At 48.5% G+C, this 280,985-nt stretch overlaps 12 protein-coding genes and 1 non-coding gene across 28 annotated transcripts in view; 5 read left to right on the top strand and 8 right to left on the bottom strand.

Annotated features, from left to right (window-relative positions):
• The window catches only part of COG7 (component of oligomeric golgi complex 7), a 57,587-nt gene extending 57,125 nt beyond the window's left edge, over positions 1-462 (bottom strand). Inside the window, exon 1 of the mRNA XM_060174104.1 lies at positions 162-462. Coding sequence (XP_060030087.1) covers positions 162-327 — 166 coding nt within the window. The 5' untranslated portion in view covers positions 328-462. The remainder of the gene's footprint in view (positions 1-161) is intronic.
• Positions 463-3,084: 2,622 nt separating this feature from the next.
• On the bottom strand, positions 3,085-34,488 carry GGA2 (golgi associated, gamma adaptin ear containing, ARF binding protein 2). Of its 2 annotated transcripts, none has more exons than XM_060172808.1 (17): positions 34,338-34,488; positions 26,135-26,219; positions 24,984-25,059; positions 23,077-23,175; positions 21,669-21,792; positions 20,138-20,241; positions 18,299-18,409; positions 17,719-17,856; positions 13,848-13,929; positions 13,339-13,464; positions 12,541-12,663; positions 11,899-11,927; positions 11,522-11,655; positions 10,751-10,905; positions 7,980-8,149; positions 5,456-5,566; positions 3,085-4,060 (listed from the first exon to the last, which is right to left on the bottom strand). In XM_060172808.1, the coding sequence occupies exons 1-17, from the start codon at positions 34,435-34,437 to the stop codon at positions 3,950-3,952; spliced, it is 1,878 nt and encodes a 625-aa protein (XP_060028791.1). In that variant the 5' UTR covers positions 34,438-34,488; the 3' UTR covers positions 3,085-3,949. The 2 variants fall into 2 exon arrangements, with proteins under 2 accessions (XP_060028791.1, XP_007516629.1); XM_007516567.3 differs by having other exon boundaries at positions 18,299-18,379.
• On the bottom strand, positions 6,260-6,913 carry LOC103107752 (NADH dehydrogenase [ubiquinone] iron-sulfur protein 4, mitochondrial-like). Its single transcript, XM_060172812.1, has one exon. It carries the CDS (start codon positions 6,895-6,897, stop codon positions 6,379-6,381), a length of 519 nt encoding a protein of 172 aa, XP_060028795.1. The 5' UTR covers positions 6,898-6,913; the 3' UTR covers positions 6,260-6,378.
• Positions 34,489-43,291: 8,803 nt separating the features above from the next.
• EARS2 (glutamyl-tRNA synthetase 2, mitochondrial) lies at positions 43,292-63,879 on the bottom strand. 2 transcript variants are annotated; one of them, XM_007516568.3, is made up of 9 exons: positions 63,609-63,868; positions 60,982-61,137; positions 58,556-58,745; positions 57,348-57,823; positions 55,747-55,855; positions 53,501-53,654; positions 53,272-53,402; positions 44,103-44,232; positions 43,292-43,711 (listed from the first exon to the last, which is right to left on the bottom strand). In XM_007516568.3, exons 1-9 carry the CDS (start codon positions 63,745-63,747, stop codon positions 43,628-43,630), a joined length of 1,569 nt encoding a protein of 522 aa, XP_007516630.2. In that variant the 5' UTR covers positions 63,748-63,868; the 3' UTR covers positions 43,292-43,627. The 2 variants fall into 2 exon arrangements, with proteins under 2 accessions (XP_007516630.2, XP_060028793.1); XM_060172810.1 differs by lacking the exon at positions 60,982-61,137 and having other exon boundaries at positions 63,609-63,879.
• A 128-nt stretch (positions 63,880-64,007) lies between these two features.
• Positions 64,008-77,307, top strand: UBFD1 (ubiquitin family domain containing 1). Its single transcript, XM_007516569.3, has 7 exons — positions 64,008-64,199; positions 64,390-64,722; positions 68,504-68,712; positions 72,236-72,301; positions 72,415-72,520; positions 73,839-73,921; positions 76,917-77,307. The coding sequence occupies exons 1-7, from the start codon at positions 64,175-64,177 to the stop codon at positions 77,025-77,027; spliced, it is 933 nt and encodes a 310-aa protein (XP_007516631.1). The 5' UTR covers positions 64,008-64,174; the 3' UTR covers positions 77,028-77,307.
• Positions 77,308-83,843: 6,536 nt separating this feature from the next.
• NDUFAB1 (NADH:ubiquinone oxidoreductase subunit AB1) lies at positions 83,844-92,751 on the bottom strand. The gene is made up of 5 exons (XM_060172813.1): positions 92,557-92,751; positions 89,270-89,395; positions 85,988-86,075; positions 84,287-84,386; positions 83,844-84,003 (listed from the first exon to the last, which is right to left on the bottom strand). Exons 1-4 carry the CDS (start codon positions 92,710-92,712, stop codon positions 84,295-84,297), a joined length of 462 nt encoding a protein of 153 aa, XP_060028796.1. The 5' UTR covers positions 92,713-92,751; the 3' UTR covers positions 83,844-84,003; positions 84,287-84,294.
• Positions 92,752-94,737: 1,986 nt separating this feature from the next.
• PALB2 (partner and localizer of BRCA2) lies at positions 94,738-122,255 on the bottom strand. Of its 12 annotated transcripts, none has more exons than XM_060172792.1 (14): positions 122,030-122,249; positions 119,827-119,889; positions 118,776-118,835; positions 118,544-118,643; positions 115,404-116,855; positions 111,455-112,263; positions 111,022-111,093; positions 105,590-105,751; positions 104,385-104,470; positions 101,748-101,909; positions 99,558-99,671; positions 98,476-98,563; positions 97,406-97,554; positions 94,738-95,228 (listed from the first exon to the last, which is right to left on the bottom strand). In XM_060172792.1, exons 1-14 carry the CDS (start codon positions 122,075-122,077, stop codon positions 95,021-95,023), a joined length of 3,573 nt encoding a protein of 1,190 aa, XP_060028775.1. In that variant the 5' UTR covers positions 122,078-122,249; the 3' UTR covers positions 94,738-95,020. The 12 variants fall into 12 exon arrangements, 10 of the variants coding, with proteins under 10 accessions (XP_060028775.1, XP_060028774.1, XP_060028777.1 ...); XM_060172791.1 differs by having other exon boundaries at positions 99,558-99,674; positions 122,030-122,247; XM_060172794.1 differs by lacking the exon at positions 111,022-111,093 and having other exon boundaries at positions 99,558-99,674; positions 122,030-122,248.
• CHP2 (calcineurin like EF-hand protein 2) lies at positions 101,603-210,011 on the top strand. The gene is made up of 8 exons (XM_060172811.1): positions 101,603-101,608; positions 207,310-207,386; positions 208,292-208,364; positions 208,470-208,550; positions 208,681-208,811; positions 208,944-209,005; positions 209,561-209,683; positions 209,868-210,011. The coding sequence occupies exons 2-8, from the start codon at positions 207,320-207,322 to the stop codon at positions 209,919-209,921; spliced, it is 591 nt and encodes a 196-aa protein (XP_060028794.1). The 5' UTR covers positions 101,603-101,608; positions 207,310-207,319; the 3' UTR covers positions 209,922-210,011.
• On the top strand, positions 122,343-136,922 carry DCTN5 (dynactin subunit 5). Its single transcript, XM_007516571.3, has 6 exons — positions 122,343-122,498; positions 124,668-124,736; positions 126,203-126,321; positions 128,277-128,388; positions 133,656-133,758; positions 135,656-136,922. Exons 1-6 carry the CDS (start codon positions 122,451-122,453, stop codon positions 135,751-135,753), a joined length of 549 nt encoding a protein of 182 aa, XP_007516633.1. The 5' UTR covers positions 122,343-122,450; the 3' UTR covers positions 135,754-136,922.
• Positions 124,372-124,504, bottom strand: LOC132533255 (small nucleolar RNA SNORA70). The gene has a single exon (XR_009545150.1). It is a non-coding gene; the product is annotated as a small nucleolar RNA SNORA70 (small nucleolar RNA).
• PLK1 (polo like kinase 1) lies at positions 147,259-162,866 on the top strand. Its single transcript, XM_007516572.2, has 10 exons — positions 147,259-148,095; positions 148,955-149,123; positions 150,561-150,705; positions 152,454-152,547; positions 154,137-154,356; positions 161,086-161,241; positions 161,505-161,582; positions 161,818-161,972; positions 162,065-162,247; positions 162,379-162,866. The coding sequence occupies exons 1-10, from the start codon at positions 147,676-147,678 to the stop codon at positions 162,583-162,585; spliced, it is 1,827 nt and encodes a 608-aa protein (XP_007516634.1). The 5' UTR covers positions 147,259-147,675; the 3' UTR covers positions 162,586-162,866.
• On the bottom strand, positions 163,025-183,855 carry ERN2 (endoplasmic reticulum to nucleus signaling 2). The gene is made up of 21 exons (XM_060174103.1): positions 183,778-183,855; positions 180,685-180,790; positions 179,334-179,367; positions 179,067-179,139; positions 176,572-176,644; positions 176,360-176,467; positions 176,011-176,112; positions 175,411-175,675; positions 172,692-172,770; positions 172,341-172,610; positions 170,268-170,423; positions 169,893-170,046; positions 167,787-167,871; positions 167,484-167,673; positions 167,306-167,405; positions 167,027-167,232; positions 164,592-164,739; positions 164,371-164,498; positions 163,445-163,568; positions 163,298-163,365; positions 163,025-163,216 (listed from the first exon to the last, which is right to left on the bottom strand). The coding sequence occupies exons 1-21, from the start codon at positions 183,853-183,855 to the stop codon at positions 163,025-163,027; spliced, it is 2,739 nt and encodes a 912-aa protein (XP_060030086.1).
• Positions 210,012-259,093: 49,082 nt separating the features above from the next.
• Positions 259,094-280,985, top strand: part of PRKCB (protein kinase C beta) — a 250,463-nt gene continuing 228,571 nt past the window's right edge. For all 3 annotated transcript variants that reach the window (XM_060172806.1, XM_060172807.1, XM_060172805.1), the window contains exons 1-2: positions 259,094-259,459; positions 260,747-260,778. In XM_060172806.1, coding sequence (XP_060028789.1) covers positions 259,287-259,459; positions 260,747-260,778 — 205 coding nt within the window. In that variant the 5' untranslated portion in view covers positions 259,094-259,286. The remainder of the gene's footprint in view (positions 259,460-260,746; positions 260,779-280,985) is intronic.

The following is a 280,985-nucleotide window of genomic DNA, read 5'->3' as shown; positions in this document are numbered from 1 at the left end:
CTTGTGGGGTGCAAGCCTGGGGGGTGCAGAAAGCGCAGCAGAGCAGAGGAGGCGGGGCTGCAGCTGCTCCTTTCCATCAACTCTCCCGCACGGAGGTTCGAGTCCCCTACGCCCGTGCCCATCGCGAGGACCCCGACACCCCGACGGACGGCCGTCCTCACCCTCCACGGCGTGGTTCACCTCCTGGATGAAGAGCTGCAGCTTCATCACCAGCGTGGCGGCGTGTCCGTCCGCCTTGCCCGCCGCCTCCTTGGAGCCCGCCCTGAAGGCCGCGTTGATCCACTCCTTCACGTCGAAGTCCTCGGCCAGGAACTTGGAAAAGTCCATAGCCGCGCCGCCCCGGCCTTCGAGACCCCGCCTGGGAGCACCGAGCACCGACACCCGCCCCCCGGATCGGCAGCACCTGCACCTCCGCGCGCCGCGATCCCTCTGTCAACGCGAAGCCCCCCGGGGACGGCGACAAATGGGTCCTACCGCGCGCCGTACTTCTTCCGGAAGTCGGTGGCTATTACCATGGTGACCGCTGGCGTCCCGGAAGCAGGGTTAACTCTTCCTGGACCCAGAGCAGCTGGCGGAACCCAGCATCGACTTCCGCTCATGTCAGTGCTTGTTGAACACTTTATTTATGCGTTTCCTGTACATGGGCTCACTTAATCCTCCATCTCTGCTGAGAGTTGAAAATGTTGCTTTTATAAACCAGTTTTATAAGCTTTATCGTGCCTATTGCGATGATCATTTTTGGGTGTTTGTTTTTTTAATTTATTATTCTATCATTCGGTTTTGTTATCTAGTGATTTCTGGCTGGTAAACTAATCGCGTTCCTGATGTCAATTCTGCTTGATCATCGAATGTAAAGTGAATGTGGGGGCCGGGAGGTGGCACACCTGGTTGAGGGCACATGTTACAGTGCACAAAGGCCCGGGTTCGAGTCCCCACCTGCAAGGGGAAAGCTTTGAGAGTGGCAAAGCAGGGCTGCAGGTGTCTCCGTATCTTCTTCTCTATCATCCCTTTCCCTCTAGATTTCTGCATCTATCCAATAAAATAAAGATCATTTAAAAAAAAATTTTCCTTTAAAAAAAGTGAACGTGACCAGGCTTTTTTTTTTGTTTGTTAATTTTACTTTAATGTGACAAAAACAACTAGAGCATTACTCAGATCTGGCTGGTGTCGGTTGGGGTGTTGAACCTGAGACTGCAGAGCCCCAGGCACGGAATTCTTTTGCAGAATCATTATACTATCTTTCCAGCCCTGTTACCAGATTTCTTTGCTAATATTTTTGTCATCTGTTGATCACTCTATATATTTGTTAATTTTATCATGTCTTTTCATAGGACCGACTTTTGCTTTTTCTACTTTTTGTTACTGGACTTCTGCCCAAACCAGTTGTCTTCTACTTGCGATCATTTGCTATTGTCATTCCCCACTTGCCTACCATGAATACTCACTTCTGCTAACATCGTGACAATGATGATGCCAAACGTAGAGTTGGAAAGAGGAAGAAGACGGGAGCAGCCCCAGAAGGACAGAGACTGCACATGGTCCTTCTCCATGTTCAGTGTATTTGAATATAAACACCAGATTGTCATGTAACTTTGATTTCCAAAAGGCTGATACTTACTCATTTTTGCCTGAGCATTACTCAGCTCTGACGTGGGACAAAGGGTTGAATGTGGGACTTTGGAGCCTCAGACATGAAAGTCATTTTGCAGTAAGGACTTTGCATTTCTCCACCCTTGCTGAAATGTTTATTTTTTTAAATATTTATTTCCTTTTTATTGCCCTTGTTTTATTGTTGTTGTAGTTATAATTGTTGTTGTTATTGCTGTCATCGTTAGGACATCGAGAAATGGAGAGAGGAAGGGAAGACAGAGGGGGAGAAAGATAATACATCTGCAGACCTGCTTCACTGCCTGTGAAGCGACTCCCCTGCAGGTGGGGAGCCAGGGGTTAAAACCAGGATCCTGACGCTGGTCCTTGCACTTTATGCCACTGCCCGACTCCCAAAAAAAATTTTTTTTTTTAACCAGAGCAGTGCTCAGCTTATGGTGGTGTGCAGGACTGAACCTGGAACTTTGGAGCCTTAGGCATGAAAGTCTCTTTACATAACCATTATGCTATCTACCCCTGCACCCCCGAAATGTTTATCTTTGAATCCATCTAATCCCATGAAGGGGTAGACTATCCATGTATACTTACACTTTGCTAACAAGAAAGAATCGGAGCATCTCTCTGGCTTATGTGATGCTGGGAATCAAACTTGGGACCTGTTTTCCTATGTCACTATAGTTAAGACTTTTACAGCTTAAAGGCTCCCCAGCCCCCATTTTAATCCTCAGTTATTGGAGTTAAGGCAGATACCCTCATTTAAAAAATTTTTTTTAATATTTATTTATTCCCTTTTGTTGCCCTTGTTTTATTGTTATAGTTATTATTGTTGATGTTGTTGTTGGATAGGACAGAAAGAAATGGAGAGAGGAGGGAAAGAGAAAGACACCTGCAGACCTGCTTCACCACCTGTGAAGCGACTCCCCAGCAGGTGGGGAGCCGGGGGCTCGAACCAGGATCCTTACGCCGGTCCTTGTACTTCGCTCCACGTGCGCTTACCCACTACGCTACCGCCCGACTCCCAGATACCCTCATTTAAAAAAAAAAAAAAAAAAAAGGAAACAACTTTAGTTGAGGTTATACTATAGTGAACTCCGAGTGCAAGGGAAATTTGTCTGTTTTACCCTAAAAGGCAGATGAGGTAGAAATCTACCCACAGCAGTGAGCTGCTCAGCTCGCAAGTCCTTTGCCAGCCCTGTTGGCCAAGAAGGATTGTCAAAGTGCTCAGCACTTAGTAGGTGCTAAGTACCAGAGGATCATAAAACTGGGCACTTTTTTCAATCCACAAAAGTTCACAAATATAGTTACCTCTTCTCGTCACCTCTACCTAGATGCTGGGGCTTCTCTCATCACTGAAGCAGTTCCCTCGGCTAGTCCCCCTACCTCCTCAGCAGCCCAAAGAGTTCCCTTCAGGCTCGTCACTTCCGAATGCCCCAGGGCTAGGCCTCTTCCCACTTACTCAAAAGGCCACAAAGTACATGCGCTATCCAGGCTTTTATTCGGGGATTGTCTGCACTGTTCAGTCACCACTTACATCATTGCTAAGCTCTTTTCACAATAACTCCATGTTGAACTGTGAAATCAACAGGCACGGGTGACCCTGTGAGCGGTGGTATTTACAATCACAGGAATGGCGGCACAATCAAAAAGGTCTCTAGCAGGCTGCCTGGCCCTCGGGACCCAAGGGTCTGCTGTCTCTTCTGATTTTAAGGCACGGTGGTGAAGGACAGGCTTGGCCCCTGCCAGGCTCCAGAGGCAGCCCCATGCTTGGCACGCAACGCGACAAGCATCCCAACTGGGTCTCCTCAGATGCATGCAAGCACAGCATGGACAGAAGGGCTTTCTTGGAAAACAGTCCCTTGAAGATGAGCTACTCTCTGCTCCAAAACCAAGCAGGTCCCCGGTAAGGTCCCTGAGAGCAGGAGCCAGGAGCGACCGAGACTATCAAAAAGTTGGAAAGGCACAGAGAGGAGGAATGGAAAGATACCAATATGAGGAAAAAACAAAACAACTTTGGCTTTAAAAAACAAACAAAGAGACAAAAACCTCCAACTTGAAGCAGGGTATCTGTGTCAGTCACCAGAGAGACGGCTGCTGGAGGCACTTGAGCAGTTCCCACGCTACGCACAGCCCAAGCTCTGCTCTCCCCCAGAGCACACACGCACACATGCGCGCACGCAAGCACACACACTCAGTATCTGCAGGGGATGTTAGAGGCTGGCACCTGAGCCTGAAGTCAGGCTGGCACTCTTGGCACTCTGTACTAAGCCACCGTGCTGAGTGTGATGGTCTAGGCAGCAAGAGACAGTGGCCTGAGCATGGATGGTGGGTCTGTCCTGGGGATTTAGGCTGCACCCAGGACAGCGGGGTCAGGGAAGTCTTTCACTTCTCCCACTTCGCTAAACGGCTGTCCGCCCTGGTTGAACGTCAGCTTGTACCGTAACCGGATGGGCTCCTGGGAAAAGACAGAAGTCAGATTGGGGGGGGTGGTGTGTGAGTGACATGGAGCAGAAAGAGAGAGCCCTTCCCCACTTGGCCATCAGCAAGGCTGGGCCTGGGAACTCCAAGGGAAGGCTTCAGACACCTGTACTCAACAACACTGCTAGACCCTTTCAGCTAGCAGAGTGGGGTGAGCCAGGCACACTTCCTGGGAGTCCTCCCACTCCCAGAAACCAAGGCAAAGCATAACTCAGAAACCAGCTGACGGAGAAAACCAGGCCTCAGGGAGTTGGGCGGTAGCGCAGCAGGTTAAGCACACATGGCGCGAAGCACAAGGACTGGCGTAATGATGCTGGTTCGAGCCCCCGGCTCCCCACCTGCAGGGGAGTCGCTTCACAGGCGGTGAAGCAGGTCTGCAGGTGTCTATCTTTCTCTCCCCCCTCTGTCTTCCCCTCCTCTCTCCATTTCTCTCTGTCCTATCCAACAACAATGACATCAACAACAGCAAATAATAACTACAACAACAATAAAAAAAAGGGGGGCAACAAAAGGGAAAATAAATGAATATAAAAAAAATTTTTTTTAATATTTTTTTAAAAAAGAAAACCAGGCCTCATGTTAACAGAGGTTATACCACTCCCCCTGGCTCCCTGCTACATAATCCATCAGAAACCTTCCTCCAGGGCAAGGGAGACAGCATAATGGTTCTGTGAAAGACTTTGCTGCTGGTGGCTCTGAAGGCCCAGGTTCAGTTCCCTGCACCACATTAACCCAGAGCTGAGCAGAGCTCTGCTCTGTCTCACTGTAGCTCATTAAAATATTGGGTTGTCAGAAAAGTCATGGCATAGTTTTGTTGTTTTCTTTTTGCCTCCAGGGTTATTGCTGGGACTCAGTGCCTGCACCATGAATCCACTGCTCCTGGAGGCCATTTTCCCCCTTTTGTTGCCCTTGTTGTTGTAGCCTTGTTGTGGTTATTAATGTTGTTGGTGTCGTTCGTTGTTGGAGAGAGGGGAAGACAGAGAGGGGGAGAGAAAGACAGACACCTGCAGACCTGCTTCACTGCCTGTGAAGCAACTCCCCAGCAGGTGGGGAAGCCGGAGGCTCGAACCAGGATCCTTAGACTGGTCCTTGCGCTTTGCGCCATGTGCGCCCAACCCACTGCACTACCGCCCGATCCCCATGACATAGTTTTCTACACAAAAATGCATCACGACATTTCTGATAACCCAAGAAAACAAATGCTTTTTAAAAAGAAAAAATCTTCCAGTAAGCCCAAAACAAGCGTCAGGGAGAGCCCAGCACGCTCTCAAGCAAAGCAGAGGCTTTCGGGTCAGAGCTCTGTCTGTGCCTCCGTCCGCCCACCAGGCTGTTCCCTGGCACCCAGGGCCTGCATGAGGCCTGCAAGACGTACCTTGTGGGGATTGTCCAGCAACAGCATCTGAGAGACCACGGCCGGCGGCACCAACGGGTTGAACGCTGGCAGCTTGGAGCTGGATGCTGGCTGCAGCTTCACTCTCATGGACTGTGGAGAACAAAATAACAACAACATGACAACTTGTCGGGAGTTGGGCGGTAGCGAAGCGGGTTAAGCGCAGGTGGCGCAAAGCGTGGGGACTGGCAAAAGGAACCCGGTTCAAGCCCCCGGCTCCCCACCTGCAGGGGAGTCACTTCACAAGTGGTGAAGCAGGTCTGCAGATGTCTTTCTCTCCCTCTCTGTCTTCTCCTCCTCTCTCCATTTTTCTCTGTCCTATCCAACAAGGATGACATCAATAACAACAATAGTAACTACAATAATAAAACAACCAGGGCAACAAAAGGGAATAAATATTTAAAACAACAACAACAACATGTCACCTATTCCTAACACCCCACAGCGGAAGTGAGAGAGGAGAGGGGAATGGAACATGACTTCAACCCACCAACTGGTGCCAGGAAGCGCGGCTCTTCTCTGCCACACTGAGGGTGCCTATGCCTTGGGACAACAGCTGACTAACCAGAGGTACTGACAGTCTGTGTGCAGGGGCCAGAGAGCGCTCAGTGGGTAGGGCATCCGCCATCGGGTTCTAGCCCCAGCGTTGCCTGCAAGCTGCCCGAGGTGCCGTGGCCCCTCCTGTGTAGAGCTGAGACTAAGAGCTGAGCTACAAGCAGGTGAGGTAGGTGTTCTCCCGGGAAAGCTATCCTTCTGGCCCCGAAAAGCAAATGCTTTTTCTTTCGATTTATTTATTTATTTATTTATTTAGAGTTTAAAGGTCAAATTTATTAGGAGATTAAGAGATGTATCATACATGGACTACAAATACTGCACGGCTGACTTTGTCCACAGTCAGTGCTAACCTATTTTGTGGATACTCTTATTCTTTTGTTCCAAGAAAAGTTGGCGTCATAAGACTTGGACTTGGGTTTCGGAACCTTTCTCTCTTCAGCGTCACAGCTCCATCCATTTTTCTCCGCAAAGACAATGGCATCTTCTTTTGTACGGAAAGTCAGAACCATGTTGGATAAGGGATCGGCCGTTGATGCCCAGCCCATCAAAGGATTTTCCCAGCGTTCCCTGGTATCAAACTCCACCTTCCATTTCTTTGTATTGTGTACTCCAGACTGCGTGTTATTGCGAGCAGGAACAAAGATCCTGACTTTTCTAGTTTTGATATGTTCTTCTGGAACCCCAGTTAAAGTAGTGATATCCAGTTTTTCATCAACTGTTAGGAGCTGCCTGTCTCGAGTCTGGTCCTGTGCCGGTCGCCATGCGGACGTGCTCAACAGCCTGATCAGAAGCCTGGACACGGAAAAGGCCGCTGCAGCCATTGCCCTTCGTCCTGGCCTCAGCGACACTGACATTGAGACCGCCGCCATCTTGCTGCAGGATTTATTTATTTTTTAAACATCTTTTTTTTTAAAAAAATTAACTTTGCTTATTTATTGGATAAAGATAGCCAGAAATAGACAGGGAAGGGGGTAATAGAGAGGGAGAGAGACAGAGAGACACATGCAGCCCTGGTTCACCACTCCTGAAGCTTTCCCCCTGCAGGTGGGGACGGGGGACTCAAACCTGGGTCCTTGCACACTGTAACACGTGTGCTCAACCAGGTGTGCCACCACCCGGACCCTCGATTTATTTTGCTGTTGACAGAAACATAAAGAAACTGAGAGGGGAGGGAGTCAGGTGGTAACACAGTGGGTTAAGTGCAGGTGGCACAAAGCACAAGGACCAGACTAAGGAACCGGTTTGAGCCCCCGGCTCCACACCTGCAGGGGAGTCGCTTCACAGGTGGTGAAGCAGGTCTGCAGGTGTCCGTCTTTCTCTCCCCCTCTCTGTATTTCCCTCCTCTCTCCATTTCTCTCTGTCCTATACAACAATGACGACAACACTAGTAACTGTAACAGTAAAACAACAAGGGCAATAAAAGGGAATAAATAGATATCAAAAAAAGAAATCGAGGGGGAAAATATATGGAGGGAGAGAGAGACAGCACAGGCGCAAGACCTGCACCTCTGTTTCACTGCTACTGAAGCCCCCTCAACCCCCCCAGGTAAAACCAGGGGCTGGAACCCAGGTCCTTGCATGTGGTAATGCGTGTGCTCAGCCGTGTGAGTACTGCCTGGCCCCTTATTTTTTGTTTTGTTTTGCTTGTTTGTTTTAGATGGAGACAGAGTGAATGAGATCACAGCACCAAAGAAAGCTTCCTTCACTGCAGCGGGGCCGGTGTAAACAAGGCGCAGGCTCTCTGGGAATTCCCTAAGAACCTGGGTGTATCCGGCCACATCTCAAGTCAGACACTCTTCTGGAGGTCCCCAGGAGAGCCAGCACCCCCCCCGCCCCCCGTTTTCGTGCTTGAGGACTCTCCCCTGCCCACCTCACCAGCAGGCGAGGCCCCAGCGCTCAGACACGGCAGCCTCCCTGGAGGAGGCACAGGCACTGACAGCAGGAGGCTCACCTTGGGTGCGGCCACCTGGAACATGATGTCCCAGACGGGCTGGGCGGCCGTGCTCATCATGGTCAGCAGCAGCACCTGCACCTCGGGGTGGCCGGGGGCGCCGGTCTGGGAGAAGTGGAGCAGGATCCGGAAGCCGTTGCGGTCGTAGACGGTGAGAGGAGGCAAGCTGCCTGCAGAGGGCGCCCAAGTGACAGGCTGAGTGTGGCTCCAGCTCAGACACGTGCATGACATCCACAGCTGCTTCCTGGCAGAGCAGCTCCTGGACCCCCCTCTTCCACCCATCATCCTCGCTGCTAGCCTCCTGTGACCCTGCAACCCAACCTCCTGTGACCCTGGCCTCCCCAACCCAACCATCTCACTGGGGCGAGAAACATAAGTAAATCCCGAGGGAGCTGGGACATTAGTAAGTAAGGATAGAACCAAGGAGGCAGCATAGTGGTTCTGCAAATAACTCTCATGCCTGATGCTCCAAGGTCCCAGGTTCAGTCCTCAGCACCACCATGAGCCAGAGCAGAGCAGTGAGTGCTCTCGTTTAAAAATAAATAGTGGGAGTCGGGCGGTAGTGCAGCGGGTTAAGCGCAGGTGGCACAAAGTGCAAGGACCGGAGGAAGGATCCGGGTTCGAGCCCCCGGCTCTACACCTGCAGGGGAGTCCCTTCACAGGCGGTGAAGCAGGTCTGCAGGTGTCTCTCTTTCTCTCCCCCTCTCTGTCTTCCCCTCCTCTCTCCATTTCTCTCTGTCCTATCCAATGACAACAGTAACAACAACAACAATAATTACAACAAGGGCAACAAAAGGAAATAAATTTAAAAAAAATAAAATAATAAAATAAATAAACGTTCTTAAATAAATAAACAGTAAGTGTTCTGGGAGATGGTGCAGTGGATAAGGCACTGGACTCTCAAGCATGAAGTTTCCAAGTTCGATCCCCAGGAATACTTGTACCAGAGTGATGTCTGGTTCATTCTTTCTCTCCTATTTTTCTGATTGATAAAGTAGAACCTGAAATGGCACTGGCGTATTGCACCAAAGTAAAAGACTCTGGGGTGGGTGGGTGGGGAGAATACAGGTCCATGAAGGATGATAAATGACATAGTGGGGGTTGTATGGTTAAATGGGAAACTGGGGAATGTTATGCATGTACAAACTATTGTATTTACTGTTGAATGTAAAACATTAATTCCCCAATAAAGAAATAAATTTAAAAATAAATAAACAAACAAACAGTGGCCCAGGAGGTAGCATAGTGGATAAGGCATTGGACTCTCAAGCAGGAGATCTTGCGTTCGACCCCCAGCAGCACATATGCCAGAGTGATGTTCTGCTTCTCTATCTCCTCCTCTCTCACAAATAAATATAAAATAAATAAAGACCTGGAGGTGGTGTACTAGATAAACACTAAACTCTCAAGGATGAGCTTCCAAGCCCCGTCCCCAGTATGGCATGCGCCAGAGGGATACTCTAATTCTCGCTCCTTTTAACTCATTAGTAAATGTGTGTTTTTGTTTTTTATTATGATAGAGACAGAAATAGAGGAAGAGAGGAAGAAACAGCTGCAGCTCTGCTCCATCACTTGGGAAGTTTCCTGCCTACAGGAGGGGACCAGGGGCTCAAACCTGGGTCCTTGAGCGTACTAACTTGTGAGCTTTACCAGATGCACCACTGCCCATCCCCATAAGGACACATTGTTTAAAAAAATTTTTGAACAAAGGACCGGGTGGTGGCGCACCTGATTGAGCATACACATTATAGTAGCACAAGGACCCGGGTTTGAGCCCCTGGTCCCCACCTGCAGGAGGAAAGCTTTGAGAGTGGTGAAGCAATGTTGCAGGTGTCTCTCTGTCTCTCCATCACCCCCTTCCCTCTAGATTTCTGGCTGTCTCTATCCAATAAATAAAACAAAGATAATAAAAAAAAAAATTTAAGGTTGAATCAAACTCATGCAGAGAATTCACATGTACCATTTATACTGTCCTCAAATGTCACTGTCTTACAAACCACAGTACAATTTCCAGAGACAACCAATCATATTTTAAATTAGTTTTGAGTATGAAATGAACACGTGCTAGTTTCACTATAAAATTAAGTTTGTCAATGACTCGCACCACTGCTTCCGGGGCTCTCTGCAATCTTTTGCCCAGCCAGGAGAGGGCACTGTGCCCTAGAGTTCAAGGTCAGAGTCTTCCCCTCTGGTACTAGTGTGTCAGCTACAGGCCAACAATGAATTCACTGCTTGTCGTTCTTCTTCGTAAGAGAAGTACTGCCCACCTGCTGCTTTGAAGAAGCTTCCTGGAGGAGGACCCCCAGCCAAATGCTGCCTCTTCTACATACCTCACACCTCTCCCGAGTCACTTCAGCCCACACTATCATCACGTCCCTAAGCAGATGCCAGCTCTCAAACTCACCTGCCCACGTCCTTCAGTGTCAAGCGCTAGCCGGAAGATACATTAAAGGAAAATGTTAAACTCAGAGCCCACGAAGGGCTGGAGACAGGCCTCCCCTGGGAGGGTACCAGCCTTGCCCCGTATATGCCCCAGGTAGGAATCCCAGACAGCCACTTTGGGTGAGGGGTGAGGGGTGGGCTGCTATGGCACTGGAGGCAGCATCAGCACTGTGGTGTTTCTCCCTCCCTCCCTCTCTGAAAATGCTCACTGCAAAAAAAAAAAAAAAATCCACAAAATCACCTCTTACCCTCTGCTCTGGGGCACAAATCATCTCCCCTGAGTGAACAGAGCTAGGTGACTGGCAGACAGAAAGGGCAACTGGACTTACTGGGCTTCACAGACTCCAGAGGAACAAACACATGTGCCAGCGGTGCATTCTGGGATGACGAAGAGGCCAGCGGACCAGCATCCCAGGACCACCCTGGAGAGGACTTAGGACCTAGGGCCACCTCCTTGGGGCTGCTTTTCTGGGTAGAAAAATTCCTGCAGAGAAACAAAAGCACGGAGACTAGCAAAGATTGTAGTGGGGCATCATGAAGCTGGTATGTCCTGCTATGTTCAAGGACCCAGGTTCAAGACCTTGGTCCCTAACTGCGGGGGGGGGGGGGGGGGGGGGAGTTTCACGAGCAATGAAATAGTGTTTCTCTCTCTTTCTACTCAATTTCTCCATTTCATATATATTTATATCTCCAATAAATAAATGAATGAATCTGAAAATACAGTATAAAAAAGAGAAAGAGGAATAAAGAAAAAAAGAGGGAGTCGGGCGGCAGTGGGTTAAGCGCATGTGGCCGCAAAGTGCAGGGACCGGCGTAAGGATCCCGGTTCGAGCCCCCGGCTCCCCACCTGCAGGGAAGTCGCTTCACAGGCGGTGAAGCAGGTCTGCAGGTGTCTATCTTTCTCTCCCCCTCTGTCGTCCCCTCCTCTTTCCATTTCTGTCTTATCCAACAACATCAACAACAATAGCAATGATAATTATAACAACAAACAAGGGCAACAAAAGGGAAAATAAATAAATATTTTTAAAAAATTTAAAAGAAGAACTCTGAACACAGCATCACCCTCCATGCCCCGGGCCTCCCTTGCTCACAAGACTCACAGAGGGTCAGCAGCTGGCTGCAGGGAGAGCAGATCCAGAAGGTTCCCTTCCGCAGAGGAGCCCTGGACGCCGCCGCTCAGAGGAGCACCGGCAGTGGGAGTCCTCAGGCCCCCAAGGTAGGGCTGACCGGCAACCTGTGAAACCAGGAGCAGCTTCAGTGAGGCCAGTGAGTGAAGGGCCAGAGGATGGTGACATGGTGGCACCACTCCCTGGCCCCTCTGAAGTCACTGCAGCCCAGGATCTGGATATTTAGGGACAGGAAGTCAGGCTTCAGCAACCGCCCCCTCCCACCCCCCACCCTCCACCAGAGCTGCTCTCTTGGGAAAGTAGAATTGAGATGACACACACAGCTCTATCCCCGGGAGGAGCTGCTTTACCTTGCTGGTAGCTGGGGCATCGCTGATCCCTGTAAGAGAGGAACAGGCTGAGAGGCACAGCGGGCCATCAGGGAGCATGCCTGCCCTCTCTGAATGGTCAGAAAGCTGGCCGAGAGAGCCAGGCGGTAGTGTAGCGGGTTACGCACACAAAGCACGAGGACCAGCGTAAGGATCCCGGTTTGAGCCCCCGACTCCCCACCTGCAGGGGAGTCGCTTCACAGGCGGTGAAGCAGGTCTGCAGGTGTCTGTCTTTCTCTCCCCCTCTCTGTCTTCCCTTCCTCTCTCCATTTCTCTCTGTCCTATCCAACAATGACGACATCAATTAACAACAATAAAAACTAATATGTATATATATATAGAGAGAGAGAGAAAAAAGAAAGCTGGGTGAGTGGGCTAGGGAGACAGCATGATGGTTCATGCAAAAAGCCTCTGATGCCTGAGGCATCAAAGGTCCCAAGTTCAGTCCCCAGCACCACCATGAACCAGAGCTGAGCAGTGCTCAGGTTTAAACGGGAAAGTCTGGCTGAATGACCCAGAGATGCTCATCTCTTCGTGGCAAAGTTCCCAGAGGGGGACCAGTTCACTTGGGCTCCTAGGCACCCAGGACTGTTCTGGGCCTGTGCCCTGACCCCCACCCCTTACCTAGGGCTGCCAGGTCCTGATGGAGCAAAGATGGCGTCAGAGTCTGAGCATGCTCAGGACCACTGTCCCCCTCCAGGTCAATCAGGGGACAGCTCTTCTTGGAGTCTGCTGGATCCTGAATGGCTGACAGGAAGAGCGGGAGATGAATCAGTCAGAAAGAAGCAGGGCTTCCACTCAGCGCCTTCCCTCAGGCCTCCTCCCCACATCACCCACCCCTCTGCTTCGGCCTGGTGTCTCAGGGCAGCACCTGAGCTGGCACCTGGCATCGTACAAAGCAGCCAGGGCACTTGTCACCCCAAACCCAGAACTCAGTCCCCCTGTGGCGGTCTGCTCTCAGGAAAGAGCCAATTCTTGCCCAGCTCAGAGGTCCCTGGTGGAAAAAAAAAAAAAAAAAAAAAAAAAAAAAACAGCCGCCAACTACCCTCCCTTCCAATGCCAAGCAGTTCTGACTCACAAAGTCCAAACCAGAGACCTAGGAGGCACCTCTTAACTCTTACCCAGTACTCCAGAGGTGAGTCTGGAGCAGTTAGCCTGGCCCGGAGAGACGAGAAAATCTCTCCTTTGGTCTCTGGCTCTCGCAGGCCAGCACTCAGTAGAGGGAAGGACACCTAGCTCACAGCAAAGCAGAGACACCTGCTTCTGCATGTGGTCAAAGCCATTCTGAGGTGGTACCAAAGGCAAAGGCTGGCTAGACAGACCAGGCAAACGTCTCGTTTCTACAGGGTATTCTGAGCTTCCTGTTCTTTCCTGGGGCTGGCAGGCTACCCTAGGGCGCTGGGCAGGGTTCTATGCACACACCTCTGGAGACAGGCGTGTCGTCCGCAGGGCTGGTGGCGGTGTTCCCAAAGATGACTCGGCCCTCCATCACCTGCTTGTACAGCAGGACTCCCTGGGTGAGGAGGTCGTTTGCTTGGAGTATCTCCGCTGGAGAGGGAGGGAGATGAGAGGAACTGCCCGGGGTTAGCTTCCAACTGCCTCAGTTTTCTTCAAGCCAATTCCCAAAGCAGGCTCTATACCCACGTTCCCTGGCTCCCGCTCGCATGACCTGATCCAAGCTCCGACGCTCAGTTCTCAACCAGCCAGATTTGCTCCCCCTTCTGTGCCTGTGCCGTCCAACGTAATGGCCGACATTCAAAACAGGGCACCTTCAACAGAGGAATCAGCCCCTTCTCCTTCAGCCTAAGCTTCCTTTGTTTAATATGAACACTGACAGCAGTTTTGCCCATGTGGGTGCAAGTTTTTCCCAATAAAGGGAAAAATAAATTAAACAAATAAATGAAATGAAAAGAGAGAAATGGGGGGATTACCCAATGCTTCATCGTCGTCCGTGGTCTCGCTGGCCAGTCGGAACAGGGTGGGCCGGAGCTTCTCACACCTCTCATACACCGCCTGGAAGGACAGCGTTCACAATACACACACTGACACACACAGACACAGACACACAGACAGACAGACAGACACACACACACAGCCGGAACAGGGTGGGCCGGAGCTTCTCACACCTCTCATACACCGCCTGGAAGGACAGAGTTCACAATATACACACTGACACACACAGACACAGACACACAGACAGACACACACACAGCCGGAACAGGGTGGGCTGGAGCTTCTCACACCTCTCATACACCGCCTGGAAGGACAGAGTTCACAATACACACACTGACACACACAGACACAGACACACAGACAGACAGACACACATACACACACAGTCGGAACAGGGTGGGCCGGAGCTTCTCACACCTCTCATACACCGCCTGGAAGGACAGAGTTCACAATACACACACTGACACACACAGACACACACACAGCCGGAACAGGGTGGGCCGGAGCTTCTCACACCTCTCATACACCGCCTGGAAGGACAGAGTTCACAATATACACACTGACACACACAGACACAGACACACAGACAGACAGACACACACACAGCCGGAACAGGGTGGGCCGGAGCTTCTCACACCTCTCATACACCGCCTGGAAGGACACAGTTCACAATATACACACTGACACACACAGACACAGACACACAGACACACAGACAGACAGACACACACACACACACAGCCGGAACAGGGTGGGCCGGAGCTTCTCACACCTCTCATACACCGCCTGGAAGGACAGAGTTCACAATACACACACTGACACACACAGACACAGACACACAGACAGACAGACAGACACACACACACAGCCGGAACAGGGTGGGCCGGAGCTTCTCACACCTCTCATACACCGCCTGGAAGGACAGAGTTCACAATACACACACTGACACACACAGACACAGACACACACACACAGCCGGAACAGGGTGGGCCGGAGCTTCTCACACCTCTCATACACCGCCTGGAAGGACAGAGTTCACAATACACACACTGACACACACAGACACAGACACACAGACAGACAGACAGACACACACACACACAGCCGGAACAGGGTGGGCCGGAGCTTCTCACACCTCTCATACACCGCCTGGAAGGACAGAGTTCACAATATACACACTGACACACACAGACACAGACACACAGACACACAGACACACAGACAGACAGACAGACAGACACACACACACAGCCGGAACAGGGTGGGCCGGAGCTTCTCACACCTCTCATACACCGCCTGGAAGGACAGCGTTCACAATACACACACTGACACACACAGACACAGACACACAGACAGACAGACACACACACAGCCGGAACAGGGTGGGCCGGAGCTTCTCACACCTCTCATACACCGCCTGGAAGGACAGAGTTCACAATATACACACTGACACACAGAGACACAGACACACAGACAGACAGACACACACACACAGCCGGAACAGGGTGGGCCAGAGCTTCTCACACCTCTCATACACGGCCTGGAAGTATAGAGTTCACAATACACACACGCACACGCACACGCACACGCACACACACAAACAGTTGGAGCAGGGTGGGCCGGAGCTTCTCACACCTCTCATACACCGCCTGGAAGTACAGAATTCACAATACACACACACACACACACACAGACACACAGACACACACACACACACACAGACACACACACAGAGCCAGAACAGGGTGGGCCGGAGCTTCTCACACCTCTCATACATGCACGGCCTGGAAAGTACAGAGTTCACAATACACACACACACACACACACAGACACACATACACAGACACACACACACAGACACACAGACACACACACACACACCAGGGACTGAGTAGCCCCGGCAAGGCCCTCTAACAGGCCAACAGCAGAGCAGTTTGGGAAGAAGTCCAGCCAGAAGACATAAGGAGCTACATGCTGTCTCTCCCTACTTATTCAAAGGTCTATTAATCTTTTTATTTATTTTCCCTTTTGTTGCCCTTGTTTTTCATTGTTGTAGTTGTTGTTGTTATTGATGTCGTTGTTGGATAGGACAGAGAGAAATGGAGAGAGGAAGGGAAGACAGAGAGAGGGAGAGAAAGACAGACACCTGCAGACCTGCTTCACCGCCTGTGAAGCAACTCCCCTGCAGGTGGCGAGCCGGGGGCTTGCACTGGGATCCTTTTGCCGGTCCTCGTGCAAAACCAGCTGCACTACCGCCCAATTCCCAAAGGTCTATTAATTTATTTTGAGAGACAGAGACCAAGCTCTGCTCAGGTCTGGCCTGTGGTGGTGCTAGAGATTGAACCTGTTGCCTCTGAGTTCTCAGATCTGCAAGTCTGGCGTGCCTCCACTGCTCTATCTCCCCAACAATGTATCTTGCATTCGTAGGGAAGTCTAGGAAACAGAAACTCAAGACAACAGGAAGCCACAAAGTGGTCACCTGGAGGCGCAGCCACAGAGGGGGAAAGGAAGGGAGAGGTGACCAAGGGCCATGAGGACAGTCTAGTGACTGAGAAGCATGTCCACTACCCTGATTGTGATGGAGGTCTCAAGGATGGGCACATTAAAACATAGCAGAAAGGGCTGGGCAGTGGTGCACAAGAACCTAAGTTCAAGTCCCTAGACTTCAACTGTGAGGATGTGTGTGCATGGGGGGGGGGGGGCTTCACAGGCAGTAAAGCCTTAAGTGTCTGTCTCTCTCTCTCTCTCTCTTTTTTTATTTTTCCCTTTTGTTGCCCTTGTTGTTTTATTGTTGTAGTTATTATTATTGCTGTCGTTGTTGGATAGGACAGAGAGAAATGGAGAGAGGAGGGGAAGACAGAGAGGGGGAGAGAAAGACAGACACCTGCAGACCTGCCTCACCACCTGTGAAGCGACTTCCCTGCAGGTGGGGAGTTGGAGACTCGAACCGGGATCCTTAAGCTGGTCCTTGCGCTTTGCACCACGTGCGCTTAACCCGCTGCGCTACAGCCCAACTCCCTCTCTCTCCTTTTCTACTTCTCCCCTCACCTGTGAATTTCTCTCTGTCCTGTAAAATTTAAAAAAAAAAAAAAATTTAAAGTGGACTTGTCATGCAGGCACAGAGTCCCGCTGACAATCCTGGTGGCAATATAAAATAATAAATTAAATAGTGTAGGGGAGATAGCATAATGGTTCTGCAAAGAGACTCTCATGCCTAAGGCTCTAAGGTCTTGAGTTCAATCCCTTGCACCACCGCAGACCAGAGCTGAGCAGTGCTCTGGTAATAAGTAAATAGATACATTTTTTTAAAAGATTTTTTTTTTGTTTATTTATTTATGAGAAAGACAAGAGGAGAGAGAAAGAACCGGACATCACTCTGGTACATGTGCTGCCGGGGATCAAACTCGGGACCTCATGCTTGAGAGTCCAAAGCTTTGTCATTGAGCCACCTCGCGGACCACAATAAATACGTATTTTTTAAAAAACTGATCAGAGATGCTCCAAATACGCTGAGTTTCTAGTAAGTCGTTTATACTCAGTTACACCAAGATACTGATTGACAGACTGATTGCTGCCAGGGCTTCCTGGGACTTCATCCCACAGGATTCCCTGATTCCCAGCAGACTCTACTTGCCTCTACTTTTCCTGTGGAGAGTGGAGACAGAGAAAAGAGAGACACTACAGCATCACTCCACTCCTCCAGAAGGCGCCCCCTTCCATGGTGAGGCCATGTGGTGCTGGGGGCTGGAACCTGGGTCGTCCTTCACACGTGGTGAAGTGTGCGCTCTACTGGGTGCGCCCACCCCCTCTCCCCCGACTCCCACTGCCCCGGACTCCTCCTGAGTGTACCTGCAGGGACTCCTGGTCCCGGGGCGCCTGCCCAGGCTGGCCATACACGCCCAGCATCTCCTGCAGCACCTTCACGTGGTTCCGCACCTCCTCCACGGCACTCACTCTCTTTGACACCTTCTCTGACTTCTCCTGCTCCTTTGGGGAGTAAAGAGTAAGACTGGGGTGAGGGAGGGAGAAGTCCCAGGACCAGGCCTGAACCAGGGGTGGGAAGAGGGCCCCAGCGTGTGGAGAACTGGGGAAGAGGAGGGGGTGCGTCACGCCACTGAGACATGAGGGGAGAGGAGGGTTCACCCTGCAGGAGGAAATGCTCAGAGTCCAGATTTCCAGGGAAAGACTGGACACACAGGGGCCTGGGGGCCTCCATCCCTCTATAAAAGACATTCCCACACCTGTTCCTGTCACTGGACAGACAGGAAGTGGTGTCTGGCTTTGCGGTTCTGAAGAAAGCACCGGAAGTGTCTATCTCCGGCTGAGGGCTTTAGGTGGCCGCCCCTCTCCCAGCCAGCTGCTCGGCCACATCCTCGGAACCCCAGACTGGCCAGTCCCCACCCACAGGCCCTTCTAGAAACAGGCCCACCTCCTTGACCAGAGTCTTGATCAGCTCGTTTGCAGCCTGAAGATCCTCAGGGTGGTTACTCTTCAGAAGCCTTGTCAGTAACTGCGGAGAAGGAAGGAAAAGCCAGTCCCTCTGTGCCCAGGGGCCCAACGCGGTGGCATCGATGAAGAAGAATTAACACCAGTAACGGCTGACATGTCTTCTGTGACCTCTTCACCAAATACTTGCGGTGCCATGTTAACGTGGGTATTGTGGACTCTGCCCGTTCTCAAGGGAGCTGGGAAATAGAGGATTCTAGCCCCAGGGGGACATATGGCAAAGTCTGGAGACACTGTTAGTGTTCATACCTGGGGTACACCTAGCTGGCAGACGTCAGGGACACTGGAAACATCCCACAACACCCTGGGCAGGCCCCACTCCCTCCAGAAGAGAACTTTCTAAGCTCAAACACCAGCAGAGCGGAAGCTGTCCTCGGACGTGACAGTCATGGCCAGCATGTGCCCCACAACAGAGGAAATAGAGAGACAGAAAGAGAGAGAGAGAGAGAGAGAGAGAGGCAGCCCCAAGCCCAGTTGAGCCTGCAGCCTCTGGGCATCTAGACCCAAAGCAAGGATGTCTCTGACAGGAGAGGCAGAGGGCACCACAGATTTGTGACCTGAGCGTCCATGTAGCAGACCTCAAGAGTGACCCAGAATAAACAGTGACAGCCAGGTAGTAATGACCAAAAGCACCAGCACAGCCTGTGCTCCAGAGTCACCCCTGGGTCTTGGTTGGGGGGGGGGGGGGGGACTTCTCCCCGCCCCCTTATGCCTGAGGAGCAGCCACTGCAAGAGGCAATGGTAGAGGCAGATCAGACACCCTGGCCCTAAGGCCAATCTGAGCTGATTCTCTCTTCCCCACCTGTCAGGCATTAAGCCAGCTCCCCCTGCTCCACCAAGCATTCCTGATACTATGGTCTATCTACATAATCATTGTTTTGCCTGGAAGATTCCCCACCCATTCCATTCCTTTGATCTATCTTCTTTCTACCTTGAGAGCCTCCCCGCCTGCAGGGTCACATGAATCCCAGTTAAAGCCTCGCAACAGTTGCTAAGGAAGTTTGTACCTTCCCAGCCTGCTTTTGCCTTTCTCCACCCCTTTCCTAGCCATTTCCGTTTCCTGCCACTTCCGATTCTATCCTACAAAAGCTAAAAGCGGGAGTCGGGCTGTAGTGCAGCGGGTTAAGCGCAGGTGGCGCAAAGCACAAGGACCGGCATAAAGATCCCGGTTCGAACCCTGGCTCCCCACCTGCAGGGGAGTCGCTTCACAGGTGGTGAAGCAGGTCTGCAGGTGTCTGTCTTTCTCTCCCCCTCTCTGTCTTCCCCTCCTCTCTCCATTTCTCTCTGTCCTATCCAACAACGACGACAACAACAATAATAACTACAACAATAAAACAACAAGGGCAACAAAAGGGAATAAATAAATAAAATAAATATTGAAAAAAAAAGAATTTCTTAAAAAAAAAAAAAGCTAAAAGCGTCTCTCTGATAAATAAAGACATTGCATTACCACTCCACCGTGAGTTCAAGACTCTCTCTCCTGCATTGCTGAGTGAGTAGCAGCCCAGGCTGGCTCCGGCAGAGTTCTATCCGCCCCAGAGAGCATGCGCCCAGGAAGAATCAGCCCCACACTCGGCCGGCACCCACCATCCTCCACAGCTGGGCCTCACAGTAACTGACCTGCTCCGGAGAACCCGGCTCCCCACTCTCCTTCATGGCGGCTCAGGGTTCAGGGGCTATCCCAGAGGACATTTCAGGGGAGCCCCTGAAAGAAGGGGCTGAGCTCCGGGTCCGCCACCGAGGTCCGGGAGGAGTTGGTTACCTTTGACTTCTCTTCGTCGGCATCGAAGATGGAGCTCTTGGGCCAGGGCGAAGGTGGAGGCAGGATTCTGTCCATTGGCAGCTTAGGGTCTTGTTTTATGATCCCTGAAACAGGCAATTCTGAGGTGAAGGTGCTGCTCTGGGTCCCTACAGATACCAACAGGACTCTACCAGGGAGAATGTCAACAGCCAGAAGAGGACTCAGGGATGAGGTGCTGTGCCCTCCCTCAAAACACGACCAGGAACCACTGCGAGAGCAGTAACACTCAGTCAAACAACCCAGGACTGCCGGGCAGTGGGCCTTGTGCAACAAAGAGAGCTGCATGGGGGACACCTCGTGAGTGGCCAAGCAGGTCTGCAGGTGCTTCTCTTTCTCTCTGTCCCTATTTCCTTCTGCTCTCTTAATTTATTTCTGTCCTATCAAAATTTAAAAAAAAAGAAAAAAGTTTTAAGCAATTGCACCAGACTTTCATTCCTTAAAGTCCCAGATTCAATTCCTGGTCTAAACTTAAGCCAGAGCTTGAGGAGTTCTCTGGTATACCCACATCCTACTAAAATAAGTCTAAAAAAAACAATGAAATAAAATTTTATCTTTTAAAGGGTAGATAACATGGTGGTTATGCAAAAAGACTCTCATGCCTGAGGCTCCAAAGTCCAAGGTTCAATCCTACACCACCATAAGCCTTAGCTGAGAAGTGGTCTGGAAAAAAAAAAGGGAGGGGGGTCGGGTGGTAGCGCAGTGGGTTAAGCGCACATGGCACAAAGCAAGACCAGCATCAGGATCCCAGTTCAAGCCCCGGCTCCCCACCTGCAGGGGAGTAGCTTCATAGGTGGTGAAGCAGGTCTGCAGGTGTCTATCTTTCCCTCCCCCTGTCTTCCCCTCCTCTCTCCATTTCTCTGTCCTATCCAACAACAACGACATCAGTAAAAACAAGCGCAAGGACCCAGTTCGAGCCCCTGGCTCCCCACCTGTAGGGAGGTCACTTCACAAGCGGTGAAGCAGGTCTGCAGGTGTCTATCTTTCTCTCCACACCTTTGTCTTTCCCTCCTCTCTCCATTTCTCTCTGTCCTAGCCAACAATGACAGCAACAATAATAATAACAACAACGGGGAGTCGGGCTGTAGCGCAGCGGGTTAAGCGCAGGTGGCCCAAAGCACAAGGACTGGCATAAGGATCCCGGTTCGAGCCCCGGCTCCCCACTTGCAGGGGAGTCGCTTCACAGGCGGTGAAGCAGGTCTGCAGGTGTCTGTCTTTCTCTCCTCCTCTCTGTCTTCCCCTCCTCTCTCCATTTCTCTCTGTCCTATCCAACAATGACAACAATAATAACTACAACAATAAGAAACAAGGGCAACAAAAGGGAATAAATAAATAAAATAAATATCTAAAAATAATAATAATAATAACAACAACGATAACAGGGGCAATGAAAAGGGGAAAAAAAAATTTAAAAGCCCAGATTTCCTGAGAAACTTCAAAGCACAGGGAAAATACTAGAAGGAGCAGCGACTGTGAGGCGGGAATGGATTCCGACCTTGTTTCTTGAGCATCTGGTAGGCATCTCGGATCTTCATGTCTTCTGGGAACCACACGGTCCAGCTGTAGATGACTTCGATGATTCTCCCTTTAACCTTGTCTGTGCTCCAGGAGCCGAGGTACTGCAAGGGCAAGGGTGAGGGGGTGACAGTGCTGGGAGAGACCGAGAGAGCGCCCAGCCGCTTGAGCTCACACTGACCACAGCTGAGCTGCCCGTGGTGGGTGCAGGAACTGAGCCCCCACCAGACACCAAATTCACCAGCGCCCGGACCCACAGTTCCTTCTGGGTTTCAACACATCCGTCCCCAAGCTGCTCTTAATACTTATTTACTGAATAGAGATGGAGAGAATGAGAGGGGAGAGGGAGACAAAAGATGGAGCGAGAGAGAGATACCTGTAGTATTGCTTTAGTACTGGTCACCAAGACAGGGAGCAGGAAGAAAGGGGAAGAGAAGGGGGAAGCAACCAGAAGCTTGAAGTCACCCCTGCTTATCCCGTGCTATGTCCAGCAAGAAGTGTGTGCCTATTGTAGCCCAGGAGGTGGTTCAGTGAATAAGGCGTTGGACTCTCAAACATGAGGTCCTGAGTTCTATCTCCAGCAGCACATGTGCCAGAGTGATGTCTGGTTCTTTCTCTTCTCTCCCTATCTTTCTCATTAATAAATAAATAAATAAAATCTTGGGGGTCAGGCGGTTGCACAGCGGGTTAAGCACACATGGTGCGTAAGTGCAAGACCAGCATCAGGATCCCAGTTTGAGCCCCTGGCTCCCCACCTGCAGGGGGGGGTCACTCCACAGGTGGTGAAGCAGGTCTGCAGGTGTCTATCTTTCCCTCCCCCTCTGTCTTGCCCTCCCCTCTCCATTTCTTTCTGTCCTATCCAACAACAACAACATCAATAAGAACAACAATAATAACTACAACAATAAAAAAACAAGGGCAACAAAAGGGAAAATAAATAATAAAAAAATTAAAAATAAATAAAATCTTTAAAAAAAGAAGTGTGTGCCTGTAACAGAGCCATACCTTGTCCATGAGGCCCTCTTTATTTTTTTCAATTAATTATTAAATACACATAGAGAAACAGAGAAGAAATGAGGCTGAGAGAGAGAGACACCATGTGTGAAGCTCCCCCCAAGGGTGGGAGGGTGAGGTAAGGGGGCGGGGAGGGGTTGTTGTGTTGAGTATAGCAACGTGTGTGTTCAACCAGGCTCGCCAGCACCCAGCCCCTAAGGCCATTAAAGAGAAGTGGACACGTGACAGAGGCCGGGCAGGGTCAGCTGATAGCACGACACCCTTTGAGATAGACTGCTAGGGACTGTTCACCTGGACTTCACCAGAGTGACAGGGACAATGCAGGCTGGGGGCCAGGGCAGCAGTGTGAGCGGGGCTCAGCCCAGAGGACTCACCTTGGGGGACAGCACTTTGATCAGCTCATTCAGGAAGCGGTACTTGCCCACCTCGTTGTGGAACTTCTCCCCACAATAGTTCACGCATGTCTCCAGCACCTGTGCAGAGATGTACCTTGTGAGTAGGGAGTTGAGGGCTCCTCTGAGCGGATATGCATCTGGGGGGTCCACGGCTAGTACTTCCTCAGGACTACAAGGATGCTGGAGTTTTGGGAAAGACGTGACATCTTTTTTTTTTCCCTTGTTACCAAGGCTTTACAGCTCCAAGCTGCCTTTTTCCCCCCAGATAGAAAAAAAAAAGAAACAGGAGAGAGAGAGAGAGAGCAAGGGAAAGACACCACAGCACCAAAGCTTCTTCCACAGCAGCAGAAGTAGGGCTTGAACCTGGGTAGCGCAGATGGCAAAGCAGACACTCCATCCAGGAGAGATATGCCGCTGGCCCAGAAGACGCTTTTGTTTTTTGGGTTTTTTTTTGTTTCTTCTTTTTTTTCCCCTTTTGTTGCCATTGTTGTTTATCATTGTGAAGCGATTGCCCTGCGGGTAGGGAGCCGGAGGCTCGGACTGAGATCCTTATGCCAGTCCTTGCACTTCACACCATGTGCACTTAACCTGCTGCACCACTGCCCAGCTCCTTTTTTATTTTTATTTTTTTTACCTCTGAGGTTATTGCTGGGGGTTGGTGCCTGCACCATGAATCCACTGCTCCTGGAGGCTATTTTTCCCCCTTTTGTTGCCCTTGTTGTTGTAGTTATTATTATTATTATTATTATTAATGTCATTGTTGGGTAGGACAGAGAAAAACAGAGAGGAGGGTAAGACAGAGGGGGAGAGAAAGACACCTGCAGACCTGCTTCACTGCTTATGAAGTGACCCCATAGCAGGTGGGGAGGCGGGGGCTTGAACCAGGATCCTTATGCAGGTCCTTGCGCTTTGTGTCATGTGCGCTTAACCCGCTGTGCTACCGCCCCACCCCATCATTTTTGTTTTTAAAGTTAAGGAAAAAGAAAAAACGCCAGGAGCCTGGGCCATAGTGTAGCTGGTGGAGTGCACTGTTACTACACACAAGGACCGAGGAGGTTCAAGCCCTGAGCCCCCACCTGAGTAAGCGACATTTCACGAGCAGCGAGATAGTATCACAGGTATCTTTTTCTCTCCCTTTCTATCTCCCCTCCCTTCTCAATTTCTCTCTGCCCTGTCATATAAAACAGAAAGGAAGACAAAAAAGGAAAAAAAAGGTCACCAGAAGCAACAGGTTCTAAGTGTCGGCATCAAGCCCCAGCAGTAACACTGGTGGCAAAAAAAAAAAAAAGTCTGCCAGGAATAGTGGAGTCTCATGGAGGGAAAGGCCTGTGCAGCTGAGTGGCAAAATGAACCTGACAGAAAAGAAAGGACACACCCTCTGTTCTGACTGTGGGTTTGTGTTGTCCAGCTGTGTGTCCCAAGGTCGCCCTCTGGGCCAGTGACAGTGGTCAGGGCCTCACTCTCTCTGATGAAGAGCGCTGACAAGTGCAGACCCACAGGCTGCCTGTCCTGCTGTAACTCAAGTGGCCAGGTGGCCTGCACATGGCATCGTGGCCTTCAGTTCATGCCCCAGCTCCAAAAAGCTCAGAGAACACACGCAAACATCCAGATGGGGGCTTCTCTCGAGTTCCAGCAACACTGGGCAGTGCTGCCCAGCCTATGTCCTCGTCCACCGTTCACTCTTCTGCGGTACCAGTCTGGCCCTGTGGGTGCTTGGCCTGGCCAGGAAACACGGCCTCCCTTCCCCAAGCCAAAGCAGTTCTGACACTATTCCGCCCCAAGAGCCAGAGCCTGGGAAGGGCAGTGACCTCATGACCACATGCAGGAGCCGTCTCTCTGCAGCATCAGGATGGGGAGGCCCATGCCGAGAGCCAGGCCAGACTCACCAGCAAGGCGTGGAGAGCTTCTTTCTCTTGTGGAGACTGGATTTTGTGTGCCAGGAGCCAGGGTGCATATGTCGGGCTGAGGAAAGACAGACAGACTTCAACTCTGGGCAGAGAGGGCCGGCTGACTGGGCCAGCCCAGTGTGCTGGGCAAACGCAAATATCCAGGGCACACCTTCCTCCCCCCATCAGCCACCTCCCGTCCCCGCCGGGCAGTGTGAGGGCGACAGGGGCATGTGAGCAGGTGGGGAGGCGTGCAGGCCTTCTTTGTTCGTGGTCAATGCTCAGTGAGCGCTAGCTAGCGTGGAATGTCTGGGGAGGCACATGACCCATCTCAAATCACTAAACTGCAGAGAGGTGGAGATAACACATCCAGGTAACTGCCTTGATTCAAGTCCCAACCAGATGCTTCTAGAGCAGAATTCAACAAACTCTTAATCTTTTTCTGCTTTCTCTTTTTCTCTTTTCCTTTTTCTTTTCATCTTTCTTACTTTCTCTCTTTGCTTTTCTCTCTTTCTTACCAGAGCACTGTTCAGCTCTAGCTTATGATGGTGCAGGGTTACTGAACCTAGGAACTCCAGAACCTTGGGCCTGACGGTCTATTTGCATGTCTCTCCTGCCCTTTTTCTGCTTTTTCTTAAGGAAGATTACATGTAGATCATGGAGAAGACATCAACTGAGCTCTCTGGCTTCTCTACTGAATATGGAAGCTGCTGTATTCCAGCTGCAACAGTCAATGCTATCCTGAGCACTAGTGCTTTGTAACACGATCTGAAAAAGTCCTAGAGATGGGCTAGGAGGCGGCTCAGGGGAGTAAAGCCTTAGACTTGCAGGCATGAGGTCCTGAGCCGAATCCCTGGCATCAGACATGCCAGAATGATGTGCTGGTTCTCTCACTTTCCCATAAAATAACCCTTAAAAGAAAATTGGGGGGTGGGGGTAGATAGCATAACTGTTATGCAAAGAGAATGTCATGCCGGAGGTTCCAAAGTCCCAGGTTCAATCCCTCGAACCACCATAAGCCAGAGCTGAGCAGGGCTCTGGCATTTCTTAGTATTTCTCTCATTAATGATCAATAATTATTTTTAAAGTAATTAAAGGACAACAGAGAACAATCAGAAAACAGGGTGTGTGCGCACGTGCAGGTCACTTACCCATTGGGATCCGTGTTTACTTGCTCACAAAAGTTCTGGATGGCTGACCAGTCCTGCTCAGACATGCTTGGGTCTGTGGCTTTATCTGCAAAGAAAACAGAAAGAATTCAGTCACAGGAGGGGGAAGGGCTGAGATACCTGTTCCTCCCACAAACACAGCAGGATAGTGGAGACCTGCCACACTGCTAGAACATCAGGCAGGTGGACAGACTGCTGGATGACTGAAGGACTCCAGCCAACCCTGTGGACCGGGCCACATGACAGGAGGCTACTAATAAGTTCCCCCGCCATAAGGCAGGAAGACCAGCACACACCACAAGGTATTGGGGGACTCCACTTGGCCATCACACCATGTCCTCAAAAGCAACACCCCAGGAGTCGGGTGGTGGTGCAGCAGGTTAAGCGCAGGTGGCGAAAAGCGCAAGGACCAGCGTAAGGATTCTCGTTCCAGCCCCCGGCTCCCCACCTGCAGGGGAGTCGCTCTCAGGTGGTGAAGCAGGTCTGCAGGTGTCTTGTCTTTCTCTCCCCCTCTGTCTTCCCCTCCTCTTTACATTTCTCTCTGTCCTATCCAACGACGACATCAATAATAAGTACAGCAATAAAACAAAGGCAACAAAAGGAAATAAACAAGTAAATAAATATTTTTTTAAAAAAAACCACCCCTAGACCTCAGCCTCAGCTCACTGAAACCCTCTTTGCCAGCCTCTGGAAGAAGCTTCTCTGTGGGCCAGAGGCCTGCCCAGTCTGCCAAGATGAGGGCCTTGCCTGTGTCCTCAGAGTACAATTCCTCTCTGGGTTGGTTTTATTTCAATGAGAGATATACAGAGAGAAAGCCCAGAGCACTGCTCAGCTCTGGCTTAGATTGGTGCTGAGAACTGAACCTGGGACCTCACAGCCTCAGGCATGAATGTCTCATGCACAACCACAATGCTGTCTCTCCAGCCTGCAGGCCCCTTCTGCAACCTCACTCATTCCCAGGGAGCCCAGAGCCAGTCAAGTCAGGGCCTCCCCCACCTGGGCAGTCAGAGAAGGATGAAATCTGAGGACACAGAGCATCTAAAGCATCAGGTCCCAGTTGGGGTGGGAGATAACTGGGGGGTGGGGTGGGGAAAACGGGACATGGACAGACAGATGACAAAGTCTCACTAGGAGGCGAGCTTCCCAGAACTGGGGGCGGGGAAGTGGGGGGCCTGGGTACCTCGCCACAGCAGTGCTCCCAGGGTGAATACTCTCCTCACACTCCTGTGGCTGTGGCTGACGGCCCACCCCAGCCCACACCAGCCCGAGGATTTCCCCTCTCCCCACCGCCCAGACACATGGGGGAGACAGGTCCCTTCACGACAGGGGTTCTCCCAAGCTCTGTAGACAAGCAGATTGCTGGGGCCCTGTTTCTGGGGTGACACCTCCTCTGGCCTGAAGCCCATGCCCCTCCAGACCCTGGCTGCTCTTCAAGGTCAGTCTGAATTCCCATCTCCTCCCCTAGAACCCCAAGAACCACCTCCGCCTACTCTTCCTACTACTCCTCTCCCAGATTACTTCAGACCCCACAGTGCCGCAGGACTGAACTTCTCTAAATGGCAGCCACACTGTGTCATGTGAGGGTCATGCGTCTCTCCGGGTCAGTCAGAACCTCTCCCTCCCCACCCACCACCTCCAGCCCAGAGGGCCACGGAGTGCCAAGCACCTTCCCCTCTTCCTCTTTCCCTGAATCCTACCTTGGAATCTAAGCCAAATGCCTCCTTTGTAAAAACTCCCATCTTTTTATCTCCCACTCCACAGTACAGAACCTCTCCTCAAAATGCCGCACTGCACCTGTGCAAGCCCCTAGTCCCCACCTGCAGTAGGACACTTCATGAGCAGTGACGCAGGGCTGCAGATGTCTCTTTCTCTTTCCCTCTATGTCTCCTCTTTAACCTCTCAATTTCTCTTTGCCTCTATCCAGTAAGTAAATAAAATATTTTTAAAAGATTTACCTGGGAGTCAGGCGGTAGTGCAACAGGACCAGCTCAAGTATCCTGGTTCAACCCCCCCCCCCGGCTCCCCACTTGCAAGGGGGACAGTTGCTTCACAGGCGGTGAAGCAGGTCTGCAGGAGTCTATCTTTCTCTCCCCCTCTCAGTCTTCCCCTTCTCTCTCCATTTCTCTCTGTCCTATCCAACAACAACATCAATAAAAATAACTATAACAATAAAGAACAACAAAGGCAACAAAAGAAAAAATAAATAAATATAAAAAATTTAAAAAGAATAAAAATTTAAAATATATAAAACTTTTTTTAATTAAAAATTTAAAAAAAAGATTTATCTATTAAAAACAAAAATAAAAACAAAACAGAGAAATTGACCGGGCCACCAAAGTAGAAAAAGAAACAAAAATTCAGACCCAGGACCCAAGTGTTTCACAGAGAAGCCTCCAGTTCTGAGGCAAAGTAGGGCCTCCTGGGGGGACTTTCTTGCCACCACATTATCAGTTCCTGTACACAGCTCAGCACAGTGACCACCCGCGTGAATGAATGATTCATCCTGTGCTGTGCGGAAGGCGTCTGGCCAGTTGGCTGGAGATCCTGCTGACATGGGGAGGCGCTTCCAGTGCTCAGATCACTGGGTTTCCAGTGCACGACCACAGCCTGCCGTGCATTTCAGAGCTGGGAGGCCCAGGGAAGGACTGACCAGGCTGTCAGCCAAGGGGCAGCCCAGGAAAACCCTGCTCTCTTTCTTTCTTTTTTTTAAATGTTTATTTATTCCCTTTTGTTGCCCTTGTTTTATTGTTGTAGTTACTACTGTTGTTGGTATTGATGTCGTCATCATTGTTAGATAGGACAGAGAGAAATGGAGAGAGGAGGGGAAGACAGAGGGGGGAGAGAAAGACAGACACCTGAAGACCTGCTTCACCGCCTGTGAAGCGACTCCCCTGCAGGTGGGGACTCCCCCTGCAGTCCCCCCGGGGGCTCGAACTGGGATCCTTACGCCAGTCCTTGCGCTTTGCACCACGTGTGCTTAACCTGATGCACGCTACCGCCCGACCACCCCTGCTGTTTCTGAGGAGCGCTGAGCACTTGTTGGTGACCCAGACACCAGTGGGGAGAGACACTCTGCGTGCGCAGAGTGTGCGCGCGCACACACACACACACCCCATATATTCACTAATCAAAGCTTTCCATCTGCATCTGCTGCACAGTGAGAGATTAAGGAGACAGCTGAGTCCTTCAGCCTATGCAGGGACACCTGCAGGGAGGGACACTTAGAGCTCAAGCCTCAGCAGCACTCACTGCACAGGGGACCGACATAGGGACCCAGAGAGGGAAAGACTGAGCCAGGATCCAGCTAAGAGCCTGCCCTGTCCCCAGCCCCAGAGGTCCTCAGAGGTCCCCAGAGGCCCCGGGGCTGCTATCCCATTTATTGAAAGATCCACTGACCTATTTCACGAGAGGAGAAGAGCGATCAGAGATCCCGGCACATGAGCCACATGTGTGACACTGGGGACTGAACTTGGGAAGTTTCAGGGGTGCTAGTCCTGAGCTCTCCCAGCTGAGCCACCTCCCCCATCTGCTTTTCACAGCAGCAACCTGAGACACCCACTAACGGGAGGGGGTAGGAGGGATCACAGTCAAACACACACAGGGGAGGCGGCTAAGTGTGCAGTCACGTGGGGGTGAGGACAGAAATAAGCCAAGTGGGGGGGGGGGTTTCCGCACACAGCAGAAAGCACAGAAGCTGCTCCTTGTGTGGCTGAAGCCTGAGCTTCTGGTGACAGCAACCTGGGGCTCCTTGGGGGAGCTATCCCTGGGATCAGAGGTCCTGCCCCTGGCTGGTGTGAGTGAGTGAGTGAGTGGGTGTCATGCATGGCTGACTGATGATAATAATAGCTGACACTTGGGCGCCAGCCAGGCTCTATTCTCAGAGCTTCCCCATGGCTCCTCCAGGATGGGAAGTACTTTCACTGCTCTGTCCTGAAGACACAGGCAGGCGCAAGGCTTGCTGAGGCCACACCTGTGAGGATTCCCAGGCTGCTGCTCCGGGCCACTTCCTCTTCACTCCACCTCAAACGCTGCTCTCCAGCCCTTGCCAAGCCATCAGCTCAGCCCTGCTCCCTCCCCAGTGCTCCCACTGCCCCCTCCACGAAAATTCCTTTAAAGCCCAGTTCACCTGCAAGGGGATGACAGGGACAGAGGGGGACAAACACCAGCGCATCACACACACACACACACACACACACACACACACGTGGCCGAGATCCTGTCAACCCGCAACTCAGAATTTTGGGGCCCAAAGTGCCCCCAGTGCCAAGGCTCAGAAACACTTTCGATGCTCCTTGCGGGCTTCTAGATCTTTCTCTCACCAGCCACTCCTCCCCTCCATTTCAGCCCCCCAGCACAGGGAAGATATCTGCATGTGCAATCATCTTTATCTACTTCCCCAGAAAAATCAAAACAGGGTTCTCCCTCTGTGGGTGACCAAGCCCCCTCCACCCCCACTTTCATTACCTTCAAGCTCCTCTCCAGTGGTTCAATCAGCCTGTCTAAAATTGGGGAGAGGTAGCTCCCCCAAATAAACGTCAACACAAATGGGGGTTCTAAGCTCCCCTCTCCATTTAAAACTGGAAGATCCAGCAACTATGAGCCCGTGAGGGCCCCTGACCATGGGCTAAAGGGTCCCAGCCTGCGGCCAGACCAGTTCCAGGCACCCCCTCTTATCTGGTCCACTAGTGTTAGTGGCCAATTGTTCTCTCACCTGGCCTTGAACTTTTTCCAGGACTTTTTGCAATCTTTAAAAAAATTTTTTTTTATTTATTTTCCCTTTTGTTGCCCTTATTGTCTTATTGTTATAGTTATTATTGTTGTTATCGTTGTTGCATAAAACAGAGAGAAATGGAGAGAGGAGGAGAAGACAGAGAGGGGGAGAGAAAGATAGACACCCGCAGACCTGCTTCACCACCTGTGAAGCGACTCCCCTGCAGGTGGGGAGCTGGGGGCTCGAGCCAGGATCCTAACGCTGGTCCCTGTGCTTTGCGTGGCCACGTGCACTTAACCCGCTGCACTACCGCACGACTCCCTTTTTTTTTTTAACCAGAGCCCTGCTCAGCTCTGGTTTATGGTGATGCTGAGGATTGCACCTGGGAGTCTTCTGTATAACCATTATGCTATCTCCCCACCCCCCTCCTTCCCCCCCCCAATCTAATCTATTCTACTATTCCCCCAACAGCCTCCAAATCAGCTGCTTCCTGGCTTCACCACTGCAGGCCAAAAACTAACAACTGTGCATTTGCCAAATGCAAAGCTTCTTTCTCTTCCGCGCCTCCCTCTCTCCTTCTGCAACACCCCTTTCGCTAACTGCAGCTCCCACCCTCCCCACCTCCTCCTGGCCTCCCCCAGCTCCTGTTCCTCCATCTGCTTTTCCCATCTGCCCTGGGAATGCAGGCCCTGCATGCTCCGTCTCTCTTCTGCTCTTCCTGTTCACGGCTCTGCTGCCCTGAGGAGTTCACTGCCAAGGACCCCCAAGTCCATGGCCACAGAGCTACTTCCAACTACACCAGGCAGCTGCCAAGCAGGAGAGACTGAGGGGGGCCGGGAGGTGGGGAAGGCGCCCACCTGGACAGTCAGCCAGCTCTGGCTCCAAGCTGGTCCACAGCCCCAAACCTGGGCTGCACCCCAGTCTCCCTCCTACTCTCTCCTCTGGCATACCACAGCTGCTGTCTGTCATAAGATAAATGAGTAAGGGGCCGGGTGGTAGCGCAGCAGGTTAAGTGCAGGTGGTGCAAAGCGCAAGAACCGGTATAAGGATCCTGGTTAAGTGCAGGTGGTGCAAAGCGCAAGAACCGGTATAAGGATCCTGGTTCGAGCTCCCTGTTCCCCATCTGCAGGGGAGTCGCTTCACAGGCGGTGAAGCAGGTCTGCAGGTGTCTATCTTTCTCTCCCCCTCTGTCTTCCCCTCCTCTCTCCATTTCTCTTTGTCCCATCCAACAAAGACATCAATAACAACAATAATAACTACAACAATAAAACAATAAGGGCAACAAAAGGGAGTAAATATTTTTTTAAGTTTAAAAAAAATACTGAGCTAATGGGGGCCGGGCAGTACTGGCCCTGATGGACAGCACCATGGGCAAGGATCCAGGTTCAAGCCCTGCTTCCCACCTGCTGCAAAGGGGATGCTTCATGAGCAGTGAAGTAGGTCTGCAGGTGTCTCTTTCTCTCTCCTTCTCTATCTCCCCCTCCCATCTCGATTTCTCTTTGTCCTATCAAATAAAATATGTAAGGGCGGAGGAGGGGGGGAGGAAATAGAAAAAATAGCCACTGGAAGGAGTGGATTCATAGTCTCAGCACCATCCCCCAAGGATAACACTGTTTGCACACTGCATGTCTGAAGAGTCCAGGTGACCCCACACCCACCACCAAGACTCCCAACACTTCTCCCCCAAAGCCCACTGCCCCCAACTCCCTCCCTGCCAACAACCAGGGCTCTGCCCTCAGAATTCAAGGGTTTGATTGGGTTTTACTTTGTCTGTGCCTTTGTTTTGGTTTCAAAAGACTTTTTTAACTTACTTTCCCTGCTGGAATGCTGACCTCCCGAAACCCACTTGGCTCCAGGAAAATGCAGGTGGCTTCTGTTCTGTCTCTCTCTCTACCCCCCTCTTTGAGCATCTGTTCATATAACACCGGCTGACAATGTCCCATACCCGTGGTGTCATTGCTCATCCCTATGGGCCTGTCTACATCTTATCTACTTCTACATCTGTCTATGTCCCCGGCACTGTCACAACATCACTGGATGTACAAGTTCACGCCTCCTCCGGTCCCCACCCCCCAGGTGATGCTCAGTCAGGAAGATTCATTCTGTTACTTAGATCACATCAGAGCTTCTCATGGGCTGTTTCTTGCCACAGCACCACTCACGGCAGACAGAAGTAGCAAATCAAGTCAGAAGTTTCCAGTATATAAGCTTTGCCACCCTCTCAGCTGAGCTCTATTTTTTGTTGTTGTTGTTTTGTCTGTTTGCTTGTTTGACCTCGGGCTCAGACGGTGTGGGGATTGAACCTGGGACCTCACAGCCTCAGGCATGCATGCCTTTTAAGTAACTCTCTGTTATCTCCCCTGCCCTGCAGGCATACTTGATCACAGATCCAGCCTCCGGAAACCCCAACACCCCAGATTCAAATACAAGTTCCTTTGTGCAGCAACCCAGAGACTTGGAGGAGCTCCTGCAGGACAGCCCAGCTGGCTCCCAGAATGCTCCACCCTCTCCTGTCCCCCCAGCTTCTGCACATGGTGCTTCCTGTGGTTGGACTGGGGGGGGGGGAGCTCCATTGTCCACTCTCTCCACTATGACAATGTCCCGACTAAGAGACCAACTCCTGCCATCGCACTGTGAAACCCACCAATGTCCCCCCTCCTCCTCCTCCCACCAGTCTCCCTTCATTAAAGCAGGACAAGGGGACATCTGCTTGTAGGGGGGTCACAGTCTGGGTCATGCATCATCCTACCTGGCGTCCCCAGTTTCTAGCAGGGCCTAAAGGGGGGTGGGGGGTGCATTTACAGTTCTTTATCCTCTGTGCCTTGCAAGTACTCATTGCGGACACGGGGACACGAAATCATAACCCAACACCCACCCCCACTACCCTGCCACCTGCGATCCCGAGGCTTCCAAGAGACAATACACAGCAGCCCCGCCAGGATAAACAAGCACTACCACCACCATCACCACCACCGCGGGCTGGTGTGGACCCTCAAGGGCGTGTCTGGACATCTTGTAGAGCCTGAAGGCATCTCAACTCCTAGCAGGCAGAGGCTGCACCACCCCTGGGTGCTTCCCCCTGCTCCCCCCCCCACACAACCCTCACTTTAAAAGGGGGGGGTAGATAGCACAATGGTTATGCAAACAGAAGGTCATGCCTGAGGCTCCTAAGTCACAGGTTCAAACCCCCCCCCCCCGCACCTCCATAAGTCAGAGTTGGGCTCTGGTTAAAAAAAAAAAAAAAGCTATAAATAATAAATTAAAACGGGGCTGCAGCAGAAGCTGTCACGGGGCGGGGTGTCCTGCTGGGATTATCCAGTGCTGCAAGGCTGTGAGCCACAGACAGGCTGCGTGCACGCCGGGGGTGGGCGGCGGAGACCCTCCCTCCCTCCCGCACCCCCCGCAGCCTGCCCGCAGCCCCTCCACCCAGAAAGGCCCGATGCGGCTGGCAGCGGGGGCCCCCCCGCTACTCACTGAGCCACAGCTCCAGCGCCGCCCCCGGGCCCGGGGGTCCCCCGGAAGAGTCGTTCCCCGCCGCGGCCCGGGCCCCCGCCGCCACCGCCGTCGCCGCCATGGCCGAGCCCCGCTGCTGCCTGGCGCTCCCGGGACTGACGACGCGGCAGGCCGGCACGTGACCGGGGCGGGGCTTGTTGAAGCCACGCCCCTTTCCATAGTTCCCGCCCATATAAGGCGGTGGAGGGCGGGGCGCAGGGAGGCTGCGCCTCAGCCTCGTAGGGTCCCCAGCCAGGCAGGGTCTCTTTCCAAGCCAGCAACCAAGACAAAGCCAACACCCTCTCCACCCTCCCAAGCCGGCTTCCCACATCAAAAGCTGGATATTGGGTCCAGGCAGTGACATACCTGGTTGAGTGCAAGGACCTAGGTTCAAAGCCCTGCTCCCCACCTGCTGGGGAAAAGTTTCACGAGTGGTGAAGCAGGGCTGCAGGTATCTATCTCCCCGACCTCTCTCAATTTCTCTCTCTTTATCCGACAATAAATATTTTTTTAAAAAAAGGCTGGATATTCCGAGGCTGAGTGAGTGATGATGCATCTGGTAGTGCACACACACATTATCATGTGCAAGGGCCTTGGGTTCAAGCCCAAGGTCCCCACTTAACAAGGGTGGGGGAAATTAAGAGGGAGTCCGGCAACAGCGAAGCGGGTTGAGCGCAAGTGGCACAAAGCACAGGGACCTGCATCAGGATAAAACAGAGGTTTTATCCTATGGTTTTTGTCAATGTTTCCTTTTTATAAATAAAAATTAAAAAACAAAACAAAGGACAATCCTCATGATTTCTGTAAATGTGAATTATTATTATTATTGGACAGAGACAGAGAAATTGAGAGGGAGGAGGAAGATGGAGGAAGAGAGACAGAGAGAGAGAGACACCTGCAACCCTGCTTCACCACTCCTGAAGCTTTCCCCTTGCAGATGGGGGCAAATGTGAATTTCTGTTAGCGTTAATGTTAATTTCAGGGACCAGGAGATAAGACAGCAGACTAGCAAGCCTGAGGCCCCAGCTTCAGCCCTTGGCACCACCATATGCCAGAGCAGGTCTGTGCTCTGTTCTTTCTCATGAAAATAAGCAGGTAAATCTTTAGTAAAATAAAATGTGGATTTCAGGTGGCCAGGCAGTATCGCACACATTACCATGTTCAAAGACCTGGGTTCAAGGCCCCGTTTCCCACATGCAGGGGAGAAATTTAATGAGCGAGGAAGCAGGTCTGTGGGTGTCTATCTCCCCTTCCCCTCAATTTCTCCGTTTTATCAAAAATAGCTAAGGGAGTCAAGTGGTAGCACAGCAGGTTAAGAGCAGGTGGTGCAAAGCTCAAGGACCAGCGTGAGTGAGGATCCTGGTTTGAGCCCCAGCTCCCCACCTACAGAGGAGTCGCTTCGCAGGCGGTGAAGTAGGTCTGCAGGTGTCCATCTTTCTCTCCCCCTCTCTGTCTTCCCCTCCTCTCTCCATTTCTCTCTGTCCTATGCAACAATGACGACATCAATAACAATAATAAAAAAATCAAGGGCAACAAAAGGGAAAACAAATATAAAAAAATAGCTAAGTACATAAATATAAAAAATCACTTAAAATGTGAATTTTAGGTAAACAAGAAGCAATTCTTTTCAGATGCTTATTCACAAGCGTCTTCCCCACCACCAGCTCTGAAAATAGCACACTCAGTTTATCTCTGCTTTCCTGGGTCTCCCCTCACCCAGTACATTAAGGACATTGTCAATGTACTGAATGTTTACTAGGTTGTCTCATTAAAGAATAATTTCTGTAAGTCAGGCGGTAGTGCAGCAGGTTAAGCGCACATGGCACGAAGCGCAAAGACTGACATAAGGGTCCTGGTTCGAGCCCCTGGCTCCCCACCTGCAGGGGAGTTGCCTCACAGGTGGTGAGGCAGATCTGCAGGTGTCTATCTTTCTCTCCCCCTGTCTTCCCTCCTCTCTCCATTTCTGTCTGTCCTTTCCTGCAGCAATGACATCCACAGAAACAATAGTAACCACAACAATGATGAAAAAAGAACAAGGGCAATAAAAGAAGAAAAAAATAGCCTCTAGGAGCAGTGGATTGAGCCCAGCAATAACCCTGGAGGAAAAAAAGAAAAAGAAAAAAAGAATAGTTTCCCCCAGGGAAGAGGGTAGATAGCATAATGGTTACCCGCCTCTTATGCCTGAGGCTCCGAAGTCCCAGGTTCAGTGCCCCCTGCACTACCATAAACCAGAGCTGAGCAGTGCTCTGGTAACAAAAAATAAATAAATAACAATTTCTCCTGTGACCAGGGAGATATTACAGCAGGGGTAATGAAGCACTTACATGCCAGAGATCCCAGAGGCTCAGGTTTAATCCCTGGCACCACTATCTATTAGAACCCGCAGTACTCTGATGTCCCTAAAAAAAAAAAAAAAAGAAAAAAAGCTTCCTTGTAAGTCATGATTCTCCGGGTGGTGCACCTGGTTAAGCCCACACACTACAAGGTGCAAGGACCTGGGTTCAAGCCTCTGGTCCCCGCCAGCAGGGGGAAAGCTTCATGAGTAGTGAAGCAGGGCTGCAGGTGTCTATCTTTTCCCCTCTATTTCCTTCTCCTCTGTCTCAATTTCTGTCTCCATCCAATAATAAATATATATATATATTTTTTATTTTATTTAGAAAGATAGGAGAGAGAAAGAACCAGACGTTACTCTGGTACATGTGCTGCCAGGAATTGAACTCAGGACCACCTCATGCTTGAGAGCCCAGTGCTTTATCCACTGCACCACCTCCTGAGCCACAATAAATATATTATAAAAAACTTGTTACATTTTTTATGTTGCTCTTTGATGCTACAAATTGAATGGGGTTTTTTGTTTGTTTGATTTTGAGATTTTATTAACGATAAAGATGGAAAGAGAGAAAGAACCAGACGTCACTCTGGTACATGTGCTGCCGGGGATTGAACTCATGCTGGAGAGTCCAATGCTTTATCCACTGCGCCATCTTCAAGACCAGTTTAACATGGGGAAGAGGCAATGAAAAGCCGTAAAGCAAAAGTTGGTGCTGCCTAGCTAGTACGTCATTCACAGAAGCACAAATAACTCCAGACTCCATTTCTTTGTCTCACTAACTCCACCCACCTCGTAATTACTGTGCACATCACCATCCCCCAAGGACCTAACCTGCTGTCTCGTATACAAGTGCAGGTGGTAAGTATCTGATGGACAAATGAACAGTGGAAGTACCATGAGGCACTATGGGAATTTAGGTCCATAAATAACTTAAATAACTTTACCATCTAATGTTTACAAGTCTATCCTTTGTGCTGTCTCTGGTCCAAAACCGCCCTAGCCACGCCACACACATCTCCCTCTGTGTGACACAGACTGCAGTCCACAGCACAGGGGGTTTCTTTTTTATTTTTAGTATTTATTCCCTTTTGTTGCCCTTCTTGTTTTATTGTTGTAGTTATTGTTGTTGATGTTGTCATTGTTGGATAGGACAGAGAGAAATGGAGAGAGGGGAAGACAGAGAGGGGAAAGACACCTGCAGACCTGCTTCACCGCCTGTGAAGTGACCCTCCTGCAGATAGGGAGCTAGGATATCCTTATGCCGGTCCTTGTGCTTAGGGCTTGATCCCCAGTGAAATAAAGAAAGGTTGGGAGTCGGGCGGTACCACAGCAGGTTGAGTGCACGTGGCGCAAAGCACAATGACCGGCGGAAGGATCCCAGTTCGAGCCCCGGCTCCCCACCTGCAGGGGGGTCGCTTCACAGGCGGTGAAGCAGGTCTGCAGGTGTCTGTCTTTCTCTCCCCCTCTCTGTCTTCCCCTCCTCTCTCCATTTCTCTCTGTCCTATCCAACAACAATAATAACTACAGTAATAATGAAAAAGAAAGGTAACAGGACTGGGGAGACAGCTTAATGGTTTTGCAAGACACTCCTGCCTGAGGCTCTGAAGTCCTAGGTTCAATCCCCAGCACCACCAATAGCCAGAACTGAGCAATATTCTGGTTGGTCTTTCTCCCTTTTTTCTCTCTGTATCTCTCATTAAAATAAAATAGAGAAACATAGAGAGAGAGAGAGATGAGACTCATGAAACTTCATTCTGGCCCCAACCAATGACCACAGAACCAATCACTCACACAATTTTTTTTTTTAATTTTTAATCTGTATTTTATTTACTGGATAGAGACAGCCAGAAATTGAGAGGGAAGGGGATGAGAGAGAGGGAGAGACAGAGAGACACCTGCAACACAGCTTCACCACTTGCATTCCCCCTGCAGGTGGGGACTGGGGGCTCAAACCTGGTTCCTTGTGCACAGTAACATGTGCACTCAACCCAGTGTGCCACCATCTGGCCCCTTTTTTAAAAAACTTTTTTTTATCTCTATTTTATTTACTGGATAGAGACACTCACACAATTCTTAACAGTCAAATGTTCTATGGAAAAGAATAGTGAGCTGATGATTAATTACAGAAGACCTTTGGGGAGGAAGTCAGAGGTGATACATGGAGCAGAGAGAGAGGAGCAGTGCGCAGGCAGGAACAAACTCAGCGGGCTCTACCCAAGGAGCAAAGGCACGGGAGGCTCAGGTGGCTGGAGATCTGAGAGAGGGGGCAGGGATGGCTGCTGGGGAGTTGGGCAAGGTCAGAGCCTGAGGAGGAACCCTGTGTGAATCCAGGAGCTTGGCCCTCCTCCCACATCCCAGCTCCCACGGGGGGGGGGGGGGGGCGGCTCTGGTCCTGGCTCTCTTCAGCCCAACTGCCAGAATTATTATAATTAAAATTGATATTGGATAAGACAGAGACAAATTGAGAAAGAGAAAGAGAAGGGGAGAGAGGGAGAGGCAGACACCTGCAACCCTGCTTCACCACTCGTGAAGCTTTCCCCCCTGAAGGTAGGGAGCGTGAGCTTGAACCCTGGTCCTTGTGCACTGTAGCATGTGCTGAGCGTTCAGCTGACCGCCCCACTCCCGCCACCCCCAGCTGCGAACAGAGCAATTTCATCTCCTCTTACTGCCCTGGGTGCAGCTGACCCATACAGGAGCTCCTGGCTGCCCAGGGATGGGTCCCTGTGAATGAGAATGGGGAAGTGAGTGGGGCAGCGTGGCTGCAGAGAGGGAGGAAAGAGGAGGAAGTGAGGAAGGCCCTCTGCTGCTTTCGGTTGCAGTTGTGAGCAGAGGTGGGTGCAAAGAGCCTGGTCCTCGCTGCTGGCTCGATTGCTTAATTAACTAACCCGAAAACCAGCCTCACCCCTCACCCCGTTAGTTTCCCGTTAGGTGGAGTATGTAACCCTTTTGGTTTCAACTGACTGGACTCTGGGTTGTTATTTGCAGCGACACTCTTAAGAGTATCCCGTCTGTGTGTCTGTGTCTCAGCCTCTTCCTCCACCACTCCTCACAACTCCTATTCTCCCGTGCCCATCATGCCAAACTCTGGGATCTGACCCTGGCAAGTGTGTCCCCGAGGAAGAGCACAAACAAGACTGCCCCATTGCATCTGCTGCCTCATGGAACAGATAATCCTTGCTTCTGGTCATTTTTCTTTTTCTTTTTTTTTTTTGTCTCCATCCAGGGTTATTGCTGAGGCTCGGTGCTTGCACCATGAATCCACTGCTCCTGGAGGCTAGTCCCCCACCTTTGTTGCCCTGGATCCTTACACAGGTCCTTGTGCTTTGTGCCACGTGCACTTAACCCGCTGTGCTACCACCTGACCCCCCAGCCATTCTTTTTGCTCTAACATTTATAAATGCCATTAGAGTTGTGAGCACTAGGTTCAAAAATCAGGCTATTTGTAATACTTCCCAATATCCGAATGTCATATGATCACACTCAGGAACCTCAATGCCAGTAAGTCATAGCACAGGGCCAGGTGGGGGTACACCTGGCTGAGCAGTTACAGTGCTCAGGGAACTGGGTTTGAGCTCCTGGTCCCCACCCTCTAGGGGGGAACCTTCGCAAGGAGTAGAGCAGTGCTGCAGATTTCAGATTTCTTTCTCCCCTTTAGATCATTTTCATTTTTGTTTTTTTAGATCAATTTCTTTCTTGTCTCTATATAATAATTTTTTTAAAAAAAGACCCACAGCATGGCTTTATATTTTATTTTCTTCTTTTTATTATTAATCTTTATCTGTTGGATAGAGACAGTCAGAAATTGAGAGGGAAAATGGGTGATAGAGAGAGAGACAGACAGAGAGACACCTGCAGCACTGCTTCACCACTTGTGAAGCTTTCCTCTTGCAGGTGGGGACCAGGGGCTCGAACCTGGATCCTTGTGCACCGTAATATGTATATTCAACCAGGTGCGCCACCACCTGGCCCCTTTTGTTTTCTTCCTAAGTATCTGCAGAAACACAATCAGCTGAGCAGATTGTGACCAGCTTACTGTTCCTTCAAGTAAAGCCTAGGTCTCTACAAAGTTTGACTTTTTTTTTTTTTTACACGTATAAAGACAGAAAGAAATTAATAAGGGGAGAGAGAAAGGGAGAGACACATACAGCACTAATTCACCATGCATGGAGTTTCTCCCCTGCAGGTGGACACTGGAGGCTTAAACCCCAGTCCTTACACATGGTAACGTGCACGGTCAGCCAGGTGCACCACTGATGACCCTCTGGACAAACTCTTAACCCACTTTCCCTACCCCTGGGCTGGGAGAGTGTATCAGCAAGCCTTTGCTCGATACCTATCAAAAACTCAGTGGCAGTGAACAGTAAATATTTCTTCTCTTGTGATTTGCACATGTGCAGTCTGGGAGCAGCTTCACTGAGTGCTTGTGGCCTAGGGTCACCTGGGAGGGTCACAGCCAATGTCAGCTGGGACTGCAGTCACCTGAAGGCTTGCCTAGGGCTAGGAGGCTGGCTCCCAAGGGGGCTTATTCTCCAGACTGTTGGCAGGAGGTCTCAGTTCACAGACTTTGCACTGGGCGGCTCCAGTGTCTTCATGATGTGGGAGCCGGCTTCCTCCAGAGGGAAGCTGCGAGGCCTCTTTCACAGAATCCTAAGAGGCTGCTCCAGGGGGAAGTCCTCTGGCAGCCAATCAGGGAAGACCTGAGGTACTGCGGTGTGTGTGTCGGGGGTGTCTTGTGGCCAATCACCATCCTCTTTTCCTTCTAGTTACCACTTGGCTTCTCACCCCTCAGAACACTCCACCAGATGGTAACTACCCCTTAGTGGCTGGGAAGAGGTGGAAGACACAAAGAAAAAAATAGATATATAATATTAAAAAAGAGAGAGAGAGAAAAAAAACCCAGCAAATGTGAAAGTGACCAGGCCCAGGACCAGGTCTGGAGCATTGGAGAAGAGTAAGGGGAGGGCTGGGTGGTGGCGCACCTGATTAAACTTAAGCAACCAGGATCAAAACCCTGCTCCCCACCCTCGGAGGGAAGATTCACAAGTGGTGAAGCACAGTACTGCAGCGGTCTCTCTCCCTCCTCAACTCCCACTTTTTCTCTGTCCTTAAAAAAAAAAAAAAAGGAAGGAAGGAAGAAGGGAAGGAAAGAAAGAAAGGAAACAGGGGGCTGGGCAGTAGCAGTAGCGCAGCGAGTGAAGTGCACGTGGTGTGAAATGCAAGGTCCGGCATAAGGATCCCAGTTTGAGCTCCCGGCTCCCCACAGGGGGGTTCACTTCACAAGCAGTGAAGCAGGTCTGCAGGTGTCTATGTCTATCTTCCTCTTCCTCTCCTCTCTCAATTTCTGTCTGTCCTATTCAGCAACAACAATAGCAATGGCAACAATAAAAATAACAAGGACAGCAAAAATGGGGGAAAATAAATAAAATTAAAAAGAAAGAAAGAAAAAAGAAAGAAAGAAAACAAATGGCCACCAGGAGCAGTGGGTGGATTTTTTTTTTTCAAAAAATTTATTTTATTATTATTTTTTTTAATTTTAAAAATTTCTTACAAAAGCTTGTACATGCATAACATTGCTCAGTTTTCCATATAAAAATACAACCCCCACTAGGTCCTCTGTCATCCTTCTTGGACTTTTTTTTTTTTTTTAAATAATTTATTTCTTCATTGGGGAATTAATGTTTTACATTCAACAGTAAATACAATAGTTTGTACATGCATAACATTCCCCAGATTCCCATTTAACAATACAACCCCCACTATGTCATTCATCATCTTTCATGGACCTGTATTCCCCCACCCACCCACCCACCCCAGTCTTTTACTTTGGTGTAATACTCCAATTGCATTTCAGGTTCGACTTGTGGGGGTGGATTTTTAATATAGGCACTGAACTCCAACAATAACCCTGGTGGCAAAAAAAAAAAAAAATAGTAGCAGATGATTGCTAAGGAGGGGAGCCACCAGCTGGCCCATGTCCAAGGACAATCAGCAGCAGGAAAGTCAATGTTCCCCCCTGGCAGAGAAGGAGCTTCTCCTCTTTCAACCCTCAAAGAAATCTGACGTAAAGTTCAGTTATGGTGATTGCTAATCGTCCTCCATCGTCCAAACCCAAACCCAGAACTGGGGAGGCCTGAGTCCAAGGAGAATTCTGTCTCCTCAGAATTCCTGTGCTGAAGCCCTCCGAGTATCAGAACATGCGGCTCTACTTTCGTCAGCAAGGCATTAAAAAGCTACCGGTTAAAGTGGTCCGGGAGGTGGCGCAGTGGATAAAGCATTGGATTCTCAAGCATGAGGTCCTGAGTTCAACCCCTGGCAGCACATGTACCAGAGTGATGTCTGGTTCTTTCTCTCCTATCTTTCTCATGAATAAATAAATAAATAAAAAATGAGTCAGCTAGCATGGCCGTTAATCCAATCTGATTGATGCCCTTGTTGGAAGATGACATGTGGACACAGAGAGAGGCCAAGGGTGTCCCGCACAGAGCAATGGCTATGAGGACACACACATCGAGGACAGCCAGCAGTTAGTCAGGGAGGCAACACCTTGAGCTTGGACTTCCAGCCTCCAGAGCTAAGAGAAAGGAATCTTCACTTACTTAAACCATCCAGTCTGCGGGAGTTTTTAATGGCAGCCTGTGCAGACTAACATCCGGGTCCTCTGAAATGTTCTGCAAACCCGCTTCTGTGTAACCTGGTATCAGAAATCAGGGCTGTGGTGGTCTCCCTTTCAGAGTCAATGAAGGGGTGGAGGTGCAATTCCTTGGTCAGTTGGGGGGGGGGGGGCCCTGGGGTGAAGCCACAGACGCACTCCTGCACTCCAGACTCCAGTTCCTTCCACGAGCTTCCGGAAGGGTCCCGTCTGCTCTTCTCCTCTCCGGGGGCAGCTTCCCCCTGCTGCACGGGCCCCTCGGTCACCTCCACTGCCCTGTGCATCGTCTCTCTAGCTGGAAAGCACCTTCTGTATCCGTTCCCGGACTTCCTTGGGTCCCAAGGTGACCATCATCTCAGCTACAGGGGGTCCTTGCTAAGAACACACAGAGAGAAATGCTGCCTTACTGCCTGGACCAACCGGAAGCGCCAGAGCCCAGTCTCAGTCTGGAAGTTAAGTTAGGTCTTAGGCCAACCCCTAGGAGCCAGCTCTGCATTTCTCCACCTGGGTCTGAGGAGGGGGACCCAGGACCTGTCTTCCTCATGTCGATGTGTCTGTCACCCCCAGCCAACCCCCAGCTTCACGCGTCTTCGCAGTCGTTTTTGCTATACCTCTGTATCTGCACAGAGGTTTTCAATAAATACTGTCTGTTGCATGGTTGAGTGAGGGGTGTGATTATATTCCACTGAACTGAGCTCTGTGTCCGCGGATCATGCCACTACCTGAGGGAGGGCCGGGGAAGGGGCTGCCCCACCGCCCGCCTCACCAGCTGCCCGCTGAGCGCCACCCGGAGGACCTTCATCACGTGGCTGTGCTTGGTGCCTGCCAGGCCTTCTGACAGCTTCTTCAGTTCTCTATTCAGCACGTCCTGGGTCAAGGCCACCTCATCTAACAGCCTGAAAGAGGGACCAGTGGGTCAGGGGCCTGCGAGGCCCAGGGCAGTAGGTGGGAGGGAGGGACAACCTCTAGAGACAAATTCACAACCAGCATTTAAGTCGGCTTGAGGGAGGAAGAGCTGCCTTGTGGCGAGAAGTGCAAGGACTGGCTCAAGGATCCCGGTTCGAGCCCCTGGCTCCCCACCTGCAGGGGAGTTGCTTCTCTGTCTTCCCCATCTCTCTCCAATTCTCTCTGTCCTATCCAACAACGACGACATCAATAACAACAACGATAACTACAACAATAAAGAAAAAAAGGGCAACAAAAAGGAAAAATAAATAAATATTAAAAGAAAAAAAAAAAAAACACCACCAAGCAACCCTTGACACAGAGAACCCAAGCAGGTGGGAATGGATTAGTTTGTAACAGGTAGAGCCTCGGGTTGGGACTCCAGGTTTGAGCCCCGGCACTGCATGTGCCAGAGTAATACTCTAGCTTCTCTCTCGCTCAAGTCTCTTTGTCGCATGTGAATCTCTCTCTCCTGCTCCTTCTCATATGTAATTTAAAAATGAATCTTTGGTAGGCCAGGTGGTGGCATACCCAGCGAAGTGCACATAGTCTGAAACACAAGGACCCGCGCAAGAATCCAGGTTCGAGCCCCTGCTCCCCATCTATGGGGGGAGGGGGAATGCTTCATAAGTGGCAAAGCAGGTCTGTAGGTCTCTCATCTCCAACCCCCCCCACCCTGCTCCTCTCTCAATTTCTCTGTCCTATCCAATAAAATTTAAAAAGTGGCCTCCAGAAGCAGTGGGTTAGTAGTACCAGCAGTGAGACCAAGCCTCAGTGAGAACCCTGGCAGCAAAAAAAAAAAATCTTTTGAAGGGAGAGAGATGGTCAAGGAAACAGCTCCTGTGGACGCTGCACTGTATTGGCCCAAGTTTGAGCACAGCTTCTCCAACACGGAAGGAAGCTTCCATGCTGTGGTCTCTCTCTCTCTAACAATTTATTTATTTTTATTTCACTTTTTTCCATACTCTAACAATTTATTTATATATTCATTCATGAGAAAAATAGGAGGAAAGAATCAGACGTGATCACTTTGGTACATGTGCAGCTGGGGATGGAACTCGGGACCTCATGGTTGAGAATCCAACGCTTTATCCACTGTGCCACCTCCTGGACCACTCTCTCTGTCTCTCTCTCTGACACACACACTCTCTCTGCCTTCTCTATCTAAAAGAGGAGGAGGAAGGAGGGGAAAAGAATCTAAAAAGTGGACATAAGGGGAGCCGGCGGTGGCGCAGCAGATTAAGCGCACATTGCAGAAAGTGCACCCACCGACATCAGGACCCCAGGTCGAGCTCTGGCTCCCCACCTGCAGGAAGTCGCTTCACAGGCACTGAAGCAGGCCTGCAGGTGTCTTATCTTTCTCTCCCCCTCTATGTCTTCCCCAGCTCTCTTGATTTCTCTGTCTATCCAACAACAACGATAACAATAACAACAATGATGATGATAAACCACAAAAGGGAAAAAAATAAATAAATAAATAAAAAAGAAAGCTGACATAGGGTAAGGCTCCTAAGAGGACACCGTCAGTGTCTGCAACTCCCTGGCTACTAGTGGGAGAAAGACAGACACCTGATGGCCTAATTCACTACCAGTGAAGCACCCCCACCTCAGTTGGGGAGTGAGGTTTCGAACCCAGGTATCTTCACATAGTACTTTGTGTACTTATTAGAAAGAAAGAAAGAGTGGTCCGGGAGGTGGCGCAGTGATAAAGCTTTGGACTCTCAAGCAGGAGGTCCCGAGTTCGATCCCTGGCAGCACATGTGCCAGAGTGATGTCTGGTTCTTTCTCTCTCCTCCTGTCTTTCTCATAAAATCTTTAAAAAAAGAAAAAAGAAAAATAAAGAAAGAGGAAGAGATGGAGGGAAGGAAAGAAAGAAGGATAAAGTTAAGACATAAAGGGCTGGGTGGTGGCGCACATATTACAGTGCACAAGGATCCAGGTTCAAGCCCCTGGTCCCCATCTGTAGGGGGAAAGCTTTGCCAGTGGTGAAACAGGGCTGCAGGTGTCTCTCTGTCTCTCTCCCTCTCTATCTCCCCCTTCCCTCTTGATTTCTGGCTGTTTCTACCTAATAAATAAAGATAAAACAAACAAAAAAAGTAAATTAAAAAAACCCATTATATGAAAAAAAAAAAAAAAAGTTAAAACATGGGAGCTGGGGAGAGAGCATAATGGTTTTTCAAAAGACTTTTTAAAACCAAAGCAATGTTCAGCTCTGGTTTATGGTGGGGGTGGGGATGGATATGGGTGGGATTGAACCTAGGACTTCAGAGCCTCAGGCTCACTTTGCATAACCATTATGCTATCTACTCCACCCAAAAAAACTTTCATGCCTGAGGTTCTGCAGAACCAGATTCAAACCTCAGCAACACCACCAGCCAGAGCTGAGCAGTTCTGGTGTCTCTCTCTGTATATCTTTCTCTATTAAAAACAAACAAATAAAATATTTAAAAAAAAAAAAAAAATATATATATATATATATATATTTATGTCCGGTAGGTAGCGTAGTGGTAAAGCTTTGGACTCTCAAACATGAGGTCCCGAGTTCAATCCCCGGCAACACATATGCCAGAGTGATGTCTGGTTCTTTCTCTCTCCTTCTATCTTTCTCATAAATAAATAAAATCTTAAATATATATATATATATATATATATATATATATATATATATTTAATATATATATTTAGAGGCCAGGTGGTGGTGGCACACCTGATTGACTGCACATGTTACAATGCACAAGGACCCAGGTTCGGGCCCCTGGTCCCCACCTAGGGGAAAGCTTTGTGAGTGGTGAAGCAGGGTTGCAGGTGTCTCTGTCTCTCTCTGATTATCTCTCCCCTCTCAATTTCTACCCATCTCTATCCAATAAATAAATATAATTTTTAAAAAAATAAAGTAAATAAAATATTAAATACATATGTATTTTAAATTAAAACATTCACTATTAGTGCTTTAAGCCTAGAGCTCAAAAGACATTACAAGGGGGTCAGCGGTAGTGCGGCGGGTTAAGCGCAGGTGGTGCGAAATGCAAGGACTGGCGCAGGGATCCCAGTTAGAGCCCCTGGCTCCCTACCTGCAGGGGAGTCGCTTCACAGGCGGTGAAGCAGGTCTGCAGGTGTCTGTCTTTCCTCCTCTCTCCATTTCTCTCTGTCCTATCCAACAATGAACAACATCAACAACAATAATAACCACAACAAGGCTACAACAAGGGCAACAAAAAATGGCCTCCAGGAGCAGCAGATTCATGGTGCAGGCACTGAGCCCCAGCAATAACCCTGGAGGCAAAAAAAAAAAAAAAAGACATTACCTGATCATCTAAAAAGAAACTCAGGCGGGTTCAATCCCCCACACCACCAAAAGCCAGAGCTGATTAGTGCTCTGGTAAAAAAGAAAGAAAATAAACTCAGGGGTGGGGATAGATAGCATAATGGTTATAAAAAGAGCCTCTTCGGCAGACTGGGAGTATGGACCGACCAGTCAACGCCCATGTTCAGCGAGGAAGCAATTACAGAAGCCAGACCTTCTACCTTCTGCATCCCACAATGACCCTGGGTCCATGCTCCCAGAGGGATAGAGAATGGGAAAGCTATCGGGGGAGGGGGTGGGATATGGAGATTGGGCGGTGGGAATTGTGTGGAGTTGTACCCCTCCTACCCTATGGTTTTGTTAATTAATCCTTTCTTAAATAAAATAAAAAAAAAAAAAAGAAAAAAAAAAAAAAAGAGCCTCTTCAAGTCTGAGGCTCCAAAGTCTCAGGTTTAACTCCCTACACCACCATAAACGAGAGCTGAGCAGTGGTCTGATAAAAAAGAAAGAAAAGAAAGAAGGAAGGAAGGAAGGAGAGAAGGGAGGAAAGAAACTCAATCAGGGGGGTCGGGCGGTGGCGCAGTGGGTTAAGCGCAGGTGGCGCAAAGCGCAGGGACCGGCGTAAGGATCCCGGTTCGAGCCCCCGGCTCCCCACCTGCAGGGGAGTCGCGTCACAGGCGGTGAAGCAGGTCTGCAGGTGTCTATCTTTCTCTCCCCCTCTCTGTCTTCCCCTCCTCTCTCCATTTCTCTCTGTCCTGCCCAACAACGAATAGCGTCAACAAGGGCAATAATAATATCCACACCGAGGCTACAACAACAAGGGCAACAAAAGGGGGGAAAAATGGCCTCCAGGAGCGGTGGATTCATGGTGCAGGCACCGAGCCCAGCAATAACCCTGGAGGAAAAAAGAGAAAAAAAAAGACGAAGAAGAAAAAAAAAGAAACTCCATCAGGAGTAAGACACAGGCTAGAAAAAAGAAGCCCTCTGGGGAGTGATCTGAAACAGCTTCAAGACTGGTGGGAAGACACTGGCAGGACAGGGGAGTGCAGAGCAGCAAAGAGAAAAAGCCAGGAGACCCCAGCTCGACCGGGTGCGACAGCCTACTGGCTCCCTTGCCGGGGCACACTTCGAAGATCTGAGTCTGAAGGGGCAGCTGCCACAACCCCGGCACAGCAGCCGGCTGCCTGTCCTGAGTGTGTCTGGGCACCAAGAGAAGCTGACTCCCAAGTCAGTGGGGGCTGGACTTGGAGCATCTTGGTTGCCGCCCCGACTCTGGGGGAAGGGTCAGGGTGAGATGAGGCCGCCACGCTGGACAGGGGCTGAGGCTGGTAACGGGCCCTGATGGCTCACGAGGCTTCCTGAAAAAGGTTTTCAGCGGGACAGACGTCCTTACTGCACTGGCTTGAGCAACAGTCTGATCTAGGCACGGAAGAGATTGTTCTTTTGGGAGTCGGGCGGGAGTGCGGCAGGTTAAGCGCACATGGCGCAAAGTGCAAGGACCGGCGCTAAGGATCCCAGTTCAAGCTCCCAGCTCCCCACCTGCAGGAGGTCACTTCGCCAGCAGTGAAGCAGGTCTGCAGGTGTCTGTCTTCTCTTCCACTTTCCATTTCTCTCTGTCCTATCCAACTACAACAACAGCTATGACAACAATAACTACAACAAGCACAACAACAAGGGCAACAAAATGGGAAAAAATAGCCTCCATGAGCAGTGGATTCTTAGTACAGGCACTGAGCCCCAGCAATAACCCTGGAGGCAAAAAAAAAAAAAAAGAAATAGTTCTTTTACGAAATGCATGATTTATTTATGAGACTGACAGAAAAAGAACCAAAGTGTCCCGCAGACTCGTTCAATGCCAGAGGTCAAAATCAGGACCTCATTCACACAGGGTAGACACTTGACACGTCCTGGGTTTCTGAAGTTATTGTTCTTACTGCACCATTAACTGGACCCAGTTGTTTATGAAATGAAAGATGTAAAGGGGGCTGGGCAGGGATGCGCCTGGTGGAGCAGAAAGGCTACAATGTGCAAGGACCCAGTTTCAAGCCTGCCCACCCCCCACCTGCAGGGAGGGAGTTTCACGAGCTGTGAAGCTGTGCTATGGGGGTCTCTCTCTTCCTATCACCCCTTCCCTATTTCTTTCCTTTCTTTTTTGTTATTTATTTTCCCTTTTGTTGCCCTTGTTGTTTTATTGTTGTAGTTATTATTGAGGTCATCACTGTTGGATAGGACAGAGAGAAATGGAGAGAGGAGGGGAAGACAGAGAGAGGGAGAGAAAGATAGACACCTGCAGACCTGCTTCACCGCCTGTGAAGCGACTCCCCTGCAGGTGGGGAGATGGGGCTCAAACTGGGATCATTACACGGTCCTTGTGCTTTGTGCCATGTGCGCTTAACCTGCTGTGCTACCGCCCGACCCCCCCCCCTTTTTTAACCTTTATTTATTGGATAGAGACAGCTGGAAATCAAGATGGAAGGAGGTGATAGAGAGGGAGAGAGACATAGAGACACCTACATCACTACTTCACCACTTCCTTTTTGAAAAAAATATTTATTTAGGGGTGCTGGGCATTAGTGCAGCAGGTTAAGTGCACATGGCATGAAGCACAAGGACTGCGCGAGAACCACATAAGGATCCCAGTTCGAGCCCCCAGCTTCCTACCTGCGGGGGTTAAGGGGAGGGCAGCTGTGGAGGGGACTGAGGATGCTCTCCAAGCTGGCCAGAGGGGCAGAGAGACTGCTAGGGGGAAAGACATAAGGACACAAAGCGAAGCTAGTGAAGTGTGCCTTCTGTATAAAAAAAGGAGGGGGTGCACTCCATTAAGCGCACATGAGCCCCCGCTCCCCACCTGTAGGGGGGACGCTTCTCGAGTGGTAAAGCAGGTCTGCAGGTGTCTTTCTCTCTCCCTCCCTCTCTTTCCCCCTCCCATCTCAGTTTGCTACAGCAAACTGCTAGAGGTTCCTAGGCGTCAAACATACATCAAGGGGACACAACCAACTATGACTAGGCCGCCTCTAGACCCAGCCTGCTGCTCCTCTGCATTACTAGCAGAGTTCTCAGACAAGCTTCTCTGTGCCTCAGGTTTCTCCCCTGTGAAATGGGAGTAATTACAGTACTTACTTCCGCTGCAACAAATTTAGGCACATACACTCCCAATACACACACACACGTACACGTACACGCACACATTCTGCATGGACACAACGTGGCAAATAATTGTTTGCTACTATTATCTAATTTAATAGTCACAATAAAGTGAAGGTGAGGGAGACATGCTTTACGTGTATGAAGCCGTGGGTTCAGTCACACACACACGCCCCCAACGCTCCCCTCCGCCCGGAAGTGAAGCGGGCACGTGCAGGTTTCCTGGCCAGCGTCCAAGGCCCTTACTCCTGATGCCAGTGCCCCAAACCCCATTCTCAGCCTGCGTGCATTGGCAGGGGCCCCACTCGGGGTCCAGCAGATGTTCTAGGACTAAGCCAAGCAGGATGTCCCATTCTCCAGGCCTCTGACTGGCTTGGGGACCAGAAGAGCAGGCCAGCCGGACCCAGTCAGAGTTCATCAGAGGACACAGCTGGGCTGGGAAGCGGAGGCTTGGGGGGAGCGCTCTCTCCTAACCCCCGTGGGGACTGAGAGACTCTGCCCTCCTCCTTGCTGGTTGTGAGGATAAAACTTGTAGCTGGGCCACATTGAACTCCTCTGTATCCTGGCGTGGCCACATAGGTGGGAGCAGTTGTGTGACTTTAAAATTTTTTTAATGTTTATTTATTTTCCCGTTTGTTGCCCTTATTATTTTTTTTATTGTTGTTGTAGTTATTGCTGTTGTTATTGATATCATCGTTGTTAGGACAGACAGAAATGGAGAGAGGAGGGGAAGACAGAGAGGGGAGAGAAAGATAGACACCACTTGTGAAGCGACTCCCCTGCAGGTGGGGAGTGAGGGGCTTGAACCGGGATCCTTTAGCCAGTCCTTGCGCTTTGCGCCACCTGCGCTTAACCCGCTGCGCTACCGCCCGACTCCCCGGCTGTGTGACTTTTAAGTCAGCCGTATGGTGTCCCCTTCCCTTTTCCTCCGGCCTCCTGACACGGGCTGACCTGAGTCACTGTGAACCAAAGGGGGGCAGGAGCAAACCCTCGGAACAAACAGCAGGTCCCTGGAGATGAGGGGGACCTTGTCTGAGCCACCTGCCCCTGACTCTCACGTAAGGGAAAAAGTATGTTCCCGTGTGGCTATAAGCTCTGTCTCTTCCTGTGTCTGGAAGAGAGTCCCACCCTCCACCGGGCTCCTCCAGGGCTCTGCAGAAAGAAGAGCCAGCCTAGAGGTGTGTGGAGCAGCAAAGGGGCAGACAGACAGACAGACAAATGGGTCTTGGGCATCTAGTTCGGCCCTATGGCGGCCACCTTCTTTCAGTCTCAGCAATTACATTAACCAGCTGTTCTCCCCTCCTGATTATGCAGCTTCAGCTTTGCTCGCTGCCCTTCCGATGCAAGAGTCCTGTGCTAGTAACTGAGTACTAGAGTACTAGAGTACTGTTATAGTAACCACTCACAGGCCTGGGGGTGCCTCTCCCATGCCGGCACGCCTTGCTGAGGAACCTGAGGCTCTGGGTTCAAGTGCAGGCACCACGTGGAAGCATCAAGGGTGATCTAGTAGGCGCTTCGGTATCTCTCTTCTCTGTCTTGTGCCGCTCTTTTTGTCTCAAAATACTACCCCCAATACTAAAGGCAGCGGGTACCATGACAGCACAAGAAACTTACATGTGTGAGATTCCGAGTTCAATCCCTGCTAACGCCTATGTCAGAGTTGGTACCCTGGTGTTGTCTCTCTCCCTCTAATGATAATAGTTAAATTTAAAAAGCAGGAAGGAACTGGGCCAGAGAGCTCATGAAAGACACTGAGCCCATCCTCCTGCCACCACTTTATAAAACAAACACTCCCCCCCCAAAAAAAAAATATATATATGAAAAGATAGCATCACGATTATGCAAAAAGATTTATGCCTGAGGCTCTGAGGTCCCAGGTTCAACCCCCAGCACTGCCATAAATGAGAGCTGAGGGAGTCGGGCGGTAGCGCAGAGGGATAAGCACAGGAGGTGCGAAGTACAAGGACCAGCATAAGGACCCTGGTTCGAGCCCCCGGCTTTCCACCTGCAGGGGAGTCGCTTCATAGGCGGTGAAGCAGGTCTGCAGGTGTCTGTCTTTCTCTCCCCCCTCTGTCTTCCCCTCCTCTCTCCATTTCTCTCTGTCCTATCAAATAATGACATCAATAACAACAACAATAGCAACTACAACAATAAAACAAGGGCAACAAAAGGGAATAAATAAATATTTAAAAAATTTTAAAAAGAACAAGAGCCGAGCAGTGCTGTGGCAAAATACTACTGCTAGCAATGGTAATAATATAAATTAATTAATTAGTATCACCAGCTTAGGGAAGAGGAAATGGGAGGAACCTGGCCAACGTGAAGCCATCTGGCTGGTAATATAACTGGACAAGGCGGGTGGGGACCAGGTGTCACTGAGCCCAGGGCCGCCATCCTGCCTCTTCTGGGACGGCCTGGCTCCTCTAGACAAGCCCCCGACACACATAGGGGTCCCCTGGGGATCACTAGCAGGGCCTAGCAGCCGTGCCCTGGAGTAAGGGACCTAGCAGTGTGAGAGCAGGAAGAAGGGAGCAGAACTCACCCCAGCACCCCCTTGGTAATCACATCCGCCTTCTCCGAGAGGGCGTCCAGCTGCACCCGACGTACCGCGGGCCGCGTCCACAGGTAGGAGTACTCCGGGGACACCAGGTCCCGCAGGCGGCAGAAGTGGCCCTGAGGCGAGCGACAGGCCATGAGGCGCTGGATGAGGCCTAGACAGACTGCCACCCCCAGCCCCCACCTGCAAGGTTGGGGTTCCAGCCCACAGGCACCTGTCTCAGCAGGAGGATCCTCTCCAGGTAGGCGGGGTCCAGGACACCAGGGTCCTGCAGCTGGTCCCCCAAGGCTGCTTCCACCAGCGCCTGCAGCTCCCCCACCAGCTGGCGCCGCTGAGTCTCACTCCTCACTTGGCGGAGGAGGTGCAGCCTGTGGGAGGCAAGGGGCGGGTGCCAGGCCTTGGGTGGGTGCTGCCAGCCCACACCCTCCAGCCCAGACTTGCCCTCCTGGCGCGAGCACTCTTCTCCCCAAAAGGAGGTGCCAATTTTTGTTCTAGAAGGACAGGCATCTGCCCAAGGTCCCCAAACAACCTGGGGACCTGCTATTTCCTGGGGGTTTCTCTACCTCTTAGCTGAGGCCAGACTGTAGCTCAGCGGTAGAGCACATGCTTTGCATGAGAAGCCCTGGGTTCAAATCCTGGGACTCAAAAAAAAAAAAAAAAGAGAGAGAGAGAAGCAAATGAGTAGATGACATTTGAAAAGATGTACTTTATGATTTTTTTAAAGTAGGTTTTTAAAAAAATATTTATTTTTCCTTTTGTTGCCCTTGGTGTTTATTGTTGTTGTAGTTACTGTTGTTGTTAATGTCATTCGTTGTTGGATAGGACAGAAATGGAGAAAGGAGGGGGAGAGAAAGACAGACACCTGCAGACCTGCTTCACCATCTGTGAAGTGACTCCCCTGCAGGTGGGGAGCCGGGGGCTAAAACCGGGATCCTTATGCCAGTCCTTGTGCTTCACGCCACGTGAGCTTAACCTGCTGTGCTACCGCCTGACTCCCTTATTTATGACTTTTATTAATGCCATGGCACCAAGGCTTCAGCAATGCATAATTCCACCATCCAGGGCAGATTCTTTTTCCTTTTATCCAGAGGATGAAAGATAAAAGAGAGAAAGAGAAAGGGGGGAGGAGTAAATAGTGTAATGGTTATGCAAAGACTTTTATGCCTGAGGCTCCTAAGTCCCAGGTTCAACCCCCAACACACACACACACTCCTATAAGCCAGAGCTGAGCAGTGTTCTGGTGTTTCTCTCTCTGCATCCCTCAAAAATAGAATTTTTTTTTTTAATTAAGATTTGGGCAGGGGTAGTTAGCATAATGGTTATGCAAACAGACTCTCATGCCTGAGGCTTCATCAAGTCCCAGGTTCAATCCCCCCTGCACCACCATAAGCCAGAGCTGAGCAGTGCTCTGGTAAAAAATAAATAAATAAATAAATAAAAATTAAGATTTAAGGAACTAGTGGTGGCACACCTAGTTGAGCGCAAACATTACGATGCACAAGGACCCAGGTTCAAGCCCCCGGACCCCACCTGGGAAGGGGGAAGCTTTAGGAGTGGTGAAGCAGTACTGCAGGTATCTGTCTCTCTCCTTCTCTGTCTCCCCAACCCCTCTCAATTTCTTTTTCTTTTGTAACTCTAATTTTATAGAACAGAGAGAAATTGAGAGGGAAGGAGAATAGAGACACATGTAGAAATATTTCACCGCTTGTGAAGCTTTCCCCCTGCAGGTGGGGACTGGGGACTTGAACCTGGGTCCCTGTGAATGATAACCTGTGCACTTAAACAGGTACTCCACCACCTGGTCCTGTCCCCTCTCAATTTCTCTGTCTCTAAGTAATAAAATTAATCAACATTTAGTATATATATGATTTCAAGGGTAGTCTTGCATGAGGCCCCAGCTACCTACGTACCTACACACACACACACACACACACACACACACACACACACACACACACACACACACTCTTACACACTCACTCTCTCTCTCACCCTCTGGTCATTGCAAACATTCTTTTACAAATTCTGTTTTTCCTTTATTTCATTTTCTTTTTTACCAGAGTACTGATCGGCTCTGGCTCATAGCGGTGCAGAGGATTGAACCTGGCACTTCGGAGCCTCAGGCATGACAGTCTCTCTGCATAACCACTATGCTGTCTATGTCTGCCCTCTTTCCCTCCTTTATAAACAGCAAAGCCTCTATAATTCAAACACTCCCTCTGGCCCTTGCAGTACAGGGGACTGAACTTGGAGGCCTCACACATGCAAATCTTCCACTCTCCCGCTGAGGCACCACCCGGACTCCTGTCAGCTGCTGTTGACAGAACTCAGGCAAGCGGCCTGGAATGACTGTGTGGACACTTCCTCCCCTGTGCAAAATCCTTGGGTCTAACATCTAATCTCATGACACTGACAAGGAGAACACCTTCCTCCCAGAGGCTCTCCAGAGTCCCCACTCACCTGTTGAATTCTGGAAGTTTATCCAGGTCCAGGAGGGCTGAGTGGCAGATGACTCGGGTCAAGTCAAACTGTTCAATCAGCTGTGGCAGGGTGCGGCCCATCTGGTTCTCTGTTGTGAGGGAGGCCTGGGGTCAGCGGTCTGTCTCCCTCCCTCCAACTGTCAGATGTGGGGGGAGAGGAGGTGCATAATATAAGCACATACTGGACTTTCCAACCCACTTTAACCAGAGGGATTCGTCTTTCAGTGAGTTTATCAAAGGCCTGAATGAGCTTTCCTGTGCAGCATGGGGCAATCACGAGAGAAAGACAATATGCAAAATAGCCCTCTTGGTTAGTGCGCTGCTTTGCCCCAAGCATGACCCAGGTGCGAGCCCAGCCCCCACTACACTGAAGGGAGCTTTGATGCTGTGGTCTCTTTTACTGTCTCTCTCTCTGTGTGTGTGTGGGGGGGAAAGAAACAAAAAACAATCAGGTTAATCTAGTCCTCTCCGCCCTCAAAGAGGGAGCAGCGAGAACGGCCCACCTGTGCCTGGATGGGTGTAGAGCAGGCAGGGTGCAGGACTTGCAGGCCTGAAGCCCTGGGTTGGGTCCTCAGCCAGGCCTGTGCTAGAGAAGTGCTCTGCTCTCTGACCCTCACTAAAACACCTCTTCTTCTTCCTCTTTCTCTTCCTCTTCCTTTCTTTTCAGTGATGGAGCCTCATGTGTGACTCCACTGCTCTTAGGCCAATTTTCTTATCTTTTTAAACAATTTTTCTATGTGCAAAGAGCTGGGCTCAAGTCCCTGGTCCCCATCTGCAGAGGGGAATATTTGAGAGGTGAAGCAGGGCTGTAGGTGTCTCTCTCCCTCTCCCCCTTTCCTCTGTCTCTATCCAATAAATGAATAAATTTTTTTAAAAAAGATTTATTTATTCCCTTTTTGTTGCCCTTATTGTTTTATTGTTGTAGTTGTTACTGATGTCGTTGTTGCTGGATAGGACAGAGAGAAATGGAGAGGAGGGGAAGACAGAGAGGGGGAGAGAAAGACACCTGCAGACCTATTTCACTGCTTGTGAAGCGACTCCCCTGCAGGTGGGGAGCCGGGGGCTCAACCCAGGATCCTTACACCAGTCTTTGCACTTTGTGCCATGTGCACTTAACCCACTGTGCTACCGCCCAACCCCCCCATACCCATTTTTTAAAAATCTTGTAAACCACTTTAAATCACTGATGAATTTTTTTCAGGGGACCAGGCAGTGGCACATCTGATTAAACACACACATTTCGGTGCACAGGACCCAGGTCCAAGCCTCTGGTTCCCACCTGCAGGGACAAAGCTTCGTGAGTGGCGAAGCAGGGTTGCCTATGTCTGCTGTCTCTTAACCACCCTACCGAGTGACCTATCTCCCAGTCTCTTCCCGTCTGGGTGCTTTCCCAGCACTCGTGAGGCCTGGTGACTCTAATTCGAGCCAGTGGAGTAGGCACTTAGCCCCATTTTACAGATAAGGCACCTGAGTCCTAGAGACCATGCCCACATTCAGAATCTCAGCCTCCAACACAGCATCTGGCCCGTGGGTCAGGCTCGCCTACAGCACAGCCCCTAGGCCTCCCTGGCGGGTGTGTACCTGTGAAACCCGAGCCACAGTTGGTGACGATGTCGAGCAGGGCCTCGGGCAGGAAGCCGGCGTCGGCAAAGTGCTCGAGGAAGATGTCGCCCTGCCGCTTGGAGAGCTTGCTGCCGTCCTGGTTGAGTAGCAGGGGCAGGTGGGCGAAGCGCGGCGGCTGCCAGCCCAGGGCCTGGTAGAGGAGCAGGTGCTTGGCGGTGGACACCAGCCACTCGGAGCCCCGCAGCACGTGGCTGATGCCCATGTGGTGGTCGTCCACAACGCAGGCCAGGTGGTAGGTGGGGAAGCCGTCGCTCTTCAGGATGACCGGGTCCCCCTCCACGCTGCCCACGGCGTGCCGCGTCCAGCCGTGCACCAGGTCCCGGAAGGCGGGTGCCGCCTCCTCCTGCAGTCGGAAGCGGATGGCGGGCTTGGGGGTCTCGGCCAGCTTCTGGGCCACCTGTGTGGGGCTGAGGCTGCGGCAGCGGTTGTCATAGCTGTTGGGAAACGGAGCAGAAGCTCAGGGCACCTTGACACCCAGGTGTCCTGCTTTCACTTCTCATACATTTTTTTAAGTAGATCTTTTTTTTAAATTTTTTTTAAGTATCTTTATTTATTGGATAGAGACAGTCAGAAATCAAGAGGGAAGGAGGTGATAGAGAGGGAGAGAGAGACAGGGAGATACCTGCAGCCCTGCTTCACCACTCGTGAAGCTTTCTCCTTACAGGTGGGGACCAGGAGCTCGAGCCTGGGTCCTTGCGCATTGTAATACATGTGCTTAACCAGGTGTGCCACCATCCAGCACCCAAGTAGATACTTTATCGACCAGAGAGAAGTTGAAGGAGGAGAGGTGAAGGAGAGAGACAAGAGAGACAAGAGAGACACCTGCAGTACTGCTCCACCACTCATGAAGCTTTCTTCCAGCAGGGACCAGGGGCTCGGACCCAGGTCCTTGACCATGGTAGCACATACACTTAACCAGGTACACCACCTCCTGGCCCCTCGTTAATATTTTTAAAAACTCATCTTACTGGGGAAATGACGGTTTGCAAGGCAGTTGTTGTCACAGGCGTGCAGCTTCCCGTCTTCCCGTGCTAGATGTCTGCACCCCACTCCCACTACCAACTTGTGACCTCTTGTACCGTCACGTACTGGGCTCCCAGTACCGTCTGCACTCCCTCTGCCCCATCCCAGCAGCCTCCTGGGGCAGGCAGGCGGGGGGGCCTTACCGGGGTGTCTGGCGGTTCCTCAGGGCCTCCTTCTTCAGGAGCTCCAGCCGTTGCGTTGAGCAGAAGCAGGGGTAGGCAGCCCCAGTCTTCAGCAGAGCCTCTGTCGCCTGGGCGTAGAGCTCGAGCCGCTGGGACTGGAGGTAGGGCCCCACAGGGCCGCCCCGGCGGGGGCTCTCATCAGGAGGGATGCCTGTGCGGTGGGCGGGTGGGGAGCAGAGTCACTATGCATAAGCACCGCAGCTTTGGGGGATGTCCCAGTGCTATGGCACCGCTCCCCTCCCTGCGTCCCTCTCAAAAAAAAAAAAAAATCAGAGACACCACTGCAACAGAAACAATCTCACAGCAGCCCATGATGTTGCTTCCCTTACAAATTTCCCCTCTTTAAGAAAACAAAAACAAAAGGAGGAGGTTCAGGCTGCTGAGACAGCACGACTTATCTGTACCTCTCTCTCTCTCCCTCTCCCGGAAAGTCAACTCAGACTAGTGAAGTCCTAGTAGCGGGGGCAGGCGGTGGCGCACCTGGTTGAGCGCACATGTTACAATGTGCAAGGACCTCAGTTCGAGCCCCCAGTCCCCACCTGTAGGGGGAAAGCTTTGCGAGTGGTGGAGCAGGGCTGCAGGTGTCGGTCGCTCTGTCTCTCTCTCTCTCTCCCTCTGTAACACCCCATTCCTTCTCAATTTCTGTCTGTCTCTATCCAATAAATAAAAGATATTTAAAAAAAAAGACTAGGATGAGCAAGACGTATGCATATGGGAGCCACGTTTAAAAAAAAAAAAAAGTTCCAGTAGCAACAAGGAAAAAAAAGAAAACCCAAGAATATCCCAGCCCAATTTATCTCACATACATCTATATATTTATACATGTGTGTGATTTTCTTTTCCACACACGTGGACTTTCAAATGTGCACTGAGGCCTCACTGTGTGTGATACCACCGAACAGCCTCCCCCATCCAATCTCCTCACTCCTTTACTTTAGAGAGAGTAGAGAGACAAGCAAGCAGAGAGAGGCGAGACACCATAGCGCCGCAGTGTGCCCATGTGTGTCTGGCTGTAGGTAGGAGATGGCATGAGCGCTACCCACAGAGCCATCTCCCTGGATCCTCTCAGACAAGACCAAACTATGTTAGAGAGCAGTCCTCGGGCCAGCAGAAGAATCCACTTGGACAGTGCACTGCTTTGGCAGCTGGGCAACTTGGGTTCGAGCCCGGCACCCACCACACTGAAGGAAGAGTTACTGCTATGGTCTCTTTCACTCTCCCTCTCTCCAAAATAAATAGATAAAAGCAATGAGATCGGGCACTGGGGAGATAGCGTAACGGCTATGCAAAAAGCCGAGGCACCGAGGACCCAGGTTCAGTCCCCAGCACCGTAAGCCAAAGCTGAGCAGCGCTCTGGTAAATAAACAAGTAAATAAATAAATAAAAGAGAGTAGTCGCGGGTGGCACAAAAGCGTGAGGACTGGCGTAAGGATCCCGGATCAAGCCCCCGGCTCCCCACCTGCAGGGGAGTCGCTTCACAGGCAGTGAAGCAGGTCTGCAGGTGTCTCTCTTTCTCTCCCCCTCTGTCTTCCCCTCCTCTCTCTATTTCTCTCTGTCCTCTCCAACAACGACGACATCAATAACAACACCAATAATAACTGCAACAATAAAACAACAAGGGCAACACAAGGGAATAAATATTTCTTAAAAATTAAGAAAAAAAGAGAGTAGTCTTTCACTGACAGTTCCTTAAGCTGTACCTTAGTGCCACGGCACCGATCACTTCCTAGCAAGGTGACCATGAGTTAATCTACCTGCCCCCCTCACCATCCGCCCCCTCCCCACTTCAGCACGGGGTAATCATTACAAACAGGCCCGCAACTGGGATCTGTGAGTGGTCTTGCTGAATACATCCCTCGGCTCAAGGCATCTTGACTGAATAAGGACTCACTCTGGAGGAACCTAGATGGAGTTCATCATTTACCTGAGATTTGAGCACGGCCCCAAAACAGCCTTGGTATTATGGGTATTCTTCCTTGGGAACCAGAACCAGATAACCAGTCATGCCTGTCCTGGCAGCCAAGTGGCAAGGGTTGACCCAGGAAAAAAACATTCCTTTCCCCTCACCCTCCACCTCAACCCTCCCTCCCTCAAGTTAAGGTGTCCTCAGGATTAAACTTCCCACAGAGGGGAGACTGATGTCACAGGCTGTATATGTTTTGCTTGGCTTCGTAGAATGTGGTTTAAAAAAAAATGTGAGCTTGGATTCAACAATGGGAAGCATTCACTGAGAAAGAAAACAGCAGAGAAAACTTGGGAGTTCTGGCTCCTCTCAGAGATCAGATGTTTTGACCAACGGAGGCGGCGTTCCACCTGGAACAAGGGCCTGCTCACAAGGCCTCACCTGGCAGAGCGCACCTACCGGCTCCTCTCCCAGCCACCCTCACCTGCCCACTCCAGCATGTCCTCAATATTCTCGGCGGCCCCAGGCACAAGGCGGGTCTGGTCTGTGTCTTCCAGTCTCAGGATGAAGCTCCCTTGGTGTTTCTTGGCGAAGATGTAATTGTATAAGGCAGTGCGGAGGCCGCCCAGGTGCAAGAAACCTGGGAGAAGGGAACTGTCAGCGGCTGGGGAAATAGTTCAACTTCTAGGACACCACTTACTAGCCTCTACCTTTGAGGTATTTCATTTTTAGGAACTCCAGCCTCCTTGTGTGTCAGTTGTTAAAAACAAAACATAGGAAGGGAGCCAGTTGGTCGAATATGCATGTTACCACGTGTAAAGATGTGGGTTCAGGGAGTCGGGCAGTAGCGAAGTGGGTTAAGCACAGATGGTGAAAAGCGCAAGCACCGGCATAAGGATCCTGGTTCGAGCCCCTGGCTCCACACTGCAGGGGAGTCACTTCACAAGCGGTGAAGCAGATCTGCAGGTGTCTGTCTTTCTCTCCCCGTCTTTCCCTCCTCTGTCCATTTCTCTCTGTCCTACCCACGGACAACAACAATAATAACTATGACAATAAAACAACAAGGGCAACAAAAGGGAATAAATATTTTTTTAAATTAAAAAAAAAAAAAGACTTGAGTTCAAGCCCTGGGTCCCTGCCTGAGGTGATGAGGCGAAGCTTCACTAACAATGAAGCCGGGCTGCAGGTGTCTCTCTCTTCCAATCTTACCCTCTTCTCAATTTCCCTCTGTCCTTTCAAATAAAGGGAGAGGGGGGAGTGAAAGAAAAAATGGCTGTTGGGAGCAGTGGATTCATAGTGCAGACACTGAACCCCAGTGATAACCCTGGGAAGAGGGGGGGCGGGAAGCACAGAGGGCAGGCAAGGTAGTGTGTGTTTTGTGGTTCACTTGATCCAGGTTAGAGTCTGGCCCTCAGGGAACTGAAGAAAGCTCTGATGGTTTGCTCTCTCTCTCTTCCAACCAGAAAAAGTCAGCCCCAAACAGTGAAGCCCCGGCAGAAAACAAAACCAAACCCTCCCTTCTGCGTTGCTATGTGCCTACATAGTAGTATAGTTGTGTATTTGGACCTCAGCACCTCCAGATCTTGATATCCAAGTACAGAAAACACTTAGAAGCTTACAACAATCTGACAGTCATGTTACATCTAGAGCCAGACTGTGACAGAGCCGACTGAGTGTACACATTATTATTCGTAAAGGATCAGAGTTCAAACTGCTGCTTCCCTCTTGTGGGGGGGGGGGGAGAAGCTTCATTAGCAGAAAAAGCTTCTCCCTCTCAAATATTTTCATTTGCTTATTACTGGATAGAGAAATTTACAGAGAAATTTAGAGGAGTGGGGGAAATAGAGAAAGAGAAAAGGCACCTGCAGTCTTTTCTACGTCACCACTCATGAAGCTTTCCCCCAACTAGTGGGATCCAGGGGTTTTGAACCTGGGTCCTTGTGTGCGGTGATGTGTGCGTTTAACCAGGTGCGCCACCTCGTGGCCCCTCTTTTTTCTCCTCTCTATCCCCGCCTGTTCCTCTCACTTTTTCTGTCCTAGTGAACAAAAATGGGGGTGGGGGTGGGGGAAGCAATGTTACATCTGTTAAATCTAACAAAAAGGAAGAACTGGCTCACATTTCACTTGCTTTTTAAGATCTTCATTTCGCCAGTGATTCATGGGCACTTGTTTTTATAACAAGTCCACCCACATGGGTTGGAAATTAAAAACCAGTTCTTCCACCATGGACAAGTACTGCTGTCGTGTGTACTGTGCGGCTGGCATCTTGTCACAAAGACGTGGGATTTGTGTCTGTGTGTTTATGTTAATGTTTGCGACTTGTCAAGATGGTATCGTTTATTTATTTCAGGAGAGAGGGAGCGAGCTCCAGAGGGAGATGACAGAGCAGCACTCTGGCACATGCGGTGTCAGCAGCTGAACTTAGGATCTCGTGCTTGAAGTTCAAAGCTACTACGCCATCTCGCAGGCCACCAAAGAATACATCTTTACTGAAAAGAATTTTGGCAAGTGGGTGGGGGAGGCCCTAAACTGAGAGCGCCACTGGGATATCCCATGGCCTCTCGATGGCCTCTTCTCCCAGAATAAGCTCCATAAAACGTGTCTGCGGCTCGCAGATGGGTTTTCCCTGCCTTTCCCCTGAACAGACCTACACTCTGGGGCCAGGTGGTGGCGCACTTGGTAGGGGGCACAATGTTCAAACCCCCGGACCCCACTTGCAGGTGGGGGGAGCTTCCCAAGTGAAGCTGTACTGTGCTGCAGGTGTCTTTCTATTTCCATCTCTACCTCCCCCCCTGGATTTCTTTCTCTATGCAAGAAATAAGCCAATTAAAGAATCTAAACTCTTTGCTGAAATCTTCCGGGCCCTATGTGAATCCTTTCACTTGGTAACTTCAAGAGTCCAGTAGGTTAGTTGGTCACAACAGTACAGGGTAACAAAGAAATTCCTGGAAAGGCCAACAATTTCCGCTGATGGGCCACTTTCTGCCTCCGTAAAATGGGGTCGCGCCGCCCGCCCAGCCAGGCCCCACCGGAAGCGATACGTCAAGGACCACTGCGGGGCGGGGTGAGCCGGTGGGCCTCGGCCTGCAGCGTCACGTCCGCCCAGGTTACCTGTGGGGCTGGGGGCGAAGCGCACTCGCACCGCCGCCCCGGGATCAATGCCCAGACTGGCCTCACGCCGTCCCGTGGGGTCGCCCGAAGCCGCCCGCAGCCTCCGCGCCAGCAGCACCCTCTTCACTAGCACCGCCATGTGGGCTGCGATCGCACACGTGGGCCTCTCGCGTCGCGTCACTTCCGGGGACTCCGCTCGGCCAATCCCACTCCGCCACAACGAGCGCGGCTCCGCCCCTTTAAAGGCGCAGGCTGCCTAACCTCCAAGACCACGCCCCCCTGCCGCCAGTCCCCCTCATCCGGCTCCGCTCCGGCCCCACTCGGCCTCCAGGGGGCAGAACCGGCACGAGCGGGCGTTTTCCCGGACCCGCCCCCCTGGGCTCCCCGCAGCTAAAGCGTGGCAGGGGACGACTCGGGGAAAGCGGAGGAGGCGGGTCTCCATAGAAACCTCCACCTGTTTCCGGCCGGACTGTGGCGATTAAGGGGCTGCTCCGGGGGCCCATCTCAGCCAGCTCGCCTGTTCCCGGCGGCCTCTGCGGGCGCGGTGGGTGTTGTACACAATCATCATGGCGGCGGCCGGGGCCCCGGATGGTGAGTGCGGTGGCGGGGGTGGCGGGGGTGGCGGGGGTGGCGGGGGCACCCCGGGCCGGGCCGAGGTTGACGCGGGCGCTCCCGAAGGTCGGGGGCCGTGTGCTGCCCGGGCCGGGCGAGCGGGGAGCGGCGGTCCGGCGGGGCCAGGCCCAGCCCCCGGCGAGCGCCCACCCCCCTGACCCGCTTGCAGGCATGGAGGAGCCCGGCATGGACACCGAGGCCGAGACGACGGTGGCGACCGAGGCGCCCGCGCGGCCGCTCAGCTGCGCGGAGGCCGAAGCCGCGGCGGGCGCGGCCGTCGAGGACTCTTGCGCGGCGCGCGGCCACCTGCAGCCGGCCCCGGCCCAGCCCCCTGGGGACCCCGCCGCCCAGGCCTCGGTCAGCAACGGCGAGGACGCCGGCGGCGGCGCGGGCAGGGAGCTGGTGGACCTGAAAATCATCTGGAATAAGACCAAGCACGACGTCAAGTTCCCACTGGACAGCACGGGTTCCGAGCTGAAGCAGAAGATTCACTCGATTACAGGTGATGCCGCCGCCGCTTGACAGCAGCACCTGCCAGCCCAGCCCAGCCCCGCTCGCACCTGCTGAGTCCAGGTGCTGCAAGGAGGCTGGGCAACCCGCCGGCTTCCCAGATTGGCTTCCAGCGACTCCTTCTGACCTTTCTTTCTTTCTTTCTTTTTCTTTTCTTTTTTTTTTTTTTGCCTCCAGGGTTATCGCTGGGGCTCGGTGCCTGCCTGCCTGCCTGCCTGCACGACGAATCCATTGCTCCTGGAGGCTAATTTTTTTCCCACTTTGTTGCCCTTGTTGTTGTAGTTATTGTTGTCATAGCTGCTGTCGTTGTTGGATAGGACAGAAAGAAATGGAGAGAGAAGGGGTAGACACCTGCAGACCTGCTTCACCGCTTGCTTGCGAAGCGACCCCCCTGCAGGTGGGGGACCGGGGGCTCGAACCGCGATCTTTATGCCGGTCCTTGCGCTTTGCGCCACCTGCGCTTAAACTACTGTGCTACCGCCCGACTCCCCCCTCTGACCTTTCTACAGCCCTCCGAAGCTGAGTAGTGGCAGAGGCATTATTCACCTAGGGAAAAAATAAAAGAAAAAAATAAATAAAATAAAATACGAGGCAGGATCTTAGAGCCAGTCAGTGACTGTAGGCATTTCAAAGAAGAAGCCCCTAGGGCACTAATTAAGTTTACTGCTTCCAGACTCTCCTGCCTGGAGATTTTGAGTGCCTCTGGAATGAGGCCGGGAATCCCTTGTTTGTTATATGTTGGCGGATCCCTTAGGTAATTTTTTTTATTTTTATTTTAATGAGAAAGAGATATAGAGGGAAAGAAACCAGAAAGAACACTACTCAGTTCTGGCTTATGGTGGTGCTGGGGATTGAACCTGGGACCTCAGAGCCTCAGGCTTGAAAGGATTCTGCAGAATCATTATGCTGTCTCCCCAGCCCTCTTAGGTAATCTTTGTAAAATTTAGGGCACATCACTGGCGGCTCTCATGCTGATCACTTCCCAGGGGCTCATATTACTTCTTTATAATGTTTTAGTGAGAGATACACAGAGAAAGAGTAGAGTATTGCTCAGCTTTAGCTCATGGTGTTGCTGGGAATTGAACCTGGGAGCTCCGAGCGTCAGGCATAAGAATTTTTGCAGTGTCGCAGTGGTTAAGGCGTCGGACTCTTAAGCGTGAGGTCCTGAGCTCAATCCCCAGCAGCACACGTGCCTGAGTGATGTCTGGTTCTTTCTCTCTTCCTATTCCTCTCATTAATAAATAAGGGAGTCGGGCAGTAGCGCAGCGGGTTAAGCGCAGGTGGCACAAAGCTCAAGGACCGGCATAAGGATCCCGATTCGAGCCCCTGGCTCCCCACCTGCCAGGGAGTCGCTTCACAAGCAGTGAAGCAGGTCTGCAGGTGTGTGTCTTTCTCTCCTCTCTGTCTTCTCCTTCTCTCTGTCTTCACCTCCTCTCTCCGTTTCTCTCTGTCCTATCCAACAACAACTATAACAATAAAACAACAAGGGCAGCAAAAGGGAATAAATATTTTTTAAATAAATAAAATATTTTAAAAAATAGTAATTTTTGCATGACCGTTAGTTACCTTGTCTCCCCTAGCCTGATAATACTTTTACCCAGAATCCAGTACTTTGCTATCAAAGGGGGAGGAGGGAAGTCCCAAGTAGCCGGTAATGCTCCACAAAAGCAGAAGCTTTGGCCCTGTTGGTTTCTGTAGACCTGGAACTTTTACTTAACGTCTAAGTGATTACATGGATGAGGAATAGTGTCCTGGGAGTTAGCACAGTGGGTGAGTTGCTGGGCACTCAGGTGTGAAGTTCTGAGCTCAGTCCCAGGCATGTCATATACCAGAGTGGTAGCACTGCTCTAAATTGGCATATAGTGATGCTAGGGATTGAACCTGGAACCTTTGGTGCCTTGGGCATGAAAGGCTTTTTGCCTGACCATTATGCTTTCTCCCCAGTCCTCCCTCATAATAAAATAAGTAAAGCTTTTATTTAAAAAGATGAATGGAGTGGTCCGGGAGGTGGTGCAGTGGCTAAGGCACTAGACTCTCAAGCATGAGGTCCCGAGTTCAATCCCCGGCAGCACATGTATCAGAGTGCTGTCTGGTCCTTTCCCTCTCTTGCCTATCTTTGTCATGAATACATAAATAAATTCTTAAAAAAAAAAAAAAAGATGAATGGAGGTGGGCGGTAGCGCAGCGGGTTAAGCGCGTGTGGTGCAAAGCACAAGGACCAGCATAAGGATACCGGTTCAAGCCCCCCGACTTCCCACCTGCGGGGGAGTCGCTTCACAGGCAGTGAAGCAGGTCTGCAGGTGTCTTATCTTTCTCTCCCCCTCTCTGTCTTCCCCTCCTCTCTCCATTTCTCTCTGTCCTATCAAACAATGACGACATCAATAACAATAATACTACAACAATTAAACAATAAGGGCAATTAAAGGGAATAAATATTTTAAAAAATAAAGAAGAGGAGCCAGGTGGTGGTACACGTCACAGTGTGCAAGGACACTGGCTCAAGCCTTTGGTCCCCACCTGCAGGGGGAAAGCTTCACCAACAGTGAAGCCGGACTGTAGGTATCTCTCTGTTACTCTCCCTCTCTTAAGTTCTGTTTCTATCCAATAAATAAAGAGAATTTAAAAAAAAATTTAAAGAGAGGGACACAGAGAGACACCTTCAGCCCTGCTTCACCACTCGTGAAGCTTTCCCCCAGCAGGTAGGGAACCAGGGACTTGAACCTGGGTACTTGTGCCCTGTAATGTGTGCGCTTTAACAGCTTTGCCGCCACCTGGTCCCTTCATTCACCTTTTTTTTTTTTTTTTGCTTAATATTTATTCCCTTTTGTTGCCCTTGATTATGAAGCGACTCCCCTGCAGGTGGGGAGCCGGGGACTGGAATTCCGTTATCATTTTTGTATTTGTTAATGAGAGAGTGAATGAATCAGAGCATCAATCTGGCAGCTGCGATGCTGGGGATCAAACTTGGGACCTCGTGCTTGAGAACCCAAAGCTTTTTTTTTTTTTTTTTTTTTTAATTTCTCTATTGGGGAGTTAATGTTTTACATTCAACAGTAAATACAATAGTTTGTTCATGCATAACATTCCCCAGTTTCCCATTTAACAATACAACCCCCACTAGGTCCTCTGTCATCCTTCTTGGATCTGTATTCTCCTCACCCACCCACCCCAGAGTCTTTTACTTGGGTGTGATATGCCAATTCCATTTCAGGTTCGACTTGTGTTTTCTTTTCTGATCTTGTTTTTCAACTTCTGCCTGAGAGTGAGATCATCCCATATTCATCCTTCTGTTTCTGACTTATTTCACTCAACATGATTTTTTCAAGGTCCATCCAGGATCAGCTGAAAACGGTGAAGTCACCATTTTTTACGACTGAGTAGTATTCCATTGTGTATATATACCACAACTTGCTCAGCCACTCAGCTGTTGTTGGACACCTGGGTTGCTTCCAGGTTTTGGCTATTACAAACTGTGCTGCCAAGAACATATGTGTACACAGATCTTTTTGGATGGATGTGTTGGGTGAGAACCCAAAGCTTTATTCACTGTGCCATCTCCCAGCTTCTCTTCTAACTCGGCTATAAACCAGTTTGTATGGAAGGAATTGTGCTGTGTCAGTCAGCACAGAGGCTCAGGAGAGCGGTCGTGAGCAGCCCAGACACACTAGGCTCATAGATGGTGCGTTTCGTGTTCACATCCAGCTCTGTTGCTGATAGGTTCTGGTTCCAGCACTTTCTTTATTCCTCCCTCTTATTGTCTCCCTTCTCCCAAGGTCTCCCGCCTGCCATGCAGAAAGTCATGTATAAGGGACTCGTCCCAGAAGATAAGACGTTGAGAGAAATAAAAGTGACCAGTGGGGCCAAGATCATGGTGGTTGGCTCCACGATAAATGATGTCTTAGCAGTAAACACACCCAAAGACGCTGCCCAGCAGGACGCAAAGGCTGAAGAGAACAAGAAGGAGCCTCTTTGCAGGCAGAAAGTGAGTCTGTCCTGTAATCACTGGTCCTGGGAATCTGGAGGCTCTGTCCTCCGGAGCCTTGGCTGGTTGTGTTCTCCCTAGAATAAGCTCCTTTTTGGACAGGGCCCATGATGGAAATTTATGGCAGCAGTTGGGTGCGGCTGGCTGTTGAGTGGAGGTGACAACTACCTGAGATTTGCAACTTTGTCTCATCTGGCGGGTCAGTGTGTCTCAAGTCTATCTACTTTAGGATAAGGCCTTTGTAAAAGCAGGCTCCAGACCAGGTATCCAGAGGCGTCAGATGCGGGCTTGCTTCTCTTCTCGGTAGTAGGGGAGGAAATCGCCACGGCTACAGATAGCCCATTTGATACAAGCGCTGCACTTGTTCTCTGGCTGGTGGCGTTTGGCTTTTTCCGGATGGACAGGCCCGTTTTCAGTATAAGCTTGGAAGTGGATGGCATTCGGAGGTTCCTCCATAACTGATCACTGCAGGAAGTCACGTGAAGTCGACCAGAAAAATACCTCCGGTCTTTTTGGTTTTTTCTTTCCCTAACTCGTAATGCTGAAAAATCAACTCCATCTTGTGCTCGGGATAGCCACTCAAGTTCTTTTCTTTTTAATTAGGAAAAGAAAGTATTTCTCTTTAGAAGGAACTGGTCGGGGGTCAGGTGGTGGTACACCTGGTTGAGCTCACACATTACAGTGTGCAAGGACCCAGGTTCAAGCCCTTAGTCCCCACCTGCAGGAGGGAAATTTAAGGGCTGTGAAGCAGTGCTACAGGTATCTCTCCCTCTCTCGTCTCCCCTCGTTCCCTCTGTTTTCATTCTGTCTCTATCAAGATAAATAAGCTAATTAAAAAAAACCAGCATAATTAAAAAAACTTATTATCTTTACATATTTATTGGATAGAGATAGCCAGAAATTGAGAGGGAAGGAGGTGATAAAGAGACAGCTGCTTCACCACTTGTGAAGCTTTCCCCGTGCAGGTGGGGACCAGGGGGCTTGAACCTGGGTCCTTGTGCACTGTAACATGTGTGTTTAACCAGGTGTGCCACCATCCGGCCCCCCAGCATAACTTAGAAGAGTTTTTTTTAAAAAAAAAAAGTAGCAGGAACTGGTTGGAGGAATCATTACTAGTCAACTGAACCCCACCAAGTGCCATGGACCCTCCTGGCCACTCTCGTATTATGGGATAATTGCTCTTAGCTCTTTCTTTCTTTTTTTTCCAATAAAGTTTTCTTTTTATTTATTCATTTAAAAAAGGAGATATTAACAAAACTCTTAGCTCTTTCTTTGTTTCTCTGTCTCTGTCAGTCTCTCTCTCTGTTCCTGTCCCTCTCCCTTTTACTAGCACAGTTCTGGCTTGTGGTACTGATGGGAATTGAACCTGGGTCTTCAGAGCCTCAAGCATGAAAGTTTTGTAGAACCATTTCGCTGTCTCCTCTCTCCCACCCTCATCCTGTGTCTCATACAGACCCACTTAAAGCACCATTCTGAGTGACTGAGCTCATGGCTACCGACGTGAGGGCATTTGGTGGTGTAGGTTTTCTGTGTCTTATCAGTTTGGCAACCAAAAAAAAAATGTTGCCAGAGTAGAGGACTTGCTTATGTTTTGTTCTAGAAAGAGTAGCATATTTAGTGGTGCTCTGGGCCCCTTGGGAGGAGGGTATTGGTATAATATTTCTTAAGATTATTACCTTCACGAATTGTCTAAAACCTTTGGACTTTGTACAAAGTCACAAAGCACCAGCCCCAAGGATTTCTGAGAAGGGACAGATTGTAAGCCGACATTCATATCTCCAGGGTTGCACACACACACACACCTCCCCCATGGGGTCATAACCTGGTGGCCAGTTGGACTCGTTCCCACTTTCCTCTTCCTCTGCCTCGGCTTGTGAAATCATCCCATCTGATTGTCCCCAACGTGAGTGAGCATCTCCACTGGTCACACCCTTGGAGCATAAAATGCCTTTTAAATATGGGTCTTGAGTTACTAATGGTAGTTCCGAAGCCTCAGAACTGCTCTCCACGGCACAAGGAAAATTCTTCAAAAGGTACTTGGAAATTATGAGTCAAGCGAAGCTTCTAATCCTCGCTGCTCTCTTTCATGGGCTTTAATTACAAGTTATATCGTGTCCTAACTTGAGGGACCCAGTCCCCTGACTTCTTATCAGCTGGTTCTGGAAGCTGGGGTAAGGTGACCCTTGTCTAACAGTCTGGCAGCGTGGGATTTCTTCCCCCCAGAGTATGTCTGCCATGCAGTGAGCGATTGAGCCAGCTCACAATGCTGGAATTCAATTACATTCTCACCCTCCACCCACCCATTGGCCCGTAGTTGTAGCTTGGCTAAGCCGTAGACTACCTGTGAGACCGAAGATGCACAAGATCCAAGACTCAGGCATTTGGGCCAGGCCAGAGCTACTTTAGGGCCCCATGAGCCCCGTGAGATGTCTCAGACTCCAGGGTGTCAGGGTAGGTCACGCACCAGAGCAGTTCACGTTTCTCCCTGGCACTGTGACTCTCAACCACTCTAGATCTAGGGTTGACAATGGCCCCACCTGTTACAGATATGTTCCTTTAGGTATTTATAAGGCTGATAGCATTGGTGTAGACTTTGTTTCCCCCCCCCCCCATTCATTGATTCATTCATTAATGGGACTGAGAGAACTAGAGGATCAGTCTGACACACGTGTTGCCAAGGGAATCCGACTTGGGACCTTGCGCTTAAGACCCCAGTACTTTTTACACTGAGTCAACTCCCAGACTACTAAAGTGTAGACTTTTTAAAAAGTTGATTTGATTGGACAGAGAGTTTCTTTTGAGAGAAGAGGAGGATAGAGGGAGACACAGAGCAAGAGACACCTGCTGCCCTGCTTCACCACTTGTGAAGCTTTTCCCCTGCAAGTGGGGACCAGAGCTTGAACCTGGGGCCTTGTGCACCACTGCCTGGTCTCTAGACTTTTTTTTTTAGATAGAAACAGACAGTGAGAGTGAAAAAGACTGGCTGGCCCAGTGTAGACTTATTTGGGAATTTAAGTTGACACAAACAACTGTCATTTAATTCCTGCCTGGAATATTTCACCTGCTGTCTATGTCTGTCTGTCTTTCTCTCTCACTGTTGAATCCTTTCAGGGGAGATTTTTGAGTGAGTGAGGGATAGAAGTTTATTGGAATTACCAGTTTGGAAATCCTGGCCGTTCTAGAACTTGGGTGTCTAATGTGACGACAGACAACTGACAGCAATGAAGTACAGTTAAAAATTCAGCTCCTTAAAAAAAAAAGAAGAATTCGGCTGCTTGTCACATTAACCAGATCTCACGTACTGAGAAGCTTCCAGTGACCCCCAGACTGCTATGGAAACAGTCCAGCTAGACATTTTCATCACCATAGAACTCGACTAGATACCCCCTCACCCCCGTGGTGGCAAAGGACCTGTAACCCATACCTATTTAAGGCATCTCTGTTCCTTTTTCAGAGATGTGACAGCATGACCGAAATGTCCTTCAGTGTTTGATTTAATGATCTCTTCTGCCTTGTGTCACAGCAACACAGGAAAGTATTGGATAAAGGAAAACCCGAAGACGTGATGCCGTCTGTGAAGGGCGTGCAGGTAAGCCCGCCGCCGAGCTTCCTGCCACCCGCGGTACCCGGCCATCCCTTCTCCTTCGCAGCCTGACTTGGTTCCCACCCCCTCACACTCTGACCCTGCTCTTGTGTCCCCAGGAGCGCCTACCCACCGTCCCCTTATCCGGCATGTACAACAAGTCGGGAGGAAAAGTGAGGCTCACCTTTAAGCTCGAGCAAGACCAGCTGTGGATCGGCACTAAAGGTACGCAGCCCCCCTCGAGGTGCCCCCCGCTCCTCTCTCGCTCTCCTCCGCTATGCTCCATATGCTCCTGGCTTTGGATTTCACTTCTAGACGATCGCCTTTCTCCTCAGGCCCTGTCTCCCCTCTTCCTCAGAGTCACAGCATCACAAAATGGCTCTGGAGTTGGACCCCCCCAACCTAAGGCCCTAAATGTGAGGTCTGAGGGCCAGTTCTGGCCCACATACCAGGATTCCACACGCTGTGTGTAGAATTGGGGACATTTTGCTCCATCTGAGTTTCTCTGGCTTCTCTTGAAGAAAAGTCACGAGGTCTAGCCATGGTGAGCCTGCGCCCCCACGTGACAGCCATCTCTGGAGCTGAGTGGTCATCCTGGAAGGGCCACGCTTCACCAGCTTGTCTCCCCACACTAGGTGCCTATGGGCTCCCCTGTGAAGGACAGCGGGGGTCAGCCCAGCAGGTTGCTGTCACTCAGGAATATAGACCCCAGGCCTTCTAAGATTTACAAGAAGCCACAAAGCCGCCTTTTTGTGAGAGGTCTGGGCGTGAGAAATCATCAGCTAGATTAGAACCCAGGTTCCTCAGTTCTCGGTCTGCCTTGTCAACCTGTCTTCAGATGCCCCCCTTTTCCAGATGTTTGTCTTTCTGCCACCACTATAGAGTGGTTTTTCTCAGCTTGGTTTCACTCCAAGCCAGGGTCTCTTCCCCAACCCTCCAGGCGTCCCACTGTCTCCTTTCTCACCTGCTGCACTTCAGCTTGGTTCTGAGTGTCTTCTGACCTTGTGCCATAAACAGTGTTGTGAGTGTTAGTAAGAGGCTCCAGACATTTTCAGAGAACTGAAAGTGTGCGTCCTTGGAGAGCAGGGACCCTGGGGAAAGCAGGCAAGTGGGCTCATGGGATGGAGGGTAGCCTCAAGGGCCGGGCTGTGCCCCTTCTCATGAGGACCATGGGGAAACCCTGTTTCCGCTTTAGTCTCTGTCCACTTGACAGTCCCTGATCGGGTGCCAAAGAGATACCACCGCTGGGGTTGGGCCGTGGGGTGCAGAGGTGTTTCCTGGGTACTAAGAGTCATCAGACTTGAAAGCAGTGACAGGAGAGAGCTGCCCGTCTCTGCTCTCAGGGGCCTTTGCGACACTCCTGTCCAGTCCCGGGACTCCTTGCTCCTGAGGAAGCCCTCAGTTTCTGCCCATTCTCCCTAAAGTGTGGGTGATGCTTGTTGAAGGTGGGCCCCACGGCTGCCGGCCCCAGTGAGGGACTTGTGAGGCACGGGAGTAGGGCAGGAGGGCCCTTGAGTGATCACTGTAATCCCTCTCAATTTAGAGCGGACTGAGAAGTTGCCCATGGGTTCCATTAAGAATGTGGTCAGTGAACCTATCGAAGGGCACGAGGACTATCACATGATGGTGAGTACCGCGCGCTTCCCGCCCGCCTGCTGCTCCTCCTGCCCGGGATGGGTGGCCTCGTCTGAGCTGTTTCACTCGAGATTCTCGTTTCACATGAGAAGGGAGGGACAGAGAGAAGCTAGAACGCTGCTCCTGTGTGTATGGCACTGGGATCGAACCTGGAGCCCCAGGCATGTGAGCCATGCACTCTGCCAGCTGTGCTATTTGCCCAGGCGCAGGTCTGGCACTTCAGTGAAGAGCTGTGTTCACCTGCTTCGAACCTACACATCACCCTCTCCCAACCCTAGTTTACAGTCTCCCTCCACAATTTCTAGAAGGCTAAAGATTCACATGTTTCACCTTTTTAAAAAAATATTTAGGGAGTCGGGCGGTAGCGCAGCGGGTTAAGCGCACGTGGCACAAAGTGCAAGGACCAGCTTAAGGATCCCGGTTCGAGCCCCTGGCTCCCCACCTGCAGGGAAGTCACCTTACAAGCCGTGAAGCAGGTCTGCAGGTGTCTGTCTTTCTCTCCCCCTCTCTGTCTTCCCCTCCTCTCTCCATTTCTCTCTGTCCTAGCCAACAACGACGACATCAATAACTACAACAATAAAAAAACAAGGGCAACAAAAAAAAGGGAATAAATTATTTATTTATTTATTTAAGAAAGGAGACATTAATAAAACCATAGAATAAGGGGTACAGTTCCACACAATTTCCACAACCCAATCTCCATATCCCACCCCCTCCCCTGATAGCCCTCCCATTCTCTATCCCTCTGGGAGTATGGATCCAGGGTCGTTGTGGGGTGCAGAGGGTGGAAGGTCTGGCTTCTGTAATTGCTTCCCCGCTGAACATGGGTGTTGACAGGTCGATCCATACTCCCAGCCTGCCTCTCTCTTTCTCTAGTAGGGTGGGGCTCTGGGGAAGTGGAGCTCCAGGACACATTGGTGGGCTAAATAAGTAAATTTTTATCATTGGTTAGAGAGGGGAAGAAATTGATATGGGAGGAGGAGAGAGAGACATCTGATGCCCTGCTTCACCACTTGTGAAGCTTCCCCCTGCAGGTGGGGACCAGGGCCTTGAACCTGGGAACCTGGGTCTTTGCACATTTTTCATATGTGTACCACTTCCTGGCCCCTCAACCAACCTAGCGACCTCCCTTGCTGCTTCCTTCCATAATGTTTTGGTTTTAGACCAGGACACTAAATGCAAGGACTCCGGAGGAATGGCTTGTGGGGTTTTCCTTTTGAGATTTTGACCTGCACGTCACGCAGGGCCTCTCTCTGGCCTTGGCGTCTGCAGGGACAGACAGCAGGCAGCTCTCTGAGTGACGGGGCAAGGTTGGGTCGGCCCCTCTACCATCCTGGCACTGTGGCGAGGGGCCCATTTCTAAGTGCCGTTTAGTGCCAGCAGGAGAGCTAGTCGGGCTGAGCGAGCACTAACATGGCACAGGCAGGGCTGCCTGAGGGGAAGACGGAGTCCACCTGGCAGCGCTCTGGCCTCATCAACCCCATCCCAGGCTGAAGAGACAGCAAGGCGATCTGACTGTACCATGTGTCAGGTTTGCCTTTTGCTTACTCAACTGTTTTTACTTTTGGAAAATTTATTTATTTTGTGGCAGTGAGGCCTCAAGCAAGTTCAGATCCACCACTCCAGGGCCAACCTTTTCCATTCTTTCCACTTTATTTTATTTTATTTTATTTTTTTTATTATTTTTTTTATTATTTTTTTTATTTAAGTATTTTATTTATTTTACTTTTTTTAAATTAATTTATTATTTTATTTAAGAAAGGATTAATTAACAAAACCATAGGGTAGGAGGGGTACACACAGTTCCCACCGCCCAATCTCCATATCCCACCCCCTCCCCCGATAGCTTTCCCATTCTCTATCCCTCTGGGAGCATGGACCCAGGGTCATTGAGGGTTGCAGAAGGTAGAAGGTCTGGCTTCTGTAATTGCTTCCTCGCTGAACATGGGCGTTGACTGGTCGGTCCATACTCCCAGTCTGCCTCTCTCTCATTCTTTCCACTTTAGATAGGGAGGGGTAGAGAGACAGACACCTGCTGTCATGGTGCTCCCGTGTAGTGCCAGGGCTCGAACCCAGGGCATGATGAGGCATGCGCTCTGCTGTATGAGCTATCTCCTGACCCCAGATTTTATTGATTTATTTCTAGCACACGGCTCAGCTCTGGCTATGGTGGTGCTGGGGATGGAACCTGGAACTTTCTGGTGCCTCAGGCAGGAAAGTCTTATACAGAACCAAAATGACCCCCAGCCCTGACCCCAGATTTTAATAATTTTATTTCTTTCTTTCTTTCTTTGCCTCCAGGGTTATTGCTGGGGCTTGGTACCTGCACCATGAATCCACTGTGCCTGGAGGCCATTTTTCCTATTTTTGTTGCTCTTGTTGTTGGGCTTGTAGTTATTATTGTTGTCATAGCTGTTGTTGTTGGATAGGACAGAAAGAAATCGAGAGAAGGGACGACAGAGACGGGGAGAGAAAGACAGACACCGGCAGACCTGCTTCGCCGCCATGCAGGTGGGGAGCTGGGGGCTCAAACTGGGGTCCTTACACTGGCCCCTGCACTTTGCGCCATATGCGCTCAACCCACTGCGCTACCGCCCAGCTCCCAGATTTTAATGATTTTAGCTCATCCCCCTCACTTCCTTTTGGGACACTCATTTTACCAGTTTTGACCCTGTTTGAGCCTGCTGACGGGGATTTCAAACAAATGGAGTGGGCCACTTGGGAAATCTTAAGACCTTCATATCGGAGGCCCCCAAAGTCCCAGCTTCAATCCCCCAAATCACCGTTAAGACAGAACTGAGCAGGGTTCTAGTGAAAATAAAAATAAACAAAGAAAGAAATCGGTATGGATAGTAACGGCTCCATGTGTGTTTAGTAACTCCCCCCCCCTCAGCTCACTGCCTCCCCCCATGTTCGCTGCGCTGCCGCCTGCTCAGCCTCCTGGTGTCTGACATGCTGCTACCTGCTTTTCCTTCTTCCCTCCCAGGCGTTTCAGTTGGGCCCCACAGAAGCCTCTTACTACTGGGTGTACTGGGTTCCGACTCAGTATGTGGATGCAATCAAAGACACTGTGCTGGGGAAATGGCAGTATTTTTGAAAGCGCTTTCACCTCTGGCCCAGGAGACTGACCCAAAGTGAAGGACATTGCTGGGAGAGGCCTTGCAGCACCCTGGATCTCAGAGTTCTGGAACTTGGCTCAAAAGCAACAAAAAAAATCTTCTCTACTCTTAAAGGCGATGTGGTGACTGAAGCCAGAGGTGATGTCCTTTCAGCATTCGCTTAATTTTAACTTAAAAATCACCGGTTCGTTTTCTTGCAGTCAGCTTCATACCGTTTTTAAAGTCCATTCGTTGAAATCAATAAACCTGAATTCCGAACATACTGTGTGGAACACTCTTAAGTATGGCTGAAGACTAGATCCGCCAATTTGGTTTAGAAAGGATTGAGCAAACGCTTTCCTGTTTCTCTTATCATTATTATTATTATTTTCTCTTTCTTTCTTTTTAAAATTGATTTCAACTGAAATGTTTCCATAAACCTTTGGTCTCGAACATTTGGACTGCATTGTGAAGAGTCAGGGTGGTGCTTTTCGTGGTTTTTGTTTGTTGGTTGGTTTGTTTTTCCTATAAACTGTATGCAAAGTTGAGGGGGCTAGTAAGCCATATTTTTCTGTCCTTTGATGGAGATTTTAATCCTTCCCCCCCTTTTTTTTTTCCTCCTCCTTCTAATTCCTGATTCTCTCACTTATATTTGCGTTCTGGTTTAAAAACCCAAAGATAGCAGTTTCTCTTGTACCTCATCATTGCTTCCTTTCCTGCCCCCCACCATCCACCACACTGCTGGGGGTGGGGAGGAGCTGTCGGTCAGTCAGGGAGCATCACACCGGCCTGGTGTCTCCAGCAGCAGAGCCTCTTGCGGCCACTCCTGTTGAGACATCTTGCCCGTGGGGACCCGTCTCTGGAAGGCGCCACTGCTGGCGTGATGGCTGTCTTAGCTCTCACTGAGCCGGCTGTGAGGACCCAGCCTGGCCTGGATGTGCCTGGGGCGTGCGACTCCAGGGCCACCGCTCCCAGCCCACAGGCCCCTAGGAGGAGGAGCGGCCACAGAGCCACAGGCCCAGCTACTTTGTTTCTTGTGAAAGCTTCCAGAAATTCTCACGCAGTCCAATGACCCCTTCGATTATGCTTCTCCATTTGGTCCTTGTGCTCATGCATTATGTTCAAGTGTCCTTCACCCCAGGTCCAGAGATGCTGCCTTTCTCTGTAAGAAGACCACCTGACCTAGTGGGTTGGTCGCCAACAGATTTAGACATCATCCAGACATGGGATAAGTTGCTCTCGCGATTAGCTCGCCCTCCTCTGGTTTTAGCCCTTGCGTTCTGTGTACACGTGGACTTCTGTCGCCTCCTTCCGACTCGATTCCGACATGAGGGCAAGTCTCTTGGTGAATGATTACTCTCTGTGCTGTTGGCTGTTTCTCTGCTGCTGTCTCTTGTGATTCTCCTCTCCCCAGTTGCAGGCTTTCCGTAGTAAGGTTTGGTGAGAGTTTTTTTTTTTCCAAACGTCACATTTTTTGGACTCTAGGCTGTGTGTCTAACCCCCCACCCCCTCCCCATTCTGTGAACTATATTAGCATGTGTTCGCCTGAGATGACTGTTCCTTGTGAGCCAGTTAATGATGACCTTCGAAGGTCTCCCTCCTCCCCTTCCTCCCTCCCCAAGCTGTAGTTCAGGAATCCAGCCCAGATAGACCAACTCTAGCTTTTCCTGGTGCTATCAGCGCCACGTTTCACATCTGGGCAGGAACATTGACTCTGGCTTCTTGGGGGGGGGGTGTGCAGTGCATCTGTGAAGGGCACTACCCGTCCCTTGAAGAAGGACCAGTGACTACAGCTCTTCTGTCCGATCCCTGAGCCAAGGCCTCTGCACTTGACACATCTACAGAGGAAGCTGGCACACACCCGGTACTCATCATGTGGGTACGTGGCCATCCGGGTATCTGTACCATCATCTGGATCCCGTTCTTGTCCAGCACCCCCATCCCAAAGGGAGACGTGTCCTGTCTTCAGGCTGGCCTCGAGGTGTGCTGCTCAGAGTCCTAGCCCGTTTCCCGTGGCCTCCCGCCCCATCCACACCCCTTCCTCCCAGTGAGAGCGTGTGTCCCATAGTCTCCCTGCTCCCCGAGGGCCAAACTGCTTCTTGCTCAGGCTGGGGTCACTTGCAGACAGGACCAAAGCCTGTGTGAGTCTTGTGATTTTGTTTCAGTAAAATGGTGCTTTTTTTCCTCCTTACTCTGAGATACTATATATATATATATATAAATAACAGTGTAAATGACACCTTTTCGTACAGAGCTGTCTTGAGTATTGCTTTGCAGAACTCGCTAAGTCTGCTAGAAGGATCTTGGACCCTGGCTCCCTGGCCTTTGGTGGAAGCCTCCCAAGGGGTGGGGGTGGGGGGAGCAGGGTTGGGTGGCGCCAGACAAAGGATTCGCTCATGTCTGGGTCATAGCATTCGCTATGTCTGGGTCACAGCAGTGTTCACTCTCGTCGCTCAGTGCCCTGAGCAGTCTCTTCATGTTTTTGGCCCAGTCTGCTGGTGGCGTCACAGTGTTAAGTTCCTCCTCAGGATGGTGTCTGAGCAGTCAGCCCTCACTGTCAGGGCCTTCAGCTCTTGTCCTGGGCTCCCCTCACCCCCCACTGTGTGTGACTGAGGAAGAGCTATCTCAAGGGGGTGGGGAGCTTGCTTCCCTGAGCTCCCACAGACTGCTGTCTCTTCCAGAACTTGCGCTGGTGGTCCCCCTACAAGTCTTGGCCCGTAGACATCACCACTTTCTTCCCCTTCCTGGGGCAACAGGGCAGGGCCGACTCTCTGGGCCATTTGTGTCTGTCTGCCCACCGCGTAGGCCAGTGAGCCGTGGCAGCTCTGCACTCTGAGGTATCTCAGTGGACATCGGGCCTTCTGCTCGCAGGCTTAGCACTCTGAATGCAGCTGAACTGAGCTGAGGGTGCAGATTTGTGGATGTAGCAGGACCCCAGCGAAGCCTTCCATAGGCTCCCGAATTGCTGCTTTACCTTCTGAGGGGCAAAGAGACGCATTCTGCCACTCTCCCCATCGTACCTGACAAGTTGCCATATTTCCACAGAAGGAGCTGGCCTTCCTCTGACTTCAACCATGTGCCTGGGGGAACCGGCCTGTACACCGGCACATAGCCCACCCTCTCTTTGCCCAGGCAGAGGAGGGCAAGGGGTAGACTGTGCCAAGGGCCGTGCGAGGAGAAGCTTGCTTTGCACCCCCATCTTGTGAGGGAGACCGTTCCTCTCGCTCCCGCCTCTGTTCACGCCTGCCTGTTGTCTAGGAAAAGGGTAGTCCTTTTGTCTTCAGACTTTGTGCGGTGTCACCTCCAGTTAGGATTGGTCCCTGTCCCTCTCCGAGGGCCAGGTGACCTCTCTGAAGCGGCCAGGAGCCCTCTGTTGTGCCGAACATCCGGTAAACTTGACCTGTGCCAGGCAGTTTGTGAGCCTCTTGCGTTTTCTTTTCTTAAAAAGAGTTCTGCAGAATTATTTAACAGTATCCGTAAGTACCATGTTTCCCTGTGGTGTACGCTCTGTTCTGGTTTGTTTTTAAACCCAATGCCTGTTTGAGAGGAGATGAACGTTAGTCTATTAGATTTGCGCTGCTGGATTTTTTTTTTTCCTTTTTTTAAAGTGTAACCTTGACTAGCTGTCTTATTGTTTATCCTGTAAGATTAGTCTTATCAATTAAAGTTTGATAATTAATTATGTCTCTCTTGGCCTTCCAATTCTTTCACGCGTCTAGTCTGTACTGGGGATGAACCAATCTTTGGAACCAAGCTCAGAGCCATTTCCCCACTTTCAGAGTATCTGTTTGGCTTTCAGAGTATCTTGTTTGGCTTTCAGAGTATCCAAATTTGTTCCTGCTGAAAACAGTTGATAAAAGGATTTAGTTTTATCTACCCAGCGTTAGTCAGAATAACCAACTGGGCAGTCAGAAACGGCCCTTTTAGCTGCCCTCTCCTGCTGCTGCTGATCTCCATGGCTTCAAGAACAGGATTAGAATTAGATGGGGCTGCCCGTGCTCCGCCCAAGTAATAGGGATCTGTCACCTGAACAGGTCAAAACACAGACCCTTAAGCGTAGAGGGGGACTCCAGAGGGTCAGAACTGTTTGACCCAGCACCAACACTGCAATTTCTCCCTTTTTTTAAATCAATGTTTCTGAAGATTTTGACCTCACTGGCCCTCCATGGCTCTGATACCTCATAATATTGAAGTGATGCTCTTAGGTTCGAAAGAAAGGGAGGAATGAATAAGAGGTTATGGCCACCTCCAGAATCTTCTCCCTTCACACGTGGCATAATTCTGAGTTTGCATTTCAGGAGCCTGAGAATGCCAGCCTGAATACTAAGTTCACTGCCCCTTCTGGGGACAAGCTTGTGCAGGTAGTTAACAACAGAGAGTCCTTTTAAACACTGGATCTCCAACAAACCACACAGTCATAAAGACAAGAGGCGCAATGGCTCCTTCCTACTTCTGTCCAGGAGACGTCTCCGTAGCTCGTCTGTGCTGGAGGAAGTTGAGCTGAGTCCCTGGGAGCCCTCTGCCAACTGGGATTTACCCTTCAGCTTTTCCCAATAGTTTTTGTTCTGGCCTGACTCTCCTGATAAGACTGTTCCTAGCTGTTCATCCCATGTACTTCCTTGGCTTTAAAGACTTACATATCGTGGTTTGGGGATGTGGCACAGTGGATAAAGCACTAGACTCTCAGGGTAGGGGTAGATAGCATAATGGTTAGACAAAGAGACTCTCATGCCTGAGGCTCTGAAGTCCCAGGTTTGATCCCCCGCACACACCACAAAACAGAGCTGAGCAGTGCTCTGGTGTTTAATAATAATAATAATAAAAAGCACTAGACTCTCAACCATGAGGCCTCAAGTTCAATCCCCAGCAGCTGTGTACCAGAGTGATGTCTGGTTCTTTCTCATGAATAAATAAAAACTCTATGTAATATATATGTATGTATATGTATTGGAGCCAGGCAATAGCACACCTGGTTAAGTGCATACACTAGTGCACAAGGACCAAGGTGCAAGCCCCTGGTCCTCACCTGCAGGAGTAAAGCTTCACGAGTGGTAAAGCAGGGTTGCAGGTGTCTCCCTCCCTCCCCTTCCCCTCTCAATTTCTCTATTCATTAAAAAAAAAAAAAGACATACCTGCTTGATGAGAGACCAGAGCACTGCTTTGGCATAGATGGTACCAAGGTTGAACCTGGGGACTCAGGCAAGCAAGTCAGGCCCTCTGCCCACTAAGCCACCTTGACTATCACACCCTTTTTTTTTATCTCCTCCTTCTCAGGCTCATTTGTCTTCTGATTTTCATCCCTCCCTCTTTTCCCTTTCTCATCAGGAATTTATTTTATTTTTTAACCAGAGCACTGCTTAGCTCTGGCTTGTAGTGGTGCAGGAGGAGATTGAACCTGGGACTTTGGAACCACCTTCAAGCATGAGGGTCTTTCTGCATAACCATTATGTGATCCTGCCCATCATGAAATCTTTCAGATTTCCACCAAGACATGGCTACAAGTGAGTGCCTCCTTTTCACCTGAGATCACCAGCTGTGAGAATAGCCATAGGGCCAGGTGGTGCAGAAGGACTTGGTTCTACCCCACCTCCCCACCTGCTGCAGGGACTCTTCAGGAACAGTCAAGCTGGTCTGCAGGTATCTCTCTCTCCCTTTCTATCTCCCCCTCCCCTCTCAATTTCTCTGTCCTATTGAATAAAAAAATGGCCACCAGTAACTGGATTTGTAGTGCCAGCACTGAGCCCCAGTGACGATATTCCGAGGCAAAAAAATAGAGATGAATAGTACCCATATTCTCACTAGACATATCTTTCTCTAGATGTACAGTACACACACTTAATTTTGATGTTTGACAGATACCAAGACACTTAAAATTCTTTTTTTCCTTTTTGTTCTTGTTTATTGTCATTGTTATTGCTGTTGTTTTGGGGTAGGATAGAGAAATGGAGAGAGGGAAGACAGAGGAGGGGAAAGATAAGACACCTGCAGACCCGCTTCACTACCTGTGAAACAAACCCCCTGCAGGTGGAAAGCTGGGGGCTCGAACCGGGATCCTTACGCTGGTGGCCCTTGCGCTTTGTGCCACGTGTGCTTAACCTGCTGCACCACAGTCCGGCTCCCGATACCTTAAAAAAAATTTATTTATTTACTTTCCCTTTTTGTTGCCCTTGCTTATTATTATTGTTGTTGTTGTTATTGATGTCATTGTTGTTAGGGCAGAAAGAAATGGAGAGAGGAGGGGGAAGACAGAGAGGGAGAAAGACACCTGCAGACCTGCTTCACCGCCTGTGAAGTGAGTCCCCTGCAGGTGGGGAGCCGGGGGCTTGAACCGGGATCCTGAAGATGGTTCTTGTGCTTTTTTGCCACATGCGCTTTATTAGATAGAAACAGCCAGAAATTGAGGAGGGGAGACAGAAACTGAGATAGACAGCGATACACCCACGGCCCTGCTTCACCACTTGCAAAACTTTCCTTCAGTAGGTGGGGACTGGGGGCTCAAACCCCGGTCCTTTTGCATTGTAATATGTGCACTCAACCAGGATCACCACCACCCGGCCACCTAAGACACTTCTTGTGGCTGTTGTAACACGTATCCTTAGAATACAGACACTTGTCCAGGAGGTGGCACAGTGTATAAAGCTTTAGACTCTCAAGCATGAGGTCCCGAGTTCGATTCTTTACAGCACATGTACCACAGTGATGTCTGGTTCTTTCTCTCCTCCCTCTCATTTATAAATACATAAAATATTTAAAAAATAAATAATAAAAGTTTTAAAAAATAGAGACAACAACAACAAAAAAAAACTGAAAACATGTCTATCTTACAGATTTATTTTCAAAAGGCAAAAACACCTAGATGATTTAAATACATGTCGAGACAGCATTACTCTGTCAAAGTCAGTGACGATGCCATAATGTTCTCACTCGCAGACACTTGCTGGGCTCTTCCTGGTCCTCTCAGTGAAGAGACAGGATCTGGCGGATACAAAACAAGCTGTGTTTCTTTCACTGGTTTACTACACGACAGACAGACAGACAGACAGACAGAAGCCAGAGAGGCAACACAGTACAGGCTGCACCAGGAGCAGAGCCAAGAGTCTCAAGCATGGACAGCCTGGGCTCTGCACACGTAAGTCCCCAGCATCGAGGCCAGTCTTTCTCCTTGGCGTGTAGATACTTTGTTCCTGAGTTGATTGTAAAGGACCACAGAGAGGCTAGCTCTATTGGGAAGTATCAGCCTAGAAATCACAGTATTTACCTGATAGTTTATTCATAAACATCCTTCTTATCTGCAATGTAATCTACGATTTCTTGTGGACACATCAACTTTTCTGCATCTATGTCAGGAATTTCAAACCCTAAAAGAAGAAGCACAGCAATGCGTGAGTGAGGCAGAGGGAAGTCAGGCCACCTCTGGAAATACCCACAGCACCACTGACACTGTCCAGTGGCCCTGAATCCCACTCAAGTTTTGAGCCATGTAATGGTCTTCAGTTTGGAAACGGATCTTTAGGCCAGAAATGAAAAGGTAGTTCTACACATTGCTACCAGCCAACGTAATGAACAGTTGACTCTTTTTTTCAAGATGAAATTCGCCTAACAGAAAATTCATTTTTATACTGTAAAACTTCTAGGTATATTTTATTTCTTTATTTATCCATTTTTACCAGAGCACTGCTCAGCTCTGGCTTATGGTGGTGTGGGGATTGAACCTGGGACTTTGGGGCCTCAGGCCTGACAGTCTCTTTGCATAACCATTATGATATCTACAACCCCCCCCCCAAAAAAAAAAAGACTTTCAACTTCTTAAAAAAAAACTGAAATCCACTGAATTTTACATTATAAAATTATAAACTGTACCAGGCCGGGGGTAGACAGCATAATAGTTATGCAAAGAGAATCTCATGCCTGAGGCTCCATAGTTACAGGTTCAATCCCCCGCAACACCATAAGCCAGAGCTGAGCAGTACTCTGGTTAAAAAAAAAAAAAAAATATATATATATATATATATATATATATATATATATATATATATGTATGTATTTTAAATTATCTTTCTTTACTTATTGGATAGAGATAGCCTGAAATTGAGAGGAAGATGGAGGTAAGAGACAGACACCTGCAGCCCTGGTTCACCACTCACAAAGCTTTCCCTCTGCAGGTGGGGACTAAGGGTTTGAACCTGAGTCCTTGTGCACTGTAATTAGTGCGCTTAACCAAGTCCGCCACCCCCTGGCCACGTCAATGGATTGCAGCACGTTCACTATTGCATAATTCTTCTGTCACAAAGGAACCCCATACCAATGCTACCCTTAATATCATTCAAGTCAGCAAATGCTGCGAGAATCTGCTTAGTGTGGGGAGTGTTTGTGCAAATGTCTCTGGCCTTCCTCTTCAGGCGATCCACACCAAAAGAAGAGCTGCAGAGCCCACAAGGTCTCACTGACATAACTTTCCTTAAGGAGACTAACGGGGGGGCAGGTGGTGGCGCACCTGGTTAAGCACTCACATTACAGGGCACAAGGACCCAGGTTCAAGCCCTAGGTCCCCGTCACCTGCAGGGAGAAAGCTTCATGAGTGGTGAAGCAGGGCTACAGGTGTCTTTCTGGCTCTCTTCCTCTATCTCCCCTTCCCCCTCAATTTCTCTGTCTCTATCTATCCAGTAAAATAAATAAAACCAGGGGCCAGGTGTATGTACGTGCCCAGGCACACTAAGCGTGGACAATTCAGGAGGGGTGCGAAGGTGTCAGGAGCTATTTTGGGGGTGAGGAAGTAGCACCCTGAAGCCCCCTGGCTAAATGTAAAGGGCAGCTGAGCCAGGAGTAGCACAGGGCACCCTGTCAGACTGCTTGGGGTGGCACTACAGTTTATACCCGAGTCCAATCCCAATGCAGACACCCACTATTTCTCTACGTCTGATCCATGCAAGAAACAACCAAGAACAAGTCTGTAAGTTACCAAATTCGTCCTCCATGGCCATGATGATCTCCACTTGGTCCAAACTGTCTAGGCCCAGGTCTTTCATGAAGTGGGAATTTACTGAGAGCTGCAGCAAAGGGACAGAAAACACCATTCGGTTCATGAGTGCACCTGTTTCTGTGAGTGACGGGGGGGGGGGGGGGGTTCAGTGGAGCTTAGCCGTCCTATAGAAAGTATTTCTTCGGGGGTGCTGGGTGGTAGCACAGAGGGTTAAGCGAACATGGCATAAAGCTCAAGGACCTTGGTCCGGGAGGTGGTATAGTGATAAAGCATTGGATTATCAACCACCATGAGGTCCTGAGTTCGATCCCCAGCAGCACATGTAGCAAAGTGACATCTGATTCTCTCTCTCCTATCTTTCTCATGAATAAATAAATTAAAAAAAAAAAAAAAAAAGCTCGGGGAGTCGGGCTGTAGCGCAGCGGGTTAAGCGCACGTGGCGCAAAGCACAAGGACCGGCATAAGGATCCCGGTTCGAACCCCAGCTCCCCACCTGCAGGGGAGTCGCTTCACAGGCGGTGAAGCAGGTCTGCAGGTGTCTATCTTTCTCTCCTCCTCTCTGTCTTCCCCTCCTCTCTCCATTTCTCTCTGTCCTATCCAACAACGACGACAACAACAATAATAACTACAACAATAAAACAACAAGGGCAACAAAAGGGAATAAATAAATAAAGTATTTTTTTAAAAAAAGCTCAATGACCAGCAAAAGGATCCCGGTTCGAGACCCCGGCTCCCCAGTTTCTCTCCACCCTACTCAACAACGACAATAACAACAAGGGCAACAAAAGGGAAGAAATAGCCTCCAGGAGCAGTGGATTCGTATTGGTAGTGGAGGCACCAAGCCTTAGCGATAACCCCGGAGGCAAAAAAAAAAAAAAAGGTATTTCTTGTGAGTGGGAGAGACAGCATAATGGCTCTGCAAATGTCTTTCGTGTCTGAGACTCTGAAGTCATAGGTTCAATCCACAGCACCACCATAAGCCAGAGCTTATGCTCGGGGTGGGGGGGTGGGGATAATAATTCACAGAAAATATTTCTTTTTAAATATAGAGCGTTCCATATTATGCAAGTGAAGAGCCAGAACTAAGATGATGCATTTAATCTGTACTGGCACATGATCAGTGTGCTTCATACGTCAACTTCGCCGCGTTGAACTGGTAAACATTTACAAAGCTCAACGACAGATGCAATTTGCACGTTTTTGATAAGTGCTTTGAATGACATAATAAGAGTTTAAGCACCTGGGTTCAAGCCCCTGGTTCCCACCTGTAAGGGGGAAGCTTTGCGAGTGAAGCCGTGGGGCATGTGTCTCTCCTTTGCTCACCCTCATCTCCCATTTCCCTCTTGATTTTTTCTTTTATATTTATTTTTCCCTTTTATTGCCCTTGTTTTCCCTCTTGATTTCTTTTTTTTTTAATATTTATTTTATTTATTTATTCCCTTTTGTTGCCCTTGTTGTTTTATTGTTGTAGTTATTATTATTGTTGTCGTTGTTGGATAGGACAGAGAGAAATGGAGAGAGGGAGGGGAAGACAGAGAGGAGGAGAGAAAGACACCTGCAGACCTGCTTCACCGCCTGTGAAGCGACTCCCCTGCAGGTGGGGAGACGGGGTTCGAACCGGGATCCTTATGCCGGTCCTTGCGCTTTGCGCCACCTGCGCTTAACCCGCTGCGCTACCGCCCGACTCCCTTCCCTCTTGATTTCTGTCTGTCCAATTAAAAAAAAAAAAAAATTTAAAAAGTGCCCAGTCCCCACCTGCAGGGGGAAAGCTTCATGAGTGGTGAAACAGTGCTGCAAGCGTGTTGAAGTAAAAATTAAAAGAGGTGGTATTTCTGTAGCAGGAAAATCAGCTCGCTTGGACAGTGCACTATGCTTTCCTTTCTCTGTTTTACTTGATGGGACAGAGAGAAGTTCAGAGGGAGGCGGGGAGAGAAGGAGGAGCACAAGACACCTGCAGGCCTGCTTCACCACTCGTAAAGCGTTCCCGCTGCAGGTGGGGACCGGGGGCTGGAACCCAGGTCTTTGTGCGTGAATCTGCGTGTGCTTAACCCAGTGTGCCCCCTCCAGGCCCCCCTCCTTTCTTTCTTTCTTTCTTTCTTTCTTTCTTTCTTTCTTTCTTTCTTTCTTTCTTTCTTTTTGCAGCGCGCTGCTCAGCTGCAGTTGTCTTCTCTTGCTGCTGCAAATGGATAGCATTTGATGGACATTTGGACCCTCAGCTATCAGAAAGTATGAACCAAAGATACTCTGAAACCCTGACCTTCCCACAAAGAAAAGGCTTATTTGTAAAAAAAAAAAAAAAAAAGAAAAAAAGAAAAAAAAAAAAGAAAAGTACTTTTTTTTTAAATTATTTTATTTTTAAACCATTTTATTTTGTGCTATCTATTTATTTAGTGGGGAGAGACAAGCAGAAATCATGAATGAAAGGAGAGATAGAGAGAGAGACAGAGAGAAACCTGCAGCTCTGCTTCACCACTTGCAAAGCGTTCCCCTTGCAGGAGGAAGAGAGATAAGTGTAGCCCTGCTTCATCACTGGTGAAGCTCTTCCCTGCAGGTGGGGCCCAGGGGCTTGAACTCGGGTCCTTCAACATTGCAGCATGTGCATTTAACCAGGTGAGCCACCGCCTGGCACAAGAAATGTACTTATAATGAGTGAAGACTAGGTACTTCCAATTTAGACCTAGTCATGTGTTTGGATCTACAGAGACATATTTGTTGAACAAACTTATGTGTGTACTAATGCATAATTTTTATTGGAACATTACTTGGTAAAAATTCTGTGATATCTACAAGGAAATTATTAGTAATTAAATAAAGCTGTAAAATTAAGGGAAAAAAATTATATTTATTTTGCCTTTTGTTGCCCTTGTTCTTTTTCATTGTTGGAGTTATTATTGTTGTTGTTATTGATGTCGTCGTTGTTAGATAGGACACAGCAATGGAGAGAGGAGGCGAAGACAGAGAGGGGGAGAGAAAGATAGACCTGCAGACCTGCTTCACTACTTGTGAAGCGATTCCCCTGCAGGTGGGGAGCTGGGGGCTCGAACTGGGATCTTTCCTGCTGTGCTACCGCCTGACTCCCCACTCTTTGCTTTTTAAGGTGGGTACTGTAGACCTCAGAGTGCACACATTCAGACGTCCACATGCACTGAGTGTCTGGATGGAGGCACAAGCCTTCCTACTTAATGTCCTTTCAGACCCTCTGAGTCTTACAGTCTGCTGACTCACGTAAAGGAACGAACACATTTGAGCCACACCAAGTACCTTCTCTGGGTTGATCTTGTCATAGAGTTTCAAGACATAGAGAACACGGTCCTTGATTCCTTCTAACGTCAGAGGGGGCTCGTGGCTGTACTGCCGGCGGCACAGCTGGGAGACTCTGTTTGGAACCTGCAGCCAGACAAGAAGGAAACAGGACAGTTGTGAAAATGCCTGCGTGTGTCTTTCCCTCCCAGCTCTTAGGGCTTTTGAGCAGCCGCCACATCTGATTTTGATCCTGATTTTAATCATGGTCACTAGGGGACAGAGTCATAGCCCTGGGGACTTTCACAAACTCTGGAGGAGTCAGTGGGCCTCTTCTGCCTCGTTTGGACCAGCTGAGGGCTCTGTTCAGCCTCCAGGCTGTGTGTGCATCTGCTCAGGAAGACTCACAAACAAGGTAGAGTGCAGCAGAGAAGCCCAGCTTCTTTTATTTTTATTTATTTATTTTTTAACAGAGCACTGCTCAGCTCTGGCTTCTGGTGGTGCGGGGGATTGAATCCAGGACCTGACAGAGCCTCAGGCATAAGAGTCTGTTTGCATTACCATTGTGCTATCTACCCCCAACTTTATTTTTAAATATATATATTTATTTTCCCTTTTGTTGCCCTTGTTTTTTATTTTTGTTGTAGTTATTCTTGTTGTTGTTACTGATGTTGATGTTAGAGAGGACAGAGAGAAATTGAGAAAGAAAGGGAAGATAGAGAGAGGGGAGAGAAAGACAGAGACAGACACCTGCAGACCTGCCTTACCATCTGTGAAGCGACTTCCCTGCAGGTGGGGAGCCAGGGGCTTGGAACCAGGATTCTTACGCTGGTCCTTGCGTTTCGCGCCACCTGCGCTTAACACGCTGGGCTACCGCCCGACTCCTGAGAAGCCCATTTTCTTGGGAGCTGGTATGGTACACCGAGAGGCAGCTCACTGTGAGGCCACACACACAAGGGGCTAATCCGACCCCAAAGAGAGTGTGTGCATCGCTCCGGCATATCTGCTGCCAGGGGTCAAACTCAGAACCTCGGGCTTACTAGCTTCCACTGGCTGCTAAAAAGTAAAACGGGGCCAGGCAGTGGAGTACCTGGTTACAGGGCTGTAGGTGTCTCTCTGTCTCTCTATCACCCCCCTCCCTCGTGATTTCTGGCTGTCTCTATCCAATAAATATAGTAATAAATTTTAAAAATTAAAAAAAATAAACTGTTAAAAAAAGAGAGAGAATCAAATCTCTAACATGCCAAGAACAGGGGTAACTCAGCGTTTTAGCTTAAGGCTGAAGGCAAGTCTCAGAACGGAAGACTCGGGAGCTCTCAACAAGGACCTCTGATTTTACTTAGAGACAGGCAAAGAGAGAGAATGAAAGAAACTACAGCAGCAAAATTATCTTCAAGGGGGAATGGAATGGGGGGGGGGACACACAACTGGGTCCCACATGGCAAAGCAGCGCACTGTACAAGGGAGATATTTCCCTGCCCACGACACTGCAGAGTAGACAGATTTGGTGCCTGAGTCTGATCCCTTGCAATGTATATCCCAGGACGATGCTCGGGCCTCTCTTTCATATGAAATGAATTAATCTTTTTATTTTTTCTGGTTTTCTTATATTTAGTTTCCCTTTAGTTGCCCTTATTTTTATTGTTGTTGTAGTTGTTGTTGCTACTGATGTCATCGTTGTTGGATAGGACAGAGAGAAACGGAGAGAAGAGGGGAAGACAGAGAGGGGGAGAGAAAGACAGACACCTGCAGACCTGCTTCACCGCCTGTGAAGCGATTCCCCTGCAGGTGGGGAGCCGGGGCTCAAACTAGGATCCTTAATGCCCGTCCTTGCGCTTCACACCGTATGGTGCTTAACCTGCTGTGCTACCGCCCGGCTCCCTTGAATGAATCTTTTAAACTCTTTTTATTTTTTATACCAGCGCACTGCTCAGCTCTGGCTTATGCTGGTGCAGGGGATTGAACCTAGGACCTCAGAGCCTCCTCAGGCATTAGAGTCTTCTGCAGAACCATGACACAGCCCTCTAGGACACATCTGGCTCCACCTCTGACTGATCTTAGTCACTAAGGCCCAAGCATCTGCATTTCTTTTTTTCCATTCTAACATATGAAGTTGAAACCTGTATGGCACAAAATCTATTAGTTGAGGGGGGGGCACATCTCACCTTGACCTTGACCTTGAAAGTCTATCCTACTTTAAGCCTGCAGTTGAGAGACACCAGGGGAACTTACAAAGCAGAAGCAGGAACTCAAGGGATCTCCTATCCCTTCCACAGCTGATGATAAAAACAATCGCCCCAAAGAGGTTCAGTCTGGGGGGCGGCCTGTGGGGTAAAGGGGGAGGTAACATAATGGTTCTGTAAAGAGACCCTCAATTTTGAGGCTTCAAGCTCTTAAATTCAATCCCCCGCACCACCATCAACCAGAACTGAGCAGTGATCTAGTAAAAAAAAAAAAAAAAAAAAAAAAAGGTCTGGGGAGTCCGGCGGTAGCGCGGCAGGTTAAGCGCAGGTGGCACAAAGCGCAACGACCGGAGTTAAGGATCCCGGTTCGAGCCCCCGGCTCCCCACCTGCAGGGGAGTCCTTCACAGGCGGTGAGTGAAGCAGGTCTGCAGGTGTCTGTCTTTCTCTCCTCCTCTGTCTTCCCTTCCTCTCTCCATTTCTCTCTGTCCTACCCAACAACGACGACATGAAATAATAACTACAACAGTAAAAAACAAGAACAACAAAATGGAATATATATATATATATATATATATATATATATATATATATATATATATATATATATATATATAGTCTCAGTCTTAACAAAAGGTACTTAAGAGGGAAATCGGGGGAGTCAGAAGAAAAGGCAAAGGAAAGAAAATCGCTAGGACTGGGGAAATAGCGTAATGGTGATGCAGGAAGACTTTCATGCCTGAGGCAATCAGTGGTGCCAGGTTCAATCCTTAGCACCACCTTAAGCCAGAGCTGAGCAGTTCTTTGATTTAAAAAAAAAAGAAGAAGAACGGGAGGAAGGAAGGAAGGAAGGAAGGCAGGCAGGAAGGGAGGAAGGGAATCATGGGCTCTGAAGGCGGCTGCAGCCAGGCCCCCTCTGCACAGGCGGGAGACTGTCACCTCCACGCGAGGACTCGAGCCGGGGGCCGCCAGACCCACGAGGCTGCGACCCAGGGGTCAGCGCCCCGCAGCCGCCAGCCAGCAGGTCAGAGGTCAGAGGTCAGCCCGGCGCCTCGGGGCAGCGGCTCGCGGACCCCTCTCCCCGCACCCCTGACCCCTGCAAACCCCGCAAAGTCATCGCGAGTTACCTGCAAGAGCACCGACGCTGGCTGCGCGGGCCCGGGCCCCCCGGAACACAAGAAGGTGCTGAGCGTCCGGGCCACGGCCCGGGTGGGGACCCGGGGCAGAGGCGCGAAGGCCGCAGGCAGCCGGCGGACACAGGTGGAAAGGACACGAGCGGCCATGACTACGCCGACCCAGGATGCACTGCGCGGCGCTCGTCTATCCCGCAGCCTCTCGTGCTCCGCGCAGGGCGCGCACAGAGCGGCGCGGGTGGTGGCGGCCCCTGGCGGCTCCTGGCGGCACTGCAGCCATCTGGGCTGAATTAAAACTTGGCTGTGATTTGCAGGTTTTTTCTGGATCTGGGAAGGAAGTCTTTTTTTTTTTTCTTTTTTTTAGCAGAGCACAGACAGCTCTGGTTTATAGGGCTGCACGAGATTGAACCTGGGACTTGGGAGCTTCTCAGGTATGACTGGCTCTTTGCATAACCATTATGTTATCTACCCCCACCCTCATTAAAAAAAAATTTTTCCATGCAAGTTCATACATATATATATTTTTTTTTTTCGTATTTTCTTATTTTTTTAATTTTTGTTTTTACCAGAGTACTGCTCAGCTCTGGCTTATGGTGGTGCGGAGGATTGAATCTGGGATTTTGGAGTCTCAGGGATGAGAGTCTCTTTGCATAACCATTATGTTATCTACCCCCACCCTTATTATTATCTTTTATATTACAGAATTACATGTCGACAGGGGTTTAAAGCCACACCTTTCCCAACACCAGAGTTCTGAATCTTCAGTCTCCCCACTGCAAGCCACCACAGTTCCCCTAAGGTTGTAGCTATGGACCAACTGTCATCTCTACAATTATCTGTCCACTTTTATACATAATTGCCCCCCTTTTTTTTTTTAAACATTTATGTTCTTTTTATTTATTTATTCTTTTGTTGCCCTTGTTGTTTTATTGTTGTAGTTATTATTGTTGTCGTCACTGTTAGATAGGACAGGTGGGGAGCCAGAGGCTCAAACTGGGATCCTTACACTGGTCCTTGAGCTTTGTGCCACCTGTGTTGAACCCACTGCGCTACCACCTGACTCCCCATTTTATTTATTTTTAATGAAAGATAAACAGATAGATACATAGATAGATACCAGAGCACTGCTCATCTCTGGCTTATGGTGGTGCTGGGCATTGAACCTGAGACCTCAGAGCCTCAGGCATGAAAGCCTTTTGCAGAGAGCAATCGTGCTATCTCCCCAGCCCCTGAATTCCTTTTAGTAGGTACATGATAAAGAAGTATTACTAGCGGCAGCACAGAGGGTTAAGCACATGTGGCGCAAAGCACAAGGACCGGCATAAGGGTCCCGGTTTGAGCCCCCTGCTCCCCACCTGCAGGGGAGTCGCTTCACAGGCAGTGAAGCAGGTCTGCAGGTGTCTGTCTTTCTCTCCCCTCTCTGTCTTGCCCTCCTCTCTCCATTTCTCTTTGTCCTATCCAACAATATCAATAACAACAACAACTACAACAATAGAACAAGGACAACAAAAGGGAATAAATAAATAAATAAATAAATATAAAGGAAGTATTACTAGCAGCATAAAGAGTACAGGACCTCTCAGAACACACAGTGTGTTACGCATCATTGACTAAGTATAGTCAACTGTAAAAGAATCCGTTCTTGTGGGCCAGAAGGTGGCCCCGTGGATAAAGCACTGGATTCTCTGGGGGTTGGGTGGTAGCGCAAAGGGTTAAGCGCATGAAGCAAGGACCAGTGTAAGGATCCCAGTTCAAGCCCCTGGCTCCCCACCTGCAGGGGTGTCACTTCACAGGTGGTGAAGCAGGTCTGTAGCTGTCTGTCTTTCCTCCTCTCTGTCTCCTGTCCTCTCTTGATTTTTCTCTGCAATAACAACAATAATAATAATGACAACAAGGGCAACAAAATGGGAAAAATGGTCTCCAGGAGCAGTGGATTTGTAGTGCAGGTGCCAAGGCCCAGCAATAACCCTGGAGGCAAAAAAAAAAAAAAAAAAGCAGAAAAAAAAAGGACTGGATTCTCAGAGCCTGAGGTCACAAATTCCATCCCCAGCATCAATCACATATGCCAGAGTCAAACTCTGTTTCTCTGTCTCTCCTCCATCTCAATAAACACAGAAATGAAGCTTGCTTCTGTAACTGATCTTAACAAGGGAAAAGACAATATGCCCCACAGGATGTAGCAAAATAAATATTTATTAACATCTGAAGCTTTATGTATAACTTTAAAAGTCAATGTGCAAATGGGAGGACTCATACCAATCGCCCTCAAATCCTTTTCCCCACAGTAAGAACAAGTGGCCATTCGATGCCAGTGGTGTCACCATCATCAGAAAAAACGTAAGTCTGAATGGATGTCAGTAGTTAAATGTCACCCTGACTGTCTCCCTTATATTTGCAACTCCAAAAAAGGACAGAGGCCACACACACCCAGAAGGCTGGTTGCAGTTACCCTCACGCCTTAGTAGCGGTACACAAATATATTTCCATCTTTCTGTCCCGCCAGCAAGTGAGAGTCTGTGCCGGACCATTTCACAAAAGACCAACTCTGATCAGAGACAGGTGGGAGGAGAGCCATGCAGTGACCCAGAAGCAAGTCCCAGACGGCAATTTTTCCGGAAGTCAAAACCGCTGCTGCCAAATTCTCTTTGACGTCACCTTCTAGGAACCTAACAAAAAGAGAAGAGACAATTAGAATCCTATCATATGAAAGAGAAGGGAGGGAGGGAGGCAAAAGGTGCATCTGGTTGACCTTGCATGCTACAATAGGCAAGAATTATAATAGTTCAAGTCCCTGTTCCCCACCTGCAGGGGGGAGGTTTCAGCAGTTGTGAAACAGTGATGCGTCTCTCTTCCCCTCTGTCTGTCTCTCCTTCCAAAATAAATGTTTTTAAAATAAAGACCGGAAGTCGGGTGGTAGAACAGTGGGTTAAGTGCAGGTGGCACAAAGCGCAAGGTCGAGCCCCCAGCTCCCCGGGTGAGCCCCCAGCTCCCCAAATGCAGGGGGGGAGGGTTGCCTCACAGGTGGTGAAGCAGGTCTGCAGGTGTCTGTCTTTCTCTCCCCCTCTGTCTTCCCCTCCTCTCTCCATTTCTCTGTCCTATACAGAAAAAACAAAAAAGGCCTCCAGGAGCAGTGGATTCATAGTACAGGCACTGAGCCCCAGTGAGAACACTGGAGGCAAAAAAAAAAAAAAAAAAAAGCAGAGAGAATGAGAGAGGAAGGAGAAAGGACCAGAGCACTAGTCAGTTCTGACATAAGATGGCTGGAGAGCCCAGCTGATAAGAGAGCAGGGCTTGCAGGCCTGAGGCTCCTGGTCTGATTACTAGCATCTCACTTAGCAAGGAGGTGCTCTGGCGTCTCCCTCTCTCAGTGTCAAACTCTAATATGAAATAAATTTTAGGGGCCAGGCAGTGGCGCACCTGGTGAAGCACACACACTAAAGTGTGCAGGGACCCAGGTTCAAGCTTCTGGTCTGGTCCCCACCTGCAGGAGAGCTTCATGCATGGTGAGGTAGAGTCCTGTCTCTCTCCCTCTATCTCCTCCTTCTCCTTCAATGCTTGTCTCTACCCAGTAATAAATAAATTAAAATTAATTCAATTCATAAAATAAACCTTTTTTATTTAACTTATTTATTTATTTTTAACCACAGCACTGCTCAGCTCTGGCTTATGGCTGTGCAAGGAATTGAATGTGGGACTTTGGAGCCTTAGGCATGAGAGTATGGTTCCGTAGCCCCCATGTCCACTTGGTCGATTCCAAATTATATTCCTCCATGAGGATAATTTCTGGAACCATCCATTCCACCCCGGTTCCATGGCTGCCAGTTCTTAGCAACATCGCCCTGCCAGATATTCGTCGGGATGCGGCATCATCTAAGTTCATTTCCCAGGTCTACGCTCGACCGGACCTGCCAATATACGCAGATATCTTCGCCCACCCTGTCCAACGCTTGACGTCTCATCACCCAATCTGGTCCCCTACGCCTACACTGAACTTCTCTGTTCCAGACTCTTGGAAACAGAGTTGGCAGTCAGCTGAGGTCAAGAACAAACACCTCATCACAGACCCCTGCAAGCGTCAACTGGCTTTGACCTAGCACATTATGATTGGGCCCTCCTCAATCGCTATTAAACAGGCCATGGCCGGTGCACCGCTATGTTCCATCGCTGGGGAGCCAGAGACGACCCGAACTGCCCCTGCGGCTACAGACAGACTATGACCCACATAGTCAACAACTGCCACCTCTCCAGATTCAAAGGAGGTCTCGAAACTTTACATCAGGCTCAACCTGATGCTGTTGACTGGCTACGGAAGAAGGGCAAACGCTAGAAGAAGGCATGACTCTCTTTGCAGAACCACATTATGCTTTTTTTTTTTTTTGCCTCTAGGGTTATTGCTGAGGCTCGGTGCCTGCACTATGAATCCGCTGCTCCTGGAGGCTATTTTTCCCATATTTTTGCACTTGTTGTTGTGCTTGTTGTAGTTGTTATTGTTGTCATAGCTGTTGTTGTTGTTGGATAGGACAGAGAAGTGGAGAGAGGAGAGGAAGACAAAGAGGGGGAGAGAAAGACACCTGCAGACCTGCTTCACCTCTTGTGAAGTGACTCCCCTGCAAGTGGGGAGCCGGGGGCTCGAACCGGGATCCTTACGCCGGCCCTTACACCATGTGCATATAACTCACTGTGCTACTGCCCGACTCCCACCATTATGCTATTTATCCCCTGCCCCTTCAGACTACTTCTTAACCAAATGGACTATAACTACAGTACTTCATGTTCTCCGCTCTGCTCTGTGACACAAGGCGATCCAAATGTCCTAGTCCAAGGACAGCAGCCACACACTTGCCTGCCCGCCTGCCCCTGCGGAAGACAGTAGAGCATGACGCCGGCGCTCAGGCTTGTCATGGGGTTGATGGCGATCAGCTGGAACACGGGGCTTCCCAGAGGCTCGCTCTCTTTGGCACAAGGATGACTCAGAACAACAAACAGAAGCCCCTGGGTTAGGAGAAAAATGAGTAAGGACGTGCTGGGGAGAAATAAAGGGCTGGCAGAGACAAAAGCTCAAGGATCACAGGAATGATCAACAGACTACTGAAAAAAAAATTATTTATTTATGTGTGTGTGTGAGGGGGGAGAGGGGGAGAGGGAGAGGGAGAGAGGGAAAAAGGGAGAACTAGAGCATCACTCTGGCATATGCGATACTGGGGATCGAACCTTGGACTTCATACCTGAAAGTCCAAAGCCTCATAGACTTTACCACCCAGTGGGCCATTCTCTTTCACTAGTAAATAAATCTAAACAAACAAAAAAACAAAGAAACCAATCAGATAAACACTGAAGCCTAGGAAGAAAACAAGTCTAGGGACCACTGAATCGTCCTTCCCAAGGAGGTTCATTCTGACCCTAAGTCATTTTTAATTAGGAATACTGCCCGATAAAGTGAGAGGGGAGAGAGAGACAGAGGGAGAGAGATACCTACAGACCTGCTTCACCACTTGTGAAGTGACCCCTCTGGCCCTGTGGGTAGGGAGCCAGGATCTCAAACTGGGATCCTTATGTGGGTCCTTGCACTTCGTACTTAACCCAGTGCACCACCACCTGGCCCCCTCTCTCTTTCTCTCTATCTCCCTCTTCCTTCTTGATTTCTGGCAGTCACTGTCCATTAAATAAAGTAAAAAAAAAAAAAAAAAAAAATCAAAGTTACAGCTAGAAAAAAGAAATTATTCAGCCAGAGAATATTATCAGGTACATACTTTATAGTGTTCCCACATACATTTTAATCTCTCAATTTGAGAAAAGCACAAATACTGCTACCCAGTTTTGAAAACAAAACGAAACAGACAGGCACTAGAGAGAGGGAGACACACTCAAGCAGCTGAGTAAGAACACACAGTGAACCAGGAGACCACGACCTACCATGTCAGAATAGGCTTTGTGACAAACTGACGCTTGGTAGGAATCATCGATGTGCATCTTCGTGAGGAGCTGGCCGCTGTTTAAGTTCCTGGGATGCCAAAAAGAAGTAAGTGAACATTCTCCCAGCAAGCTTTATCCCGTGTCATTCTCTCATTCATCGCAGCAGTCTCTTCTTCCTCTTCTTTTAAATTAACTAATGCATTTATTTACTTACACCAGAGAGAGAGAAGGAGAGAGAGAACCAGGACATTCCTCTGGCACATGTGATGATGGCAGGGATCAAATTTGAGACACTTTACCCACTGTGCCACCTCCCAAGCCGCTCACAGCATTCATGCATTCTTTCCTCTCTCTCTCTCTCTCTCTCTCTCTCTCTTTTTAAATATTTATTTTCCTTTCTGTTGCCCTTGTTGTGGTGGTTATTATTGTTGTTGTTGTTGTTGCTGGATAGGACAGAGAGAAATGGAGAGAGGAGGGGAAGACAGAGAGGGGGAGAGAAAGATAAGACACCTGCAGACCTGCTTCACAGTCTGTGAAGCGACTCCCCTGCAGGTGGGGAGCCTGAGGCTCGAACCGGGATCCTTGCGCTTAGCGCCACGTGTGCTTAACCCACTGTGTTTATGCCTGACTCCAGCTCTTTCTTTTTTTACCAGACCACTGCTCAGCTCTGGCTGATGGGGGTGTGGGGGATTGAACCTGGGACTTTGGAGCCTCAGGCCTGAGAGTCTCTTTGTGTAACCATTACGCTACCTACCCCCACCACTCACAGCATTCTTTGGGATGTGATTTGGGAAAACTAAGGGACACAGAACCTAGTTTATACTCAGTCACAGATTTAGTCCAAAGCAGAACTAGATAGATGAACTTTGTCAACAGTTTAATGTGACAGTTTTGCTTTTGACAAAATGACACTTAGTCTGATGTGGACCCCCCCCCCCCATCACATTGAAGGAATCTTTGTGTTGTAGCCTCTCTCTCTCTCTCTCTCCCTTCTTCTATCCCCTGACCTAATCTTAATAACCCATGAAATTAGAGAGGGCTGAAAAAAGATGAGCAAACTCAGCACCTTAGAGGAAACTTACCAAATCACAATGTTATTCATGATGGTGGTGCCCAGGAGGGCTTCCTGCAGCCCTTGGACCTCAGCAAAGGTCAGTATCGTCTCTTCAGGGGGCATCAGAAGCTGTCTTCCCTTACTTCTGCATCGAAAAGGCTTACAATGTCAGTCTGTGACAGTTTTTCGTTTAATTTTTAAAATATTTATTTATTTATTTTCCCTCTTGTTGCCCTTGTTTTTTTTTATTGTTGTAGTTATTGATGTCGTTATTAGACAGGACAGAGAAAAATGGAGCGAGGAGGGGAAAGCAGAGAAGGGGAGAGAAAGACAGACACCTGCACACCTGCTTCACCGCCTGTGAAAGGACTCCCCTGCAGGTGGAGAGCTGGAGGCTCGAAGCCAGATCCTTACGCCGTTCCTTGCACTTTGAACCACGTGCGCTTAGCCCACTGAGCCACTGCCTGACCCCCCAGATGGTCCTAACTTAAGCAAACAACCGTTGGTCTTGAGCCGATATAACCCGGACAGGTCATGAATAAGTAAGACACATAGCGTCCAGGCCCTCTCCTACTGAGAATGGCAGGCTGACAGGCTCAATAAAGTGTAATGAGCGTGACAGAGAGGATGCCAGGAGTCCATTTTCCTTTTATTTATTTTGCCTCCAAGGTTATTGCTGAGGCTGGGTGCCTGCACTATGAATCCACTGCTCCTGGAGGCCATTTTTCCCATTTTATCCCCCTTGTTGCTACTCTGGCTGTCATTATTATTGTCGTTATTGCTATTGCTGTTTTGGGATCAGACAGAGAGAAAGACAGACACCTGCAGACCCTGCAGACCTGCTTCACCACCTGTGAAGCAAAGCCCCTGCAGGTGGGGAGCCGGGGGCTCGAACTCGGACACTTGTGCCGGTCCTCGTGCTTCGTGTGCGCTTATCTATCCCACTGCGCTCCCGCCCAATTCACATGAGTGCATTTTCAATATACGAGTGAATTTCAGGCATCCATGAGATAGCAGATAAGTGGGTATCCAGGGGGGTCCTAGGTGGTGACGCACCAGGTTGAGAGCACACACGTCACCATGCACAAGGACCTGGGTTCAAGCCCCTGGTTACCGCCTGAAGGGAGGGAAGCTTCACCAGTGGTGAAGCAGAGCTGCAGGTATCTCTTTTATTTTCTCCTCTCTATTTTTTTTCCGGCCTCCAGGGTTCAGTGCCTCTTGCACTGTGAATCTACTGCACCTGGTGGCCATTTTCTCTACTTTTATGAATAGGACAGAGAGAAACTGAGAAGGGGGAGAGAGAAAGGGAGAGAGAAAGACAAGACACCTGCAGACCTGCTTCACTGCTTATTATTATTTTTTGTTTTGTTTTTGCCTCCAGGGTTACTGCTGGGGCTCGGTGCCTGCACTAGGAACCCACTGCTCCTGGCAGCCGTTTTCCCATTTTGTTGCCCTGGTTGTTGTTATTGTTGCCATTGCCGTCGTTGTTGGGTAGGACAGAGAGCAATAGTGAGAGATGGGGAAGACAGAGAGGGGGAGAGAACGACAGACACCTGCAGACCTGCTTCACCGCTTATGATGCGATCCCCCTGCAGGCGGGGAGCTCGGGCATGACATGGTGATCCTTGCGCTGGTCCTTGGGCTCCGCGCCATGTGCACTTAGCCTGCCGTACTACTGTGTCTCCCCTACAGGTGGGGAGCCGGGAGCTGGAATCAAGATCTTTATGCTTCATACTATGTACGATTAATCCAGTGTGCTACTGCCCGGCCCCCTCCTCTCTTTTCCTCTCTATCTCCAGTCCACCTCCCAATTTGTCACCATCCTATCAAATTAAATAAGTAAATATAAATAAGTACAGGTATATGCAGAGGTCAAGAGTAAGCCCAGAGCTAGAAATATGTACATGTAAACAGCTGGCATCCTAGGTCAATGAAGCTGTGAAAACTGAGAGGAGGAAGAGTTTAGGACCTCGGGGCACTGGCTATGTGTAAGGGACATAGAGCCTTCCAGGAGGACCAAGGAAGAATAAGCTCTCCCCCTGCCACACCCACTCCTGGGTCTCTAAACTGGGTCCCAGGGAGCCCGCGTGAGGCACCAGTGGCTGCACTGTCGCACCAGCACTGAGAGATGACATGCCAGACAGCCAACGTTCTGGGCAACCGTGTGACGAAATCGTTCCTTAGCCACCAGTGGAGATCAAGTCAATGCTTTTCTCACCCGCCGTCCTCGGCAAACGTCATGACTTCCACTTGCTGGTCGCAGAGGGTCCCACTGCTACTGACAAGTCTCCGCTTTGTCAGGCCAAGCACGGCTTTTATATTTCCAGAGCCCAGCAGGACTTGCTTTTCATGGGCACCATCAGAAGAATAAAGTAATGCCCTGGAGCAAACAGATGGAAAAATGGAGAGAAGTCAAGAATAAGTCTATGTCTGTGTCTGTGTGTCTGTGTGTGTGTGTTTTGTTTTTACCAGAGTCCTGTTCCACTCTGGCCTATGGTGGTGTGGGAAATTGAACCTAACATTTTGGAGCCTCAGGCATAAGAGTTTGTTTACATAACCATTATGCTATCTCCTCTGCCCAAGCATAAGTCTTTAATATTAAAGTGCAGGGGTCAGGAGGTAGCGCAGCGGGTTAAGCACACGTGGCACAAAGCGCAAGGACCGGCATAAGGATCCTGGTTGGAGCCCCCAGCTCCCCACCTGCAGGGGAGTCGCTTCACAGGTGGCTAGGCAGGTCTGCAGGTGTCTTTTCTCTCCCCTCTGTCTTCCCCATCTCTCTCCATTTCTCTGTCCTATCCAACAACGACATTAATAACAACAATAACACTAACAAAAAAAAAAATAACAAGGGCAACAAAAGGGAAAATAAATAAATATTTTAAAAAATTGGGAGTCGGGAGGTAGCGCAGCGGGTTAAGCGCACGTGGCTCAAAGCACAAGGACCAGAGTAAGGAGCCCCCGGCTCCCCACCTGCAGGGGAGTTGCTTCACAGGCAATGAAGCAGGTCTGCAGGTGTCTGTCTTTCTCTCCCCCTCTCTGTGTTCCCCTCCTCTCTCCATTTCTCTCTGTCCTATCCAACAACAACAACAATAAGAGCCACAATGCTAAAACAACAAGGGCAACAAAAGGGAGGAAAAGTGGTCTCCAGGAGAGTGGATTTGTGGTGCAGGCACCGAGCCTCGGCATTACCCTGAAGGCAAAAAAAAAATAATTTGAAAGTGGGAGTCAGGTGGTAGTGCAGTGGGTGAAGCACAGGTGGCGCAAATCCCAAGGACCAGGACCGGCGTCAGGATCCCAGTTTGAGCCCCCAGCTCCCCACCTTCAGGGGAGTCATTTCACAGGAGGTGCAGCAGGTCTGCAGGTGTCTGTCTTTCTCTCCCCCTCTCTGTCTTCCCCTCCTCTCTCCATTTCTCTCTGTCCTATCCAACAACAACAATAAAACTACAACAATAAAACAAGGGCAACAAAAGGGAATAAATAAATACATACATACTTTAAAAAATTAAAAGTGCTAGGTTCAGTTTTCATTTATTTATTTTAGACAAAGACAGAAATTGAGAAAGAATGGGAAAACAGGAGAAGAGAGACACCTGCAACACTGCTTCACCACTAGTGAAGCATCCCATCTGTAGGGGAGGACAGGGGCTTGATCCTGTGTCCTTGTGCACGGTAATGTGTGCACTCAACAGGTGCAACACCACCGGCCCCTTGGGTTTTTGTTGTTTTTGTTGTTTTTTAAACCAGAGCACTGCTCAGCTCTGGCTGATGGCGGTGCAAGGACTTTGGAGCCTCAGGCATGACAGTCCCTTTGCATAACCATTATGCTATCTACCCCCTCCCTTTCATTAAAAAAAAAAAAAAAAAAGCCTTAACAAGGCTCTGTATTGTTTCTTGGTTTTGTTCATAGCCTTTGAGCTATATTTTATTTAATTTATTTATTTTTTGCCTCCACAGTTATTGCTGGGGTTCGGTGCCTGCACTATGAATCCACTGCTCCTGTGGCCATTTTTTTTCAATTTTTTGGGTAGGACAGAGAGAAACGGAGAGGGGAGGGGAAGATAGGGAGAAAGACAGACACCTGCAGACCTGCTTCACCACTTGTGAAGTGACTCCCCTGCCGGTGGGGAGCCAGGGACTCAAACGGGGATCCTTCTGCGGGTCCTTGTGCTTTGCGCCACGTGCACTTAGCCTGCTGTGCTACCGCCCGACTCCCTATCTGAAATTCTTACTAGAGCACTGCTCAGTTCTGGCTTATGGGTGTGCTGGGGATTGAACCTGGGACCTCGGAGGCTCAGGCAACAAAGTCTCTTCTATAACCATTATGCTGTCTCCCCCAGTCCTCTCTGGCAACTCTTTGTAGGATTCCTGACTTTGCATAATTATACCTACAGGGAATCAACATCCTAAAAAGTCCTCCTCCTCCAATATCCAATGGCCATCTTAATGCCCCCTCCCTTACCCTCCCTTGTAGACTCACTGGACTCTTGAGGAGTAGTCTGGGGCTGGGTCTATCAGCCTCAAATCCAGGTCCTAACAAATTTGATACAAACTGCCAGAGACAAAGACAAGGGAAAAAAAAAAACAAAAAAAACTACTTGAGTGGCCCAGGAGGTGGAGTAGTGGATAAAGCATGGGACTCTCAAGCATGAGGTCCCAAGTTCGATCACTAGCAGTACATGTAACTGAGTGATGTCTGGTTCTTTTCTTCCTATCTTTCTCATGAATAAATAAATAAAATCTTAAACAACTACTTGCAAGTTAGGGCTGGGGACACAGTATACCAGATTTTTAAGCTAAGCAGGGCTCTGGTCTCTCAAATAACTACATAAATATTCCAGTAAAGAGAATTACGTACCTGATTTCTCTAATCTCCAAATTTCCCAAAGCCACACACACAAGACTGCTAACATCAGGCACAGGAACTATCTGTAAGACTGGCACCTACGTAAAACAAAGCAGCCAACATCAAGACTTGGTTGTTTGTTTCTTAATTGTTACAAAATTTGTCACATTTCATTCTATCCTCACTATACCAGGTCTCCTGGTTGCCAACATCTGCACAGTTGTGAGTAGCTTTAGCAAACATGCTTTTACCTAGAAGCTTTTATCTATGAGTCAGAGACGCGTAGTAGTGTTTACTTTGAGTTTTGCATAAATTCCATTTTTTGTATAATTTTGCATAAAGTTCCCGTAACTTCTAATAATATGATATAACGAAATACATTCTGGTAAGTAAACAAGTGAAATATTCTGTAGCCATTTTAAAATAAGATTTTAAAAAAAAAAAAAGATTAAAAAAATATTCCCTTCTGTTTCCCTTGTTTTATTGTTGTTGTTGTTATTGATGTCGTTGTCGTTGGATAGCCCCTGCATGCAAAGTATAGTGCTAGAAACTGTGGGCATAAATGAATTCAATGTGCTGAGGAAGTAGATTTTAAGCATTTTCATGCAAAAAATAAATCAATCTAAGAGTAGCTCTATGAGGTGACAGATGTGTTCATTGTGAGCAGTGTCCTGGGCCTGCATACAGCCCAGGCTCGAGCCCTGGCACACCAGGTGGCAGTGCCACTGCCCTGGGGAAGCTCTCTTGAGGGCGCGGGGTATGTCTCTCCCATTCCGTCAGAAGAGACATGAAAGCCTCAACTCCTTGAGCAGATTTACTATAAAAAGTCAACTCTGGATATACATGTGAAAAACAAATAAAACCCAGTGTTAACAGCAGGAACCAGCTGTTGTGTACAGAGGTGCTCACGATACGCCTGTGGTTGGAAAGCTTTTTTCCTCCCTCCCTCTCCCTTCCTTCTTCTTTCTTCCTTACCAGAGCACGTTTCATCTCTGACTTAAGGTGGTTGGAGGGATTGAACCTGGGACTTTGGAGCCTCAGGCATAAAAGCCTGAGGTTTTGCAGAACCATTACAGTGTCTCCCCATCATCTTCTACGAGAGGTGAGACCACGTTGGCTAAGCTGGCTATGAGACCATGTTGGATACGCTGCCCTTCCACACGGCCAGGCAAAAGGACTACAGACATCTGTTTCAGCTCCAGGCTTCTCTGACTTACCTCTGTGAAGTGCCAGGAATTGATTTTCTCCCACTGCCAAGTGTCCAGAGCTTTCCAAAGCGAAACTACATATTCACAAGCAGTTATGATACACGGGGTTTTCAGACCAGCTATTTCCCACCACACGGCACTCACGTCCACAGGACAGGAACCTGAAGGATTCTGATACAGAAAGACAACAGCTACTGTTAAAGGGATACTTGAAGGTCTGTTTTATAAAAGGAATAAATGTGAAAAAGGCTAAGAGTAGGGGCCAGGCATTGGGCAACCCACTCGAGTGCCTATGTTACCATGTGTAAGAACTCGGCAGGCTCAATCCCCCGGTCCCCACCCTTCACAAGTGGTGAAGCAGGGCTGCAGGTATCTCTATTTCCCTCTCTACCTCTCCCTTCTCTCTCAATTTCTCTCTGCCTCTAGCCAATAATATTAAAAAGAAAAGAAAAATAAGAGTATAAAAACTAGAAAAAATATAAGATGAATGTAAGGTTTTTTTCATATTTTTTTCCCTCTTGTTGCCCTTGGTGTTTTTTTGTTTTGTTTTGTTATTGTAGTTATTATTGTTGTTATTGTTGTCGTTGTTAGGACAGAGAGAAATGGAGAGAGGAGAAGACAGAGACGGGGAGAGAAAGATACCTGCAGACCTGCTTCACCGCCTGTGAAGCGACCCTCCTGCAGGTGGGGATCCTTAGGCCGGTCCTTGCGCTTTGCGCCATGAACGCTTAACCCGCTGCACTATTGCCCGACTCCCAAATGTAAAGTTTTATGAAAGTCAAAAAGAGAACTTTGTTGGAGTACCAGGGAGTAGCATGGTGGTTCTGCAAAGACCTCTGAAGCCCCAGGTTCAATTCCTGGCAACACCCTAAAGCAGAGTTGAGCAGTGTTCCAGTGGGGGAAAAATGTTTTCATTGAGGGGGCCAGGTTAAGAGCACACATTACTGAGGTGGGGCGGTAGCACAGCGAGTTAAGCGCACATGGTGCGAAGCACAAGGAGTGGCATGAGGATCCCAGTTCAAGCCCCCAGCTCTCCACCTATAGGAGGGTGGCTTCAAAGGCAGTGAAGCAGGTCTGCAGGTGTCTGTCTTTCTCTCCCCCTCTCGATTTCTCTCTGTCCTATTCAACAATAATGACAGCATTAACAACAATAAACAACAAGAGAAACAAAAGGGGGAAAAATGGCCTCTAGGAGCAGTGGATTTGTAGTGTAGGCACCAAACTCCAGCAATAACCCTGGAGGCAAAAACAAACAACAAAACAAAACAAAAAGCACACACACATAGACATTACAGTGCACTAAGTCACAGGTTCAAGCCCCTGGTCCCCCACCTGCAGGGGGAAAGCTTCACAATGGTGTCTCTCTGTCCCTCTCCATCTCTATCTCCCCTTACCCTCTTAATTTCATTCCATCTCCATCCAATAATAAATCTTTTTTTTTAATTGTTGCTGTAGTTATTATTGATGTCATCATTGTTTAGAGAAATGGAGAAAGGAGGGGAAGACAGAGGAGGGGAGAGAAAGACAGACACCTACAGACCTACTTCACTGCCTGTGAAGCGACTCCCCTGCAGGTGGGGAGCCGGGGGCTCAAACCGGGATCCTTAGGCCGGTCCCTGTGCATTGCGCCACCTGTGCTGAACCTGCTGCGCTACTGCCCGACTCCCTCCAATAATAAATCTAAAAAAATGTTTTAATTTAAAAAAAGATGTGGTTTGAGAGGTGGCACAGTGGGTAAAGCATTGGACTCTCAAGCGCGGTCTGGAGTTTGATCCCCGGCTGCATATGTGCCAGAGTGATGTCTGGTTCTTTTTCTCCCTCCTCCTATCTTTCTCATTAAGGAATAAAATTGAAGTCATATATTATTTTTAAATTTATTTCCAACATAAATTTATAATCCTAAATATATTTATCTAAGAAAAAAAAGTAAACAGTTCTATAAGTTAGTAAAGTGAAGAGATAACATAATGATTCTGTAAAGAGCCCCTCATGACTAAGGCACCAAAGATCCTAAATTCAGCCCCCAGCACTGCCACAAACCAAAGGTGAACACTGCTCTGGGAATAAAACAAAAACAAACAAACAAACAAACAAACACCCTCCTTAAACAAGTTAGAAAAAAAATGAACATAATCTAGGGGCTGGGTGGTGGTGCACCTGGTTGAGCACACGTTACTATAAGCGAAGACCCAGGTTCAATCCCCCAGTCTCCACCTACAGGGGGAAATCTTTGCCAGTGGTAAGGTAGTGCTGCAGGTCTCTCCCTCTCCCTCTCTCTCTCTTTTAAGATTTTATTTATTTATTCATGAGAAAGATAGGAGAGAAAGAAAGAGCTAGATATCACTCTGGTACATGTACTGCCGGTGATTGAACTCAGGACCTCATGCTTGAGAGTCCAATGCTTTATCTACTGCACCACCTCCCGGGCCACACTGCAGGTCTCTCTCTGTCTCTCCTCTCTATCTCCCCCTTCCATCTCAATAAATATATAAAAAATAATTTTTAAAAAATCTAAACACAATGAAAACTAAATTGAAGAAATTATTAATGATAAAAAGCAGGAAAACTGATATAATAAGCAAACCAAGTAAATAAATACAACCAAAAATGTGCTTTTTAAAAAAAAAAATAAATGAAGGGAGGCGGGAAGAGACTTAATGCCTATAAACAGACCAAAATATGTTTTAAGAATGATTAATTGCCAAATTTGAAAATACAAATGAAATGTCTGATTTCTTAAGAGACCTAGTGAGTAGGGATGGGTGTTGGGCACTCCCGGTTGAGCGCACATTACAACGCGCAGAGACCCGGGTTCAAGGCCCTTAGTCTCCACCTGCAGAGTGAAAGCTTTACAAGTGGTAAAGCAGGTCTGCAGATGTCTCTCTTTCTCCCTCCCTATCTCCCCCTACTCTCTTCATTTCTGTTGTCGACATCCAATGGATAAAGATTCAAAAATAAATAAATAAATAAAATAAAAGGAAAAAAGGAAAAAAAAAAAAAAAAGAAAGAAAAACAAAGAGAAAGAGAAAGAGAAACCCAGTGGCCAGGCCGGCAAGATAAGGTCGCTTGAATGCTGTGCTTGCTTTGTGGGGTGCACAGGCCAGGACAGAACCGGGACCCTATCTCACTGAAGGAACTTCGCTGTGTCATGTCTTTCCCTCGGCTTCGCTATCTCTGTCTCTGAGGGAAAAAAAAATAATAAAGTTAGCCCAGAGCAATAAAGCTCCAGTGAGAACTAAAAGCAAACAAAAAACAACAGTTTGGGAAGTCGGGCGGTGGCACAGCAGGTTAAGCACAGGTGGCGCAAAGCGCAAGGACTGGTGTCAGGATCCCGGTTCGAGCCCCCGGCCTCCCACCTTCAGGGGAGTCGCTTCACAGGCGGTGAAGCAGGTCTGCAGGTGTCTGTCTTTCTCTCCCCCTCTCTGTCTTCCCCTCCTCTCTCCAATTTCTCTCTGTCCGATCTAATAATGACGACATCAATAACAACAATAATAACTACACAATAAAAAACAAGGGCAACAAAAGGGAAAATAAATAAATTAATTAATTAAAAAAAAACAATCTTTTTAAGAATATATTCAGGAGCGGTTCTGAAACCATCTGACCAATAGTGTGTACCTTTTCCTTTTCTTTTCTTTAAAGCAGTAAGTCTTTTTTTAATTATTATTTAATGTTTTTTACCAGAAAAAAAATAAATTTTTAAATTTTTTTACCAGAACACTGCTCAGCTCTGGTTTATGGTGGTGTGGGGGGATTGAACCTGAGACTTTGGAGCCTCAGGTAATACTGACTGTTGTGGGGAGAGGCAGGGTTTTGCTTATGCATCTCACCATGTATGAAGCAGATCTCAACGGAGAATTTTCAAGCCCCAAGTGTCAATCATGCTGAGACTGAAAACTCCTGCTCTCTCATATGCTACTTCAAGGATGTGTGTGTAAGAGGCTACCTAGGTGCAGGGGAGATAGCATAATGGGTATGCAAAAAGACTCACACCTGAGGCTCCAAAGGCCCCAGGTTCAGTCCCCAGCCAACTAGTGCTCTGGTCAAAATCAAAAGCAAAACACTGTATGTCCCATAGCAAGTGGAAGATTAAACAGGGACAAGTGAGTGGTGGTGCATTCATTCAGGTTGAGCACACGATACCATGCGCAAGGACCCAGGTTCAGGCTCCCAGCCCCCACGTGCCGGGGAAGCTTCACAAGCAGTGAAGCAGTGCTACAAGTATCTTTCTCTCACTCTCTTTATCTCCCCCTTCCCTCTCACTTTCTCTATCTCTATTCAATAAAAGAATATGTTTTCATAAAAAAATCATTATGAAAAATTAAACATTTAGGGTATTATAATCTAGAACTGCTGTTACCTATCTAGCTATAAATCACTGTGATTCTCCTTACAGCTAGCTACTCCATGTAGGCAGGCCTCCTTTTTCCCCCTTTCCCTCTGTCAAAATGCCTCATGGCTAATCTAGATGTCAATTTGAGTTACAGAGCTGAAGCTGTCCTTGGCATAGCTCATAATATCAGTTTCATTAGAAGGTAAGAATTTAGGGTGGGGGTAGACAGCATAATGGTTATGCAAAGAGACTCTCATGCCTGAGACTCCAAAGTCCCAGGTTCAATCCCCCACACCACACAGAGCTATGCAGTGCTCTGATATTTGCCTCTGTGTCTTTCTCTCTCTGCATCTCTCTCAAAAATAAAGTAAATAAAATACAAAAAACAAAAAACAAGAAGGTAAGAATTTAAACTGTGGTCCGGGAGGTGACGCGGTGATAAAGCTTTGGACTCGCAAGCATGAGGTCCTGAGTTCAATCCCCAGCAGCATATGTGCCAGAGTGATGTCTGGTTCTTTCTCTCTCCTCCTGTCTTTCTCATTAATAAATAAATAAGATCTTTAAAAAAAAAAAAGAATTTAAACTATCTCACCAAGTTTGCTTAAGAGCACTAAGCATGAACAAACAACTGTATGACTGAGGCGAGGGTAGATAGCATAATGGTTATGCAAAGAGACTGTCATGCCTGAGACTCCAGAGTCCCAGGTTCAATCCCCCACACCACCATAAGCCAGAGCTGAGAAGTGTTCTGGTTAAAAACAAACAAACAAGCAAACAAAAACTATGATTAAATGCTTCTCTATTTCTTCTTTTTTTAAAATTTTTGAATATTTAGTATTGGATAGACAGAGAGAAATTGAGGAGGGGGAAGATAGAGAGGGAGAGAAACAGAGAGACAGAGAGACACCTGCAACCCTGCTTCACCACTCATGAAGCTTTCCCCCTGCAGGTGGGGGCCAGGAGCTTGAACCTGGGTCCTTGCGCACTATAATGTGTGCACTTAACCAGGTGCATCACCCCCCGGCCTGCTTCTCAATTTTCTAACAAGTCCCTAAAGTTTTCACACGTTAAAGACACAAGACACATTACAAGGGAACAGTCTTCTGACCTTTAACTTTGAAACCAATTGTAGGTTGCCTGGGCTTAAGCTATCACAAGCAGGAAGGTCTGCTATTTCAGTCTGTGAAAACAAAAGTCACACCATTAATCTAGGCCTTCTGTCCGAGGCCTGCCTGGGACACTCACTCACCAAAACATCTACTCCATGCACTCTTTCCTCCTCTGCTAGTAGCCAGCCACAGAGCTCCAAATGTTTCACTGATGATCAACAGAATAGGATTCCCCCGCCTTTGAAAAAATACATTTTTAATTATAAAGCTCAGTTTCCCCAGAGTTTGGTGTTTACAGTAAAGTGACACCAAAGGTGTTGAAGCATTCCTAAATGTGAAGGGGTAGAGGGGGGGAAAAAGTCACGCTGTCCAAAATTCACTAAGATAGCGCCTTCTTCCAGAGAAACGTTTCCCAAAGGAAGTAGGTTATACCTGTTCGAGGGGACGGTCCCGTGATTCCCGTCCTGTATGTCCACACAGCTGATTCTCTCTCAAAGTGCATGACCCACTGGGCTGAAGTGTTGCCTGAGGATTGGCATCACAGGGAGGCTGTCTCCTCCCGCCTGACATTAGATAGCACCGGCTGCTATCTAATGAAGCTTGGCTGGCCCAGCCGGCGGGGTCTCTTGTGGCTTTCAGGGGAGAAAGCCAGGGTGCAGGGCAAGCTTGTCCAACGGCCTCTGCAGACCCTTGTTCACAGTTGGGTTGGGAGTCAACTGCTGGCGTCGTGCCCAAGATGGGGAAAGTGGGCGAACCCCCAACCGCTGTGACGATGTCACTGTTATCAGCCGCTGGAGTATTCATAGGAGTGAAAAGTAATATTGAGGAAGACAGGCCCTTCTTCTGAAGCTGGCTGTTTAGTGTGGACGGTTTCAGGTGTGTTTTTCTTGACTGAGGAACATGTTCCTCGTCCAGATCCGCCATCTTTCTATCTACTTGTTCAGAACTCAGTTCCTTAAAAATGATATGTTTGCCTTCTCTGAGGTGTCTTTCTCGCTGTGTTTTTGACCCAAAGGGCTCAACAGGCTTTTCTGAGCAGGATTTCAGTTTTTCAAGCTTCAGAGATCCAAAGTCTTCATCCGGTAACTCAAAGGCTGTGATTTTGAGAAACGATGCCAGTTGTTTCGAAGTGAGCATTTCCTCCATAGGAAACGGAGCCTTGGGAGCATCATGACCCAACCTCACGTAAGTATTACTACTAGGAGGACAGGAATCCTCTTTCGGACCACACACTTCCTTCCCTGAAAAAAGAAAGCAACAACCACACCCCCATAGAGAGATATTAATACCCAACAGAGTGAGCTTCCAAACTCCAAACTCCAGTGTTCATGACTCTTCCCCACCTCAGGCTCTGACGTCTCTGTGATTAGCTCCAACACGGGCTGTAGGTTGGTGACTAACTAGTAGCTTTTTCCATAGCATCAGAAATAGTACTGCACTGACAACATCAATTGGGGGGAAAAAATATCAAGGGTGGTCCCAGCTCTGTCACTGGTTTGTTGTGGTAACTTGGGCAGGACAGTTCACTTCATCTCCCCTTGTTCCTCTCTCTTTTTTTTTTTGTCTTTATTCAATTATTTTGGATGGAGATAGAAATTGAGAGGGATGGGAGAAATTAAGAGGAAGAGAGACAGAGACACCTGCAGCACTGTTTCACCACTTGTGAAGCAGGTGGGGACTGTGGGCTTGAACCTGGATCCTAGTGCACTGTAATGTGTGCGCTCAACCAGGTGCGCCACCACCCCGCCCCTAGACTGTGACTCTCCGCAAGTCTCACTCTTCTCAAACTATGATTCCACCAGAGAACTGGTTACAAAATGTTGGCTCTTCTTGGGTGAAAACTTAGCCTGCTCACTCTTTTCTTCTTTTTAATTTTATTGATTTATTCATGAGAAAGATAGAAGGAGAGAAAGAACCAGACATCACTCTGGTACATGGACTGCCAGGGATTGAACTCAGGACCTCAGGCTTGAGTCTAGTTCTTTAGCCACTGCGCCACCTCCCAGACCACTTTTTTTTTTTTTTAAATTATTACCTTTTTAGTGCCCTTGTTTTTATTGTTGTTGTAGTTATGATTATTGTTGTTATTGATGTTGTCATTGTTGGATAGGACAAAGAGAAATGGAGAGAGGAGGGGAAGACATAGAGGAGAGAAAGACAGACACCTGCAGACCTGCTTCACCGCCTATGAAGCGACTCCCCTGCAGGTGGGGAGCCGAGGGCTCGAACTGTGATCTTTACACTGATCGTTGTGCTTTGCACCACGAGTGCTTAACCTGCCGCGCTACCGCCCGACTCCCCTTTTCTTCTTTTTTTAAGATTTTTATTTTTACAGATTTATTATTATTATTATTTTACCAGAGCACTGCTGAGCTCTGGCTTATGGTGGTACAGGGGACTGAACATGAGACTTTGGAGTCTCAGGCATTAGTCTCTTCTCATATTCTCATAACCATTATGCTACCTACCCTCCACTTCCTGCTTCTTTTTTTTTAAGATTTTACTTATTAATGATATGTAGGTAGTACTTATAGTGTTGTCCTGTAAACTTTTCACATGTTCATACTTCAAAAGTCATTCTCCAAACTTGTATGATGAATTTTTTTTTTTTTTTTACCAGAGCACCGTTTATCTCTGGCTTATGGTGGTGCAGAGCCTTGAACCTGGGACTTTGGAGCCTCAGGTATGAAAGTCTGTTTGCATAACCATTATGCTATCTACCCTCTGCCCTTTATTCATGAGAAAGATAGGAGAGAGAGAGAACCGGACATCACTCTGGTACATGTGCTGCCAGGGACTGAACTCGGGACCTCTTGTTAGTCAAACGCTTTTTCCACTGCAACACCTCCTCTAGACCACTCTTTTATTTTACTTTATATTATTATTTCTAATTTTTTATTTCTCTTACTTTATATTATTATTATTATTTTTTTTTATGGTACCTCAAGATAACCAGGACTGATCCTATGACAGTTTAGTCTAATTAAAAACCTGTTCCTTATGCCTGAATTTTCATTTAGTTATTTATTATCGGATAGACACAGTGAAATTGAGATGGATGGGACAGACAGAGAGGGAGAAAGACAGAGAGATACCTGAAAACCTGCTTTGCCACTTGTGAAACTTCCTCCTACAGGTGGGGGCCAGGGGCTCAAGACCAGGTCCTCGCGCATAGTAATGTGTGCTTCAGCAGACGCGCCACTGCCTGGCCCCTCTGAATATTTTTCATCTATAAAGTGAGGATACATGGGAGTCGGGTGGGAGCACAGCAGGTTAAGCGCACGTGGCGTGAAAGGCAAGGACCAGCGTCAGGATCCCAGTTCGAGCCCCCGGCTCCCCACCTGCAGGGGAGTCACTTCACAGGCGGTGAAGCAGGTCTGCAGCTGTCTATCTTTCTCTCCCCCTCTCTGTCTTCCCCTCCTTTTTATATTTCTCTCTGTCCTACCTAACAATGACGACATCGATAACAAGAATAACTACAACAACAATAAAAAAACAAGGACAGTGGTCCGGGAGGTGGCACAGTACATAAAGCATCAGACTCTCAAGCATGAGGTCCTGAGTTCAATCCCCGGCAGCACATGTACCAGAGTGATGTCTGGCTCTTTCTCCTCCTATGTTCCTCATTAATAAATAAAAAAATAAAATCTAAATAAATAAAACTATCAGGAAAAAAAATGAGGATGCATATGGGTTCTAGGGGGTGGGCAGTGAAATAGCTCACTTACGTGGGGGCATAACGGTCTATCTCCTCTCTCGATTCTCTGTGTCCTATCAAATAAAAACAAATAAGACCAAGTACTTGTATTTAAAAAACAGTTCACTTGGGATAATGTGCTGCTTCCCCAAAACCACAACCCAGATGCAAGGCCATCCCCAGCACACTGAGGGAAGCTTTGGTGATGCACTCTTTCTCTCTCTCTTTCTGCCTTCTCTCTTTTTCTCTCTCACCACCTTATGCGAAAGCCAAGCACTGCTCTAATCCTTTCTCCCTCCATTAAAAAAAAAAAAATATATATATATATATATATATATATATCTTTCATTAAAAATGAAATCATGATAGGGCCAGGCAGTGATGCACCTGGTTAAGCGCTCGTGTTATAGTGCACGGGGATGCAGGTTCAAGCCCCTGATCCCACACTGCAGGGGAAAAGCTTCATGAGTGGTGAAGCAATGCTGCAGATGTCTGTCTGTCTCACTCCCTATCTTTTCCCTCCCCTCTCAATTTCTGTCTCTAGTAAATAAATATTTTTTTAAAAAAGAATTCATGTAAAAAAAAAAAAAGTGAACTAATAGTTCTCCAACCTTTTGAACCTTCCAGGCACATGTTAAGTGTTGACTACCAACACCAGTCTTCCACCTTTAACTCTCTTCTTACCGTGAATAACTGCTTTCTGAGTCCGACCTCTGTGCAAGACGGCTTGCTGTTTGGAATTACTGAAACCCGACAAGCTACAAGTGGGCAGGGAGAGTTCATGGGGATCTGATCTGGGATTGCTGACTGAATTCCTCCTTTCTCTGCGTCTTCTATTCCGTGGCTGGGATAAGGCATCTCCAGAAGGCTCAGGTGACTTGACTCCGGTTAATGAAAGAACTTCCCGAGGACTTCTGGGGCTTGCTTGGCCTTCGGATGTGTCCGACGTACTAGTTGTTCTTCGGTCAGGTGCATTATTAGAAAGCCTTACCTTTTTAGCCGGTTCTTTACTTTTGAACCCTTTTTTTCTGACACCCAAATGACTCTGGATGACAGCCTCCAGGGCTACCTTCATCTGGCAGTTCGACATGCTTCGAGTTTTTCTAATGTAATATTCTGCAGGAAATAGAAGGCCCTCAAGCACTGTACACGAATGTGTCTGATCGTCTGCAGAAACAGGTGAGGCCGCTTCTGGACTAAGGCTCTGAGACTGATGTATGACCTCATTTTCCTGAAGACTTTCATCTCTCCCATCGGGAGTGTTACTGGGAGAGTTCAAAGAGTTTTCTGAGTGATTCTGTTCTTTGAAGTTTCGGTTTTCCCGTGTCTGTAAGCCACAAGTGAGTTCACGTTTCCGAGGTGAATCATCCGCCTCCAACTGCCGGCTATTTGTACCGACAACCGCATTTAATTTTGGGCTGCCTGAAATGACAGCCATTTTTCTGTTTTGCGCCTGGAAGTTTGCGGGTGACACAGGGCAGTCATTTGGATAACCGTACGCAGTTAGTTCAGAGGGATCTTCTGGCGGTTTCAGCTTAAGCTGCTGACCCCGAGTCCTGCCGTCTGATGGAGTGTGTGAAGGAAGTGTAGTCCCCCTTTGGGAGTGACTTCCTCCTTCTACTCCTGAGGGTTCATCAACACCTCCTTGCAATCTGGCGGCTGATGGAACTAACAGACTCTCTCCACCAATTTCTGTAAGTTTTGCTGGAGGATCCGGAAGGTAAAACATGGAACTATTGGAAAGGCAAGTTCTTGTTTCAGCGGCAGATGTCTTAGGACTTTCTCTGCTGATTCCTTCCTGCTCCGTGAGGCTTTTTTCAGAGAGCAGAAGCAAACCAGCGCCACAGAGACACCCCGGCTCCTCCTGTGAGGAAAGTGTTCTCTTCTGCTCTGTTTTCCTCCCACCTGGCAACACATATTTCTGCTTTTTCTCACCCTCAGGACCATTGGTCCTACAAGGAAAACTCTCTTGGGTAACATCTGTTCTTTGCCTATCTGATCTTTTTACTGAGCCATCTCTGTGGTTAAAGGGTTTGGGTTCAAGGTCTAGTGGAAGACGTGTCTTTTCTCGAGTGTGTTCATCCAGATGGGTATTCTTCTGTAAGGTGTCATGAGAATAAACTTTGTTTTTAGGTTCTGAAAAGAAAGAAATGGATATAATTAGTATTTTTGAGGTGGTGAAAATGTTTTGGAGTGAGGCAATGATGAGGATGACTGCACGATCTTGCAGGCACACAGAGAAGCATAGAATTATCCACTTAAAAACTTCATTGCAGCGAGTCAGGTGGTAGCATGACGAGTTGAGCGCACATGGCACAAAGCACAAGGACTGGCATACGGATCCTGATTCGAAGAGAGTCGGGCGGTAGCGCCGTGGGTTAAGCGCACATGGCTCGATGTGCGAGGACCGGCGGAAGGATCCCGGTTCGAGCCCCCGGCTCCCCACCTGCATGGGAATTGCTTCACAAGCGGTGAAGCAGGTCTGCAGGTGTCTTTCTCTCCCCTCTCTGTCTTCCCCTCCCCTCTCCATTTCTCTCTGTCTTATCCAACAACAATGACGACAACAACACCAATAATAACTACAACAATAAAAAACAAGGGCAACAAAAGAGAAAATTAATAATAATAAAAGATCCCCGTTCGAGCCCCCAGCTCCCCACCTGCAGGGGAGTCACTTCACAGGCAGTGAAGCAGGTCTGCAGGTGTCTTTCTCTCCCCATCTTCCCCTCCTCTCTGTCCTATCCAACAACATCAATAACAACAACAAAAACAATAATAACTACAACAATAAAACAGCAAGGGCAACAAAAGGGGAATAAATAAATATTTTTTAAAAATCTATTGAGAGTCGGGTGGTGGCGCAGCAGGTTAAGCGCACCTGGTGCAAAGCACAAGGACCGACAGAAGGATCCGAGTTTGAGTCCCCGGCTCCTCACCTGCAAGGGAGTCGCTTCACAGGCGGTGGAGCAGGTCTACAGGTGTCCACCTTTCTCTCCCCCTCTCTGTCTTCCCCTCCTCTCTCCATTTCTCTTTGTCCTATCCAACAACAACAACAACATCAATAAGCACAAAAATGTTAAACAACAAGGGCAGCAGAAGGGAAAATAAAAAAAAATAAATATTAAAAAAAAATCTATTGCAGGGGTGGGGGAGATGGCATAATGGTTATGCAAAGAGACTGTTGTGTCTGAGGCTCCAAAGTCCCAGGTTCAATCCACCCCACCGCTCCCACCCCAACCCCCACTACCATAAGCAAGAGTTAAGCAGTGCTCTGGTAAACAAAACAAAACTCAATTGCACAACCTGGTAAGTGGTACAGTGGAGAAAACACTGGACTCACAGGCACGAGGTCCAAAGTTCGATCTCTGGCATGCCTGCGCGACAGAGTGATGCTCTGACTCTCCCTTTAAAAAATCATTACCAAAAAAAAAAAAAAAGGAAACTTTTCTTATTCTTTTTAGTTGGATATGAGAAAAGGAATCACAGTCAAATATAGTTGGGAAATGAATAAGCATAAATGGAGTTAGGGAGACAGCTTATTGGTTCTGCAAAAGACTCTCATGCCTGAGGGCTCTGAAGTCTCAGGTTCAATCCCAGTTCCTCCATAAACCAGAGTTGAGTAGTGCTCTGGTAATTTCTGTGTCATGCTCAGTATCTTTCTCATTATCACACCTGAGGATCCAAAGTCCCAGATTCAATCCACCACACTACCATAAGCCAGAACTGAGCAGTGCTCTGATAAATAAATATTGAAGTTAAATACATATATAGGAAGTTATTATTTTTTTTAAGGGAGGGAAGCATAAATGAATAATTAGTTTTACCTGAGTGGGTTAGCTGGAGTGAAATTTCCTGCCGGAGCAAGTAATTTTCTTCCACTGACTTCTTAACAGAATTCTTGGCTTTGTCAGCTCTTTGAGCACGCTAGAGAAAACAAAAGCAGCTCGAGGGACAAAATTAAGGAAAATGGAAGATCGGTAAAGTTTCTACGACTACAAAGCAGTGTTCATCTATGTAGTTTGCAAACCTCGATTTGAGAGAACAAGATTCGCTTACCTGAAGGCGGGCCAGTGTCTTGGTATATTCCCTTTTCAAGAATGCTAATTTCTCCTTCAACTAGAGGAAGAAAAAGAGTGAACACTACTGAGTGGGTGGAAAGGCCACGTCACAGAGAAGGAACAGGACACCTACTGGTGGCAAGTGTATGGTTCCCAGCCAGCACACTGTTAGCAAGAGGCCAAGGACAGAATAACACTCACTGGTTCACACGATGGATGGCTCATGCTAATTTCCCTCCCTACAAAACACCAAATTCTCCAGCAGCTCAGTACTTCTGGACAAACTGTCCAAACCGTTCTCTACCACCTGGAGCATTTCCCCCCTTAGCTTCTTTTTAATTTTTCAAGACATTGCTTACTGTTTTATCTCCTGGGGAGAGGAGAGAGGAGAGAGGGGGCAGATTTGCTAGTCTTTTTTTTTTTTTTTTTTTTTACAAAATCTGTGTGAGCTATCACATCGTTCCTGTTTCATCACAGTACTCAGTACATTGTGTTGTACATTTCTCAGCTTCCTCCTTAGCTGTGAGATACAGAGGTAGTAGCAGGAGCTGTCATCCTTGGAAAGTCATTCATTCAGCAAAGGAGTCTTGTGTTTTGTCAGCTCTAGGCCCAATTAGCCCCAGCACCTAGGGCCCTCACTAACGGGCTGCTCCAAGTATGTCACTAAGCGTGTACCATCAGGAACTGAAGCTGTGACCAAATGCTTGTACCTTCATGCTGGCAGTCAAATAACAGCCAAAATGCAGGGCCTGGAGGGTGCTGCACATGTTACAAAGTGCAAGGACCCGGGTTCAAGCCCCTGGTCCCCACCTGCGGGGCGGGGCGGGGGGAAGCCTCACATGTGCTGAAGGAGTGCTGCAGGTCTCTCTCTCTCTCTCCCCCTTCCCTCTTGATTTCTCTCTGTATCTATCAGATAAATAATAAACAAAATGTTTAAAACAAACCAAATGTCCACTAACAGGATGAGTAAATATACAAACTATTGCAATCTATGCTACTACATAACAGTATTACTCCTAGGTGCTAAATACAGAGTGATCAGACTTAACTGGGTGAAGAATACAGACAGGACTCATGAAAACAGGTCTGATCTCCACCCATGTAATCAGGACCTAGATAGACGGGAGAGATGGCCCAGGGCAAGAAATGACTTTATTAGACAGGGTAGCCTGAGAAGGCTTTTGAGGACTACAACATGAACTCAGACCTGAAGGAAGAAGGAGTGAGCTCTGAGAAAATGGGAGGAAAAGGAGTTTATCTAGAGGGAGTCGGGCGGTAGCGCAGTGGTACCGGTGTAAGGATCCCTGTTTAAGCCCCCAGCTCCCCACCTGCAAGGGAGTTGTTTCACAAGGGTGAAGCAGGTCTGCAGGTGTCTGTCTTTCTCTCCTACTCTGTCTTCCCTCCTCTCTGCATTTCTCTCTGTCCTATCCAACAACGACAACAATAAAACAAGGGCAACAAAAGGGAATAAATAAATATTTTAAAATATTTTTTTAAAAAGTTATCTAGGGTATAGATGAAACCCCTACAAGCCAGCGGTGGTGTGGGTTCTTATCAGCTCTTCTGCCAGACTGCTTTTCACAGGATCCTATTTCTCACCAGATCTTCCCATCATCTGGAAATCATCCTGTTGATTTGTAAATGACCTTTCCCACCCACACAAGAAAAAAAAAAAAAACGGGGGGGGGGGGGGGGGGGCGGGAGCATTGATAAGAAGGCAGGTGAGTAATGGGAAGGATAGTTCCCAAACGACCTGCAGAACTACAAACTGGCAGCGGGTCGGCAGGGCCAACAGTGGTCAAGGCAACAAAGCAGGAGAAACACAGGTTGGAAACAAACTCCAAAGCCTAGGCGACCAGGCGGCGGCGCACCTGGTGAAGCAGACAGTGCACAAAGTCCAGGGTTCAAGCCCTTGGTCCCCACCTGCAGGGGGAAAGCTTCACAAGAAGTGAAGTAGGTCTACAGGTGTCTTTCTTCCTCTCTATCTCCCCCTCCCCTCTCCAATTTTCTCTTTCCTTTCTATTATTATTATTAAATATTAATTTATTTACTTTTTGTTGCCCTTGTTACCATTGTTGTTGTAGTAATAACTACAACAACGTTATTGACGTAGTCGTTGTTGGCTAGGACAGAGAGAAATGGAGAGAGGAGGGGAAGACAGAGAGAGGGGGAGAGAAAGACAGACACCTGCACACCTGCTTCACCGCCTGTGAGGCGACTCCCCTGCAGGTGGGGAGCCGGGGGCTCAAACCGGGATCCTTCCTTTGCGCCACGCACGCTCAACCCGCTGGGCTACCGCCCGACTCCCTATTATTATTATTATTATTATTTTTATCAGAGCACTGCTCAGATCTGGCTTATGGTGGTGTAGGGGGTGGACCCCGGGACTTCGGGAGTCTCAGGCATGAGAGTTTCTTTGCATAACCACTATGCTCTCTACCCCTGCCCTCAATTTCTCTGGCTGTATAAGATAAATCAGACATTTTTGAAAAAAGTCTAGCAGCAGAGCAACATCTACAAAGAGGAAGGAGAGGAGAGGGGAAGGAGGAGGAGGAGGAGGAGGAGAAAAGAAGGGATGGAGAAGGCACTTCCGTTCTGCAGAGAGGAGGGGGAAGGAGGAGAGGGAGAAGAATTAGAAGAGGAAGAGCGTGCTCTTCCCCCCCTTCTCCCCTGCTCTCCCCCCTTCTCCCCCGCTCTTCACCCCCCGCTCTTCACCCCCCCCTCTTCTCCCCCTGCTCTTCTCCCCCGCTCTTCTCCCCCGCTCTTCACCCCTGCTCTTCTCCCCCTGCTCTTCTCCCCCCCGCTCTTCTCCCCCTGCTCTTCACCCCCTGCTCTTCACCCCTGCTCTTCTCCCCTGCTCATCTCCCCCTGCTCTTCTCCCCCTGCTCTTCTCCCCTGCTCTTCACCCCTGCTCTTCTCCCCTGCTCATCTCCCCCTGCTCATCTCCCCCTGCTCTTCACCCCTGTTCTTCTCCGGAGCCCCGCGCACGCGCACTGGAGCAGGAGGCCCCCGGGGCGACGCGAGGCGACAGTGAGGCGGGAAGTGACGGGGCCTCTCTGTCTTGCACCGCTGCACCGCTGCACCCGGTCCCCGCGCCCCGCGATCGCGGCTCTCCCCCACACTTTCACTCCCCGCGCCCCCCCCGTGCCGAGGTCAGAGGTCACTGACGCCCGGGGCAACCCCGTGAGCCCTAAAAACGAAAAATAAATCCTAGGAAACAGGAGGGCAGAGTGTTCAGAGGCAGCCCCGCACCTTTTCCTTCTCCTCACAGCTCAAGGGCCTCCCGGAAGGTTCGTCCATTGGGCCGGCCGATAAGGGGAGCCGTTGGTAGCTCCCAGCCCGCGGGGCTGGCCCGGGGCTCCGGAGGCGCCCGGGGAAGGAACGCGGGACCCACGGCGCACGTCAGCGCGCGACCAGCTGGCCCACGCGCGCCGGGCGCGCCCTCAGCGCGGAGCCATGGCTTCCACCGCTCGGCCTGCGCATGCGCGGCGGGAGACTGCCGAGCCACGGAGCGGGGCCACTTAGCGGAGAGCCGAGAACGTGGATGAGAACCGTGCCCGCCCAGAGCGGAAGTGGAGTCGCGAACCGGAAGTGGTCGCGATCCTGGACACCCGGAGCGGAGAGAGAGGCGGAAGGTGTCGGGCGAGGCAGCTGAAGGGAGACGCCGGCGGCCATGGAGCTGGGCGAGCTGCTGTATAACAAGTCCGAGTATATCGAGACGGTGCGCGTGTCCCGCTCTCGGCAAACCGCGGCCCTTGGAGGGGGAGGCGGAGGGGGACGGTGGCGCTCCCCACCCTGTCCCTGCCCCGCGCGGGTCCCCGGGGTGCGGATGCTCTGGCTTCGCCATGGCGTCTCCTCTTGTGCTATGTGTGGTTTATCCCTGGCATGTTCTCTTTAATGTTCGCTTTTGCCTTTATGTCCTGATTCGTTACTGATTTGCCGGGGAGACCGGACACCTTCTAGAAAGCGAGACATCCATCATCCTGATGATGTCAGCGCCAAGCTTTTACCTGTTTGTAAAGACAACAAAACAAAGGGGGCGTTCTGTAATTTCTTTTTCTTTTTAAAATTTTTATAGTTATTTATTTTCCCTTTCGTTGCCCTTTTTTATTGTTGTATTTATTATTGTTGTTATTGCTGTCGTCGTTGTTGGATAGGACAGAGAGAAATGGAGAGAGGAGGGGAAGACAGAGAGGGGGAGAGAAAGACAGACACCTGCAGACCTGCTTCACCGCCTGTGAAGCGACTCCCCTGCAGGTGGGGAGCCGGGGCTTGTGCGCTTAACCCGCTGCACCACCGCCCGGCTCCCGGTTGTGTAATTTCTTACTGTCAGATTTCTGGGCTCTGGATGATCTGTGCTCGGAAAGAGAGGAAGAGCTCGATCCCCGTGACTAAGTCATTTTTATTTATTGGCTATATATTTCACTATATCTACTACGTATTTATTGTCTCGTATTGATGGACTGTTTACTTCTATATTGTCGCTTCTCACACGTCTGTGACGTCTAATTTTTTTTTTAGAATTTTTTAATTTATATTTATTTATTTGCCTCCAGGGTTATCGCTGGGGCTCACTGCCAGCACTACGAATCCACTGCTCCTGGAGGCCATTCCCCCCCCCCCCCATTTTGTTGTTGTCATTGCTGTCATCGTTGTTGGATAGATAGGACAGACAGAAAGGGATAGGGGAGGGGGAGAGAAAGATAGACACCTGCAGACCTGTTTCACCGCCTGTGAAGTGACTCCCCTACAGGTGGGGAGCCGGGGCTCGAACCGGGATCCTTCCGCTGGTCCTTGCTGTGCTACCGCCTCGCCTCCCTTTTTTAGAATTTTGAATTATTTATTTATTTATTACTGGGTAGAGACAGAAATTGAGAAGGAGAGGGAGAGAGAGAGACACCTGCAGCCCTGCTTCTCCACTTCCCCCTGCAGGTGGGGACCAGGGCTCCCCCTGGGTCCTTGCGCAATGTAAAGTGTCCACTGAGTCGGTTGCACCACCACCTGGCCCCCTTTCTATTTTATTATTATTATTATTATTATTTATTTTCCCTTTTGTTGCCTTTGTTGTTTTATTGTTGTTGTTATCGTTGTTGATGTCATCGTTGTTGGATAGGACAGAGAGAAATGGAGAGAGGAGGGGAAGACAGAGAGGAGGAGAGAAAGACAGACACCTGCAGACCTGCTTCACCGCCTGTGAAGCGACTCCCCTGCAGGTGGGGAGCTGGGAGCTCGAACTGGGGACAGTCATCCTTTTTTTTTTTCCCCCACCCCGACAGTCATCCTTTTAACCTTGGTCAAGCCTCTCTTACTGGTGGTGGCCAGGGCATTGGAACTCAGCCATGTGCTCCGTGTCCTGCAGCTTGTTGCTGAAAGTACCCACACGCCTGTCTGGGAAGGGAGGGGGTCTATCTTAAGAGCAAGGACGGGTGAGGAAGCCCTGGAATGGGGAGGGGTCGGGAGGTGGGGTGGGGGGTGTCCCCAGGTCTGGAGGTGGCAGGTGCATAGGCCAGTGGCTTCAGAGGCATGGTTTCGGATCTCAGTTCAAGACTGGGGGACAGAAATGGGTCAGGCAGGAAGTGAATGTTGACAGGAAGTGCTGTCTCCAGGGTCCCTTAGGGCAGCCCATCCCAGCAGCCGGCTGCAGACAGGAGCACGGAGGCCACTATTGAAGCCACTGCACACCCAGCCCCACGCGGAGGCCAGCAGAGTGGGTGCAGCTGGCTGCAGTCTGACGGTTTCACGAGAGCTACTTTCCTTAGAAACAGCACAACCGGCACACATGATGCCAGGGGTCTAACCCAAGACCTCCCGCTCGGAAGTCCTGCTCTCTAGCCCTCGTGCCCTGTGCTCAGCCGGAACTCACTATCCTTCCCTGCTGTTTCTCTTCCAGGCTTCCGGAAACAAGGTTAGTCGCCAGTCAGTGCTGTGCGGCAGTCAGAACATCGTCCTCAATGGCAAGGTGAGGGGACAGTCAGTGCCAGGCTGTGGCCCTCTGATTCCTTACTACTAATTCACGTCTTATTGGGGCAGGGGATTTAAAAAAAAAAAAAAAAAAGATGGTGCTGGGGCTTGAACCTGGGACCTTTGGTATTTCAAGCATCAAAGTATTATTATTATCATTATTATTATTATCTTTATTTTTATTGGATAGAGATAGCCAAAAATTAAAAGGAATGGGGAGATAGAGAGGGAGAGAGACAGAGAGACACCTGCAACCCTGCTTCACCGCTCGTGAAGCCTTTCCCTCTACAAGTGGAAACTGGGGTCTCGAACCCAGGTCCGAGTGTGCTGTAACATGTTCCCTGAACCAGGTGCACCACCACCCAGCCCCCAGGTGTGAAAGTCTTTTTGCCTAACCATTATGCTATTTCCTCAGCTATTGATTCATTTTTTATTTAATTTTTATTGGTGATAGGATAATAGGCCCATAATCAGTTCTGTTAAGATAATGGGAGTCCAGTTGTCCTGACAGCTGGAAAAATGATTTTTTTTTTCCTCCTTGATACAAATAAGGACCTTGTGCTTATTGGATTTGACGTGATGTCGTGGCACTCCCATTTGGTTCTGGGGCTCAAACCATGGCCAGGCACATGCCCTGTCCTCCTGGATAGACTCTCTTCTGACCCACCTGGCAGTGTTGACACAGCTCCCCTCTCCCCATGCAATGACCTTGGCACCCTTGTAGAATTATCATTGGGCCATGGATGCAGGAGTTGATTTCTGGTCTCCATTTCGTTCCACTGGTTAGTGGATTTCCCTGGTTGGCATAGCACTCTCCATGCGGTGTCGGGGCTCGGTCCTGAGCCGTGTTTCTGACAAGGCAGACATGCTACCCACGTGAGCTGTCTCTCCAGCCTCTGCATGTTTGCTCATTCTGTTAAGTCCTGCTCATGGGACAGTGAGGGCAAAGCTTGTGATGTGCTTGTTACATTATCACTGCAGTCAGTGTTAGGAGGGAGATTCTTTTCTTTCTTTTTTTTTTCTCTTTTGTTGCCCTTGTTGTTTTTCATTGTTGTAGTAGTTAATTGCTGTTATTGGTGTTGTCATTGTTAGATCATTGTTAGATAGGACAGAGAGAAATGGAAAGAGGAGGGGAAGACAGAGGGGGAAGGAAAGACAGACACCTGCAGAACTGCTTCACTGCTTGTGAATGGACTCCCTTGCAGGTGGGGAGCCAGGGGCTCAAACCAGGATCCTTAAAGCGGTCCTTTGACTTTGCGCCACATGCGCTTAACCCGCTGTGCTACTGCCTGACTCCTAGGAGGGAGATTCTTTTGACCTTTCAAGTCAACCCTTTTGACAATATGCAAGGGGTGGTAGACCACTGCAGATCGCTAAGTCAGTGTCTGACTGTTGACTCTGTGCCGTTGTTAGTTACATTTCAGACTGTGTTGGTAACTTTGTCCAACTTGCTTTGTTTTGTAGACCATTGTGATGAATGACTGCATTATCCGAGGGGACCTGGCCAATGTAAGAGTTGGACGGCATTGCGTTGTGAAGAGTAGAAGTGTCATCAGGCCACCTTTCAAGAAATTCAGCAAAGGGTATGTCATGTCCTTGCTGGCTTTCCATCCTGACCATTAGGCTGCTACTGATGGTACTCTACAGGTATTGATTGTGACATGAGGAGCAGGGCAGTGCTGGGGTTTAGGACACTGCTAAGAGTTGTCCATAGTGAACACAACCCCACTGGGTGTCTTTTTTTTTTTTTTTTGGGTGTCTTAATAGTGCCGAAACAGAATCTACTTCAACCGCAAGATCAAAGAGTATGCTGACTACAGATGTGGATCTACCCCATGGACTCTAAGGGTAGAAAGAGGGACTAGGGAGTCGGGCGGTAGCGCCACAGGTTAAGCACACGAGGCGCAAAGCGCAAGGACAGGAATAAGGATCCCGGTTCGAGCCCCGAGCTCCCCACCTGCAAGGGCGTTGCTTCACAGGCGGTGAAGCAGGTCTGCGGGTGTCTATCTTTTTCTCCCCTTCTCTGTCTTTTCCTCCTCTCTCCGTTTCTCGCTGTTCTATCCAACAATAATAATAACTACAATAATAAAACAAGGGCAAAAAAGCGAATAAATATTAAAAGAAAGAAAGAGGGACTAGACCTCACGGAGGACTAGAACCTGAAACTAGATAGTTAGCCAGAAGGAAAACAACTCTGCGTTCTACTTCTTTTCGTCACTGAGGTTATTCTGCTTTTTTTTTTTTTTTTCCTCCAGGGTTATTGCTGGGCTCGGTGCCTGCACCATGAATCCACCGCTCCTGGAGGCCATTTTTCCCCCTTTTTGTTGCCCTAGTTGTTGCAGCCTCGTTGCGGTTATTATTGCCATTGTTGACGTTGCTTTGTTATTGGATAGGACAGAGAGAAATGGAGAGAGGAGGGGAAGACAGAGAGAGGGGGAGAGAAAGATAGACACCTGCAGACCTGCTTCACCGCCCGTGAAGCGACTCCCCTGCAGGTGGGGAGCCGGGGGCTCGAACCGGGATCCTTACGCCGGTCCCTGCGCTTTGCGCCACGTGCGCTTAACCCACTGCGCCACCGCCCGACTCCCGTTATTCTGCTTTTTATCTGCTCCTCTGCACATCTGTTTACTTCTCCTTTTCTGTTTTTCGGGTGGGCTGTGTCTTCCCCCTTCCATTGGGAGAAGTTGGAGAAGCTTTGGTGCTATTATACCTCTCTCTCTCTCTCTCTCTCTCTCTCTTTCTCTCTCCTGGAACTGACCTTGTGCCTTTTTCCCATATTTGTATCATTTTTCCATTTAGATGGTGGGGCAGTGCTATGATGTCTTTCTTCTTTCTGTCTTGTGCTGCACTAAAAAAAAAGAAAGAAAGAAAGAAAGTTCTTTTTCAGTGAGAGCACTGCCCAGCTCTGGCTTCTGGAGGGAAGGGGGTATGAGAGTTTTTCTTTCCATTATACTATCTCCTTGTGCGCCCCCCCCCAATTTTTTTTTTTTTAATTACAAGGGAAGGACAGGACAGACATCATCTGCGACAGGGAAAAACTGAGAGGAAAAAAGGAGATAGAGAGAGATCTAAAGCATTTCTGAAGCTTCACCCTGGGAGTGTGGACCAGGGACTTGAAGATAATATCGTGTGCACTGAACCAGGGACGCCACTGCCCAGCCCCCTGGTCTGATATGTTGTATTTTGAGTCACTAGACATTTCTTCTTTTTTTTTTTCTAAAGATTTTATTTATTAGTTCATGTGAAATGGTAGGAGAGAGAGAAAGAACCAGACATCATTCTACTACATGTGCTACCGGGGATTGAACTCAGGACCTCATGCTTGAGAGTCTAAAACCTTATCCACTGCGCCACCTCCCAGACCACCAGATGTCACTAGACATCTCTATTCCTCAGCATTGTAGAATCCCTCTACTCTGAGGATTCTTTGCTAGCCAAGCATAATCCTCTGAAGAGCCTACAGTCTACACTTCTGTTAACCTTGACCAGAAGTACATTGCCTTGACCTCTCCTGTTCATCCTTTTCCCCCTTCTCCAGCGTTGCGTTCTTTCCTTTGCATATCGGAGACCACGTGTTTATCGAGGAAGACTGTGTGGTGAACGCGGCCCAGATCGGCTCTTACGTCCACATCGGCAAGAACTGTGTGATTGTGAGTAGGGTGACATGAGTGACCGATAAGCAGCCTCATTTCCCCTGTAGCTCCTGTTCCTTTCAGCACTGTACCAAGCAGGGGACAAGGTACTGTCCACCCTCCTAGCCTGCCAGAGCTGTTGGTGCATTTGGAATTTTCTGGGCATTCATAACTGTGGTTGACCTTTACCAAACCCCTTGCACGTGATGATAAGCTCTTCCCACTTCTCATGGGCATCCCTGTCTGCAGTTTCCGAAGACTGTTAGTAGGTTGGGCAAGCCTAGTAAGGGGCAGAGGGAGAAATTGAAGCCAAGTGGTGTTAAGTAGCCATGCTACTGTGTGACCTGTTGACTTGTGCCGTTGGCCTTGCAGTCTAGTGGATGAGGCAGACCCTTGATGGGTGAGGTTGACTCAGACAGACAGTGGCACAGTGGACAGCCCAAAAAGATCGGTATGCAACATCAGCAAAGGCATCGAGGGCATGGCGTTAGGGATTAGAGGTGGTGCAGGGTGTTGGGCCTGCAGGCTGCAAGTGGGCCCCTTGCTCAGCAGGACCTATAGAGTCTGTTAGTTGCATGACATAATCAAGGCTCTGGGTTTCTTGAGACTGTCTAGCTGAAGAGTGATTTCAGTTGGGAGCTATCAGAACATCTTGGGTGATTCTGTTAATAACCACAGCTGAGTTGCCTTTAAAGATCAGGAAGAAAGTTTTCTATTAAAATTTATCCTAGGGTGGGGTAGATAGCATAATGGTTATGCAAACAGACTCTCAAGACTGAGGTTCCTAAGTCCCAGGTTCAACCCCCCCACCACCACCATATAGAAAAGCTGAACAGTGCTCTGGGGGTTAAAAAAAAGGGGGGAGGGAGGTGGGGTGGGTGATGGTACACCTGGTTGAATACACATGTTACAATGCACAAGGACCCAGGTTCAAGCCCGCAGTGACCCCTTGCAGAGGGAAAGCTTCAGAAGTGGTGAAGCAGTGTTGCGGGTGTCTCTGTCTCTCTCTTTTTATATTTATAATTTATTTCATTCTTTTTTTTCCCATTTAATTTATCAGATAGAGAGCTGAGAGGGAAGAGGAAGATAGGGAGAGAGACAGAGAGACACCTGCAGCAGTGCTTCACCACTTGTGAAGCTTTCCATCTACAGGGGGACCAGAGGCTTGAACCCGGGTCCTTGAACACTGTAGTTTGTTTACCTAACCAAGTGCACCACCGCCTGGCCCCTGTCTCTTCCTCTCTATCATCCCTTTCCCTCTTGATTTCTGGCTGTCTCTATCCAATAAATAAAGATAATTAAATATAGTAAAAGACTCGGGTGGGTGGGTGGGGAGAATACAGGTCCAAGAAGGATTCAGAGGACCTAGTGGGGGTTGTATTGTTATATGGGAAACTGGGGAATCTTATGCATGTACAAACTATTGTACTTACTGTTGAATGTAAAACATTAATTCCCCAATTAAAAAAAAGATATATATATTTTAAAAACCTATCCCTCGGGGCTGGGCGGTAGTGCAAGAGGTAAGCGCACATGGTACAAAGTGCAAGGACCGGCGTAAGGATCCCGGTTCGAGCCCTCGGCTCCCCACCTGCAGGGGCGTCACTTCACAGGTGCTGAAGCAGGTCTGCAGGTGTCTGTCTTTCTCCCTCTCTTTTTTCCCTCCTCTTTCAGTTTCTCTCTGCCCTATCCAGCAATGACATCAATAACAACTATACTAATAACCACAATGATAAAAACAAACACGGCCAGCAAAAGGGAGAAAAAACCCTCCAAGAGCAGTGGATTTGTGGTGCAGGCAACCAACGAGTCCCAGCAATGACCCTGGAGGCAGAAAAGAAAAAAAAATTATCCCTCAGTAAATACAATAGTGTGTACGTGCATAACATTTCTCAGTTTTCCACATAACAATACAACCCCCACTAGGTCCTCTACCAGCCTGGTCCAGGACCTGAACTCTCACCCCCACCCACCTCAGAGTCTTTTACTTTGGTGCAATACACCAGCTGCAGTCCAGGTTTTACTTGTATTTTCTCTTTTGATCTGGTTTTTCAACTTCTGCCTGTGAATGAGATCATCCCATATTCATCCCTCTGTTTCTGATTCATTTCACTTAACATGATTTCTTTTTTTTTAAAATATTTTATTTTATTTATTTATTCCCTTTTGTTGCCCTTGTTGTTTTATTGTTGTAGTTATTATTGTTGTCGTCGTTGTTGGATAGGACAGAGAGAAATGGAGAGAGGAGGGGAAGACAGAGAGGGGGAGAGAAAGATAGACACCTGCAGACCTGCTTCACCGCCTGTGAAGCGATTCCCCTGCAGGTGGGGAGCCAGGGTTCGAACCGGGATCCTTATGCCGGTCCTTGTGCTTTGCGCCACCTGCGCTTAACCCGCTGTGCTACTGCCCGACTCCCCTTAACATGATTTCTTAAAGCTCCATCCAAGATGGACTGAAAATGGTGAAATCACCATTTTTTTTAAACATTCATTTATTTATTTATTCCCTTTTGTTGCCCTTGTTGTTTTATTGTTGTAGTTATCGTTGTGGTTATTGATGTCATTGTTGTTGGATAAGACAGAGAGAAATGGGGAGAGGAGGGGAAGACAGAGAGGGGGAGAGAAACATAGACACCTGCAGACCTGCTTCACCACTCGTGAAACAACTCCCATTCAGGTGGGGAGCCAGGGGCTTGAACCAGGATTCTTATGCCAGTCCTTGCGTTTTGCGGCACCTGCACTTAACCATTTGCTTTTTTTGTTGCTGAGTTTGGTGAGCTCTTTACATATTTTGGTTACTAACCTCTTGTCTGATGTATGGCATGTAAAGATTTCCCATTCTGTGAGGGGTCTCTTTATTTGGATAGTGGTTTCTTTTGCTGTTCAGAAGCTTTTTAATTTAACGTAGTCCCATTGGTTTATTCTTGCTTTTATATTGGTTTATCCTTTGTAATTGGATTCATTTCATTGAAGAAGTCTTTAAAATTTATGTGGAAAAAGTTCTGCCAATATTTTCCTTTAGGTGTTTGAAAGTTTCTGGTCCGACTCGCATAAAATGTTTTTTTTTAAAGAGACACCTAAAGCATGACTTCACTACTCGTAAAGCTTCCCTGCTGCAGGTAGGGACCAGGGCCTTTTACCCAGGTCCTTGCTCATGATAACATGCTGCCAGGTAGTGGTGGTATTATTATTATTATTATTATTATTATTATTATTATTATTATTATTATTATTTATAAGAGAGGAGGAGAGATAGAAAGAACCAGACATCACTCTGGTACATGCGCAGCAGCCAGAGATTGAACTCAGGACCCCATGCTTGAGAGTCCAATGCTTTATCCACTGTGCCACCTCCCAGACCACCTGCCATGCAGTCTTTACGCCTCTGGCAAAAGTTGTCTTGAAGAGAATAAAGAAGTAGTTCCCACATTTTACCTCCTCACTTCTCAGCTATTCCCAGTTGATTCATGCCTAAGAATACTTGCATTTTAATTTTATTGCTATTTAATTGACCGGTTTTTTTTCCTTTTTCTTTTTCTTTTTTTTTTTTTTTTTTCTAACTAGTGAACAGAACAGGTGGCTGGCAGTCCACAGTGAAAAGACTGATTTCCTCTGTTCTCCCCCATGGCACTTTGTGGAGATGGCAGAGTGGGAATGTCTTCTGTCTCCTTCGGCATTTTTGTCTCCTTCCTCTCAGTGCCCCGTAAGCTCAGTCTGAGTCAGTAGTAGCTTTGGCGTCACAGGAAGTCTTCATGTTCATCTGAAAGTCACCGGGGAGCTGGCCAGCTGTCATAATTTTGATGTCAGCACTAGCCAGCAATTGATGGAAGAACTTTCCAGGAAAGAGTGAAGAGCTGGAGCTGGGTTGTGGCTTAGCAGGTAGAGTGAGGGACTTCCGAATCTGAGGCCCAAGCCTTGGTCCCTGGGATTACGTATGAACAATCAATGCTCTGGTTCCTTCCTCTTGTAAGATATGGGGATAAATCTTAGTGCTAGAGAGGCAAATCAGAGGCTAGCGCACATGTCTTCCAGTCCCAAGGTCCTGGGTTCAGTCCCCGGCGCTGCATATGCCAGAGCAATGCCTTGCTTGCTTGCTTGCTTGCTTGCTTGCTTGCTTGCTTGTATATAAAATAAATCTCGTGGTCCGGGAGGTGGCGCAGTGATAAAGCTTTGGACTCTCAAGCATGAGGTCCTGAGTTTAATCCCCGGCAGCACACGTGCCAGAGTGATGTCTGGTTCTTTTTCTCTCCTCCTATATTTCTTGTAAATAAATAAAATCTTTAAAATAAAATAAAATAAATCTCTAAAATTAAATTCAGACTTAGGAGCTGTACTTAAAAAATAAAGAATATTGGGAAGTCAGGCGTTAACGCACCAGGTTAAGCGCACATGACGCGAAGCACAAGGGCCGGCTTAAGGATACTGGTTCGAGTCCTCGGCTCCCCACCCGCAGGGGGTCACCAGGAGGTGTGCAGTGAAGAAAGCACTGGACTCCCAAGCATGAGGTTCTGAGTTCAGTCCCCAGCAGTACATAGAGCAGAGTGATGTCTAGTTCTTTTTCTCTCTCCTGTCTTTCTCATTAATACATAAAATCTTTTTAAAATAATAAAAAAATAGGGGCTGGGAGTTGGCGCACCTGGTTAAGCTCACACACTACAATGCATAAGGACTCGGGTTCAAGCCCCTGGTCTCCCCCTGCAGGGGGAAAGCTTCATGAGTGGTGAAGCAGAGCTGCAGGTGTCTCTCTGTCTCTCTCCCTCTCTGTCTCCCCCTCCCCCCTCAATTTCTATGTCTATCCAATAATAAAATTTTTTTTAATGAAAAAAATAATAATAATAAATCAACAATCTCCCTGAGAATATGTACTGCCATCAATAGAGAAAAGAAGGGCAACAAAAGGGAAAATAAATAAATAAGTAAAATATTTTTTAAAAATCTTTTAAAAAAAAATAGAGAAACGAGCCTTCCCCACAGCAGACTAGCCAACTTCTCCCATTTTCTTTTACATATTTTTATTATCTTTTTTTTAAAAAATTTTTTTATTCATTTATTTGTTGGATAGAGACAGCCAGAAATTGAGAGGAAGGGGAATATAGGGAGAGAGGCAGAGAGATACCTGCAGCCGTTGCTTCACCACTTGTGAAGCTTTCCCGCTGCAGGTGGGGACCGGGGCTTGAACCAAGTCTTGTGTACTATAACGTGTGCACTCAACCAGGAGTGCCACCACCTGGCCCCCTCTCCTCTCATTCTCTGGCCTACTTCTGGTTAACAAGAGTCCCATTGCAGGGGCGCCGGTGTGTGTTAAAAGACTGCTGCAAAATCCTTGACAACACGGTGTTGCCCCCAGAGACTGTGGTTCCTCCGTTCACTGTCTTCTCGGGCTGCCCAGGTAAGCTTGCATGTTGGTTATTAAAACTCACGTCTCCTTTCCATCACAAAAGTCAGACACAGAACTTCAGGCTCTTAACAGTATGCCTCTCTAGCTAAGGTGAAAATTCTACAAAATACTGCTACTTACAGTATAACATGTCTTTTAAATTCATGCTTGAATTTAAAATTCAGTTCATGAATTTTAAATTCACAAGCAAATTATCAGGAGTCAGAAGTAAAGAAGCCAACCCCAGCCCCACAGGGAGTCACCTCACAGGCGGTGAAGCAGGTCTGCAGGTGTCTATCTTTCCCCCCGTCTTCCCCTCCTCTCTCCATTGCTCTCTGTCCTATCCAACAACAAAAACAATAACAACAGCAATAACCATAAAAACTAGGGCAACAAAAATGGGGAAAAATGGCTTCCAGGAGCAGTGGATTCTGTAGTGTAGGCACTGAGCCCCAACAATAACCCTGGAGGCAAAAAAAAAAAAAGTTGATGTAGAAAAATCTGCCACCGGCACAGAGAGAAAGTACAAAGAAGCATGTCTGTATTGGCCTGGCATCAGGAGGAAGAAATATTTCCCCAGAGAATTTATTACTTGCTGGGCTAGTGTGGGGGTGCCTCTTCCGGGGCGCATACTCTCTGGGTTGGAGAGAACTTGACCGGAGCCAGCCTGGGCTGCTACTCACTCAGCGACATGAGAGATGACTCAGGAACAGACTAGGGGGCGGCGAGGCAATGCAATTTCTGTGTTGATCAGAGAGCCAAAGCTTTTAAAGGGCAGACCAGGAAGTGGCAAGTCGGAAATGGAAATGGCTAGGAGAGGGGTGAAGAAAGGTAAAAGGAGCTAGAAAGGTAGGAACTTCCTTAGCAACTGTTGCGAGGGTTTTAACTGGTGGGATTAATACTGCCCTGGAGGCAGGGAGATAGATCAAAGGAATGGAATGGGTGGGGATCTTTCAGGCAAAACATTGATTATGTAGATAGACCATAGTATCAGGAATGCAGGGTGGAGAAAGGGAGCTGGCTTAATGTTTTAAGGAATGCCAGGCTCCTGGAGGCAGAAAAATGCAGGGTGCTTGGTGAGGCTCCTCACAATTTCCTGACAATTACTATATATATATATATATATATATATATATATATATATATATATATATATATATTAACCAGAGCACTGCTCAGCTCTGGCTGATGGTGGTGTAGGGGATTGAACCAGGAACTTTGGATCCTCAGACATGAAAGTTGCCATTATGCTATCGACCCCCACCATCCCCAGAGAACTTGTCTTGTGACCTTACACTCACATCAGTGGGACATTTGAACTTTCCTTTCCCACACTGCCCAAGAGTCTGTAAGCTGAGATGGTCAGGCCGGTGAAATAGCTCAGTTGGATAGAGCACTGCTATGCCATGTCCACGTCTCAGGTTCAAGCCTGTCCCCCACCTCACTGCAAGGAGCATCAGTGCTACGGCCTCTCTCACTCTCTCTTTAAGTAAACAACAATAAAGTGTATTTTGAAAACTGAGGTGTTAACATAGAGCTCAGGCCGAGATCAGTAGTCATACCAGGACAACTGAGACAAAGACATATACCACCTCTGATATCGGCTGACTGAGCTCAGTCACACCTGGACTTCACAGACTCACGGGAGCTTGACAGTATATGTCTACCTCCGGGTGGCTTGTTTTTCTCCTTAAAAAGAATCTCATGGGAAGTCGGGTGGTAGCTCAGCGGGTTAGGCGCAGGTGGCGCAAAGCACAATGACCGGCATAAGGATCCCAGTTCGAGCCCCAAGCTCCCCACCTGCAGGGGAGTCGCTTCACAGGCGGTGAAGCAGGTCTGCACTTTGCGCCATGTGCGCTTAACCCACTGTGCTACCGCCTAGCTCCCAACCAGATCTTTCTTTCCCCAGGACTCTTCTCAGGGGAGCTTCCAGAATGTACCCAGGAGCTGATGATTGACGTCACCAAGAGCTACTACCAGAAGTTTCTACCCTTGACACAGGTCTAATGTCTCTGCCTCAAGTCGTGAACGCACACGAGCTCTGAGATGGACTTGGGAACTAAAATGGGCCTCTCAGCCTCTATTGAGAGCTCTTGTGTTTCCAACACCTTCCTTTTGTTTCATTCCAATAGTTTCTCAGTCCCTCCAGGTTCTAAGGCTTTAGTAACAAAGCCTTCAGGTTGGTGCAGTCTGGGAGCATTGTCTCTGGATGCTGTGCTTGCACCTTACCTGCTAACTGTTACCTGTGGAGCACAGGTCCCTGCACCTGTTGGTCCTGTGGCTGTCTGGATCCTGCCTGGAACTGGCTAATGGAGGAGGAGTGCTCTGTCCCAGCTTGGAGGTTCAGAAGTCATTGTGGGACTCCTGGCCAAAGCTACCCTCAGAGCGCCACTCACTAGGGTCACCCCCACTTCCTGCTGCTGACACCTTTGGCCGGTTACCACAGTCACTCGCCATCCTGACAAAGAAGCATGGGCGACTTCCGGACCCGGATTTCTAGGGGTGGTTGGTATTTATCTTCTTTCTAAAAAAGATGACCTTAAACTGTCAGTTAAACCCAAGGTGACTGATAAAAAGACTCTGGAATTCTGCTCTGTTCTAGGCTTTCACTAAAAGGGGAGCCCCCACACCCAGGTCTTCTTTCTATGCGGCTGCTGGTTTGAGTTTCTCCGTGTCAGCGGACTTGGCTGGCAGTCATTCCTGGTCTCGCAGCGCTTGGGGGTAGCAGTATACGCTTACCCCACTCAAGTCAGCACCCGGGACGCCTGTTCCCTGGCCTCCTGCTATTCACCCGCAAACCTCACAGGCCAAGCCGATGTGTCTGAGCTTGGGCCTGATCACAAGGGCCTCTTAAAGTGCTCTGTGGGTATAGAGCCTGGGAGGTTGGGGGGGGGGGGGGGATGAGGCCATCAGTGCTGTTCAGAACATTTCCTGCTCCCTTTTGGATTAGAAGGAAAACAGCAGAGAAGGCCTGATGGTTGCCGCTGGGTAGTTCCAGGAACAGTGGGGAAGGGTTCACCTTGGAGGTCAGCATCTATAGGAGCTGTTCGGACGCACTGTCTGCTTGTGGGGTTTACAAAAGCAGCCCTGTGTCATCATCGCTGCTGGTTCAGTGTAAAACTGCTCTGTGGTTTGTCGTTGATAAATATCCATTAAAAGATCGGTATGTGAACCAAGCCACCGGAAGAGGATTTCACTGCACCTCTAGGGACGGGATGCCGCCCTCCTTCCCTCCCTCCCTCCCTCCGTGTGTCTTTCAGTGTTTTACTGGGTGCCGTGCTGTGGGCTAATTCACAGCCCTGTGAGGTGGGTGTTGCTCCCATTTTACAGGTAGAAAAAAACTCAAGGGTCTTTAGATAATGGGCCAATTCACAGTGAAACAGGAGTCCCACCTGTGCTCTTCCACTCTGTCCTGGGTGTGTCTGCTGGGCCTCCGGTCTGATGCCAGCAGTCTGTGAGGGGTGCAGTTTAGGGGGGGTCATATCCTGGCATCGCTCAAGCTCCCCTTCGTGGTGTGTGTGAAGAAGCACCACCAAAAAGAAGGACCTTGAACATGGCAGAGGGTAGATGCTCTCTCGGCTTCTTTTGTTTTGCCTCCAGGGTTATTGCTGGGGCTGGGTGCCTCCACTACAAATCCACTGCTCCTGGTGGAAGTTGTCCCCCATTTTTGTTGTCATTGTTGTTATTGGATAGGACAGAAATGGAGAGAGGAAGGTAAGACAAGCTAGACACCTGCAGACCTGCTTCACTGCTTATGAAGCACGCCCCCTGCAGGTGGGGAGCCGGGGGCTCAAAACAGGATCATTACACAGGTCATTTTTTTTTTTTTTTAATTGTTGGATAGGACAGAGAGAAATGGAGAGAGGAGGGGGAAACCGAGAAGGGGAGAGAAAGACAGACACCTGCAGACCTGCTTCACTGCCTGTGGGGAGCCGGGGGCTCGAACCGGGATCCTTTTGCAGGTCCTTGCAATTGCGCCACCTGCGCTTAACCCACTGCACTACCGCCCGACTCCATTACACAGGTCTTTTGTGCTTCACATCATGTGCACTTAATCCACTGTGCTACCGTCTGGCGCCCACCCTTTTTTTTCCTTTTTATTGGACAGAGAGAAATTGAGAGAGGAGGGGGGAGGTAGGGGGACAGAAAGATAGACACCTGCAGACCTGCTTTGATGCTTATAAAGTGTCCACCCCTGCAGGTGGGGAACTGGGGGCTCTAACCCAGGGTCCCTGCACCGGTCCTTGCAATTAGTACTATGTGCACATAACTGGGTGTGCCGTGCCCCCCCCCCCCAGGCTTCTTAACTCTTCCAGGACAAGTCTGACATCACCATCCAGACTGTGTGTGGATGCCTCCAAAGGAAGCTTGTCACTTAACGTGATTAACTACATTTTTAAAAATAGTTTATTCATTTATTTACATTAGAGAACTTAAGAGGGAGGGCGGTCTCATGGGTCATCATCGAGTGGTATATTGGAATTCTGTACCTGAGTGTTGGTATTCCTGGAGAGGAATACACAGCCTGTTCACCAGACCAGACAGAGTCAGAATTCTTTGTTGCAAGTGACGAAAGTTGAATTCGAACTAGTTAAAGCAAAACAAAGTTATGCTGGCTTACATAAATAAGCTGTGGAAATGACTCATTCGAGAGGGAAAGTGATGTAAGCCTTGGACAAGTTACTTAAGCCACAGCTGTAATTTGTAGAATCGTAGAGGAAGGTCCACTCCAGTGTGTGGTGAGTTTCAGGCTCTCCCTGCATCAGTCCCTGTGGCCAAGGCTGCGTAGCCCTGCAGTCACCCACCTCCTTGCCTCCACCCCACTGTGGCAGAGAAACAGCAGAGCCCATTTCCAAAACGGGACCAAGACAACAGAAATGTTCGCTGCCACGGCTGGTAAAGCACACTTCTAGTAATCACGGCCTGATAGTGTTCAGAAGCCTGTTGACAGTTGGAAGTGTGTGCCCTAAAAAAGACTAGCTGTGTTCGGTCTCCGCAGTGGCTTTGCTCCAGGGACAGTCTGTCACCAGGGAATTACTTTTACTTGCCCCAAGGAGGCAAGAAAGTCTCATTGTCTTCAAGGTACTCCCAGAAGAGTGGGCAGAAGGGAGCGACCTCAGTGGGAACTCTTTTTCAGTTGACTTAGGGCAGAGGGGCAATTTATCAACTCAGGTTAAGTGGGTTTCAGACCAGATTCCAGGCTTCACAATAGTGTCACCAGGAACCTGGGTCTCTTAACTCTTTTTATTATTATTATTTTTTAAATATTTATTTATTCCTTTTTGTTGCCCTTGTTGTTTTATTGTTGTAATTATTATTGTTGTTGATGTCATTGTTGGATAGGACAGAGAGAAATGGAGAGAGGAGGGGAAGACAGAGAGGGGAGAGAAAGACAGACACCTGCAGGCCTGCTTCACCGCCTGTGAAGCGACTCCCCTGCAGGTGGGGAGCCGGGGACTGGAACTGGGATCCTTAGCCCCCGGTCCTTGGGTCTCTAACTCTTGACTGTTCTCCTTTGGGTCAGCTTCAGTCCCACGCTTCATAATAATAATGACCCTACTGTTATAGTTATTGGTGGAAAGAGCTCTCCTGCCCTGATGGAAGCCCTGAACTTAGCTCTTGAGTAGGTCCAAACCCAGAAGTCTCCAGCCTCCAGCAATGGCTAAGGCAGGAAGGTGGGATACTCTGATTGGCTCTGGCGGCACACAGGGGCTAACAGCACCTGACAGGGAAGAGCTCAGCACAGGACAGGGAACTTTTCAGGGGCCCAGCTCAGGCCCCTCCCTTTTCTCTACAGGTCTTTACTTCCCTACCTCCCTGCCTCCCCCTCCACCCCCCCCCCCGGGCCCCCTGACCTCCTGGCCCAGCTTCTCATCACTCGTAGTCCTAAAGGGGGACTTGATAAGAAGGTCCCTGGGCCTGCGTTAGGGAGGGGGTACAGAGAGGCTACTACTTAGCCATAGTGAGGGAGGTAATAAGAGCCGTCAGGAGGCCTCGTGACCTGGGCCCTGTAGCACCCATTTGTGGAGAGGGTCTTGGGAAGCCCCAGGGAGAGTTCCGGTCTTAGTCCACACTGGCTGAGCACTCCTGAGGAGACAGGTGTGGCCTCTGGGGCTTTAGCATATACTCAATGGAGTGTCTCTCCCACACAACCACCGGGGGTCTCTCCTCTCCCTACTTCTGATTCATCTCAGATGTCTCCCGTTGCACTTAACCCTGGTGAAGGGAATATAGTTGATCCCGGAGATCCTGTGACCAAATACAGGTGACATAGCTCTCGTGTCTCCATCTCTCTCTCTGCAGATATATGTATATGTACCTCTCTGTTTCATATATATATATATCATTAAAATAAATTGTAGGGGGCCAGGCAGTAGTGCAGCAGGTTAAGCACACATGGCATGAAGTTCAATGACTGGTATAAAGATCCCGGTTTGAGCCCCCGGATCCCCACCTACAGGGGAGTCGCTTCACAGGCGGTGAAGCAGGTCTGCAGGTGTCTATCTTTCTCTCCCCCTCTCTGTCTTCCCCTCCTCTCTCCATTTCTCTGTGTCCTATCCAACAACAGTGACAGCAATAACAACAATGATAAACAACAAGAGCAACAAAGGGGGCTGGAAATAGCCTCCAGGAGCAGTGGATTCATAATGCAGCAGGCAACAAGCCCCAGTGATAACCCTGGAGGCAAAAATAAATAAATAAAAAAAATTGTAAAAAAAAAAAAAAAGAGTCAGGCAATAATAGCACAATGGGTTAACTGCAGGTGGCGAAAAGCACAAGGACCTGTGTAAGGATCCTGGTTCAAGTCCCCCCCTGCTCCCCACCTGCAGAAGAGTCACAAGGACCCATGCAAGGATCTTGGTTCAAGTCCCGGGCTCCCCACCTTCAGGGGAGTCGCTTCACAGGTGGTGAAGCAGGTCTGCAGGTGTCTCTTCCTCTCCCCCTCTCTTGTCTTCCCCTCCTCTCTCCATTTCTCTCTGTCCTATCCAACAATAACAACATCTATAATAACTACAACCATAAAACAACAAGGGCAACAAAAGGGAATAAATATTTAAAAAGACACAAAAATAAGTAAAATCATTTAAAAGAGGGGGCAGAAGAAGAACCATTTTCCTAGGGCTGGGTAGTGGCACAACCTGGTTGACTGAACACATTACCATGTGCAAGGACGTAGGTTCAAATCCCAGGTCCCCACCTGCAGGGGGGAAGCTTCACGAGCTATCCCCCTCTGCTTCCCCATCCCCTCTCAATTTCTCTCAGTCCTATCCAGTTAAATGGAAAAAATGGCCGCCAAGAGTAGTGGATTAGTAGTGCCGGCACAGAACCCCAGCAATAACCCTAGAGGCAAAAAAGAGAAGGAGAAGGAACCAGAAATCGATCTCGTACCTGCTGCAGGGATTGAACTCAGATTGAGCTCAGAACCTCATGCTTGAGAGTCCACTGCTTTACCCACTGTGCCACCTAAGGATCCCAAGGATTTCGAGCCCCCAGCTCCCCACCTGCAGGGGGGTCACTTCATAGGTGATAAAGCAGGTCTGCAGGTGTCTGTCTTTCTTTCCCCCTCCCTGTCTTCCCCTCCTCTCTCCATTTCTCTCTGTCCTATCCAACAATGACATCAATGACAAGAATAATAATAACCACAACAACAATGAAACAAGGGCAACAAAAGGGGTGGGGGAAGCCTCCAGGAGCAGTGGATTCGTGGGGCAGGCATCAAGCTGCAGCAATAACCCTGAAGGAAAAACACACACACACACACACACACACAGAGATCTCCACCCCTTAACAGACTGGTGATTGGCCAGACTGAAGAGCACAAGTGGGTCAGTTCAGACTCTTAAGGCTGGTGAGGTGGTGGAGAGCCTCTCTTGAACTTGAACCAGGGTTTTGTTGTCACTGCACCTGTACCCTTGCTGGCTCATTGGAACCTTGAATGCATGGATCCTAATTGGACCTGGCTTTAATATATATATTAAATAAGACAGAATTTGAGAGAGAGGGTATATATATATATATAGAGAGAGAGAGAGAGAGAGAAAGAGAGATCTACAGCACTGCTTCACCACTTATAAATTACTCATTCACACACCGACCCCACAGAAAGAGCTGGGCATTTGGACTCAGGCCCTTGTGCACTGTAATGTGTATGTTTAACCAGGTATAGCACCAGCCGGCCCTAATATATATTGTTACCATTGATGTTGTTTTTGGGTAGGACAGAGAGAAATGTAGAGAGGAAGGGAAGACAGAGAGGGGGAGAGAGAGATAGATACCTAGGGGTCGGGCTGTAGCGCAGTGGGTTAAGCGCATGTGGCACAAAGCGCAAGGACTGGCGTTAAGGATCCAAGTTTGAGCCCCCGGCTCCCCACCTGCAGGGGAGTCGCTTCACAGGTGGTGAAGCAGGTCTGCAGGTGTCTATCTATCCAACAACAGCGACATCAATAACAATGATAATAATAACCACAACAGTGGTAAAACAACCAGGGTAAGAAAAGGGAAAAATGGCCTCCAGGAGCAGTGGATTCACAGTGCAGGCACCGAGCCCCGGCAATAACCCTGGAGGCAAAAAAAAAAAAATACCTGCAGACCCGCTTCACTGCTTGTGAAGCAACTCCCTACTGTTGGGGAGCCATGGACTTGAACCAGGATCCTTGTACTTTGCGCCATGTATACTTAACCCACTGTGCTACCACCCGACCCCCCCTTTTTATAAATTTTATTATTTTTTTTTTTTAACCAGAGCACTGCTCAGCTCTGGCTTATGGTGGTGCAGGGGATTGAACCTGGGACTTGAGAGGGCCTCAGGCACAAGAGTCTGTTTGCATAACCATTGTGCTATCTACCCCTGCCCTATTTTTTATTTTTTAAAATATTTATTTATTCCCTTTTGTTGCCCTTGTTGTTTTATTGCTGTAGTTATTGTTGTTGTTGTTGATGTCGTCATTGTTGGATAGGACAGAGAGAAATGGAGAGAGGAGGGGAAGACAGAGAGGGGGAGAGAAAGATAGACACCTGCAGACCTGCTTCACCGCTTGTGAAGCAACTCCCCTGCAGGTGGGGAGCCGGTGGCTTGAACCGGGATCCTTACGCCAGTCCTTGTGCTTGGCGCCACGTGCGCTTAACCCGCTGCGCTATGGCCCGACTCCCTATACATTTTATTTTAATGAAAGGAAGAGAGACACCAGAGCACTGGACAGCTTAGACTTATGGTGGTATTGGGGATTGAACCTGGATCCTCAGAGCCTCAGGCATGAAAGTTGTTCTGCATAACTATTATGCTGTTTCCAACCCATTCCTTTTTTTTTTTTTTTGCCTCCAGGGTTTTTGCTGGGGCTTGGTGTCTACACTACGAATCTATTGCTCCTGGTGACCATCTTTTCCATTTTTTTCCTACTCATTTCTTATTTTATTTTTTATTATCTTTATTTATTTATTGGATAGAGATAGCCAGAAATTGAGAGGGGAGGGGGGGACAGAGAAGAGAGAGAGAGAGACAACTGTCACACTGCTTTACCACTTACAAAACTTTCTTCATGCAGGTGGAGACTGGGGGCTCAAACCTGGGTCCTTGAGCATTGCACTATGTGCGCCCAACCAGGTGCATCACCACCTGGTCCCTCTATTTTCTATTTACTTGACGGGACAGAAAGAAATTAAGGGGTGGAAAAAAAAAGAAATTAAGTGGTGGGGGGAGATAGAGAAGGAGAAAGACACCTGCAGACCTGCTTCGCTGCTTGTGAGGCGTCCTTGTAGGGAGCCAGGGGCTAGAACCTGGATCCCCATGCTTGATCATATGTGTGCTTAACGGGGCACCCCCCCAGCCTGTTACTTAATTGGTTCTTTAAAGACTGTTCCTGTGTACAATCCCATTCTGAGTCCTGTGGGTGAGCGCTTCCAAATGAGTTTTGGGGGAACCCAATTCAACCCCCAATGACTGAGCCATTCCTGAATGTGTCATCTGGCCAAGCTGACTAGAAATGGCTTCCACCATTTGGTACAGTTTTGAGGCTTCCCCCCACACACACACACGCGCACACACACACTCTTGGTGCCTCTGCACCCAGGCCTCTCTCCCACCTGAAAGGCAGGGAGTGAAGGTGAGTTAAGGTTGCTGAACAGCAGGGGGGTTGGGGTGTCTGTGTCTGTAATCCTGAAGCAAAACCATTACCCTGGGCCCTAGGGTGTTTGAGGAAAAGAAGGCAGGACATTCATTTCATGACCTCTTTTCCAAAACTCTTCCTTTTTTTTTTTTTTTTTTTTTTTTTACCTCCAGGGTTATTGCTGGGGCTCAGTGCTTGCACTATGAATCCACTGCTGAGGCGACTCCCCTGCAGGTGGGGAGCCGGGGCTCGAACCGGGATCCTTACACAGGTCCTTGTGCTTTGTGCCTCGCGCGCTTTGCATCATGTACCTCGCCTGATTCCCCCCACCCCCATGTAGGCTTAACCCGCTGTGCTACCGCCGGATTCCCTCCCCCCACCCCCACCCCCAAGCTTTCTAAGGCAAGAAGGACTCCAGGAGCTACTAGATCTGTCCTGCCTAGCAGTCAGTCCTTGCTGCGTGGGTCACCGTGAGTCATGGAAGAAGGATTCAGGCAGTCCCTCGAAAGCAAGGACTTGCTGGGGTTTGTAAACTCGACTAGAAACTCTCAGTCAGAGGATCCTAGGGTTGGAAATGGTGTAGTGGGGAGAGGGCCCGGCTCCTAAGCATGAGGTCCATGAGTTCAGTCCTCAGCATCGCATATGCCAGAGGGATGCTCTGTTTCTGTGTTTTTCTCTCTCATAAATAAATAAATAAACATTTATTTATTTATTTTGTATCTCGAGGAATTTTTTTTCTTTTCTTCACCCTCCTTTTTTTTTCCACCAGAGTTATCACTGAGGCTCTGTAGGGGTGCCTTGGGGTCCTTGGCATAGGGCATAGGGGTGGGTTTCTGAGGTGGTTGTTAGTGCTTTTTCTCTCTGCTTATTTACAAGGGTGCATTCAGTTTGTGAAAATTCACTCAGCTGTACAAATATGATGTGTACATTAAAATGTTGGGGGGCAGGAGGTAGGGCAGCGGGTTTAGCACACATGGCGCACAGTGCAAGGACTGGTGTAAGGATCCGGGTTGGAGCCTCTGGCTCCCCACCTGCAGGGAGGTTGTTTCACAAGCAGAGAAGCAGGTCTGCAGGTGTCTGTCTTTCTCTCCCCCTCTCTGTCTTCCCCTTCTCTCTCGATTTCTCTGTTCTATCCAACAACAACAGCAATAACAACAATAATAATAACACTGAGAAGGACACAAGGGCAACAAAAATGGGAAAAGTGGTTTCCAGGAGCAGTGATACATAGTGCAGTAACGAAGCCCCAGAGATAACCCTGGAGGCAAAATACATATATATAATTTACTTATTTTGGATAAAGACAGAAAAAGACTGAGAGGGGAAGGGGGGAGCAGACACCATCAGCCTTGCTTCACCACTTGTGAAGCTTCCCCCCTGCAGGCGGGAACCAGGACTTGAACCCAGGTCTTTTCACCCTGTGTGCTCCGCTACCCAGCTTCATGTACAGTTTTTCTACATAGATTCAACCTCAGTAAAAAGATAAAAGGTCATAAAACACTTAAGGACTTAACTTAAAACAAATTCTTTTTATCCAGTAAACTTTCATTTAATAATAATAATAATAATAATAATAATGATCACAGGGTTTTCACCCTTCTGGGCTGACTTTTTGATTAGAGAGAAATAAAAAAACACATCACCAAAGCTTCCTCCTGTTTTGTAAAGCAGGAGCACTATCCAGGTGGGCTGTTTTGTCAGCCCCAGTAAACAATTTCTGTTACCCCTTTTCATAGCAGCTTGGGATATGGGGCAGGCAAGAGATCACTGCTTCTCAGTTTATTGGGAGTCAGGCCCAGAGATTTTTTTTTTTCTTCTTCTTTTGTTTCTTCCAGATACATTTTTTTCTTCTTTTTTTTATGGTTGGGCTTTATCAAAGACATGATTATGTACTAAGGGTACAGAAAAGGGGCTTTTTTTTTTCCCCTCAAGATTTTATTTATTCTATTAATGAAAAATATAGGAAGAGAGAGACAGAAAGAACCAGATATCACTCTGGTACATGTGCTGGCCTCCTGCCTAAGAGTCCAGTGCTTTATCCACTGCACCACCTCTAGGACCACAGAGAAGAGGCTTCTAAGTCTTCTGTCTGTCATTCGGCAGGTGCCACTCACTGATCTAGGAACCAGACGGCAAATGTGGAGGTTTAGAAGTGCCAGTTTCTAGGTTTGGTGATCTTCAGGAAAAGCCACAAATCTGAATTTTTTAATTTTGTTTTAATTTAATTAATTTATTTATTTATTCTCTTTTGTTGCCCTTGCTGTTTTATCATTGTTGTGGTTATTATTGTTGTCTTCGTTGTTAGATAGGACAGAGAGACATGAAGAGAGGAGGGGAAGACAGAGAGGGAGAGAGAAAGATTGACACCTGCAGACCTGCTGCACCTCCTGTGAAGAGACTCCCCTGCAGGTGGGGAGCCGGGGGCTCGAACTGGGATCCTAAAGCCAGTCCTTGCGCTTTGCGCTACCGCCCGACTCCCCAAATCTGAATTTTTATGTGTGCACTCTTGATTTTTAGGTTCAGAGAGTAATCAAAGATATTAAAGTGGAAAACCAGATACCACCCCCAACACACATACCCCGACTTTGGCAGGCCCACCCCCCCTCGCCCCATATGACCATACAACTGAAATTGAAGACAACCCCTCTCCAGCTTTTGTCACTGGGAGACATAGCAACAGGAAGGCCAAGACAACGTTTTTGGGGGGTGGAGGTGGGGTGGGCGGAGTGGGGAGTCTGGCCTTTCTGCTCAGCTTGCGTGTGGGCATCACCTGCTGAAAGGCAGGCACATCGGGACTGCGGTCAGGTTTTTATAACAAGCTGCCTGCCAGGTGATGACGATTCCAGCGGCCCCTGAGGGCCTCTCTGCAACTCAGAGGGGCTCCCTGGAGAAGGCAGTGAGCCAAGCACGCCTGCCAGAAGCATCCCATTGCTTGCTTCAATTTTATTTTATTATTTGTAATAATATTTAATTTATCTGTTAATCAGAAAGATAGGAAGGAGAGAGGGAAAGAACCAGACATCGCTCTGGTACATGTACTGCCGGGGAACGAACTCACAACCTCATGCCTGAGGGTCCAATACTTTATCCACTGCGCCACTTTCCGAACCACTAGATTTTATTTTATTAAATTTTATTTATTTGTTGGAATAGAGGCCGTCAGAAATGAAGAAGGGGGAGATAGATACCTGCAGACCTGCTTCACCACGTGTGAAGCTTTTCCCTTGCAGGAGGGGACCGGGCGCGCTCAACATAACATAGGTAACATAGGCACTCAGCCCGCCCTCGCGTGCTTAGATTTGAGTTTCTGAGCAAAGAGGACTAACCTATGACCTGCACCGAGACATCCCCTGCTCCACCCCAGTTCCCTCCCCAGCCCAGGGCGCGGGCTGCCAGATCTCAGCTATTCTAGAAAGTAGAGGAGTCGGGGAGAGCTTCCCGGAGGAGAAGGAGGAGGAGGTGGCGGCGGCTCCAGGGAAGCCCAGGAACAGCCCTGCGCTCTGCGCCCCCAGCAACCCGGATCCCGGCGCCGCACGTGCACCGCTGTGCGCGCGCCGCTGTCAATCAAGCGCGGGGTCCAGGACCCGGGGCTGCAGGTGGGGGAGGTTTAAAGGCGGCGGCGGGCGGGGCTCCCATGATGCCGCGCGGCAGGCGGGTTTGGATTTTAAATCCCCGCGGCCAATCGCGACCCAGCAGCCTCCAGTAACGTTCCCGGCGGCCGAGTTTGAATTCGGGGAGGAGCCGAGCGAGCTAGCGAGCCCGGAGCGACCCAGGGCAGGACCCAGACCCCCGGCCGGCAGCAGCGCCCCCCCTCCCTCCAGCGAACATGAGTGCGGCCCCCACCGCAGGGAAGCTGGCGCGGGCCCCCGCAGAGCCCGGTAAAGTCGGGGTCCCCGGTGCGGCGGGGCCCCCCGGAGCCTCGGCCGCCGCCACCGCAGCCCCGCCGGCCAAGGAGATCCCCGAGGTCCTGGTGGACCCGCGCAGCCGGCGGCGCTACCTGCGGGGCCGCTTCCTGGGCAAGGGCGGCTTTGCCAAGTGCTTCGAGATCTCGGACGCCGACAGCAAGGAGGTGTTCGCGGGCAAGATCGTGCCCAAGTCGTTGCTGCTCAAGCCGCACCAGAAGGAGAAGATGTCCATGGAGATCTCCATCCACCGCAGCCTCGCCCACCAGCACGTCGTCGGCTTCCACGGCTTCTTCGAGGACAACGACTTCGTGTTCGTGATCCTGGAGCTCTGCCGCCGCAGGGTGAGTATCGTTGGGTGCTGCGGTGCTGGGTGCCCGGAGCTGCTGCGGTGCTGGGTGCTGGGGTACTGGGTGCCGGGGTACTGGGTGTCCGGAGCTGCTGCGGTGCTGGGTGCTGGGGTACTGGGTGTCCGGAGCTGCCGCGGTGCTGGGTACTGGGTGCCCGGAGCTGCTGCGGTACCGGGTGCTGGGGTTCCTGGCAATGCCAGCGGCTGGGGGCTTGGGTGTTGCAAAGCTGCAAAAAAGCCTTGGACAAGGGTCCGAGCCGAGGGCAGCCCGCCAGGGGGCGCTGTGGGGCGCGGAACTGGGGTGCACTGGGGTGGGTGGGGGGACACCTGGGGTCAGAAGGAAGGGAGGGATCTGCTGGCTGCACAGACACCCCGGGACAGACAGGGTGACAGGGACTCTGACCCCCCCCCCCCGCACCCGCCCACCATCCCAGTACCTCCAGGACCAGGATCAGCCCACTGGCCGGGCTGGAGAGGGAGCCACTAAGAGGAGGTGCAGTGACATTGCCTGGGGAGGGGCTGGGAGAACCAGCGCAGAGACACCCCTTCCACCCCACCTAGTTCCCTCCCTAGGCCTTGACACTGGCTGCCCGATCTCAATTCTAGAAGACAGGGGCGTTTGGGAGAACTTCCCGGAGGAAGAGGAGGAGGAGGAGGAGGGGCGGCACCAGGGACCCCCCACCCCCCCAGGAGCAGCCTAGCGCCCAGCGCCCCTAGCAGCCAGGAGCCCTGCAGCCAGGCAGCTTCCGAACGAAACCAGTGACACCTCCTTCCCAGTCTGGGTCCTCAGCATGAAACCTGCCCCCTCATTTCACCTCTGCTTCCCCCCCCCCGCCCCCATATCCTCATGTCAGTCTCTTCTGGAGCTGCACAAGCGCAGGAAAGCCCTGACCGAGCCTGAGGCGCGCTACTACCTGCGGCAGATCGTCCTGGGCTGCCAGTACCTGCACCGCAACCGGGTGATCCACCGCGACCTCAAGCTGGGTAACCTCTTCCTGAACGAGGACCTGGAGGTGAAAATAGGTGAGGAGGACGGGAGACCAGGAGACGGAAGCCAGGGGCCGGGCCGGGGCCGGGAGGAAGAGGCTGCTGGCGGCCTGGGAAATCCTCTTTAGCATAGACATTCAAGGCAGAGAGGCCCAAGGCTATATCTGGCCAGTCAGTTCCTGTATTTCTGGTATTCCTACAAACATGTGTGTTGCTTGCATTTTTTTTTTTTTTAATTTTATGGTATGGTTATTGGATAGAGACAGGAAGAAACTGGAGGCTGAAGGCATAGCGTAATGGTTCTGCAAAAACCTTTCATGCCTGAGGCTCCAAGGTTCCAGGTTCAACCCTCAGCACTACCATAAGCCAGAGCTGAGCAGTGCTGGGGGGGGGGGGGTCAGGGGGACAGACAAGGAGAAACTAAGATGGAAGTGGGGTAGGGGTGGGGGCAGAAAGAGAGCCACCTACAGCACTGCTTCACCATTTGTGAAGTTTCGCCCCAGCATGTGGGGGTCAAGGGCTTGAATCTAGGTTATTTTTTTATGTATATATTTATTTATTTATTTATTCCCTTTTGTTACCCTGGTTTTATTATTGTAGTTATTATTATTATTGATGTCATTGTTGTATAGGACAGGGTAAAATGGAGAGAGGAGGGGGAGACAGAGAGGGCGAGAGAAAGACAGGCACCTGCAGACCTGCTTCACCGCCTGTGAAGCGACTCCCCTGCAGGTGGGGAGCCGGGGGCTTGAACCAGGATCCTTGCACTGGTCCTTGTGCTTTGTGCCGCCTTCGCTTAACCCGCTGTGCTACCGCCCGACTCCCTAACCTGGATTCTTGTGCTTGGTGATATGTGGCCTCTACCAAGTGCATCACTGCCTAACCCTTAGTTTCCTTCTTTTTTTTTTTTTTTTTTAAATTTAGGAAACGACTTAAGCTTTGGGGTTTTGAGGCCCTTTAGATAGTTGAAGTCCCAGCCCCAGCAGTGCAGTGCAGGGACAGCTGTTACTTTCTAATATTATTATTATTTTACTGAGAGAGATACAGAGAGAACGACCAGAGCCTTGCTCAGCTCTGGCTGATGGCGGTGCTGGGAATTGAACCTGGGGCCTCAGAGCCTCAGGCAGGAAAGTCTTTTGCAGCACCATTCTACTGTCTCCCCAGCCTTTCCACTCGCTGTATAGATGGCCACAGTCCTCATCCATCCCCATCATCCCATATAACCTTGCCAGGGGACAGCGTTGACACTGGCTTGCTCAGCCACCTTGGACATTAGCTAATCCCGTTGATAGTGCCCTTCCAGCAGCCCGGCCCGGTGGGCACAAGCACGGCTACAGACAAGGAAGACAGGCTCGAGGGTACCAGCGATGCTGGGTCTCATTGGTCAAACCTGACGGGATTTGCTGTCACCTACATTAAGAGATGCTGGAAGCTGGCTTCTGAGCTCCTGCTCTTTCCCTCCCTCCATTGCAGGGGATTTTGGACTGGCAACCAAAGTCGAATATGATGGGGAACGCAAAAAGACCCTGTGCGGGACCCCCAACTACATAGCTCCTGAGGTGCTGAGCAAGAAAGGACACAGTTTTGAGGTGGACGTGTGGTCCATCGGCTGCATCATGTAAGTTCCCGAGAATCAGGACCTCCCCATACACACCCCCACGAAGGCCTCAGAGGACAGAGGCTCCAGCGTGGGGGCCGGGCTGTAGCGCAGCGGGTTCAGCGCATGTGGTGCGGAGCCCAAGAACTGGCATGAGGATCAGGGCTCAAGCCCTCAGCTCCCCACCTGCAGGGGCGCTTCACAAGCAGTGAAGCAGGTCTGCAGGTGTCTTATCTCTCTCTTCCTAACCCTCTGTCTTCCCCATCTCTCTCCATTTCTCTCTGTCCTATCCAACAACAAGGACAACAATAATAACCACAACGATAAATAAGGGCAACAAAAGAGAAAGAATAGTCTCCAGAAGCAGTGGATTTGTAGTGTAGGCACTGAGCCCCAGCAATAATCCTGGATGCAAAAATAAATTAAATAAATAAATAAAATAAATAAAATAAAAATGTTCTAGCATAAAGCCCCTCTCTGCTTGTCACTGACCTGGCCTGAGGTTCCTGTGGTCTGGCTTGGGGCTCTGGGGAAGGGCTTGGGGTGGGCAGTGCTGCACTGAATTCTTTAGCCCCTCATACTAATAGCAGCATCTCCCAGGCCTTTGTTAGAAATGCAGAGTGTCCGGAGTTGGGCGGTAGCGCAGTGGGTTCAACGCAAAGGACCAGCGTAAGGATCCTGGTTCGAGCCCCCGGCTCCCCACCTGCAGGGGAGTCGCTTCACAGGCGGTGAAGCAGGTCTGCAGATGTCTGTCTTTCTCTCCCTCTCTCTGTCTTCCCCTCCTCTCTCCATTTCTCCCTGTCCTATCCAACAACTACGACATCAATAACAACAATAACTACAACAATAAAATAACAAAGGCAACAAAAGACAATAAATAGGTAAATAAATAAATATTAAAAAAGACATTAAAAAAAGAAAGAAAAAAATGCAGAGTCTCAGGACCCAGACTGTTGAGCCAGAATCTAGATTTTATTGAATGATTTTTAAAATTTTTTTTATTTTTTTCACATCTTGTTTCTTGCCCTGATAGGACAAAAATGAGACAGAAAGAAAATGCGAGGGGAAGGGTGGGGGGAGAGAGTTGCTGCACTGCTTCACCACTTGTGAAGCTTCCTCCCCTGCAGGTGGGGACTGGGAGCTTAAACCTGGGTCTTTGTGTGTGTTAACATGTGTGCTCAACCAGGTGTGCCACCACCCAGACCCTAGAATCTGGATTTTAACCAGATCTCTCAGTGTCTCCTGTGCACAGTAAGCTTTAAAACTACTGATGGACCAAATAGCGTGGAGGTGGTGGAGAGAGAATTTAGGCCAAGGGCTTCAGCTTCTGGGCAAGCGGGAGCATCTGTGACCTGTTTGGATGGAGACTGTTGGGGGACTGGGTGGTGGGCAGAGGCTTGGGCCTTGGCAGCTGTTGTCTTTGTGGTATTGCCAGGGCACTGGAGAGTTAGACAGTGAGGTGTAGCAATGGCTTCTTTGCAAGGAAGCTTGTTCTGAAGATGGAAGCTGCTGTGATGGCCAGTCTTGGACTGGCTGGCAGCCTCTGGGGTCTACGTTACTGCAGGAATCCCGGTGTTAACTGCCTGTGACCAGATGAGAACTCAATCCACCACGGGGCCCGCCCACCAGATTTAGGGACTGTCCTCAAGGGCCCTAAGGTCAAAGTGAGCGTCCCAGGGGGTACTGACCCTCTACTCTGGCCATGCGATGTTTCCTGGCACCAGGTCCCTGCTGTGAGCCTTGCGCCAAATGCCACCTTCTGCCTGCAGGTACACGCTGTTAGTGGGCAAGCCACCCTTCGAGACCTCTTGCCTAAAAGAGACCTATCTCCGGATCAAGAAGAATGAATACAGTATTCCCAAGGTGACTAAACGCACTTCAGAGTATCTCTTTCCCAAAAGCAAGTTACTCAGCCCAGCTGAATTTGGGGACGATGGTGGGGGTATCATAGAGCTTTAGAAGGTACATGTGGGGGTCAGGCTATAGCGCAGCGGGTTAAGCGCACGTGGCACAAAGTGCAAGGACCGGCGTGAGGATCCCGGTTTGAGCCCCCGGCTCCCCACCTGCAGGGGAGTCACTTCACAAGCAGGTGAAGCAGGTCTGCAGGTGTCTCTCTTTCTCTCCCCCTCTCCTGTCTTCCCCTCCTCTCTCCATTTCTCTCTGTCCTATCCAACAACAACGACAGCAATAACAACAACAATAATAACTACTACAATAAAACCACAAGGGCAATAAAGGAATAAATAAATATTAAAAAGAATTTTTTTTAAAAAGATACATGTTTGAAATCAGGGTTCTTGCTGGGGCTTGGTGACTGTGTGTCAAATGCCGGTAACCATTTTTCCTTTATTTTTGGTAGGGCAGAGAGAAATTGAGAGAGAAGGGGGAAACTAGCGACAATGGAGAGAGACAGCAGCAGCACTGCTTCGCTGCTTGTGAAGCTTCCTCCCTGCAGATGGGGACCAGGGACTTGAACTTAGGACCTTGTGCATGGTAACTTGCATGCTCAACTAGGCGTGCCACTACCCAGGCCTCTTTCCTTAAGAAAGCCATTTATCTCTGTGACTTGGCTTCCTCACCTACAGGAAGGATAGCCATACAGAGCTTGACCCCCAGCTTTTTCTTTCTTTCTTTTTTTTTTTTTTTCTGAGTGTTCAGTGAGGTAGTCTGTATGAAAGGCTTCCATGCTTCCCTGGCAGGTGGTAAGTATGTGAGTGCTGGCCTCCCTCCTGTGAAACTGTTCTTCTCCCACACTGCTCCTTCCTGGTGCCAAATGTTCCCATTTTACAAAAGCCCTAGAAAGTTGTTAGCTGTCCAAGGTGGTATTAAGGAGAACTGAGATTTAAACTCGGGCTTTTATGATCTAAGAGCCTTCCATAAGAGCTTTCCTGGAAATGAGTCTCGGGGTATGGAAGAACTTGCTAGGGGGTTGGGGGGGGCGGGGATGGAATCGCCTGCTTCTCCTCCTCTTTCTTCTCCTCTCTCTCTTTTAACTAATTTAACAGAGACAAATTAGTAGGGAAAGGGGAACTAGAGAGGAAGAGAGACACCTGCATACCGCACCACCACCTGGTCCCAAATCTGAAGTCGTAAAGAAGAAAAAATTAGGCAGGGGCAGATAGCATAATGGTTATACGAAGAGACTCTCATGCCTGAGACTCCACAAAGTCCCAGGTCCTTCCTCTGCATCACCATCAGCCAGAGCTGAGCAGTGCTCTGGTAAAAAAGAGAGAGAGAGGAGGAGAAATGATCTTTCTTACAGGTTAGGCTGACTGACACTAGCCAACTTGACAGAGGTGACACTTGGGCATTTGACATTGCTTAAAGTGACCCGATAGGTCGTCTTTGAGACCAGGGGCTACTTGTGGGCTGGGGACTGCGGGCCCCATGTGGCAGTGGTGCTCAGTCCCTGGCAGGTCCTGCTTATCTCTGTCTCTGTCTCCCCACTCTAGCACATCAACCCCGTGGCCGCCTCCCTCATCCAGAAGATGCTGCAGACGGACCCCAATGCCCGCCCCACCGTTCACGAGCTGCTTAACGATGACTTCTTCACTTCCGGCTACATCCCCACCCGCCTCCCCATCACGTGCCTCACTATTCCGCCCAGGTTTTCCATTGCTCCCAGCAGTCTGGACCCCAGCAACCGGAAACCGCTCACAGTCCTCAATAAAGGTAAGAGGATGTTCTCAGGGCAAAGATCCCCTGCCCCGTGGTCTGGGAGGTGGCGCAGTGATAAAGCTTTGGACTCTCAAGCATGAGGTCCCGAGTTCCATCCCTGGCAGCACATGTGCCAGAGTGATGTCTGGTTCTTTCTTTTTTTCCTCCAGGGTTATTGCTGGGCTCGGTGCCTGCACCATGAATCCACCGCTCCTGGAGGCCTTTTTTCCCCCTTTTTGTTGCCCTAGTTGTTGCAGCCTCGTTGCGGTTATTATTGCCATTGTTGACGTTGCTTTGTTGTTGGATAGGACAGAGAGAAATGGAGAGAGGAGGGGAAGACAGAGAAAGAGGGGAGGGAAAGATAGACACCTGCAGACCTGCTTCACCGCCCGTGAAGCGACTCCCCTGCAGGCGGGGAGCCGGGGGCTCGAACCTGGAGCCGGTCCCTGCGCTTTGCGCCACGTGCGCTTAACCCACTGCGCCACCGCCCGACTCCCAATGTCTGGTTCTTTCTCTCTCCTCCTGTCTTTCTCATAAATAAATAAAGTCTTAAAAAAAAAAAAAAAGATTCCCCCCCCCCCACAGGGCAAAGACCCCTCCCCAGAGAGCCTTCCAGTGCATGGCCTCAGAGCACCAGTGTGTGCTGGGATACACTGCCTGAATCCATAGCTCTCTCCCCCCCCCCCCATTTCTGTGATCAAATAATCCTGTTAGGAAAGACAGGCTGGGATCCAGCTAGATCACACCAGTAGAGGTCACATGTTAAAATGCACAAGGACCTGGGTTCAAGCCCCTGGTCCCCAACTGCAGGAGAGAAGCTTCATGGGTGGTAAAGCAGGGCATGGTTTACATTTGACAGTAAAATACAGTAGTTTGTATATATGTGCCATTTCTCCGTTTTGCATATATGTAGGTTGTCCTCTGCCATCCTGTTCCAGGACCTGAAAACCCCCCCCCCCCCACACACACACACACACACACACACTCCTCTCCCCTCGAATCCTTTACTTTGGTGCAACACAGCAATTCCAGTCCAAGTTCTACTTTGTGTTTTCCCTTCTGTTGTGATTTTTCAAGTTCTTCTGAGTGAGATCATCCTATATTCATTCTTCTCTTTATGGCTTATCTCACTTAAAATGATTCCTTCAAGCTCTATCCAAGAGGAGGTGAAGAAAGTGAAGTCACCATTTTTAATAGCTGAGTAGTATTCCCTTGTGTATATAGACCACAACTTGCTCAGCCACTCATCTGCTGTTGGACACCTGGGTTGCTTCCAGGTTTTGGCTGTTATAGACTGTGCAGCTATGAACATAGGTGGACACAAATCTTTTTGAATGGGTGTGCTTGGTTCCATAGGCTATATCCCCAGGAGAGGAATTGCAGGGTTACAGGGCAGGTCCACTTCTAGCCTTCTGAGAGTTCTCCAGACTGCTCTCCCTAGGGATTGGACCCATTTACATTCCCACCAGCAGTGCAGGAGGGTCCCTTTGTCCCCACACCCCCTCTAGCATTTGCTGATGTTACCTTTTCTGATGGATGACATTCTCATGGGAATAAAGTGGTATCTCATTGTTGTCTTTATTTGTATTTCTCTGACAATCAGTGACTTGTAGCATTTTTTCATGTGTCTGATGGCCTTTTGGATCTCTTTTATGGTGATTATTCTACTCATACACTGTCCCCAATTTTGGATGGGGTCATTTGTTTTTTTATTGCTGAATTTGATGAGCTCTTTATATATTTTGATTATTGGCCTCTTGTCTGATGACTGGCATGTAAAGATCTCCTATTTTGTGAGAGGTCTCTTTGGGTGGTGGTTTCTTTTGCTGTGCAGAAGTTTTACAATTTGACTGACATCCCTTTTACATGGGGCACTGGAAATGTTCAACACACCCCCACCACCCCAAACACTCCAGCTTCAGCAGTGAGTATCATTGTCCCATTGGCTCTGTGTCTTTTTTTTCTGTTTCTTTCTTCTTTTAGTTTATTTATTTATTAGAGACAGAGAGAAATTGAGAAGAGAGGAGAAGACAGAGAGATACCTGCAGTCCTGTTTCACCACTCATGAAGCTCCTCCCCCGCCCCCCGCAGGTGGGGATTAGGGGCTTGAACCCGGGTCCTCGAGCCGTGTAATGTGTTTTTTTTTTTTTTTTTTTTTTTACCAGACCACTGCTCAGCTCTGGCATATGGTGGTGCTGGAGATTGAACCTGGGACTTTGGAGCCTGAGGCATGAGAGTCTCTTTGCATAACCAATATGCTATCTACCCCTGCCCATAATGTGTGCTCTTAACCAGGTACTCCACCACCTGGTCCCTCTCCCTTTTTGTTTCTTCAGTCGCCTTGACACTTTGCCCCTGGAGACTCCAGTTTCTATGCATCTTCTTTTTTTTAATATTATTATTTTACCAGAGCACTGTTCAACTCTGACTTATGGCGGTGTGGGGGCTTGAACCTGGGACTTTGGAGCCTCAAGCATGAGAGTCTTGTTTGCATAACCGTTGTGTTATCTACCCTCCGCCCAATATTTTATTTATTTATTATTATGTAGAGACAGAGAAATTGAGAGAGGCGACAGAGATAGAAAGACAGACACCTGCAGCCCTGCTTTACTTGCAAAGCTTTCCCCTCGCAGGTGGGGACCAAGGGCTTGAACCTGGATCCTTGTGCGCTGCAATGTGTGCGCTTAACCAGGTGCGCCACTGCCTGGCCCCCCCATGCATCTTCTTAAAAGAAGGGTTATTGGCTGCTAAAGCCACAGGCCTTTGCTCAGATTGTCAATTACTAGGTCTCTTCAGGGCACAGAAGTAGGTGGGTAGGATATTGGCTCACATTCTCCCAGCTTTTTGTTTCGATATTAATCTCAAGCTTATAAAAAGGTATTGAAAATATACCATCTCCCTTTACCCCATCAATATTTTTCTCACATTTTTAAATAAATCTTTCACATTTATTTTTTTATATAAAGTTGCATATGAAGTATTTGCATTCCCTGCCAATATTACTGCTACAGCTTTTGCAAGTAAATATTTTTTTCTTTGTGATTTAATATTGATTTACAAAATTAGAAAAGAAGTATAATCCCACACCATTCTCACCACCAGAGTTCTGTGACCTCATTCCTTACATTGGGAACTGCAGTAGTTCTCCCAAGATCACAGAAAAGGGTTGATTATTATTTCTATAGCTATATTCATTTATATGTGTCCATTTTTTTCTATGGTCCTGTCTTCCTTTCTTTTGTTGCTCTTGTTGCTTTATTGTTGTAGTTATTATTGTTGTTGTCATTGTTGGAGAGGACAGAGAGAAGTAGAGAGAGGAGGGGAAGACAGAGAGGGGGAGAGAAAGATAGACACCTGCAGACCTGCTTCACCACCTGTGAAGCGACTCCCCTGCAGGTGGGGAGCCGGGGGCTCAAACGGGGATCCTTTCGCCTGCCCTCACACTTTGCACCACCTGCGCTTAACCCGCGGTGCTACCACCTGACTCCCCTTACTTTCCTTTCTAACTCAACACCTACTCCTTCTGAGTGTCCTGCCTTGTGTGTGTGTGTGTGTGTGTGTGTGTGTGTGTGTGTGTGTGTGTGTGTGTGTTCCCCTCTCTTCTCTCTCTGGGTCCTGATGGAATTGAAGTTTAGAGCCCACTGGTCCTCTTTCCCTAATATTTACCCCTCTGGGAGTATGGACCAAAATTCTGTTTATTTTTTAATTTTTAAGCAGAGCACTGCTCAGCTTTGGCTGGTGGTATGGGGGATTGAACCTGGGACCTGGGAATTTCAGACATGAGAATCTCTTTGCATAATCATTATGCTGTCTACCACCACCCCTCACTGGCCCTGGACCATAATTCTTTATGGGGTGCAGAAAATGGAAGGTCTGACTTCTGTAATTGCTTCTCTACTGGACATGGGTGTTGGCAGGTTCATCCATACCCCCAGCCTGTTTCTATCTTTTCCTAGTTCTCATATTTTCTTCATATTTATTTATTTATTTATTTACCAGAGCACTGCTCAGCTCTGGCTTATGGTGGTATGAAGGATTGAACATGCATTGAGATCTCAGGCGTGAAATTCTATTTGCATAACCATTGTGCTATCTTTCCCCAATATGTGTATGTGTGTATATATATATATAGTTTTTTTTAATTTCTTTATTGGGGAATTAATATTTTATATTCAACAGTAAATACAATAGTTTGTACATGCATAACATTCCCCAGTTTCCCATTTAACAATACAACCCCCACTATGTCATTTATCATCCTTCATGGACCTGTATTCTCCCCACCCACCCACCCCAGAGTCTTTTTTACTTGGGTGCAATACGCCAATTCCAGTTCAGGTTCTAATTGTGTTTTCTTTTCTGATCTTGTTTTTCAACTTCTGCCTGAGAGTGAGATCATCCCATACTCATCCTTCTGTTTCTGACTTATTTCACTCAACATGAATTTTTCAAGGTCCATCCAAGATCGGCTGAAAACGGTGAAGTCACCATTTTTTATAGCTGAGTAGTATTCCATTGTGTATATAGATCACAACTTGCTCAGCCACTCATCTGTTGTTGGACACCTGGGTTGCTTCCAGGTTTTGGCTATTACAAATTGTGCTGCCAAGAACGTATGTGTACACAGATCTTTTTGGATGGGTATGTTGGGTATATATATGGAAAAAGAACCATGCATCACATCACTTTTTTTAAAAGATTTTATTTATTTACTTATTTATTTATTTATTAATGAGAAAGGAGGAGAAAGAGCCAGACATCACTCTGGGACATGTGCTGCCATGGATTGAACTCGGGACCTCATGCTTAGAGTCCAATGCTTTACCCACTGTGCCACCTCCCGGACCACATCACATCACTCTTGTACATGTGATACTGGGGATCGAACTTGGGTCTTCATGCTTGCAAATCCAGCACTCTAGCCACTATCTCCTCACAAGCCATTTTATTATTATTACTATTGAGACAAAGAGGGAGAGCAGGAAAGAGATAGCTCCAATTCTGTTTCACCATTTGTGAAGCCTCCACCCTACAGGTGAGGACCAGAGGCTTGAACCTGGGTCATCATCCAAGGTGACATTGTGTAGTCTACTGGGTGTGCCACCAACTAACCCTCCAAAATTCTTTTTGATCCTATTCATCACCCCTGACCCCAGAGCACTGATCAACTATGGCTTTGGGCGGTGGAAAGACTTGAATCTGGGGCCCTGGAGCGTCAGGTATTAAAGTCCTTTTGCATAACCATTAGGCCACCTGCCTTGCCTCTTGGGCCATGTTAGATCTCTGCTCTGGCCAATGCACTGCAGTACTGAGGACTGAGTAACTTAAGAGTCTCACACACTTAGATCCGACACTCCGCTCTACGCCATGTTTATTCTTAAGTACCCCACCTACCCGACAACCTTTACAACCACTGCCGAATACCTTATTTCATACTTTAAGCCCTGATCACAGTTGTTGTTTTTTTTAACTGAACACACTGATCTTTACACATTTGAAGGAAAATTTCATACTATAAAGAAGAACTACTCTATGTTGGTAAGAAGTCTTTTAATCATAAAGATAGTAAAAATTATCTTGTCCTTCTACCACCCAAATTTAACCAATATTAAAAGGTCAGTGTGTCTACACACACACACACACACACACACACACCCAGGGATATACAGCATAAAGGTTATGCAAACAGACTCTCATGCTTGAATCTCCAGAGTCCCAGGTTCAGTCCCTAGCACCACCATATAAACCAGAGCTGAGTAGTGCTCTGGAACTTCTCTATCTCATAAAAACAAAATAAAAAGGAGGCCGGGTGGTAGTACAGCGGGTTAAGCGCACATGGCGCGAAGTGCAAGGACCAGAATAAGGATCCCAGTTCAAGCCATCTGTACGGAAGTCACTTCACAGGCAGTGAAGCAGGTCTTCAGGTGTCTGTCTTTCTCTCTCTCTCTCTGTCTTCCATTCCTCTCTCCATTTCTCTGTCCTATTCAACAACAATGACAGCAATAACAACAACAATGATAAACGACAAGGGCGACAAAAGGGAAAAAAAATGGCCTCTAGGAGCAGTGGATTCATAGTGCAGGCACTGAGCCCCAGCAATAACCCTGGAGGTAAAATAAATATAAAGTAAATAAATAAATGAATATCTTCAGACACACACATACTCACACACTTTTTTGCCACCAGAATTATCGCTGGAGCCTGGTGCCAGCACCGCAAGTCCACTGTTCTTGTCGGCCATTATTTTTCCTCCTCTCTTTTTATTTGGTAGGGTCAGATATTGAGAGGAGGGGAGGGGAGAGAGGGAGACACCTGCAACACTGCTTCACTACTGGTGAAGCATCCACCCCTGCAGGTGAGGACCCGGGGCTTGAACCCAAGTCCTTATGCACACATACATAAGTATGTCAATGAGTCAGACATCAGCTGGAAAGATCCCCTAGCTTTTCATTAAACGCCTGCTTCATCCATTGTGTTACAATTGGCCAGGCCTTCTCATCGTCCTGGGCACTCTGGTCCTTTTCACTCCGGGCTGAGCCCGTGTAGCTCACAGCCTGACTGTCTAGACCTCTGGCTGGTGAAGGCTTCTCAAGGGCTTGGCCTGTCCCCAGAGGCACCGAGAGTGAACATGGCAGCTGCTGCTTTACCAGCCTGGCACTGACGTATTTCACCCAAAATAACGCAGCTGAAGCTGTTTCTTTGGGGTCCCAGCTAATGACCCTGTGACCATGTCTTGTCTCCTAGGCACAGAGAACCCAGTGCCCGAGCGTCCCCGGGAGAAAGAGGAGCCCGTGGTCCGGGAGAACAGCGAGGCCGTTGACTGCCACCTGGGGGACATGCTGCAGCAGCTACAGAGTGTCAACGCCTCCAAGCCCTCTGAGCGGGGCCTGGTGAGGCAAGGTGGGCTTCCCTTTGGCCCCCCTGCCACCTCCTTTGTCTCTCTCCGTGAGCCGTCTCTCGTCTTCTGTGAAATTTCCCTGTTTGCTGTGTTAGCGTAAGGGGGTGTCGCATCCAGTGGGTGGATGGAGAGCCCAGCAAGCCTCCCTGGTGTGGCCAGCGGACTGGATGAGAGGGGAAGAGGCAGGTTCCCCGTCTCCCGCCTCTGCACCCGCCCCCCCATCACCTGTCTCAGACCCATCAATCTCCTGTCTGTTTCTGTGCAGAGGAAGCTGAGGACCCTGCGTGCATCCCCATCTTCTGGGTCAGCAAGTGGGTGGACTATTCTGACAAGTACGGCCTTGGTAGGTATTCTCTCTTTTTAAAATTTTATTCATTTCATTTTATTTCACATATTATTAGATCGAGACAGAGCGAAATTGAGAGGGGAGGGGGAGAGTTGAGAGGGAGACGACACCTAAAGCCCCACTTTGCAGCCCCCAGGCCCTCTCCTCCCAGCGGCCACCTTTCTCGGCCCCAGGGCTCCAGCCTGCTGCTATTCCTTTCTGAGGCCTCTCTCCCTTCGCCCCCCCCCCCCAGGCTACCAGCTGTGTGACAACAGCGTGGGGGTGCTCTTCAACGACTCCACCCGCCTCATCCTGTACAATGACGGCGACAGCCTGCAGTACATCGAGCGGGATGGCACCGAGTCCTACCTCTCCGTCAACTCCCACCCCGGCTCGCTGACCAAGAAGGTGAGCCCCCGGGGTGGGGGGTGAGGGGTTGGGGGGTCGTGGGGTGGGCCCGGGCCTCGGCAGGCTCTCACCGCCACGGGTGCCCGCCGTAGATCACCCTCCTCAAGTACTTCAGCAACTACATGAGCGAGCACCTGCTGAAGGCGGGCGCCAACATCACGCCGCGGGAAGGCGACGAGCTGGCGCGACTGCCCTACCTGCGCACCTGGTTCCGCACGCGCAGCGCCATCATCCTGCACCTCAGCAACGGCTGCGTGCAGATCAACTTCTTCCAGGTGGGCCTGGGGGGCAACAGGACAGGAGGCCTGCCCATCGCAGCTGGCTTCTCTTCTTCCATCCCCTGGAGGGAGGTTCTCCCTTCCCGTCCGCCGCTCAGCCGGTCCGTCCGTCTGTCCGTCCCTCCCAGGACCACACCAAGCTCATCCTGTGTCCCCTGATGGCGGCCGTGACCTACATCGATGAGAAGCGGGACTTCCGCACGTACCGCCTGAGCCTCCTGGAAGAATTCGGCTGCTCCAAGGAGCTGGCCAGCCGCCTGCGCTACGCCCGCACCATGGTGGACAAGCTGCTCAGCTCCCGCTCGGCCTCCAACCGCCTCAAGGCGTCCTCCTAGCCCCGTCTGGCCCTCCTGCGGGCCCCCATTGCCGTCTGTGTATTATGCCCCCGCCCCCTGCCCTGGTTGGGGGGGTGGTGGCTGGGCCAGAGAACTTCATCCGGGCAGGAAAACCGTGTAAGTCACTGTAAGTTATTTTTGTACATGATCCGGTGCGGGTTGCGTGGCCTCTCTCTCCCTCTCCTCTCAACCCCGCCTGATGAACTGTACAGAATGTTGTTGTTGAACTCGGGACTGTCCTCCCCTCACCTTTATACGCATTAAAACACACGAAAATCTTCTCTGCCTTGGATTCCCTGAGGATCGCCTGGGCACCAGCCAGGCTTCACGTCTGGCTCCTCTCCCAGCCCTGGGGGGGCTGCCAGGCCTCTACGGGGTCTTTTCTGCTGTCTGGGCCTGGGTCAGTCTCAGCCGTGGGTCCTGCTGCTGCTGCGGGGCCTCAGCTCCCCCAGGGCCCCGAGGCAGAGGGGAAGTAGGCCAGGAAGAGGCTCTCAGTGGCGCAGCTCCTCATGGCGCGGTGCGTGTGCAGGAGCAGCCGGGGGAAACGGCCAGTGAAGTATCCCACGAAGCCATCGGGGACGGGGCCCAGCGTCTGTTGGACCTCCGTAGGGAGCTCCCTGTAGTGGTGCTTCTGGAAGGTCAGAGCAGACGGCCCGCTCAGCCATCACCAGGCGTCCCCAAGTGCCCGCCCCACCTTGTTTTGGGCACTCACCTTGTTGCGCATGGCACGGAGCAGGTCCCTCACCGACGTGCCCTTGTAGGAGCGAAACCTCCTCAGGTCTGTGGGCAGCGGGGGCAGAGGTCAAGCTACCTGTGCCAGTCCCCCCAGACCTCCTCCCCCTCCAGGTGCACCTGTTACCTGTCTGCAGCGGCAGGGAGATGTGCCTGTGCCAGTCACCCCGGACCACAGTGGAGCCTCCCTCCTCCAGCGCCGCCACCAGGGGCCCCTGCTCCGGCTCTTTCTCCAGCCAGTCGCTGACATCCTAGAGCCCCACAGAAGGGCAGCTCATGACCAGGGCCAGCCCATAGGACTGGAGCCCCTGCTTGGCGTCGGGACAGTCTAGATATGGCAGGCTGCTGCTGTAGAGTGCAGCCTCTCTGCCAGTGTGCTCCTGTCAGCGCCATAGGGCCCTGCCCATGATGAGGGGGTCACCCTGTCACAGATGAGCAAACCAAGGCTCAGGGGCACCAAGTTCCTTGCTCACGGTCACAGTGGGGTGGACTGTCTGGGCTTGGAGATAAGGACAAGGGACCACGAGGTCAGGAAGCAATGGCGTGTATGCATGAGAGGCGAGAGTGTGGAGGTTTTGGAGCACCAAGATGGCAGCATTTAGGAGTCTTGGCTTTTTTTTTTTTTCTCCAGAGCACTGCTCAGCTCTGGTTTATGGTGGTGCAGGGGATTGAACTTGGTCACACAAGAGTCTCTTTGCATGACCATTATGCCGTCTCCCCTACCCCATTGGCTCCTCCTTGATGTGTTAGTTTTGTGTGTGCGTTACTGAGACCTACAAACACCGTTTCACTGCTCCCTTGGTCAGTTTCTTTCATTCAAGCAGACAAGGAGAAATAAACACCGCATCAGAGAGCTTCCTCCTGGTCTCGACTGGCACGCCCATGTGGTGTCTGGACACATAGCAAAGCCTGCGTGTACCCTACCCAGTGAGCTCTCTGTCCCACCCTCCAGCTTGGATTCAGAGAAGGAATCCTGAGCTCCCGTCTCCCACCAGCCTTCCCCTTTTTCTGTTGCTCAAAACCAAGTTTGGGGTTTGCCGAGGGTCCCCCGACCTGGAAGAACTGGAGCTCCTTGACTCTGGACCAGAAGAAGGGGTGGGCCAGCACCCCCTGAGCTGACGGGCGTGTCCAGGGCAGGGGGCTCAGCATGGCCTCCACCAGGTCCCGGGCAGTCACCTTGTCTGCGGGGATAAGTGGAGGCGTGGCTCAGCCTGTCCACCTGCCCTCTGATCCCAGACAGGTGCCTCCCTCTGATCCCAGACAGGTGCCCTCACCGTGGGTGTCCTCCTCCAGGTGAGCCAGGCAGGGCGTCCCCGCCAGGATGTTGGCCTGGCGATAGAGGTCTGCCCCAAAGGGGTGGCTGCCGCCGGAAAGCACGTAGTAGAACAAGCAGCCTGCAGAGAAGATGTCCACCGCGCTGGTCTGTGGGCCAGTGGGGCACGTGTGTGTGTAAGGAGTCTGCCTCCAGGAAGCCTGCCTGGCTGAACTCTGCCCTGGGCTGAGCCAGCAGCTGGCAGTGCAGACCCACAGGGGCTTCTGGTTTTCTTGCGAAAATCCTCGCGCCTGCTGAGCTCCCAACCCCAGGTGAAGTTGTGGGTGAGCCCCGGGAGGAGGGCTAGGCAGCACAGGTGTAGCTGTGACTGGCTGGGTTGCTTCCACGGATTCTTTGAAGGTGGAAGAGCCTGAACTTTCATTTTTGTCTTAAATTATTTTCACTGGGAGTCGGGCGGTAGCGCAGCGGGCTAAGCCCATGTGGCACAAAGCGCAAGGACCAGCATAAGGATCCTGGTTCGAGCCCCAGGCTCCCTACTTTGCAGGGGAGTCGCTTCACAAGCGGTGAAGCAGGTCTGCGGATGTCTATCTTTCTCTCCCCCTCTGGCTTCCCTTCCTCTCTCAATTTCGCTCTGTCCTATCCAACAACAACCAATAACAACAATAATAACTATGACAATAAAACAAGGGCAACCAAAGGGAATAAAAAATTTTTTAAAATTATTTTCATTATGATTGAGATAGAAATCAGGAGAGAGATGAGGAGAGACACCTGCAACCTGTCCTTCCTCTTATGAAGCTTCTCCTGGCAGGTGTGGGCCAGGGGCTTGAACCTGGGTCTTTGTGCAGGGAAATGTGCCATTTTATTTTTGCCTCCAGGGTTATTGCTGGGGCTTGGTGCTTGAACTGCTCCTGAAGGCCATTCCCCCCCATTTTTGTTACCTTTGTAGCCCTTGTTGTTATTACTGTTATTGCTGATAGGATAGAGAGAAATGGAGAGAGGAGGGGAGACAGGGGGAGAGAAAGACAGACACCTGCAGACCTGCTTCACCACTTGACCCTCCTGCAGGTGGGGAGCCAGGGCCTCGAACAGGGACCCTTACGCCAGTCCTTGTGCTTCGCACCATGTGTGTTTAACCCACTGCGCTACTGCCCAGCCCCCGACATGTGCTTTTTACTGGTTGTGCCATCACTTGGCCCCTCTACTCCCCTACCCTCCCTTTTTAAAAAAAATTTTGGGTAGAGACAAAAATTGAGGGGGGGGGGAGTTGGGCGGTAGTGCAAAAGGTTAAGTGCAGGTGGCGCAAAGTGCAAGGACCTGCTCAAGGATCCCGGTTCGAGCCCCTGACTCCCCATCTGCAGGGGAGTCGCTTCACAAGTGGTAAAGCAGGTCTGCAGGTGTCTGTCTTTCTCCCCCTCTCTGTCTATCTTTCTTCTCTCCATTTCTCTCTGTCTTATCCAACAATAATGGCATCAATAACAGTAATAACTACAACAATAAAACAAGGGCAACAAAAGGGAATAAATATTTTTAAAAATCTTTTAAAAATTGAGAGAGGAAGGGGAGATGAGAGAAATTGAGAAGGGAGGGGGAGATAGGGAAAGAGAGAGACATTTGCAGCCCTGCTTTATCACTTATGAAGCTTCCCCCCGTAAGTGGGGACTGGGGTTTTGAACCCAGGTTCTTGTGCATGGTAATAACATGCATTCAACCAGGTTTGCCACCACCACCCTTCATTCCTTCTTTAAGCCTTAGCACTGTTCAGTTCTGGCTGATGGTGGTGCAGGAATTGAACCTAGGAACTCAAAGCTTCAGGCATGAAAGTTGCATAACCACTATATCATCTTCCTGGCAGCAGCATCTGTTAAGCTTTCTCTCTCTTTAAAAATTATTTATTCCCTTGTGTTGCCCTTGTTTTTATTGTTATAGTTATTATTGCTGTTGTTATTGATGTCATTGTTGGATAGGACAGAGAGACATAGAGGAGGGGAAGACAGACACCTGCAGACCTGCGTCACCACCTGTGAAGCAACTCCTCTGCAGGTGGGGGGCCGGGAGCTCGAGCTGGGATCCTTCCACCTGTCCTTGCATTTTGAGCCATGTGCGCTTAACCCGCTGTGCTACCACCTGACTCCCTAAGCTTTCTCTTTTTTTTCCCCCTCCCCAGAGCACTTCTCAATTCTGGCTTATGGTGGTGCTGGGAACTGAACCCAGGGCCTCAGACAGAGTCTCTGTCAGGAGAGTCTGTATTACCATTATGCTATCTCCCCTACCAGAAATCTGTGCTTCCAGTGTCTAGCAAGAGTGGTGAGATAGTCCAGGCTCGAGTGCCATTGCCCTGAGTAAAAACGGGGTGATTTGGCCCCCTCCCAGGAGGGGGAGCCGAGCTGGGTGCTAGGGGCTCAGCTCACTTGGCCCTGGGTGTGAAGGACTCACCGGGCTGCCCAGGGGCTGGCACTGCAGCTGCAGGAGCTCGGGCGCCATCCAGCCCTCGGTGCCCGGGATGCCCGATCGCAGGCTGAAGCTGCAGCGGCCGGCAGGCAGCTTCTTGCAGAGGCCGAAGTCGGAGAGCACCACCCTGCTGCGGCCCTGGCCGTCAGGTTCCGTGATGAGGACGTTGCCGGGCTTCAGGTCTCGGTGCACTGACAGAGCAGAGCAAGGCGGAGTGACTGACAGCCCCAGGGGGGACCAAGAGCTGGGGACCCCCTGTCTTACCTATGTGCAGTGAGTGCAGGTGGGCCAGGCCACAGGTCAGTTGCTGCAGTGCCGTCTTGGGCTCCAGGCCCCAGCGGTCTCGCTCTGGGTGGGCCACAAACTGGGGAGCAGTGGGGGTGCATTTTGGCCTGCAGCTGCAGGGACTTCCCACGCCCCAGCCCCAGTGCCCTCACCCCACCTCCTGCAGCGACGCCCTGCAGAGCTCCAGGGCGATGTAGTGGAACTGGGGACCCCTCTCCGTGCAGAAGTATCGCAGCACGTTGGGGTGTCGGTCCGACTCCTGCAACAGCTGCACCTCCCGTCGGACCAGGCCGAAGCATTCCCGCAGCAGCCGCTTCACTGCCACGGCGCGCCCCTCGAACTGGCCCCTGGGAGGCGGGGCGGGTGGGGCGGGCAGGGGCCCAAGGGGAGCCGCAAATGAAAGGACAGCTCTTCAGGGGCGTCCTGACTGGGCAATGCCACCTCTGCAGCCTCCACTTACCGGAAGACAAAGGTTCCTCCTGCTCCTCGGCCCAGCACGTCTCTGGGGTTGAAGGAAATCTTTCCCACCACCGTGAGCTGCTCAGCTGGGGAGCAGGTGGGTGGCAGGGAGAGCCAGTCTCCACTGGACCCCTACCCACCAGAACCACCTAGACCCGTCCCCTCCACCTGGCACCGGGTGTCCCTCCCAACATGTCTGGCTACCGCCTGGGCAGGTTCCCCAGCTTCCTCTCCATCACTGTTTCTCATTCCTTTAGGTGTTCTTTCTTTCTTTCTTTCTTTCTTTCTTTCTTTCTTTCTTTCTTTCTTTCTTTCTTTCTTTCTTTCTTTCTTTCTTTTTTGCCTCCAGGGTTATCGCTGGGGCTCAGTGCCTGCACTACCAATCCACTGCTCCTGGAGGCCATTTTCTCCATTTTGTTGCCCTTGTTGTTATTGTTGCCACTGCTGTTGTTGAATAGGACAGAGAGAAATCCAGAAAAGAGGGAAGACAGAGAGGGGGAGAGAAAGATGAACTCTTGCAGATCTGCCTCACTGCTTGTGAATGCAGGTGGAGGGCTGAGGGCTCAAACCAGGATCCTTATGCGGTCCTTGCTCTTTGAGCTATATGCACTTAACCTGCTGCACGACCACCCGGCCCCCTATTGTACTGTTTTTAAATGTTTTTCTTTCTTTTTTTTTTAATATTTATTTTATTTATTTATTCCCTTTTGTTGCCCTTATTTTTTTATTGTTGTAGTTATTATTATTGTTGGATAGGACAGAGAGAAATGGAGAGAGGAGGGGAAGACAGAGAGGGGGAGAGAAAGATAGATACCTGCAGACCTGCTTCACCGCCTGTGAAGCGACTCCCCTGCAGGTGGGGAGCCGGGATTCGAACTGGGATCCTTATGCCGGTCCTTGTGCTTTGCGCCACCTGCGCTTAATCTGCTGCACTACAGCCCGACTCCCTCTTTCTTCTTTTTTAAAACTTTTATCATTTAAAATTTTTATTACCTTTATTATTTTTTTATTGGATAGAGACAGCAAGAAATTGAGAGGGAAGGGGGAGAGAGGGAGATAGACACTTGCAGCCCTGCTTCACCACTTGTGAAGCTTTCCCCCTGCAGGTAGGGGGTTCGAACCTGGGTTCTTGCACATTGTAACGTGTGATCAACCAGGTGCACTACCACCTGGCCTCCACTTTTACTTTATTTATTTGATAGGACAGAGAAATTTAGAGGGAAGGGGGACAGAGAGGGAAAGAGACAGAGAGAAAGTGAGAGGGATGGGGGAGATAGGGAGAGAGACACCTGCTTTACCAAAGCTTTCACCCTGCAGGTGGTGATCGGAGGCTCGAACCCAGGACCTTGGGCATTGTAACATGTGCTCTCAACCAGGTGCACCACCATCTGGCCCCAACTTAAAAATTTTTTTTTGCCTCCAGGGTTATTGCTGGGGCTCAGTGCCTGCACCATGAATCCACTGCTCCTGGAGGCCATTCCCCCCCCCCCTTCAAACCCTTGTTGTGGTTACTATTGTTTAACTCCATCTCTTTTTTTTTAAAAAAAATATTTTATTTATTAATGAGGAAGATAGGAGGAGAGAGAAAGAACCAGACATCACTCTGGTACATGTGCTGCCGGGGATCGAACTCAGGACCTCATGCTTGAGAGTCCAATGCCTTTTCAGTGTACCACCTCCCAGACTACGGTTATTTTTGTTATTGTTGATGTCGTTCGTCGTTGGATAGGACAGAGAGAAATGGAGAGAGGAGGGGAAGGCAGAGGAGGAGAGAGAGACAGACACCTGCAGACCCGCTTCACTGCCTGTGAAGCGACCCCCCTGCAGGTGGGGAGCCGGGCATTCCTACACTGGTCCTTATGCTTTGCACCATGTGCGCTTAACCCGCTGCACTACCACCTGACCCCCAACTTTTGAAATTTTTATATGACACCTCAGAACACTGCCTATGCTGCTCCTGGTGCTTCCATGTGGTGCCAGGGGTTGAACCCGGAGCCCTCTGCCAGACGGTCTATCTCCTGGATCCTAATAAAATGGCTGTGAACCAAACCTGCCCCTCTTCTTCTGCCGTCCCTGAGTCTGCCCTTCCCTGTTCCCTGGTCCTCACCTTCAGGCTCTTCAAGCACAGGGGCCGGCTCTGTTGGGTTCCGAGGTCTCTTGGGGCCCCTCAGCTTGACCCCTGAGGACTGGCGCGGAGACCCCTGGGAGGTCTGGGGAGAGCCCGTGGGTGCCATGGGAGGCTGCTGCTTCTCCACCAGCTGCTGAAACAGGAAGGTCTGAGAGCCAGCAGGGTGCCCGAGAAGGGTGACATGGCTGGCTGGGGGTGGGGGGTGGGGGAAACACACAAGCTACAGGCTCAAGTGGAGGCAGAAGGAAGCAGCTGGGTGTTGTCAGAGCTGCAGAGCAGAGCAGAGTGACTCCCACTCAGCCCTCCCCCCCCCCCCCAACAAGGCCCTGAGCCAGCCCAAGGGCAGGAGCTTACCTGCCTCATCAGGAAGAGGACCCATCCGCCCAGGAGGACTGCAGTGAGGCCCGCAGTCAGCAGGTTCTGGGGGCCCAACGTTGCCTGCCTGTCTGGGTCTTGCTTTGCAGGATTCAGCTCCTGACCCCAAGGCTTCTCCCAGTTCAGGCTTAGGAGCTGAGGACAAAGAGGCTCTCAGTCCTGACTCCCTCTCCCCCGCCCCCGAGAGCTCCCAACCCCCCCCTCCAAAGTCAGGAGCAGGGCTGAGCTCAGCTACAGGGCTGGAAGGGTAGGAATGATGGGAAACATCGCAGTGAGCCGCTTCTCCTGGGGAGTCCCTAACAGGACGGATGCCCTTGGGCTGGGAAGACAGCACTGTGGTCTGCACACCAGATTTTCCTGCTTGGGTGTCACAGAAGTCCGAGGTTCAATCCCTGGCATCATCAGTCAGGGCGGAGCAGTGTCCCAAGTTCTGTTGCTCTCTTTCTTTCTCTTATGAAATCAATCAGTCAATCAATCAATCAATCAATGCTCTTGGGGAAAAAAACAGACACCAGCCTCCAAAGCTGAATTTGATGGGCCTGAAGTGGGCTGCCAAGCAATTCTGACTAGCTCCTAGACTTCTAAATTGCTCCAGGCCTTGCCTGATTCTTTCCTAAAATTTTCATTTATTTTATTATTGGAGAGAGAGGGAAGAAGAGAGAGAGAGAAATTGAGAAGAGAGAGGGAGACACCTGCAGACCTGCTTCACCACTCATGAAGCTTTCCCTCTTCACGTGGGGGGACTAGGGGCTTGAACCTGGGTCCTTGCACACTGTAATGTGAGTCCTTAACTCGGTGTGCTACCACCATCTGGCTTTATTTATTTATTTATTATTTTGGTGTTTTTTTTTTTTTTTACCAGAAAACTGATCAGCTTTGGTTTATCGTGGTGCAGGGGATTGAACCTGGAACTTCAGAACTTTTTTTTTAATACATCTCTTTTTGTTTTATTTTATTTTTCTTATATTTTATAGGAGAAAGAAATTGGGGAGGGAGGTTACAGGGGAGAGGGAGGGAGAGAGACCCACAGATCTGTTTCACTTTTCGTGAAGCTTCACTCTGTAGAGGCTTGAACCTAGGTCCTTGTGCACTGTGGGCTTGAGCTGGGATCCTTGTGCTGGTCCTTGCACCTCGCACTATGTGTGTTTAAGCCCGTGTGTTACGGCCTGACACCCTCCCCCCCCCCATTTTCTCTCTTCTTTCTGTCCCTCCCTCTCTCTTTCTCTCTGGAAGTATATAAAATAGAAAAAAAAAGGGGGGGAGTCTGGTAGTAGCGCAGCAGGTTAAGCACAGGTAGCACAAAGCACAAGGACCAATGTAAGGATCCCCGTTCGAGCCTCCAGCTCTCCACCTGCAGGGGAGTCGCTTCACAAGCGGTGAAGCAGGTTTGCAGGTGTCTATCTTTCTCTCCCCCTCTCTGTCTTTCTCTCCTCTTTCCATTTCTCTCTGTCCTATCTAACAACAGTGACATCAATAATAACTGCAACAATAAAACAACAAGGGCAACAAAAGGGACTAAATAAATATTTTAAAAAAAGAAAAAGATAGAAAAAAACCTCAGATGTGAACAGAAAAGCTATAAAGGAGGGCAAGGGTAGGTGGCATAATGGTTATGCAAACAGATTGTCAGGCTGAGGCTCCAAAGTCCCAGGTCAATCCCTTGGCATCATCATCAACCAGAGCTGATCAGTGCTCTGGTAAAAAAAAAAAAAAAAAAAGATAAAGATAAACTAGGGGGCTGGCGGTAACACAGTGGGTTAAGCACACATGACACAAAACTCAAGGACCGGCTTATGGATCCTGGTTGGAGCCCCTGGCTCCCCACCTGCAGGGGGGTTGCTTCACAAGCGGTGAAGCAGGTCTGCAGGTGTCTATCTCGTCCCTTCTGCTGATGGGGCCCGGGGGCCTGAACCCATATATTTATGTATGGTAACATGTGTGTGCAACCAGATGCACCATTGCCTGGCCCCCTGAACATCATTCCTAGAAGCCTGAAGACAAGACAAGGTCCACCAGCGACCCCCCACCCCCAGTGAGTCCCCTTCAACTGACCTTCAAGAAATGGCCGGGGGCCTGTGCGCTCTCGGTGGGCCTGGCCTCATCAGGCGTGGCCCCTGGGCGGGCGTGGACTCTCAGCACGGTGGTGTGCAGCACCGGTGGCAGCTCATGGTGCCCAATAAGCAGCCACTGGCTGGGCAGAGCCACGCTGCCCGAAGGGTACCTCACAGCCGTGCTGGGGGAGCCGCCTCGCTCTCCTGAGACCTGCAGCGTCACCTCCTCTGTGGTGGGGCCATCCACAGGGGCCAGAGTCAGCCCTCGAGGCTGTGGCAGAAGAAAAGGGGGAGCGGTGAGTGGGGGGAAGGACTCCTGCACCCCAAAGCCCCCCTAAAGACCCTTTCTCACCACTAGGGCCACCCCTGTGTGGACCAGCGCTTCAGACACATAGAAGCCACCTTCACTCTTCCCCACGTACAGAGTCATCCTGGGTGGGGAGGGGGACAAGGAGAAGAGTGAGGTCCACATTGAACAAATGGCCCCTCTCACGCTGACCCAGGGCTTGGCCATGTGATGGGGGACAGGGGCAGGGTGACATAAACAGGGCATGTCCTCTTGTCCTTTGGAGCTTTGAGACCACCTGACTTGTTACACAGCAAATGCTGATTCATACAAAGACTCTGTTAGGGCTTGGGGGACAGCTCACCCAGTCAGCAGCACTTAAGAAATAAATTACATGGGGAGTCGAGTGGTAGCACAGCGGGTTAAGTGCACGTGACGCAAAGCGCAAGGACCGGCTTAAGGATCCCGATTTGAGCCCCCAGCTCCCCACCTGCAGGGGAGTCGCTTCACAGGCGATAAAGCAGGTCTGCAGGTGTCTACCTTTCTCTCTCCCCTTCTCTGTCTTCCCCTCCTCTCTCCATTTCTCTCTGTCCTATCCAACAATGACATCAACAACAACAACAATAACTACAACAACAATGAAAACCAACAAGGACAACAAAAGGGAAAATAAATAAATAAATATATATATATATAAGAAATTACATGGATGGTGGTCCAGGAGGTGGGGCAATGGCTAAGTCACTAGACTCTCAAGCATGAGGTCCTGAGTTCAATCCCCGGCAGCATATGTACCAAAGTGATGTCTGTTTCTTTCTCTTTCCTATCTTTCTCATTAACAAATAAATAAAATATTTTAAAAAAAGAAAGAAATTACATGGATGGTGGAGAGGTGCTGTGGTGTCTCTTCTCTCTCTCTGTGTGTTTCTCTCTCTCTGTTTACCACCCCCTGCATCTCCAAAACAAAGTAGAGTGAAAAACTTGGCCTCCTCAATAGTGATGCATACATGAAGTCCCAGTACTGTATAAAGAAAAAAAACAAACAAACACATAATAGTCTGATGTCTCTCTCTTTCCTTCATTCTTTTTCTTTTTAAAAATATTTATTTATGTATTCCCTTTTGTTGCCCTTGTTTAATTGTTGTAGTTGTTGTTGATGTCGCCGTTGTTGGATAGGATAGAAATGGAGAGAGGAGGGGAAGACAGAGAGGGGGAGAGAAAGACAGACACCTGCAGACCTGCTTCACCGCCTGTGAAGTGACTCCCCTGCAGGTGGGGAGCCGGTGGCTCGAACCGGGATCCTTACGCAGGTCCTTCCACTTTGCACCACATGCGCTTAACCCGCTGTGCTACTGCCTGACTCCCTCTTCATTCTTTTTCTTTTGGTGTTAACTGGGAAATTCCTGCATGCTCAAGTTCACCATTCCTGAGCCCAATTTATATTTCAGATAGAGGAAGAAGAGAGGGAGAGACAGAGAAAGGGAGAGACACCATAGCATAGCTCCACCATCTCTGGTGCTTCCCCCTGCTGCTGTGTTCCCACGTGGTGCCAGAGCTCGAACCCACGGTCTCATGCAAGGGAAGGCATATGCTCTCCTGGGTGAGTGGTCCCCTAGCCCCTAGTTATAATGTCTAAATTAGTGTCTAGCTCAGGCATCTTCTAGGAGTTCAATTTTCCAAAACTGGACCCATCACCTTCCTTTATTGTTACTGCCAGGGTTACACTGCTGGGGGTTGATCCCTTCCTTCCTTCCTTTCTTTCTTTCTTTCTTTCTTTCTTTCTTTCTTTCTTTCTTTCTTTCTTTCTTTCTTTCTTTTATTTCCCCAGAGCACTGCTCAGCTCTGGCTTATGGTGGTGCAGGGGATTGAACCTGGGACTTTGGAGCCTCTGGCATGAGAGTTTCTTTGCATAACCACTATGCTATCTACCTACCCCCACTGTTTTTATTTATTTATTTGCCACCAGGGTCATCACTGGGGCCTGGTGCCAGCACTAGGAACCCAATGCTCCTGGCAGTGGCCATTTCCCCTTTTTTTCTCTTTTAATTTTTTAAAAAATTATTATCTTTATTTATTGGAGATACAGCCAGAAATTGAGAGGGTAGGGGGAGATAGAGGAGAGAGACAGAGAGACACCTGCAGCACTGCTTCACTACTCATGAAGTTTTCCCCCTACAGGTGGGGACTGGGGCTTGAACCCAGGTCTTTGCACATTGCAACATGTGCACTCAACCAGGTACGCCACCACCCGGTCCTCCTTTTTTTTTTTTCTATTATATTTGGTATGACAGAGAGAAATTAAGAGGGAGAGAAACAGAGAAAGACAGACACTTACAGACCTGCTTCAATGCTGGTTGAAGCTTCCCCCCTGGAAGTGGGGAGCAGGGGCTTGAACCTGGGTCCTTGCATTTGGTAATATGTGCTCTTAACTGGGTGCACTACGGTGAATCTACACTTTGCCCATCTCATTCTTTACTGTAACATGCCTTGCTCTCTCACTATGAGGTTTCCGCAGTTGGGAAGACGAGTAGGTGCTCACTTAATAATACTTGCAGAACCAACGGGGTCCCTTCTATCTCCTGGCCCTGCTCAGGAGTCCCTGGGCGCCCACAGTGTAGGGCAGGATGCTGCTTTTCTTAAACCAGTTTGGTAAATAACCAGTATGACCCTGTCCAGCAGTCCTGGTGGGTCAGGGTCCTCCTCCCCCTGCACCCCTCCCTCCCCAATCACACCCACCCACTGGCCTGAGGGCTCCTCCTGGAGCTCTTCCCAGCAAGGCACCTACATCAACTGCGTGTCCAGGTCAGAGAAGTGGGGGGCGCTGTCTTGGGGGGATGCAGCAGGCAGGCGGATGCGGCCCCAGCGGAGGGCCAAGAAGTGCAGGGTCTCTCGGGCCAGAGTGAGGTGGGGCAGCTGGCGCAGGCTGTCCTGGTGCCAGGTGTAGATGCCTGTCACGGGCAGGCCCAAGTCCTGGGACCACTGTACCATCCCAGTGCCCGGGTCCACAGCCAGCAGCAGACCCACTCCGCAGGCAGCCAGGAAGCCCGTGTCTGTGGGAGAGGGGGTCCTGGGTCACGCACGTAGAGGTGCTGGGTGTGTGTGGGGGTTATTGGGGGATTCGCTGAGAGGGGGAGCAGGACCTGGGGGACAGTCTGAGTTCATGGGGTCACTTGATCACTTGGGAGCCACTAGGGTTCTGGGTAGAAACTGGGGGCTCAGTTGGGGTGCTGGGTGGGATATGGGTTCTCTTCAAGGTCAGGCCAGTCTGTGTATTGGGGGGGGGTCCCACAGCAGCCCAGGGAGGCTATACCTGTTATTCTACGTGTGGGTGCCTAGTGGGGGGGAAGGGGTCGGCACGGCGGCGGGGGTGGGGAACATTACTCACATTTCCCAGGGGTACCTCCCATGAGGGGAGCCGAGTAGCGGCGGTAGGCGGTGTTCCAGCTCAGGGTGGGGGCCCGGGGGTCATGCATGGTGACTGTGTACTCTGGGGCAGAAGCCAGGGTCAAGACCACAGAGAACCTGCCAACCCAGGTCCTCCCGCCCCCATTCAGGGGCCCCAGCACCCAGCATCACAAGAGCCTCAAGTGTCTCTATCCCCTCTTGTTTAGTGCTCAGTGCTCAGTGCAATGTTTTGCCAACTAACAAATCACTTTCAACCTGGATAGCCAGGCCTGGGTAGAGCGAAGGAAAATGGGGGAAGAGGGGCTTCCAGAGCCCGAGGGCTGACTCACGTGTTCGGCCAATGTAGAGGCAGGGGGCAGAGGGTTCCTCTGTAGTCAGTGTCCTCTGTGTCTCCCCGGACTCGGGGTTCACTACGAACCAGGTGTCCTGCTTCCGGCCTACAGGGAGAGGGAGTGTGTCGAGCCCCTGGGCAGCATGGCAGAGGCTCCCCTCCTGTCCCAGGATCCCATTCTTGGAGTCCCCAGGCTGAGCTGACGCTCACCTGTGTAGAAGACCCCGTCAGAGCTGCGACACGGGGAGGTGTGGACCAGCTCGGGGACGGTGAACGGTAATTTCTGGGAAGGGAAGAGAAACACAGTCATTCACTCACTGCCCCCACTAGCCTCTCCTTCGTCCTCCTCCTGCAACCTTGTTTATTTATTTTAATGAGAAAGAAACAGGGAGAAAGATTCATAAAGACACCAGAGTCCTGATCAGCTCTGGCTTGTGGTGGTGCTGGGGCTTGAACCTGGGACCTCAAGAGCCTCAGGCATGGGAGTCTCTTTGCAGAAGCATCACGCTGTCTCCTCAGCCTAAGCCCATGTTCTGAACTGTGCAACTGAAGGTCCTTTTTGTTTTTATAAAGTAAGGCAGGTTCTGATCTCACTGCATCTAACTCTGTGATGCTTTCTTTTAATATTTTATTTATTTCTTTATTTGTGAGAGAGAGAGATGGAGAGAAAAAAAGGAAATAGATAGATTAGATAGATACAAGGGTACTGATTAGCTCTGGCTTATCAGCTCTAGTGGTGCTGAGAATTGAACCTGGGACTTCAGTGGCTTGGGCATGAAAGTCTTTTGCAGAGCCATTATGCTGTTCCTGATGTTCTAGACCTGATGGAAAAAACCTGGGGAGAATAGCCCTATTGTTCTCCTTCTTTAATTGATTAATTAATTATTTAAAAATTTTTATATTTATTTTCCCTTTTTGTTGCCCTAGTTTTTTATTATTGTTGTAGTTATTATTGTTGTAATTGATGTCGTCATTGTTGGATAGGACAGAGAGAAATGGAGAGAGGAGGGGAAGACAGAGAGAGAGAGAGAGAAAGATAGACACCTGCAGATCTGCTTTATCGCCTGTGAAGCGACTCCCCTGCAGGTGGAGAGCCGGGGGCTTGAACTAGGATCCTTCAGCGAGTCCTTGTGCTTTGTGCCACGTGCGCTTAACCTGCTGCATTACCGCCCAACTCCCTAATTAATTATTTTTAATGAGAGAAATACAGAAAGGAAAAGAGACCACAGTCCTACTTACCTCTTGCTTTGGGTGATGCTGGGGCTTGAACCTGGGACCCTAGAGTCTCAGGCACAAAGTCTCTTTGCAGAACTATTATGCTGTTTCCCCAGCTCTCCACTCCCTTTACTTCATTTTCTGCCACCAGGGCCATTGCTGAGGCTTGTGCCTGCACACCTCCACCAGTCCCGGTAGACTCTTATTCACTTATCTTTTTTCCCTACCTCCCTGGACTTTTCTTTCTTTCTTTAGATAGAAGGTGAGAGACTTGGAGGGAAGGACTGACACCACAGCACTGTTCCACCAGTTGGAAAGCTGGGTCCTGGAGCATGATCAAGAGATAATGTGTGTACTCTACTGGCTGAGCCGTAAGGTGGTTGGTGGATGAGAACCAAGCAAGGAAAACTTGAGCTTGGCCAGAGGGACAGCTGAGTGACGGCCACCACCTGAATCCTGGGGAGTTCAAGGGCTGGAAGAGGAGGCCCTGGGGCAGCTGGGGTGGGGGGGTACACAGGCCTGCAGGCATAGGGAGGGGATCGCATTCTATTCTATCTTGTCATCATTTTTCCTAATGTGACGGAGGAGGACTGAGAAGCCAGGTGTGTTGACGTCAGTTCTGGGATATCTCTCTGTTTTGTCTTGTTGTTGTTATTATTATTATTGTTGTAGTTATTACTGTTGTTATTGATGTCATTGTTGTTGGACAGGACAGAGAAATGGAGAGAGGAGGGGAAGACAGAGAGGGGGAGAGAAAGACAGACACCTGCAGACCTGCTTCACCGCCTGTGAAGTGGCTCCCCTGCAGGTGGGGAGCCAGGGGCTCGAACCAGGATCCTTACTCTGGTCCTTGTGCATGATTATTTTTTTAACTAGAGTACTGATCATCTCTGCCTTATGGTGGTGCGGAGGTTGAACCTGGGACTTTGCAGTGAGAGCCTGTTTGCATAACCATTATGCTATCTACCCCCTCCCTGTTTTGTCTTATGATAAATTGCATTTATTTTATATTAATTAGAGAGATAGAGAAGGATACAGAAACACCAGAGCACTGCTCATCTTTGGTTTATGGTGGTGTTGGGGATTGAACATGCGACTCTCTGTTTCGTATTTTATGCTGTTTCTTCAGCCCAGTCTGTCTCCCACCCCAAGCTGTTTGGGTGTGAAGAACATTGAGTTTGGGATGACTAACATGAGCTAATGGATACGTAGGGTTCTTCCTCGAGGACACTCAAAAGTCCTAGATGAACTTCTGGGATGGCCTCAGCATTGTGGGGAGGGTCTACTCTGCAGGCATAGAGATACCTCAGCAACCCCTTGGTAGGCTCCCCCAGACAGCCTTCCCATGGTGCACGCAGAGCCGTGACTGAGGGCAAGACCCTCAGAATCCCCACCACCTTGTCTGGCTACCAGGAACCACCTTCACCCCTTCCCCCCTCCCAGTGCTTTGGTTCCCAGGAGCCCCCTAAGACCCCCAATTGGAGACCCACCATTAGTCCCTGTTGCTTCTGGGTCCCCAGCACGTACAGGTTGCCATCAGAGGGGTTCGAGAGAAAGGCCGTCCTGGGGGGCAGGTGATGGGGGAGCTTGGGTGCTGCCCCCTGATTCCAGGAGGCCTCTGTCTTCCCTCTGCCTGCCCCCCAGGAAGCCCACCCTCCAGGGGATGCCACAGGGGCCCACTCTCTCCCCAAATTGTTCCCCCCATAGACAGCCCTGCCCCCCCAAACTCCCCCCAACAAAGCAGCAGCTTCACTTACTCTGTGACGAACATTGGGCCCAGCGGGGCGGGGTCTGTAGGGACAGAGACTCAGTGTGGAACGCCCCTCCTGAAGTTCATCGACTCAGATCTGGGGTACCTCCACCCCCTGCACCCCACCTGAACACAAAGCTGCCCCCACCCCCAGAACCATCTCTTTACTCTACAACCCATTTTTTAAAAATCCGATTTATTTATTTATTATTGGGTAGAGACAGAGAGAAATTGAGAGAGGAGGGACAAAGAGAGAGGGAAAGAGACAGAGAGACACCTGCAGCCCTGCTTCACCACTCATGAAGCTTTCCCCCTGAACGTGGAGACCAGGGGCTTGAACCCTGGTCCTTGAGTCCTATGTAATGTGTGTGCTTAACTAGATGCCTGGCCCTTAACCCATTAATTAATTAATTTTTTTTTTTTAGAGAGATTTCATTTATTTATTAATGAGAAAGATAGAAAGAGAGAGAGAAAGAACCAGACATCACTCTGGTACATGTGCTGCTAGGGATTGAACTCAAGACCTCATGCTTGAGAGTCTAGTGTTGTATCCACTGCACCATCTCCCAGACCATCTCATTTTTTTAAAAAATAGATTGCTTCTTTTCTTTTCTTTTTCTTTTTCCTTTTCCTCCTCTCTCTCTATCCTCATTTCCATGGCACTGCCCAGTTTATGATGGTACTGGGGATTGAACCTGGGCCTTTGGAGCCTCAGGCATGAGATTCTCTTTGCATAACCATTATGCCACCTTCACATTCTACAGATTCCCCACCCCCCCTTCTTTTTATCATGAGGGAAACCAGAGCACTGCTCAGCTCTGGCATATAGTGTTGCTGAGGATTGAACCTAGGACCTCTGGAGCCCAGACACCTATGCCTGCCACCCTATCTCCCCAGTGCCGGTACACTTTTTTTTTTTTTTTTTTGCCTCCAAGGTTATCACTGGGGTTCGGTGCCTACACTCCAAATCTGCTGCTCCTGTTCAGATGTTATCGTTGAATAGGACAGAAAGAAATTGAGAAGGAAGGGAAGACAGACACCCGCTGACTTGCTTCACTGCTTGGGAAGTGACCCCCCTGCAGGTGGGAAGCTGGGGGCTCGAACCAGGATCCTTGCACCGGTCCTTGCACTTTACAGTATGTGTGCTTAACCCGGTGCACTACCGTCCGGCCCCCCAGCACACCCATTTTACAAGGAAGGATATCGAGACTCAGAGAAGCTGAGCGGCTTTTCCAAGGCCACACAGTGGACACTGGTTTGGTGGGTTCCAGACACTCCCACTTTCCCTCTATGGCCAGGTGATCCCCCGCCCTGGTGATGCCAGGACCCGGGGAAGGGGGTGCCTGCTCCTGGCTCACCATCCTTCAGTGTCCACTGTGGGGTCCCCGTCTGCTTGCTGAGTGCATGGAGACTTCCGTCCAAGGTGGACACGAGCAGGAGGTTCTCGGGGCTGAGGCTCTGGACCTGTGTTGGGATCAAAGTCAACCCTGGAGGCTCTCACCCCAGCTAGGAGAGGGTGACTGGAACCCCATCCCTCCAGGGGCCAGAGAAGGATAAGGAGGGGTGCCTGGGGACACCCTGCTCAGGAAAGAGGGAAGGGGTGGTGGCAGGACTTCCTCATTCTGTCCCATCTCTGGCTTTTCCTCCTCAACTCCTTGTGGATTTCCAAAGAAATCTGAAGCCTTTTAATTTTACTTAAAGTATTTTACTTAGGGGCTGGGCTGTGGCACACTCAGTTGAATGCACATATTACCACGTGCAAGGAACCGGGTTCAAGCCCCCAGTCCCCACCTGTGTGTGTGTGTGTGTGTGGGGCATGCAGGGAAAGCTTTACCATTGGTGAAGCAAGGATGCAGGTATCTCTCTCCCTCTCTATCTTCTCTTCCCCTCTCAATTTCTTTTCTTTTTTTTAAATTAAAAAAAAATATTTATTTATTTTGCCTTTTGTTGCCCTTGTTTTTTTTTATTGTTGTTATTGATTGTTGTTATTTATTTTTTTATTGATGTTATTGTTAGATAGGACAGAGAGAAATGGAGAGGGGAAGACAGAGGGGGGAGAGAAAGACAGACACCTGCAAACCTGCTTCACCGCCTGTGAAGGGATCCCCCTGCAGGTGGGGAGCTGGGGGCTCGAACCGGCTTCCTTATGTTGGTCTTGCGCTTTACGCTACGTGCGCTTAACCCGCTGCGCTACTGTCCGAGTCTCTCTCCCCTCTCAATTTCTATCTGTCCTATCAAATTAAAAAAAAAAAAAAAGAAAGGAAAAAAGGCCACTGGGAGTGGTGGATTAATCATGCAGGCTGATAACATAACCTTGGTGGCCAAAACAAAGATAAAGTTCTCCACTCTCAATTTCATATATATAGTGGTCTGGGAGGTGGCACAGTGGATAAAGCACTGGACTCTCAAGCATGAGGTCCTGAGTTTGATCCCTGGCAGCACATGTACCAGAAAGATGTCTGGTTCTTTCTCTCTCTCCTCCTATCTTTCTCATTAACAAGTAATTTTTTAAAAAAATTCATATATATATATGAATATATATATATATATATATATATATATATATATATATATCCACTGGGAGCAGACACTTGAGCCCCAGTGATAACTCAATTAGCAAAAATAAATGATAATAAATCTTCATTTATTTTCACATATATGAGTGTGGATAAACACACACACATATTTGGGGGTTAGAGACAGAGAGAAATTGAGGGGGCAAGGAGGAGACAGGGAAAGAGAGAGACACCTGCAGCCCTGCTCCTCTGCTTGTGAAGTTTCTTTTATGCAGGTGCCCATATGTGGTGGCTGGAGGCTCGAACCCAGGTCCTCACACAGCGCCCAGTGTGCGCTCTACCAGGTGAACTATCTCTCAGTCGCCCTGCACCACTGACCCTGAGAGCCTCCAGTGAGGCTGCCTGCCACTGCCCTCCTCACCCCCTGTGTGGTCAGACAACAGAGCCAAAGCTATGCACACACCAAATAGCAGAGCAGAGATTTGAACCCCCCCCACCTCTCGGATAGCATCTCCAGGCTCCTCTGCACACAGCCCGCCACTTTGGGAATGAATCCCATCTACCTTTCCAAATAGGCCCAGCTGCTTTGGGTGGCAGGATCCTGCATCCCCCACCACCACTCAGTGCAGGACTGGGGGCACCCTGTTATCTGGTCCCCACTGGGCCAACTCACCTACTCCAGCCACTCCCTAAGCAAACAGGGTGAGGCCCAGTCACCAGCAAGAGGAACCCCAACATCCGGGAAGCCTAGCCACTCCCCTGCCAGCATTACATCCTGCTGCAGTACCCTTAGAGTTTTCTGCGGGGGTGCACTTGGGGAGGAGAGTAGGGGGTTGGGGGGGCTACCTCCTGGCCTCTCACTTTTCTGGGGACTCTCCTGTGCTTTGCAGGGGGGCAGGAGGGACACTGGGTCCCACCAAATAGTCAGAGACCAATTGCCCCCTGCTGGGTTCTGTCTGACTAGCACAGTGCGAAAAATCTTGTTTTTAAATTTGTTGTCAATTTTAAAAATAATGGGAGGATTTCTTTTTCTTCTTCTTTTTAAAAATTGAATTGTTCTTATTTCTAGTTTTGCTGCTGGAAGCTAAATCGAGCTCATGTGCCTTCTTGGCAGCCTTGGGGAAACCCCAGAGCTGGAGATGGGGAGCTTAATCCCAGGAGGACCCCTTAGCTGTTGGGGGGGTCAAGCTGGGCAGAAACGTCTACCCTGGGCTTTTTCCTAGCTCCATTTCCTCTCCTTCTCCTCCATCTCCTTCTTCTACTGTCTTTATTTATTGGATAGAGACAGCCAGAAATTGAGAGAGTAGAGGGAGACACAGAAGGAGAGAAACAGAGAGACACTTGCAGTCCTGCTTCTTCATTCACAAAGCTTTCCCTGTACAGGTGGGGACCAGGGCTCGAACCCAGGTCGTTGAGCACTGTAACATGTGCCCTCAACCAGGTGTGCCACCATCCGGCCTGGTCCTCTCGCTCCTGTGATGAGATTCCTTCTTCACTCCAAGCAGGTCTGCACAAAATCCTCCTACACTTTCAGCTTCTGCCCACCTGCTCCATTTCTGAACCTGAAACACAGCTAAGAGAAGTGTGTGTGTGTGTGTGTGTGTGTGACAGTGGTGTGTGTGTGTGTGAGCTGTCTGAATTTGTACGCAGTGTAATCGCTTCCTCAGCAGAACACTGAAATCAATTACATGTCCCAAGGGAGCCCTGAACCCCAAGGTAGAAAAGCCAGCCCCCTACCTCCTCTGTTCTGTCTACCTGTACCCCTAAACTTCTCATCTGCAAAAGGTCTGCGGGGGTCACTGCTAGTCCCCAAAGCTAGTTTTCTCTCACCAGGGGGTTGATCGGAGACCCCTGGGACCCCCAGAAGGGCGAGGCACGCCGGTGTTCCCCCCACCACCACCCCAGTGCCTCGCCCTCCACCCCGCCCCTTCTCACCTGGGGCGCCAGGGTCCCCAGCAGCACCACACTCTGCAGTAGGAAGCTGGGCAGGGATCCCCGTGCCACGTTCGCCATCATCCAGGGCACCCGTAGGGCTGGCCGGGTCCCCAGGAGTCCCCGGAGCCTCGGGGAACAGCTGGGCCCTTGCCTGGCCTGGAGGAGACTCCGCCCCCGGCTGGGTGCAACCTTCTCGCCCTTCCCACCACTCTCACCTGGAAGCCTACAGTCACTCTCTCTGTAAATGCCAGGGGAAGAGATCTTACCAACCCAGACACGTGGCAGGTAGTGGACCAAATGCCTTACACCTTTGAAAAATAAAAATTAAAAAGTAAATAAATAAAAATACAGGGCTGGGGAAGTAGTATAATGGTTATGCAAAGAGACTCTTATGCCTGAGGCTCCAAAGCCTCAGGTTCAATCCCTTACACTATCATTAGCCAGAGGTGAACAGTGCCCTGGAAAAATAAATAAATAAATAAATAAATAAATAAATAAATAAATGATTCATTTGGGTGGTAAAATAGCTCACTTGCATAACACTCTAGGCTTCGCCATATATGTATGTGACCAAGGTTCTAGCTCGGTCCTCACCTAATTGAAGCAAGCTTGAATGCTGTGGTTTCTTTCACTCTTTCTGCTTCTCTCTCTTTATTTAAAATAAATAAATAGTAATCGTAAAAAATAAAGATTCACTTATTTGTTTTTCAGATAAGAGAGAAAAAGAACAGAGAGCACTGCTAAGTTCTTGGCATATATTGGTGTTCAGGATTGAATCTGGGGCCTCTCTGGGGTCTCAGGCATGCAAGTCCTGTGCTCTGACAGACTGAGCTGTATCCCCAGCCCAACATCTCTCTCTGCCTCCCAGCATTCCCCACCCAGAAGCAGCAGCAAGGCCTGGGATCCAAGTGTGACAGAGAGGTGATGCCACGGTCAAACACGGAACTCAGGGGTCGCATAGGGGCTCGGCCACGGCCCACTTGGCAGAGTACACACATTATGATGGTGTAAAGATCTGGGTTTGAGCCCCAGGTCTCCACTTCCTGGGGGAAAAGCTTCATGAGTGGCGAAGCAGTGCTGCTGCAGGCCTCTCTTTTTCTCCCTCTCCCCTCACTCCCCTATTTCTTCTTCTTGATTTCTCTGTGTCTATCCAATAAATAAATAAGTTTCAAAAAAAGAAATTCTAGAAAAAAAAAGAAAGTCAGATTCACTCACAATTTTGTCTCCTGGAAACAGAGCCTCTCTGTGAATCGCATTCCCCCACCCCCACTGCCATTTCCTTCTCTTCCTCAGTCGGCCTGTGTGTGTTTGGGGGCACACAGGGCTGAAATATTAATGGGAACCCCTCCAGCACTCTTCTTGCTTTGACAGCCCTTCTCCTATTGCAGCGAGGTGGCTCTGAACTGACAGTCTCAGAGGAGGGATGGGAAGCAGAAAGAGAGACAAGGCAGTTTCTTTTATCTTCGGAGTTTTCAAAGGACCCAGGGCCTTAGCCTCAGCTTGAGAGAATGAATAATAAGAGCAAGGAGATCCCCCAGGCTGTGGGAGAAAACAGGACCAGGAGGATCAGGGAGGAAGAAGAGCAGGGCTGCAGCCCCCTCCCCCTCAAATGGGACTTCACAGAAGCTTGTGGGGCCCAGGAGGAAAAGGGGGTGAATGCCTTGGGACCCAAGGTGTGCTGGCGGTGTGTGTGTGTGTGTGTGTGTGTGTGTGTGTGTGTGTGTGTGTGTGCTTCTCACTATGTGAAGGATGTTCTCCATAACTCTGAGTGTCAGGAGAGTGACAACACACAGAGCTAGGACCCCATGAGACCCAGGGCATCTTAGGGGGCCTTCTTGGAGACAGATGATGAGAGGACTCCACCCCCTAGCCCCCTACCTCCTGGTACCACAGACGTGCCTTAGAATTGAAACTCACTGTTGGGTCTGGATGGCAACACACCTGTTTGAGTGCATATCACTGGGCACAAGGACTGGGGTTTGAGTCCCAGGCTCCCCATCTGTAACTTTTTTTATTATTATTTAAGAAAGGAGACATTAACAAAACCGTAGGATTGGAGGGGTACAACGCCACACACTTCCCACCACTCGATCTCCATATCCCATCCCCTCCCCTGATAGCTTTCCCATTCTCTATCCCTCTGGGAGCATGGACCCAGGGTCCTTGTAGGTTGCAGAAGGTGGAAGGTCTGGCTTCTGTAATTGCTTCCCCGCTGAACATGGGCGTTGACTGGTTGATCCATACTCCCAGCCTGCCTCTCTCTTTCCCTAGTAGGGTGGGTCTCTGGGGAAGCAGAGCTCCAGGACACATTGGTGGGGTCTTCAGTCCAGGGAAGCCTGGTCGGCATCATGATGGCATCTGGAACCTGGTGGCTGAAAAGAGAGTTAACATACAAAGCCAAACAAATTGTTGAACTGTAACTTTTCTAAAAAAAAAAGTTGTCTTTATTTAATTATTGGATAGAGATAGGCAGAAATTGAGAGGGAAGAGGGTGATAGAGAGGGAGAGAGACAGAGAGACACCTGTAGCCCTGCTTCACCACTCATGAAGCTTCCCCCTGGCAGGTGGTGACCTGGGTCGCTGTGCACTGTAACACGTGCGTTCAACCAGGTGTGCCACCCCCTGCTCCTCCCCATCTCTAGTGGGGTTGTTTCATGAGCTGTGAAGCAGGTCTGCAGGCGTCTTTCTTTCTATCTCTGTTTCTCTCTGGTCTATCAAATAAAATAGAAAAAGGTAAAAATGGCCACCAAGAGCAGTGGATTCACACCGCAGGCACAGAACTGCAGCAATAATCCTGGTGGCAATAAAAATACTAAAATAATAAATCTATTATTTATTTATTTATTTATTTATTTATATAACAGAGCACTGCTCAGCTCTGACTTACTATGGTACCAGTTAAACCTGGGACTACAGAGCCTCAGGCTTGAAAGTCTCTTTGTATAACCATTATGTTGTCTCCTCTGCCTTAAACTAACTCTGGATTCAACTCAGAGAGGCCATTGACTGGGACTGACCTCCCTTCTCTGGCAACAAGGAAGTGGGAATAAAAAGGTATGCCAAGTTCGAGCCCTGGGCTCCCCACCTGCAGGGGAGTCGCTTCATAGGTGGTGAAGCAGGTCTGCAGGTGTCTATCTTTCTCTCCCCCTCTCTGTCTTCCTCTCCTCTCTCGATTCCTCTCTGTTCTATCCGACAACAATGACATCAATAACAAAACCAGTAATAACTACAATAAAACAACAGAGGCAACAAAAGGGAATGAATAAATAAATATTAAAAAAAAAGGTAAGCCGAGCCACAAAGAAATAGTTAACTGTCTTGTCCGTTGTGCTTTCTGCTCCTAAGTAAGTAGACACAAATCAGTAGCCTCTCTTCGCTCTAGCAAAATACCAAAGACCCCAGGGAGATAGCACAGTGGTTTGCACAACAGATTTTCATGCCCAAGGCTCTGAGGTCCCAGGTTTGACTCCTAGCACCACCGTAAGCCAGAGTTGAGCTGGGGCTCTGGTAAAAACATATACACACATCCCAGAAATAGTAAAGGTGAAAATATTCCAATCACAAGGATGATAAGAAGCAAATATTCAGGGATAAATTTAATGAAGGAGGCCCAGGACCTCCATAAAGAAAGCTCCAAAGTCTGGGGTGGGGCGGTGGCATACCCAGTTAAGCATACATATCACCAAGTGCATGGACCCAGGTTCTAGCCCCCACCTCCCTACCTTCAGGGAGTACGCCTCACAAGCAGTGAAGCAGGTCTGCAGGTATCTATCTTTCTCTCTCCCTCTCTCTCTCCCCACTCCTCTCAATTTTTCTCTGTCCTGTCAAAAAAAAAAAAGAAAGAAAGAAAAAGAAAGAAAAAAAAAAAGGCCACCAGGAGCAGTGAATTCATTGTACAGGTGCTGAGCCCCAGCGATAACCCTGATGGCAATAAAAAAATTAACAAAATCTGGGGGCCGGGCGGTAGCACAGTGGGTTAAGCGCAGGTGGCGCAAAGCGCAAGGACCAGTGGAAGGATCCCGGTTCGATCCCCCGGCTCCCCACCTGCAGGGGAGTCGCTTGCGGTGAAGCAGTTCTGCAGGTGTCTATCTTTCTCTCCCCTTCTCTGTCTTCCCTTCCTCTCTCCATTTCTCTCTGTCCTATCCAACAACAACGGCATTAATAACAACAAGGGCAACAAAAAAAATAGCCTCCAGGAGCAGTGGATTTGCAGAGTCAGAACCAATTCCTAGGAATAACCCTGGAGGCAAAAAAAAAAAATTAACAAAATCTTATGAAGGTTGTAAAGGAAAATGTGAATAAAGGAAGGTCTGATCCCATGTGGGAAGACTTCCTATAATTAAAATGCCATTCTTTTCGAATTAAATGACAAGTGTAATGAAATTCTGTTAACCCAAGATCTTAAAATAATTGGCTAAAGTTGGCAAGACTAACTGTGTGAAAGGAGGACTAGTAGGGAGAGGTTTGTCTCCTGAGAGGGCTGAGCAAACTAAAACGACAATAGCACTATAATTCAGTGCACAAACCGACAGGTGAGTAAACATACCAATTGGAGAAAAATAAAGAATCAGGAAAACATATACCGCTTTATGTGGGAGTTTAACAAATAACAACGTTTTCACTGGAAAATGCAATAAATGCCTCAACATAATTATCAGGAAGAAAGAAAATTCCTCTTTCATTTTTTTTCCCTCTCTCTCTCTATTGCCACCGGGCCTATCTCTGGAGCTGAGTGCCTGCACCATCAATCTACTACTCTTGGTGGCTTCCCACTCCCCCTTCTTTAGGACAGAGAAAAATTGAGAGAAGAGGGGAAGACAGGGAAAGAGAAAGAGAGACATCTGCAAACCTGCTTCATTATTCATGAAGCTTCCCCCATGGAGGTGGGGGATGGGGGCTCAAACCTGGGTCCTTGTGCATGGCAGATGTGCACTGCCTGCCCCCTCCCATAGGTTGTTATTACTACTATTATTTTATTTTAAGAGAGAGATGCACTGGAGCACAGTTCAGCTCCAGTTTATGGTGGTGTAGAGGACTGAACCTGGGACTTTGGAACCTCAGGCATGAAAGTCTTTTGTAGGGAGTTGGGCCGTACCACAGTGAGTTAAGCACATGTGTTGCAAAGCACAAGGACCGGCAGAAAGATCCCGGTTCGAGCCCCTGGCTCCCCACCTGCAGGGGAGTCGCTTCACAAGTGGTGAAGCAGGTCTGCAGGTGTCTGGCTTTCTCTCCCCCTCTCTGTCTTCCCCATCTCTCTCCATTTCTCTCTGTCCTATACAACAACGATGACAACAATAATAACTACAACAATAAAACAACAAGGGCAATAAAAGGAATAAATAAATAAGATATTTAAAAAAAAAAAGTCTTTTGTAGAACCATTATGCTGTGTCACTGTCCCCTACCCAAAGGCTATTTATCTACTTGCCTGCTGCTGGGCATCTTGTTTGCTTCCAAACAAGCCTTAGAATTTGTGAATGATATTAATATAAACACCTAGGCGCAGGTTTTTTTTTTTTAACTTAAAAAAATTTATTTATTTATTCATGAGAAAGATAGGAGGACAGAAAGAACCAGACATCACTCTGGTACATGTGCTGGCGGGGATCGAACTCAGGACCTCATGGTTGAGAACCCAATGTTTTATCCACTGCGCCACCACCTGGACCACTAGGTGCAAATTTTTGAATGGACCTCATACCTTTCTTTCTTTCTTTTTTTTTTTTTAAGAAAATTTTGATTTGTGATTTCATATTGAGTCACAAAATCATCAGATAATATGGGTATAATTCTACACTGTTCTCACCACTAGAGTTCTGTGTCCCAATCCTTCTCCAGTGGGAACTGCAATAGTTCTCCCAAGGTCATAGATACGGGCTGATTACATGTCTATGCGGATCTATCTACCTATCATCTATCTGTTAGTTTATCTCTCTATACCTGTATCTATTTATGCCTGTTTCTCTATTCCCATATACCTATATCTATCTGTCTTTATATATATCTACCCATTTTTATTCACTTCTACCATCCTACCTTCATTTCTGTTGTAATTTTACTTAAAAAGGGTGTTTGGGGAGCTGTGGTGCGTGAAAGGATTCACAGCAGGGAGCTGGGAACGGGTTTAAACAACACAAGGTTTATTAGGGTGAAACAGGTAATTGCAAAATAAGCACTTATCATCAGGGGTTAAGAGTACACTAGGTTCATAAAGTTTGAGTATAGTTATCAAAAGTTTAGTCACGTAAGATAAACAATTATCAGCTGAGGTATATGTCGCTCGTGGCTTAAGAGTTTACTGGCGGTAGCGCAGCAGGTTAAGCGCATGTGGTGCCAAGTGCAAGGACTGGCATAAGGATCCCAGTTCAAGCCCCCGGCTCCCCACCTGCAGGCGAGTCACTTCACAGGCGGTGAAGCAGGTCTGCAGGTGTCTGTCCTTCTCTCCCCCTCTCTGTCTTCCCCTCTTCTCTCCATTTCTCTCTGTCCTATCCAACAACAATGACATCAACAACAATAATAAAACAACAAGGGCAACAAAAGGGAATAAATAAATAAATGAATAAATAAATATTAAAAAAAAAAAAGGTTCACCCACTAGCACAGTCACATGTGTTCAGTTCCCAGGAGGAGTAGCCATGGCGGATACCTGGAGCACTTCCATCGAGATGCTTCTGACCAGGAGAAGCAGCAGCAGACAAAAAGAACGACCTGCTCCAAGTCTGTGCTTTTTATATATCCCCTTCTCTGTGTGTCCCGCCTCAGGCTGACGTCATTCGTATGCTAAGAGTCCCAAACTCCTGTTGGGATCACAACAATTTCCTTTCTAAGTCACACATCACACCTATTATTACTTCGGAGTGTCTTTCCTTTTTCCTCTTCTACCTCAGATAAGCAAGGCAATGCCTGACTTTCTCCAGTGTTTTCCAGATTTGCAGGTGATGTATAAAACCAAAGATTGCTGGAGTCGGGCGGTAGCACAGTGGGTTAATCGTAGGTGGTGCAAAATGCAAGGACTGGCCTAAGGATCCTGGTTTGAGTCCCCGGCTCCCCACCTGCAGGGGAATCCTTTCACAAGCGGTGAAGCAGGTCTGCAGGTGTCTGTCTTTCTCTCTCCCTTTCTGCCTTCCCCTCCTCTCTCCACTTCTCTCTGTCCTATCCAACAACGACATCAATAACAACAATGGTAACTACAACAACAAGGACAACAAAAGACCCTGCCTCTGGTCTTAAGTAAGGTCTATTCTAGAGCCTAGTTTTATTCTAGAAGAGTTAAGTTTTCTTGCCCTTCTGGCTGACAAGAGTTTTGGTTGTGACTCAGTTTCCTTGAGAAAGGAGGGAAGAGAATGTGATCTTCTAGGGGACCCCAAATCTGACCCCCTCGCTCCTAGATGGAAGGGTTTTGAAGTTCAGACTCTGGTCAGATCTTTCCCTTTTTTTTCCCCCCTTTTCTTTTTTCTCTTCATTCCTTTAAATATATTTTCTCTTATCTCCCTGAGGCTGGTGTGGTAGAGTGTAGAATGTGTGTGTGTGTGTATATATCATTGGGTTCTAAGTAGACCTTTGATAAAAATTCCTTTGCCTGAACATTTCTCTTTCCTCCTTAAAACCTTGAGCCTGGGTGACAAGATAGCTCACCTAGGAGGGTGTCTGCTTTGTCTGTGGGTGACCCATGTTCAGGCCTGTTCCCCACCTCACTGGGGGACGCTTCAGTGCTATGATGTCTTCTTTCTTTCTTTCTTTCTTTCTTTCTTTCTTTCTTTCTTTCTTTCTTCTGTTCTTTTTTCTTTTTCTCTTTCTTTCTTATAAAATAACTTTTATTTGTTTATTTTTATTTTTTTGCCTCCAGGGTTATTGCTGGGGCTCAGTGCCTGCACTACAAATCTACTGCTCCTGGAGGCCATTTTCCCCATTTTTGTTGTTGTTGTTGTTGCGCTTGTTGTTGTCGTTATTGTTGTCATTGCTGTTGTTGTTGTTGGATAGAACAGAGAGAAATCGAGAGAGATGGGGAGACAGACAGGAGGACACCTGTAGATCCGCTTCACCTCCTGTGAAGCGACCCTCCTGCAGGTGGGGAGCCTGGGGCTGGAACTGGGATCCTTGCGATCCTTGCGCGGGTCCTTGCACTTCGCGCCATGTGTGCTTAACCGGCTGCGCTGCCGCCTGACCCTCTCTTTGTTTATTTTTATATAGCGACAGAGGCGGGGGGGGGGGGGGTGGGGGGGGAGGAGAGAGAGGGAAGGGGAAGAGGAGGGGAAGGGGGAGAGGGAGAGGGAGAGAAAGACTGAGTCTACAGCACCAAAGCTCTCTTCCATGGTCTCGATTTTGGGTCTTGCACATGGAAAAGCAGTGCACTGTCCAAATGAGTTATTCCACCAGCCCTATACCAACAATTTTATCCGAAAAAAGTCAGCCTGTAGCAGTGAAGCCCTTGCTACAACAAGGAATAATCAAGTCTAGAGAAAGGTGCTTGCAAGCGAAACCTATGTCCAGCAGGGGGCAGTAGAGGGTAGGGATTAAATGTGTGGCTTGGTGCTGAGATTCACCCAGTACTTCTCAGGCATCTCTCAAGGAGAGTTTTGAAACACATATCCTCAAATGCATCCTAAGTTATTGGTAAGTTATGTATCAGCCCTTTCCTGCTATTACATGTATTAAAATAGGACAATAATGGAATTTAGAGGAGAGAAATATGGTGAAATCAACTCTTTTTTTAAAAAAAATTTATTATCTTTATTTATTGATTGGATAGAGACAGTCAGAAATCGAGAGGGAAGGGAGAGACAGAGAGGGTGAGAGACAGAGACACCTGCAGCCCTGCTTCACCACCTGCGAAGCTTCTCCCCAGCAGGTGGGGACTGGAGCTCAAACCCAGGTCCTTGCGCATTGTAACGTGCACTCAACCAGGTGCGCCACCACCCGGCCCCGAACTCAACTCTTTAAAGACATTTATCTTTAGAGAAAGACAGAGGGCTGGGGAGACAGCATAATGGTTCTACAAAGAGCCTTCCATGTCTGAGGCTTCAAGGTTCTACGTTCAATCCCCAGCACTGAGGATTGAGCAGAGCTGAGAAGTGCTGAGAGAGAGAGAGAGAGAGAGAGAGAAAGAGAAAAGAGAGGGCACCCAGAATGCTAAGGTTTGAACCCAGGGCTTCATACGTGCAAGTCCTACACTGAGTTACCTCTCTGACCAAAATTAACTTTTTTTTTTTTGGCCTCCAGGGGTTCAGTGCCTGCACTACTAATCCATTGCTCCTGAAGGCTATTTTTTCCCTTTTGTTGCCCTTATTGTTTATTGTTGTCGTATAGGACAGAGAGAAATTGAGAGAGGATGGGAAGATAGACACCTGCAGACCTGCTTCACCGCTTGTGAAGCGACCTCCCTGCAAATGGGGAGCCAGGGGCTCGAACTGGGGTTCTTACACTGGTCCTTGCACTTCGCTCCATGTTTGCTTAACCTGTTGCGCTACTGCCCAGCCCCCCTCAAAATTAACTTTTAAAAAAGGTTTACTGAGGTGTAGTTGACAATAAAATGCACATGTAAAAACCGCCCAGTCTGATAAGGCCCTTGTCTACATCCATGAAACCGCCACACAGTCTAGATAGCACACACACCCATTACACCTGACTGCTTCCCTGTGACCCTGTGTAACTGAGATTCTGATCCGGGGCTCTAGCCCTGCCCTGGCTGCCTCTGGGCTGCTTTTTCTCTCTAGTTGACTGAGGGCACTGAGGAGAGTTTTCACTTATTTATTTATTTTTATTATATTTATTTTAATGGAAAGAGATACACAGAAAGACCAGAGTCTGATGGTGGTGCTAGGGCCTGAACCTAGGACTTCAGAGCCTCAGGCATGAAAGTCTTCTGCAGGGGCAGGGGTAGGGGTAGATAACATATGCAAAGAGACTCTCATGCCTTAGGCTCCAAAGTCCCAGGTTCAATCCCTTGCACCACCATAAACCGGAGTTGAGCAGTGCTCTGGTAAAAAGGAAAAAAAATATCTTCTGCAGAACCATTATGTTGGTTCCCCTAGTCCCTGAGTAGAATTTTTTTTAAATTTTTTTTCTTTATTATATTTATTTATTTATTGGATAGAGACCGTCAGAAATTGAGAGGAAGGAGGAGGTAGAGAGACAGAAAGACACCTGCAGCCCTGCTTCACCACTTGTGAAGCTTTCCCCCTGCAGGTGGGGACTGGGGGCTTGAATCCAGATCCTTGCACATTGTAACATATGCGCTCAACCAGGTGCGCCACCACCCGGCCCCCTGAGTAGAGTTTTCTATCAATGCATCACATAGTGTGTCTTTACTTTGGGGGGGAACCTGGCATTATTGAGGGCTGGGTGGTAGCGCAGTGGGTTAAGCGCATGTGGCGCAAAGTGCAAGGACCGGCATAAGGATCCCAGTTTGAGCCCCCAGCTCCTCACCTGCAGGGGAGTCACTTCACAAGCGGTGAAGCAGGTCTGCAGGTGTCTATCTTTCTCTCCTTCTCTGTCTTCCCCTCTTCTCCTGATTTCTCTCTGTCCTATCCAACAACAACAACTATAACCACAATAACAGTAACAACCACAAGGGCAACAACAAGGACAACAAAATGGGCAAAATAGCCTCCAGGAGCGGTGGATTCATAGTGCTGGCACTGATAACCCAATGATAACCCTGGAGGCAAAAAAAAAAAACTTCTTTATAGGGGGCTGGGTGATGTTGCAGTCAGTTAGGCATACATGGCCCAAAGTGCAAGCACCAGTGTAAGGATCCCCGGCTCCCCACCTGCAGGGGAGTCACTTCACAGGCGGTGAAGCAGGTCTGCAGGTGTCTGTCTTTCTCTCCCCCTCTCTGTCTTCCCCTCCTCTCTCCATTTCTCTCTGTGCTATCCAACAATGAACGACATCAACAATAACAATAATAACCACAACAAGGCTACAACAACAAAAGGGGGGAAATAATACTAATATTAAAGCACCAAAGCAAAGGGCTCTGGGGAGGGAGGATAGGAAGAAAACTCTGGAGGCTGGGCATGGGTAGACAGCATAATGGTTATGCAAAGACAATCTCATGCCTGAGGCTCCAAAGTCCCAGGTTCAATCCCTGCACCACTATAAGCCAGAGCTGAGCAGTGCTCTGTTAAAAAAAAAGGGGGGGGGGGAGTCGGGCAGTAGCGTAGCAGGTTAAGCACTGGTGGTGCAAAGCGCAAGGACCTGTGGAAGGGTCCCAGTTCAAGCCCCCGGCTCCCCACCTGCAGGGGAGTCGCTTCACAAGCAGTGAAGCAGGTCTGCAGGTGTCTGTCTTTCTCTCCCCCTTTGTCTTTCCCTCCTCTCTCTATTTCTCTTTGTCCTATCCAACAATGATGACATCAACAACAATAAAAATAATAACTACAGCAACAATAAAACAAGGGCAAAAAAGGGAATAAATAAATATTTAAAAAATCATAAAAATAAATAAATAAAAAGAGAGAAAGGAAGAAAACTTTGGGGACCTATTACATAATGAAATAGTATCAGGTGTCAGTGATTGCACTGGAAAGCATTAACCCCCTCAATAATAATAAATAGCAAAAAAGGCATTTTAAAAAGTCAGTTCAGGGGCCAGGTGGTAGTGCACCTGGTTGAGTGCACATGTTACAGTGCACAAGGACTCAGGTTCAAGCCTCCAGTCCTCAGCTGCAGGGGGGAAGTTTCATGAGTGGTGAGGCAACTGTCTCCATCTCTCCTCTTGATATCTGGCTGTCTCCATCAAGTAGACAAAGATAAATTTTAAACTTTAAGTTAAATTTTAAGTCTTTAAACTTGCAGTGTTTTGGAGTTGGGTGGTAGCCCAGTGGGTTAAGCACACATGGTGCAAAGCGCAAGGACCGGCGGAAGGATCCTGGTTCGAGCTCCTGACTCGAGGTGAAGCAGGTCTGCAGGTGTCTGTCTTTCTCTCCCCCTTCTCTGTCTTCCCTCCTCTCTCCATTTCTCTCTGTCCTATCCCATAATGACGACAATAATAAAACAAGGGCAACAAAAGAGAATAAATAAATAAATATAATAATAAATAAATAAATAAACCTTGAGCCCAGGTGGTCGCACACCTGGTTAAGCACACATGTTACAATGAGCAAGGACCTGGGTTCAAGCTCCCGTTGCCACCTGCAGGGGCAAAGATTTGCAGTGATGAAGCAGGGCTGCAGGTGTCTCTCTGTCTCTCTCCCTCCCTATCTCCTCCTACTCTCTCAATTGAAAGATAATAAAAAATATAAAGATAATAAAATAGATAATTAAAACTTTTAAAAATGATGAACTTTTAAAAACTAGTGTACTTATGAAATATTCTGTTCTGTGACTCCCTTTGTGCCCCTTGATTTATCTTGGATATGTCTCCATATCAGTTTGTAGGATGTATTTTCTCTTCCTTTTTTAAATATTTATTTATTTTCTCATTTGTTGTCCTTGTTGTTTTATCATCATTGTGGTTATTACTATTGTTGTTATTGATTTCGTTGTGGCTGAATAGGACAGAGAGAAACTGAGAGAGGAGGGGAAGACAGAGAGGGGTAGAGAGAGACAGACACCTGCAGACCTGCTTCACTGCTTGTGAGGCGACCTCCCTGCAGGTGGGGAGCCGGGGCTTTGAACCAGGACCCTTACACCCGATCCTTGCACTTCACACCATGTGTGCTTAACCCTCTACGCTACCACCCGAGTCCCACCCCCCTTCCTCTCTTTCTTTCCCTTCTATTCTCTTTTGCCTTTCTTTCTTCCTGGCTTCATTGTGTTTCTCTGTTCTGTTCTGTATTTAACCTGATAGATACTTGGGTGGCTTCCAGATTTTTTTTTTTTTTTGCTGGCAAAAACAATGACTTGTCATTAACCTTGTGTCCACACCACTTTCCAAGTCAGCCTGCATGTGTATCCTGGGGTGAATTCCTAGAAGCTGAATGACCGATTCCGGAACACACACATTTGTCATTTTGGTAGCTAGTGCCCGGGGAATGTCCACAGAGGTAGACCAGTACACAGACTCGCACGTGTCATCAATAATGAGCATCGTTACTGATTCATCTGTGGTCTCACCCACAGTGCACTTAACGGCTCTTGGAATTTTCCAGTCTCAAGCATGGAAAGTGAGGCCTCCATGTAGTATTGATTTGCACTTATCTTCATAAGGCCAATGTAGAGCTGGAGACTTGGCTTTTAAATGCCTTGCTAGTGGGGTTAATTTCATCACCTCATTTCCTAACATTTCAAAGCATGAACTCAGCTAAGTGAAGACACTGTATGCCGTTTCTTATGAGAAAGGAGACTTGTGTTTAGTTTCTAATCCATTAGCGGAGCATCAAGTGTGTTTAACTTACTTGGATCCTATTATAGCCCCAAAGAGGAAACACAACGGTTTCAATGATTTTGTGGGGCTAGGGAGACAGCACAATGGTTCTGCAAAAAAAAAAAAACAAAAACCTTTCATACCTGAGGCTCCAAAGTTTCAGACTCAGTTCCCAGCACCATAGTCTGTCAGAGTTGAGCAGGGCTCTCACCCTGAAAAGAAAGCTTTGTGTAACTCTCATTAAAATAAATAAAATAGGGGGTGGGACGGTAGTGCAGCAGGTTAAGCACACATCGCGTGAAGTACAAAGACCAGCGTAAGGATCCCGGTTCAAGCCCCCGGCTCTTCACCTGCAGGGGGGTTGCTTCACAAGCAGTGAAGCAGATCTGCAGGTGTCTGTCTTTCTCTCCCCCTCTGTCTTCCCCTCCTCTCTTGATTTCTCTCTGTCCTATCCAACAGCAACAATATCAGTAACAACAACAGTAATGATAAAACCACAACAATGATAAAACAACAAGGGCAACAAAAGGGAAAAAAAATAGCCTCCAGGAGCAGTGGGTTCGTGGTGCAGGCACTGAGCCCCAGCAATAACCCTGGAGGCAATAAATAAATAAATAAATAAATAGTTTCTGTCATGAGATGAATGTTATCCAGCAAAGGGTACACATCATTCTTTTCATGACCTCTTTGTGTGACATATATTTTCAGTTTGATATGTGCTTTATTGCACAAAGTTGGAAACATACACACACACACACACACACACACACACACACGCTTCCCTTTCATGCTCACATGGCATTTGCAGAGAATGTGCTAGATTCCTTGCCTTTCACAGGCTCCTGCAGAGGGAGGGGTTACTGGCTGATCTGTGTGAGATTTGCTAGTTAGCTGTGTGTGCCTGGCAGGGTCTCTTTGGGAACTGGGATCCTTTCAAACCGGGATCCTTATGCTGGTCCTTGCTTCGCACCACATGTGCTTAACCTGCTGCGCCACCACCCGACTCCCGCACTTTTTAATTTTTATCAGTGATTTAAAAGAGTTTTACAACATTATAAGACTTCAGGGGTATAGGGGCAGGGTGGTGGTATACCCAGTCGAGCACACATGTTATCATGAGTAAGGAATTATGTCCACTCATGTGAAATTCGCAAAGTTAAGGCGTACAATTCCATGTATCTAGCCATTGTCAAAATCACGCACCACTGTCGCTGCAGTCAATTCTAGAACTTCTTCATCCTCTTAAAAATAAGCTCCACATCCTTCAGCTAAAATTCCCCCCCCCACACACACTCCTCAAAGAATATTCCTGGCTCATAGAACAAAGCCAGTCAGCACAGATGAGCAGAAGATCAGACTTGAGTTTATCCCGTGGAAATAAATTATGAATCAGAAGTATGTTCAAAGCAGTTTTGGACTTTCCCCATGAGTCGCAGCTTTTTTGTAAGCTTGAGAGATCTGATTTTTAATGATGTGTTTATTCAGCTTTGTGAGCAAGGAAGAGAGACACACACACACACACACACACACACACAGAGAGAGAGAGATCAGTATAGACTTCAGTATATATGGTGCCAGGGATTGAACCTGGGGCTTCAGGCTTGCAAGCCTTGTGCCCTGCCTCTGAGCCAGCACCCTGGATGCTTGGCATATGTGGACTTCGGGGACCATTTTATTTTACTTACTTTTCAAGTTCCAGTCTTTCAAAAATATCTGTGAGTTTATTAGTGAGTGCGGAGTGGGTGGAGGAGGAGGAAAGAGAGAGCAAATTGAAGAGAATATTACTGACACATGTAATACCAGGGATTGAACTTGGGACCTCATGCTTTTAAGTCTAGTACTCTGACCACTTCCCCATCTCTTGGGCCACTCAAGGTTCATAGCAGTACTTCATTATTTTAAAAAAATATTTATTTATTATTTATTCACTTTTGTTGCTCTTGTGCACTTCATTGTTTTAATGATGAAATAATATTTCACTGTATGGATAAGTCACGTCTTGCTTCGTTTCTTTCCTTTGCTCCTTCTTCCTTTCTTTCTTTTCCTTTCCTTTTCTTTATTTTTTGAAAATTTATTTTAACGATATGTACAAGAGTTAACAAATTACAAATAAATTGTAATCAGTTATGTTAATTCCATGTAACTTTCAATCATGCAACAGTACCTGGTAAAAACAACGGTTTCGGGAGTCGGGCTGTAGCGCAGCGGGTTAAGCGCACGTGGCGCAAAGCACAAGGACCGGCGTAAGGATCCCGGTTCGAGCCCCCGGCTCCCCACCTGCAGGGGAGTCGCTTCACAGGCGGTAAAGCAGGTCTGCAGGTGTCTGTCTTTCTCTCCCCTCTCCCTCTGTCTTCCCCTCCTCTCTCCGTTTCTCTCTGTCCTATCCAACAACAAAGCAACGCCAACAGTGGCAGTAATAACCGCAACGAGGCTGCAACAACTAGGGCAACAAAAAGGGGGAAAAATGGCCTCCAGGAGCGGTGGATTCATGGTGCAGGCACCGAGCCCAGCAATAACCCTGGAGGGAAAAAAACAAACAAACAACAACAAAAAAAACACAACGGTTTCAGGAGCTGAGTGGTATCGCGGCGGGTTAAACACACGTGGCGCAAAGCGCAAGGACCGGCGTAAGACCCGGTTCAAGCCCCTGGTTCCCCACCTGCAGGGGCATCACTTCACAGGCAGTGAAGCAGGTCTGCAGGTGTCTATCTTTCTCTTCCTCTCTCTGTCTTCCCCTCCTCTCTCCATGTCTCTCTGTCCTATCCAACAATGACGCATCAATAACAACAATAATAACTACAACAATAAAACAAGGGCAACAAAAGGGAACAAATAAATAAATAAATATAAAAAACCTTTTTCATCCATATACAAAAGCTCTTGTGAACAACAATAATAACAACAACGATCATGATAAACAAAAAGGGCAACAAAAGGGAAAAATTTTTTTTTTAAAGTTTCTAAAAAAAAGATCTTGACGGGAGTCGGGCTGTAGCGCAGCGGGTTAAGCGCAGGTGGCGCAAAGCACAAGGACCGGCATAAGGATCCCGGTTCGAACCCCGGCTCCCCACCTGCAGGGGAGTCGCTTCACAGGCGGTGAAGCAGGTCTGCAGGTGTCTATCTTTCCCTCCTCCTCTCTGTCTTCCCCTCCTCTCTCCATTTCTCTCTGTCCTATCCAACAACGATGACAACAACAATAATAACTACAACAATAAAACAACAAGGGCAACAAAAGGGAATAAATAAATAAAATTAAAAAAAAAAAAGATCTTGACACTCATGATAATAGTATTATCTGGAATTTTCTGACAAGCTTTTACAAAGAGTATTTATAAAAACATGAAGACTTGATTAATTAATTAATGCATTATTAGGGAAGATAATAGACAGATTAGTAAAGTGAGGTTACAAGCAATTACTTTTAAAATTACACCAGAGACAGTGTTGAATGTAGTCTAATGAAATAAATGTTTGGTTAAGAAAATAGTTTTGAAAAAGATTTCATACTGAAGTTATGTATTAATTTTGTCAAACCAGGTTATATAAATCAATATTCAAGTTCATTCAGTTAAAGAAAATATGCCTATCCTTTCTTATACTCGTAAATAAGTACTTACATAGTCTTTATGTACAACTAGAGAAAAGTCCAGTGTAAAAAGTATACTGCCAATTCAGTTAGTATGGTTGAAATAGCTCCTTACACATTCAGTTGCATTGATGAAAATGTCCAATTTAAATCACATTACCAGAATAAATATTTAAGCTGAGTATTGTTGTAAACAACAGAGAAAAACAAATTATTTTATTTTGTCACTGAACAACAATCTACTTCCCAGCTTAGAGTACTATAGAATCAATATTTAATTTAATCAAATCCAAAACCCATGAAACTTAGAGTAAACAAAGTGAATGTTTTCTAAAGATTCTTTTATTTTAAAGTCCTTTAATAAAATTATCTTTATTTTTTTTTTGTCGGATAGAGAGAGCCAGAAACAAGAAGAAAAGGGGGTACGAAGAGGAATAGAGACAGAGAGACACCTGTGCTCTGCTTCACCATTTACAAAGCTTCCCGCCGCCCCCCCCCCCCCCCCCCCCCCCGCAGGTGGGGACCAGGGGCTCCAATCCCTGTGCTTGAGCGTTGTGATATGTGTGCCACCGCCCGCCCTCCCAATATTTTGTTTGTTTTTGTTAGAGACTGACAAGAGTGCTGCACAGCTCTGGCTTATGGTGGAGTGAGGGAGGGAACCAGGGGACTTAGGAGCCTCAGGCACGAAGGTATTATTGCATAATGATTATGCTCAGGATTATCATAACGGTAATCCCCCCCACTCCTCCCTCTCTCCGTCTCTCCTTCTCTCTCTTTCTTCCTCCCTCCTGCCCTTGCTCCCTCCCTCCCTTCCTTTCTTTCATTCATGAGAACACTGTTCAGCTCTGGCTTTTTGCTGAAGTTGGGGATAGAACTGGGGACCTTTGGTGCCTCTGGAATGAAAGGTTTTGCAGAACCATTATGCTGTCTCCCCAGCCCTCTTGTTTACATATCTACCAGTGGTGGATGAGGACTCCTATTTCTCTACATCCTCAGCCAGACTTTTTATTTTCTGCTTTTATTTCCATTATTGCTCACTATTCGTGTGTGTGTGAAGTGACATCTCACTGTGATTTTATTTATATTTCTTTTGATGATGAAGGAAGTTAAGTCTTTTTTAAAAATATTTATTTTTTTCCCTATTGTTGCCCTTGTTGTTTAACGTTGTTGTTATTGATGTCATTGTTGTTGGATAGGACAGAGAGAAATTGAGAGGAGGGGAAGACAGAGAGGGGGAGAGAAAGACAGACACCTGCAGACCTACTTCACCGCTTGTGAAGAGACTCCCCTGCAGGTGGGAGCCGGGGGCTTGAACCGGGATCCTTCCGCCGGTCCTTGTGCTTTGTGCCACCTGCGCTTAACCCGCTGCGCCACCGCCCGACTCCCTAAGTCTCCTTTTTATGTGCTTATTGGCCATTTATACTTATGCTCTGGAGAAAAGTACTTTTGCTCATTTTAAAATTTTGATGTCTTGGGGGCTGGGCAGTGGTGCAGCGGTTTAAGTGCACATGGCACAAAGTGTAAGGAACAGCTCAAGGATCCTGGTTTGAGCTCCCAGCTCCCAACCTGCAGGAGGGGTCGCTTCACAAGTGGTAAAGCAGGTCTGCAGGTGTCTATCTTTGTCTCCCCCTCTCTGTCTCCCCTCCTCCCCCAGTTTCTCTCTGTCCTATCCAACAATGACAGCAATAAGAACACTGATAAACAACAAGGGCAACAAAAGGAAAAAAGTAGTCTCTAGAATTAGTGGATTTGAGTCCCAGCGATAACCCTGGAGGCAAAAAAAAAAAAAGTGATGTCTTGGGCAGGGAGAGAGCACCATCTAGAATACCACAGACTCTTAAGCCTGAGGCACCAGAGGCCCCAAGTTCAAGCCCTAGCACTGTCCTTTTTATTTTTTTTTATTATTTTTTTTTATTTAAGAAAGGATTAATTAACAAAACCATAGGGTAGGAGGGGTACAACTCCACACAATTCCCACTGCCCAATCTCCATATCCCACCCCCTCCCCCGATAGCTTTCCCATTCTCTATCCCTCTGGGAGCATGGACCCAGGGTCATTGAGGGTTGCAGAAGGTAGAAGGTCTGGCTTCTGTAATTGCTTCCTCGCTGAACATGGGCGTTGACTGGTCGGTCCATACTCCCAGTCTGCCTCTCTCTTTCCCTAGTAGGGTGGGTCTCTGGGGAAGCTGAGCTCCAGGACACATTGGTGGTGTCTTCAATCCAGGGAAGTCTGGCCGGCATCCTGATGACACCTGGAACCTGGTGACTGAAAAGAGAGTTAACATACAAAGCCAAACAAATTGTTGAGCAATCATAGACCCAAAGCTTGGAAAAGTGGAGAGGAAGTATTAGGGAGGTACTCACTGCAAACTCTAGTATACTTCTGCTTTCTTACTTTGGTGCCATACTCCAAACTCAGTCAATTTCTGCTTTGCGTTTCTACTTCTTTTTTTTTTTTTTACATGCATAACATTCCCCAGATTCCCATTTAGCAATACAACCCCCACTATTTCATTCATCATTTTTCATGGACCGGTATTCTCCCCACCCACCCACCCACCCACCCCAGAGTCTTTTACTTTGGTGTAATACTCCAATTCCATTTCAGGTTCGACTTGTGTTTTCTTTTCTAATCTTGTTTTTCAACTTCGGCCTGAGAGTGAGATCATCCCATATTCATCCTTCTGTTTCTGACTTATTTCACTCAACATGATTTTTTCAAGGTCCATCCAAGATCGGCTGAAAACGGTGAAGTCACCATTTTTTACAGCTGAGTAGTATTCCATTGTGTATATATACCACAACTTGCTCAGCCACTCATCTGTTGTTGGACACCTGGGTTGCTTCCAGGTTTTGGCTATTACAAATTGTGCTGCCAAGAACATATGTGTACACAGATCTTTTTGGATGGATGTGTTGGGTTCCTTAGGATATATCCCCAGGAGGGGAATTGCAGGGTCATAGGGTAGGTCCATTTCTAGCCTTCTGAGAGTTCTCCAGACTGTTCTCCACAGAGGTTGGACCAATTGCCATTCCCACCAGCAGTGCAGGAGGGTTCCTTTGACCCCACACCCTCTCCAGCATTTGCTGCTGTTACCTTTTCTGATGTGTGACATTCTCACAGGAGTGAAGTGATATCTCATTGTTGTCTTGATTTGCATTTCTCTGACAATCAGAGACTTGGAGCATTTTTTCATGTGTTTCTCGGCCTTTTGGATCTCTTCTGTGGTGAATATTCTGTCCAATTCCTCCCCCCATTTTTGGATGGGGTTATTTGTTGTCTTGTTGTTGAGTCTGGCAAGCTCTTTATATATGTTGGTTATTAAACTCTTATCTGATGTATGGCATGTAAAGATCTTCTCCCATTCTGTGAGGGGTCTCTTGGTTTGTGTAGTGGTTTCTTTTGCTGTGAAGAAGCTTTTTAATTTGATGTAGTCCCATAGGTTTATACTTGCCTTAGTCTTCCTTGTAATTGGATTCGTTTCATTGAAAATGTCTTTAAAATTTATGCGGAAAAAAGTTCTTCCAATATTTTCCTCTAAGTATCTGATAGTTTGTGGTCTAACATCCAAGTCCTTGATCCACTTGGAATTTACTTTTGTATTTGGTGAAATACAGTGATTCAGCTTCATTCTTCTGCATGTTTCAACCCATTGTTTCCAACACCATTTGTTGAAGAGACTCTGGTTTCCCCATGTAATAGTCTGGGCCCCTTTGTCAAAGATTAGATGTCCATAGGTGTGGGGCCTCATTTCTGGGCTCTCAATTCTATTCCACTGGTCAGTGTGTCTGTTCATGTTCCAGTACCAAGCAGTTTTGATGACAATGGCCCTATAATATAGTTTGAGATCTGGCAGTGTGATGCCTCCGGTTCTGTTCTTTTTTCTCAAGATTGTTTTGGCAATTCTAGGTCTTTTCTGGTTCCAGATAAACATTTGTAGCATTTGTTCTATTCTCCTAAAAAATGTGCTTGGGATCTTGATGGGGATAGCATTAAATTTGTAGATGGCTCTGGGTAATATATTCATTTTGATGATGTTAATTCTTCCAACCCATGAGCATGGAATATCTTTCCACTTCTTTGTGTCTTTTTCAATTTCTTTGAGTAGTGACTCATAATTTTCAGTATACAAGTCTTTCACTTCTTTGGTTAGGTTTATTCCTAGATATTTTATTGTTTTTGTTGCTATAGAAAAAGGAACTGATTTCTGGATTTCAATTTCTTCTAACTTAGTGTTTGCATAGAGGAATGCCACTGACTTTTGAATGTTAATTTTATAGCCTGACACATTACTGTATTGCCTGATGATTTCCAAAAGCTTCTTGCTAGATTCCTTAGGTTTTTCCATGTATACTATCATGTCATCTGCAAATAAGGAGAGTTTGACTTCTTCTCTTCCAATCTGTATTCCTTTAATTCCTTGCTCCTGCCTGATTGCTATGGCAAGAACTTCCAACACTATGTTGAATAGTAATGGTGATAGTGGGCAGCCCTGTCTAGTACCTGATCTGAGGGGAAATGCTTCCAGTTTTTCACCATTGAGTATGATGTTGGCTGTAGGTTTGCTATATATAGACTCCACTATCTTCAGGAATTTTCCATCTATTCCTATTTTTTGTAGTGTTTTGATCATAAAGGGATGTTGTATTTTGTCAAAGGCTTTCTCTGCATCTATTGATATGACCATGTGGTTTTTGGTCTTGCTTTTGTTGATGTGGTGGATCACATTGATTGATTTACGTATATTAAACCAACCTTGCATGCCTGGGATAAACCCCACTTGGTCATGATGAACAATCTTTTTGATATACTGCTGTATCCGGTTGGCTAGAATTTTGTTCAATATTTTCGCATCTATGTTCATCAGAGATATTGGTCTGTAGTTTTCTTTTTTGGTTGTGTCCCTGTCTGCTTTTGGTATCAGGGTGATGTTGGCTTCATAGAAGCTGGCAGGGAGTATTCCAGTGTCTTCAATCTTCTGGAAGACTTTTAAAAGTAGAGGTATTAGTTCTTCTTTGAAAGTTTTGTAGAATTCATTTGTAAAACCATCTGGTCCAGGACTTTTATTTTTGGGGAGATTTTTGATAACTGTTTCAATTTCATTAGCTGTGATGGGCCTGTTCATATTATCCACTTCCTCTTTACTTAGTTTTGGAAGTTGGTAGGTATCTAGGAAATCATTCATTTCTTCCAGGTTCTCTAACTTGGTGGCATATAGTTGTTCCCTAGCACTGTCCTAAGCCAAACATGAGCAGAGCTCTATTACAAAGAAAGAAAGAAGAGAGAGAGAGAGAGAGAGAGAGAGAGAGGGAGAGAGAGAGATTATCTTTCTGTTACTGAGTTGCCCAAGAATTCTATATTGTCCTGGCTATTCTGGGATGTCCATTCCCCCCCACCCCCATTGGATCCCAGCCTCAATCCACCAAGCATGGCTGGAACCTTTCATGTAGCTTCAAAACTCAAAAGCGAAAATAGACCCAAGGGAGTTGGCTGGTAGCTCAGGGGGTTAAACACATGTGGCTAAGTGCTCGTGGCGGAAAGCGCAAGGATCCCTGTTGGAGCCTCTGGTTCCCCACCTGCAGGTAGTCGCTTCACAAGTAGTGAAGCAGGTCTGCAGGTGTCTCTCTCTACCCCTCTCTGTCTTCCCCTCCTCTCTCCATTTCTCTCTGTCCTATCCAACAATGACGACATCAATAATAAATACAATAAAAAACAACAAAGGCAACAGAAGGGGAATAAATAAATAAAATAAATATTTAAAAAATCACCTCCCCCCCCCCCAAAAAAGATAGCTTTTTAAAATTTGTTTTGTTTTGTTATTTTTACCTAAAACATGGGAACTGGAGACATAGCACAAGGCTCACATACTTGAGGCCTGGGTTTGACACCCCCTCCTCAACATGTCGGGAACTCGCTGGTGTCATGGAGATTCCTTCCCCCCCTCCCCCCCGTTCAGGGTTTATTTTGGGGCTCCCCATGTGCATGATTACTGCTGTCAACAAAGTTCTTTCTCTCTGTGAGAGACAGAGAAGCAGAGACATCCCAACACTACTGCACTTCTCATGAAATCTTTCCCTTCACATGATGCCCCCCTATGGTGGTGGTGGGGCTCAAACCCTGGTCCCAGAGAGGGGTAACATCTGCGCTCTACCTGCTGAGCTATTCCCCACCTACACACACTCTTAAACAATGGCACTATTTGGACTCAGCAGAGACCAAGCTACAGGGATTTGGCCAGAGCTGGGACTCCCATCCCAGTGCTCTCCCTCCTCCAGTCTTTGGTCTGGAGCCCCTGTCCCACTTCACCCCTGGGGAGGGGAGGTCCTGCCAGGCCTTTCCACCTGGGGTGCAGCCTCCATTCTGGGACAGGGGTCAGCTCCCCTGCCCCAGACACCCCTTTTCCCTTGGCCTGGCTCCCACGAGGCAGGGCCCCCAGGAGGGGTGACCTCCTAGACTCCTCCCCAGTCTCTGCTCCCCGCCCCTGCCCTGCTGCCCTGGGCATTGTTCTCTGCAGCTGGTGGGAGGTGAGGCAGCCGGGGTTCGCGCCCTGGCTGCCCGCCCAGCCTGTGGCCTTCGGCCCTGGGGCCCCCGGGCGGTGCCTGGGGGTGGGCGGAGGGATCGCCTGGGTCCCGGGTCGCGCTGCAGCTCGGCCATGGGCTCCGGGAGCTCCCACACCGCCACCATCCCCGACCTGGACGACATCAGGCGGGAGACGGGCTGTGAGTGGGCTGGAGGGTGGAGGGGGGTGGCTGGGGAGGGGCTGGGGCCGGCCCAGGAGTGGGGGGGGGGCTTTTCAGGTTGTGGGGAGCTGCCTAGGCAGAGACTAGGGACCAGCCCAAGCCTAGGAGGGGAGCGGACTGCGGAGGGGCAGGGCGGAGGGGCTGGGAACAGGTGTGTGTGTGTGTGGGGGCAGGAAAGGGACTGGGGGCCAAAGAGGCTGGGGGCTAGCAAGAGGGGAGTGGGGTCTTTGGGAGAGGGGCCTAACTAGGTAAGGGGTGGTGGCTGGGGAAGGACAGGATGGCTCAGTCATGGGGGGCTGGAGAAGGGTTGGGGGCTAGTCTAGCCATGAGAGACTGGGGAGGGGCTGGGGACTAGCCAGGTATTGATGGTGGGGGGCATTAGGGAGGGGCTGGGGGCCACCCCAGGTTTGGGAGACTCCGGAGGGGCTGGGGACTAGCCAGGGAAGGGAGGTGCTGTCTGGGAAGGGGCTGGGGGCCTCAAGTTAGAACTTGAGGGTCTGAAGAAGGTTTGGGGTCTGCTCTGGCATTGGGGGCGGTGGACCTCAGGGTTGGCTTAGGGGCCTAGCCTGGGCATAGAGGCTTGGAGGGGGCTGGGGGCCTTCCCTGGGGGGCTGGAGGTCAGTCTAGGTGTGGGTCTAGGGGTGGGCGAGGAGAGTCTAAGTTCCTCAGACTGGGGGCGCCTCCTGCCCCAACCCTGACCAGAGCTGGAGGCAGGATGGGGATGGGGGGATGGCCTTGGAGCCCTGGTCAGCCAGCAGCCCCCATTCATCCCTGGCTCCCTACTTCCCCGGTTTGCTCCTGGAACAGCTTCCTCCACCTTCCCTCCTTCCCCCTTTTCTCCCCTCCCCCTTCTCCCCCACCCCCTTTCCCTCCTTTCCTCTCAGTCTCCCAGGCCAGCCTGCTCCGTCTCTACCGCCGGTTCCGGACTCTGGACCAGAACAAGAAGGGTTACCTGAGGTGAGGGGCCCCCACCTCAGTCTCCATCTTCCCTTCAGATTTCACCCCCCCTTGACCCTGCACCTTCTGCCTCAGTCTTTCAACCTTTGAACTTTGACCTTGCAGCCGCACCGACCTCGAACAGATCGGGGCACTGGCTGTGAACCCCCTGGGAGACCGCATCATCGACAGCTTCTTTCCAGATGGGTGAGGCCTGGGGTGGGGTGGCGTGGGGGGCACAACATATGAGGGGGGATATGGGAGAGGGGGATGAAGGACACTGACTAGAGACTCCATTTGACACCCCGCCTCACCCCACAACTCCCTTTCCTCCCAGGAATCTGAAAGTCGATTTCGCAGGCTTTGTCCGGGTCCTGGCTCATTTCCGACCCATAGAGGAAGAAGACACAGGCAACCAGGACCCCAAGGAGCCCGAACCCCTCAACAGCAGGATGAATAAGCTTCGCTGTGAGTCTGTGGAGCCCCCACCCCATCCCCCAGAGTGAGACACCAGTGAGAGGCTGACCCTGGGGGGGGGGGGGAAAGGGGCAAACCGCCCCAAACCCACCTTCCTGTCTCCCTCCCTCTGGGCCCCTCCAGTTGCATTTCAGCTCTACGATCTGGACAGAGATGGGAAGATCTCCAGGCAGGAGATGTTACAGGTGGGAAGGGACCGGGGGCAGGAGGAGGTGTGGGGTGCAGGGTGTGTGTATGTGCGGGCCGCGGGGGCTGCTGGGATAGTTGTAGGAGATGGGAGAGATGGGAGATGGGTGGGTGGTGGTTGCCTCTGCTTGGCTAGAAATGCTGAAAGGTGGTTGAATAACTGGGAAGTGGTAGGGGGTGGTTCTCATCTGGGGGTGCTGTACCCCCCCCCCCAGGATCACAGCATCCCTCTCTAGAGATGTTTCAGAGTATCATAGCCTGCAAGGGGAGGGGACATGCAGTAGCTAGGGGGTCCCATCAGCTACTAACCATCCTGTAAGACATAGGATGTTCCCCCAACTCCCCTCAACAACCGGTGAGGGGAGTTAGAACCCCTTGATGCAGCTGTGCCTGAAGACAGATGGTCCTGTGAAATGACTGAGGGACCGCTACCTGATTCAGAGAAGCGATGGAGTTGAGGTGGGGGATGGACTGAGATCTGGGTCATGAACTGCCCCAGGTGTCCTGGGTGCCGTGATTCGTGACTCCTCCTCTCTTCTCTCCCCGCCTCCCAGGTGCTCAGGCTGATGGTCGGGGTCCAGGTGACAGAGGAGCAGCTGGAAAGCATCACCGACCGCACTGTGCAGGAGGCCGACGAGGACGGAGATGGGGCTGTGTCCTTCCACGAGTTCGCCAAGGTCAGGCAGCCTTGAGAGTCTTGAGAGTGGGAGTCCCAAAGACAGATGGCCGTGAGAAGGGACGTTTGAGGGAAGAGGTAGAGTGAGAGAGGGCTTCCCTGGGAATGGTGGGCCCTTGGGGGTGGGAGGAGGAGAGAAGCTGAAGAGGATCCAGGTTCCTGAATGTTCCCTGCCCGTCCCCCAGTCCTTAGAGAAGATGAACATAGAGCAGAAAATGAGCATCCGGATTCTGAAGTGACGGCTGCTTCGTGCACACAGGCCGGCTCTTCCTGGATTCCCCCTCTGCCCTGTGGAGGCAGGACCCCAATAAACTGTTTATTTTTCAGACTGTGGTTGCTGTCATGCTCTCATTCTTCCCGTTGGCTTTCAGCGATGGCGTGCTGGGAACTTGGCATCTAGGGGACTATTCATACCAGAGGCACTGGCAAGGGTACCAGGCAGGGCTTGCCCAGTGGGAAAGGCTGGTTGTTCAAACCCTTCACCCTCTGTTGCTATGTGCACCACTGCTTTTTGATCTTTCTTATTCTTCTTTTTAATTTATTTTGGATAGAGACAGAGAGAAATTGAGAGGGGGGGTTGGATTAAAAGGGAGAGAGACATGGGAGCTGGGTGGTAGCGCAGTGGGTTAAGCGTATGTGGCGCAAAGTGCAAGGACCGGCGTGAGGATCTTGGTTCGAGCCCCCGGCTCCCCACCTGCAAGGGATTCGCTTCACAGGTGGTGAAGCAGGTCTGCAGGTGTCTGTCTTTCTCTCTCCCTCTTTGTCTTCCCATCTCTCTCCATTTCTCTCTGTCCTATCCAACAACGAGGACAACAAGAACAACTACAACAATAAAACAAGGGCAACAAAAGGAAATAAATAAATATTAAAAAAAAGGGAGAGAGGCACCTGCAGCACTGTTTTCACCTTCTGTGAAGCTTACCCCCTGCAGGTGGGAATGGGGGCTTGAACCCAGGTCCTTATGCACTGTAATGTGTGCAACCAGGTGTGCCACTAGTTGGCCTCCAGCTTTTTGATCTTTCAAGAGGCCTAGTTGACACTTAAACTAGGGGCACTGTGAATATTGTGAATGTTTTTAGCTTGAAGCTTGAAGCGGCTGGACACATGTAAACACTTGCATTACCTGCACTGTTGCTGTTGTCAAGGTAGTAAACATGTATCTAGCCTCTCCAATATTTTCCTTTTTTTTTTTCCTTAGGCTATTTTGGGTCTGTTTTGCATGTGTGTGAAGAACATTGAACATGAAATTTAACCACTTCAAACTTTTCTTTCTTTTAATTTTAAAAATATTTATTTATTTATTCCCTTTTGTTGCCCTTGTTGTTTTTTATTGTTGTAGTTATTACTGTTGTTGTTATTGATGTCATCATTGTTGGATAGGACAGAGAGGAATGGAGAGAGGAGGGGAAGTCAGAGAGGGGGAGAGAAAGACAGACACCTGCAGACCTGCTTCACCGCCTGTGAAGCGACTCCCCTGCAGGAGGGGAGCTGGGGGCTCGAACTGAGATCCTTATGTCGGTCCTTGTGCCACGTGCGCTTAACCCGCTGCACTACTGCCCGACTTCCTCTTTTATCTTTTTTAAAAATTTTATTATTATATTTATTGGATAGAGAGCCAGAAATCGAGAGGGACGAGGGAGATAGGGAAAGAGACAGAGAGCCACCTGCAGCCCTGCTTCACCACTTGCAAAGCTTTCCCCCTGTAGGTGGGGACCAGGGAATCGAACCCAGGTCCTTGCACATTGTAACATATGCACTCAACCAAGTGAGCCGCCATCTGCCCCCTCTCCCGTTTATTTATTTTATTTGCTAGAACAAAGAGAAATTGAGGGGGCGGGGAAGATAGAGAGGAGGAGAGAGACAGAGACACCTGTAGCCCTGATTCACCACTTATGAAGCTTCTCCCCTATTGGCGGGGGTCAGGGGCTTGAACCTGGGTCCTTGTGCATGGAAATACACTCACTTAACCAACTGTGTCACCACCTGGCCTCTCACTTCAAACTTGGCAAGTGCAGGCTGCCTTGCTGTAATCTGCAGGTACTCTCATAGAGCAGTTTTATGGCACCTGTCTTAAACGACTTGAACTTTACCCCTACACCCCTCTCTCTAACCCTCCCCTGCCCCTATGATCACCATTCTTTTGTTTACTTCTCCTCCTTTTTAAAAAATCTTTATTTATTCCCTTTTGTTGCCCTTGTTGTCTTATCATTGTAGTTATTATCGTTGTTGTTATTGGATAGAACAGAAAGAAATAGAGAGAGGAGGGGAAGACAGGAGAGGGGGAGAGAAAGACAGACACCTGTAGACCTGCCCCACCCCTTGTGAAGCAACTCCCCTGCAGGTGGGGATCCGGGGGCTCAAATTGGGATCCTAACACCGATCCTTGTGCTTTGCGCCACGTGCGCTTAACCCGCTGGACTACCATCCGAGTCCCACTTCTCCTCCTCCTTCCTCTTTTTTTCTTTCTCATTTTGTCCCCAGACCTGCTCTGACTTTGAGTTTGGAGAGGGAAACCACCTGCTGGGTAAATGACACAGTCTTACTAGGAAGGGCAGGAGGAAGCTTTCTCTCTCTCTCTTATTATTTTTTTTAATTATCTTTATTTATTAGATAAAGACAGCCAGAAATTGAGAGGGAAGGGGAAATAGGGAAAGAAACAAAGACACCTGCAGCCCTGCCTCACCACTCACAAAGCTTTCCCCCTGTAGGTGGGGACCGGGGGCTTGAACCCAGGTCCTGTAACATATGCGATTAATCTGGTGCTCTACCAGCTGGCCCCATCTCTCTCTCTCTCTCTCTCTCTTAGTTTCTACCAGGATTATCTCTGGGGCTCAGTGTCAGCACTATGAACCCACCGCTCCTGGAGGTCATTTTTTCCCCTCTACTTTATTGGGTAGGGCAGAGGGAAATTGAGAGGGGAGGGGTTATAGATAGGGAGAGAGAAAGAGAAACACCTGCAGAACTGCAGACCTGCTTCATGAAGCGTCTCCCATGCAGGTGGGGAGCAGAGGCTCAAAGCCAGGCCCTTCAGCATGGTAATGTGTGTGTTCAATGGGACACACCTCCACCCGGCCCCCTGGAGGTCGCTTTCACTTGGTGCTTGGGGGGGTCTGCTTGGAGAGGGGGGATTGTAGGATGGATACCAGAGTTGCCCTGCTTGGTTCACCAGGGCTGCCAGGAAGGGCTTTAGCTGGTCTGGAAGTTTCCAGAAAAAGCCATCATCTACATATCTTGAAGAGAAGGTGAGACTCCCAGAGGAACCTCCTTTTCCTGCTACAAGACTTTACCTGAGAGGGAGGTAGAGAACCCCGGAAAGGAGAAACGAGTAGAAAGACTGACAAAAGGACAGACATTGAGCAGACTGCAACAATGGCTCCAGGTGCCCCTCCTTTACTGATCAGGAAACTAGCTCAGGATTCTGAACCTGGGGGGCCGGGACGGTGGCGCAGTGGGTTAAGTGCACATAGTACGAAGCGCAAGGACCGGCGCAAGGATCCCAGTTCGAGCTCCCGGTTTCCCACCTGTAGGGGGTTGCTTCACAAGCAGTGAAGCAGGTCTGCAGGTGTCTCTTTCTCATCCTTTCTGTCTTCCCCTCCTCTCTCCATTTCTCTGTGTCCTAGTCAATAAAATGGAAAAAAAAAAAAGGCTTCTAGGAGCAGTGGATTCATAGTGCAGGCACCAAGCCCCAGCAATAACCCTGGAGGCAGAAAACAAAACAAAACAACAAACAAACAAGCAAACAAAAAACACAAAGAATTCTGAACCCGAACTCTCAAAGAGAAGGTAATCCTAGGCTGTCCTACAGTCCACCCAGTCTGCACCAGTACAGCTAACACTTTTGATGTTTTGAGGGGCAATACACAGACTTGATTCCCGGTGTAGACCTGCTTTGAAAACCAATGTGGTTTAGTTTACTTATTTATTTTTTTATTATTTATTTTATTTATTTTTTGCCTCCAGGGTTATTGCTGGGGCTCAGTACTGGCATTATGAATCCACTGCTCCTGGAGGCTATTTTCCCCCTTTTTGTTGCCCTTGTTTGTCATTGTTGTGATTGCTGTTGGATAGGACAGAGAAATGGAGAGGAGGGGAAGACATTGAGGGGGAGAGAAAGAGAGACACCTGCAGACCTGCTTCACCACTTGTGAAGCGACTCCCCTGCAGGTGGGGAGCTGGGGGCTCGAACCAGGATCCTGAACCGGGATCCTTACGCCGATCCTTGTGCTTTGCTTCATGTATGCTTAACCTGCTGTGCTATTACCCGGCTCCCATGTGGTTTAGTTTAAAGTAGCTTGAGTTCTGGAGTTTTGTTAGGCTTCAGATTGATTTGAGACTTTCATTCCTTAGGTGAGGAACTCCCCCATTTATCTTTTCATTTTTTCCCTCTATTTAAAAAATTTTTTTATTGCCACCAGGGTTATCACTGAAGCTCAGTGCCTGCACAAGGAATATATCTACCACTCTTGGTGGGCTTCCCCACATCTTTCTTTTTTGGAGAGAGATGGAGAGAAATTGAGAAGGAAGGGAGAGAGAGAGAGGGAGAGAGAGGGAGACACCTGCAGACCTGCTTCACTGCTTGTGAAGTTCCCTCCCTCTGCAGGTGGAGACCAGGGGCTTGAACTGGGGTCCTGTAAGCTGTTCACTTTCCTGGGTGCAACACCATCCAGCCCCCCCCCCCCCAGGGGAGGATCTTAACCCTTTAATGCCTCAGTTTCTATTGTCTGTGAAAGAGACAGAGAACAGCAGCTTCGTGGTGGGATTGCTCTGTCTTGTCCCGTCCTGCTTTGCTTCAGCTGTGGCTCCTTGGCCCCATCTGTAAACTTGGTCTGTATTAGTAGGGTTCTTCCAGATATTCACCAGATGATGAAAGAGTAAGAATTTATTGGTCCACCAAGCTGCCGACAAGTCCAAAGGTAAACCAGGCAGAGTTCCAAAGGCCCAAGGATCTCGTGAGAAACGATTGCTTTCATTCTCAGCTCTGCTTCCCTCTGGGTGGATTGGATTCTCTTCTTCCTCCTCCTCCTCCTCCTCCTCCTTTTCTATTTTATTAGGACAGAGAGAAATTGAGAGGGGGAGGGAGACAGAGAGGGAGAGACAGAGACACCTGCTGACCTGCTACACCTCTTGTGAAGCTTCCCCCCTGCAGGTGGGGAGCCAGCAGCTCGAACCCAGATCCCTGCGCGGGTCCTTATACTTAGTACTTACTGTGTTTAACCTGGTTCTCCACCGCCTGATCCCCAGAAGTTAGCTTCTATCTGCTCACAGTGGCAGGAGGATGGGACCCAGTGACGGGCCCATTGTAGGCCCGTGTTCATGCTAGGAACTGGAGGCTGCAGTCAGTCCATCTCACCCGAAACAAATGCAGTGTGTGCATGAGTGTGGGTATTGACTCCTTAGAGGAAGTCGGGCTGATGCTACCAGGAGAAGGGGATTGTTGCAGGTGATAGTAAATAAATGATCAGCCACATGAGTGAAGAGGTAAAAGGCAACTACGGGATGATTTACTTCATCCGTGGAATTTAGAGAACTGAAACACATGGATTTGCAGCAAAGGAAAAGAGACAGCAAAACCGCATGTCAATAAAGACTGTGAGAAGTATGGTGGTTAGCCTTGGAAGGGTGAGGCCACAGGACGTTGGTGGTGAGTGCGGTGCGGTCTTATGATCTTGTTAACCACTGTTAGTCACAAACTGAAAAAAATGGCTTGAGGGAGGAGAGACAGAGAGAGAGAGAGAGAGAGAGGGAAAGCAGATGGGCTAAAGAGAGAAGGAACCTGGAGAGATAGCATACTGGTGATACAAAAGGTCTTTCACCAAAGGTTCCCAGGTTCAATTCCCTGCACCACCATAAACCAAAGCTGAGCAGTGCTCTGGTAGAATAAAATAAACATAAGTAATAATAAAAGGGAGGTTTTTTTTTTTTAAACTTCCTTTTTAAAAATGATCTTTGGGGTCAGATGGTAGCGCAGAGGGTTAATTGCACATGGCACGAAGCACAAGGACCAGCATAAGGAACCCAGTTTGAGCCCCCGGCTCCCCACCTGCAGGGGGGTCACCTCACAAGTGGTGAAGCAGGTCTGCAGGTGTCTGTCTTTCTCTCCCCCTCTCTCTGTCTTGCCCTCCTCTCTCCATTTCTCTCTGTCCTATCCAACAACAATGACATCAATAACAATAATAATAACTGCAACGATAAAAAAGTGAAAATAAATAAATAAGTATTAAAAATTATCTTTATTTGATAGAGACATCCAGAAATTGAGAGGCAGGGGGAGACAGAGAGGGAGAAAGACAGAGAGACACCTGCAACTCTGCTTTACCACTGGTGAAGCTTTCCCCCTGCAGATGGAGAGCAGGGGTTTGAACCTGGGTCCCTGTGCACTGTAATATGTGCGCTTAACCGGATGCACCACCGTTTGGCCCCATAAAAGGGAGTTTTAAGCTGGGGAGGCAGAATCAACAAATACAGATCTTGAGGGTTACGAATATATATCATTTTAAGGACAGAGATACAGAGAGAAATATGCACACAGAGAGAAATTAGAGCAGAGACTGCATCCACATTGCTTTTTATTTTCATATTTTTAAAATTATTATTTTATTTATTCCCTTTTGTTGCCCTTGTTTTTTATTGTTGTAGTTATTTATTGTTGTCACCATTGTTGGATAGGACAGAGAGAAATGGAGAGAAGAGGGGAAGACAGAGAGGGGGAGAGAAAGATAGACACCTGCAGACCTGCTTCACCGCCTGTGAAGTGACTCCCCTGCAGGTGGGGAGCCTGGGGCTCGAACCGGGATCCTTGCACAGTTCCTTGTGCTTTGTGCCATGCGCATTTAACCCACTGCGCTACCGCCTGACCCCCCTTTCTTTCTCTCTCTTTTAAAAAATATTTATTTATTTATTCCCTTTTGCTGCCCTTGTTTTACTGTTGAAGTTATTATTGTTGTTATTGGTGTTGTCGTTGGATAGGACAGAGAGAAATGGAGAGAGGAAAGGAAGACAGATGGGGGGAGAGAAAGACAGACACCTGCAGACCTGCTTCACCACCTGTAAAGAGACTCCCCCCGCCCCCTGCAGGTGGGGAGCCAGGGGCTCAAACAGGGATCCTTTCTCCCATCCTTGTTCTTTGCGCCACCTGCACTTAACCCACTTTCCTATTCTTTATCCTTCTGGGAGTATGGACCAAAGATCTTTATGGGGTGCAGCAGGTAGAAGGTCTACTCGACTGGACGTGGGTATTGAGTCAGTCCATGCTCCCAGCCTGTTTCTATCTTTCCCTAGCGAGGTAGGGCTCTGGGGAGGTGAGGTTCCCCTTCTGTAAGAAGCCTGCAGCCACTTCCCAGCCCAAAAGTCACTGAGCAAAGTCAATTCATTACAACTTGGATCATCAGCTTCTTGTCCAAACCCCCACCAGTCTCTTTCCTGACTCAGTAAAGTCTTGGATGGCTTTGAGAGAATGGTGGCTGTTGTTTATTAAGATTCATTGAGCATCAGATGCGCCAGGGCTTGAGCAAATGACAGGTATTACAGAAACTAGTCAAACACAGCCCCAGTGCTGGGGGCCTGTATTCCAGCCAAGGAGTGAGACAACAGAAGAAATGCATGCGAATGTTTGAATTCAAATTAAGACTAGCACTGTGGCAAAAGACAAATGATTAAAAAAAAATACACACACACAAACACACACACACACACACACATCTTTCTTTTTTCTTCTTTCTCTCGCTTTTTTTTCTTTTTCTCTCCTTTCTTGTCTTTCTCACCTTTTCCTTCTTTCTTTCCTTTCTTTCTTTCTTTCTTCCTTTCTTGTTTATTTCTGAGAGAGAGAAAGAAAACCAGGGGTCACTCTGGTATGTGTGCTGCTGGGGATCCAACTCAGGACCTCATACTTGAGAGTCCTACACTTTAGCCACTGTGGCACTTTCCAGACCAGAAATATGCGTTTTCTCCTCCTCCTCCTTCTTATTGTTAATATTTTAGTGAGAGATATAGAGAGAAAGATGTAGACAGACCAGAGCTCTGCTCAACTCTGGCTTATGGTGGTGCTGGGAATTGAACTTGGGACCTCAGAGCCTCAGGCTTGAAAGGCTGTCTCCATGACCCTCGAATAGTGACTTTATAGGTAATGACCAAGAGTGGGGAGGGAGATGACGGTTAAGTCAGAACCACAAGGCTGAGAACCTTAATGTCTGCCTTGGAAAAGGCTGGAGAATTGGGGTTGGGCGGTAGTGCAGCGGGTTAAGCGCACATGGTGCAAAGTGCGAGGACTGGCTCAAGGCAAAGGCTGGAGGGAGAACACTGCAACCAAAGGAAAAGCAAGTGCAAAGGTCCTGAGGCCGAAACAGACAGTGCTCCGCAGGTAAAATGAGAGAGCAAAGGGGCAGATGGAGGAGAATAGGGGAGGAGGTCAGATTATTGAGGTCTGCCTCAGGAGTGTGTATTTTATTCTAGAGACGAAAGGAGCCATCATCGGTGAGTTATAAGACAGGTTGGAAATGATGTGTATGAAGTTTCAAAGACGTCATTTTGCTCAATGTGTGGATGAGACAGTAAGGGGTGAAGTAGGAGCAGAATCTGGCAGAAGTTTCAAGATGCCTCAGAAACTTCAGGAAATGGCAATAAATTCCCTTACTGTGGGGTTGGGCAGAGGTGCACCTGGCTGAGTGTGTATGCTGCAGATGATTTTTTTTACTTGGGACAGGGGTGTTGGCATAATGGTCTACAAAAGGCCTTCAGTGCCTGAAGCTCTGAGGTCCCAAGTTCAATCCCCAGCACCACCCTAAGGCACAGCTGAACAGGGCTCTGGTCTCTATACCTCTTTCATTAAGATAAAATAATTTTTCCGCCCCCACACCTATGGATATCTAATCTTTGACAAAGGGGCTCAGACTATTAATGGGGAAAGCAGAGTCTCTTCAACAAATGGTGTTGGAAACAATGGGTTGAAACATGCAGAATAATAAAACTGAACCACTGTATCTCACCAAATACAAAAGTAAATTCCAAGTGGATCAAGGACTTGGATGTTAGACCACAAACTATCAGATACTTAGAGGAAAATATTGGCAGAACTCTTTTCTGAGTAAATTTTAAAGACTTCTTCAATGAAACGAGTCCAATTACAAAGAAGACTAAGGCAAGTATAAACCTATGGGACTACATCAAATTAAAAAGCTTCTTCACAGCAAAAGAAACCACTACCAAAACCAAGAGACCCCTCACAGAATGGGAGAAGATCTTTACATGCCATACATCAGACAAGAGTTTAATAACCAACATATATAAAGAGCTTACCAGACTCAACAACAAGATAACAGATAACCCCATGCAAAGATGGGGGGAGGACTTGGACACAATATTCACCACAGAAGAGATCCAAAAGGCCGAGAAACACATGAAAAAATGCTCCAAGTCTCTGATTGTCAGAGAAATACAAATAAAGACAACAATGAGATACCACTTCACTCCTGTGAGAATGTCATACATCAGAAAAGGTAACAACAGCAAATGCTGGAGAGGGTGTGGGGTCAAAGGAACCCTCCTGCACTGCTGGTGGGAATGTAAATTGGTCCAACCTCTGTGGAGAACAGTCTGGAGAACTCTCAGAAGGCTAGAAATGGACCTACCCTATGATTCTGCAATTTCTCTCCTGGGGATATATCCTAAGGAACCCAACATATACATCCAAAAAGATCTGTGTACACATATGTTCTTGGTAGCACAATTTGTAATAGCCAAAACCTGGAAGCAACCCAGGTGTCCAACAACAGATGAGTGGCTGAGCAAGTTGTGGTATATATACACAATGGAATACTACTCAGCTGTAAAAAATGGTGACTTCACCGTTTTCAGCCGATCTTGGATGGACCTTGAAAAAATCATGTTGAGTGAAATAAGTCAGAAACAGAAGGATGAATATGGTATGATCTCACTCTCAGGCAGAAGTTGAAAAACAAGATCAGAAAAGAAAACACAAGTCGAACCTGAAATGGAATTGGTGTATTGCACCAAAGTAAAAGACTCTGGGGTGGGTGGGTGGGGAGAATACAGGTCCAAGAAGGATTCAGAGGACCTAGTGGGGGTTGTATTGTGATATGGGAAACTGGGGAATGTTATGCATGTACAAACTATTGTACTTACTGTTGAATGTAAAACATTAATTCCCCAATAATAATAATAATAATAAAAAAATGTTTTGGCTCCCATTTCTTCCAAAGCTATACGTGCCAGCAATATAAAACCCACATTCTTATTCTGAATGTGTCACTTTTTTTTTTTGCAGTGTCCTTGTTTTTTAGCTGCCTTAAACACCATGCCATGACACTAGTCAAGCAGGGTGACATGGGAGAGGCTGAGGATGGCTCTCTGGGTGCCAAGACTAGCCCAGGTCTCTGCCCCACAGCGGAGAACATAAACAGTGTTGAATCCTCTAGTGATATGTTCCCAACACAGCACAGAATCTAGGAGGGCTGGCAAGTGAGTTATGATTCCACTCTGAGACTCCAAAAATGGCGCTGTGGAAAAAGTTACAAGTAACAACTGTGGATACTTTTGTGGATCATAAACAAGCAACTGTTTCTGAGCAGCGGGGGAGGTGGTGGGGACTTTTGCTTTCTAGTTTACACCACCCCAAAACTTGAGTTTCACAGTGAATGGTTAACAATAATAATTCTTTTTTTTTTTTTTTGCCTTTCAAAGACTCATTTTTATTTTTATCTATTTAACTTTGTTTTCCTTTAGATAATGATGGAAATCAGGAGGGAAAGGAGTAATAGAAAAGGAGAGAGAGAGAGAGAGACTAGAAGCATTGAAGGTAGGGACCTAGGGCTGGAACCTGGGTCCTTGCAGCATGTGGTAATGTGTGTGCTCTACTGGGTGGGCCATCGTCCAGTTCCCAAATGATAATTCTAGAACCCATCTGGGAGGGTTCAAATCCCTTCTTACCATTCACTCACTTAGTCTCTGGGAAAATGTGTTCATTTTTCTAAATATGTAGATAGCATTAGTATGTTTCTCTCCCTATCTCTCTCTCTTGATTGGGGAGGGGGAAGATAGATAGATAGATAGATAGATATGGGGGGAGGCCAAATGGTGGAACATCTGGTTAAGCACACACATTACAGTGCATAAGGACCCAGGTTCAAGCCCCTGGTCCCCACCTGTAGGGGGAAATCTTCACAAGTAGTGAAGCAGGGCTGAAGGTATCTCTCTCTCTCTCTCCCCTTCTCTATCTTCCCCCTTCCCTATCAATTTCTCTCAGTCTCTATCCAATAATAAATAAATAAAAGATATATATATATATATATATATATATATATATATATAAAGAGAGAGAGAGAGAGAGAGAGAGTGGGGGGGAGAGACTGAGAGATACCACAGCACCAAAGCTTCCTTCAATGTTATGGAGGCTGGGCTCGAACTTTGGTCCCACACATGGCAAAAGAGTGCACTATCCAAGTGAGTCCTTTTGCTGGCTCCAAACACTGTTGTGAGCATTTTGAAGAGTAACTGAGTGGGCTGGGAAATGGCGTGGTAGTGAAGCATAGAACTTGTATGCCTGAGGCCCCAGGCTTGATCCCCAGCACACAAAGGAGTGAGGCCCTCTGGCCTCCTTTGTCTCTCAGGAAACAAAGTTAGTCAGGGGCCAGGTAGATGAATGCACATGCTATAATATTCAAGGACCAGGGTTCAAACCTTAATCCCCACCTGCAGGGGGAAAGCTTCTCGATCAGTGAAGCAGGGCTGTATGTCTCTCTCTCTCTCTCTATCTCTCAATTTCTCTCTGTCTCTATCAAATAAATAATTAAAAAAACAAAGTAAATGTTTTAAACATATATATTTATTTACTTAGAGAAGTACAGAGAGAAATACACACACACACACACACACACACACACACACACACACACACACCAGAGCAGTGCTCAGCTCAGTTTATGGTGGTGCAGGGACCTTAGAGACTCAGGCATGAAGGTCTTTTGCAAAAGCCATTATGCTGCCTCCCCTGCCCCTAGTAAATAAATTTTAAAAAGATAAAATAAGGGTAGCACAGCAGGTTAAGCACACATGGCAAGGACCGGCATAAGGATCCCAGTTCGAGCCCCCGGCTCCCCACCTGCAGTGGAGTCACTTCACAGGTGGTGAAGCAGGTTTGCAGGTGTCTATCTTTCTCTCCCCCTCTCTGGCTTCCCCTCCTCTCTCCATTTCTCTCTGTCCTATCCAACAACAACATCATCAACAACAATAATAACTACAACAACAAAACAAGGGCAACAAAAGGAAATAAATAATAATAAAAAAATAAATAAAAGCTTCCGTAGAGGTAGCACAGTGGATTTAGCTATGGTCCTTAAGCAGGAGGTTCTGAGTTGGATTCCATATGCCAGGGTGATGCTCTGGTTCATTCTTTCTTTCTCCCTCTTCACCCCTCCCTCTCCTTCTCCCTCTCCCCTCTCCATCACTCTGTTCTCTTTCATAAATAAATATTAAAAACAAGACAACAAACACACAAATATTACAGTAACTCAAGTCTTGGGTTGGCTTCATCCCACAGAGGAAGAAAGCAAGGGGTCGGGGCAGGCAGTGGCGCACCTGGTTAAGTGCGCACATTACAAAGCACAGACCCGAGCTTAAGGCCTGGTCCCTGTGCAATGTAGCAGGTGCGCTCAGCCAGGTACACCCTGCCCCGTTCACTAAATTCTTTCAGCCTGTCTTCTCTGATAACATCACGAGATTCAACTCACACACTCGCCCGGTTTCCTTTCCCGCTTTTAACCAAATCCCACTACAAGGCTTGGTACTTAGCACCTACATGACTACGATGGTGAAAACAAACAAACAAACACTGCAGTTTGTGGTCCTGTTCTTTCCTCCTATTTCTCCCTCACTCTCTCTTTGTTTTTTCTTTGTCTCTCCTTTCTTTTTTTATATTTGATTTATTTATTGGATAGAGACAGAAACTGAGAAAGGGCGGGTGGGGGAGATAGGAAGGGAGACAGAGAGACATCTGCTTCACTGCTCCTGAAGTTACCCCCCTGCGGGTAGGGACTGGGGGTTTGAACCTGGACCCTCTTTCTCTTTCCTTAATGTAGAGAAAGAAAGACAAAGTCAGAGACAGGGAGAGAGACCACAGCACTGCCCACCCTCCAGGGAGCTCTTCTTGAGTACGATCCATGGTTCTCCCATGTGGTACCTGGACTCGAACCCAGCCCTTTGAGTACAGTTAGGCCCTAGCGCTAGAGAGTGAGCTAACACCAATCCCCAGGTTCTTCTTCTTCTAGCGTTTGCCCTTCTTCCGTAGCCAGTCAACAGCGTCAGGTTGAAAGCTGTCAGGAGCTGCTTGTTGCTGGCTTTGAAAGTGACTGGGATCCATTGTGGATTCAGTCGGCTAGGAAGGATCGTCAGTTTCCCCAATGAATGGGTACTCACGGGATGCACCACGAGAAGGTCGATCCAATGCATCCTATCCCCAGGTTGATGACTGTTGATGGAGAAGACACTATCCATTCTCTGGCGGGTTAATTTGCGTAGGTCTGCATTTTCAGAGGTCTAGAGTCGCCCCCTAGTGGAAGTATCTCAGACTACACCATCTGCCTACACTATTCTCTCCAGGTTTACAATCTTTGTGGTTTATTATCTCTCCAGGGTGCCCACGTATAAGAACAAGGGTTTTAAGAGGCTTTGTGGGGCTGGGCGGTGGTGCACCTGATTGGGTGGACATGTTGCAATGTGCAAGAGCCCCGGTTCAGTCCCCCAGTTCCCACCCACAGAGGGGACGCTTCGTGAAAGGTGATACAGTACTGAAAATTTCTCTCTTTCTCTACCTCCCCTGGCTTTCTCACTGTCCTGTCAAATAAATAAATTCACACACGCACATGCACACACACGTCCACAAGACTTCAAAATGGCTCCATGAATGAAATAAACGGGGTAAGCCATGGGTGATGATGAGAACAAATCTCAAAATTTCACAGCATTTTGGAAAATTTAAAAATACTCAGGGGAGTTGGGTGTTAGTGCAGCAGGTTAAGTGCACATGGTGCAAAGCGCAAGGACCGGCTTAAGGATCCCGGTTCGAGCCCCCGACTTCCCACCTGCAGGGGAGTTGCTTCACAGGTGATGAAGCAGGTCTGCAGGTGTCTTTCTCTCCCCCTCTCTGTCTTCCCTTCCTCTCTCCATTTCTCTGTTCTATTTAACAACGACGACATCAATAACAACAACAAAATGACTACAACAACAACAAAAAAAAACAAGGGCAACAAAAGGGAAAATAAATAAAAACTAAAAAATACTCTACTTCATTTATTTACTTGTATTTATTGGATAGAATCAGAGATAACCTTTTTTTTTTTTTTTTTTTTTTTTTTTTTTTTTTTTTTGCCTCCAGGGTTATCGCTGGGGCTCCGTACTGGCACTGTGGATCCACTGCTCCTGGCGGCCATTTTTTTTTTAAATCTCCACTTTATTGGATAGGACAGAGAGAAATTGAGCAAGGAAGGGAGGTAAAGAGGGGGAGAGAAAGATAGACACCTGCAGACCTGCTTCACCACCTGTGAAGCGACTCCCCTACAGGTGGGGAGGCAGGGGATCGAACCGGGATCCTTGTGTGGGTCTTTGTGTTTTGTGCTATGTGTGCTTAACTTGGTGAGCTACTGCCTGGTCCCAGAGAGAAGTTGAGAGGGAGAGAGAGAGAGAGAGAGAGAGAGATACACAGAGAGAGAAAGAGAGAGAGTCACCTGCAGCACTACTTCAGCGCTTGTGAAGCTTCCTCTCTGCAGCTGGACATCCGGGTCTTGAACCCTGGTCCTTGAGCATGGTAACATGAGTGCTCTGCCAGGTGCATCACCACCCCACCCCAAGGAAAACCTGCCCCCCCTTTTAATTTGATAACTTTGGGGACTGGAGGTGAGAGAGGCAGCTTTGGGTTAGGAAGCAAAGGCATAATAATCTCTACCCTCAAGTGAGGTTTTCAATCAAGTTGAAAAAAGCCTCCCAGGATTAGCCTTTAAAAGATACAAAAATTGGTTATTTGGAAGAAACACAAAGTCCCAGATTTGTGTCTGGATGCAGTGCCAATCACGGCTCATTTGTGAGAAAGCCCTACAGAGTCAAGGAGGTTTTCTTTTTTCTTTTTTAAATTTTTTATTTATAAAAAGGAAACATTGACAAAACCATAGGATAAGAGGGATACAGCTTCGCACAGTTCCCACCACCAGACCTCCATATACCAACTCCTCCCCTGATAGCTTTCCCATTCTTTAACCCTCTGGGAGTATGGACACAAGATCCTTGTAGGATGCAGAAGGTTGAAGGTCTGGCTTCTGTAATTGCTTCCCCGCTGAACATGGGCATTGACAGGTGGATCCATACTCCCAGCCTGCCTCTCTCTTTCCCTAGTGGGGAAGGGCTCTGAGGAAGCGGAGCTCCAAGGCACATTGGTGGGGTTGTCTGTCCAGGGAAGTCTGGTCACATCCTGCTAGCATCTGGAACCTGGTGGCTGAAAAGAGAGTTAATATACAAAGTCAAACAAATTGTTGGACAATCATGGACCTAAAGGCTGGAATAGTGCAGGTGAAGCATTGGGGGCTCTCCATTTTGTAGATAGCTAGTAGGCACATCTTAGTTATATTTCAAAAGGTCTGTAGCTATACTAGTGTTTTGTTTTGGTTTTTTGCCTGAGCCTGAAATCTGATATGCAAGTGAATCCTAATTATTGTCTGGGGAGATGATGCCATGGCTGGGAAAAGGAGGAGAAAGTTGGATCAGGGAAGAGAGTAGCTCCCCAATATGGGAAAGGGATCTAAATATTACTGTAAACCCCATCAATTTGATTGATCTGGGGCCATAATTAGCTTAGGAGCCTGTATGATCTCTACATCCCTCTAGATCTGAGCTCACACTCTGTGGTCATGAGTAGGAACATTCCAAGCTGCCCCAGTATCGACCCATCTTCCTCAGGTGTAGCATAGAGTATGTTGTCCAGCCTCCGAAGGGAGGATGGAACATTCTCTACCATTGTTGATCCAGGTTGAGGGCAAGGTCTTTTGGGGGCCCACAAAGAGGTCTATTGTGTTGTGCCTGATAGAGATGACCTGTAACAATGGAGAGAGGGATTTATTTGAGGTCTAGGCCCATCAAGTCTGTTTGACTCCCTGATTAGGGCCCCAGCTGGTTCAAGGAGGGTTTTTTTTTTTTTTTTTTTTTTACAGCTTCCTGGGCTTGGTAAGCCAGTGGTTTTTCTCCTCTTCAGAGAAAGGCAGCGTTCCCAGAACTGACTGCTTTTCTTTCTCCTCCATCCCTCCTTCTTCATCACACACTACAAGACTCTTCTGTAGCCTCACAAGTCAGAGGCCTGTCAGAGGTGGAAGAGGTCGAAATATCTAGATCAGGGGGGCGGGGAACTGGTCCCCAAAGGAACTGCTGCTTATCTGAGAAGCTGTTCATGGTACACACTTCTAAAATGAGGGAACCTTGGGCCTGGGAGGCAGCTGGGCATGAGAACAGAGGACGTGTCTGGATGGGGCCTCAGGCTCTATTCCCAGCATGGCTGTGTGCTAGAGTGGCAGAGCCGAGCTGTGTTCTCTTCTCTGTCTTTCGGAAATAAATCAGTGGTGCTGGTGAGCTGTCTCTCCTGGTAGCGTGCCTGCCTTCCCAGGTGTACTGCTTGAGTTTAAGTCCCCAACCCAGCACATGGGAGTACCACAGCATTGGGGAGCGCTTTGGTGCTTTAAACACCACCTCCCCCCCCCAACCATCTGCCCCTCTCTCTCTCTCTCCCTCTCTCTCTTCACCCCTTTGTCTGTCTCATTCTCTGGAAAAGCAGACCTGGAGCAGTGAGATTACATGTACTGGAGACTTCCACAATGCGTGTTTCTCCCCATGTTTTTTGAAAGAGAGTGGGGGGGGGGTGGGATCTTGATGCCCTGAGGATAGAGTATAAACACACAGCAGGCCAGAATTGGGGTGGGGTGGGGAGTCTCTAATGAGACTTTCTTTTTTTTTTTATTTTTTTATTTTTATTTTTATTTAAGAAAGGATTAATGAACAAAACCATAGGGTAGGAGGGGTACAATTCCACACAATCCCCACCACCCAATCTCCATAACCCACCCCCTCCCCTGATAGCTTTCCCATTCTCTATCCCTCTGGGAGCATGGACCCAGGGTCATTGAGGGTTGCAGAAGGTGGAAGGTCTGGCTTCTGTAATTGCTTCCCCGCTGAACATGGGCGTTGACTGGTCGGTCCATACTCCCAGTCTGTCTCTCTCTTTCCCTAGTAGGGTGGGTCTCTGGGGAAGCTGAGCTCCAGGACACATTGGTGGGGTCTTCAGTCCAGGGAAGCCTGGCCGGCATCCTGATGACATCTGGAACCTGGTGGCTGAAAAGAGAGTTAACATACAAAGCCAAACAAATTGTTGAGCAATCATGGACCCAAAGCTTGGAATAGTGGAGAGGAAGTGTTAGGGAGGGTACTCACTGCAAACTCTAGTGTACTTCTGCTTTCTTACTTTGGTGCCATACTCCAAACTCAGTCAATTTCTGCTTTGCGTTTCTACTTCTTCTTCTTTTTTTTTTTTTTTTTACATGCATAACATTCCCCAGATTCCCATTTAACAATACAACCCCCACTATTTCATTCATCTTTTTTCATGGACCTGTATTCTCCTCACCCACCTACCCACCCCAGAGTCTTTTACTTTGGTGTAATACTCCAATTCCATTTCAGGTTCGACTTATATTTTCTTTTCTAATCTTGTTTTTCAACTTCGGCCTGAGAGTGAGATCATCCCGTATTCATCCTTCTGTTTCTGACTTATTTCACTCAACATGATTTTTTCAAGGTCCATCCAAGATCGGCTGAAAACGGTGAAGTCACCATTTTTTACAGCTGAGTAGTATTCCATTGTGTATATATACCACAACTTGCTCAGCCACTCATCTGTTGTTGGACACCTGGGTTGCTTCCAGGTTTTGGCTATTACAAATTGTGCTGCCAAGAACATATGTGTACACAGATCTTTTTGGATGGATGTGTTGGGTTCCTTAGGTTATATCCCCAGGAGGGGAATTGCAGGGTCATAGGGTAGGTCCATTTCTAGCCTTCTGAGAGTTCTCCAGACTGTTCTCCACAGAGGTTGGACCAACTGACATTCCCACCAGCAGTGCAGGAGGGTCAACCCCACACCCTCTCCAGCATTTGCTGCTGTTATCTAATGAGACTTTCAAAGGACACCCTTGACTTAAAAGGACCAGAGTACCCAGGTCAGGTCAAACTTTTAGCCAGAAGCAACATTTTGTGAGATCAACAAGGTCACAGCAAGGCCAAAGGGTGACCTCTTTCTTCTTCTTCTAGCGTTTGCCCTTCTTCCGCAGCCAGTCAACAGCGTCAGGTTGAGCCTGATGTCTGCTTGTTGCTGGCTTTGAAAGTGACTGGGATCCATGTGGATTCAGTCGGCTAGGAAGGATGGGTACTCACGGGAGGTGACCTCTTTGAAAGGCCCCAACTCTGTTCGAGGCTTTCAAGCTCCTTGGGTGGGGCCATAGTTTAAATTAATGGCTCTGCAAAATGATTTCCTTGCCCAAGGCTCTGAGGCCCCAGCTTCAATCTCCAGCACCAGCACAATAAGTTCAGGACTGAGCAGGGATCCACAAAAAGAAAAAAAAATAATAAAGAAAGAAAGAAAGAAGTCAAGAAAGAGAAGGCGGTATACCAGATGATCCCACTCACAGGCAGAGTTTAAGAGACAGGGATAAAACAGGGAAGATCACAAAGTAAAACCTGGACTGGGTTTGATGTATTTTGCACCAATGGCAGGGACTCTGGGGAAGGAGGGCAAGGAGGGGCCTGGGGTAGTTTTGAGGTGCTGGAAACTGATGGCAGAAAAGGACCAAAGTGGGGGTGGGGGTTCGGTGAGAGTGTTTCGCAGACACCAATCACAGCAAGATGAGAAATTGTACTCACAAGCCAAATGACTGTCTTGTCACCAATAAAATGATACAAAAAGATAATGTGCCAACAATTGCATTGTAAACTGTTAATCCCATAATAAAATGAAAAAAAGATAAACAAACGTAAATAAATAACCAAACTGAAATAAAGGAGCTTCTAGAACAATAGCAGGTACTCTGCGGGTCAAAGCCAAGGTCTTTGGATGAGATGGCTGAGTTCCAAGATCAGCTTTCAGGCAGATCTGCCCTGGAACCGTCTAAAGGCTGATCCTTCTTCTCCTGCCCCTTCCCCTTCTCCTCCCCTCCTTAATTTTTTATTATATATTAATTTATTATTATTATTATTTTTTATTGGATAAAGACATCCAGAAATCGAGAAGGAAAGAGGTGATAGAGAGAAAGAGAGACACCTGTAACACTTGCTAAAGTTTTCCCCCTGTGGGTGGAGCCTGGGGGCTCGAACCCAGGTCCCTGCGCATCGTAATATGTACACTCAAGTAGGTGTGCCACCAGCCAGCCCCCCTTTTTAAAATTTTTAATTAATTTATTTTAATGAGAGAGATACAGAAAGGTACACACAGAGAGACCAGAGCCTTGCTCAGCTCTGGTTTATGGTGGTGCTGGGCATTGAGCCTGGGACCTCAGAGTCTCGGGTGTGAAAGTCTTTTTTGCAGAACCAGTATGCTGCCTCCCTATCCCTCTCCAGAAAGATTCTAGAGGCCACCCTTGTTACAGAACCACTGAGTTAGGCCCTCCTTTTTTTTTTTTTTTTTTTTTTCAGAGCACTGCTCAGCTCTGGTTTATGACCAGAGGGATGGGGGATTGAACCTGGGACTTTGGAGCCTCAGGCATGCAAGCCTCTTTACATAAACATTATGCTATCTGCCTGTAGTGAACATGTAAGCCTAGTAACTATAGTAACCATAGTGCCCTGCATAGTGTGATAAGGACAGAGACATATGTATACATAGGATAAGACGTCAACCCGAACCTGATTGGCCAATGGAGATGTAACTTTGAAACCAGAAGCAAGCTAAGTATAAGTAAAGGTTACTTTACTTATACTTAGCTGGATGAAGTTCTTTCACCATTACTGACTGGGATGCTGCCAGTGCTGCTAAAACTTAAAGCACACGCTTCTAGGCTAAGTAACCACTTCCCCAGCATCTGGTCATGCCAGCGGACAAAGGCCCTTCAGTCCTGCAACATAACGGCTGGAGACTGTGTCGTGAGCCTTACCTGCAAACAGCTATTAAGTAAGGAGAGGTATCGGGTTGACTGTGTGTTGTGTGAATTGTGTGACCTTTCTCTGGCATCTAAAATAAGTAAAGAATTATTGCGGGGGTCAGGCAGTGGAGCAGCGGGTTAAACACACATGGCGCAAAACGCAAAGACCTGCATAAGGATCCTGGTTCAAGCCCCTGGCTCCTCACCTGCAGGGGAGTCGCTTCACAGGCAGTAAAGCAGGTCTGCAGGTGTCTATCTTTCTCTCCCCTTCTCTGTCTTCCCCTCCTCTCTCCATTTCTCTCTGTCCTATCCAACAATGAGGACATCAACAATAACAATAATAACCACAACAAGGGCAACAAAAGGGGGAAAAATGGCCTCCAGGAGCAGTAGATTCATGGTGCAAGCACTGAACCCCAGCAATAACCCTGGACGCAAAAAAAAAAAATTATTGCTTAACCCTGACATGCTCTCTGAGTAAGTCCTTGCTCAAATTCCTTGCTCGCGACACTCCCCCACCCTGAACCTTCCTTCTGCCCTCTGCCAAGGGCCTGCAGGAGGCTGGATGTGCAGAAGGAGGCTGAATCCCGCATTTCGTCCGCTCCCGGGTCCACTCCTGCAGGCATGCGGGAATGTGCCATGGTTTAATTTGAGCCATTTCTTCTTCCTCTTTTGCAACAGAACTTCTATTTCCCACCTCCCCTCCCCTGAGTCATCCCTTGTCTTGTCTGTGGTCAGACTTACAGGGAAGGGTGTCTCCACCCCTAGGAAGCAGAATCACTAGTCTGGACCCAGCTCAGGCAGTCAGCTTCGGCCATGCCAGCAGGAGACACATCCAGTCAGGATGGGAACAGACACCAGCACCGGGAGCAGCTGAAAGGGAGCCTGTGAGAGGTCAGTGTTATAACATATATTTATTTGTTTGCTTGTTTATTTATTTATTTTTTAAAGATTTTGATAGGGCAGAGAGAAATTGAGGGGGAGAGGAAGATAGAGAAGGAGAGAGAGAGAGAGAGAGAGAGAGAGAGAGACACCTGCAGCCCTGCTTCATTACTCATGAAGCTTTCCCCCTGCAGGAGGGACTGGGAGCTTGAACCCGGGTTCTTATGCATGGTTTGCCAACTCAGGTAAGTTAATTCATCTCAGCTTTCTTGTCTGCAATACAGAACTACAATGCTACTTCATGGGCTCAGAGAGAGAAGAGGGAAGAAAAAAAAAATGGAAGGACGGGGGCTGGACCATGGCACAGAGGCACCAGCGGGTTAGGCACCTGTGGTGAGAAGTGCAAGGAACAGCATAAGGATCCCAGTTCGAATCCCCGGCTCCCCACCTGCAGGGGGGTCACTTCATAGGCGGTGAAGCAGGTCTGCAGGTGTCTATCTTTCTCTCCCCCTCCCCCTTCTCAATTTCTCTCTGTCCTGTCCAACAGTAACGACAGCAATAACAACGAAAACAATAACAATAAACAGGAAGGGCAACAAAAGAGAGAAAAACAAAAGGAAAGACATTCAGAAGTAGTAACAATGTAAGTGTGTCTTAGAAAGGAAGAGAAGACTGGTGATGGGGAGGGCTGAGGTCCTGGATCATGATGGCAGAGGAGGACCTAGTGGGGGTTGAATTGTTAGGTGGAAAACTGAGAAATGTTATGCATGTGCAAACTACTGTATTTTACTCTGTCAACTGTAAACCATTCCCCCAATAAAAAATAAATTAAAAAAACAAAGAAAAGAAAGGAAGAGAAGAAAGGGTCATAGAGAAAAACCAAGGGCAAATATATATAAATGTAGATAGTTATAGAAATAATAGTCAACCCGGGAGTCGGGCAGTAGCGCAGTGGGTTAAGTGCATGTGGTGCAAAGCACAAGGACCGGCAGAAGGATCCCGGTTCGAGCCCCTGGCTCCCCTCCTGCAGGGGAGTCGCTTCACAGGTGGTGAAGGAGGTCTGTGGGTGTCTGTCTTTCTCTCCCCCTCTCTGTCTTCCCCTCCTCTCTCCATTTCTCTCTGCCCTATCCAACAACAACAACAACAACATCAATAACAACAACAACAATAAAACAAGGGCAACAAAAGGGAATAAATAAATAAATATAAAAAAAAGAAAAAGAAAAAGAGAAAAAGAAAAAAAAAGAAATAATAGTCAACCCATGTTTGCAATCTTGGAGGGAATGGGGGAACACAGAACCCTGAGGATGAGAATGGTGAGGAATTATACCCCTGATATCTTATATGTGTGTAAATCAATATTAAATCACTGCTTTAAAATATATATATATATATGGTTTCAGGGCTTTTAAAAATATTTATTTATTTATTTATTCCCTTTTGTTGCCTTTGTTGTTTTATTGTTGTTGTCATTAGATAGGACAGAGAAAAATGGAGAGAGGAGGGGAAGACAGAGAGGGGGAGAGAAAGACAGACACCTGCAGACCTGCTTCACCACTTGTGAAGCGACTCCCCTGCAGGTGGGGAGCCGGGGGCTCGAACTGGGATCCTTACGCTGGTCCTTGTGCTTTGTGTGGTTTCAGAGCTTTGATACTCATCACGAGAGCCGGATCCAGTCAAATGGTGCCAAATATCTTCAGCCTTTTCTCCCTTCCTAATAAAAATACTGGGGTGGGGGGGGCGGAGACAGAGAGAGAGAGCCGGGAAACTTGGTACCCAAACTTCCTTTCACTCCCCCAAATGCTTGTTTCAGGACATTCCAGTTGTTTCTAGTTTGGGGATCGGAGAAATGAAACTGCTGCAAACACTGATGTAGAGGTTTTCATGGGAAAATAAAAGCTTTCCTCCCTGTGGGTTGACTGCCCCAAAGTGTCATTACTGAGTTTGTGCAGCAGCTATATATATATATATAGTATTTTTAAAGAAGCTGACAAACTGTTTCTTTCCCTCAAGTGGCTGTAACATTTTACATTCTCGCCCGTGAAGTATGTTTCTTTGAAGATTCACCAACATTTGGTGTTGTTACTATTTTCATTTTATTTATTTATCTTTTAATAGTTAGCCATTCTCATAGGTGTGAGGTGACAGCTTATTGAGGTTAGAATTTGCAATTCTGGGGATCAGGTGGTGGTGCACTGGGTTAAGCCCACATAGTGCAAAGTGCAGGGACCCGTGCCCGGCTCCCAGTTCGAGTCCCTGCCTCCCCATCTTCAAGGGGAGCCAGCAGAGAAGCAGGTCTGCAGGTGTCTTTCTCTGTCCCTTTCTACCTTCCCCTCCCCTCTCAGTTTCTCTCTGTCCTATCCAATAATGGAAAAAAAATAAAAAGGCTTTCAGGAGCAGTGGATTCATAGTGCAGACACCGAGCCTCAGTGATAACCCTGGAGACAAAAAAAAAAAAATTGCATTTCCCTCATTGCTAGCTGTATTACGTATCTTTTATGTGCCTTCTGCATCTAATTCTCAATAAAATGTTCCTATCTTTTGCTCATTTGAAAAAAATAGTGGTTATTTCTCATTTATTTTTGATAGAACAGAAAGAAGTTGAGAGGGAAAGAGGAGAGAGACACTTGACACACTGCTTCACTCCCTGTAAAGTCTCCCCCTGCCCCCATGCAGGTGAGGATTTGAACCCAGGTCCTCACACATGGTAACAGGTGTGTTCTACCAAGTGTGCCACCACTTGGTTCATTTACCTTTTTTTTTTTTTTCCAAAAATGTTGAGTCTTGAGGGTTTTTTATTTATTCTAGATACTAAGCCCTGATAGTTGTGTGATTTGCGAATATTTTCTCTGCCTGTAGTCTGCTATTTCATCTTTGTAACAACATCTGAATACCTCCAGCATCTCAGAGGGAAAGCGTTTCTTGAAGGGGAAGGGAGAAAGACAGAGTGGAGGTTTGGATTACAAATAACGACAACAACAAGAACAATAATAATTTAATAAATGACATGTTCTTCTCATGCCGAGCAGGAATACAGCACAGAGAATGGCATGCTTGCTAGAAGGCACCTGGTTTCTTGGGCAACAAGGGCACAGAATTAGGAATTATTTCTCAGTACACAGTATGTGTGTTTGGACCTGTACAGGAGATTTCTGGAGTGATGTATGAGAGACAAATGCACAGAAGGAAGAGAGGGAGTGGGAGAGGGAGAGGGAGAGGGAGAGAGAGAGAGACCATGGTACCAGAGCCTCCTCTAGTGCCATGGCATCTCTTGTGTGGTGCTGGGAATCAAATCTGGGCAGCAGACATATAACGGCAAATGTTTCACCCTTTGGGCTATCCCTGTCCCAACTTTCTCATTCTTCATTATATACAACAAGAGTTACAGGGACCAGGTGGTGGCACACCTGGCTGAGAACACATGTCACCATGTGCAAAGACACAGGTTCAAGCCCCCTGATCCCCACCTGCAGTGGGTGGGGGGAAGCTTCATAAGTGATGAAGCAGGTACGCAGATGTCTTTATTTTTTCTCCCTCTCTATCTCCCCATTCCCTCTCAATTTCTCTCTCTCTCTCTCTCTCTCTTTTTATTGTTGTAGTTATTATTAATGTCATTGTTGGATAGGACAGAGAGAAATGAAGAGAGGAGGGGAAGACAGAGAGGGGGAGAGAAAGACAGACACCTGCAGACCTGCTTCACCACCTGTGAAGTGACTCCCCTGCAGGTGGGGAGCCGGGGGGCTCGAATCGGGATCCCTACGCCGGTCCTTGTGCTTTGTGCCACATGCGCTTAACCCGCTGCGCTACCCCCCCACCCCACTCTGTCTCTATTTTAAATAATGCTCCCAGAAACAGTGGATTTGTCATGCAGGCACTGAGCCCCATCAATAACCCTCTCTTTGCAATGGAAAAAAGAAACGAAGAAAAGAGAAAGAGAGAGTTGTAGAGAGGAGAGAAAAGGAGAGACACAGAGAGACATTGCTCTATCACCCAGGGAGTTTCCTCTGGGGTTGTGGTGACTTCTCAATGTGCTGCCAAGACTCAAACCTTCAGGACTGCATTGAACTTCATACACAACAAGGTGTGTGCTCTACCAGGTGGGTCATCTGCTTTTCATACCCCACTTCCCACCCCCACTTTTTTTTTTTTTTTTTGCCTCCAGGATTATCAATAAGGCTTGGTGCCTGCACTACGAAACCACTGCTCCTGGTGGCCATCTCTTTTCCAATATTGTTGTTGCTGTTATATTGTTGTTATTATTGTTGTTGGATAGCACAGAAAGAAATTGAGAGAGGAGGGGGGGAGACAGAGACAGTGAGAGAGAAAGATAAGACACCTGCAGACCTGTTTCACCATTTGTGAAGCAACTGCCCTGCAGATGGGGAGCTGGGGGCTTGAACCAGCATCCTTGAGCCCGTCCTTGTGCTTCACACTATGTGCACTTAACCAGGTGTGCTACTGACCAGCCCCCACACCTCCAGTTTCTAACCTTAAAACCAGTCAGGTTGTGGTAGCTTGTTGTGGTGGTCTTAGGAAACTAGCATACACGCCAGTGCTTCAAAACCAAGCATGTGGCGGGGCAGGAATTTGAACGCAGAAAAGTGTAACCCCATGACCAACGCTCTCAATCATATTTCGGGGATCCTAAGGGGGAGAAGCCCCCTAATGGTGCAGCATCCGTGCCTGACTCTGCTTTCAGTCCTCTACGCGTCTTGACAATGTCGGTTCCCCCTCTGGATAGTTGTCATTTCTTCCCGGAGGCCTTCTGGAAGCTTCCACCAGGGGGCACACCTGCACCTTCTTGCGCAGAAAGGACAAACACCCCAGATGGCTGGAGGTGACTTTGTGAAAGTTCCACCGGTTGTGGAGTTCACATCAAAGCAAGCGGAAGTGGTGGTGGGTTTAGAAGAGTGGGTGTGGGTCAGGGAGACAGCACAATGGTTCTGCACTAGACTTTTCATGCCTGAGGCTCTGAGATCCCAGGTTCAGTCCTCCCAACACCACCATCAGCCTGAGCTGAGCTGGTTCCTCTCTCTCTCTCTCTCTCTCTCTCTCTCACCTCCAGGGTTATTGCTGGGGCTTGGTGCCTGTACACTGCTCCTGAAGGCTGTTTCCCCCCCATTTTTCCTTCTTTTTTAACAGGATAGGACAGAGAGAAATTGAGAGAGGAGGGGAAGATAGAGAGGGGGAGAGAAAGAGAGATACCTGCAGACCTGCTTCACCACTTTGGAATTAACCCCCCTGCAGGTGGGGAACCGGGAGGGGGGCTGGCGTTACTGCCACACCTCTCTCTCTCTCGATAATAGAATAGAATAAAATAAAATAAAATAAAGAGTGAACGCAGAGCAATTTCCAGATTCCCTGAGGGAACAAGAACCATGCCTACTAGGGCAGGAGCAGACTGGCTTCTAGGACGGTTTCTCATGGGCCTGGCAAGGTGCTTTGCTCCAGAGACGCCCACCAACTTCTCCATAGCGGCTGGTGTTCAGGAGACCACTTCTGGGAGGTGGCGACCCGACAGTTCCGCTTTCTCGGGAATCCTCTCCACTGTCGTGTCTATACTTCCAGACCCCGGACCAGAGGCGGCGCTTGAGGTTTGGCGGTGAGCGCCACGAGCATTGCCGGGGAGGGAGGAAGTTGGCTCGTTCTTGCTGAGGAGGCGGCCGCCGCTCTGCCTGCTGCCCCTGCCCGGCCCTGGCTACTCTGTGTTTTGCTTGGCAGCCGTATCTGTTTGTAAAAAGGTGCCAGGATGCTGCGGGCTGGGACTGCAACCCACCTGTGCCCCGGGCGCCGCTGCCACCAGGGGGCGCTCGCGGGAGGGCGCTCACCTGGAGAGCTGGGGCCTCTCCCGGGTCCGGTTGGTCCTCCAGGATTATCAATAAGGCTTGGTGCCTGCACTACGAAACCACTGCTCCTGGTGGCCATCTCTTTTCCAATATTGTTATTATTGTTGTTGCTGTTATATTGTTGTTATTATTGTTGTTGGATAGCACAGAAAGAAATTGAGAGAGGAGGGGGGGAGACAGAGACAGTGAGAGAGAAAGATAAGACACCTGCAGACCTGTTTCACCATTTGTGAAGCAACTGCCCTGCAGATGGGGAGCTGGGGGCTTGAACCAGCATCCTTGAGCCCGTCCTTGTGCTTCACACTATGTGCACTTAACCAGGTGTGCTACTGACCAGCCCCCACACCTCCAGTTTCTAACCTTAAAACCAGTCAGGTTGTGGTAGCTTGTTGTGGTGGTCTTAGGAAACTAGCATACACGCCAGTGCTTCAAAACCAAGCATGTGGCGGGGCAGGAATTTGAACGCAGACAAGTGTGACCTCATGACCAATGCTCTCAATCATATTTCGGGGATCCTAAGGGGGAGAAGCCCCCTAATGGTGCAGCATCCGTGCCTGACTCTGCTTTCAGTCCTCTACGCGTCTTGACAACGTCTGTTCCCCCCCCCCATAGTTTCCCCCCTGGGAAACCTTTGTTCCAGTGTCTGCTTACCCTCTGTTCTTTTATTCTTCTTCCGTTCTTCTTCTTTTATTCATTCTTCTTCTTCTCCTTCTCCTCCTCCTCCATCTCCTCCTCCTTCTCTATCTCCTCCCCTTCTCCTCCTCCTTCTTTTTCCTTCTTCTCCTCTCCACCTGCTTCTTCTCTTCTTCCTCCTCTGTCTACTCCTTCTCTCTTCCTCCTTTCCTCTTCCTTCTTCTATTCTTCTTCCTCCTCTTCCTCCTCCTCCTCTTCCTCCTCCTCCTCTTCCTCCTCCTCCTCCTCTTCCTCCTTCTCTGAGAAGATCGCATTATTACTCAGCTCTCTTTTCTGGTTTATTTTTGGCAAATCTGCTCTCAAGTTCTTCTCTTTTCCTCTTCCTCATTCTCCTCCACCTCTCCCCTCTCCCCTCCACACCTCATTTGAATTTGTGAGTGTCTCCTCGTCATTCTAGCACCGTTCACATGGAGACCATCACAGACACTTCAGGGGGGAGGGTATTTTAGATCTTGTGAAGTGCCCTTCAGAATCTTCTGCAGAGCCTCTGCCTTCTGCTCTGGGCTCAGTTTTTTTTTTTTTTTTTTTTTCAAACGTCAAGAAGCCTTGGTGGAATTCTGGTTTTTAGACTTGCCACAGATGCCCTGGTAATGAGAGATTTTAAGAAGTGGGCTTTTTCTGGGAGTCGGGCGGTAGTGCAGCAAGTTAGGCGCATGTGGTGCAAAGCACAAGGACCAGCGTAAGGATCCCTGTTCGAGCCCCGGCTCCTTACCTGCAGGGGGGTTGCTTCACAGGCAGTGAAGCAGGTCTGCTGGCATTTGTCTTTCTGTTCCCCTCTCTGTCTTTCCCTCCTCTCTCCATTTCTCTCTGTCCTATCCAACATCGATGACATTCCTCCCTCCCAACTTCCTTTTTCCATTCTTTCTTTCTTTCTTTCCTTTTTTTTCTTTCCTTTTTATACAAACAAGTGTGTCACATATAGATTTTATGTTGCCATCAATATATTTTTTTCAGGGATGGCTTTGGATTAATATCAGAATCTAGAAAAACCTGCCTTATTAAAAATGACTAATATTTTTAAATGGAAACTGTAATATATATAGTGACCCCTTTTCCAGATTGAGTAAGCTTATTGTCCTCCATTTACTTACTTACTTATTTATTTATTTACTATAACCAATAGCCAAACCAGTGATAATGACCTTGAGCCAACACTTTTCTCATATTTGAGAGTCTGTGTAAAATCCATTCTCCGAAGAAGTCACACCAACGGATGCTGTCAGGAGCAATGTATGAGTGTCTGTTTTTATTTATTTATCTCCTGGTGCTGGGAATGGAACCACAGATAAAATCCTGCACTCTGTCTACAATTCAGCCCCCCAACTTACTCATTATTCCTTAAAAAAATTATTATAAGAGATCCTGACTGAGACAGAGGCCTGAACTGTGCTTGGTTCTGGCATAAGGAGATGCCAGTGAGTGGATCTGTGGCCCTTGGGGCCTCAGGCGTGCAAGTCTTCTGCTCTGATGGGCTGAGCTATCTCCCAGGTCCTTTTGACTTAGACATTTATGAAGCTTTTCAGTTTCCTTTTTTTTTAAAAAAAAATTATTGATTGATTCATGAGAAATGATAGGAGAGAAAGAACCAGACATCACTCTGGTACATGTGCTGCTGGGGACTGAACTCAGGACCTCATGCCTGAGAATCTAATGCCTTATCCACTGTGGCACCTCCTGGACCACAGCTTTTCAGTTTTCACTGGTGTGACCGCATCCACTGGTGGCTTATTGACTTTCTTTCTTTCTTTTTCCTTTGCTTTTTCTTCATCTTCTTTCCTTTTCTTTCCTTTCCTTTCCTTTCCTTTCCTTTCCTTTCCTTTCCTTTCCTTTCCTTTCCTTTCCTTTCCTTTCCTTTCCTTTCCTTTCCTTTTTTTTTTTTTTCCCCATCAGCGTTCAATCGCTATCGAACAGGCCATGGCCGGTGCGCCGCTATGTTCCATCGCTGGGGAGCCAGAGACGACCCGAACTGCCCCTGCGGCTCCAGACAGACTATGACCCACATAGTCAATGACTGCCACCTCTCCAGATTCAAAGGAGGTCTCGAAACTTTACATCAGGCTCAACCTGACGCTGTTGTCTGGCTACGGAAGAAGGGCAAACGCTAGAAGAAGTGCCTGCACCATGAATCCACTGCTCCTAGAGGCCATTTTCCCCTCTTTTGTTGCCCTTGTTGTTGTAGCCTTGTTGTGGTCTTTATTGTTGTTGATGATGTTTTTTGCTGTTGGATAGGAGAGAGAGAGAAATGGAGAGAGGAGGGGAAGGTAGAGAGGGAGAGAGAAAGACAGACACCTGCAGACCTGCTTCACTGCCTGTGAAGCGACTCCCCTGCAGGTGGGGAGCTGGGGGCACTAACCGGGATCCTTACACCGCCAGCCCTTGAGCTTTGTGCCACGTGCGCTTAACCAGCTATGCTACCACCTGACCCCCTCCTTTCTTTTGATAGGAGAGAGAGAGGAGAAGAGAGGAGAGGAGAGGAGAGGGGAGAGAGAGACCTGTAGTTCTGCTCCTTTGCTTCTGAAGCTTCCCCCCCATGGAGGTTTTTGTTTGTTTGTTTGTTGTTGTTGTTTTAACTCATGGAGTCGAACATGTCTTGACTGGTTTACAAACCACTTGGTTTTCCTTTTCCCTTGCCCGATACGTTTTTGTCCTCAGCCAGTCGTGCTCTGTGACTAGACCATCTGTCTCCTTAAATATATTTAAAAATGTTATCTATGGAAATTAATGAGTCTTTCACCACTTCTCAGATTTGTGTGTTTCTGAGGAAAGCTCTTCCCTTTTCTAAGATTATAATTTTTTTATTTGACTAGCAGTCTTACAGTTTATTTATTTATTTTCACCCTGTTTTATCCCTTTCTCTCTCTTCCTGTTATTATAATGAAAATGTCCCTAGGGTTTCACAACTCCAGGTCAACTTTTGCAGATAGAAAGAGAAGACAGGGATGGATGGCCCATTTGGTTGAGTGCACATGTTACAGCATGCAAGGACCTGGGTTTGAGCCCCCGGTCCCCACCTGCAGGGCGGAAAGTTTTACAAGTGTTTTAGGTGTCTCTGTCTCTGTCTCTCTTCCTCTCTATCTCCACCTTCCCTCTTGATTTCTGGCTGTCTCTAGCCAATAAATAAAGATAATTAAAAAAAAAAAGATAAAAAAGAGAAGACAAAGATGGAGAGAGAAAGAGAGAGAGAGAGAGAGAAGAAAGAAACACATCATAGCCCTGATGCAATTTTCAGTGCAGTGGGGCTGGACTAGAACCTGGGTTAGGCACATTGTAAATGGAGTACCCTCCCAGGTGAGTTATCTTGTTGTCTCCACTCCCTCCCTGCTCTATCCAGAATTAAACACATATCAGGACTGAGGTAGGGATCCAGCATTTTCTTTTAAAGGCCTGAGTGTTTCCCCAGATCTCCTGAGCCATCTGTGGGAGACTGTCTTCTCCCTGCCTGTCTTACTGGGGCCTCTGTGACATGGCTGTGGGCAGAGGGCCTCAGTTGAGGAGGCTCTGAGGCTCTGGCCAGTTCTTCATTTTCTTGCTGATGTTGTTGTCTTTCAGAAAGCAGAGGAAGTGTCTAGAGGAACCGTTGACTTGGGCCAGATTCTGGCCAGCCAGGCGGAACCAGCAGGTGAGGGGGAAGTGACAAGAAGTTTGGTGGAAATCAGCTGTGTCATTTGAGACCCTCTGCCTCTTGCCACTTGGGTTGAAGCCTCAGCTCCATCCACCCCCACCCGGGAACGTCCTGTGTGATCAGTCCCTCTCCCTGTGGGCTCTGTCTCCAGCTCTCAGACCAGGCTTCCTCTTCACTTGTCTTTGCTTCTTTGCACACGTGCCCCTCATTTCCCTAGAGCACTTGCTCTTACTTCTTTGCCTTCCTTCTTGGGAAGTGTAAGAGCTTCCCCTGGTGTTTTGTACTGCCATGTGGTGCTGGGGATCAAATCAGGGTCATCTATGCACCTGGCAAAGTATGTGCCCTACCTGGTAACTTACCTCTCTGCCCCAGATTGTTGAATTTTATGCATCTGTGAGAGAAGAGACAGCATAACATTGTTCCACCATTCATGGAGTCCTGCCTTTCTCTGCCTTTAGTGCTCTCATGTGGAGCCAGTAATCAGCTGCAGAGCATCATGGGTAGAAGGCTGGCGCTCTACCCACTGAGCCACCTTCCTGGCCCCCATCGCTTGCTTTTTACCTCAGCACACTACAGAAACTGGCCTTCCTGAGGCAGACCCCAGAAACAATCTATATAAAAAAGTGTGGTTTCTTCTTAAGCCCCTCCTGTACTTCATTTCTTGTCATAGTGCATTTTAAGTAAAACCTCTTCTTTTTAAAGACATATATATATATATATATATATATATAATCTTATGTATTCATCCTTTATGGATAGAGATAGAGAGAAACTGAGAGGGAAATGGTAAAGAGGGAGAGAGAAAGGGAGATACCTGCAGTGGGGACTGAGGGCTCGAACCCAGGTCCTTTCACATTGTAACATGTGCACTCAACCTGGTGTGCCACTGCCCAGCCCTCCTCGAGCTAGTCTTACTGAGTCCCTGCCACTCTCAAGAAAAGTGATTTATTTTAATATTTTATTTTAATGAGAGATAGATAAACAGAGATTCATTGTTCAGCTCTAGCTTATGGTGGTGCAGGGGATTGAACCTGGGACTTAGGAGCCTCAGGCCTGACAGTCTTTTTGCATCCACCCCCATAAAAGTGATTTTTTTTTTTTTGCCTCCAGGGTTATTGCTGGGGCTTGGTGCCTGCACTACAAATCCGCTGCTCCTGGAGGCCATTTTTTTTTCTCATTTTGTTGCCCTTGTTGTTACCTTTGCTGTCATTATTGTTGTCATTGCTGTTGTTGTTGGATAGGACAGAAATCAAGAGAAGAGGGGAAGACAGAGAGGGGGAGAGAAAGATAGACACCTGCAGACCTGCTTCACCACCTGTGAAGCAACCCCTCTGTAGGGGGGGAGCCGGGGGCTCAAACCAGGATCCTTGAGCGGGGTCCTTGCGCTTACTTAACCCGCTGCACCATTGTCCGGCTCCCAAAAGTTATTTTTAATGCACCAATCCTTAGGACATTATACCTGCTGTGCCCAAGCTTACTAATAATAAGAGCAATGGAAATGAAAACTATACTCGGGTATCACTTGTCAGAGTGACAAAAAAAAGAGAGGAAAAAAAAATCCATGCTTTCACAGCTGAGGCGTTGGGGAATTGGCTCTTGCCTCATAAACAGCGTGAGCACCAGAGGGCCAGGGTCGTGCCCCCAGTGGAAGGCAAGCTGAGAGCATTTACCTCCTGGGAACAGGGATTTAGCCTGCCTCTGACATCGGGAGGCCTCCCCCCAGGGGTCTCTCCTCCACCTGCACTGAGGCCCCAGAGCTTGATGGCCGGCCAAGGTCATCACCTGAGTCACCATTTGTAGTAAGTACTTGGGGACCACCCAGGTGTTCACCTTCCAGGACCAGTTAAGCTAACTAGGTACAAATCAGTTCAGCTGTGAACATTAATATGCTCTCCATGGTCCACAGTGGGGAGGCCTCCACACTGAGAGATAAGATAAAAAGGAAGTGCAGAGGTCAAATTGGTGGTGGACCCAGTTGAAAACACATGTTACCATGCTCAAGTGGACCTGGGTTCAAGCCTGCAGTCCTCACCTACAGGGGGAAAGTTTCTCAAGAGGTGAAGTAGTGCTGCAGGTCTCTCTCTCTCCTCTTGATTTCTCTCTCTCCCTACTCAATAAATAAATAACAAAATACTTTTTTAAAAAGTGTTTTTTAAAAAAAAAATAGAAAAATCTTCTTCTTTTGTCTCCAAGGCAAAAGAATTGCTGGGACTTGGTGCCTATACTATGAATCCACTGCTCCTGGAGGCTATTTTTTCCCTTTTGTTGCTTTTGTTGTTTTATTGTTGTTGTTATTGCTGTCGTTGTTGTTGGATAGGACAGAGAGAAATGGAGAAAGGAGGGGAAGATAGAGAGGGAGAGAGAAAGATAGACACCTGCAGACCTGCTTTACTACCTGTGAAGTGGCCCCCCTGCAGGTGGGGAGCCAGGGGCTCGAACCAGGATCCTTATGCCAGTCCTTGTGCTTCATGCCATGTGCACTTAACTCAAGTGCACTACCACCCAGTCCCCTAGAAATCTTTTTTTAAAAGATATTTTATTTTAATGAATGAAAGACACGGAGAGAAAGACCAGAGCACTGCTCAGCTCTGGCTTATGGAGGTGCTGGGGGTTGAACCTGGCACCCCAGAGCCTCAGGCACACAGGTCATTTACAGAACCATTATGCTGTCTTCCCAGCCCCCAAAGTGCACTTCTTGATAATGATTTTTTAGATCAGTGTTACTTCTGGGAACATGAATGTACTGACTGTCCTAAAAATATAAACCCAGGTCTTTTTAAAAATTAAAACACTGCATCCATGATTCTATCCTGTTGTTCCATGATGGAAATAAACATGCTATATGTTACCTTGACATGTGTTAAAAAACAAAAACATAAGTAGGGCACCAAAGTAAAAACCCAGTGGTGAGGGGTAGACATGTAGCTTCCTGGGCCAGTGGGGGGTGGGAGTGGGCGGGAGGGATGGGTCACAGTCCTTTGGTGGTGGGAATGGTGTTTATGTACACTCCTAGCAAAATGTAGACATATAAATCAGTAGTTAATTAATATGAGAGGGGGAAATCAATTGTATGTCTCAAAGTTTCTCAAAAGACAAACTGAATCTTTTTAATATATAGGCTACGTATTTGATATGCGGACTCTCTCAAAAGCCTAGACCAAGTAGATTAGAAGCTTCCAATAGCACAGCTATATACAAGATACTGGGTACTGTACAGCAAACCATAACAAAGGGACTTTTCAAAGTTAACCCAATTAACAAATAATGTGATAATAATATTAACTATTGATTGTCTTTTTGAACCCTAAGACAGCAGGAACCTCACATCTTCACTATAGAGCCCCTACTTCCCCCAGTCCTGGCACCCTTGGATAAGGCCCACTTTCCCATATGCATCTCCCAATCCAAACCAAATAATATTGCATCCGCCGATCACAACCTAACCAAAGCAACGATTGCCATCTCAACATGCTTCACCTCAGACTGTATCCAGAGACTTCACGTGTGGAATGACAACCCTTCAGCTTCATTACTCAGGTGAGACCTTTCCTTTAATAGTACACTCTAATTTCATCTCAGGTAGTTCACTTTCTAACAAAGTCCCATAACCTAGATATACACCAGCTTCTGTGAGAGAGAGCTTATGTGCACACGTATCCATAAACTACTGCAAAATATATACCTGAAAGCAGGATTACACTAGAGTTTGCAGTGAGTACCTCCCTAACACTTCCTCTCCACTATTCCAAGCTTGGGATCCATGATTGCTCAACAAATTGTTTGGCTTCATATGTTAACTCTCTTTTCAATCACCAGGTTCCAGATGCCACCAGGATGCTGGCTAGGCTTCCCTGGATTGAAGACCCCACCAATGTGTCCTGGAGCTCAGCTTCCCCAGAGACCCACCCTACTAGGGAAAGAGAGAGGCAGACTGGGAGTATGGACCGACCAGTCAACGCCCATGTTCAGCGGGGAAGCAATTACAGAAGCCAGACCTTCTACCTTCTGCAACCCTCAATGACCCTGGGTCCATGCTCCCAGAGGGATAGAGAATGGGAAAGCTATCATGGGAGGGGGTGGGTTATGGGGATTGGGTGGTGGGAATTGTGTGGAGTTGTACCCCTCCTACCTTATGCTTTTGTTCACTAATCCTTTCTTAAATAAAAAATTAAAAAAAAAAAAAACAACAAACAAAAAAACCTTGCAAGCCTGGAATGCACTGATAAAAATCCCCAACACAGAGAAAGATGTAGTTTTTCATGTGTTTTCTCTCTGTTTTTTATTTTTAAAGGAGACATTAACAAAACCATAGGACAAGAGGGGTACAACTCCACACAATTCCCACCACCAGAACTCTGTATCCCATCCCCTCCCCTGAGAGCTTTCCTATTCTTTATCCCTCTGGGAGTATGAACCCAGGGTCATTGTGGGTTGCAGAAGGTGGAAGGTCTGGCTTCTGTAATTGCTTCCCTGCTGAACATGGGCGTTGACAGATTAACCCATACTCCCACCCTGTCTCTCTCTTTCCCTAGTGGGGCGGGGCTCTGGGGAAGTGGGGCTCCAGGACACATTGGTGGGGTCGTCTGTCCAGGGAAGCCTGGTCAGCATCATGCTGGCATCTGGAACTTGGTGGCTGAAAAGAGAATTAACATACAAAGCCAAACAAACTGTTGAACAATCATAGGCCTAAAGGCTGGAATAGTGCAGATGAAGTGTTGGGGGGTACTCACTGCAGACTATTGTGTACTTCTGCTTTCTGGTATATATTTTGCCCTAGTTTATGGACACGTGTGAACATATGCTCTATCTCAGGGGATCTGGTCTATATGTAGGTTTTGGGACTTTGTTAGGAAGTGAACCGCCTGGAATTAGAGAATACCATGAAAGGAAAGGTCTCACCTGAGTAATGAAGCTGAAGGATTGTCATTCCACATCTGAAATCTCTATTCTGAAGTGAAGCTTGCTGAGGTGGTACTCGTTTTGCGTTGATTAGGTTGGAGTCGGTGGAGTCGGCAATATTATTTGGTATGAATTAAGAGAAGCATGCAGGAAAGTGCACCCCACCCTAAGGTTCCAGGACTGGGGGAAATATAGGCTCTATAGTGGAAATGTGAGGTTCCAGCTGTCTTAGGGTTCAAGAAGACAATAAATAGTTATTGTTATAATCACATTGTTTGGTAATTGGGTTAACTTTGAAAAATCCCTTTGTTAGGATTTGATGTAGAATACCCAACATCACCATAACTTATGTCCTTTGACATTGTGTATAGCTGTGCCACCGGTTGCTTCTGTTCTCCCTGGTCTAGGCTTTTGAGAGAGTCAACATATCAAAGACTCAACCTATGTATTAAAAAGACTCAGTCCGTGCTTTAAAAAGTTTGCGACATACAGTCAATTTTCCCCTCTCATATTAATTAAATAGAGATCTATATGACTACAAATTGATAGTAATGTACATAAACACCATTCCCACCACCAAAAGACTGTGCCCCATTCCACCCCCACTTCCCCCTGGCCGCCCTGGGAAACCGAGTATCCACCCTCAACCTCACCCCAGGGTTTTTACTTTGGTGCCCTACTCCAGTCTGCTCTCTTCTTTTTAAATATTTATTTGTTTTTATTTTGATAGGATAGAGAGAAACTGAGAGGTGAGGGCAAGATAGAGGAGAGGGAAAGAGAGACACCTGCAGTCCTGCTTCACTGCTCACGAAGCTTCCCCTCCATCCCCCAGTAGGGGGACCAGGAGCTTGAAACCATGTCCTTGTATGCATGGTAACATGTGTGCTCATCTAAGTGTACCACCAGCTGTTGTTTTTTCTACCTTTGGTACTGGGACTGCTTGTGAATAAAAAATAAAAAAAAAAAAAAGAAAGAAAGAAAGGAAAAAAAAAGAGAGCCTCCTTCTCTTTCACAGATGGACATTCTGTGTGTCTGTTCTAATGGCCGCTGACAGCCTAAGCATCTCAAAGACCCCGAGGACAGAATAGAATAGAAATCTTTCTATTCAAGATTTCTTTTCCACATGTGAGGGATCAGGTGGCCTCTTAGAGAAATGACAAGATCTATTTTCTCTTCCTCACATGTTTGTGCCCTTGGCATTCTCTCATTATAGAGAGTGACCAAGTCAATATTGCTTTTTGGGATGCTGGGGGGGGGTTGTTTAATGATCTGGCATGGGTTCAGAAATGTAGGCACCAGGGCTCTGGTATCTGGATATTAGCTTTCATTCAATGTGCAGCAGCTCAGACTCAGGTCTGACTGTGAATTTGGTGTGTGTCTTCTCCACTTGGTGATAAAGAGAGAAATTGGGACTCCACCTAGTTGGCCTGCCCTTGGGTCTGAGCTGCCATTTCTGCCAGGAGGCATTACTGGGCACAATGTTTGAACCCGGATGTCTGACTACCCCCCCCCCAACACTTGTACCCTCATGACTTCATTCTTTGAATTTCCTCTTCTAGAATTTAGTAAACCCAACAAGAACTTGCCCTGACCCGAATATTGGGTTTAATTATGATGTGCTCATTATTACACAGCACTGTGCCCACAATTACTTCCTGTCCAAGTTCCTGTTTGTTGCTGGGTGCTGAGAACCTACCAAGGTTCTAGAGGCCCTGAGGGGTGTGGAGGGGAGGTGGAGAGGAAGCCATTTCCCGGAAGGAGGCCTCTGCTGAGAGAACAGACACAAGACCCCAGGATATCACAGATACAGATGTCCCCAGGTCAAAGGCCTGAAAAACGTTGATTGTAGAAATGTTATGTTTTGGTGCTTAGCTAGGAGGGAAGAGTATGTGTGTGTGTGTGTATGTTTACAAAATGACACATACGAAAATAGTTGATCTCTGTCTCCTGTGAATTCCTGTTTCTCTCTCTCTCATTTGCAATAAATACAAAAGATGTATTTTTGGGGGGAGAAAAAAAAAACCTCGCATAGGAACTTTTCCAAACTGGAAACAACCCAAAAAGATCATTAACAATGTGTGGATAAGCAAATATTTATTCACTCACAGTAATAAAAAAAATTATTACCACTGTACATATAAAACAAAGATGAATCTATATTTAAAAATTTATCTTGAGATTGGGTGGTGGTGCACCTGGTTAAGTGCACACATTACAGTGCACAAGGACCCAGGTTCAAGCCCCTGGCTCCCATCTGCAGGGGGGAAAGCTTCACAAGTGGTGAATCAGTGTTGCAGATGTCTCTGTCTCTCTCCCTATCTTCCCCTCCCCTCTCAACTTCTCTCTGTCTTTATCCAATAATAAATAAATAAATATAAAATATGGGAGTCTGGTGCACGTGGCTCAAAGTGTAAGGACCAGTGTAAGGATCCCCATTCGAGCCCCGGGCTCCCTACCTGCAGGGGAGTCACTTTACAAGCAGTGAAGCAGGTCTGCAAGTATCTGTCTTTCTCTCCCCCTCTCTGCCTCCCCTCCTCCCTCTATTTCTGTCTTATCCAACAACAATGACACCAATAACAACAACAATAGTAACTACAATAATAAAACAACAAGGGAAACAAAAGGGAATAAATAAATACTTAAAAAAATAAAATAAAAAATATATATTTATTTTGAGGCTGAGTGGTGGTACAATTGGTTGAGCAAACATGTTATAATACACAAGGACACGGGTTCAAACCCCTGGTCCTCACCTGCAGGGGGCAAGTTTCATGAGTGGTGAAGCAGGGCTGCAGATCTTTCTCTCTGTCTCATTCTTTTTCTATCTCCCCTTCCTCTCAAATTTTGGCTGTTTCTCTTCAATAAATATGTAAGAAGATAATAAAAAATTAAAAACATATATGTATATGTTACCTATTGAGTGAGAGAGAGAGAGAGAGACAGACAGACAGACAGAGAGGGAAAGATCAGAGAGTACAGCTCAGCTATGGCTTATGGTGGTGCTGGGGATTGAACCTGGGATCTCAGAGTCTCTGGCATGGAAATCCTTTTACATAACCTTTATACAGGATGAGACGTCACTTCACACCTGCACGAGTGCTTACTGTCAAAAGAGTACTCATCACAAGTGTTGGTGAGGCTGTGGAGGGAAGAGAATCCTCTCGCCCTGCTGTGGGAACGTGTGTTGGAAACCCACTGTGATAAAGCAGATGGAAAGTCCTCAGACAAGTGATACTAAAACTACCATGGGAACCTGGGAGGTGGTGCAGCAGGAAGGGAGCTGGATTTTAATGCGTGAGGTTTTGAGTTCAGTCCCAGCCACTGCATGTGCTAGAGTGATACTCTGTCTCTCTCTCACTCTTTCTCTCATAATTAATAAATAAATAAAACATTAAAAAAATCCTACAGCCCCAGTAAAAATAGTCTTAAAGGTTAGTCCATGCTGTTGCATGTGACAGGATTTCTGAGTTACACACCAGAGTGTAACATATTAGTTGATGGACCACCTATAAAACAATGACCCCTGTGTATAGCCTGGGTGTGTCGTAGAATGTATGACACATGACTATGCATGTATGTAAATACAATGTTTTCTGTATTCATTGGTGAACACATGTTTCCTTGAACTGGCTGTTGTAAAAAAATATATATTGCAGGGGGCCGGGTGGTAGCACAAAGCACAAGGATCCCGGTTTGAGCCCCTGGCTCCCCACCTGCAGGGGAGTCGCTTCACAAGCGATCAAGCAGGTCTGCCGGTGTCTATCTTTCTCTCCCCCTCTGTGTTTTCCCCTCCTCTCTCCATTTCTCTCTGTCCTATCCAACAACGACAATAGCGATGGCAACAGTAACAACAGCAATAGTAAGGACAACCAAATGGACAAAATGGCTTCCAGAAGCAGTCAATTTGTAATGCAGGCACCCAGCACCGCTGATTACCCTGGAAGCAGGAAAAAAAAAAAGTCGTAATGAGGATATCACTTCAAGAGAGTGAATGCTTTTCCATTTCATTTTTCTTCAATCTTTTATTTTTCTCCTATTCTTTGGTAATTTCAAATGCCCTGTCTTCAAGTTCACTCATTCTTTCTTCTTCCTACTCAAATATGCCTTTGAATTCCTCCTATTGTAGATTTTTCATAGTTTTTTCTTTTTCTTTTTTTTTTTTGACATGAGAATTTCTTTTTGTTTTTTCTGTTTAGACTTTTTTTTTTTTTTTTTTTTTTGCTCATGTTTCTCTCTTGTTCACCTGTCATTTTCTTGGCTTGCTCCCCCTATGTCTTTAACTATTTGAGCACGTTAAGATGGATTTTTTTTTTAAATAAAGCATTTTAAAGTTTGAAGGTACTCTGTGTGAACTTTCACCGAGAAAACTTCTTCCTCTTTTTAAAGATTTATTTATAACATATGAGAGAGTCACATGAATGAGAGAGAGAGAGAGAGAGAGAGAGAGAAAGGAGAAAAAAAAGTCAGATCAGGCAAGTCCTTGCTATACCAGCTGAGTCATCTCATTAATTGCTCCTTCTTTTTGAACATGGTGCCAGGGATGAAAGGCATAACCTCATGCATGTAGTGCCTTCTGCCACTGAACCATTTCCCCAAATTAAAGTTTTTGTTAACTTCCTTTTTTTTCTTTCTTTTCTTTCTTTCTTTCTTTCTTTCTTTCTTTCTTTCTTTCTTTCTTTCTTTCTTTCTTTTTTTTTTTTAACCAGACACTGCTCAGCTCTGGCTTATGGTGCAGTGGGGGATTGAACCTGGGACTTGACAGAGCCTCAGGCATGAGAGTCTGTTTGCATAACCATTGTGCTACCTACCCCCCCCCCCATTAATGTCTTTTTATTTCTTTTTCTTTTCAAAGTTTTATTTATAGTGGGCAGGGGGTAGATAGCGTAATAATTATGCAAAAAAAAAAAAAAAAAAAAACCTCTCATGCCTGAGCCTCTGAAGTCCCAGGTTCAATCTCCTGCACCACCATAAGCCAGAGCTGAGCAGTGCTCTGGTTAAAAAAAAAAAAAAAAAAGTTTTATTTATTCAGTGGATGTGGGTTTGGGACCAGAGTTCTGCTCTAGCATTTACAGTACCAGGGATGTCACATGTTCAAGTCCTGAGTCCTGAGCTACCTCCCTCACTACTATTTTTTCTTTCAATTGGTGGGCCATGCTTTATTCTTTGTTAATGATTAGATTTTAATTATTATGACCAGTAGTTCTCGAATGACCTTGAGAACTATTTTTTCCCCCAATTTTTGTTTCTCCATAGCTCAGCTGGTTATTTATTTATCTTGTTATTTATTTGGCTTATTTATTTATTAGTGGTAAAGAAAAGAGAGGGAACCAGAGCGTCATGACGGCACATGCAATGCCAGGGATCGAACTTGGGAACTCATGTTTCAAGGACAAGCCACTGTACCACCTCTTGGGCTGTAGGAAATTGTGATGCTTTAATTCCAGTGCTATTTATCGAGTGTCTCCATTGTGCTTCTGGAGTCCATGGTGTTTCTGCATTGAAAACACCCTTGAGATTTCCCTCTGAAGAAGGACGGTTGGCCTGCTTGGTCAGTAGCACATATCAGTAATAATACTGTATCCATTGCCAGGCCAGGCTTTAAGAAGTATCATCTACTTACCCATTCATTGGGGAAACTGACGATCCTTCCTAGCCGACTGAATCCACATGGATCCCAGTCACTTTCAAAGCCATCAACAAGCAGCTCCTGACAGCTTTCAACCTGACGCTGTTGACTGGCTACGGAAGAAGGGCGAATGCTAGAAGAAGAAGAAGAAAATCTACTTCCTGTCTCTTGGGGCACTGTTTCTTAGAAGCCCCAGGCTATGAGGAAGCTAGAGCTGACAGTGGGGAGCTCACATAAAGAGGAACCAAGACCCCTGACTCAATGCCTTGGCTACACTCTCAACTGTCAACCAGCACTAAACTATCAGCCCTGAGGGCAAGCATCTTCAAAGCACATCCACAACTTCCTGTCCGGCCACTGCTCTTGCCACACAGACTAGAGATAAGCTCTTCTTTATTTAATCTAGTTATGTTTTTACTAATGTACTTAGAACGTTTAGTCTTTCTTAAAAAAAAAAGATTTATTCCCTTTTCTGTTGCCCTTGTTTATTTATTGTTGTAGTTATTGTTGTTATTGATGTCATTGTTGTTGGATAGGACAGAGAGAAATGGAGTAAGGAAGGGAAGACAGAGAGGGAGAGAAAGACAGACACACCTGCAGATGTGCTTCACCACCTGTGAAGCAACTCTCCTGCAGGTGGGGAGCCGGGGTCTCGAACGGGATCCTTATGCTGGTCCTTGCGCTTTGCGCCACCTGCGCTTAACCCCTGTGCTACCGCCCAACTCCCTATATCTTATTTTTTTTAAAAAAGATTTTATTTATTTATTTATTTATTTATGAAGAAGATAGGAGGAGAGAGAGAAAGAGAGAAGCAGACATCACTGTGGTATATGTGCTGCTGGGGACTGAACTCAGCACTTCACACATGAGAGTCTAATGCTTTATCCACTGAGCCACTTCTCAGACCACCATCATTTTGTATCTTCTAGCTCACTTGGATAGTGTACTGCTTCATCATGTATATTACACAGGTTTGAACCCAGACTCTATGGCACTGAAGGGAACTTCAGTACTGTGGTTTCTTTTCCTCTCACTCCCTATCTCTCTGTTTCTCTCTTCCTATATGAAAAAATATTTTAAAAAATTTAAAGATTTCCTACTAGTTGCATTAAAAATGTAAAAAGAAACAGTTGAGACAAATTTGATTCATTCTAGTAGATCCAAAAGTAGAATTTCAGCACACAGTGGGAATAAAAACTATGAGACATGTTAGGTCTCTTAGACTAAGTGTTTCGTATCTTGGGGAATATTTTGCACTGACAGTCATGGCTCAGTTCAGACTCAGTTCCACATTCTCAATAGCCGCATGTGACGAGTTAAGTCTTAGAAGAAAAGATAAATGCCCTGCCCTTGTTTTACAGAGGAGGAAAGCAAGACACAGATTTATCAGGGGATAAACACTCTTTGATGGCTTAAATGGGGTCCTCTCCCATCCAAAAAGATGTCCATGACCTAATTCCTAGCACCCATCAATGTTGCCTTACATGTTGCTTATATCTTTAAGTGGAGCATATTTATTTATTTATTTATTTATATTGTTGTAGTTATTGATGTCATCGTTGTTGGATAGGATAGAGATAAATGGAGAGAGGAGGGGAAGACAGAGGGGGAGAGAAAAGACACCTGTAGACCTGTTTTACCCCTTGTGAAGTGACGCTCTCGCAGATGGGGAGCTGGGGGCTCCAACCATGATCCTTATGCTGGTCCTTGCGCTTCGCACCATGTGCGCTTAACCTGCTGTGCTACCGTCCGACCCCTAAGCAGAGCATCTTTAGATGAAGAAACCTGCCCAGATTGTCTGAGTCAGTTCGAAATGAAATGGCCAATGTACTTATAAGCAACACATAGAAGAGATCAGACAGAACAAATGGAAAGGACAGATACACTGAGAGAAGCTGATACAAAGACAGAGGAGCCAAGTGATATCTCAATCGGTAAAGCACACACACTACTACGTACAAGGACCTGGGTTCAAGCCCTCAATCTTCACTTGTAAGGGGAAGCTTCATGAGTGGTGAAGCAGTGACACAGGTGTCTATCTCCTTTTCTCTCTCAAGTTCTCAGTCTCTATTAAAAAAAAAAACAAGACAAGAGCAGAGATAAGAGTGATGTGAGGGGCTGGGTGGTAGCGCATCTGGTTGAGTGCACATGATACAATGCACAAGGACCCAGGTCCAAGCCCCCAGTCCCCATCTGCAAGGGGGAAGCTTTGCAAATGGTGAAGCATTATTGCAGGTATCTCTCTGTCTTTCTCCCTCTCTATCACCCCCTACCCTCTTGATTTCTGGCTGTCTCTATATAATTAATAAATAAATGTTGGGCAGTACACCAGCTTCCCCCTGCTTTAATGCTGCGGCCTTTTTACATAATCAGTTACCTAAGAACTACCCTGCCTGCAGGGCATTGGTTTAATCCCCACTGGTTCACACTGTCATTTTGCTCCGCCCCCTCTCCTAGTCACACTGTTTTCCACCACTCTCTTTTTGCTCCACCCTCTCTATGTCACATCCTGTTTCCACCCTACTTGGCTAGTATAAATACAGCTGCTCTTCTTGTTAAACACACTTGGGATTGCTTTCTGGCCCCGAGAGTTTCCAGAGTCTCTCTCCTGCAATGGTTCCTGATCCCTCTCCCACGCAGCAGCCTAGGTTGGCTCCAGTCCAGTTCTCTCTAAGCCAGAGAGCACTTGCTTGGGAAGAAGCACCCTCAGGCTATCCCTGCAAATAAAGATAATAAAAATTAAGAAAAAAAAAAGAGTGATGTGTGGCCACAAGCTAAGGAGTGCTGGTAGTTATGAGAACTTGGAAGAGGCAAGGGAGGATTCTCATTTGTAGAATCTCCAGGGTGTGTTAGAGCCTCCAGATACCTTGAGTTCAGCTTTCTGTCTTCCAGAATTATGAAAATACATTTTTGATATCTTTTATCTACTTAGTTTTGTGATACTTTGTTATGGATACCACAAGACACTGATATAGATAGAATCTAACTTTTTGGTTGGGGGAGACAGCATAATGGTTATGCAAACAGACTCTCAGGCCTGAGGCCCCTAAATTCCAGGTTCAATCCCCCGCACTACCATAAGCCAGAGCTGTGCAGTGCTCTGGTGTTTCTCTGTGTGTCTCTCTCTTCACCTCTCTCAAAAAAATAAAATAAAAAAAAATACCTAACCTTTCACTCCATTTATTTATTTATATTTATTTACTTTTATTGTAGTTATTCTTGTTGTCGTTTTTGGATAGGACAGAGAGAAATAGGGATGGGGGGAGATAGAGAGGGGGAGACAAAGACAGACACCTATAGACCGGCTTCACAGCTTGTGAAGTGACTCCCCTGCAGGTGGGGAGCCAGGGGCTCGAACCGAGATTCTTACGACCGTCCTTGGGCTTTGTGCCACGTGCGCTTAACCAGCTGTGCTACCGCCCGACTCCCTCACTCTATTTATTGCCAGGAACTTGAATCCTCTGAATCTTTCAGGGAGCCAACATTCCTCTTTAAAATTTTTTTATTAGTGATTTAATATTTGTTTACAAAATTACAAGATCACAGAGGGATAATTCTGCACCATCCCCACCATCAGAATTCTGCATCACCATTTCTTCTATTGTGAGCTACAGCAGTTCTCCTAAGGTTGCAGATAGGGAGTAACTATTATTTCTATAACTATCTATCTCTGTTTGCCCATTCCCCCCCACCCCCGTGTTCCCATCATCTCTTCCCTTCTGAGTCACACCTACACCGATTACTACTTACAAATGCCTTTTTTTTTTTTTTTAAATCTTCTCTTCGCTCTCTGGGTCCTGATGGAGATGGAGTGTTCAGAGCCCTCTGGTCATCTTCCCCTAACATATTTCCCAGCTGGGAGTATGAATCAACATTTTTTGGGGGTACAGAAGGTGGAATTTCTAAGCTAACATGCCTTTTTATAAAAGCAGGTTAGACCAACCACATGGGAGTTGTGGTGACCTCGAGGACACAAGCCCAATCTATCAGGAGACTTGACCTTGAGGTTTGTGTGACACCCTGCCATGCCATCTTCAACTTCTGTCTCTCTACTCAAATGTTCTCACTTGCTCTCCCTCTTCTCTCTACCCTCCCTCTAAATCTATTTCCCCATGGTAGGCCAACTAAAAGGATAAAGACACAAGTCATATCTGGTCTCTCCTCTATTTCCAACCTTTCAGTGGCTTCTTGTTGACCAGAGTGGAATCGGAGCTTCTTATCTTGTCTACAGTGTCGTGCAACTTTACTCGTTTTGTGTCTGCCCTCTCTTCTCGCTCCAGCCATAGAACCTTCCTTGCTGCTGTTCCACTATGCTTACACATATCTCCCTCAGGCCCTTTGCACCTGCTGTTTCCTCTGTCTGGAATACTCTACTCCAGATACATAACTCTTTGACTTGTTGTCTCACTTCATTAGGCCTTCACTCAGATGTCTCCCTCTTATAAAGTCACTGACACTCTTCCATCCTTTATCATGCTTTTATTTATTTCACACACATGTACGTATGTACATACATTGTGTGTGTATATAATTTTTAACAACATGGCTGTCCACATCACCTAGTGTTTGCCAAGTTCCCTTTTTTATATGTCATATTATTTATTTATTTAATCGATAGGGCAGAAAGAAATTGAGATGGAAAGGGTAGACACAGAAGGGACAAAGAGAAACATCTGTAGCATTGCTTCACCACTAGGGACACTCCCCCTACACTCCCACTTCCAGGTGGGAGCCAGGGACTGGAACTTGGTAACATGGTAACGTGGGTGTGCCACCAACATGGTAACAACTGAGTATGCCACCAACTAGCCCTAAGATTTGCCAGTTTCTTAGATTCCTGCCCTCCCTCATTGTAAGAGCACAGAACAGTCGCTCTGTCAATGCTTTATGGCCTGAATAAATGAATGAATAAGTCAGTAACTGGAGGATTGTAAGCTCCTTGCAACCAGCTCTGTTTTTTTTTTCTTTCTTTCTTTTATTTTTCTTTTTGCCTCCAGGGTTGTCGCTGGGGCTCCGTGACTGCACTACAAATCCACTGCTTCTGGTGGCCATTCCCCCCATTTTTGTTGTCCTTGTTGTTGTTATTTTGTTGTTGTTGTTAGGACAGAAAGAAGTGGAGAGAGGAGGGGAAGACAGAGAGGGGGAGAGAGAGACAGACATCTGCACCACTTATGAAGCGACCCCCCCCCCCCCCGAAGGTGGGGAGCCAGGGGTTCGAACCAGAATCCTGAGCCCGTCCTTGCATTTCACACCATGTGTGCTTAACCCCGTGTGTTACTGCCAGGCTCTGGCTTTTTTTTTTTTTTTTCTTGGTGAAGCCGGAACCCACATACCCAAGTGGAAGTCTACCAGATGTGAATCCAAACCAAAATTCTCTAGACTGGCTAAAAGAAATCTATCCAATGGCTACTTGCTGGAGACCTTCTCCTTATAGGGACCTGGGCACAAGAAAAGGGGAATCTATGTCTCCTTATCCTCAAATGGTGCAAGCAGGCCCAGCAGAAATGGAGTCTTTTTTTTTTTTTTTTTTCTGGGATCTACTAGTCCTCACATCCCCAGGCCCAGGCCGCCATGAAGTCCTGTTTGTTGTTATAAACGAGTGTCATCCAGGGCACTTGATTCAAAAGGCAGGATGTGGGCTGCAAGCTTCCAGCTCAGGGGTTCAAAGGCAATCTTCTTGAGCAGCTACCTCTCCTGGGATGTTTTCCCAGCCTCCCTCGGAGGTGATGGAGCCTCTCAAAGGACTAATAATAGTCAGGCACGTCCAGTTTCCTATATATGCCAACTTGAAAAGTGAATGCTGTTTTTCCTTTGTGACCCTGGAGTGTGTGTGTGTGTGTGTGTGTGTGAGAGAGAGAGAGAGAGAGAGAGAGAGAGAGAGAGAGAGGAAGAGTTCATTATTACAGCCATCCTTTTACATATCCTCCCCTAGCTAGCTGTGACTTTCTACTCGTAGGCAAAGTCCTCATTGTGGGGCCCTGAGTTCCATTAGGCAGAGTGTGTGTGGCTGGCTGAACCCCCATCTTGCCCTTTTCCACCCCGTGGTCACCTGTGTGCTGGCTGTCCCAGCTACCCTTCTCCAGCAGTGTGACTTTAGGTCTGTAGCTGAGTCCCTCTTAGTGTCACCGTCTCTCTCCATCATGACAGTTAGGAAGCTATAAGCGTTTATTGGAAGGACTAAATGAGACAGGGCAAGTTCCTGGCAGCCACCTGGCACCTGTGGTTTGTTATTGAGCACCTGCTGGTCACCAGTGGAGGTTAGGGCTGCTGTCCTTGAAGATTTCAACCATGGGCTGGGGAATTAATATAATGGTTCTACACAAGGTTTTCATGCCTGAGACTCTGAGGTCCCAGATTTAATCTCTTGTACCATCATAAGCCAGAGCCGAGTGGTCTCTCTCATTAAAATAAAATGTTAAAAAAAAAAGAGTTTATCCATTCACTGATTCACACAGCCACTCACTCAGTCCATCCTCTTAGCAGGCGTCTGCACTGAGCTGGGTGACAGATGACAAGAAGTACATTGGCTGTAGGCTGAGCCTGGGCACCAACAGAGGACTTGGAATCTGATGCAGCACGGTGTGGGCACAGTTGGGGCATGTCTGTGTGTGGGAATATCTCTTGCTCAGGGCACTAAATCACACTGCACCACTCAGCCAGACCATTCCCGATTTCTCTTCTCTCCTTTCAGCCTTCACAGGCCACCCAGGAGAGAGTCCCAACTGCCTGCATCTGTGTCTCCAAGGATTCCCTCGCATTTGCTAACCCCTCTTCTTTACAGATAAAATCAGGCCTCAGATGCAGATGTTTGGGGGCAGGTGACAACATCTGGAGGGTTTCTATAGCATGGAGATTTCTTGCTATTCAAACTCAGAAATCAGATTGACTTTCCCTCCCCCCCCCCCCCCCCCACGCTCCTAGACCGTGCACACATATAAACTGCGCTGGTCAAGGTACATCAGGGACTGCTGAAAGTTGAGGACAGCCCGACCTCCTGAAACGTTTCTCCCACCTCTCCTGTTAGCCTCTGAGGAGACAGAGGGGGCGTGGACAGAAGGCCGGGAGGTCTCTTCTGTAGCTCAGACAAGAATCCTCTGTATGGCGAAGTTAGAGGGAGACAGAGCAGGAGGATCGCTCCTCCTCCACATCTGCAGTATATGTGCGTTGTCTCCGGGTGCAAGTGGGCCCTCCCCACCCCCGGCAGGCCTTTCCATATGAGTGACAGCTGCCTCCCCCCACCCAGCTCGCTACCCCAAACCCTGGAAGACGCGTGCGGAATGGCCAATTTGGGGGGGGGGCTGCAGGGATGGGTGGCCGTCTCTGCAGAGACCTGGGTGGGATCTGTCTCATCCGTACCTTCTCCACCCCACCCTCCAATTCCCTTGTGTCCTTTTGCTCTCAGGGGTGGGAGGTGCGGGAGGGAAAGGATTCATTTTTCCAGGTGGGGGGAATACACCCCAAGGCTTCAGCTCCTGAAGCCCACCCGAGGTGGGGGGCGAGGTCGGGGGGGGCCCGCGCCGCAACGCCGCTGCGGCTGAGAACTCCGGGCCGATGGGCTAGCAGCCTCGGGGTGCCCATATGCAAAGCAGCTGGCGGCGTGGGGGCGGGGCCTGAGCGCCATGCAAATGAGGGAGGCGGAGCCCGTCGAGGCCCCGCCCCTCGCCCCCGCAGCTGGGGCCAGCGGTGCCAAGCGCAGCTGGACGAGCGCGGCAGCTGGGCGAGTGACAGCCGCCGCGGCCGCCCGAGCCGCGCAGGGGAAGCGCCCGCCCGCCGGCTCTCCGGGACCCCGCGCCGCCGCCGCCTCCCGGGCCCTCAGCCCCGGGGCCGCCGCCTCCCGGGCGCCCGCGCCGCTCCCCGCGCGCAAGATGGCTGACCCGGCTGCGGGGCCGCCGGCGAGCGAGGGTGAGGAGAGCACGGTGCGCTTCGCCCGCAAGGGCGCCCTCCGACAGAAGAACGTGCACGAGGTGAAGAACCACAAATTCACCGCCCGCTTCTTCAAGCAGCCCACCTTCTGCAGCCACTGCACCGACTTCATCTGGTGAGCGCGCCCCGAGGGCACCCCAGCACCCGGAGAGCGCCCCGCCGCAGACCCCCGGGCTCCCGGGCCCCCCGAACCTTCCTTGGTCTCCCAAGCAACCCAGCCTCTTGCTCCCCCCGGCCTCCCAGACCCTCGGGTCCCCTGGGACACCCCCCTGGTCCCGCAAGAGCCCGTTCCCCAGCCTCCCAGACCTCTAGGTCCCCTGCCCCCCCCCCCCCCCCGGCCTCCTGGACCCCCGGCCCCCCGCCCCTGGAACCCCCCTGGTCCTCCAAGCAGCCCGGCTCCTCCGACGTCCCACACCCCCGGGACAACCCCCGGGCCTCCGTTGGCCCCCAGCTGCCCCCTTCCAGGCCTCTCAGATCCCCAGGCCGCCTGGGACACCCCTGGTCCCCCAAGCACGCTGGCCACCCCGGCCTCCCAGACCCCTGGCTCCCCCAAGGCTCTCCCCAGGCTCCCTTCAGGTTCCCCAGACCTCCAGTGCACGCTCCCCCCTCCTCAGCCCTCCAGCCGCCTCGGGCCCGGGCTCCCACCTGCGCCCCGCAAAGGGGCAGCACCTCTAACGCCCTCCCCCTGGGGTCCCCTCTCTCCCCCTGCTTCCTTCTGGGCTCGGGGAGCCCGCACCTCCTCTCCTCCTTTCCGGGGGGGGGCTACCCTTAGGAGTCCTCTCTGCGGGCAAAGGGGCGCCCTCTCTTCCTCCTCCTCCTTCCCTCTGGTGTCTTGGGGGGTGGGGGTGGGAGCAGCGCCCCGTGTTCCCTCTTCCTGCGCTCTCGCTCTCTCTCTATCCCTCTCTCTCTCCCACGGGTCTGGGGGTCACCTTCCCACTCCCCAGTCTCCCCACTCTCGTGCGTGTCACTGCACCACATCCTGGGGTCGCCTCTCCCTTCTGAGCCTGCCACCCACACACCCACACCAGGGAGCACCCCTGCTCCAGGGTCTCTGGCATCCTTCCTCTGAGTGCGTCTTTATCTCTGCCTCTTCGCCCCCCCCTCCCCCGGGGGTACTCTGTGGGCACCTCTCCCGCCTGCCCTCCGCCCCCCACCGCGGCAGAAGCGCTCCCTGCAACCCGCCACCTGGTGGTCGCTGCCGCCCTCCACCAGGAAGGGGGGTTACCGCCAAGCAGCTGACAACCCTGGGTCCTCAAAGGCGGAAGGCTCTTGGGTACCGGCCTGTGGCTGCGAGTTGCACCTGGGGTAGATAGATGAGGGGAAGATGGGAAATTGGGGTGGGGGTGGGCTGTTATGATGGGCCCCCCTCAGGCGTCTGACCTGCCTCCTTCTGCCTTTGCAGGGGTTTCGGGAAACAAGGATTCCAGTGCCAAGGTAGGCTGGATGGTGGGGAAGATTTCCTGGAAATGACTGAGATAGGCAGCGGGCTTCTGGGTTGAGCTTCTGAGAGGACTCTCCCTTTCCTCCCAGATCCCTGCGCATAAGCCCTATTCTCACCTCACAGAACTCCCCTCTGCCTCCTCCCTGACCACCACAGGGGTCTCCACAGGTGGCCTCCATCTGCAGAGATGGGAGTCACCTCACAAAAAGGTGATGGCCACCACCCACCCATCCATCCATCCATCCCCTGGGCCTCTTTCTCTGTGAAAGCCTTATCTCCAGATGGGTTGGGTGCCTCTGTGATTCCCCTTTCTCTTTTGCTTAGGAAGCCCTGACCCCAGTTGGCTGGTGACCTGGGTCCTTGCATCTGGTCTGAGGTCCTTGACTTGCTCCGGGGGCGGGGGGGGGGGAGAGTTGAGATTGTGGGAACTTTTAATCATGTAGACGGTGGCCACATGGCCGACTCTGGTTATGAATGGGCCCTGCTGGGGCTGAATCACCCCCAGACTTGTTTAGCCCGTAGGGTGTCTTCAACACTTTTTTAACTGAGATGTCAACATTTCCCTAGCTGGCGATTTCGCGTCCATATCTGACTTCCTAACTTTGGTTTGGCTGAGAATTGCTCCCACTTTCTTGTTAGGAGGGTCGTTTGGAGCTGAGAACAGTCAGAGTTTTGGCTGGGCAAGCAAGACACGTAACCCTTTTGTCACCATTGATGGCAGTCCAGGCCACCTCCCTCCATCTCTGACCCCTGTAGGCATTGGTTTCTACATCCTTTGATCTGGAATGTTTCCACTCCTGGAACACACACAGTTTTAAAGTCAAGTTTGGAGAGCAATAGTGTCTCCTGCATCCCACAACCCCACCCAACCCACGTTATGTCTTAGAGGCGAATGGACCACCATGGTGAACTGGGTTTAGATCAAGAGAGATCTGCTTAAGCTGTGACTTAGCTGGACTGACTTCACTTTCCTGTAGCACTGCCTCCTCCAGGGAGAAGTGAAGCGATCCCCGCTGAGTGTGGGTGGCATTGTCAGTGGTGCCAAATGCTTGAGGTACAGACCACTATCTTCTGGGGGTTCACTTGAGATCTACAGACAGGGATGATTCAGTCAATGAGCCTTATAGACTCTCCCAACCTCCCTGGCCAAATTCTGGAGCTCTCTTTTTTCACACCCTGCACTGGAAGCTACCCTGAATCCCTTTAATTGGCAATCACTTGGCTCTGGGTCCGAGCAGCTGGATTGTTTTCCAGAACTTCTGACCCCTGAAGCAGACTCTCAGTGGTCTGTCGGCACCAGAATACACAGATATGCTTTGAGGCTGCCTTTCACTCCCCTGAACTGGTTTCTGTCTTTATCTCCTGCTGGGGTTGTGGTTGATTTTTGAACTCCTCTCCTGTCCCACCTGCTGTGTGGTTATTAATACTTGGAAAAGTCACCCCAGACATCACGTGCAGGTGACGACATCTCTGAAGCAGGAGATCATCTCCTTCCCTCAACTCCACTCCACCCCACCCCACCCACAGGTTTGAAATATGACAGATCTTTCTGGTGTAGTGAGAGCAGAGTGGGATTCTGGTGGGTAGGGAGAGATGGCTGCTTGTAAAACCCCCTTTCCACATCTCCTTAGGGTTACAGGCCCATGTAACAGTCCTCAGGATGGTGTGTGAGGCTGTGTAGATATTAGGAGCCTTCCCAGCTGTTGTCACTTAGCCTCTCTGTGTCTTAAGATCTCCCTCTGGACCAGGGGCCCAGTAAAAATATCTGTCTTTCAAAGTTACAGAGTAGCTTGGAACTGTTGCAATGAGTTGCTTGGGCTGGAGCTGAGCATAGAGTCAGGGCTTGGGATGGGGAGCAGAGATCAGCTCTGAGGAATTTCCCCGCAAGTGGCCTCAAAGGTGGGGTGTCAGGGTGGGGAGGGGGACTGACAATAATCATCAGGTAGGTGAGAGTCCAAGTCTAGCTGTGAACATATGGCCACCATAAGCCACTTTTCTTGGCAGCATATCCTTTTTGGGTCACAGGAGGGAATAGCAAAGGTGTGTTGGCAGCCCCTGAAGGTGACACGCTTGGGATGGGGACATCCAGGAAAGGGCTGGTGAGGCCAGGCCATCCTCAGATGTGCTCTGTGACTGATTTTGGAAACATGGAGGAGTCCTTTGTACCAGTACTTTTGGTATGGTGTTTATTTTTTCTTCAGATAATTTATTCTCTTTTTTCTTTTTTGATAGGGTAGAGAGAAATTGAGAAGGGGGAATGGAGAGGCATGAGAGAGAGAGAGACACCTGCAGACCTGCTTCACTGCTGGTGAAACCTTCCCCCCTGCAGATGGGGACTGGGGGCTTGAACTCAGGTGCTTTTGCGTTCAACTGGGTATGTTACCACCCGGCCCCTCTGAATAATTTCTCCTAGAAGGCTCAAGAGATGTAAATGGAAGAGCTGGGTTTCTAATTTAGATGAGAGAATCCAGCCTTGTGTATCTTCCATAAAATGTGGACCCCATCTTAGTCAGATTTACTTTTTAAAAAGTAGACTTTATTTCTTTATTTACTTTGAATAGAGACAGAGAGAAATGGAGAAGGAAGGGGGAGATAGGGAGAGAGAAAGAGAGTCACCTGTGGCACTGCTTCACCGCTTGCAGGTGGGGGTTGGGGCCTTGAACCTGGGTCCTTACACAATGTGATGTGTGTGCTGTAGTGGGTATGCCGCCACCTGAACCCCTCAGATTTTGGGTGGGAGGTTCAACCTTTATCCCCAGTAGTCATCTTCCCAAGTAGAAGAGGGGGGACAAGGCTGTGGGTTATGTCCCTCCTCAGTGAGGAGGTAGGTGTGGGGAGCAGAGGGCAGGGAGGCCACTGAACCCCTGGTGCCCTCACGCTGCCACGGCAACCAGGCTGCTGATGTGGGCTGAGTGGGTGAAGCTGGGAGAGTCCTTGGACCATGGGAGGTTATGGACTTCTGTGTGTGTGTGTTCTGGGGAGCCTCAGAACAGGTTTTCTTGCCTTTGTGCAGCAGGAGGACAAAATTCTAGCTTGACTGCCATGCCATTTCTCCCTTTGTTTCTGCTCTTGACTTTGCAGAAAGTTCTTCTCTCTGGGAGGCAGTTTAAGAAGGTCTCTGGAGACAAGGCAGCGGCCCTGAGCATCCTGGGTGTGAAGCTGCCTGCTTATGGGACTAGAAGTCAGACCTCAGGAGGCCGGGTGGTAGCAGCGGGTTAAGTGCACATGGTGTAAAGTGCAAGGACTGGCATAAGGATCTTGGTTCGAGTTCCTGGCTCCCCACCTGCGGGGCGGAGGTGTCATTTCACAAGCAGTGAAGCAGGTCTACAGGTGCCTGTCTTTCTCTTCCCCTCTTTGTCCTCTCTCTGTTTCTCTTTGTTCTATCCAACAACAACAGCATCAACAACAGTAACAATAACAACAGGGTCAACAAAATGGGAAAAATGGCCTCCAGGAGCAGTGGATTTGTAATGCAGTCACCGAGCCCCAGTGATAACCCTGAGGAAAAAAAAAGTTAGACCTCAGACAGGTAAGGCTGGCTTCTCTTGGTAGCACTTTTTTTAAAAAAAATTATTTTTATTATTATTTAAAAAATTTTTCTTTATTTATTGGTTAGAGACAGCCAGAAATCCAGAGGGAGGGGAGAGGTAGAGAGGGAAAGAAACAGACACCTGCAGCCCTGCTTCACCAAAGCTTTCCCCTGTAGGTGGGAATCAGGGGCTGAAAATCAGGTCCTTGCGCCTTGTAACATGTGCACTCAAACAGGTGTGCCACCTCTTGGCCCCAGTAGCACTTTTCTTTTCTTTTCTTTTTTCTTTTTAGTCTAGGAATATTTTTTTAAATTTTTATTAGTGAGTCAATACTAATTTACAAAATTAGAAGCTAATAGGGGTATAATTGCATACCATTCCCACCACCAGAGTTCTGTGTCACATCCTCTCCATTGGAAACTGCAGTGGTTCTCCCAAGCTCAACCAATAGCTCTTTATAATAAAGACTAACTTACTTATTTAAGAAGAGTCAGAGCGAGAGAGAGAACCAAGGATCATTTAGCTCTGGCAGGAGGCAGTGCCAGGGGTTGAAACCTGTAGCCTCTGGAGCCTCAGGCATGCAAATTGGTGGACTAATCAGCTGAGTTATCTCCTCAACCCCTATCATCATCATCATCATCATAGCACTGCTCAGCTCTAGCTTATAGTACTGCTGGGGATTGAACCTGGAACCTTGGAGTCTCAGTCACAAGTGCCTTTTATATAACCACAATGCCATCTCCCTGGTCTCCACTTTGGAGGAGTCGAGAAACTGCATTTGGGCTTTTATTATCCTTAAGACCGGCCTTTGGGTGGCATTAGATCTTGCCCCAAGAAGCTTTTTCAGTCACTTCTGTAGAATAAGCAATGAAATAAAAGAAATCCAGGTGGTCCGGGAGGTGGCACAGTGGATTAAAGCATTGGACTCTCAAGCATGAGGTCCTGAGTTCAATCCCCCGCAGCACGTGTACCAGAATGATGTCTAGTTCTTTCTCTCTCTCCTCCTGTCTTTTCTCCTATCAATAAATAACTAAACTCTTAAAAAAAAAGAGAAGAAATTCAGAATCCATCTCATGGGTTCCAGTCAATGTCAGGTGGAAAGAACTAGGTTTTGAGTCCTTGTTCTGTCCCATACTTTCTGTGTGACCTTCGGCGAGTCCTCCACCAGTGTCCTCACCTGTGGCGTCAGTGGGACTTAGCTGCTAGGGTCGTGGCGAGGGAGTCAGTATCAGTGACTCTAAACAAGATGATCACTATTACTTGAGGGCTACAGGAAGTGACGTCAGAGGGGAACAGGGTTCATCCTGGAACTTGTTAGATGACTGTGCCTCTTTCATGTATGCAGATGGCTCTCCCAGGCTCTGTTTCCTCCTAGACTCTGGCTGCCACTCACGAGTGCACACACATCAGCCTCTGGGTCCAAAGAACAGACTCATTTAGATGAGCCTTTTACACTTTTGTCCTCATGAGAAAGGTCTAAACTCACCATGGACTCTCTAGAAAACAAACAAACAAACAAACAAACAAACAAACCCCAGAGCATGAGTTTTTTTGAGAACAAAAGAGCCAGCATTGATGGTTAATTGATGATTATAGTGAGTAAACCAGCTCTTCCCTTTCCTGTGTAGTAAAGAAAACATGTTTTTAATCTTCTAATAGAAATTATTTGTAAAAACAACAACAACCCCAAACCCAACTGTGGTGTGAAGCCAGCCACCACTGTTTTTTATCAGTATCAGTGTTCTAGAATATAAGCGTAGCTTACTCTGTATTTAATATGTGGGTTAGAATGTGCACTTTCATTTTTTCTTTCCCCCAACAAAGACAAAGTGAGGGGGTAATTTTTATCTCTGGTACAGTCTTCCCCTTGAAATGACAATACACTGCTTGCTAGGTTGAATATTTTCAGTGAAATAATAATGAGGTCTTTCTTCTTCTCCTCCTCTTCTTCCTCCTCCTCCTTCTTCCTTCTTTTCTTATTTATTCTGTGCCATTACCACAGTAGGCCACAAGTTACCAGAACTTTCTTCCCTTCCCAGAAGCAGGTCCCTGAGGCCTAAGAGTGAAACTCCACTCACCACCACCCCCCCTCCACTTTTTTTTTTTTTCTGAATATGTCCTGGGAGCTTCAATGTGGATAGAAGACAGAGACTTTTTGCTTTTGACTCTGTGTTTGATGGTTTGACTTATTATTACTATTTTTAATATTTTATTTATTTATTACTGCATAGAGACAGAGAGAAATTGAGAGGGAAGGGGGAGATAGAGAGGGAGAGAGACAGACAGACATCTGCAGCCCGGCTCCACCACTTGTGAAGTTTCTCCCCCTGCAGGAGGGGAACAGGGTCCTTGTGCACTGTAATGTGTGCTTTTAACCAGGTGTGCCATTGCCTGGCATTATTTATTATTATTATTATTTTCCCAGCTGGAGCAGAACCTTTGACCTCAGACCCCAACTGAAGTAAGACTCTTCAGTAAAGGGGCGGGGTCATGTAGCTGCACCTCAGAGAGGAAGGTTGGCTTGTCAGAGAGGCGACAGCAAACTCCTTTTGAGCTGCAGAGCCCTGGCAAAGGCTTGAGGCTTTGCCACTGAACAATGGAATGCCTTTCTCAGTGAATATGGAAAATATGACCTTTGAAAACCAAGTTGATATGATATACAGGTTCTTAGAAACTAATTAAAAAATAGAAATGATTTCTGAATGCTGCTAATTGTCCAGATACTGCCTGGCAGTAGACACAGCGTTTTCTTTTCTTTCTTTTTTTATTTTAAATTTAATTTATTTATAAAAGAGAAAATAGAAAATATCGACAAAACCAAAGGATAAGAGGGGTAAAATTCCACACATTTCCCACCACAAGAGCTCCATATCCCATCCCCTCCATTGGAACTTCCTTATTCTTTATCCCTCTGGGAGTATGGACCCAGGGTCATTGTGGGTTGCAGAAGGTGGAAGGTCTGGCTTCTATAATTGCTTCCCTGCTGAACATGGGCAGTGGCAAGTCGATCCATACTCCCAGCCAGAAATGGCATTTTCATGGTGTATACTGATTCATAAAGAGAAACATACAAGAGAGGGGCTGGATGGAGTTGCACCTGGTTGAGCATATATGTTACCATGCATGAGGACTGGGGTTCAAGCCCCCTCTCTCCACGAGCAGTGCTGCTGGTGTCTGTCATTCTCCCTCTCTATCTCCCTTTCCTCTCTCAATTTCTCTCTTTCCTATCAAATAAAACAAAACAAATATATATATAAGAATCCACAGTGTTTATACATGACATTTATAGATGTGATGGCTACTTGAAAAATCAAGTAGGAAATTTGTATATTCGTCACAAAAGATCTGTGTAGTGTATCCATCTCTCCTTCCATTTATCAGTCAGTCCATTCATTAATCTGCCCATCTGTCCTTCTACTTATCCACCATCCTTCCTTCCAGAAAAAGATATTTACTTATTAAGATGAGATTGACAAGCTTTTCTTTTTTCTTGTTTCTTTTTTTTTGTCACCAAGATTACTGCCGGTGCTCAGTGCCTGCACAACTTTATGACTCTTGACAGCTGTTTTTTCTTCCTTTCAACCCCCGTCTCCCTCTTTTTTTTAAGATAGAGAGTGAGAGATCCTCCAGCACTTCTCCACTGCTTACGAAGTTTCCTCCCTTCAAGTGCACCTGAGTTCGGGGTGGGGGCTTGGGGGGCAGGGGAAGCCCCAATTGAGAAGCTCCCTCTTGTCCTTTTGTCGTGGAGCTGACATCGGAAAGGGGGAGATAAGACGTTCTGTTCATGGTTGTGCCAATACTCAATTTCTCTTCTGTTAAGTGCTTTGAAGGAAATGTACTCAGCGTTGTGAAAATACATAATGGTGTGCTCACGGGGTGTTGTGAACAGGGTGGTGTCGGGGGGGAGGGATTCTTGGGCTGAGAATAAAAAGAAACAGGCAGAGAGCTTCCCATTCTCAGGTAATTGGAGCAAACTTCAGTTTTCAAGGAGCCATTGCCAAAAAGGCTCTATTCACAAGGCTGCTCCTTCCCTCCTTAAACAGTAGAGAAAATCTGATCTTTGTTGCTGACACGGCTGTAAGTCAGGTGAAGCTTTAGCAGAATTGGACAACTCTTTTTTTTTTTTTTTTTTTTTAATTTTTGTTTGTAAAAAGGAAACACTGACAAAAAGCATAGGATAGGATCCTATTCTTTATCTCTCTGGGAGCATGGACCCAGGGTCATTGTGGGATGCAGAAGGTGGAAGGTCTGGCTTCTGTAATTGCTTCCCCGCTGAACATGGGCATTGACAGGTCGGTCCATACTCCCAGTATGTCTCTCTCTTTCCCTAGTGGGGTAAGGTTCTGGGGAAGTGGGGCTCCAGGACACATTGGTGGGGCCATCTACCCAGGGAGGTCTGGTTGGCATCATCTTAGCATCTGGAACCTGATGGCTGAAAAAGAGTTAACGTATAAAGCCAAACAAATTGTTGGCTAATCATAAACCTAAAGGTTGGAATAGTTCAGATGAAGAGTTGGGGGGGGCCCTTCTGTTTTGTAAATAGTTAGTAGGGCTATTTTAGTTATATTCCAAAGGGCCTGTGACTATACTAGTTTTTTTTTTTTCTTTTTTCTGAGCCTGACATCTGATATGCAGGTGGATACAAGTTATTGTCTGGGGAGATGATGTCATGGCTAGAAAAAGGATCAGAAAACTGGATCAGGGAAGAGAGTAGCTCCCAAATATGGGAAAGGTATATAATGTGATGTGATCTGGGGCCCATATTCAGCTTAGGAGCCTATGTGACCTCTGCATCTCTGTAGATCTGAGCTCACATTCTGTGGTCATGAATGAGTAGGAACATTCCAAGAAGCCCCAATTTTTTAACACCAGACCACTGTTCATCCCTGGTTTATGGTTATGCTGGGGACTGAACCTGGGACTTTGGAGCCTCAGGCGTGAGAGTCTCTTTGCATAACCATTATGCTATCTCCCTCATCCTGGGATGGCTCCTTTAAGATGGCATCTCTCTGATTTGACACAGAACGTCATCTCTGTGATCAGCTAACAGCTCAGGTAGTGGACTGACTTCCTTTTTGTCAGTAGTTGGAGCAATTCGCAAGTAGAGAGATCAGGTCATTCCAGAAGCGAAGGAGCAGGTCTGAGGCACTAGACTGAAAATAATCAAAAGCCAGTGAGCACAGAGCCAGTTCAGGGCAAGGCTGTGGCACCGGAAAGGCGGTCTGCAGAGAACACCTCGCATTGGCCGCCAAGTACCTCCCTGAACCCGGTAGCCATGATTCCTGTGCTCATTCCTGTTCATTCCTCTGGCTTAGTGCTCTTCTCTCACTTGGAGGAGAATGTGTAAATAGTTTCACAAAACAGACAAACAAAATCCCCTCAGCATGGAATCTTATATCGAGAAGTAGCTTTGTCCTTTCCTATCTCTCTGCCCCCATTGGGGAGAAAGTCTTACTTTGGTGTCAGCATAACATCAATAGCTCTCTGACACAGATCTGGGCACTTAGCAGGTGTTTACTGAGAATCCTTCATTTATTATTATTATTATTATCATTATTATTTTGCCTCCAGGGTTATCACTGGGTCTCAGTGCCTGCACAAAGCTCTTGGCGGTCATCTTGTTCCCATTGTTGCTGTTATTGTCATTATTGTTGGATAGGACAGAGAGAAGTGGAGAGAGGAGGGGAAGACAGAGATGGGGGAAAAGACAGATACCTGCAAACCTGCTTCACCACTTGCGAAATGACCCCCCTCTGCAGGTGGGGAGCCTGGGGTTCAAACAGGGATTCTTACACCATATTATTATTATTTTTTAAAAAAAGTTTATGTATTTATTTATTTATTTTACCTTTATTTATTTACTGGATAGAGACAGCCAGAAATTGAGAGGGAAGGAGGTAATAGAGAGGGAGAGAGACAGAGACACCTGCAGCCCTGCTTCACCACTTGCAAAGCTTTTCCCCTGCAGGTGGGGACTGGGGGCTCAAACTCCGGTCCTTGCACATTGTAACATGTGCGCTCAACCAGATGCGCCACCAGCTGGCCCTGTTATTATTATTTTTAATTCTAAAGGAACTGTAGGGGATTGTGAGATCATGCGGGTACAGTCGTGTCTACCTCTAAACCAGTCCCCCACCGACTTTTAGCTGATACTGAACCCGATGTTGTGTTACCTCTGGGTTTAACCTTCCTCTGACTATTCTTCCTCTGAACAAGAAAGAGAGCTTAGAACCTTTCGTGGGAATGTGTCATTAGGAGGACATCCATTGCCGCATCAGAGGTTGAAGATGGAGCCATAGCTGGCTGTGCAGGGAGCAGAGGTGGTGACTTTTACCCAGAGTGTCAAACTTTAAAAGAAAAAAAAAATTATTACTATCTTATTTATTGGATAGAGACAGCCAGAAATCGAGAGGGAAGGGGGAGATAGAGGAGAGAGACAGAGACACACCCGAAGCGCTGCTTCACTGCTTGGGAAGCTTTTCCCCCTGCAGGTGGGGACCGGGGGTTCGAACCCAGGTCCTCGCTCATTGTAACATGTGCGCTCAATCAGGTGCACCACCACCTGGCCCCCCAGAGTGTCAAGATTTTTTAAATTAAAAAAATCATCATTCCCCCCCTCCCAGAAATATATTTTTTATGAGCGATAGAGATAGAGACAGAAATAAGAGCCCTGCTCACCTCTGATAGATGTTGAGTGTATGTTGGTGCTGGGGATTGAACTTGTGGCATCTGGGGCCTCCAGCATATGAGTCTGGTGCACTGTTGCTATGCCATCTCCTTGCTTCAGTCTTTTAAACAAGATGGTGATGATGATGATTTTTAAATAAAAAAAAACTTTTATTTATAAAAAGGAAACACTGACAAAAACCATAGGATAAAAGGGATATAATGCCACACAATTCCCACCACCAGAACTCCACATCCCGTCCCGTCCCCTGATAGCTTTCCCATTTTCTGTCTTCCTCCTTCCTTCCTTCCTTCCTTCCTTCCTTCCTTCCTTCCTTCCTTCCTTCCTTCGTTCCTTCCTTTCTTTTCCTTTTGTTGCCTTTTTAAAAATTGTTGTTGTAGTTATTATTGTTGTTGTTATTGACGCCCTTGTTGTTGGATAGGACAGAGAGAAATGGAGAGAGGAGTGGAAGATGGGGAGAGAAAGATAGACACCTGAAGACCTGCTTCACCGCCTGTGAAGCAACCCCCCTGCAGGTGGAGAACCGAAGGCTCGAACCGGGATCCTTATGCCGGTCCTTGTGCTTTGCACCACGTGTGCTTGACCTGCCGTGCTACTGCTCCACCCCCAGCTTTCCTATTCTTTAACCCTCTGGGAGTATGGACCCAGGGTCATTATGGGGTGCAGAAGGCGGAAGGTCAGGCTCCTGTAATTGCTTCTCCACTGAACATGGGTGTTGACAGGTCGATCCATGCTCCCAGCCTGTCTCTCCCTTTCCCTAGTGGGGTGGGGCTCTGGGGAAGTGGGGCTCCAGGACACATCGGTGGGGTTTTCTGCCCAGGGAAGTCTGGTTGGTATCATGGTTAATTTTTTTTCTTTGAAAAATTTTACCAGAGCACTGCTCAGCTCTGGCTTATGGTGATGTGGGGAATGAACCTGGGACTTTGGAGTCTCAGGCATGAGAGCCTGTTTGCATAACCATTATGCTATCTACCCCTGCCCTAAACAACATTATTCAAATATTTATTTATTATTTATTGGACAGAGACAGAGAAAAATTGAGAGAGGGAGGGAAGATAGAGAGGGAGAGAGACAGAGAGACACCTGGGGCTCTGCTCACCACTCGTGAAGCTTTCCCCCTGCAGGTGGGGACCCGGGGCTTGAACCTGGATCCTCGTGCATTGTAACGTGTGTGCTTAATCAAGTGTGCCACTCTCTGCCCCCCATCTGGCCCTTTTCTCTCAGCTTTTTAATATTACTATGGTTATTGTTAATTTTTTTGTTGTTGTTCATTGCTGGGGCTTTGCTGCCTTGGGTTAACTTTTTCAGACAGAGAGAGACACTGAGAGAGGGAAAGACATCATAGCAATGAAGCGTCCTTTGTGGAGTGCTGGGAGCTTGAACCTGGGTTGTGTACACGGCAGTGCAGTCCTCCACCCCCACCCACCCCTGGCAAGTGAGCTGTCTTGCTAGCCCTGTGCTGTTCACTGCTCCTGGTTCTTTGTCCTGCTCATGTCTCCTCTCCCATGAGCCCACATGCTTTTCCTGAGCCAGAAAGGGAACTCAAACCCAGAGTGGGAGGGTTTCCGTTCTTCCTGTGGAGTCTTTGCATTTGCTAACTAGGTGGGAATTAACTTCCCTCAACAATAACTTGCTCCTGGGAGAATTGCAGACTCTTCTTGTATGCTGTCATGCCCAGTCATATTATTGGGTATTTTTCCATCCATTCACCTTTCCATCCATCCATCCATCCATCCATCCATCCATCCATCCATCCATCCATCCATCCACTCACCCATCCATTCACCTTTCCATCTATCTATCCATCCATCCATCCATCCACTCACCCATCCATTCACCTTTCTATCCATCCATCCACCCATCCATTCACCTTTCCATCCATCCATCCATCCATCCATCCACCCATCCATTCACCTTTCCATCCATCCATCCATCCATCCATCCATCCATCCATCCATCCATCCATCCCATCCATTCACCTTTCCATCCATCCATCCATCCATCCATCCATCCATCCATCCATCCATCCATCCATCCATCCGATATTTTAGTGCCTACCATGTAGCAGGCACTGTTCTAAGCTCTACAGCAGTGATCTAGACAGAGTCCTTTCACTCATGGAGTTTGCATTTACTGGGAGCACAGCAATTAATAAATAACTTAAAAGAAACAGGATGTCAGGTTGCACTATGGGTTACAAAGAGCAGTAAGATACTTTCCTTACCCTTGAAGATCTTCCTGGACTTTTGAGGGGAGTCTCTCTCTCTCTCTCTCTCTCTTCACTGTTCTAATGCAGAAATAATTAAAAAGGAAAGAAAGAAAGAAAGAAAGAAAGAAAGAAAGAAAGAAAAGTGTCACACCAAGGATGTAAAATGCCTGGAATGACATCCTGGCTCCTGAGCGGGATGGAGAAGATTCCACAGAGAAGGTGACATTTGAGAACAATCTTGTGGCAGGAGTGGGAGTTCCCAGATTGACAAGGGGGTGGGGGCCCCGGAGGCAGAGAACAGGCACATGTAGGGAACAGGAAAGGGTGTGTGTGTGTGAGAGAGAGAGAAAGGGGTGGGGAGGGAAACTGGTGGGAGCTGGGTCTTAGAGAAGAGAGGACTGGATCTGGTGGACACAATGCAGTGACCTGGGAGTGGTTACTGTCACCGTTATGAAGTGAGGGATGTGGGGGTGTGATGCCGAGCACAGTGGCCAAATGTTGGGACCAGAGACATGTTTTCAAATGATACCATCCATGACTCAGCCTGACTCAGGCTTTTGAGGCTGGGGTTCAGGGCCGAGAAGAACCGAGAACAGAGAAGGAGAACTTAGAAGTGGTGGAGCAGACCCCACCCCTGCCCTGCCCTCTCTCCCCTCCTCTCCCTAGCACCTAAGGGCTGTGCTCTCCACCCCCCATCCCAGAGAGACATTTGGATCTTCATGTCAGTCATATTGTTGATGGATCTATTTCGGGAGGTGGTTACTGGGTTATTTTTACGGTTCTAACAATAGGGATATCTCTTTTCACTGCATCCTTAGGCGGAGAGGGCCACAGAAATGATTTTTTTTTTTTTTTACCCATCTGAAAGGAATCCTCCCACTCCCTCGCTCCCTCTCTGCTGCTGTCACTTCCCTAGCAGCACGGGGTTTGTAGAGCACATGTCTTGCTGGGGCCGCAGAGTCTGAGCTGTGGAGACAGAAAGGCCCAGGATCACATGTAAGGCTTCTCGCTGGGGGACCCTGATTGGCTTCCTGGACTCTCTAAGCTGTAGTTGCTCCAGGTGAAAGGAAATAAACAGTAGTACCCAGGGCTCTGGGGTGAGTGTCCCAGCAGCCAACGACCGGCCAGGACTTGACAGATAAGCACAGATTGCTTTGTCCTTGCTGAGCTTCTAGTCTCATGGGGGAGGTGAGATGGGAGGCATGTTTCTGACCGCAGGAGAGGATTGAGGATGGGCGTGCTAATGTAGCTGCTGTCCCCAGCTGTAGCTGATGGGGGATCGGAGAGGGGGATGCTTAGCTGGGTTGGGGGTGGAGGGTGGTGGTCTAAATGTGGAGGAGAGCAGTGTTCCCCACACCATGAGAGGAGAGGGGGGGATAGATAGATAAATAGAGACACCTGCAGCACTGTTTCACCACTCATGAAGCTTCCACCCTGCAGGTAGGGACCAGGGACTCGAACCTGTGTCCTTGTGCATGGTAATAGCTACGCTCAACAGGGTGCACCCCCCCCCCCAGCCCCTGGCAACGCTAGTTTCTTTTTTTATGATTTTTTTTTAATTTAAGAAAGTATTAATTAACAAAACCATAGGGTAGGAGGGGTACAACTCCACACAATTCCCACCACCCAATCTCCATATCCCACCCCCTCCCCTGATAGCTTTCCCATTCTCTATCCCTCTGGGAGCATGGACCCAGGGTCATTGTGGGTTGCAGAAGGTGGAAGGTCTGGCTTCTGTAATTGCTTCCCTGCTGAACATGGACGTTGACTGGTCGGTCCATACTCCCAGTCTGCCTCTCTCTTTCCCTAGTAAGGTGTGTCTCTGGGGAAGCGGAGCTCCAGGACACATTGGTGGGGTCTTCAGTCTAGGGAAGCCTGGCCGGCATCCTGATGACATCTGGAACCTGGTGACTGAAAAGAGAGTTAACATGCGAAGCCCAACAAATTGTTGAGCAATCATGGACCCCAAGCTTGGAATAGTGGAGAGGAAGTGCAACGCTAGTTTCTAAGACTTACTGTCACTGGGGTACATTTCCACATCTCCCCAAGACACCAAGCTGTCATCTCTATCCACTGGGACCTCTTTCTCTTAGGTTTGGCTTTCTGTCTTTTGGTGGCTGCCTTCCTAGGATTATGTTCAGAATCTTTGGTGTGAATCCTGAGCCTGCCTGAGCTGGGCCCCCACCAGGTTTCCCTCATAAGGCTGTTCCACTCTCTGTTCACTCTGAACCGAGGATCTAACTGGCCTCCCTCCAGCCTGACACGACCTTGCCACCCCAGGGCTTTTGCACCTGCTCTGTTTCCAGTTTGGACTGCTCTTCCTTCTCCTCTTCCTTCCACGCCCTCTGTTGGACCCATCTTGCAGAACTTAGCTCGGTGGCATGTCTTCCGAAAAGCCTTTCCTGCCTGCCCTCCCAGGTCAGGGTCTCCCTTGTATAGTCCTCCCATTCCCTCCTCTGCCCCCTTGCCATTTTCACATATTAGAGTTGTCTGTTTATTTCAGCATTCAGTGTCTCTCTCTTCCCCACCAGCCTGTGAGTCTTGTGAGCACAGGGCCCACCGTGTCTGTCTGACTTCTGTTTGTTGCTGAGGTCTGTGCGTGGCACAGAGCATGTGTGCAGTAAGCACTCATGACACGGATAAATGGTCTCTGGGAGAAAAAAGTCTCAGTAAAGGTTGTCATTGGATTTGAGTTTTGGTGCTGATTTTGCTAAAGCTTACCTTCTCGTTAAAAAAAAAAATCCGCGAGTCGGGCGGTAGTGCAGTGGGTTAAGCACACATGGTGCGAAGCACAAGGACCAGCGTAAGGATCCCAGTTCGAGTCCCCAGCTCCCCACCTGCAGGGGAGTCGCCTCACAGCTGGTGAAGCAGGTCTGCTGGTGTCTGTCTTTCTCTCCCCCTCTCTGTCTTCCCCTCTTCTCTCCATTTCTCTCTGTCCTATCCAACAATGACGACATCAATAATAACAATAATGTCTACAACAACAATAAAAAACAACAAAGGCAACAAAAGGGAAAATAAATAAATATAAAAAAATAAAAATAAAATAAAATAAAATCTATAAGCTTGTCAACAACTCCTGGGTTACAGGCTCTGATCCCTTTCATTTGAAACCTCCCACATTGGCCCTCATGAGAACCTTTCTGGGAAATAATTTGCAGAAGTATTTGCACCTTGTGGACTTGGGGAATCTTTCTTTGTAAAGACAAACAGTTTCTTGGTTGAAGTCCTTCCCTGTCATGAACTCTGGTGGGCTGGAGTGGAAAGACTTCCCCTTCATCTGATAAACATGGGAAGCTTCCCAAATATCAGCCCATACTAGGATTATGGATACACCATGAAATACTATACAGCCATGAAAATGAACAGACGTCAGTGACAGCTATGCCCTCCCAAACAGGACAGCAGCTAAAGGACACACACACACACACACACACACACACATACACACACACACACCCCCCAGTTAATTCTGTGTGATCTCATCATAGTCCTGAAGTTTCAGAGCAGGTGAATATAGTCAGAGGTGACTGTGGTTAGGATAGTGACTGGGGGAAGAGTCTGGTGGGGACGAGAGAGGCTTTTGGGGTGTGGGTTATACTATCTCTTGACCTGGGTGCTGATGCATGTGTGTGTGTGTGTGTGTGTGTGTGTGTGTGTGTGTGTGTGTGCAGGTGTCAAAAAGTGTATGTACAAGCTTTATACTTGTGTCCATTTTTCTGTGATGTATATTACATTTTATATATAGATTATTTTCCAATAGGAGGCTGGCAAAATGGCTCACTTGGATAGTGTTCTGCTTTGCCATATGCAGGGGCCAAGTTTGAGCCTGGCCTCCACTGCATTTGAGGAAGCTTTGGCGCTGTGGTATCCCTTGCTGTCTTTTTAAAAAAATTATATTTATTTCCTTTTGTTGCCCTTGTTGTTTTATTATTGTAGTTATTGATGTCATCATTGTTGGATAGGACAGAGAGAAATGGAGAGAGGAGGGAAAGGCAGAGAGGGGGAGAGAAAGACAGACATCTGCAGACCTGCTTCATCACCTGCAGGTGGGGAGCTGGGGGCTTGAACCGGGGTCCTTGAGCTGGTCCTTGTACTTTGAGCTACGTGCGCTTAACCCGCTGTGCTACCGCCCGGCCCTCACAATAAGCAGCTTTTATCTTGGAGACAGATAGCTGAGAAGAGTGTGTACCTTGCTGCAGACACGAGGTTCCAGGTTTGAGCCCCAGCACCAAATGGGATGGCACCAGGGGCCGTGCATGGATGACAGAGTGGTACCGTGGCGTCTCTCTCCCCTCTGTCTCTAAATGAGACCTGTAGGACCTGGGTGACTGCTTAGTGGAATCATACTCATACAAGGTCCCGAGTTTACTCCCTGGCACTGTAGTAACAGGAGGGGAAAAAGAACTTTCTAAAAAAAAAAAGCACAGAGCTCTACAGCACCGAGGCTGAATCATGTTGGTGGGACTTTTCCAGCTCTGCTCTCAGACACGAAATCTGTACGGGAGGCAGGCACCTTCTGGAGTCCCCCAGGAGAGATAGTGCCGCTTGCCTTCTTGGGGGGGGGGAGGGACATCTGCTTCCCATCTCAATGTTGCCCATCGATTGCAAATTGTAGAGCAAAGAAGCCAGAACGTTCTGACAACGCTCCCACCCAATAACTCAGCGCCGTCGATACCCAGCAAACTTGAGCTCAGATGCTAGTGTTTAAGGCTTATGTTAGAGACATTCTGTATCAAGGGCAACAGTAAGGGTAACAAAATGGGAAAAAAATGGCCTCCAGGAGCAGTGGATTCGTGGTGTAGGTGACCAAGCCCCAGCAATAACCCTGGAGGCAAAAATAAATAAGTACCATTAAAAAACAAACAAAAAACATTCTCTATTAGTTGAGACATCAGCAAAGTCTGTGAAAGCTATTGTGACAGGGTTGGGGAGACAGTGTAATGACTCTGCAGAAGACTTTCCTGCCTGAGGCTCTGAGGCCCCAGGTTCAATCCCCAGCACCTCTGTTAGCCAGAGCTGAGCAGTGCTCTGTTTTCTCTGTATCTCTCTCATTAAAAATAAATAAAGGGCTGGGAGGTGGCACAGCTGGTAGAGTGTACATGTTACAACATGCAAGGACCTGGGTTCAAGCCCTGGGTTCCTACTGACAGAGGGGAAGCTTCAGGAGTGGTGAAACAGTGCTGCAGGTATCTCTCTTCCTCCCTCCCTCTCTATCTCCCCTTTTCCTCTTGACTTCTCTCTGCCTGTCTATATTCAAGCAATAAATAAACTATTGAAACATATATATTTTTTTTTTTTTTAAAAATATTTATTTTATTTATTTATTCCCTTTTGTTGCCCTTTGTTGTTTTTTTTTTTTTTTATTGTTGTAGTTATTATTGTTGTTGTCGTTGTTGGATAGGACAGAGAGAAATGGAGAGAGGAGGGGAAGACAGAGAGGAGGAGAGAAAGATAGACACCTGCAGACCTGCTTCACCTCTTGTGAAGCGATGCCCCTGCAGGTGGGGAGCCGGGGTTCGAACCGGGATCCTTATGCCGGTCCTTGCGCTTTGCGCCACCTGCGCTTAACCCGCTGCGCTACAGCCCGACTCCCTGAAACATATTTTTAAAAAAGCCGTTGCGACAGCTGAATCGCAGTTGACCAAGGGCAGTTATTTCCACCTAATCTTGTCACAGACCCCAGCTTCTGGCCAGGCCATCTTCTACACAGTCATTCTGGGCTCCAGGGTTGTATCCCCATGGGGCCAGGAATGAGAGAGAGGGAGAGAGAAAGAGAGGGAGAGGGAGAGGGTGAAGGAGAGGGAGAGGGAGAGGGAGAGGAGAAAGTACATTTGTTTCACAGTCTCACAGCCTGGCAGGACAGTAGTGGGTCATTTCTGCTCAGTTCTGGCTGGCCAGAGCTTGGGCACGACAGCATAGCCACTACAGGGGGTGAAGGGACAGTGGGCCACCTCTGTGTCCAGAAGGAATGGAAGATGGGTGTTGGTGGCCATAGCAGACCCTACTTGAGTGCCCAAAGCCTGGAGTTTCCCTGACTACCTTTGGGTCTGTGCATACAATTCCACATCTCACCTGGTTGTGGTAAAACCTGAGACCCCCCCACCCCCCGGGCTCCCCACCTGCAGGGGGGTCGCTTCACAAGTGGTGAAGCAGGTCTGTATGTGTCTATCTTTCTCTTCCCCTCTCTGTCTCCCTTCCTCTCTCCATTTTTCTCTGTCCTATCCAACAACACTACCAGTGGCAACAATAACAATAACACCAACAACAAGGGCGACAAATGGGGGGAAAAAAACTTAGACCCTTTTACCTTAGCATAAATGTCTCCAGCGAGCTAGCTCTGTGGCAGAGCAAAGGACTTGCATGCCTGAGGTCCCAAGTTCAGTTCCTGGCACTGCCTGTGCCAGAGAGATGTTTTCTTACCCTGTGGTTAAGGTGATTTATAAAAATCTTAAAAAAAAAAAGAAAAAGAAGAAGCATTCTTGATGTTAGGTATTAGAGAAATTTGGCTCTTGGCAGAAATTCTAGTTTTCTAAGCAGGCAGACTCTTACTCCTGGTTCCTCCCTAGTGGACTTTGTAAGCAATTCTTTATGAATTTCTGTGAGGACCACCTGGTTAGTTCTTGTCACTTTTTAAAAAAATTGTACTTATTTATTATAAGATATATATATATATATACATATATATATATATATATATATATATAGAGAGAGAGAGAGAGAGAGAGAGAGAGGGAAATTGACAAAGGAGGGAAAGATAGGAGAGGAGACAGAGTGCTGCCTCACCTCTTATGAAACCTTCCCCCCACAGGTAGGGACCAGGGACTTGAACCTGGATCCTTGTGCACTGTAATATGTACACTTAACCAGGTGCGCCACCATTTGGCCCTCTGGTGTGTTCTTTTCTCTTGTTTGTTGATTAAAATTTCCCCTCCAGTGGAGCCATTTGGTGCTTCTGAGTTGGGATATTTTACTGGATACCTAACCTACCACTGATGTATCGTTGAACCCCAAACAACGCGGTTTAAAATAACCCAAATATCATCTCTCTCTCTCTCCCTTTCTATCTTCCCCTTCCCTCTCAAATTATCTCCATATCTATGCAAAATTCAATGACTAAAATAAGAATATTTGTAAAATGTTGGTTCTGGTAGGAAATGGGGCGTGGAGGACAGGCAGAGGGTAGAGGGTGTGTCTGGTACAGTAGCTCTGGGACTGTACCAGTGGGTATCATGAGTCACACATAGAGAGACAGGTGTGAAACCATAACCCTCCAATTTTATGATACTGCAAGCCACTGTTCAATCATTGTTTTTTTTTTTTTTTTTAAGCGCCATTCCCCCAAGCACTCACAATCTCTCTTAATCTACTCTGCTTTAATCCTTGGAATCTTATCATATCTGATATTTTCTTGCTCTTACTTATTTGGGGAAAAAAAAGGCAGTTCTAAAAGATAGCTTTCAAGAAGCCTCTCAAAACATGTCCCCAATCCCCCACTGTTGCACTGGGCCAGTGTCTCCTGGAAGATAGGGTTTAGGGGGTTCGTGGGGTTGGGGTTGGGGCACACCTCTGCAGGATTGGGGGGAGCCAGGAAAGAGGGCAGTTGAGCTGCTACACAGTGAGTGTACTGGGGGCCAAAGCCCTCATGTCTGGAGCTGGGGTGTCTCTTCAGAACTGGGGAACCACTTCAAGTGGGCAAGGGGCTTTGGTTTGGGCTAGAGTCCATGCTGTCTTCTTGGGTGAGGCAACCTCCTTTGGTCCAGGGACAGCTCG

The sequence above is a fragment of the Erinaceus europaeus genome, chromosome 15, assembly GCF_950295315.1.
Source record: "Erinaceus europaeus chromosome 15, mEriEur2.1, whole genome shotgun sequence".
Lineage (NCBI taxonomy): Eukaryota > Metazoa > Chordata > Mammalia > Eulipotyphla > Erinaceidae > Erinaceus > Erinaceus europaeus.
The sequence above is the reverse complement of the archived record's forward strand: the minus strand, read 5'-3'. Positions and strand labels throughout refer to the sequence as shown.

Coding starts and splice junctions, on each gene's coding strand:
- CHP2 (XM_060172811.1), top strand. CDS start 207,320: ATGGGCTCCGGGAGCTCCCACACCGCCACCATCCCCGACCTGGACGAC. Junction 208,365..208,469: donor AACAAGAAGGGTTACCTGAG/GTGAGGGGCCCC, acceptor TTGACCTTGCAG/CCGCACCGACCTCGAACAGA. Junction 209,006..209,560: donor CCAGGCAGGAGATGTTACAG/GTGGGAAGGGAC, acceptor CCCGCCTCCCAG/GTGCTCAGGCTGATGGTCGG.
- NDUFAB1 (XM_060172813.1), bottom strand. CDS start 92,712: ATGGCCGCTCGTGTCCTTTCCACCTGTGTCCGCCGGCTGCCTGCGGCC. Junction 89,396..92,556: donor CAGCGTCGGTGCTCTTGCAG/GTAACTCGCGAT, acceptor GTCTGGCTGCAG/GTTCCAAACAGAGTCTCCCA. Junction 86,076..89,269: donor ACAAGATCAACCCAGAGAAG/GTACTTGGTGTG, acceptor CCTTTGCTGCAG/CTCTCAGTAAATTCCCACTT.
- UBFD1 (XM_007516569.3), top strand. CDS start 64,175: ATGGCGGCGGCCGGGGCCCCGGATG. Junction 64,200..64,389: donor GGCGGCCGGGGCCCCGGATG/GTGAGTGCGGTG, acceptor ACCCGCTTGCAG/GCATGGAGGAGCCCGGCATG. Junction 72,521..73,838: donor GCTGTGGATCGGCACTAAAG/GTACGCAGCCCC, acceptor CTCTCAATTTAG/AGCGGACTGAGAAGTTGCCC.
- GGA2 (XM_060172808.1), bottom strand. CDS start 34,437: ATGGCGGCGACGGCGGTGGCGGCGGGGGCCCGGGCCGCGGCGGGGAAC. Junction 18,410..20,137: donor CCGACGAAGAGAAGTCAAAG/GTAACCAACTCC, acceptor CCCTGGGCACAG/AGGGACTGGCTTTTCCTTCC. Junction 17,857..18,298: donor TCAAGACTCTGGTCAAGGAG/GTGGGCCTGTTT, acceptor TACTCCCCAAAG/GAGCAGGAGAAGTCAGAGAA.
- EARS2 (XM_007516568.3), bottom strand. CDS start 63,747: ATGGCGGTGCTAGTGAAGAGGGTGCTGCTGGCGCGGAGGCTGCGGGCG. Junction 57,824..58,555: donor AGGAACCGCCAGACACCCCG/GTAAGGCCCCCC, acceptor GTTTCCCAACAG/CTATGACAACCGCTGCCGCA. Junction 43,712..44,102: donor TGGCGCTCAGCGGGCAGCTG/GTGAGGCGGGCG, acceptor GTGTGTTCTTAG/CAAGGACCCCCTGTAGCTGA.
- PLK1 (XM_007516572.2), top strand. CDS start 147,676: ATGAGTGCGGCCCCCACCGCAGGGAAGCTGGCGCGGGCCCCCGCAGAG. Junction 152,548..154,136: donor ATGAATACAGTATTCCCAAG/GTGACTAAACGC, acceptor TCCCCACTCTAG/CACATCAACCCCGTGGCCGC. Junction 161,242..161,504: donor GCGGGGCCTGGTGAGGCAAG/GTGGGCTTCCCT, acceptor GTTTCTGTGCAG/AGGAAGCTGAGGACCCTGCG.
- DCTN5 (XM_007516571.3), top strand. CDS start 122,451: ATGGAGCTGGGCGAGCTGCTGTATAACAAGTCCGAGTATATCGAGACG. Junction 124,737..126,202: donor ACATCGTCCTCAATGGCAAG/GTGAGGGGACAG, acceptor TTTGTTTTGTAG/ACCATTGTGATGAATGACTG. Junction 133,759..135,655: donor TGTCTTCTCGGGCTGCCCAG/GTAAGCTTGCAT, acceptor TTCTTTCCCCAG/GACTCTTCTCAGGGGAGCTT.
- LOC103107752 (XM_060172812.1), bottom strand. CDS start 6,897: ATGGCGGCGGTCTCAATGTCAGTGTCGCTGAGGCCAGGACGAAGGGCA.
- ERN2 (XM_060174103.1), bottom strand. CDS start 183,855: ATGGCGAACGTGGCACGGGGATCCCTGCCCAGCTTCCTACTGCAGAGT. Junction 172,611..172,691: donor ACACAGGGGTGGCCCTAGTG/GTGAGAAAGGGT, acceptor CTTCTGCCACAG/CCTCGAGGGCTGACTCTGGC. Junction 167,674..167,786: donor GGAGGAACCTTTGTCTTCCG/GTAAGTGGAGGC, acceptor CCCGCCTCCCAG/GGGCCAGTTCGAGGGGCGCG.
- PALB2 (XM_060172791.1), bottom strand. CDS start 122,077: ATGGACGAACCTTCCGGGAGGCCCTTGAGCTGTGAGGAGAAGGAAAAG. Junction 118,836..119,826: donor CTGTCTGTATTCTTCACCCA/GTTAAGTCTGAT, acceptor TTCTTCCTCTAG/TTGAAGGAGAAATTAGCATT. Junction 118,644..118,775: donor AGACACTGGCCCGCCTTCAG/GTAAGCGAATCT, acceptor TGTTTTCTCTAG/CGTGCTCAAAGAGCTGACAA.